The 288,358-nt window shown below is 44.3% G+C and overlaps 2 protein-coding genes and 3 non-coding genes across 8 annotated transcripts in view; 1 reads left to right on the forward strand and 4 right to left on the reverse strand.

Annotated features, from left to right (window-relative positions):
- The window catches only part of BBS10 (Bardet-Biedl syndrome 10), a 3,985-nt gene extending 3,844 nt beyond the window's left edge, over window positions 1–141 (reverse strand). The window contains exon 1 of the mRNA XM_038756061.1: window positions 1–141. This exon is cut by the window's left edge and continues 53 nt beyond it. Within this exon, the coding sequence (XP_038611989.1) occupies window positions 1–141 (141 nt within the window).
- An 8,136-nt stretch (window positions 142–8,277) lies between these two features.
- OSBPL8 (oxysterol binding protein like 8) lies at window positions 8,278–242,835 on the reverse strand. Of its 4 annotated transcripts, none has more exons than XM_038756014.1 (26): window positions 242,755–242,835; window positions 223,312–223,360; window positions 154,578–154,686; window positions 116,316–116,352; window positions 111,085–111,222; window positions 109,722–109,739; window positions 77,002–77,072; window positions 74,733–74,810; window positions 72,086–72,187; window positions 70,899–71,102; window positions 67,408–67,492; window positions 64,111–64,282; window positions 50,215–50,452; window positions 47,906–48,090; window positions 41,486–41,567; window positions 40,145–40,243; window positions 36,654–36,750; window positions 34,619–34,717; window positions 26,489–26,586; window positions 25,033–25,122; window positions 20,674–20,810; window positions 17,997–18,182; window positions 15,540–15,627; window positions 14,861–14,966; window positions 13,449–13,554; window positions 8,278–9,878 (listed from the first exon to the last, which is right to left on the reverse strand). In XM_038756014.1, the coding sequence occupies exons 3-26, from the start codon at window positions 154,617–154,619 to the stop codon at window positions 9,743–9,745; spliced, it is 2,694 nt and encodes an 897-aa protein (XP_038611942.1). In that variant the 5' UTR covers window positions 154,620–154,686; window positions 223,312–223,360; window positions 242,755–242,835; the 3' UTR covers window positions 8,278–9,742. The 4 variants fall into 4 exon arrangements, with proteins under 4 accessions (XP_038611942.1, XP_038611943.1, XP_038611944.1 ...); XM_038756015.1 differs by having other exon boundaries at window positions 223,308–223,360; XM_038756016.1 differs by lacking the exon at window positions 109,722–109,739.
- On the forward strand, window positions 22,729–22,868 carry LOC119937388. The gene has a single exon (XR_005454061.1). It is a non-coding gene; the product is annotated as a small nucleolar RNA SNORA7 (small nucleolar RNA).
- LOC119937423 lies at window positions 47,381–47,518 on the reverse strand. Its single transcript, XR_005454093.1, has one exon. It is a non-coding gene; the product is annotated as a small nucleolar RNA SNORA7 (small nucleolar RNA).
- Window positions 242,836–272,920: 30,085 nt separating the features above from the next.
- On the reverse strand, window positions 272,921–273,059 carry LOC119937337. Its single transcript, XR_005454012.1, has one exon. It is a non-coding gene; the product is annotated as a small nucleolar RNA SNORA7 (small nucleolar RNA).
- Window positions 273,060–288,358: the final 15,299 nt, after the last annotated feature.

Here is a 288,358-nt window from a genome sequence, read left to right on the forward strand (position 1 = left end):
ACTGCCAAGCGCCTGTCCGGCGGGCTGCACACACAGCACCTGGCGGCCCGGGGGCCCCAAGCAGCGGCTCACGATGCTCTCCAGGGCCTCGGACACCTGCAGGGACGCCTCCAGCACCGACGCAGACGCCGACGCCTCCATGGCTCGGCTCGGCTCGGCCCGCCTTGGGTCCCGCCCCGCCCCCGGCCGCCCGGACCCCAGGCCGGGACGCTCCGGGCCCGGACAGACAAGGGGCCTCCCTCCCCTCCCCCTCCCCCTCCCCTCCCCTCCCCTCCCCCGCGGTCCACTTCGCAGGCCGGGCCGGAAGAGGGCGACAAAGAGCAGCGGCCTTTTCTCTCGGGCTCCGCCCCGGGATTTTCGCTTCTGCAGCCGTCGGCTCTTGGCTCGGTGCAAAGAGCCCGGGCTTTGGAATCAGAGGTCACGGGTTCGAGTCCTGCCTCTGCCACACGTCCGCTGTGTGACCTTGGACGAGTCACTTCTCGGAGCCTCAGTTACCTCATCTGTATAATGGGGATGATGACCGGGAGCCCCACGCGGGACAACCCGATCATCTTGTATCCCCTCCAGCGCTTACAACAGTGCTTTGCACACAGTAAGCGCTTAACAAATGCCCTCATCGTTCTCTGTCTCCCCCTTTTAGACTGTGAGCCCACTGTTGGGTAGGGACCGTCTCTATATGTTGCCAATTTGTACTTCCCAAGCGCTTAGTACAGTGCTCTGCATATAGTAAGCGCTCAGTAAATACGATTGATGATGATGATCATCATCAGCAGCTCAGAAACCCTTTTCTTTTTTTAAGGCAAATCCACGAACCCTTTTTTTTGGGGGGTGGAGGGGAGGGAGAGGGGCTTTTTCTGCAATGGCGACTCGGGCTGCCAGAGTGAGCCCGAGTCAATCAATCAATCGTATTTATTGAGCGCTTACTGTGTGCAGAGCACTGGACTAAGCGCTTGGGAAGTACAAGTTGGCAACATATAGAGACGGTCCCTACCCAACAGTGAGCTCACAGTCTAAAAGGGGGAGACAGAGAACAAAACCAAACATTCCCCCGAGCCTGGAATGGCCTCCCTCTGCCCATCCGCCAAGCTAGCTCTCTTCCTCCCTTCAAGGCCCTGCTGAGAGCTCACCTCCTCCAGGAGGCCTTCCCACACTGAGCCCCTTCCTTCCTCTCCCCCTCGTCCCCCTCTCCATCCCCCCCATCTTACCTCCTTCCCTTCCCCACAGCACCTGTATATATGTATATGTTTGTACATATTTATTACTCTATTTATCTTACTTGTACATATCTATTCTATTTTATTTTGTTAGTATGTTTGGTTTTGTTCTCTGTCTCCCCCTTTTAGACTGTGAGCCCACTGTTGCATAGGGACTGTCTCTATATGTTGCCAACTTGTACTTCCCGAGCGCTTAGTGCAGTGCTCTGCACACAGTAAGTGCTCAATAAATACGATTGATTGATACTAACAAAATAAAATAAATAGAATAGATATGTACAAGTAAAATAGAGTAATAAATATGAACAAACATATATACAGGTAATGTGGGGAAGGGAAGGAGGTAAGACGGGGGGTGGATGGAGAGTTGGTTTCACTCTTGAAACCAACCCTTCCTCTGAAAGTGTGGTAACAGTGAGGTAAGGGCTGTCTGGGGAGTCCGGTAGAGTGAGCGGCCCTAGTTAAAACCCATTTTTACAATCTTTTCGATTATACTTTCTAATTTTTTCTCTCTCTGGCATTCTGCCCCCCTCCCCCGCCCAGGGCACTGCACGTTAAAATACAAATCATTACAGGGCTGTTAGTAAAGCACTGCTGGCTTTCTCAAGTAGGAGTTACATGAAGTATTTGAAAAGGGAAATAAAAAAGTTGGAGGAAATCTAGAGGTCATTTTGAGGATGTGACAAATAAGAGGACATCATATTCACTTGGACAAATGCATTCCCTAACTCTTGACTTCAGTAACTATAAAATTATATTGCAACAAACTGAAATAAGGGCTTCTATTTGACACCCTATTAAGTGACCATTGATCACTCCGCCATCACACCGCGTGGCCCCTGCTGCTCCCAGAAGGCTCCTCTCCTCAGAGCGCGCCGCCATAGACGCCCGGGTCTCCGTTCCCGAGAGGCCTGCCCGCCATCACAGCGCGTGGCCTTGCTGCTCCTGGAAGGATCGTCTCCTCAGAGCGCGCCGCCATAGACGCCCAGGACTCACTCCCCTCCTCAAAAGCACTCCCCTCCTCAAAAATCTCCAGTGGCTACCAATCAATCTGCGCATCAGGCAGAAACTCCTCACCCTGGGCTTCAAGGCTGTCCATCACCTCGCCCCCTCCTACCTCACCTCCCTTCTCTCCTTCTACAGCCCAGCCCGCACCCTCCGCTCCTCCACCGCTGATCTCCTCACCATACCTCGCTCTCGCCTGTCCCGCCATCGACCCCTGGCCCACGTCATCCCCCGGGCCTGGAATGCCCTCCCTCTACCCATCTGCCAAGCTAGCTCTCTTCCTCCCTTCAAGGCCCTGCTGAGAGCTCACCTCCTCCGGGAGGCCTTCCCAGACTGAGCCCCTTCCTTCCTCTCCCCCTCGTCCCCCTCTCCATCCCCCCCCATCTTACCTCCTTCCCTTCCCCACAGCACCTGTATATATGTATATATGTTTGCACATATTTTTTACTCTATTTTATTTGTACATATCTATTCTATTTATTTTATTTTGTTAGTATGTTTGGTTTTGTTCTCTGTCTCCCCCTTTTAGACTGTGAGCCCACTGTTGGGTAGGGACTGTCTCTATATGTTGCCAATTTGTACTTCCCAAGCGCTTAGTACAGTGCTCTGCACACAGTAAGCGCTCAATAAATACGATTGATGATGATGATGATGACGCCGTTCCCGAGAGGCCCGCCCGCCCGCCTGCCATCACACCGCGTGGCCCCCGCTGCTCCCGGAAGGCTCCTCTCCTCCGAGCGCTGCCATAGACGCCCCCTGCTTCCACCCCCACCCACTTAAGCGACCTTCCTTCTAGTGCCCCCAACTCCCCTTCGCGGTCCTGTCCTGACTGACTCTCCCCCCCCGACCCAGCCCGGGAAAAAGGCCCTTGTTATCACCAAGTTACATTAACGACAACCTCATTCACACCTACTCAGCCTTCCTGTTCTGCCATCGACCCCGGCCCACGTCCTCCCCCGGGCCTGGAATGGCCTCCCTCTGCCCATCTGCCAAACTAGCTCTCTTCCTCCCTTCAAGGCCCTACTGAGAGCTCACCTCCTCCAGGAGGCCTTCACAGACTGAGCCCCTTCCTTCCTCTCCCCCTCCTCCCGTCTTACCTCCTTCCCTTCCCCACAGCACCTGTATATGTTTGTACATATTTATTACTCTGTTTATCTTACTTGTACATATCTATTCTATTTATTTTATTTTGTTAGTATGTTTGGTTTTGTTCTGTCTCCCTCTTCTAGACTGAGAGCCCACTGCTGGGTAGGGACTGTCTCTATATGCTGCCAACTTGTACTTCCCAAGCGCTTAGTACAGTGCTCTGCACACAGGAAGCGCTCAATAAATACGATTGATTGATTGACGAGGGGGAGAGGAAAGAAGGAGCTCAGTCTGGGAAGGCCTCCTGGAGGAGCGTTTCCTCTGTCCTACAAAAAGCCTCCCTTGACCCACGGCTGCCTGCAAGTGACCGCCCCCCATCTCCCTCCTGCCAGTCCTCTCCAAAACCCTTTGAGCGAGTCGTCTACACCCCTGCTGCTCCAGTCCCTCTCCGATTCTCTCCCGGACCCCCTCCAATCCGGCTTCCGTCCCCTTCACTCCATAGAAACCGCCCTCTCAAAGATCACCAGTGCTCTCTCTCCTTCCTGCCAAATCCCACGGCCTCCGCCCCATCCTCATCAGCCGCCTTTTGACACCGTGGACCACCCCTTTCTCCTGGAAACGTCACCCAACCTCAGCTTCCCCGACTCCATCCTCTCCTGGTTCCCCTCCTCTCTCAGGCCACTCATTCTCCATCTCCTTCGGGGGTTCCTTCCTCCTCTGTCTCCCGCTCCCTCACTGTGGGGGTCCCTCAAGGTGCAGTTCTGGGCCCCCTTCTATTCTCCACGTACATCCGTCCACTCCCTCGGGAGAACTCGGTCGCTCCCACAGCTTCGACTCCCATCTCTATGCCAACGATTCCCAAATCTCCACGTCCAGCCCTGGTCTCTCTCCCTCTCTGCAGTCTCCTATCTCCTCCTGCCTTCAGGACATCTCCCAACTACTTCAATGTCCTCCCGCCACCTCCAACTTAACTTGTCCAAAACAGAACTCCTGATCTTCCTACCCAACTACTTCAATGTCCTCCCGCCACCTCCAACTTAATTTGTCCAAAACAGAACTCCTGATCTTCCTACCCAAACTCTGTCCACCCCTTGATTTTTCCATCGCCTTGGACAGCGGCATCATCCTGTCTCACAAGCCCGTAACTCTCACGAGCCCGTAATCTTGGAGTCATCCTTGACTACTCTCTTACTCGATCCACATATTCAACCTATCACTGAATCCTGCCAGTTCAACCTTCACATTGCTAAAACTTGCCCTCTCCTCTCCATCCAAACTACCACATTAATCCAAGCACTTATCTTATCCTGCCTTGATTAGTGTGTCAGTCTCCTCGTCTCCTGTCTCTCCTCACTCCAGTCCATCCTTCACTCTGCTGCCTGGGTCATTTTTCTACAAAAACGTGCAGTCCATGTTTTTCCACTTCGAGAACCTCCAGTAGTTACCCATCCACCTTAGCATCGCACAGAACATCGGCTTTAAAGCGTTCAATAGTCTTGCCCTCTCCTACCTCATCTTGTTGCTCTCCCCCCTACAAGCCTGCACCCTTCGCTACTCTAATGCCAACCTACTGTCACCTCCATCTCATCTGTAGTAGAGCTGACCTCTGACCTCTTGCCAACATCCAGCCTCTGGCCCCCTTTACACTGTTCCTCTTCTTATCTGGCAGGCAATTACTCTCCCACCATCAAAGGCTTAATGAAGGCCCATCTCCAAGAGGCCTTCCCTGACTAAACCCTCATTTCCTCTTCTCTCACTCCCTACCACATCACCCTGATTTCCTTTTTTTCCACTCAGCCCCACAGTGCTATGTACATATCTGTAATTTATTCATTCATATTAATGCCCGTCTCACCTTCTAGCAAGTTCACTGTGGGCAAGGAATGTATCTACCAACTGTTATATTGTTATATTGTACTCTCCCCAGAGTTTTAGTACAGTGCTCTGCACACAGTAAGCGCTCAATAAATATGATTGATTGATTGATTGACTGGTACCCCCATGGTCGGAGTGATTTCAATGCATGCACAACTTAACTAGATTACACCTAAATGCTGATAACATCTCTTTATTCTATTAATCTTACAAAACTATCGACCAGTGGGTAGTGCTTGAATTTACAAGAGGTCATTTACAAGATGTTTCACATTCAGCATGCGATACAACTTCAACTTCTGGGGTCTTCCAACAGGATTTCGAGTGCCTTGTCTCAAAAGGTACAGGGCGGTTTTCTTCAAATAAATTGCTCAATGTATTAAAACCACTTTATTTGATAGATGCAGGAACAAGGAACAATTCTTCCCTAAATACATGTTTTAGGCAGGGCATCGGTATTCAATTTATCATGGATTCTGGGGTTTAAGTTTCGCAAATAAGATTTAATGCGACACTGGCCCTACACAGCTTTTAACAGTCCATTTTCCGTTTTAAAATGGAACAGTGCAAAAACAAGCAAAATGTTTAAGTGACAAAAACTAAATACGCTTATCTTAAGCTTTGTAGATAGTGCATAATTAAGTAGAATTAGATATCGGCGGCATTTTTTTTTGTAAAAGGTGTTTTCCCATTTAGTGAAACCAGATGGACTGTAAACTCATGAGAATCTGGGACCTTAAAATGTTTTTTAAAATTTACCTGAAAATAAAGAACAGGGTTCAGTCAAAAATCAATACAATCGGTCCCTATTAAAGTTATATTATGGCTTCAATACCATCACAAATTATAACAACTCTGTATGGATACAAAACAGGGTAGATGGACACTTAAAATGCTAAAATCTGGGAAAATTGAACTTAGTCTACATTTGTTTATTTTCTTAAATATTTACGTGTGAAAGATAGTCGAAAAAGTTAAGAGAAACAGCCCCCTTCTCTCCCTTGCACAAAATGCTCTGCATGTATATATGGCACAAATGAACAACTTTTTTATACAACTCAAAACTGTGGAGTCCATCAAAAAGGCACTGTTTACAATACTCAAATATCTGACGAGTCTATCTGGATGATGTCTGAAGAGTGGACTATATACTTGAAATACAATTAGACAAATTCTTATAAAAGTACTGTCTTCTCGTTTAAATATTCTATATCTAAAAAAGGAAATAAAGTGACAGAGCAATGAATGACCTTATACAAACAAAAGGGATTCTGAGATGTTAGCCCAATTTTGCACAGGGATTCTGTCCCAGTAACAAAAAATAGCAACAAAGAGTCTCCCAAAGGCACAAAAGCATGAAGAGTAAATAAATGCTATATTTTGCAGTGCAGCTTTAAAGAAAATGCAAGCTGCCTGTTAACAATTAATCTGTAAATGAACATACTGTACCTTTATATGTGATGCAGAAATATTTTAAATGTACTTGGCGTGTGAAATACAAGGAACACTAAATCATCTATTGCTGTAACTATATGCAATATTTCACATGACTTATTTACCTAATTTTGATAGGTCGATACCATCCAACTAAAAACTGGAAAATTAGAGACATTGTGCATTTTGAAACTAATCATCAAGGAAAGTCACATGGCAACAATGACATTACTTCTATACAAGAAAAATGAAGACATTTTAAATTAAATGATGTTGAAACATCATGGGGTTCACAAGTCTAAAAATCAGTAGGAGACTACTGCCCTCAAACTACAAGTTGTACAATCAGTATTTATGAATGCATGTGGCCAATAATGATTACTGTGAGAATAGTGATCTATTTTATATTATGCTGATACATAAAATAAATTGTGTATCTTAAAAGATTCACATGCAAAGCCTCTAAGCAGAATAGTCTAAAACGAAGCCTTTCAATCCCTGAATACGGTGTTCGGTTCACAGAAAGGAACATCGAGTAACTGGAAACAAAACAGGAATTATCAGGCTTAAAATAAATATGAGAATCATGTGTTATTCAATTAAAAAAAAACACACCAAAACCCACATTAAGAGAGACAAAAGACACTTTTCCAGCAAGTAAGTCTCTCGGAATATTAACTTTTTAAAAAAAATCAGAAATAAGAACGCAAAGTTAGTCATTGACAAAATCCCTTAACTCATACTTATTTTAAAAATAGGATTGGAGGGAAGATTCTTGTGATCACACAATTTAGGATTTTCTGTAAGTTAATACTAGCTAAAAATAATGAACAAAATCCAGAGTGTTATCAGTATTTGTTAAGAAATAGCATTGTTTATACCAGCAGGTGAGTGGGCCGTGGGACAAAGCTGAATTTAAGCAAAATAGAAATATAAAAACACAAATTACAGATGAAGGTCTCAGCATGGGAATTCTTTCTACAGACACCTGACCCTTAATTTACACAGACTCCATCACATTTATTTTGCCTTCTCTCTATTAGAGATGAAATTGACCTTTATATAAACGTTGTGAGATCACACCCAACCACCTAGATGGAAAGACAAAAAAGGAAATTTACATCTATCAAGAAAAAAATCCAAGTTCTCACTCAGAATTACTTTGCACAATTCTTCCAACACCACCTGATTTTACTTTCATTCACATGGATAATGAATGTAATAATGCCTTACCAGCCCATCTGTGGGAAGGTTAAACCCAGTTGGAGAAATGAGACCCACTAGCTGCCCTTCCTCTGAGACCGTTTTTTTTTTTACTATTCTAAAATACATGATGTTTAATATACCTACACTTTTACAAAAGTGTTTTATGACTACAAAAGCAAATATGAAAAAAATGAGTAACAAAAAACAAAATCGACATGTCAAAATAAAATTGATAGAAGAAACAATTCTTATTTTGCCCCACTGAACTGTAAACAAACGGGGATCACACACCACTGCGATGTTCTGGCCCATGCGTGCCGTTACGAGGAAGTGGGGGAAATAAGCGATTGAATTTCAGGACCTGGTGGTTGTCTCCAAAGTTCACAGACTTGTACGTCTGAATCTATTGCAATGTTGCACATTTATGGAAGAGCAGGGCAAGGTCACCTCATTTTTCTTTCCCTTTTTGGCATTTAAAATCAAACCTTTAACATTACTATCATTTTGCATTTTACCTTACTACAAAACAATTTAAGATCGAAACGAAAAGTGCAAGAGATTCCTAAAGCATGCTGATTGCTGATTGATGAAACAAACCTGAGCTGTCTCAGCTTTTTATATGGTGTATAAACCACTCAAAGAAACTAGTCTACATTATGCTAGCTGCCAAGGAGTGGTCATTTCTGCATTCTAGGGAATCTTTGAAAAAGCCTCAGAGAGCAAAGGCAATTTTTTACTGTGGTCAATTCCTTAGTAATGTGGTGTTTTCGGGAGACATTTGGGGTAGAACACCATTATGGAATTAGGGGATGTTCCCCGCAACCTGTACCTCTCTGAATATAATGCTGGAAAAGCCTAGTTTGTGCAGATGTGTGGACCTGGTCAAGACATGAGTTCTCTAGTATGAGTTTTCCTGAATGCTTCAGGGAACTGCTTCAGGAATATTCCCTGCTTCCCCGTCCACGAACACTACGGAAGAATTGTCGGTATTTGAACCTTAACAGCCAAAGCATTTTTTTCATCCATTTCTGATCAAACTGAAAAGCCACGTTAATCTTCCCTGAAATTCGGGTTCATAATGGAAGAACTGATAGGCCAACAGCAGAAAGGTTCTTGTGGGCCTAATATGAGGAACTATTTTTAGCAAGGGATCAAGGAGGCATCATAAAGCATGATAGCAAGGATTGCAGAACTCAGAGATTTTTATGTTGATACATATATTGGTACATACCTATACCCACATGTATAAAAGTTATTAAATGTCAAGGGGAACAAGCAAATTAGCAGAGATCTAATGTAAACTTATTGTATCCAACAAATGTCACCTGTCTTTCCCAGTGCATCTATCAAATTTCACCATTCATTGGTTTTACCCCATCGCTTCTGAAGAGCATCCAAGCTGGGTGCTTTGAAAGATTTTTATAGCAGTGCCTTAATTAACTATAACAGGTCTATTTTCCATTTTTTTCCACATTAATAAAAATCCGTCTGTTTTATGAGATGACTGGGCAGAATATCTTCGGTAATAATGTATCACTAACTTTTGACAACATACACTACACTATTGTCAGTTAAGAATGTACGTGTGTGCATATAAGGCATGTGATATGTGGGTATATATGCAGATATACCTATATGTCCATATATGTATATCCACAAACACACACACACACAAACACATACTCCTACAAAGGTAAGAGTTTACTGGCACTTATACATTCCCCAATTAAACAGCAGGTTTTGCAGGAATAGTAGAGTTCTGAATCCAGCTAAGCATGAAGATATTTGAGGCATAGCCTCTCGATGTATCTCTAAGGTTCTTTTGGAAATATTGCATTCTTAAGAAGTCCAAACCAACTTGAAAAATGGTCCCAGTATAAATCTGATCATTCCAGTCTGTGGCTGCAATCTGACAAGGCCGTCTACTTAAACAAGAAGTTTATGAGGATCTGTAGCAGAATCAAGAGGAAAATGATGAAATAGTCCCTCTGCTGCAGGAAACTGTTGTCCAGGGCTGATGGATTGGAAGCCACACGATTTCGTAGAGCCACGATATTTCTACAAAATACACAAAACGTGTATATTTACACTGATTGAACGACTTTACAAAAATATTCTCAGATGATTGCATCATTCACATTTTGGCACCGTTCTGCCTCTCCATCAATGATAATTCCTAGATTCAGCTCTCATAATAGACGTTCTGCTTCGTATTTGATCACTCTGTGTTTTCAAAGCCTTAAACCCAATAGAAGACCCAACCTGTCCCCATTTCATGGAAAAACAAAAAAATTACAACCCTGGTTTTGTGACATTCCATGTCACAAAAAGCACAAACGTCGAACTCCGTCTTTCCCTCCCGCTCTCTGTGTTCTAGTAGAGAGATAGTATCAGAGAGTTCCAACTTCTCAGAATCAGATGGAGTTCCAACTTTCAGTGATTAAGGAAATGGGGTCTTCACTCCACAAGAGTATTTATCAAGTACTTAAAATTGCCATGGGAGGTATTTAGGTGAGACACTGTGAAGAAATAAACGCTGGATCATTCGTGAACAACCTAGCTGACTCACTATACAGGTTCCTTCTCCTTCCCGCTGCCTACTATCCTCTCGCTTTTCAGCAGGGGCAGGATTACTGCTCGTCCCATCAGCCGTGTCGAGGGCGTCCCTCGGCCCCAGGGATCCCGTGGCTGAGCAAACGTCCCAGATCTCTTTGCACTTTTTCGGTTGATTTTTTCTTTTTTTAAATCTGCTACTGCCTACCAAAGCTGCAAACTAAAAGGACTAATGAATCAGTCAATCAACGGGGTTTACTGAGTGCTTACTGTGTGCAGCGCACTGTACTAAGCACTTGGAAGAGTACAATACAACAGAGTAGGTCGCCCACAAGGTGCATTGAGGGCACGTGCAATGCTGCTTTCATCTGAGTCCCGTCTCCCACTCTCTCCAACCTCCCACTGAAGACCCGATGCTCTGCTCCATTCAGGATTCCAGGGCCTGGAACAGAGGCCCACAACCCAAATATTCTGCTCTTAAAATTGAGTTCTCCCTTCAAGGGTGGACAGGGGTGGTGGAGGGGGAAAAAGCCAAGCAATCCATTTTTCTACTTTGTAGCAGCTGTCCTGAAGGCCAGAGATCAACCAAAAGAGGTTGGTAGTCCAGTTAAAGGTCAAAATGAGGATTTGGGATTCTTCTTGGGTTTCAACACATCGTTGATTGTTATTCCTCTTTCTCTCATAAGCAAATGTAATTTTATAAAATAATATTTGTGTTGCTACAGAAGGTGCTGCTATTAACCATTTACTAAAAAACACCGACAAACTATTCCATGGGAACTCTATTTTCTTTAATCAGTCAATTAACAGTAATTAGAATTAACTCTTACTTCTCTGCAAATGATTTTCCATCTCTCCTTCTCCTCTCATCTGACCTACAATCCTGCAATCTCCTCTTACTTTCAGGGTATCTCCACTTGGATATCCTACGGGATGCTCTAACTCAACAACAGAGCCCCTCATCCCTCCCCATAAACCCACCCCTCCCCTGAACTTTCTCACCTCAGTCACTAATGCCAACATCCTCCCAGTTTCTGAAGCCCACATCCTGGGTTTCACCCTAGTTTCACTGCTATCCTTCAACACTCACGTTCAATCACAAATCACACTTCCCCACTTTCAAAGCCCTACTGAAAGCTTATCTCCTTGAGGAGGCCTTCCTAGACTAAGCTCCCTTTTTCCTGGGCTCCCCCTCCCCTCCCCATCGCCCTGACTCGCTCCCTTCGCTCTACCTTGCCTCCCCGCCCACAGCACTTGTGTATACATGTACATATCTATAATTCTATTTATTTATACTAATGCCTGTTTACTTGTTTTGATGTGTGTGTATATCTATAATTCAATTTAGTTATATTGCTGCTACTGATGCCTGTTTGCTTGTTTTGATGTCTATCTCCCCGCTCCTAGACTGTGAGCCCATTGTGGGCAGAGACTGTCTCTCTCTGTCGCTGAATTGTACTTTCCAAGCTCTTAGTACAGTGCTCTGCATGCAGTAAGCACTCAATAAATACGACTGAATGAAGAATGAATCAAGCAAGCAGGAAAAGCTAAACAACATTTCCCAGATCTGCCCTTCCTCTCCACCCAAGCATCTACCACACCGGCTTTTCCCTAACTGGCATTAGTCTCCTCACCGGTCTCCCTGGCTCCAGGCTCCTTCTCCTCCCACTATACGAGACACTGCTACCTAGATTGCCTTCCTTAAACATCGCTCGGCCCGTATCTCTCTTCCCCTCAAACACCTCCACTGGTTCCCTCTGTCTCTGCATTCAAACAGAAACTCCTCACGCTCAGCTTCTAGGTTCTCCAGCAAGTGGCCCCTGCGCTACCCATCTGCTCTCCTCATCCATCAGTCTCCAACCCGCTGTTTTTTTACTCCTCCCAAGCCAACCTTCTAGCTGTACTTGGCTCCTGTCTCTCCTGCCTCCATCCCACCGCTCACACTTCTCCCCAAGCTTGGAACGCTCTCCCTCCTCAAACCCGAGAGACCACAGATCTCTCCACACTCAAAACCCTCCTAAAATCCCACCTCCTCCAATAGGCTTTCCCAGATTCATTTCCCAACATCCTGAGCTGCCATCATCCCTTCAGCCAACTCTAATGCTAATGAAAATATTTACGCTAACGCACCCTGGTATACACATGTGTACTTAGAAAAGCAGCTTGTGGCCTAGTGGAAAGAGCACAGCCCTGGAAGTCAGAGGATGTGGGTTCTAATCCCTGCTCTACCACGTGTCTGCTGTGTGACCTTGGGCAAGTCACTTAACTTCTCTGTGCCTCATTTACCTCATCTGTACAATGGGGATTAAGGCTGGGAGCTCCATGTGGTACAGCGATTGTATCCAACCTGATTATCTTGTATTTACTCCAGCGCCTAGAACAGTAAGCGCTTTACATTCATTCATTCAATCGTATTTATTGAGCGCTTACTGCGTGTAAAGCACTGTACTAAGCGCTTGGGAAGTACAAGTTGGCAACATCCACAACTACTATTATCATTATTACTTAGGTATACTTACTTTGAATTGTCTAGCTAGCATTTCTATGTTTGACTCCCCAGCTGGTGTGTCAGTTCCTTGGAGACGGGGTATACATCAGTTCTTCATTTTGTACTTCCCAAGCACTCAATAAATTCTAGCAGCGCTACTTCCATTTTTTTGTGTGCAGAGCACTGTACTAAGCTCATAGAGGAGTACAACAGAGTTAGGAGATGCAATCCCTGCTCACAGGTCTCTACCATCTAGTGGATTATTGCATATTTACCTTGGGTCATAAAGCAGATACAGTACAAAGTCTAAGTATACAAAATAAAGTAATAAAACATTCAATATCACTTTTCTGAGTTAGCAATTAAGAGGTCATAGAAATAGAGAAGGGAGGATGGTAAAGGGTAAAATGGTATAATGATAGACAACAGTGTTTGGCACTTAGTGAGGGCTTAACAAATACGATCGTTATTATACAGGGTCCGATAAATGCTTGATAACTCACCACAATATGGAATAGTTCAAATGAGCATAGGCACCAACACTAGCTACTATGCTTTTCCAGTGTTATGAGTTTATTAGTATTTACCTTTTAATTTCTTCTTGTGTTTGTTTTATAGACTCAATGGCACTTTGTAGTTCTGCAAGATCTATCCCCTTCTTTCTTGTTCTTGATGTTGGTTTTAGTAATTGAGCTAGGAAGACATGTAGGGTGGAGTTGATTAAAACAATTAGAAATTCTCACACTCACAGGCAGGTTATTGCTAATTGGGAATTCCAGTGCCCTGAAATTCCTTGGACTTTGACCACTGGGGCCTCACATCAGGCCCCAATGATATCATTGTAAATACAGCACTGCATATATATTAACAGACCCAATTTCTGCTTAAAGTTTTTGCACACATCAATTTTGTTTCTCCACCAGTCCTGGCAAATAGCGGTATGCATTTCAAATGGAATTTTTTTCACAGGGCAATCCTGCACATCACCAGAGCAAATACAGTAACACCAAAACTGTCATCATTACAATCGACAGCATCTGCCTTTGAGCAGAGAGCACCATCCTAGCCACTCTGGAAAATGCCACGGAAGAAAAAGGCCTACACTCCACCCCAGGACTTTGCGGTCTAATGTTACCACTATGTAGTAAACATGGGTGAGTTTATTTAACATGGATAATCTTCAATAGTAAACAACATAAGCAGTGTGGCCTAATGGAAAAAGCATGAGCCTGGAAGCCAGAGCTAATCCCAGCTCTGCCAAATGCCTGCTGTGTGATCTAGGACACATCACTTAACTTCCCTCTGCCTCAGTTTCCTTATCTTTAAAAATGAGGAAAAAATTCCTGTTCTCTCTCTCCCTTAGATTGTGAGCCCTTGCAGCTAACCCAGTGCTCGGCACATAGTAGGGGCTTAACAAATACTATACTTCACTATTACAGTGTGTTTCTTTAGAGGAAGAGAAAGCCAGAGACTGGATCCACTGACCAGGACTCACGTAAGTACTTGTCTCCTCTGACTTCTTCCCACAGTCACATAAACATTGGGGAGGACATGCAGTGATACCCAGAGGTGGACTTGACCTTTCATTTCCACGCTAGGTTGAATTGTTGCTCTTTTCTCCACTTTCTCCACTCCCAATCCCTGGATTACCATCCACCAAGGCAGAAGTAGGGTGGGGACCCCTGCCTTCCTCAAGTTTACATGGATCAGGGAGGGCGAGGGGGTGGATATCTTTGGACACACTGCCACCCCCTTGACCATTCCTCTTCCCTTCCTCCTCCCCAATCCCCAGGTGGTGCAACTTTTGCTCTCCCACCATTTCTCAGGCTAGCAACTACCGGTCTCAACCTTTTACCTTCAGCAACCTCGGCCAGCCGAGCTGCAAGGTTGCTCCAGTTAATGCAGAAAAGACACACGTCGGGACTACATTTTCCTTTTTCAGTTTTTTTCTCCTTGCCGCAATGCACACTCGATTTAGAACGGCTTTGTCCAGGCTCACCTTCACTTCCAGAGGAGTCTTGATTATCGAGATCTGGGGAGGAACACCCACTCTGCCCTTTCTTCTGTTGACTACTGGGTTTACGCTTCATTTTAGGAACACTCACCTGAAATGAACAGATTTAGGAAAATAGATTGGAGGGATATTCTTCCTCTTCTTAGACTTTAAGTGACAAAACAGAATGCGGTGCTTGGACAGGGTGATAGGCACCATATTCAAAACCGGACCCTACACAGGGGAGGTTTCAGTTAGGTGTCGTAAGAGACTTTGTAAAACATCTTCCAGATAATAAGACAATGATCTGCAGACATGGTTGAAGAATGATGGTTGTAAAAATGCATCAGATGTTATATGTTTGTTTCACTTCCCTACAATATGGACATTTACTACCAAACCCCTATGAGAACTAAGAAATACCTTAATTTACAAATCAGATACTCAACGGAAAACTGAGGCAGAGGAGAAAGACGCTCCCCAAGTGTTAGGCAAATGAGGGAAAGGTAGCTTTCTGAAACTATGACATTTTCTACTACAACCAAATTTTCGGGTTTGTTTCTGGAGGACAAAGACTAAGACACGTATGAAGCTTCCCACAATGGTGGCGTTGCTTGGGAAAGACAACCTTTAGGTCGCAAACACCCTGTGAGATCTACCGGCTTAGTAATGCAGTTCAAAATACCATTGGAGTCCGATGTCTGACTTTTGTCTGGATGGCGCCATCCTTTTCAAATTGTATCATATCATTCAGTGGATCCCATGGTCTCGTACTACATAAAATGAAGACAAAAGGAGTTACTGACATTTATTATCGAAAAGCACAGTGTGCTCTACATCATAAACATTAGCCCAGGACCCTGCTATCTGAGATTTACAATTTTACTCTGTGGCCAAAATGTTCATTTTTTGAAGTGACCAATAAGCTTTTTTTTCCCCCTCTTTCAAACCAAACAAGTTTTCTGAAACAGCTTGCCCCTCTGGGATTTGTGCAAGTTGATTCTCTAAAAAACAAGCAATAAATATTGTTTATCTGTGGGAGTCGAGGTCAGGAACCGTGTGCTTCAGCCTCTGTGTGGGATTTCTCGAGCCCTGAATAGCTTCCTTTTGCCTGTCTCCAATGCAGACGGGAGACAGAAGTCAGGGAATGGGACGGGGCGGGGGAGATGAGGCAGGGGAAAGGACGGGATGACCTGTGAACTCGTGCTTTTGAAAACGCTCGAGAGCTGGGGAAGCTGTGGCCATGTGAAAACAGAGATTGTATCTGGAATGGGGAAGATCATCGGCGCTGCCCCTTCCAAGAACTGTTCATTTATTCATAGACCTTTCTATTCCCCTTGCTCTTGCTCCTTGTTTTCTAAGTGCATCTATTATCTCTGCCCTATCTATAATTTATCCCTGCTTTTTAAGTGTATGTGTTCTTCCATCAAGGTCCTGAGCCCCTGGTGGACAGGGACATGTCTGAAATCACTGACTCTGTATTCACCCTAGAGCCTGGAAAAATGCCACAATGCCAGCACTCCATAAATACCATTTCCACTACTTTTTATAAGGTGGAGATTTGCCTGCATACAAAGAGTTGATTTCAAATCACCTAGAAGTGGATGACAATGGATTGTGATGCTTCGTTTTTGTAATAAACAGAACCAGCATTTTAAGTTTACACATGATAATTTTAAGCTGATTTTTATATATGGCTTCATATTTTTTTACTGTTCACTGGTAGAAATGCCCTGGATTCATCTAGGTTATGTACTCATTCTTTTCGTATTTCCCTTCAAAAAAATAAAGTTCTCTCTTTTCCTCCAGATTTTCCCCTCCCATGCACACACGTTCAATTAATCAATCGATGGCATTCACTGAGTGCTTACTGTGGGCAGAACACAGTACTGAGCACTTCACAAACAGATACTAATCTGCATGATCACAAGCACCCTCATACACTCAGGTTCGCCTACTCACCCAAATCTGCATAATAATAATAATCGTTGTGGAATTTAAGCGCTTTCTATGTGCCAGCCAGGGCCTCTGCCATGAAAGCTGTAGCCAGTTCCAACTGCCTGGCTGGACAGGAAACACCATGTCTCTGCCACTGTTACAAGCAGCAGTTAGAAGAGCTGCAACTGGGAAGCAGCATGGCCTAGTGGATACAGCACAAGCCTGGGAGTCAGAAGGACCTGAGTTCTTATCCAGGCTCTGCCACTTGTCTGCTGTGTGACCTTGGGCAAACCACTTCACTTCTCTGTGCCTCAGTTACCTCATCTGTAAAGTCAGGATTAAGAATGTGAGGCCCATGAGAGGGACTCTGTCCAACCTAATTCACTTGTATCTACCACAGTGTTTAGAACAGCGCTTGGCACATTGTAAGAGCTTAGCAATTACCCTCACCATCAACAAACACCATAAAAAAAAAACTGGGGGTGCTCAGCCCAGGGAAGTGGTGGATGGGCCCAGGAGTTGACAGTCAAAACCCTATATGTGCCCAGAAACTCGCCAGGGATATGGCAAGTTGGGAGAGGTGGAGGCTGAATCCCGAGATGGCCAAATCTATACCCTAGAGATGATACAGAGGGAAAAGGGGGTTCATTAATGGGCATTTGGCCCACTACTTCTAAGCCTTTACAATTTTGTGGGGACAAAAATAGACCGCAGGCTCCCTCTGCTTCTCCCTCTGGGGCTCCCCAGGGACCCTCTTGCCTTGCCAATGTTATCCTCCCTTTCTCTCTCCTACCAGCAACAAGAAGGTAGTGTTATCTTCTCCCTGAGTTGTAGGGACCAAGTTTTCAGCTTCCCATTTCAGCCCTGGTGCCTTGCTGCCGCTATCATCGCTGCGTCCACTAGAAATGGTGGGGGATCAAAACTTCCTGCGTCGCCTGTGGGCTGGCGGCCCACGGTGGTGTGGGGTGTGTGTGTTTGTGTTTGTCAGGGGGTGGGAGGAAGAGTAGGGGTGGTCTGGCAGAGGATTAGGTGCCCTGTCAGTGCCATCCAACCAATCCCCAGCCAAACCAGTTGCGGGGTGGGGTCAGTGACCCTGATAGTACAGCTGAACATTTTGTATTAACGGACAAGAGAACAACAACAGTACTTTTCAAGCACCACTTTTGCCGTTTGGGATCTAGATGAAATGTGTTTCTCTACTTACTCAGCATATTTATATTGCCATTCTCCGCTGATTGAATCTTGTTCAAACAACCTGCAAGTCCATTCTTCACCCTTTGCTTTCCTTTCTTTGGTAGCTTTTCTTTGAGCTTCCTCCAGAATGTACTTCTCTTGAGTAGCTTCTGTCTGATCTTTGGCATTTATAGCTCGAGTAACCTGTTGCCACAGCCTGGCAAATTAACAGAAGATGACAATTTTACGCAGATGATTTCAACAGCCTCCACCCCCACCCCTCACTCTACAAATCCACGTTATGGCAAAAGTGATGCTAACAACTTACAATTAGTCCCAGACCATGTTAATGAACTGATACAGTGATCTCCATACGACCACATGAAGTCACTGTCAGGCTAAAGCACCATCTTTCCCTATTCTCTTGTGCTCTATCCAAATCTTGGAATGAAAACTACATTAGTAATAATAATAATCATAATAATAATTATGATGGCAGGACCAGCTGGAGTCTTTCCTCTATCCCTCCCCAGTGCCTGGGCAATCAACAGGGACACTGAGGCCAGCTGGTATTTATTGAGCACTTACTATGTGCAGAGTACTGTATTAAGCACTTGGAAGAATACAACAGAAGTAATAATAATAATAATAATGATAGCATTTATTAAGCACTTACTATGTGCAAAGCACTGTTCTAAGCGCTGCGGAGGTTACAAGGTGATCAGGTTGTCCCACGGGGGGGGGGGCTCACAGTCTTAATCCCCATTTTACAGATGAGGTAACTGAGGCACAGAGAAGTTAAATGCCTTGCCCAAAGTCACACAACTGACAATTGGCGGAGCCGGGATTTGAACCCCTGACCTCTGACTCCAAAGCCCATGCTTTTTCCACTGAGCCATGCTGCTTCCCCAGTCATAGCAGTCATATTCCCTGCCTATAATGAGCTTATAGTCTAGAGGGGGAGACATATTAATAAGACTAAGTAATAATTTATTCATGACTGGCAGGAGGAGACTTCCTCCTCAGAGAGGCATCCTCAAGACAAGAGGGCAATGTGACTTCCCCTAACGGTGGAGAGTCCACCTAAGGGTTTGTTTCTCCACTATGGCTGGGTACAAGGTCCACTTTGGGGTTTCTTTGTTTTTTTTAATGGTACTTGTTAAACACTTACTATGTGCCAGGCACTACTGTAAATTATTGTAAGTTACAAGTTAATCAGGTGGACACAGTCCATGTCCCACATGAGGCTCACAGTCTTAACTCCCATTTTACGGACGAGGGAGCTGAGACACAGAGAAGTGAAGTGACTGCTCGAAGTCACAGAGCAGACAAGTGGCAGAGCTGGGATCAGAACCGAGGCCCTTCTGACTCCTAAGCCTAGGCTCTATCCACTAGGTCATGCTGGGTTTTCTTACTCCTCAACAGCCTGATGGTTGCTGAGGGGGAGAGTGAGGAGGTCTCTGCTCAACAATAGCCCTGAAAACTTCATCAGGAATCTGCTTTCTCAGGTCCTCCAGTTTGCCTCCCTTGCCAGCACAGGTTATGCCTCTCTGAGGGCCAGGAGCTCCTTGCCCTGGGCACACAGAGACAGCTATTCACTCTAATAATAATAATAATGATAATAACAACAACAATAATAATTATGGTATTTATTAAGCACTTACTATGTGCCAGGCACTGTACTAAGCACTGGGGTGGATACAAGCAAATTGAATTCAACACAGACCCTGTTCCACTTGGGGCTCACAGTCTCAATCCCCATTTTACAGATGAGGTGACTGAGGCACAGAGAAGTAAAGTGACAGGCCCAAATTCACACCACAGACAAGTGGCAGAGCCGGGATTAGAACCCATGACCTTCTGACTCACAAGCCTGTGTTCTATCCACTCTGCCATGCTGCTTCCCCCCCAGTTCAATACCCCATAGAAACCCTGACTCTGCTTTTAGTGAACTCTCTATTCTCACACCCTCTAGGATGGAGAGTTTAGGTACTGACAACAAATCTGGTTAAAAGTGTAAGTTTTCTTTACTATGAAACACAGCTTGGTTTACTACACCTCCCCAAACTATCTTTTATGGACAGGGCTCAGTTCCCAATCACAGATTTGATGCTTCTGCTCTAAGGCTGGAGACAGCTTCTCTTAAACAACAGCTCAAGTCCCAACTTCCCTGGATTCACAGCTCTGAGAGGCTACTAGGTGATGAGGCTGCCTTTAGGGAGGAGAAAAATATGCCCAAGTCTTGTTCTTGAGAGGCCTAGTTTAGAGTAGTCAGGGGTCCTGCCTGTTTCTCCCTTCTTTCTCTTGCCATCTTCCTTTTCTTTTGCTCTCCTCCTTTTCTCTTTCCAAAAAAACCAGCTATGGTCACAATCCCTAAGGTTAATCTGCCTTGGGTGTTTCTGTTCTACAGGTGTTTCGCTCCTGCTTGGCTATGTAAGTAACTGCCCCGGTGAATAACTGACACCATTAGAGAGAAGCCTGATCTTTAAAACTACCTTAACAGAAATTCCTTCACTTATTGGGGATATGACAGGAAGAAAAGAATAGAAAGGAAAAGATATTAAAGTCTCACACAAAGGAATTCTGCCACACGCCATATGTTAAAATGTGACCCTCAAAATAAAATAAAACCAAACCCCATAAATACCCACAGAAAACAGTACCCTCAGGAGCAGTTAAAATCAACAAAAATGACTAAATATATTTACTTCTCTGACTCAAAGTCTCCCTGTTCTTCAAACTTGACAGTGTATCTTGTTAATCTCCGCTGCTTAATGTCACAAGTTGGATTCCAGAAGGTCTCTGAAACATCAGTCTTTTTGTCACTAATAACAACTTCACTATCCTGCAATTAAAAAAAAATTCAAAGTTCAAAATGACGATTAAAATCTCAATTTCGGAAAGACATTTCATTCACTGTGATTGCCAACTTAAGTTAAACGTTTATTCGTGGGTTTTCAATCTTTCATCAAATTTCTAGCTTTCTCTTATCCAGGTCCTTGGATGTTTTTTCCCCCCCATTCTCTTCCTATTAGTAACCACACGGAAGCATTACTATAAAAACGTATCTTCTGCATCTCCAACACATTTCTACGACACCTCAAGAGTAAATTCTTATTTATGAGAAGTCCAGGCAGGTCTGGACATATGAGAAGTCGAAAGGTTTCTGAACTCAGTTTTCAAATCCATTTTTTAAATAGAATCAAATTAATTTCAGGTACCCTAAAAGACTCAAGAACTGGCTCATGACCTACAACAGCAGAAGGAAAACAGATGAACTCAGATCTCCATTCCCAGCACGAGAAATAATTCAGTCCCATTCAATGATCAATCAACCAGTGAAACTGATTGAGCACTTACTGTGTGCACAGCATTGTACTAAGCACTTGTGAGAGTACACTATAACCGAGTTGGTAGACATGTTTCCTGCTGTGGGTTTATTTCTGCGGGGCTGGGAGAATTGTCTTCCCCACTTAACATGGAAGCATAGGGCTAGTCAAATCATGTTCTAACTCGAGTTTCAGCCAGTTTTAGTTTTGGAGGATGGTGGTGCCAGGCCCTCCTGATAATTTTGCTTAAATCGGAGTATTATGGTCCTTGCCCTCTCTGGGAGGGATGGAGGGAGAGAGGGAGGGGAAAAGAGAAGGGGAAAGAAAGAGAGACAGGGAGAGACAGAGAGAGATAAAGAGAGAGTGCACGCACTAGCTGTGCTTTGAGGGGTGGCAGAGGTCACTGATGACTGGAGAGTGACTCTCCATTCCCACCAGGTATAAAAGCATAAAGCAAAAGAGAGCTTTGACCGGGATGGAGGGATGAGGCAGTTTCCTGCTTAGCGCTCCCAAATGACCTCTATATCAGTGGCATTAGGATAGGGTGGACCGGACATTTGCTCTGAACTATCCCGAAGGTGCGTAATGCAACTCCTGGAACAGAAACTAATGAACTATTTGTGCGTCCCAGGCACTTCACAGCCCAGGAATGGAGGCCAAGGCTTACTAGAACATAAGCTCATTGTGGGCAGAAAAATGTGTCTGTTTGTTGTAATACTGTATTCTCCCAAGGGCTTAATACAGTACTCTGCACACGATAAGTGCTCAATAAATACAACTGAATGACTGAATGGTTTCCTTCCCCCTGCTACTCCCTATTCATAACTTTGGCAGCAAAGGTATACTCACTCAATCGTATTTATTGGGTGCTTACTGTGTGCAGAGCACTGTACTAAGCGCTTGAGAGAGTACAGTACAACAATAAACAGGCACAGTCCCTGCTCACAACGAGCTTACAGTCTATAGGGATTAGGTGAAACAATCATTGTTCTTTCTGCTACAACTACAAGCAGCAAATAGCCTTGAAGCCTGATTTTAAAATTTCGCTTCAGGCACAAGGTCACTCTCAGCCACCAGCACAACCACCCCAGTCGGACTGCAAGGGTACGATGTCCAGAAGGACACCCACTGACACTCCAGAGCAGGAGAGCACCTAATGAGGGATATGCCAACATCTTACAAATCAGAGTTGCATGAAGACATGTGCATAAAAACTAAAGCAGAATTCTTTCTGCTATAGTGTTTGCCCGAGGAAATTTCTGTGCTGCCATTTTTCCCCAAACTCTTCCTCTTCAAGCTAAATTAAGGGAAAGATCTTGTTCAGAATTCCCATCAAGCCCCTGATATTGATCCCTGGCATCTCTTTTATGTGTTGACCCATGCCTCTTTCTTATGATCATGTTATTGTTATTTAAGTTGAGTATCATACAGGGGCCCCTCTCAGGGTCACACACCTGGAGAATTGACAGAACTCTACCAGTCTCAATCACAAGAGGGAGAGTCAGGCAGGGGCATATCCATTCTATTCCTAGCTTGGGCAGTGGCTAGCGAATGGAAGGCAACCTGCTACAAGTCAAAACTCACCTGTGCTGGGCAGCAGCGGCATGGGAGAGAATCAAGGGTGAAGACTCAATTTTACTGCGTGGAAGGAAGCAATGGTAAAGCACTTCTGGATTTTTACCAAGAAAACTCTATGGGTTACACTACCAGAACAAATGCAGATGGAAGTGGGGAGTTCTCGGAGGGATGTTTCCATGGTGTCACTATGAGTCGAAGACGACTCGACAGTATAAGACAAGACAAAAATAGTACAGGGGGAGGGGAGCAGGAGATCTAGCTTAGCCACATCCCTGATCTAACATCCATTTCTCCTCACATCGGCTTATTTACAATCTCTGGACAGTGCAGTCCCTGTTTTGTGGTCCAGTTCTAAATCATCATGCCTGGTGGTAAAGGAAAAGAATCATGGCATTGGCTTTCCAGTGACAAAGAAAGGATTCACAACCTGAGTTGCATCATGACCACAGAAATTCCTATAGGCTCTCTAAGGTAAAAAGGCATAAACCTGCCAGAATCCCTCTGCAGGCTTCCCTTGAGAAAATGGTGAGACAGAAATATCAGGAATGTACCTGAATATTCCCATTCTCAAAGGGATGGCTGTTAGACACAGTGCTTGGAGACTGCCTAGCCCTGACTATTCTCTAGTCAAGAAAACTCCCTAGACCCCTTTTCTGGTTGTTCTTCACTGCATCAATTCTCCTTCCTTTTCAAAGCCTTTACTTGTCCACTTCTCTGATCCCAACCCTCACCACCCATTTATTATTTACTTTCCATGTTATGTATTGCTACCTGCAACTGCACAGCTTTTCTGGATAACTATATATATATATATATATATTGTGTGTGTGTGTGTGTGTGTGTGTGTGTGTGTAAAAAGGAGCTAGAAAATGAAGTTGTGTATTGTATTTTACAATTGCACATCTTCGTTTTAAAATTATTTAAAGTTTTGATATGTCATTCTACTTGGAATGATTAAAATGATGCATGCAGTGCAGCAGCAGCATGAGTGGCGAATTAATTAGAGTTGGTTTCAGGTCACCTAGAGGCATTTATCTTTTATTTCTGGTGCCTGCACTGAGCCTGGGGGTGAGGGGAGGAAGGAGGGAGAAGGGAGGAGGAGAAAGAGAGAGAGAGAATATAAAGCTTCATTTTCTTTTTGTTTGAGCTGGGAACCTTGAAGTGAATGAGGAATGGATTGCAGCTGCCATTGCATGAAAGATGCTTTACTGGAGGAAACAGGCACAAAGATATCATGCTGCCGAATAAACAGGATCTTTTCTCTCCTGTTCTCATGCAGCATAAGGTAACATCTACCTCTGGCTTAACATGGTATCCTGTACCTGCTTTGATTTATTCCCCCTTTTCCAAATCGCTGTGGTACACTACCAAAGAATGAACATGGCCTAGTGGAAAGAGCACGGATCCATGTATCAGAAGAGTCGGGTTCTAAACTGGCTCTGCCCAACTGCTTGCTGTGTGACCTTGGGCAAATCACTTCACTTCTCCATGCCTCAGTTTCCTTAACCGTGAAATGGGGATTCAATATCCATTTAGTACCTGTTACCCCCTCCTACTTGGACTGTGCTTGTTGTCTGTCTCCCCCTTCTAGACTGTGAGCCCATTGTTGGGTAGGGACCGTCTCTATATTTTGCCGACTTGTACTTCCCAAGAGCTTAGTACAGTGCTCTGAACACAGTGAGCCCTCAATAAATATGATTGAATTAATGAATGAAAGTGGGGCAAGGACTGTGTCCGACCTGATTAACTTGTGCCTATCCCCACACTTGGAAAAGTGCCTCGCATACAGTAAGTCCTTAATGAACACCATAAAAAAAGACATTTTGTAAATCAAGAAGTTACTGAGGCAATGATCTCATATGCTACCTCTTCTTTTTTACTTTATTTTCCTACAGAACGTTCAGGTCAGCCAAAAATAATTCTCCTCTAAAACTACAGCTACAAAAAAGAGAAATGATTAATTATACACAAGCATTGTTTTGCTAAAAATACACTCTCTAGTCCAGAGATAGAACTAATGACGAATACCAATGACACTAAAGGTCAGAAAGGAATGGATGATATAAGCTAGATGGGAAACCTTTTCCAAGGAAAGGTTGTTCATTGTTCCACTGGGCTACTGGAATCTAAAAAGCTATTTTTAGTCACAAGCATACTTACCCAGTGGCCCTCCAAAGTAGCCAGAACTTCTTTTCCCAATTTAATTTTCCCTGATATTTGATTAACACTGTCATTGCTGCCTAAAAATGGCTACAAAAAGAAAACAAAGAAATTTGCTTTAATTTTGTCTTATGTAAGCATTCAAAAAGCTATAAAAACGACATTTTCTCATTCTCAAAGAACATTCCTGTATATTTTCATTGAAATACCAGCCCACCCAAGAGAAAGAATCACTAATGACAGAAATTAGGCTTGTTTTTAAGATGATGTGGCAACCACAGGTAAGCAACAAAAATAATTTCACAATCTGCTTGAAGGGTCTCAATTTATGCTACAGTATACCCTAAGCAAATATTTTCTAGTAGCGAGTATCAAACCCATTGCACAAAAGCTACACTAAAAAAGGGAAAATGATTTGTGAAATTGAATGGAAAAAGTCCTATTGGGCTAAGAACATAGTCCTCAAGTTGGCCTATGTGCAGAACTATGCTTCAGCTGAGGACATTAGAACTGACTTATGTGAAGGACTCGATGAGAGATGCTGGGATTTGCTTCACTTTCTTTCCAGCAACTGGAATGATAATAATCTCTTTCAAAGATACTCAGCTATTAGACACTCTTAACTGTCACAAAGCCAGGGGACCTGGATACTAGCTTCGGCTTTGTGACCTTGGGAAAGTAACTTAACTTCTCTGTTCCCCCCTCAATAAAATGGGGATTCGGTATCTGTTCTCCTTCCCCAGTCACAGCTAAAGCTCATGTGGAATCTGATTATCTTGTATCTACCCCAGAGCTTAGTACAGTGTTTGGCACAGAGTAAAGCACTTAACAAATACCACAATTATTATCATTATTATTGTTACTCCTTGTCTGGGGTTAAAAAATAATCCCACCCACCACCAATGTCTACAGCTATTGCCTGGAGAAGTGGGAATAGTTAGGGTGTAGAGTTTATCTTTCCTGAGGATTGAAAGAGACAGAGAAAGTAGAGCAGTAGAGCTGTTTCCAATCCAACTGCGTGCCCAACTCCAGACCCTTTCTTGACATACAAATCTCAGGATACCGGAGTCTCAGTTCCAACCTCTGCCGACAATATTCAGTGGACTTCCTAAGGAGGCTAGAAAGGCTAATGTTTATCAGGGAACAAAATCCTAACACTGAGTTTGAAGTCAAGACCTCATACTTAAAACTTCCAGAGCAAGGAGGGTCCCAAAGTGGGTTAATGCTTTCTTTGTTTCTTTTATCACAAACATTAAATTGCATTTCCACATTTGAAAGCACTATAAAAGCAAATCTGAACTTCCTGACCCATACAAGCGACTCACACATGAACTGTAAAAAGCTCATCAATGCTGGTCTCTATTTTCAGTTTCTTCTTCTTAGTTTTGGGACTTAGCTGTCAACATGGAATTATTTTAAATTCCTTCTTACGTAACTAACAATGGGGTACACAAACCTTTAATTTAAATTCAAGAACTGCACTGTATCCAGTTTTTTCACATGTAATGCTGACGGTTCCCCCAAGCTCCAAAGTCATCGTGCCGTAGAGAATGCCTACGGGGGAAAAAAAAAGCCCAGCAATGTAAGCACCTTGGATTGAACCTGCTTGATTCTGGGAAATACCAACACTCTCAGATTAAATTCTTTTTAAAAAAGACATACATTTAGCTAATGGAGGGGGCTTGATCAACTAAGTGATCGAGGTTCTATAAGTTGGCTTGAACAAGGCGTCTTTTCTGTTTCACCTGACATATGAGTGAATACACTGGGAAAGTACCGTCTAGACCATAAAGCCACTGTGCAGGTACCAGTGGGGCTGCAAGGATGTGTCCAGATGATACTCTCTTCTTGGATGATTGTTGGTTGCCCCTCTCTAAAGGAGGCTTGAATGACCACTAAGGGTCCCTTCTAGTTTGCTTAACGAAACATAAAATCCAATGATCGTTTATTGTCATCTGACCAAAGGGCACAGTATCATAAGATCTGAAAATGAATGCTTCTCTGGATGTCAGGTGGACAAGAGTGAGCAACAAAGTCTTGGCCTCTCTTCCATACATCCTCTGAGGGCTAACAGTACGTGGCCCTGGGATCCTTGTGTAATGAAGAGAAGTAGCGTGGCTTAGTGGAAAGAGCACGGGCTTGTGAGTCAGAGGTTGTGAGTTCTAATCCTGGCTCTGCCACTTAGCTGTGGACCTTGGACAAGTCACTAACTTCTCGATGCCTCAGTCACCTCATCTGTAAAATGGGGATTAGGACTGTGAGCCCCACATAGGACAACCTGATTACCTTATATCTACCCCAGCGCTTAGAATAATAATAATGGTGGTATTTGTCAAGCGCTATGTGCCTAACACTGTTCTAAGCGCTGGGGTAAATACAGGGTAATCAGGTTGTCCCACACAGGGCTCACAGTCTTATCCCCATTTTTACAGATGGGGTAACAGACACCGAGAAGTTAAGTGACTTGTCCAAAGTCACATGGCTGATAAGTGGTGGAGCCGGGATTAGAACCCATGACCTCTGACTCCCAAGCCCGTGCTCTTGCCACTGAGCCACGCTGCTTCACTGTTCTTAGAACAGTGCTTGACACATAATAAGCGCTTAACAAATACCATTATTATTATTATTATTAATGAAGAGCCAAAGCACCCGCAACCACCATAACCACCCGTTTACTCCTAAACATTATCCTCTGCGCTATCAAGGAAACACATTCAGTTTACCAATTAATCAATGGAACCACTGGATTAAGCAGTTAAACTGGAATCACCTATAACCCTTAAACTTCTCCAGCCCCACCGTATCCCCGCAATCCCCTCCCTCTTATCATCCCATCCCTGTTCTCCCTTCCCAACACCTCCCCGCAATCCCCTCCCTCTTATTATCCCATCCCTGTTCTCCCTTCCCAACACCTCCCCTCACTCTCCTCCATCCATCCCCTCCCCACTCCTGGTGGCATCCCTCCCCCGCTACCCAAACCCACTCCTATCCTTCTTTCTCAGCTCAGCATCCCCCTCCCTCCACATAGCCACCTGTCAGCTCACTCCCATCCAACACTTGGCCGCCACCCACCATAGCACCCCTTGTCCCTCACCCCCCGACAGCCTCAGCCAAGTGCAGCCTGTGGAACCCCTGCTCCATCATGGGAAAGTTTCCCTTCATCCTTGACCTGTTCCTGACCCAATCACTGCTCCTCCTCGCCATCACTGAAACCTGGCTCTCCCTAGACAACACTGTCTCCTCTGCCACTCTCGCTACAGGGGGTCTCATCTTCTCCCACTTCTCACGGCTCCCTGGGAAACGGGGAGGAATCGGCTTCCTTCTCATTCCCTAATGCCACTTTCAAACCATCCCACCTCCTCCATCCCTCTCTCCCTTCCTGTGAAGCCCATCTGCCTCCATTGCCCATTCCAGTTACTAGTCAGGGTCATCTACCACTCTGTCCTCTCCCCACCAAGTCTCTCTTCCAATTTTCTGAACCATTTTGATCTCTCTCACATTCCTTCTCTCTTCCTCCATCCCTACATTGATCCTTGGGGGATTCAATATCTAAACGGTTGTTCCAAATGACCCTTCTTCTTCCTGCTTTCTATCACTCCTCAACTCCACTGACCTCCTGCCCCATTCGACACCACCCATTAACCAACTTGGACACACAATCTCACCATCTCTACACACTGTACAATCTCTACACTCATCTCCTCCAGCTACCTTTTCTCCTGTTCCCCCACAGAGACTTCTGATCTTTTGACCCACATCAGTTTTCTCAAATCATCTTGCCCCATTTAGTTGCCATACCCAACACCACCTTTTCTAATGAACAACTCAGTTGCACCCCAGACCCTTCACTAATCTTGTACTACCAACCCACATCCCTGGATCCCCTCCCACAGTCCGTTTCTTTTTCCACTTCTGTGCAAGGGCTGCAGAGCAAGGGCTGGATTGCAGTAATCCAGAGATCTGGCTGACCTTGTCATTTTACATTCATTCTTGCCTGCATTAACTTAACTCCTCTGCCCTGCAACATTATTTTTCCATCTTTATAGACTTCCATTTCCACTGCTCTCACCAGCTGTTTCAGACATTTAAATCCCTCCTCAAACCCCCTGTCCCTCTGCCCCCTCCACATCTTGCTCCTAATGACCTGGCCACATACTTTACTGACAAAAATGAAACCATCAGGCATGAACTCCCTAAAATCTCCCCTGCTTCTCTCCAGGCCCTCCCTCCTCCTGTCCCTCCTTCAATTCTTCCATCCTTCCCGGCAGTATCTCAAGAAGAGATCTCCTGCCATTCTCAGAATCCAGCCCTTCCACTTTCACCTCCGACCCCATCCCTTTGCACCTTATCAAAGCACTTGTCCCCTCCCTTTTTCCCTCCCTGACCCCCATCTTCAACTGTTCACTGTCCAATGGCTTTCCCCCAATTGCTTCCAAACATGCTCATGTCTGTCCATCCTAAGAAAACTCTCCCTTGACCCCACGGCTCCCTCCAGTTACTGCCCCATCTCCTTCATACCACTCCTTTCCAAACTCCTTTATGAGAGTTATTTACACTCACTGTTTCCAGTTCCTCTCCTCCAATTCTCTCCTTGACCCCCTCAATCTGACATCTACCTGCTTCTCCCCACAGAAACTCCCCTCTCAAATGCCACAAATGATCTCCTTCTTGCCAAATCCAACGGCCTCTACTCCATCCTAGTCCTCCTTGACCTCTCAGCTGCCTTTGACACTGTTGACCACCCCCTTCTCTTGGAAACATTTTCCAACATTGGCTTCACTGGCACTGTCCTCTCCTGGTTCTCCTCCTATCTCTCTGGCAACTTATTTTCAGTCTCTTTCATGGGGTCCTCCTCTGTCTCCCACCTCCTAATTGTGGAAGTCTCTCAAGGTTCTGTTCTGGCCAACCCCTCGCTCATGTCCTGCCTCTGGCCTGGAACTCTGTCTTCCTTCCTTCATTCGTTCATTCAATCGTATTTATTGAGCGCTTACTGTGTGCAGAGCACTGTACTAAGCTCTTCATATCCGACGATCGCTCTCCCATCTTCAAAACCTTATTAAAATTACATCTCCTCCAAGAGGTCTTCCTCAAAGTCATTTCCCAACTCCCTCTTCTGCATCACCCTAGCCCTTGGATTTATACCCTTTATTTGTTCCACCCTCAGCTTCAAGTTATTTATGTACCTATCCAGAGTTCACTGTAAATTCTGTCTTCCCCACTGGACAGTAAACCCCTCGAGGTCAGGGAAAGTGCTACTAATGCTGTTGTATTGTACTCTCCCAATCACCTGGTACAGTGCCCTCCACACAACAAACACTTAGCAAGTACAATGGATTAATTACTGACTAAACTGTGAAATTCAACCTGGAATTCTCAAACGAGATCCAGTTGGAAATAGTAGCTAATTTTAGGTAGGCTATCAACTGATCTTATAAGGGATAGGGTTTTCCATGAGGCAGGTTGACTAACGTAAAACAGGGGGAAAAAAAGGTCTGGATAGAGATAAGTAACTAAGTTGGAGAGACCAAAATTAAACATCAAGAAAGCTTATTGGAAATAGCATGGGCTTGGGAGTCAGACATGGGTTCTAATCCCAGCTCTGCCACTTGTCTGCTGTGTGACCTTGGGCATGTCACTTTACTTCTCTGTGCCTCAGTTACCTCATCTGTAAAAACGGGGATTAAGACTGTGAGCCCCACATGGGACTACCTGATTACCTTGTATCTACCCCAGCACTTAGAACAATCCTTGGCACATAGTAAGTGCTTACTACTATTATTATTATTATTGTATTTTCATCACTAGGTTTAAATATAATACATTTTTGTAATGTGGAAGGACCATTAAGGATGGCAAATGATAAGCTAAGAAAGAAAGCGAAAACTTCTTCTACAGGAGAAACCACCTTCTTGATATACTCATGCATTAATATTTCAAGTTGATTCAATGGTTCTGAAATGCACCCACAAACTTTCAGCCTGTTCTTGTAATCACAAATTCAGTTTAAAAAAATAATCTTTTTCGCAACTTGGTACCCTAAGTCATGTTTGTGAGTGGGCGAGGCAGTGCAGATAAAGGATTTCCATGTCCCTCACTAATGAGCACATGCTAACTCTTGAAAGAGACAAAAAAGGTGGGGGGGGGGGCGGTGAGGCGGGTGTCAGACATTTCAGTCAACTCTATATTACGTTTGCTTAGCAAAGTCCTAAATCACAGTGGCATAAATTGTTTCTGTAGGAGTGTGCATAAATGGAGAATGGAACCAGGAGGACAATCAGATGAAGAATTAAATACATATTATCTAACCTTGATTAGGTATGCTGCTTGCAGCAAAATGAGAAGTACATCAATAATCCCTTGCAGCTCTTCCTAATTATAGCAAAATGAAAGTCCACATATATCTGAGAAGGGCTATGGACTTAATTAGAAGAAACATACCCAGTGGGGTGTTTTGATGGAAGGCCAAGGTGGACAAGCCAAAGAAGTTACATGACCCCATCCACCTTAACTGCCCTGTTGCAGGATGCAGATGAAATAACTTCATCCCAGACAAAGGGCGGAATCATGATCCATATGGTAAGAACATGACACTGGAACGCCTACTATTGTGGAGGAGGCCCTTAGAAACACAGAAAACTGGGTAAAATAAGAAATCGTGACCATGACTCTGATTTTCAAGGAAGTGACTTTCACTGTCAAGGCCGTGAAAACTGAAAAAGCACCTGGACCTGATGGCATTCCTGCAGAACGCCACAAGCAAGGAGGGTATCTAATTTACTACTTGCACGAGTTCTTTCTTTACATTTGGAGCACTGTGGAAATGCCCCAATATTTCAAAGAGGCCACTAAAATTACTACCTTTAAGAAGAAAGGGAAAAGAGCTGACTATAGATCAATAAATTAATCAACAGTATTTGGGGACCTACTGTGTGCAAAGCACTGGACTTTTGGGAGAGTACAACAGCAGAGTCCTTCCCCTCCCAGGGAAGAGGCTCTAGTTCAAAGCATGGGAAGACCCGGCTTCCTTTCTGGAATGAACTCAGGTGACAATGAAGCCAGAGATTTGGTTTAGCAGGTAAGCCTAGCCCACCCTGACTGTGCAGGAAAGCTAGCACTAAATATAAACTAGGGTAAATAGACTTCTTGGGGTTGCCATGAAAAAAAATCCATTTTCCAAAGGGTTGATAAGGGGCATACTTGCATGAGCATGTTGGGTATTGTGGTATTTGTTAAGCGCTTACTATGTGCCAGGCACTGTACTAAGTGCTGGAGTACATACAAGGTAATTGGATTGGACACAGTCCCAAATAGGACTCACAGTCTTCATCCCCATTTTACAGATGATGGAACGGAGGCACAGAGAAGCACCCAAAGCCACACAGCAAACAAATGGCAGAGCCGGGATTAGAACCCAGGTTGTCCTGACTCCCGGGCCCGTGCTTCTTAGGGAAAATAATAATAATAATAATAATGATGGCATTTATTAAGCACTTACTATGTGCAAAGCACTGTTCTAAGCGCTGGGGGCTTACAAGGTGATCAGGTTGCCCCCCCGCAGGGCTCACAGTCTTCATCCCCATTTTACAGATGGAACTGAGGCCCAGAGAAGCAAAGTGACTTGCCCAAGACCACACAGCTGACAAGCGGTGGAGTCGGGATTTGAACCCCTGACGTCTGACTCGAAAGCCCGGGCTCTTGCCACTGAACCACACTGCTTCTCTATACTGTACTGTACTATACTGTAATATACTATATACTATCCTATTCCCAAGTGCTTAGTACAGTGCTCTACATCATCATCATCATCATCAATCATATTTATTGAGCGCTTACTGTGTGCAGAGCACTGTACTAAGCGCTTGGGAAGTACAATTTGGCAACATATAGAGACAGTCCCTACCCAATAGTGAGCTCACAGTCTAAAAGAGTGGGCTCACAGTCTAAAAGACTCTACACACAGTAAGCGCTCAATAAATACGATTGAGTGAATGAATGAATGCCCTGCTACTGCACAGTCAGTTTCAGATCCATCAGTGGTATTGATTGAGGCCATCCTGTGGGCAGAGCACTGGACTGTTTGTGAGTTTCTGACCATCTAGAATGAACAGGCTGGTCCGAATCAAAGGAAAGTACTGTGGTTCCCTCAGGGAGACAAAAACAAAGGCAAAGAACTGAGGGATGGGGAGAAGGAGGGGAAAATTTCCCTGCATTCTGTCCCACATGGCACACAGACGGCAGGAGGGGACTCCTGGGCATTACTGGGGAGACAGAGGGAGAAGCTGTAGCTGCTTTCGTCTGTTAAACTCTCATTTAGCCTCAACCTAGTGAATGCAGGATCTGAGTACGGCAGTCCAAAGGCTGTCTTTGAGTTTGGCAGGCAGAGGAGGGAACTTTCTGCACTACTGAGAAGCAGTGGAAAGAGCATGGACCTGGGATTCAGGGGGCCTGGGTTCTAGTGCCATCTCCACCTTTGGTCTGCTGTGTGACCTTGGACAAGTCACTTCACTACTCTATGCTTTAATTCCCTCATCTTCCAAATTGGGGTTAAGACTGTGAGCCCTATGTGGGACAAGGACTGTGTCCAACCCGAGTCCACCGCTTGTCTGCTGTGTGACCTTGGGCAAGTCACCTAACTTCACTGGGCCTCGGTTACCTCACCTGTAAAATGGGGATTGAGACTGTGAGCCCCCACATGGGACAGGGTCTGTGCCCAACCCGACCTGCTAGTATCCACTCCAGTGCTTAGTACAGCGCCTTGCACATAGTAAGCACTTAACGAATACCACAGTCATTATTATTGTTATTATTATCTTTTATCTACCCCAGCACTTAGCAGAGTGCCTGGCACATGGAAAGCGCTTAAAAACTACCACAATTATTATTATTTTTCCTTTGTTTACTTCTTCAGAGAATCCACAGCATGCCTAAAACCCAGAGGTGCTCTGAGCCATTCTGAGATAGAGGGGTGGGGGGTTGGCCACCCCAGAAGAGAGCAATTAGGAAATTACTCCAGGCCAGTGGGCCATGGGGTGAGAACTTCCCCTTCCCCCCCATCATAGTGGGTGGGAATAACTGGAATGCTGGAGCTCACGAGCCTCTTGGGGAAAGGCAACCTTATCGGCCAAGCCCGTGGTGGATAAGGGCGAGTGTTCAACAGTCACCAACAGTGTAGGCCATTAGCTTACCTGAGGTGAGTCTCTGGGGCCTTCTCAGCAGAGTGCCAGGAGGGAAACTGGAGGAGAGAAGGGCCCTGCCTCTTTTGACTCATGGAGGGAACTAGGAAGGCAAGACTCCCAAGCTCTATGAGGCCCAGTCCACAGGTATCCAGCAGCAACTACCACAGTGATCATCTGAAGGGCCCCTTCCCTACCTCTGGAAAAGCAATCATAGCCCCTTGTGCTGATACACGTAGCGGAGGGGTAACTAGATCCCAAGTGACTGAAAACCACGTGACACAGCTGGAGACCATCTGGAGCCTACGAGCTGTCAGACAGAGATCCATTACCAATTCCAAAAATTCAATGCGTAGTAAAAAAGCCCAATTAAAACAGGTCGCGAATAGGGAATTGCTATTTGGATTACTTACCTTTACAGTGAGCATATGGCATTGTCATTACATAATCTTCACCTCTATTTAAGAAAGTTAATCGTCCTTCTCCATCCAATATGGCAGATAGGGAATTACCTGAAAGACATTTTCTTTATTATTACCCTCCCCGAAACTAATTATCAAACAATAATTACAGTATTCCTAGATGATTAATTACCAAGGATTAATTTGTTTAGATTAAATGGAACTTCCTGGAATCACAAATCAGAAACCTTACTTCTGAGCTCGTCCCATATCAGCATATCTGTCTACTGGAAGGCTGCGTTTCCGGTAAACACTTGATAAACATTATTGATCGACTGATTGGTTTCTCCGTGCCTATTTGTTCTTCCGCCCCATTATTGCCGACAGACGAAACAGAAACAGGACAGTTGGATGGAATAGTGAAAGTGACAGCCGAGAACCAACAGTCCTCTTCGGCAAGCTGAAGTCAGACATCAAGTGGACAGTGGCAAGAATGAAAAGGTTCTCATGAAAAAATTACTATCCCAACATGTGCCAGAAGCCAATGAGTACCAGTCTGTTACCAACCCTTAAGATGAATGACAAGGGGAAATAAAATGGGGGATGAAAGTGCCCCATTTTGTTACCAGGGTGAAAATTTCTTTAATGCCAACCACAGCTACGAGCAAAGGAAACCATCCCACTCTTTGCCAGAAGTCACATTCAGGAAAAACCCCACAACTTTCTAGGGTTTTGGGGTATTTAGAAAGGAGAGAGTCTTGTCACTGGTGCTATTTGGAAGAAAAGACTCAGGGTTCAAGGAGAATTTTCCTTGCGCTTACTCTCCCAAGGCAGATTTATTCCTCTTTGCTTTCACTCTCACACCTAATAATGATTATTATTATTATGGTACTTGTTAAGCACTTACTCTGTGCCAAGCACTGTTCTAAACACCAGGGGAGATACAAGTTAATCAGGTAGGACACAATCCCTGTCCCGCCTGGGGTTCAAAGGGGTTCTCCATTCTCCAGATAGGTAACTGAGACCCAGAGAAGTTAAGTGACTTGCCCAGGGACACACAGCAGGCGTATGGCAGAGCTGGGAATAGAACCCAGGCCCTTCTGACTCCCAGGCTTGTGCTCTATCCACTAACCCATGCTGCTTTTCTACCAAGCCACGCTGCTTTTCTGGAATATCTTCCCCTTTTATCTTCCCAAACTGCCTCTTTCCTACATTTTTGAAGAACCCTTACCCTATTAACTGAAATGTGGGATGATTTACAATCACTTATTCAATCAATCAATAGTCCTTACTGGGCACTTACTATGTGCTGGGCCCTGTACTAAGCTCTTGAAACAATACAACAACAATGACTTAATAATAATAATAATAATGATGGCATTTGTTAAGCACTTACTACATGCAAAGCCCTGTTCAAAAGTGCCGGGGGGGATACAAGGTGATGAGGTTGTCCCATGTAGGGCTCACAGTCTTAATCCCCATTTTCCAGATGAGGTAACTGAGGCACAGAGAAGTTAAGTGACTTGCCCAAGGTCACACAGCAGACATGTGGCGGAGACAGGATTCGAACACATGATATCTGACTCCAAAGCCCGGGCTCTTTCCACTGAGCCACGCTGCTTCACTGACTTGATCGTTTCATTTCTCAGCGCCCTGCACCACCTACCTTCTGTGGAAGTTCTATCCTTTAACTGTTAAATAATTATACATTATTTCTGTTTGATGCCCTTTACTATGTCAGGCCAGAGTAACTACGGTTGTTGCTTAGCAAGTGTCTCTGGAATAGGGCCCCAGTCTGCATAAAATGCTTTAGATGGACATGTTTTCAATTATTCATTAATTCAACTGCATTTACTGAGTGCTTACTGTATGCACAGCACTGTACTAGCGCTTCAAATGAACTGCCCCACCTTGATCTGACTAAAGATTGAGCATATTTCTTCTCACTAGGTAACTTTATTTGGTAGGGAGTAAAAGACTAACTTGTTAATAGAAAAAATGCTATTAAATGTGACCTTTTATTATCTGCACTTGATTGAAAACTCACCATAAAACTTGGACTTGGCCAGGATACTTCCACTAAGACAAAATCCATCTTTTCGGTTGCTGACATAGAAAGCAGATACTGGTGGGTGATGGGACACCTATGAAGTACAGATTGAAATATCAGTAGGTGTTTTATGACATGAGCCACTTTGGCTCATTAGGAAACTATAGATCACATACCCAAAAAAGGAAAAACATAACAGCCTATAATGGGTGGGTAATTTGGGGGGCTGCAAACCGTGCTCCACATCATTTTCACACAAATTTTCAGCAATTCTTAACATCCTAATCAGTAAGAGACGGGTATTTCCATTTGGAAGCAAGATATCACAGATGCTTGTGCATTTGCCAAACATATGGTTGGGCTGGATAAGGGTTTGGATACGTCTCATTCTGCTCACGATCTATATATCAGAACGGTCCAAAAAGCTAATGGAAACTTTATTTAAGGTGAGATACTAATGAATACGGAAGAAGGCAATGGTAAACCACTTCTGTATTTTTACCAAGAGAACTCCATGAATTCATTCATTCATTCAATCGTATTTATTGAGCGCTTACTGTGCGTAGAGCACTGTAATAATAATAACGATGGCATTTGTTAAGCACTTACTATGTGCAAAGCGTTGTTCTACTAAGCACTTGGGATGGATCCACTACCAGAATGATTGCAGATGGAAGTGGGGCGTTCTGGGAGAGATCATCAATTGTATTTATTGAGCGCTTACTGTGTGCAGAGCACTGTGCTAAGCGCTTGGGAAGGACAAGTTGGTAACATATAGAGACAGTCCCTACCCAGCAGTGGGCTCACAGTCTAAAAGAAAGTGGTCCGTTCCTAGTGATACGTTCATGGCATCGCTATGGGTTGGACACGACTCCACGGCGTAAAACAAGACCATTGAATGAGGATCGCAAATCCTCCAAAGTCAACTTAATATGTATCTTTTATGGTATTTGTTCAGTGCTTACTATGTGCCATGGAAATGTACTAAGCACTGGGGTGGTTACAAGCAAATTGGGTTGGACACAGTCCCTGTCCCACATGGGGCTCACCGTCTTAATCCCCTTTTACAGATTAGGTAACTGAAGCACAGAGAAGTTAACTGATTTACCCGAGGTCATACAGCACACAAGTGGCAGCAGGATTACAACCCAGGTCCTTCTCATTCCCGGGTCCTGTGTTCTACCCACTAGGCCACGACACAGATAAATGGGCATATACATGTGTGTGTGTCATACACACATATACTTTACATACGCATATATATGTGTGTATATATATATATGTATACACATACATGTATTTTATATATAATAATTATATATATAATTATAAATTTTTTTATATTTTATATAAAATAATTTATTTATATATATAATTATAAATTTTTTTATATTTTATATAAAATAATTTATTTATTTACTTAGTTTCTCAGCTTTCTAAAATCTACGATCACCATTCCTTTCAGCAAACTGCCCACCACGGATAATCAGCGATGTGGCAGATACTGCCTGCCTGGAGTATTACCAGCCGCAACACCCCCATGGAAAGGGGGATGGGTCAGGATGGGGACCCCAAATGTTGCTGCAGGGCTGGGCGCTGCAGCCTCGCTCCTCCCTTTTCCGGCCTGTTATCCACAGCTGGAGCTGGAGAAGACTCAAGGCGCCAGAAGCCAGGATGGGGAGAGGTGGGCGGAGAAGATGAGATGAGAAGTAGTGTGATGAGAAGCAGCTTGGCTCAGTGGAAAGAGCAAGGGCACGGCAGTCAGAGGATGTGGGTTCTAATCCCGGCTCTGCCAACTGTCTGCTGTGTGACCTTGGGCAAGCCACTTAACTTCTCTGTGCCTCAGTTACCTCATATGTAAAACGGGGATTAAGACTGTGAGATCCAAGTGGGACAACCTTGTATCCACCCCAGCGCTTAGAACACTTAACAAATATTATTATTATTACTATTATTATCATGAGAAGGTGTGGGAAGACAAGCCTGCAGCAACAGGCGCTTGGTGCAGTGCTCTGCACACACTAAGCGCTCAATAAATACAACTGATTGATTTATTACTCTATTTTATTTGTACATGTTTATTCTATTGATTTTATTTTGTTAATATGCTTTGTTTTGTTCTCTGTCTCCCCTTTCTAGACTGTGAGCCCACTGTTGGGTAGGGACCGTCTCTAGATGTTGCCAGCCTGGACTTCCCAAGTGCTTGGTTCAGTGCTCTGCACACAGTAAGCGCTCAATAAATACGACTGCTTGATTTATTACTCTTATTTGTACATGCTTATTCTATTGATTTTATTTTGTTAATATGCTTTGTTTTGTTCTCTGTCTCCCCCTTCTAGACTGTGAGCCCACTGTTGGGTAGGGACCGTCTCTAGATGTTGCCAACTTGTACTTCCCAAGCGCTTAGTACAGTGCTCTGCACACAGTAAGCGCTCAACAAATACAACTGATTGATTGAAGTCCAAACAAAACAAAGACATACTGGAGCCAGGGATGGGGGCTAAGGACACCAAGGAGGAGGAGAAGGAGGAGGGCCACAAGGCCCGTACAGCAGAACCTAACCAATCGCACATACGTCTGAGAACACATACCTTGTGATACAGCCACCTTTTCAAGGACGCCGGCCTGACTGTATGGTGGGGTATACCTGTGTTGCAGTTTCTTAAGCCAACATTACAGAAATAGTTTTGAATTAAGGAGTGATTGGTAGTAATGAGTGTTTGGTAATATGATGACCTAACGAACGATGAACCAAAATTACTAGTTTAGGAAAGCCAAAGGTGGCAGTCTTGAAAAATGTTACAAGAGGAATGGCAACTCATCATCTGGGAGTACCCAGAAGAGTGTGAGATTTTGGGTCTGGGTTTGTGTGTTTTTCTGCCAACCTACAAAGCTCAAAATCTGGTTCTCTGCTTACTGCATGCTACTGACCTAGGTTCTTTCCCACTTGCTCACCCAGACTGCCCCCAAATCCCTCCACTGGATGACTGGATCAATCCCCCAACTTCTGGGCATATCCTGCCTTGGGTCTTCATTTTTTTTCCCGTGCCTCTGGGACTTTCCCTCTCTGAGATAATTGAGAGAGGTTGCCTGAAGTACCAGGATCAGGCCAAATTGGAAGTGGCAGGGTAGCTTTGTGTTTAGCAGTCTGGGTTAGGAAGTGGGTAGGAGTAGTTTTTAGTTTTATGTATTTCAGGAATACCCAGGCTCCTTCCCTTTGGCTTTGATGGTAGCTGAAGGTCAGGACTTTCTGGGCTCCTGGCTCTCCCATGACCTCTGCAGCAGTGGGGAGCGGGGAGGAAACAAGATGAGGGGAATGGGGGAGAGGAGGGGTGAGAGCAGGATCTGGAGGGTGGGAGGAGTATGCACAGTCGTTCTCAACATTTACAGATGCAGGGATAAAGAATTCTTGAAACCATGCTTGCAGTCCTATTTTATACTGTTAACTGCATGTTCAAAGATAGCTCCATAAAACAAGTTGTTAGTACCTGCTCGGCAATATAGTACGTTTTGCTGTTCGTCCTTGGATGAATCCATAAACAGCGAAATGTCTCACCAAGAATAGGATTGTATGGCTTCTTCAGGCCCTATTTCAGATAAGAAAAACATTAGAAAAATGTAGGATTTCAACTACGTCACGAGATGAAGAAAGGAATTTTCATGAGGAAGTCATCATCAAAGAGAATGCAAACTCAAAATTTGAGGAAACATTATTGGGCCTATTAACACTATTCCTTTCCATATTAATTAGATTATTATTAATATCCCCATCTATACCCCCCCTGCCCAGTAGCTCTTCAACACTTCCCTGTCACCTAAGTGCTTGGGTATTCACACACCCCATAACTTATATATATATATTTTTTATACTACACTGTAAGCTCCTTGGGGGAAGGAAGTGTACAAGTTATTTTGCTATATTGTACTCCTCCAAGCACTTAGTACAGTGCTCTGACAGATACAACAGATACAACTGACTGACATATCTTTATATAATAATAATAATGATGTCATTTGTTAAGTGCTTACTATGTGCCAAGCACTGTTCTAAGCGCTGGGGGAGATACAAGATAATCAAGTTGTCCCACATGGGGCTCACAGTCTTAATCATCAATCGTATTTATTGAGCGCTATGTGCAGAGCACTGTACTAAGTGCTTGGGAAGTACAAATTGGCAACATATAGAGACAGTCCCTACCCAACAGTGGGCTCACAGTCTAAAAATCCCCATTAATCCCCATTTTACAGACGAGGTGACTGAGAGAAGTTGTGACTTGCCCAAAGTCACAAGGCTGACAAGTGGCGGAGCTGGGATTAGAACCCATGACCTCTGACTCCCAAGCCCGTGCTCTTTCCACTGAGACATGCTGCTTCTCACATTCTATTACTTCCTCCTACCCATAGTTTATTTTAGAGACTGTCTCACTTGCAAGGTTGCAAGCTCTTTGAGGACAGGGAACATGTCTATTAATTGTATTGTACTCTCCCAAGCACTTTGAACAGTGCTCTTCCCACAACAGGCGCTCAATCAATACTTTTAATCAATCAATCAATTATTTTTTGGGGGGCACTTACTGTGTGAAAAGTACTGCACTCACTGCTTGGTAGAGTACAATACAAAGTTAGTAGACGTGTTCCCTGCCCACAAGGATGTTTAATTGGTTGATTATTAATTAATCAAAATATAATTCAGTCAATGCACCACACACATAGGTATAGGAAGAAGCCTGAAATTAAGGTAAATTATTATAATAAATATTAACAAAAGATATCTCAAAATTATTTTTAAAGGAAAGTAATTTCTTGGAGGTGAAAGTTGGAAACATTACCTTTGGCTTTTTATAGAATCCTGATAAATACCATTTCACTACTTTTTTCAAGCGGTTATATGCATTTTCTTCAAGGGCAGCTCTAAGAAACAGAACAAAGCAACATTACATGATCACATTCAAACTTCATTTCAATTATTCACTTCTATTAAATGGCCAAAAGGTATACAGCAGGATGGAAGTGATCTGTGCAATACCTAAAGCATGAAAGTGGTAAATTAGAGTCAAGATAATTACAGTGATTAATTAGCCCTTAAAAAATGTCATTTAATCAATTTGAGAGCCAACTAATTGGAAGGAAGACAGTAAAGAAACATGTATAAGAGTAAAATAAAATGAGAAACAGGTCACTTTTAGTTAGTTGGACAACGGCCATATTGTCTTTATATTTTATTTGGATCTATTCTACACTGGTCAGGCACTAGAGTATCACACCAATGGAGTTGGAGAGCAAATATAATAATAATAATAATAATAATAATAATAATAATAATAATAATATTTAAGTGCTTACTATATGCCAAGAACTGTTCTAAGCACTGGGGTAGATACAAGGTAATCAGGTTGTCCCACGTGGGGCTCACAGTCTTAATCCTCATTTTACAGATGAGGTAACTGAGGCACAGAGAAGTTAAGTGGCTTGCCCAAGGTCACAGAGCAGACAAGCAGCAGAGCCAGGATTAGTACCACATCCTCTGACTCCCAAGCCCAGGCTCTTCCCACTACGCCACGCTGCTTGAACTTCAATAGAAAACAGAATGCACAATGGATATGATCTATAAATGGACAGTTGCACATTCTAGATTTGCAGTTGAAAAAAATACCCCAAAACCTCAGTTCTCCTATATGCAGAGGTAACGTTCATGCTGAACCTTGGGTTGAAAAAAACCTTGCTTTTATGGTATGTGTGTTTTGACCAATGCTGGGTGTATTGGCACCTTCATTACATTATTATTATTCCCACATGGCATCATCATATTCTACGTGAATATATGTGGGTTGTTGGGAGAATGTTTCCTTAATTCCCAACAGTGTTCTAGCCCAAAGGCACAGTGAAAACACATGTGATAGAACAACACTTGGTTAACAGGACAACTGATAATCCCATGAATATTCAACAGGTTTCCCCACAGCATCCCACACTTTTCACTAGATCTTTGTGCTTACTTAACAGACATGAAAAAAGATGGAAGTTACTCAGAATGGTGGCCATGAGTTTAGAAAAAGAATACTCAGCAGTATGCTTCCTCTTTGCACTATAGCTGAGTGGGTCCAGGCATCTTTCTGGAATCTTCTACCTGATTTCAGTGCCCATCCTCTCAAAAAATATTCAGTTTCAGAACAACTAATTCAATATCAGAATCAAAAAATGTGATGTCATTATGTTGTAATGAGAAGCAGTGTGGTCCAGTGGATACAGCACGGGCTTGGGAGTCAGAAGGACCTGGGTTACAATCCCAGCTCTGCCATTTGTGTGCTGTGTGTCCTTGGACAAATCACCTAACTTCACTGTGCCTCTGTTCCCTCATCTGTAAAATGGGTATTAAGACTGTGAGCCCCACGTGGGACATTCATTCATTCAATCAATCGTATTTATTGAGCGCTTACTGTGTGCACAGCACTGTACTAACCGCTTGGGAAGTACATACAGAGACGGTCCCTACCCAACAGTGGGCTCACAGTCTAGAAGGGGGAGACAAAGAACAAAACGAATTAACAAAGTAAAATAAGTAGAATAAAAATGTTCAAGTAAAATAAATAGAATAATATATATGTACATACATATATACATATATACAGGTGCTGTGGGGAAGGGAAGGAGGTAAGACGGGGGAGATGGAGAGGGAGAAGAGGGGGAGAGGAAGGAGGGGGCTCAGTCTGGGAAGGCCTCCTGGAGGAGGTGAGCTCTCAGTAGGGCCTCGAAGGGAGGAAGAGAGCTAGCTTGGCAGATGGGAGGGAGGTCATTCCAGGCCAGAGGGATGACGTGGGCCGGGGGTCGACGGCAGGACAGGCGAGAACGAGGCACGGTGAGGAGATTAGCGGCAGAGGAGCGGAGGGTGCGGACTGGGCTGGAGAAGGAGAGAAGGGAGGTGAGGTAGGAGGGGGTGAGGTGATGGACAGCCTTGAAGCCCAGGGTGAGGAGTTTCTGCCTGATGCATAGGTTGATTGGTAGCCACTGGAGATTTTTGAGGAGGGGAATAACATGCTCCGAGCGTTTCTGGACAAAGACAATCCGGGTAGCGGCGTGAAGTATGGATTGGAGTGGGGAGAGACAGGAGGATGGGAGATCGGAGAGGAGGCTGATACAGTAATCCAGATGGGATAGGATGAGAGCTAGAACAAGCAGAGTAGCGGTTTGGTTGGAGAGGAAAGGGCAGATCTTGGCAATGTTGCGGAGGTGAGACCAGCAGGTTTTGGTGACGGCTTGGATGTGAGGGGTGAACTAGAGAGCGGAGTTGAGGATGACAACAAGGTTGCAGGCTTGTGAGACGGGAAGGATGGTAGTGCCGTCAACAGTGATGGGAAAGTCAGGACAGGGACTGTGTCCAACCTGGTTATCTTGTGTCTACCCCGGCGCTTAGTGCCTGGCACATAGTAAGTGCTTAAATACCACAATTATTATTGTTATTATTATATCTAGTAGCACTTAGTACAGTGCTTGACATAGTATAAGCTCTTAAACACATACTACAATTGCTATTATTCTTATTACGAAGGCCTAAAGGAGGATGATAAAAGGAAGTATTCTAATTATCCTCAAAAATTACTCTCAGATAGCTTGTGTAAACGTTATATTAGCAATATCTGCTTGAGTGTCTGCACCTGATAAAATTTTAAGGCAAATAAACCTTTAACGTTACCTGAGGTTTGGCAAGCTACTTAAAATCAGAACTCTGGTGCTGCTCTCACAGTAAGCGATTAATACATACTATTGATTGATTGACTGTGACACACCACCACTCTCCCTATCTTCCAAGTTCTAAAACAACATCTCTTCCTGACTTGCCTGACTAATCTCTCATCTACCCCGCTACCCAGATTTAAGTATTCATCCCACCCACAAAACATATATGTAGTATTCGTATTTTCAGGTGTTCCTCTCTACCTGTAAGGTCTGTCCTTGCCCCACCTCCTGCTGTCCGGATAGACTGTAATATCTTCAAGGTCCAAGGATTGTGTCTACTTTATTGTACTCTCCCAAGCATTTAGTATGGTGCCCTCTGCACACCACAAGTGTAAATAAGTGCTCAATAAGTGCCACTGATGCATCAACTTTAATAAAATTTATTTAAGGAATTGAAGCAATTGCTAAATTCTGGGCAAAGCTTACTTTGAGAAATAGCAAGCATGGCAACTTTGTATGAATGACTTAAGCACTTCCTGTATTCATTTTCCCACCTTCAAGAACTTAGAAGGCAGGAAAATGGGTTTGTGGAAAAGGAACACCCATTTCTCCAGCACTACACATTTCAATTTCACGACTACTTTGCAACTAGTCATGGGATGTTTTAGAATCCCCCATTCCTGATTCAGAAATACCAAAGAGGTGGGTGCAGTTGAATTCTGAATGTGAATATAGAAGGAAAGTGAATTGGCCCCAAGTAGCAGTTTTCACCATGGACATGCCCTTTGACCTTGGGCAGTGACCTTGGGCAGTCTGTTTGTTTGGCACTTCTCCAACAGCAATCACGGAACCCTCAAGAATGTGGGTCTACCAAAGAATTCTGATAAAAACGAACAAAAAACCTCCTACTTGCAGCAAAATATCCAGCATCTTGCAGCGCTTCATAATTATAGCCAAGGAAGCAAGGCAACAACAACAAAAAATTTGTGGTGGGACATGCAGATGAAGTTAAGAAATAGGTACAGTTAGGGGAAATGCTGACTGCCACGGAGATAAAGATTTTTACCCATCACTAAAGAAGCAAAATGGCTCTGTCTCACTATCACAACATTGCGGAAGACTAGAGATAGGACTACTTCGCTGAAGTCAAAAAAGAATCTTGGGCAAACGGTAAAAGGTCTCAATTACAGCACGGGCCTGGTAGTCCGAGGGTCTGGGTTCTAATCCTGCTTCGCTATTTGTCTGATTGACCTTGGGCCTCAGTTTCCTCATCTGCAAAATGGAGATTAAGACTGTGAGCCCCATGTGGGACAAGGACTGCGTCCAACCCGATTATCTTGTATCTACTCCTGCACTTAGCAGAATGCCCGGCAAATAATAAGTGCTTAAGAAATACCACTGCTATTGTTAGTTGGTATTATTATTATTACACGCCTTTTAACCTGGAGGTATACTTTGAAGAGTAGAAAATAGCCAAAAATGAAACGGTATGGTCATAGCTTCAGCTTTTGAGGAAGTAAGAGAAAGTGCCTTATCCCACAAAACTGAATGACAATGGGCATTGGCCTAATATTTTTAAGTTGGCCGGGTTCCTGGAGATACTGCCTAGGTAGAGGAATTCTGTGACAGCATAAAGTTCTGTGCTGCAGATGAAAATCTTCAGTTGTGTGCCCAGAAATAATGGAATATGTATACAATGACTTTTTCTTCTAATTTATTGCTAATACATATTGCTCTGCTGAATCTGTGAAGTGATTCATCAACATCTGTAGGTCTTCTAGTGTGTGTGAGATTCAAGAGCACAGTCACCAACTCATAGCAATTCCTGAATGATTCCTGGGGAAGCTCACGACCTGTTGAATGGAAAGATCCCAAGTTCTTTCTTCAGACTCACTAGTTAGTAGTGCCCAGCTGATTTTGCAAATTCTCCCATTACCACCTCAGCACTCAGACTTACATAATCTCATAGCAGTTTCATACAAATTCATTTACATGAATTTAAGCAGGCTTGTTTTTCTATATCATCCTTCCAGTTTCATCTTCCTCTTTTCTTCGTGTCTATCTCCACCACTAGACTGTATACTCGTTCTGGGCAGGGAACATGCCTGCTAATTCTGTTGTACTGTATTCCCCCTAATGCTTAAGTACAGTGCTCTGCACATTGTAAGTGCTCAATAAATTCCACTGATCGATTGGTTCATGTTAGCCATAATTATAAAACCTTTTTACGGAGAAGGTATGTGGAAATAATTTTAACTAAGGAGCCTCACATCACGTCCTTAAACATAAACACCCACTTTTTTGTAGAAATGGGTCCAGATAAGTACATGCACCTTTCTTGTGAAATATATTTCATCTTACTGACCCAAATCAGACTTGGAAAAACATACATGTGTGTTTTTATTACTTATTTTGGCTAGAACGCTGTTAGGGAATTGGGGAATGTTTGTCAGTAACATGAGCCTATTTGGATAGTGTGCTGCAGTGTTGAAAGAATTGGTCTCTATGTATATAACCTGTGTTGAAACAGAACACTCTAGCTTGGATTCTTCTTAATAAGGAGTTTTCCAAGTATGCTATGTTCGCAACTGGGTAGAAGATTATTTTAAAGGAATCAAGAAGGTATCTAGAGTCTTTGCCTCCACAGTTATTTAGTGTCGCATTACATTCTTTGCCTTATGTGAAGGTTTTAATCTTCCCCATAACTTGGAACATCAACTGAACTTAGAATTTTATAGGGAATCTGGATGCCCTGACACTGTTTTACTTAGAACATAATTTTTCAGATTTTAACAGCCTTATTGATATCCCTAAGAAATCAATCTTCGAAGGCCGTTGTTGCCTTATGCTGTGGATTCATATCTGACCCATAGCGATTCCATGGACATATCTCTCCTAGAATGCCCCACCTCCATCTGCAATCGTTCTAGTTAGTGTATCCATAGAATTTTCTTGGTAAAAATATGGAAGCGGTATTTCCGCGTAGTAAACCCAAGTCTCTGCCCTCAACTCTCTCCCATTCCGCTGTTGCCCGGCACAGGTGAGTTTTGACTTTTAGCAGATTGCCTTCCACTTACTAGCCATTGCCCAAGCTAGGAATGGAATGGATATGCCTCTGCTTGACTCTCCCTCCCATAGTCGAGACTGGTAGAGTACTGGAAACTCTCCAGGTACAACTCTGAGAGGTATCTCTGAAGGTAGCTAATGGCTATTTTTACCACCGACCCCCATCTCCCTCTCTCTTTCTCCATATATATAATAATTAACATAATTAACAACCAACTCAAATTTTACTCGGGAATTTTTCATATGTAGACATATATTCATATTTATATTTGTTTTCACACGCACATATCTATACATAATTACCAACCAACTCAAATCTTACTCAGGTATTTTTCATTTCTTAGCAAAAGAACTCAATGACTACTTGCTTTTCATTGATTTCACTGCATGTCCCTTGAAACGTTTCCACTAAACTCCAACAGAGACGAGGGAGAGGAGTGATAATGTTCTTCTTACAAGATGACTGACTTTTCAGGGTAGACTCCACAAAAAAATAAGAATTCACTTACTCAGAGAGGAAGTCGGCATGATAATAGTAATCAGAAAGCTTGTCCAAAAAGGAACGCGGTTCCAAGATAAATGTAGGTAGAACAACTTTAGATAGATCCATGCCTGGGCGAACTTGCTTCAGTAATGTCCAAATCAGACTTTTGTGCTCTTCGGACACGGTTTCTGTTTGAGAAGCCTCACCAGCCTTCAACAAACAAATATATTGAAATATTTTAACTCAAGACGCCCAATATTTAGACAAAGACTATTAATGTGAAATATTTTTCTGATTTCACTGTAACCGTCAGCAGGCAGTGTGAGGTAGCTGACTTGGAGCAAAGGGGGCGATTTGTGGCTGTGGGACTCAATATCTCCAGGAGATCTTTACATCCACTCTTTACACACCGCTTGGGTATTTTAAGTGAATTCCACATACTAGGGATTCACAGCAGACAATTAGGAAAGCCTGCAAATTCATAGGCAATATTCTACAGAATCTTTCAGGGCATGTCACCCCACCTCCTCAAAAATCTCCAGTGGTTGCCTATTCACTTCCGAATCACACAAAAACTCCTCACCATTGGCTTTAAAGCTCTCCATCACCTTGCCCCCTCCTACCTCACTTTCCTTCTCTCCTTAAACAACCCATTTAGCATTAAATCTCTCCTCTGGTGCTAAACTTCTCACTGTGCTTTGATCTCACCTGTCTTGCCTCTGACCCCTGGTCCACATCCTATCTCTGGCCTGGAATGCCTTTCCTGCCTGGAATGCCTTTCCTTCTTAAATCCACGGACAATTACCCTAACCCCCCTTCAAAGCCTTATTTGAAGGCACATCTCCTGCAAGAGGCCTTCCCAGACTAAGCCCCACTTTTCCTCATCTCCCACTCCATTCTGCGTCACCCTGACTCACTCCCTTTGCTCTTCCCCCCTCCCTGCCCCGCAGCACTTAGGTGTATATATATCTGTAATTTTATTCACTTATATTGATGATAATAATAATAGTATTAAGCACTTATTAAGTGCCAAGCACTAAGTGCTGGGGTAGATAGAAGGTAATCAGGTTGTTCCATGTGCGGCTCACAATCTTAATCCCGACTTTACAGATGAGGTAACTGAGGCACAGAGAAGTTAAGTAGCTCGCCCAAGGTCACACAGCAGACAAGTGGCAGAGCTGGAATTAGAACCCACATCCTAACTCCCAAGCCCGAGCTCTTTCCACTACACCACGCTTTGATGTCTGTTTACTTGTACTGATGTCTGTCTCCCCGACTCTAGACTATTAGCTCACTGTGGGCACAGACTGTCTCTATTGCTGCATTGTACTTCCCCAAGCATTTAGTAGAGTGCTCTGCACACAGTAAACATTCAATAAATACAATGGAATGAATGAATGATCTGATACATGGATCATATAATTAAAAAATGCATGATACATGAAAGTTACTTCAATTCCAGAGACAAAAGTAACAGCTCCAAGAAAGCAGAATTCACACTGGTTTATAGCTTATTTGTCTTACTTGACTTATAATGTTATGGAGGCTATAAAGTAATAAAGGTTTTGTGAGCCTTTGGTCTTTACCACCATCCCTGCAAAGGTGGATAGGGTCTTACTATCCTTAATAGCTTCATCTTTAATGCCTAATACCTTCCCTGTAAATAAATTAGGCCCTTGAGAAGGTGCATTAACTTCAAGAGAAGCACTCTGCCTAATGGATAGTGCATGAGCCTGGGAATCAGAAGGACCTGGGTTCAAATCTCTGCTCTGCCACTTGTCTGCTGTGTGATCTTGGGCAAGTCACTTCACTTCTTCGGGCCTTGGCTACCTCCTCTGTAAAATGGGGATTAAGACGGTGAGCCCCATGTGGGACAGGGGCTGCGTTCATCCTGATAAGCTTGTTTCTACCTGGCACATACAAAGCACTTAGCAATACCATGAAAAAAATCCCAAATACTCCTTAAGACTTAGGAACTTAGGTGCATGGGAAGCAGGGTGGTCTAGTGGAAAGAGAGGAGTCAGCTGTGGGAATCAGGTTTCTAGCCCCAGCTTTGTACAGGCCAGCTGGGGCAGTTCAAACAACCAAGTATCCTCTCCAAGGCTCAATTTCCTCACGGGTGAGTAATTTCTGAAGATACTTGCTAATTGGGAGAGAAATACTCCTTAAATTATTTGTTCTTAGCCAATTACATGTGTAGATGAAGCTTTCAGATTAAAATAAAAATCTACTGAATTCTTGCTGTAAATAAAACCAATGAGATAAGGATTTTGCACAGATAGATTCATAGTCTGACTGGATTTAACACCAAAGGTTATCAAGGAATATTTGTACCTCTCCAAGTTCTTCATGAATCTGTTCCAAATACGCAGTCTCCTTTAAAAGCTCGATCGGATCAGGGTCAATGTAAGAGTCGTCTTGCCTCTCCGATGTATCCGAGTCACTTTCTTCACTTTTCCCCAGTCCATCATTGTCAGATTCATCATGATCATGATCATTTTCTTTATCAGATTTATCAGAGTACATATCTTGGTCCTTAAAATGTTGTCTTTCCATTTCACTATCATTTAACCTAGACAGAGAAGTGAAATAAGGGAAGGAAAATTGTTACAGCTCATCTATTTCAATCCCATTTAGCCGAGGCATAACTTATTCTGAATAAATTTATGCCACAACAGGTGCAGGGTCTTGCATGTCTTTGTAAACTCAGTTTAATTCAGTAAAATCTTGAATTTAGAGCCAGCAACTTCCCAAATGGTTTGAAAGTTCCCTGAAGGCACCCATCACACTTAGAACCATGCTTTGAACACTGCCCTACTTTTAGACAACTGAAGTGAAAAGGAGGGATCACTTAATGGATACCTCCAGGGCATTTTCTTTCCAGTGTTGCAAACTGAATTGGGAGTTGCTGGAATCTAACAGATACCCTCAATGAGGTTGCAGGGACGTTTTAGGATACCTGGGCTTGAATACAATGCAAGGGCTGGAATCCAAAAGTGCTGTTTACCAAGTTCTGGTTTTTTTTATATATAGCATTTATTAAATGCTTACTATGTGCAAAGCACTGTTCTAAGCGCTGGGGAGGTTATAAAGGTGATGAGGTTGTCCCATGGGGCGGGGGCACACAGTCTTAACCCCCATTTTACAGATGAGGGAACTCAGGCGCTGAGAAGTTAAGTGACTTGCCCAAAGTCCCACAGGTGACAAGTGGGGGAGCCGGGATTTGAACCCATGACCTCTGACTCCAAAGCCTGGGCTCTTTCCACTGAGCCACGCTGCTTCTCCACTGACCACTGGTTGTGGTCAGTCTTTGATGCAAGCTGTTCAAAACATCCAAGTGGCCCTATTGAAGTTGTTGGAAAGGGAATGGGATGAAAAGGAAGGGAAAACTCCATTTCCCAGGAAGACAAAGGGCTGACTCAGGAAGGAGAAGCGGCATGGCCCAGTGGACAGGCTTGCGAGTCAGAAGGACATGGGTTCTAATCCCTTTTAGACTGTGAGCCCACTGTTGGGTAGGGACTGTCTCTATATGTTGCTAATTTGTACTTCCCAAGCGCTTAGTACAGTGCTCTGCACATAGTAAGCGCTCAACAAATACGATTGATGATGATGATCCCGGCTCTACTACTTGTCTGCTGTGTGGTCTTGGGCAAGTCACTTCACTTCCCTGTGCCTCATCTGTACAATGGGGACTAGGACTGTGAGCCCCATGTGGGACATGGGCTGTATCCAACCTGATCACCTTGTAACTACCCCAGTGCTTAGAACATACTGCTTGCCAGCAATTACACATAATCAGAGTTTCATAGTTCTTTAGTTCTTCAAAATGCTCAGGCAGAGTTACTGCCTAATTTCTGGACAGATTCCATGCCTCTTTTATTCCACTTGAATTTCTTGTCTGGAAAAGGGCAAATAAAACTTCCCATTCTAGGTATTTTACATAGTGCCTCTTAATAACACTAACCACCCTCCTTTATCCCTGCTGCTGCAAATCGTGAGGTAATTGGAAAAATGAAAATCACAGAGAATGCTAGGACCCCAGACTATTGAAACCTTTGTGTTTTACTAGTAAAATGAGGACATGGAGCCCTTTGATGTGGACCTAGGCAATGCCATCAAGGCAGTTCTGTGGAAGGGTCAGCACACGATACTAAGCAATATTAATGCCAGAATTGGTTGTTATGCTGAGGTGGGTATCCCAAAGGTAAAGAAACCCAAATAGCATTCCTTTCACGTGTGGAAGGTTACGCGACCCCCCGAGCGGCCTGGAATGCCCTCCCTCTGCCCCTCCGCCAAGCTAGCTCTCTTCCTCCCTTCAAGGCCCTGCTGAGAGCTCACCTCCTCCAGGAGACCTTCCCAGACTGAGCCCCTTCCTTCCTCTCCCCCACATCCCCCTCTCCATCCCCCCATCTTACCTCCTTCCCTTCCCCACAGCACCTGTATATATGTATATATGGTTGTACATATTTATTACTCTATTTATTTATTTATTTATTTTACTTGTACATTTCCATCCTATTTATTTTATTTTGTTGGTATGTTTGGTCCTGTTCTCTGTCTCCCCCTTTTAGACTGTGAGCCCACTGTTGGGTAGGGACTGTCTCTATGTGTTGCCAATTTGTACTTCCCAAGCGCTTAGTACAGTGCTCTGCACATAGTAAGCGCTCAATAAATACGATTGATTGATTGATTGATTGATTGGAAGGAACAAGCTGGATACTTCAAACACTGTTTCACCTGGCAACAAAACTCAAAGCCACCTGGGTGGTCCTGCTACCATCTCTGGTAGCAGCTAATAGGTTAAGTTACTGAAAGCAGCGGGATAGACAGGATGGCATGGTCACATGTTCTATGAAAGAAGCAGCCACTCTGCTTGGTGACCAGCTTAATAATGATGATGGTATCTGTTAAGCGTTTACCATGTGCCAGGCACCGTACGAATCGCTGGGGTGGATACAAGGTAATCGAGGTGGATACAGTCATGTAGGCCATCATGCCACCACCACTATAAGCCACCTCTGAAAAAAAGCTCAACATGTGAGCTACGATTCTGGCTACACTGCAACCCAGCCAGCAAAACAGATCAGTTCTCGACTCATTACACCTGCACAGATTGCGAGACTGTGAAGTCAATATTCAAGGAGGCCACATACAACACAGCGGCGGAGGTTCTTGGCTTTTCCAAAAGACCAAGACTAGTTCAACGACAGTGATGCCAAGACCAAGTGTGCTCAGCATTGAGTTTGGAGAGACGACAGGAACTCAGTACAGAAAAAAGAGTGGCGACTAGTTTGCCAAGTAGCTGACAGAAGACCAATTTCATCGGGCAAAGAAGATGGCAGAGCTGAAGAGATGCAGCCAGCGACTGAACAAAAGGATAGCAAGAGTACCTTTGAAGAAATTCCAGCAGCTTTTGGACAGAAGTTCAGTGATGTTAATCCAAACCTAAAGGCTGACAAATCCGAACTGTAGGATGATCAAGTTGCAGTCCTGGACAAGTGGGCTGAACACTTGGGCAGTGGTATTTGTCAAGTGCTTACTCACTACAAGGCCAGGCACTGTACTAAGCGCTGGGGTAGATACAAAATAATCAGGCTAGAGATTCCCTGGCCCACGTGGGGCTCACAGTCTTACTAGGGAGTGAGTAGGAGTTAATCCTTATTTTACAGATGAAGAAACTGAGGAATAAACTTGCCCAAGGCAACACAGAGGACAAGTGATGGAGCTAGGATTAGATCCCAGGTTTGGGCTCTTTCCACTAGGCCACACTGCTTCCCAATTAACAGTGTTCTTAATTGCTCATCGAGGATCTGGGATTCCGCTGCATGGAACCTTGGGCAGGTTCCAACCATTAGCCACCTTGCACTCCCACCAACCTCCAGATGGAAAGGCCGTGAGTCCAGACGGCACTCTTGAGGAGGCTTACAAGTATCAAGTGCACGAGCCTGCCAACAAGCTGACCGACTTGTTGTGCATAATCTGGGAGTGGAGAGGCTGTCCATCTGTATAACAGACGGGGCAATTATGCCTCCTGCTAGAACAATCCTGGGGTTTGTCACCTGGGCATTGCTGAAACTATTCTAGCTAGGGTAACGATGAAACAACTATCTGTCGAGCTGATGGAAAAAAAAACAAAACACTTTCCAAAAGCCAATGTGGCTTTCAATCTACTACTGGTACTACTGGCATGATGTTTGCCTCTAGACAGCTGCAGGACAATTTCAGAGAGCAGAACCGGGTTGTGGACCTGATTTTCACTGACTTCACAAAGATTTCTGACTCGGTAAATCGAGGGGCTCTTCTCAGGGCCGCACCTGGAGAGTTTCCAGTCCTCTACAAGTCTCGACTATGGGAGGGAGAGTCAAGCGGAGGCATATCCATGGCATTCCGAGCTTGGGCAGTGGCTAGCAAGTGGAAGGCAATCTGCTACAAGTCAAAACTCACCTTTGCTGGGCAGCAGAGGCACTGGAGAGAGTCAACAGTAGAGACTCAAATTTACCGCTCGGAAGGAGGCACGGTAAACTGCTTCTGTATTTTTACCAAGAAAACTCTACGGATACACTACCGGAATGATTGCAGATGGAAAGTAGGGTGTTCTGGGAGAGATGTGTCCATAGCGTCGCTATGGGTCGGAGACGACTTGACGGCAGAAGACAAGACAAATCGAAGTAGCCTATGGACCATTCTTTGCCCATTTAGCTGCTAGAAAAACTGGTTCCCATCACGAGGTTCCTCCATATTTAAATGACAGTGTGCTAGATGGTGGCTGCCTTCTGTTCCACATCGACTCAGGCAAGGCTCCGTTCCTGCACTGAACCCTTCTGAACACTATGTTTGCAGCCTTGCTGCCTGAGGCAAAGGAATGGAATATGGGGTCTACATGCAGAAACTGATGTAATTTCTTGAACACTTGGCTTTGCAGAGCACTGTAGTAAGTGCTTGAGAGAGCACAAGGGTTTGCAGGGGTGATCTCTTCCCAGTAAGAGCATTCAGTATAGTGTTGGAGACAGATGCCCAAAATAATTACAAATAGGGAGGTGAAAGGGTGTTAAAGTATGTATATGAGTACAATAGAGGAGTGTGAGTATTCAAATCCCAGTGAGGGAGGAGAGATGAGAATGCTCAGGAAGACCTGAAGGAGATGGGATTTCAGGAAGGCCTTTGGAGAAAGGGAGAGTGGTCGTCTGCCAGATATGAAAGGAAAAAGAGTTTCCAAAGTCAATGGTCCAGAGTTTCTGCTTGATGCACAGAGGGATGGGCAATCGATGGAGCTTTGAGGAGTGGGGAGTTATGTGCAGAATGGTGTTCTATCATCAATCTTATTTATTCAGTGCTTACTATGTGCAGAGCACTGTACTAAGTGCTTGTTCTAGGAGAATGATCAGAGCAGCAGAATGAACTGAGGACTGTAGACGGGAGAAACTGGAGGCAGAGCAATCTGCAATGAGGCTGTTACACCAGGCAGGAGGCTGATGCAGTACTAATGAGGATCATGGTATTTGTTAAGCACTTACTATGTGTCAAGCAGCGTTTTAAGTGCTGGGATAGATCCAAGTTAATCAGGTTGGGCTCCTTCCCTGTCCTACTTGGGGCTCACAGTCTTAATCCCCATTTTACAGATGAGGTAAAAGAGAAATTAAGTGACTTGCCCAAGGTCACATGGCAGACATGTGGCGGAGCAAGAATTAGAACCCAGGTCTTTCTGACTCCTGGGCCCATGCTCTACCTATTAGGCAGTGTCCAGATGCTGAAATCTTGAACTTGCAGTGACTTTGTACAAAGATAAAGTTGGCAAAAACTCTCATCTGTGAGGTACTATTTGCAAATGATTATGAGATACTGGACAACGGTCCTGAAGAGGTGCAATTGCTTCGGGAATTCATTCATTCATTCAATCGTATTTATTAAGCGCTTACTGTGTGCAGAGCACTTTACTAAGCGCTTGGGAAGTACAAGTCGGCAACATATAGAAACGGTCCCTACCCAACGACGGGCTCACTGTCTAGAAGGGGGAGACAGACAACAAAACAAAACATGTAGACAGGTGTCAAAATCGTCAGAACAAATAAAATTATAGCTATATGCACATCATTAACAAAATAAATAGAATAGTAAATATGTACAAGTAAAACAGAGTAATAAACCTGTACAAATATATACAAGTACTGTGGGGAGAGGAGGGAGGCGGAGAGAAGAAGGAGGTAGGGCAGGGGGGATGGGGAGGAGGAGAGGAAAAGGGGGGCTCAGTCTGGAAAGGCCTCTTGGAGGAGGTGAGCTCTCAGTAGGGCTTTGAAGGGAGGAAGAGAGCTAGCTTGGCGGATGTGTGGAGGGAGGGCATTCCTCAGAAATCTCCAGTGGCTACCAATCAACCTACGCATCAGGCAAAAACTCCTCACCCTCGGCTTCAAGGTTCTCCACCACCTCACCCCCTCCTACCTCACCTCCCTTCTTCCCTTCTACTGCCCTGCCCACACCCTCCGCTCCTCCGCCGCTAATCTCCTCACTGTGCCTCGTTCTCACCTGTCCCGCCGCCAACCCCCGGCCCACGTCATCCCCCTGGCCTGGAATGCCCTCCCTCCGCACATCCACCAAGCTAGCTCTCTTCCTCCCTTCAAAGCCCTACTGAGAGCTCACCGCCTCCAAGAGGCCTTCCCAGACTGAGCCGCCTCCTTCCTCTCCCCCCCAGCACCCCCCGCCTTACCTCCCTCCCCTCCCCACAGCACCTGTATATATGTATATATGTTTGTACATATTTATTACTCTATTTATTTTATTTGTACATATTTATTCTATTTATTTTATTTTGTTAATATGTTTTTTTTTTTGTCTGTCTCCCCCTTCTAGACTGTAAGCCCACTGCTGGGTAGGGACCGTCTCTATGTGTTGCCATGCTTGTACTTCCCAAGTGCTTAGTACAGTGCTCTGCACATAGTAAGCGCTCAATAAATACGACTGAATGAATTCCACGCCAGGGGAAGGACGTGGGCCGAGGGTCGATGGCGGCACAGGTGAGAATGAGTCACAGTGAGGACGTTAGTGGCAGAGGAGCAGAGGGTGCGGGCCGGGCTGTAGAAGGAGAGAAGGGAGGTGAGGTAGGAGGGGGTGAGGTGATGGACAGCCTTGAAGCCGAGAGTGAGGAGTTTTTGCTTGATTCATAGGTTGACAGGCAGCCACTGGAGATTTTTGAGGAGGGAAATAACATGCTCAGGGCGTTTCTGTACAAAGATAATCCGGGCAGCAGACTGAAGTATAGACTGAAGTGGGGAATGATTCACACAAGCTGCCAAATGCTTTGGGCTGAAAACAAGTGTGAAAAGGACAGAAGCCAGGCTCCAGCTGAAGCCCAACACGCTAACCCCAGCTCCAGTGGAGTCTGTCGAAGGTGTGTGGCTTAAAGCTATCAAAAAATCTGTGACTTGGGTGGCATGCGCTAACAAAAAGTCCTCATATAGAGCAGATGCTCCAACAGGCTGTGTCAACCCGGCAGCCAGCACAGACTTTGGAAAGCTGTACCACTGGCTCTGGAAGGAAAAAGGAGTCAGCCTGGAGAGAGAGAGATCGACGTTAACAGTACAGCTGGCATCACTTTACTGCTACTCAGCTGGGAGGCCTGGGCACCGTAACACACTAAACAACTCGACCAGTTCCACATACCCTGGTAAAGGTGGGTTGCCACCAATTAAATGACCAGAGCTTATCGCCAACACTGGGGTCCTGCCATGCTAACAATCAGAGCTCAGCTTGTGAGGATGAGGCCACCTAACATGGTTGAAGGATAAGTGGACACCCAAAACAATTTCTGATGGAGAGCTTAATCCTGCAGTACGCTCCAGCCCTGGCCAGACTCAAAGACAGAAGGCCAACCTTAGGATGGCCAGCCTCAAGATGTTTCCAATGACACTAGTGCTTGGGAAAGGGTGGCACAAGCGACGTAGAGCATCACAGTGCCAGGAAAGCCTAACTTGGGATTTCAGGAAAGAAAAACATATGGGTCAAAGGAAGCTTTAAGCAACGAACAGTGACAAGAGCTAACCTTAATGGTCATCCAGGGGCCTTTTGTCTTGACCTCTACGTGCCCCTCAAGACCCCGGAAATAATGGGTAAGAGGCTCATTCATTTTCGATGGGAGATTGCATCATCGTCACAATCAATCAATCGACACTAACGGAATACATCCATCAACTGGATTAATTGAGCACGTACTCTGTGCCCAGCACTCTAATAAGCCCTTGGGAACATACAATAGAGGAGACAAGATCCTTGGTCTCGAGGAGTTTACATTCTAGTGGGGGAGACAGATTTCCAGATCTGGTCAGTTGATTTTCAACAGCTCCCGGCAGCCTCCAATGTTAGAACTAACTTCTTGAAGTCCAATATCCTGTCCTCTTAGAACCTCAGGTCCACACAGGTCTAGACGGTAAGCTCCTGGTGGGCAGTGAACATATTCACCAACTGTTATACTATAACCATATCAATCACTCACTCAATCATATTTATTGAGTGCTTACTGTGTGCAGAGCACTGTACTAAGTGCTTCGTAGAGTACAATATAACAGAGTTGGTAGACATGTTCCCTGCCCACAGTGAGCTTACAGTCTGGGGGGGGGCGGGGGGAGACAGACATTAATATATATAAATGACTTATGTACATAAGTAGTGTGGGGATGAAGGAGGGGTGAATAAAAGGTGCAAATACAAGGGAAAGGGTGGAGTGGAAGGGAAAGGGAGAAGAAGAAATGAGGGATTAGTCAGGGAAGGCCTTTAGAAGTAGATATGCCTTCAGTAATGCTTTGAAGATGGGGAGAGTGATCACTGGTTGGATAAGAAGAGGGAGAGGGTTCCAAGACAGAGGCAGGATACGAGTGGGAGGTTGACAGCAATAGACAAGATGGAGGTACAGTGAGTAGGTTGGCATTAGAGGAACAGAGTGTGGTCTGGGTTGTTAGGACAGCAATAAAATGAGGCAGGAGGGGCAATGATTGAGTGCTTTAACGCCAAAGTGCTTTAAAATCTTGTTTGATGCGGCGGTGGATGGGCAACCATTGGAGGCTCCTGATGAGTGAGGAAACACAGACTGAACATTTTTATAGACAAAAAATAATCTAGGCAGCAGAGTGAAGTATGGACTGGAGTAGGGAGAGACAGGAAGCAGGGAGGTCGGCAAGAAGACTGAAATGGTAATCGAGGTGGGAGAGGATTAAAGTGGTAGCAGTTTGGATGGAGAGGAAAGGGTTGATTTTAGCAATGTTGTGAAGGTTGAACTGACAGGATTTAGTAACATATTGAATACATAAATTGAATGAGAGGGAAGAGTCAAGGATAATGCCAAGGTTACAGGCTTGTGAGACATGAAGAACTGTGGTTCTTGTCTCCATTTGTAGGAAAGTCACCAGGTGGGAAGATCAGGAGTTCTGTTCTGGGCATGGTAAGTTTGAGCTGTCGGCAGGGCATCCAGGTATAGATGTCCTGAAGACAGGAGGAAATGTGAGACAGCCGAGAAGGAGAGAGATCAGGGATGGAGATGTACATTTGGGAATCATCCGCAGAGAGAGAGAGATGGTAGCTGAATGGAGAATAAAAGGGGACCCAGAGCTGAACCTTGAAGGACCCCTTCAGACAGTGGGTGGGAAACAGAGGAGGAGCCTGAGAAAGAGATTGAGTATAAGCAGCCAGATATTTAGGCAGAGAACCAGGCGAGAACAGTGTCAGTGAAGCCGAGGTAAGATAAGGTTTCCAGAAGGAGATGGTCAACATGGTCGAAGGCAGCTGAGAAACTGAGGATTAAGATGGAGGAAAGGCTGTTGGATTTGGCAAGAAGGAGACTATTTGTGAGTTTTTTGAAAGGTGATTTCTGCGGAGGGAAGGGGGTGTTAGCCAGACTGGAGGGGGTCAAGGTGAGAACTGGAGACAGCAAGTGTAGATAAATCGCTCAAGGAATTTGGAGAGGAATGGTAGGAGGGAGATGGGGCAATAACTGGAGGGCATGTTGGGTCAAGGGAGGGGTTTTTTTGGATAGAGGAAACATGAGCACGTTTGAAAGCACGAAGAAAGCCCTTTAGACTGTAAGCTTGCTGTGGGCAGGGAACGTGCCTTAACAACTCTGCTACTCTCCTAAGTGTTTAGTACAGTGCTCTGTACAGAGTAAGCACTCAGATATGATTGATTGACTGAAGAAGCCATTGGAAAGTAAACAGTTGAAGATGGCCATCAGGGATGTGGGAAGGGATGGGGCAAGTGCTTTAATAAGGTGTGAGGGGATGGGGTTGGTGAAGGAGAAGGGGGTGGATTTTGAGAGAAGGCAGGAGATCTCCTCTTGAGACACTGCTGGGCAAGATGGGAGAGCTGAAGAAGAAGCAGGAGAGGCAAGGGACCGGAGAGGAAAAGGGGAGATTTTAAGGAGATCAGTATAAATGCAATATCAGTACAGTGGTCTGCACAGAGCAAGCACTTAAATACCATCGATTCACTGATTTCCCATTGTTGAACTGCAGAGAGCTAGGGCAGGAATACAGTCAGTGGAACTGAAATGGCAAACTAAGACGACCAGAGAGTCTTATACGGGTTGAACCTGGCCTGCGCCATCAGAGCTGCAAAGGTCTGAGGGGACTGTCATCAACCCACCCACAGCCAGTTCCAGGATTGTTTGGCAATCCATTAAACCACTCCAAATCTTGCGGGTTACAGGCTCGAGGGCCACCGGCCTGCATTTAGTGCACTACAGCTCAGGAGTGGAAATTCTGCATAGATGCGGCTGCTGGGCTGACAATTCTCACCAGTCCCCAGGGCAAATCCGAGTATTTATATTATTAATTTATTTATATTAACATCTGTCTCTAGATTGTAAACTCATTGTCAGCAGGGATTATGTTTACCAACTCTGTTATATTGTACTCTCCCAAGCTCTTACTACAGTGCTCTGCACATGGAAAACACTCAGTAAGTACCACTGATTGATTTCTCCTGCCTGGAAATCTCTGCCCCTTCTAATTGACAACACAGGCTTCCCGATCTCCAGAGCCATCTGGAAATTTTATATTCTCCAGAAAGCTTTCCCTGATTCATTTTTCTCCATCACAGATCATACCACTGCCTCAGCACTTATTCACCTGTTAAGTTATATACTCTACTATATAAGTATGTACTTGACAGAACGCTTACTGCTTGCTAAATCTATCAATACCATTAAGTGCTTACCGCACACAGAGTACAAAGAGTGGGAGATAGACATTAAAATAAATTGCAGATATGTACATAAGTGTTGTGGAGCTGACGATGGGGTGAATAAATGCTTTCAAGTGCATAAGCGACACAAAAGGGAAAGGGAATAGGGGAAATAAGGGCTTGGTCAGGGAATGCCACTCAATTCACTCATTTAATCGTATTTATTGAGCGCTTACTGTGTGCAGAGCACTGTACTAAGCACTTGGGAAGTCCAAGTTGGCAACATATAGAGACGGTCCCTACCCAACAGCGGGCTCACAGTCTAGAAGGGGGAGACAGACAACAAAACAAAACATATTAACAAAATAAAATAAATAGAATAAATATGTACAAGTGAAATAAACCGAGTAATAAATATGCACAAACATATATATATATATATGTATATATATATATATATATATATATATATATATATATATATATATATATACACACAGGTGCTGTGGGGAACAAAGGAGGTGATAGCCCACTTCCGCGCTGCGCAGATGCGCTTCGCCTTTGCCCCCTCCCAAACATGGCGGTGGGGAGGTGGGGTGGAGGGCTTAACTTGAGTAGGGCTTTGAGTTCGGAGATCGATGGTCTGTCGTTTAGGGAGGGGGAGGGAGTTCCAGGTCAGGGGGGGATGTGGGCAAGGGGCTGGTGGTGAGATAGACGAGATCACGGTAAAGCAAGTACGTTGGCGTTAAGGGAGCAAAGTGTGTGGGCTGGGTTATATTAGGAAAACAGTGAGGTACGGTAGGTGGGGGAGAGCTTTAAAGCTGGTGGTAAGGAGTTTGATGCAGAGGTGGATGGGTAACCATTAAAGATTTTTGAGGAGTAGGGAGATGTGGACAGTGTTTTTTCAGGAAAATGATCCAGGGAGCGGAGTGAAGTTTGGACTGGATATGGACTGGACAGAAGAGAAATAGGATGCAGAGAAGGCTGCTGCAATAGTCAAGGTGGGAAATGATGAGAGCTTAGATGAACACTGTAGCAGTTTGGATGGAGAGGAAAGGGTATATATTAGCAATGTTGTTCACATTGAACCGACAGGATTTTGTGACAGATTGAGTATGTGGGTTGAATGAGTCAAGGATAAAGCAATGTGTGGGTTGAATGAGAGAGATGAGTTGAGGATAATGCCAGGGTTATGGTCTTGTGAGACAGGGAGGATGGTGGTACTATGTACAGTGATAGGAAAGTCAGGGGGAACCCTAGTTTGGGCTAGAAAGAGGAAGCGTTTTGATTTGGCCTTGTTAAATTTGATGTGTTGGTGAGGCAGCCAAGTAGAGATGTCCTGAAGCAGGAGGACCTCTGAGATTGCAGAGAGGGAAAGACATCAGGGCTGGAGAGGTAGATTCGGTAGTTAAACTCATGGGAGTGAATGAGCTCTCCAAGGGGGTGAGGGTAGCTGGAGAACAGAAGGGGACCTAGAACTGAGCTTTAAGGAACTCCTACAGTTATGGGGTGAAAGGCACCAGAGCAGCCCACAAAAGAGACAGAGAAGGGACAGGAGGAGAACCAAGGTTAGGTAATGTTTGCAGGAGAAGGAGGTAGTCCACAGTGTCAAAGGCAGCTGAAAGGACTAGAAAGACTTAAATGAAGTAGAGGTGGTTAGACTTGGCAAGAAGGAGGACAATGGTGATTTTAGAGAGGGTAGTTTCCATGAAGTGATGTTAGCTCAACTGACTGTGGAATGTGTAGCTTTCTCCAAAATCCATATATCCATTTTTCCATTCTCTTCTTCCTCCTGTTTGTATGCTGACTGTTTCGCTCCGCTAGACTGTAAGCTCCTTGAGGTCTGGGAATTTATCTTCCAACTATGAAGGGGTCAAGGAGAGAACTGGATGGGGGGAAGTGGAGACAGTGGGTGTAGAAAACTTGCGTAAGGAGTTTGGAGAGACTGGTAGGAGGAGGATGGGGCAATAACTGCGGGGTGCTTACTAGAGTAGGAAATGCTTGGAGCATCTGAATGACAGTCGGCTTTCTGGATCAAAGCTACTTCTAGATATGTGGGAGAAAGAGCATGGTCTTTTGGAGAAGAGCACAGGCCTGGTAATCAGAAAACCTGGGTTCAAATCCTGACTCCATCACTTGCCTGATGTGTGACTCTGGGCAAGACACTGAACTTCTCTCTACCTCAGTTTCCTCATCTCTATAACGGAGATTAATGCTGGTTCCCGCTCCTACTTGGATGATGAGCCCCATTTAGGGAAGGAAATGTGTCTGATCTGAACTTGTATGTACCCCAATGCTTAGTACAGAGATTGGCACATGGTAAGAACTTCGCAAATACATTATTATCATTATTATTACTACCTTTGTTGTCAAAAATACTGTCAGGCAAGACTGCATTCTTGCCCCAGCTCTTTTCATCATAATGCTTTTAGCCTAACTGACTTATGTGGAATGTGGGGCTTTCTCTAATGTCTCTATATCCAGTTTTCCATTCTCTTCTTCCTCCTGTTTGTCTGCTGACTGTTTTCCTCACTAGACTGTAAGCTCCTTGAGTTATCTTACAACTCTGTTGTATTTTCCCCAGTGCTTACTTCAGTGTCATGCACAAAGCAAGCATTTAGTAAATGGTATTGTGTGTTATCGGTTGGAGATGGGTCGGGAATGGAGTAGAACAGAGCCAGTAACAGTAAGGCCTCTGATTTCCAGCCAGTACACGTACCTATAGAAAGAGGAATGCTTTCAGCCCAGCAAGGAGAGGGATCCTATTCAAGAAAAATCATCCTTGTTAGGAGATGGATGAATGGATGTCCAGCAGACAATGGTGACCCGAAAGCCTCAATCTAGCATTCTCCCCATAGCCAAAACAGAGACTAGGTCAAAATGAAAACCTCACCAAAGTCTCAGCTCTAAAGAAGAACAAGAAAAAAAAAGAGATACAGGAATCCAGAGCAAGGGCATGCAAGTCCTAGTCAGCAACTGTTCCTGAACTCTAGTTGGGCCCCTTTCCACGAGGAATGATCAATCCATCAATCATGCTCATGTTACACTTTAGTGGTGGTAGCTACTTACTGGAAATTTTCAGCACTATGGAGATTGTTGGCACGCAGTAAACCGTAGAAAGTCACATGAGAGCTGTCTGATGAAGAATTCAGGTCGTGCTCTTTCCCTTCCCTGATCATTGTCCGTTTGAGAAGACTCGAACATTTCAAAGCCAGCTCCAGTGCATCCATCCAGCATCTGCCTAGAAGGCAAAGATAAAAGGTCTACGTAAGACCTAAACTCCAACAAGTTCAAAGACTTAAATCCTTATTATTTCGACAGTTTTAGCCTTAACAACAGAATATGCAGTCTACTGTTCTGGGAAATTCACATTTTTATCTTTGAAACTTTCCGTGTAATTCTACATTGGGTTTAAGTGAAAGATTTGTCACCCCTCCCGTGCCTGAACTATGCAGTCTAAAGGAAGGTGTGGCCAGGCTCTATAGAAATTCTCCAAGACATTTTTCCCTGGATTTTTTGGGGGTTTCTTGAACCTCTGTCTTGACCTATGACTTTACCCAAAGCCACTGAGAAGCAGTAGTAGGGGTTGGAAGTGCTTTCGTTCAGTTGCATTCCACATGCACAATGAGAAGCAGCATGGCCTACTGAAAAGAGCAAAAGCTTGGGAGTTCTGGGTTCTAATCCCAGCTCCACCTCTTGCCTGCTGTGAGGCTGGGGAAAGTCCCCTAACTTCTCTGTGCCTCGGTTTCCTCATCTGTAAACGAGCAGTAAGATACCCATTCTCCCTGAAAGCCCCTGTGGACAGAGACTACGTCTTATGTGCATATACTATATCAACCCCAGCACTTAGCAAAATGCTGGGCAGAGAGTAAAATCTAAATGATTATATCCATCATTACAATTACTACTACTGCATTGGATAATCTGAGAGACGGCCTTAAGAACTTGCTAACATAGGGATAGCTCAAAATCAGAGGAAAGAACTGAGCTTAATTTGTTCTCGCAATGATTTACTTATTCTACCTAAATTTAGGGGCCACTTATTTTAAGCACAAATGCATGAAACCATACGGCAGCACCTAATGCTCTCAGTACTTGGGACCAACCATTTGTCCATTTTTATATAGAAAGTCACATAGAGGAATAAAAGGGCTAGTTCCCTGCTACAGACAAAATGCTAGATGCTATTGATGTTTTGAGATAACTCTACCCAAGCCATGTCCCGCTCATTTCTGGATCAAAAATAATTAAAAAAAAAGAGATAGCAAAGAACACCTTTAAAAAAACCTGCTCGAAACTGCAGAAAGAGGGCTATTTATCTTTAACAACTTCACCCTGCTAAATAGCAACAGTATCATATGTCTTAAATATCATACTTAGTCTTCAAGAGCAACGGGAAATTCTAGCTGCCAGAAGTCACACAAATATCAGAAATATGTTTAATATGCAGAAAATTGTATAAAATGTGGAAAAGGAAACTTGTTCTGGAAACTCTGGTACTGTGACAATGTTACTGACTAGTGCCATTTTGCTTAGTGGAGATACAAAGCTTTAGGTATATATTTACAAAGTAAAAATATAAACTGCTTTAGAAAGGAGCTTCTGACTGCATTTTATTCACAATCAGAAAAAAAACTAAAAATGGAGAAATGCATTCTTTACCAAAACTGCTTATCAGCAATGTTTGTATTTTAAATGTCATAACTCGGGCAAAATATCATATTCTAAATGTTTTAAAAACCATGAGTATTGGGGGGAAAACCCCATATTCAAATACAGAAGAAAGCTGATTAGCCAAATGTATTATGCCAACTGTCCCAAACTGATTTTGCAACTGAGGCATGTCAAAAAATTGTAGTTTGAAAAATCAAAGAAAATTGAGATTTTTCTTTTTTTTAAACTAGCCTCAGTTTAAATAAAGGTTCCTAAATTAAGACAACTCATTATACAAGATTTTAAGTTCAGGGGTAAAGGCAAGGGAATTTCTTGACAATTTTTACATTGTAAGCACAATTCTGTATGCATTTATCAAGGTTCAACTACAGCATGGGACTGCGTTAAGGAAAACCTGTATTAAAGCATTTATCCCCTGCCCAAGGTCATGTGAACAAGCATAGATGCTTCTTCTGGAACCAGGTCACAGTGTATCTGGACACGTATTGTTGGAAGAAGGTTCCCCAATTCCCTGATAAAGGCAAAACTGAGGGTATATATTTTTTAATTGAGCTACTAAGCCTAAATATGTTATGTGTAGAGAACACAATAATTTAGTTTGCATTTCACCTTACATGTAAACAGAAAAGTCTTCTTAAATTGTGAACTTCATGAATATGAATATTTGATAAAATGTAAATTATGGTAAAAATTACTTTGAATTAAAAGTCTCAATTCAGTAAGACCTTAACAAAACAGTCTAATAGGGAAGGCAGAGTGACCCCCTTTTAGACTGTGAGCCCACTGTTGGGTAGGGACTGTCTCTATATGTTGCCAACTTGTACTTCCCAAGCGCTTAGTACAGTGCTCTGCACACAGTAAGCGCTCAATAAATACAATTGATTGATTGATTGATTGAACATAGGCCTTGTAGTCACAGGACCTGGGTTCTAATTCCACCTGTGCCACTTGGCTGCTGTGTGACCCTGGGCAAGTCACTTGGCTTCTCTGTGCCTCAGTTACCTCATCTGTAAAAAGGGGATTAAGACTGGAGTCCACATGGGACATGAATGGTGCCCAACCTAATTATCTTGTACATGCCTCAGCGCCTGGCACATAGTAAGCACTAAATAAACAAGATTTTTTTAAAAACTTGCTTTAAAAGTCGAAGAGCAAGAAACAGAAGTCAAAACTCCTAGTTCACTGCCCTTTGTGACCTAACTTTTTTTTAAACAGTATTTGTTAAGTGCTTACTATGTGTCAAACACTGGTCTAAGCACTGGGGTAGGTGCAAGTTAATTAGGTCAGACACAGTCCCTGTCCTGCATGGGGCTCACAGTCTAAGTAGGAGGGAAAACAGGTAGTGAATCCACATTTTACAGTTGAGGAAATGGAAATACAGAGAAGTTAAGTGCCTTTCCCAGGTCACAAAGCAAGCAATTGGCAGAGCGGCATTAGAACCCAGCTCCCAGGCCCATGCTGTTTCCACTAGGCTATGACACTTCTTACCTTTTAGGCACTGACTTGCTAAAAAAGAAAGATCAAATAATTTTTTTTTTTAGTTTATCTACAAAGCTAGTGATGCCCTTGTTCTAATGGATTTTTTTTAACAGCAGCATCTAACCAAATCTGGGTGCTAAAAGTTAAAATTTCCTGAAGGAGAAAAGAAACTCCTACAAACCTGAAGGTGAACCAAACAAAAAGCTTATTTACCATCTGACTCGGAAGCAGCTCGGATGATCAAATAACTGCTGGGTAAGGGCTGAGTGATGGAACCAACTGCTTCACCTTTAGGACCCTTGAAGGTAACAAAACACATATGAATTTGAAGTTCTCATGATTTAATCAAGCTCTAGAACATAGGGATATTTAATAACACACAGAAAGAATAAAGCTTTCACAAGAGCTCTACCCTTCTCTGTCAGCAATGTTTGGGTGAATGTGGTGATAATGAGATATTTTGCAATAAAAAGATGATTCAGTCATTCGTGTTTGGTGTTTCAGATGACCTGCTGATGGCAAAGTTTTATCCTGTAAAGGCTGTGGCTGAGAGAAGTCTTCTAGTCTATAGTGTACATTATAATGTAAAGAGAAGATGGGACATCTTCTAGTCCCTCGCCCAAACGGAGAAAACTGTGTTGTTCACAAACAAGTTACTCAGCATCATAAGCTCAGTGGTACCCACCGACCTGCTGTCAACTGGCACATCGTCACGTAGATGAACACCACTCATTTCGGTTTACCCTGTCTGGGTTTTAGACATTTAGCACGGCACAGTATGATTCTTATTTCCAACTTGGATGCTGTTTTGGTATTTAAAAACATCTCTTCCTTCTATGTTGTTACACTTGCACTGGATTTGTACCCTTCATTCACCCTACTCTCAGCATTTACGTACTTAGCCGCAATTTAGTTTAATGTCTGTCTCCCCCTCTAGACTGTAAACTCCCTGTGGGTAGGGAACATGTCTCCCAACTCTATAATACTGTACTCTCCCAAGGGCTTATTACAGTGCTCTGCACACTGTAAGTGCTCACTAAAGATGACTGATTGATTGAATGAGAACACTAGAATGTACAGGAATCATGTCTATCAATTCTTGTATTGTACTCTCCCATGTGCTTAAGACAGTGTTCTGCCTACAGTAAGCTCTCAAAAATACCATTAAGATATTTTTTCTTAAATCAAAAACACCCTACATCTAAAATATCAATAGATCAAACTCCTCAAGAACCTCCATCACTGCATCAGATAGAAACTCCTTACCACTGGCTTTAAAGCTGCCAACTGGCTCGATCTCTCCTACCTTATCCCCGCTCGCTAATCTCCTACTACAGCCCAGCCCAAACAAACACTTTGGTCTTCAATTTCCAGTTTGCTTACTGTGCCCCAATTTCATCTATCTTGCTGCTGACCCCTTTCCCACGTCATCCCTCTGGCCTGGAAATCCCTTCCCCTCCCTATAAGCAAGACCATTATTCCTCCCACCCCAACCTCCGCCCCAGTAAAATCACATCTCCTCTAAGAGGGAAGAAACCCTCTTTTCCCTGACTCCCTCTGTCTTCTGCATCTACACATTTGGAAATGTACCCTATAAGCACTTGATATTCACCCCACCCTCATCCCCACAGCACTTATGTATATATCTGTAAATTCCTTATGTAACTGATGTTTCCTCCTCTACACAAAGTTCACTGTGGGCAGGGAAAGTTTCTACCAATGCTATGTTGTACTGGACTCCCCCAAGCATAGTAAGTGTTCAATAATTACCACTGATTGATTCACTGATGGGCTTGTATTCTTTCCCCTTTTGAAAAGACAATACATTTTTGTACAGAACCCCTTTCCTGAGGACCTTAAAGTCTTCAAGAACTTTAAAGAAAAGTAAAACAACTGTTCCCTTTGTTTGGGGGCCCCAAAGTGTATAAAGTTAAAATCATAGATTGATAGGCACGTTGTTCTTAGCCAACAGTGACTCTCATGCAGATATTAATAAAAAAGGAGGGCTCCTAACTGCAACTTTCTTTCCTGGGTAAAGGGTGCTGGTGGGTAAAACGGAAGGTGGACGAGAGTGGTAGATTGCTTCAAGAGAATGAAAGGGTGGATCAGCGAGAGTAAGTGTCTATATGAGAAGAAGGATGGGCAACAAAGTGAATAGAGAACACTGGCACCTGATATTCCCTTATTCTTGAATCTGCTCCCCTTATATGTTTTCCCCAGCTGTCTCCCCCAACAGGTCGTCAGTTCCTTGATGTGGGTCTTGCTGTTGCATCCACCCAAATGCTTTGCACTCGGTGCTCAATAAATACGACTGGCTGATCGACAAAAAGGTTGGAATATAACTCTAGGGCTACCACTTAAATTATTTTGTATCTAAAAAGTATTAGATGATCTGGTTAATGTATGCGTATCCTCAGTTACCAACAACAATAACATGTAAAATTTAGATACGTCACACACTATAACTGCGGAGTCAGTTCAGGCCCTGCCCACCATTACTGCTGAGACTCCCCTCCCCAAACACTAACTTAAAGCCTGGTTTCTCCACTTTGGCTCTTCTGCTTCAATTCTGGGCTGCTTTTGGAGAAACCCTCATTCAGTTGCTACCACTCCCCACCTTCCCTTCCCCACCCACAAATGCAACCTAGAAGTCGGCTTCTTTCCTTCACGTGAAGGCGATTGAGAATTGTGGAGACATAGAGGAGGCTGACTCAATTTATCTAAAATCTCTGCCCCTTCTACCTCACTTTGTTTCTGTGCCACTTTCAGGTGAAATGGAGAAATCCATGCTCCAGCAGCAGCAGCAGCAGAAGAGATGTCATGGCTGTCACTAAAACTAGGAATTTAGATCCACCTCCAGCTAAGACTTTTGGATTAATAAACCTTGCGACAATTTTCAAGAAAACAGAAAAACTGTTAAAAATGACTGAAGAATATCCAATTACGAGAAATGTTCCAGTATAAGCAAAGCCCTTCTGGACCTAGCTTGCTCAAAGATGCTATATGATGTAGAGTACTGCTGTTCAACTTATATTGGGCTAATTTCTCAATGAATTTTTTTTAAAGCTTTTAAGTGCCAGTCAGCTACTTCTGCAGCTTCCTGCAATGACTAATAACATCACAACTCCTTATTTAATGGTGTGATGATATGCTTTGAATTACTTCGATTGTAAAATATAGTTGAGTGATATACAGAATATTACATGGATAGGAATTTCATATTAATTTTCCAGGGTTCTGAAATAGATCCCAATTTATAACATTTCCGCCTATGGGAAGGCATACCCCACAATACAGTCACTTTACAGTCAACAATTTCAAGGAACACGTTTCAGATGCATTATGGATTACGCGTGTATACTTGTATACTCTTTAGCAGTGCTCTGCATGCAGTAAGCACTTCCTGAATACTATTACTACAAGTGAAGACTCAATATGGAAAGTTTACACATTACAAAATATTACTTGGTGCTTGCAGCAGCTAAATTTAATCCCATTTCTTTTGGCCATTAGAATGCTCACAGGCAGATACATTCTACACAGTAATACAGTCTTTAAGCAACTTGAGGGCAGGGCCCATGTACCCCACTCTATTGTTCTCTCCCAAGAGCTTAATGCAGTGCTCTGCACAAAGTATGCACTCAGTAAAGACTACTGACTGGTTGAAAGTCTACTAAAATAGAAGAGAATATCTACTTATTTACCTTAACTGCCCAAATCGACTGCTCCAAAGGGTGGAAAAGCTTGAAACAAAAGCCATCCTTCTTAGATGGTCGTTCAATGAGTTCACAGGCATTCAGAAGCACGGTCCCCACCCACTGACCATTTTTGGGGGTTTTGTAAATCAGCAGCACTCCAGGTTTCAACACGCACCATAGCTTGGTCCAGCTCTTTAGAGTTCCACGAATCTGGAGAAAGGGAAATGAGCTGTAAGGAATGTGGACATTTTTCAGTATTTACATGAGAAATACTAGGAAAAAACAAATTGATGATGAAATCAGATATTAAAATTCAAGATTTTCTAGAACAGGAAAAGGCACAATAGTACTCTGTGACTCTGGTAAAACTCTTAACTAAGGCAGCTGTGGTTTACTGTCCCTCAAGTGCTACGCCTAAGTAGAGTTTGATAAGTTCAAATTATACCAGAAATGAGAAAAAGTGCCTCAGTGGTTTTACAGTGCCTGGCAAGTGCTTAACAAGTACCATTAAAGAAAAACAAAACAAAAAATTATTCTTCTCATTAGCACTGTAAGGAACAGTCTCTAAACTCAGGCATATCATTTAATTACACACAGGATTCTTATCCTCCATTCAGATTCTTTTTAAATTGCTCTGATACTAAAATGAGGATGAATGAATGCATTTCTTATACACAATACATGGTTTAAGGTATGAAAACCTGAGTAACAGGAAGAAGACACTTTATCACAAAAAGGTGCGTTAAAGAAAATATTCATCATATGATGATGTCCTGGTCTATTTACTTTTTACTAAATTTTTATTTTACATTTTATTATAAACAGAATACACAAATGTGTTTTTATACATCAATATATTAAAACTTATTTGTGTGTTCTCTTTGGGATTTCTGAATCATTTGATAAGTGAAAAATAAAATTCACTACAAACAACATATAAATCTGCAGCCACTTCAGTTGATTGGTGTTTTCATTCTCCAGTGACACTCAAAGGAATCGTAATGGCTAGCAGTACTGAGAACACCCTCTGGCCCACTGAGAGCGAAACACTAAGGCCTCTGGGATACAATTAATAGCCTCTCGTCCATTGGAAAAAATAACCATCCTCTACGACTTTTAGCTTAACTATTCTGGTAGGTAAACAGCAAGCAGCTGCTATAGCTCCATATCTAGTGTCATGCACAAATTCTGACCTTCAACCAATCAGCCATAACAATCACGGCAGGGTCTGTGATTGTACTGAGTAATTCTTTTGTGGCTCTCTTCTTTTCTTCTCTATAATTTTTCTTCTGCACCTGTTTCCCAAAAAGAACATGGAAAGGACATTGGAACAAATAAAGCCTTCAAAATTGGTAGGAAAAGATCATAATAGCCACAAAAAAAACACAGGAAAACATGAAGCATAATGTTCTCAACTTCTTAGATTTAAAATGGGGATGCCAAGGAAATACACAGAATTTGAATGAATATCAGAATATATATATAGAATATATTCATAGAATATAGAATATATATCAGAATCATATATCATATAGAATATATATCAGAATATATTCATTCTGATAGAGTCAAGATTTTACTTTGTCACTTCTGAGGTGAGCAAATAAACGAAAATTAGGGTCAATCCATTCATTCAGGTCAAGACTTTCTTGTGATCCTTCAGCTTTGGAAATGTTTACCACTATAGTTTTTATCATTCTTAGATCTATTCTTATTCTTGTTCCTATTTAATGCTTATAATTCATGTCTGCTTGTCACATCCACTTGACTGGAAGCTCCTATTCTCCCAAGTGCCTAATACAGTGCTGAATAAATACTAATCATGGTGATGAAGTTTTGGTATCCCATTATCTGATTTATTCATTTTTTTGTATAATATACATGTATAATTATGCATTTAACATAATTTGCATGTGTTTTACTGTAAAACGGTGATTAAATTTCTGTTCTCCCTTCCTCTTGGACTGTGAGCCCCATGTGAGATAGGGATTATGTCCCACCTGATTAACTTGTATCTACCTCATTGCTTACTTCAGTACTTGGCACAGAGCAAACACTTAACAAGCATCATAATTACTACTGTTATTTTAATTTGTACATGAGTAAACAGATTCATATTCCTCAGAGATCAGGTTTAACAAAAGTGGCACCTGAACGCACTATTTGGCTTGTGTTTTCTGCCCTTCCAAATAAAATTGAAATTGAAGCTTATCACACTTTGGGTTTTATGGTTAACGTACCTCAGAGTAAGGTAATTCACTCTGAGAAATGTCCAAAAAATAATAAAATGCTACAGTTAATGGTGCTAATACTATCTCATTCCTAATCCACTGTGTTAGGTGTTCAAAAAGTGCTACCATATTTTTTCACTACCCTAAAAAAACAGACAGTACCCAAAGAAATAACATCGAAACCCCAATTCTCTTAGAGGACAAATGTGTTTGCTCCCTGATACTCTGACATGGCTTTCCTGGAGCAACAGTAGTAGTAAACATTTGTCTCTTCACTCTCAATGACCCAAGGGCCTGCATTTAATTTAACAATTAGTAAATGGAACCACTGAGAAGCAGCATGGCCTAGTGGAAAGAGCATGGGACTGGGAGTTAGAGGACCTGGATTCTAATCCTGACTGCCAACTGCTTGGTATAAGACCTTTGGCAAGTCATTTAACTTCTCCATACCTCAGTTTCCACAATGGTAAAATGGGGATTAAATCCTACCTTATACTGGGAGCCTCATGTGGGACAGGGACTGTAGCCAACCTGATTAACTTAAATCTACCTCAGCACTTAAAATAATGCTTCACATATAGTAAGTGTTTATTATTATTATTAATAATAATAATAGGTTCATCATCTTTCCTTTGAGCAAAGTTTTTCATTTTAGATTGTTAGCTCCTCCTTTAGACTGTAAACTCCTTGAAGGCAGCGATCATGCCTACGTATTCTATTGCATTGTACTCTCTCAAATGCTTAGTACAGTGCTCTGCACACAGTGAACACCGAATGAAGACCACTGATTGATTCTATGAATAAGACTAGCCATTGCCTCGAACCATGGTCTGATTTCCTAATCACTAAAACTTTTAGACTTCTACAAGATAGAATTGGGAATCTGGGAAAGATATTTAAATCTAATGGGAAAGGCAATGGGCTGGGAATGGGGAAATACAATTTCCAGTACCAGCTCTCCAACTCAGTCAATGTATTATTATGAGCAAGTGACTAACTTCTCTATGCTTCAGTATCCCCATAAGATCTTATCTTACCCTATTTCCCCATCATGTGGAATAATGGAATATGGTAAGGTACTAGATGAACGGGCAAAATGTACAAAATAACTCCAAGATATTGCTCTTATTAATGAGAGTACCGAAGTAACAAAAATATTTGCTAATCTGTTACCAGCACTCCTTTTCTTCTGAAGTAATCTTCTCACTAGTCCTTCACATCAAAAACCTGGAATTATGAAGATGACCCACTAACACAATGCTACACAAGCCTTTACCACAAGAGAAAAAATGCCTTCCATGCCATTGGAAATCAGGGATGGGAAGAAGCAGCAAAATAGTAAAGCTTAGGTTTAGGTCCTCTTTACTTCAACTTCCAGTAATTCATTCCTTCTGAAGGTTTAACATCAATTTTCACCTTTTAATGGAACAAGGTTACACCCAGCTATCTTCTCACACAATCAACTTCTTGCTCTTAAAGGGATTCAAAGGTTGTGCTACTTACTCGACATATACATAAGGCTATCTTTAGACAGTCAGGTAATATCAATTTGTGGCTTTGATTTGGGGGAAAGAACTTACTTTCCATGATTATTTTAGAACTGACTCACCTTAAGAGATTCCTTTTTTGTAAGCTTGCTTGAAGATGAAATGTCCTTCTCTGAGCCATTGTAGAGCTTGGATTCAGACTGTAATTATATTAAGATGTTCAGAAAACTAATGGTGCTTAAAATACCAAGACACAAGGAGGCTTTATGTTATTTGATGAGATTATCAACTATTGAAGCTACACTGTATAATGCTGACACCTTCTAAAATTACATTTGACTTTAAAAACTGGGTAAATGGTCTGATAATTAGGCTTTTCTGTTTAGTGTTCACAGTCAGAGATGGAGGGATATTTCTTTGGAAGTACAATGAGGAAGGGCTCTATATATTTTAGTTAGTTTACTGATACAGGAAACTATTAGGAAAACATTTAATAGTGTGGCCTAGTGGATAGAGCATAGATTTGAGAGTCAGAAGGACCTGGGTTCTAATCGGAGAAGCAGCGTGACTTAGTGGAAAGAGCATAGGCTTGGGCGTCAGAGGTCGTGGGTTCTAATCTGGCCTCCGCCACTTATCTGCTGTGTGACTTTGGGAAAGTTACTTAACTTCTCTGTGCCTCAATTACCTCATCTGTAAAATGGGGATTAAGACTGTGAGCCCCACATGGGACAACCTGATTACCTTGTATCTATCCCAGTGCTTAGAACAGTGCTTGGCACATAGTATGTGCCACACAGTATTATTATCCCGGCTCCGCCACTTGCCTGCTGAGTGACCTTGGGAAAGGCATCCAGACTGTGAGCCCCACGAGGGACGGGGACTGTGTCCAATCCTATTTACTTGTATCCACCCCAGTGCTTAGCAAAGTGCCTGGCACTTAGTAAGCGCTTAATACCATGATTATTATTATTACTAAATCAAAATACACACTGTTGCCTCAGTAGCTAGTTTAGGCATTCATTTGTTCATTACACATGATAGGTCTTTTCTTGATGCCTCCTGACAGCTCATAAACATGGATTCCATCAAAACAAGAGGGGAAAAAGTTATTCACTCATTCAATTGTACTTATTGAGTGCTGTGTGCAGAGCACTGTATTAAGAGCTTGGGAAGCACCACACAACAATAAACAGTGGCATTCCCTGCCCACAATGAGCTTACAGTCTAGAAGGGGGGAGACAGACATCAATACAGATAAAATTAGATGTATACATAAGCACCGTGGGCTAGGGAGGGTTGGTCATTTTCCTGGGGGAAGGAGGCACTTTGGAGCCCCAGCTGTGGCAGCCACAACTGATGTACAGCCAGAGCTGGGAGGACCCATGAGCGTCAGGGCCACGAAGAGGAGTGAGTGTGCTACCCCCATTCCCGTGAGAAAGCCCACCTAGAGCCCGGCTCACTAGTGCTACCCGGAAACCATTCCCGGGGCCTGGGATTGATACGATTGATGACGGGAGACTCCGAGGTCAGTCACCAACAGAGCTGCTCTGCCTCGGGCCTCCTAAAGCTGCCGAGTCATCCACCCACCGTGAACCACGAACCACCTGGCCCTACCCAACAAAGCCTGGCCTCAGGGGTCCCGCACCATGGGATGATGATGGTGGTGGTCTTTGGTAAGCCCTTACTATGTGCCAAGCACTGTTCTGTAATCAGGTTGTCTCACATGGGGCTCACAGTCTTAATCCCTGCTTTACAGATGAGGGAACTGAGGCACAGAGAAGTTAAGTGACTTGCCCCAAGTCGCAGAGCTGACAAGTAGCGGAGCCGGAATTAGAACCCAAGACCTCTGACTCCCAAGCCCGTGCTCTTACCGGTTCTGCTACCTGAAGCCCTGGGGAGCCCGCCTATCCTTCTGGCCCATTGCTATGCCACCATTCTCCTTGTCCTGGCCCTCTCCCCATCACCCCCTCCAGATCTAGGAGATCGTAAACCCAAATACCACCACCTCTGTTACTTGGAAGGACAGAAACTCCACAGCGCTGGCGTACTATCTTCCTGTTCTCGGAGCACTGTAGTTTAGGGTAGCCAAGAAGCCACCTCCTCCCCACCACCCATCATCTCTATGCCTCATCACTGTCAGGATGCCTTGAGGAAGGTCACTGACTTTCCCCTCAGCAGCAGACACTCTGTTCTACTACCTCCTCTCCTGATCACTGGACCAATTCTGGTCCTACCACCTACAGACTAACTACAAGAATTCCCCACTTAAAGCTTCGTGGCAGAGAAATACTGTTCTGTGCATTTCCATTCTGTGGTACCACCAAACTGCAGGAAGGGCCCTTTTGGTAGCTCTGGATATACAACATTAATTAGGAACAATGGTGTACTGACCTTGCTTTTTGAGATAGTATGCGATGAATCTTCCTTATTCTGCAGGGCATCATCCTTCCCTCGGTCAAAACCTTCAAAAGAAGTTGAGAGTAACTGCAAGTTACTACTCTGAATTCTGTTCTCGATGAGGGGTTGTGTGACCGGGTTATACAAGACAGGGCCAACATACACATTTTTAAACCTTGTTTTAATAAAATACTTTGTAGCATATACTTGCCATCTTACCTAAAATCCTCACTCTCATGACAAAAAATAGGATAAAGATAATATATATATATATATATATATGTTGCCAACTTGTACTTCCCAAGCACTTAGTACAGTGCTCTGCACACAGTAAGCGCTCAATAAATACGATTGATGATGATGATAAAGATACATTTTCAAAGCAACCATTTTTCAGCCTAAGGCAAGAAAAATTTCCATTTTAGTTTCAGGATTTATGTCACAGACTCCTCAATACCAGCTTGGAATAGTTGGACACTGGACACTTCAGATAATTTAACAAAACTTCAGAGTGTTTAACAAAACTGCTCAAAACAGCTTTAGATTAAGCAAAAAATATTTTAATTATTCACAAGACCAAATATTAGCTATTTAAATATTTCTAGATACCTGACTGCACATTCTATTATTTTCCCCCACTCTTTCCTGCTCACCCCACAACTTTCCTAATTCTCTGGCCAAAATTCTTCAGAGACACAGTTATGACTGAATTTACAGCCAATACAGGTGCTTTCAAAGTCCTGAGTGACTGATATTTGGCTTCAAGAGCCTGCTTCCCCTAAAGTTTGGTTTGGAAATTTTTTTTTTAATGACAGCATTTGAAATCCTGGAAGCAGCCAGGTGGTGAGCCAGGCATATTCATTTCCTTTTGGATCTCCTGGGCAAATGTACCCGAGTTTTTTGTGCCTGCAACCAGAGTTTGGGGAGTCTGGGTATCCCAAAGACCCAACTTTTTCTCATATCAGACTAGCCTCCAGCTCTCCCAACCTCTCTTCGGCCTAGAACCACTCTCCACCCCTTCCTATCTGACAGATCACCATCTTCCCACCTTCAAAAGCCTCCTAAAATCACATCTCCTCTGAGATGGCTCCCCTAAGTCCTCATATAATAATAATAATAATAATAATAATATTTATTAAGCACCTACTTTGTGCCAGGCACTGTCCTAAGCATTGGGCTGGGTAGAAGTAAATCAGGATGGACACAGTCCCTGTCCCACGTGGGGCTCACAATCTCAATCCCCATTTTAACAGATAAAGTAACAGGCCCCAGAGAAGTGAAGTGACTTGCCCAACGTTACACAGCAGGCAAGTGGCGGAGCCATTTCCCCTCCCCGTCCTCCCTTCTGTTTTAATAAAATACTTAGTAGCAAATACTTGCCATCTTACCTATAATCCTTGGTCTCAAAACAAAAAAATAGGCTAAATATACAAATATATATTATATATTATTTATGCATTTGGCTGCATACCCTGTAAGAATGTTGAGCCCCACAGCACTTAAGTAAATATCCTTATATTCTACTGTTTTCCCTATCTGTAATCTATTTATCTGTCTCCTCCTAGATACGGTAAGCTCCTTGTAGGCAGGGATTGCATCTACCAACCCAATTATATTGTCAATCAATCATGTTTAGTGAGTGGTTACTGTGGGCACAGCTTTCCCAAGTGCTTAGTCCAGAGCTCTGAGCTCAGTATCAATCAATAATATTCACTGAGCACTTACTGTGTGCAGAGCACTGTACTAAGTGCTTGGGAGAGAGTTGGCAGACAGAGTTGGCAGACCCGTTCCCTGACTGATTGACTGTGACAATCATGTGGACTCTGGAATTTCCTGGGTTGGGCTTTTTTGATGCTAAATATATCCGTTTTGAAGGTGGGGCTTTCACAATTCACTTAATAATAATAATAATAATGGCATTTGTTAAGTGCTTACTATGTGCAAAGCACTGTTCTAAGCGCTGGGGGGATACAATGTGATCAAGTTGTCCCACGTGGGGCTCACAGTCTTAATCCCCATTTTTACAGATGAGGTCACTGAGGCTCAGAGAAGTTAAGTGACTTGCCCAAGGTCACACAGCAGGCTTGTGGTGGAGCCGGGATTTGAACCCCTGACCTCTGACTCCAAAGCCCGGGCTCTTTCCACTGAGCCACGCTGCACTTAGGGGTGTTGGGGAATAAAACAGAAGCCAGAACAATCTGGGGCTGAAGAATCAATCGATCAATTAATCAATGGTATTTATTGAGTGCTTACTGGGTGCAGAGCAGAGTACTAAGCTCTTGGGAGAGTACAATATTGCAGAGTTGATAGCACATTCCCTGCCCTCAACGAGCTTACTGTCTAGAGAGGGTGACAGTCACTCTGCACCCTGTGTGTGAGGGGGTGGTGGGTCTGAAGGCCCGTGGGGAACCGTTCTCTAGCCGGGACAGATCCTGGAGTCGGCGCCACACTGGAAATTCACGCTTCACCCAGCGGACCGTCAGAGGCTGATGGAGGCTGGTGGAAGGAGATGAGGGAAAAGCCTATGGAGAAGCTTGGGGCCACAATCTGGGCAGAGAACTCTGAGCTAGCTCCGGAACCGCACTAGGTGGGAGACTATTTCTCTAATGTCAGGGGCAGCCAGGCTGTTGGTCCAAGGGCAAGAGCCAGGCCCTGGCAATCAAGAAACCTGGATTCTCGTTCACGTCTGCAAGGAGGGAAATGCTGGGGCTGTGCCAAAAGTGGTGAAGCTTTCGGGGCTAAGAACCATCCTTCGCCAGGGGACCAGGCCCAGCAGAAATCCTGAAAAAGAACAGGCTAACATGGTAAGCAAAAAAACAGGGAATACTGAGGCCGGGCTGTGGGGAAAATGTTGGGTTGAGGCTACATTGGCACTTGGTGGCCATACGTGCATCCTGCCCTTGTGGAAATTTATTATTATTATTGTTATATTTGTTATGTGCTTACTATGCATCCAGCACTGTTCTAAACATTGGAGTAGATACAAGGTAATCAAGTTGGACACAGCCTAAGCAGGAGGGAGAACAGGCACTGAATCCCCATTTTACATATGAGGAAACTGAGGCACAGAGAAGTTCAGTGACTTGCCCAAGGTCACGCACCAGGCAAATGGCAGAGCCAGGACTAAAACCCAGGTCCTCTGACTCCAGGCCCGTACTCTTTCCACTGGACTACGCTGCATTTCTCCCTACCTCCTCACTACTTGCACTAAACCACCCGGCAGAAACATGACTAATGAGACGAGAAGTGAGATGGCACTGCCCAAGCCGTGAGCAAGTTAATCTATTCCTCATTTAAGTTCTTGATCCTGCGGTTTCGGAGCTGAGGTTTGTCCGTCATTCTTAATGGGAGATTCCACTGCCTCATGGTTCCATGACCGTTCCTCTTCACTGGTTAAGGCACCAATTCACTTGGGGTGTGTCGGGAGTTGAGGAGTAGCGTGGCCTAGGGGAAAGAGCACCTTATTGGGAGTTCAAGGTCCTGCGTTCGAGGTTGGGGAAATCACAATTTCTCTGTGCCTCAGTTTCCTCATCTTCATGTGAGGCCCATGTGGGACCTGGTTGCCTTCTGTCTACCCCAGTGCTGAGTACACAGCTCGGCATATAGTAAATGCTTAACAAATGACGTTATTATTATTTTCTGTTCCCCTTTTAGACTGTGAGCCCACTGTTGGGTAGGGACTGTCTCTATGTGTTGCCAATTTGTACTTCCCAAGTGCTTAGTACAGTGCTCTGCACATAGTAAGCGCTCAATAAATACGATTGATTGATTGATTGATTGATTGTTCAGAAAGCATCCGCTTCCATGGGAAGTTCTGAGTTCTGGAAAATCACCCCCTCTTTTTCACATGCAGCTTCCAACTCCCTACTGGGGACAAACATCAGGCCCTTTTTGGCTTTTATTTCCTACCTCCCTCCTCCAAGATCAAGACTCTCTGAGTATTCCTTTTCCACACTATCTGACCTACAAATATTTCAAAAGAATACATTTAGCTTATAAACTTCTGAGTGGATACCATTGACTTAAGGTGCAAACGCTTCCTAAGAGGAGCTGGATCCCTCCAGTCCATTGATTATTGAAGCAGTTCTCCAGAGTCAGAGGCCAGGGTGTATCACTGACGACTTCATCTTCCCTCCAATCAGACCGCATTCTTGAAACACTCTGAAGTATACACTAGTTAGTATTTCTTTGGTGCCATTTCAAAATTAAGGGATAATGACTTCATCCATTGAAATGAAATTATAAAGCTCAACAGAACAGTTCAGTTTATCCAATTACAGTAAGGATAAAAGACATATTTTTGCAGCAATACGACTTTTAACCCCATTCGATGTCTACCCGATCTAACCTCATTTTTCACTTAGCTCTATCTATTGGTATCTATTGGCAAGGCAGATATTTTTATTTTATTTATTCCTTACTATGAATTAAGATCATCACTGGCTTTTCTTCCTGTTTCAAAGGTTTCTTAAGGACTCTGATTTCCTGCACTGTTTGGCTAATACACTTATACTAATTCCTAATAATATGAGCAGGCAATGTGTCACATCTCTGTTTTGTACTGCCTGAGAAGAGTTCACTGAACCTAGTGAATGCTTAATAAATACTATAAATATTACTATTACCATTCTACCAAGAATTACAATCATAGAGGAAGTAGCATGGCATAGAGCACAGGCCTGAGAGTCAGAAGACCAGGGTTCTAATTCTAACTCCACCTGCCTACTGTGTGTCCTTGAGCAAGTCACTTAACTTCTCTGTGCCACAGCTGCCTCAATTGTAAAAGGGGGATTCATTATCTTTTATTCCTCCTACTTAGACTGTGAACCCCCAACACAGGAACTGTGTTTGATTTGATGACTAATAATTATAAAAGCATTTTTTATGCGCTTAATACTGGTCTAAGCGATGGGGTAGATATAAGGTAAGCAGGTTTTCCCACACGGGGCTCACAGTCTTAATCCCCATTTTACAGATGAAGCCCAGTGAAGTGACTTGCCCAAGGTCACATAGCAGGCAAGAGGCAGAGCTGGGATTAGAACCCACATCCTCCGACTCCCAAGCCCGTGCTCTTGCCACTAGGCCATGCTGATGACTGTATGTACCCCAGAGCTTAGAACAGTGCTTGACACATACATACTTAGCAAATACCATTAAATAAACTATCATCATCATCATCATCAATTGTATGTATTGAGCGCTTACTGTGTGCAGAGCACTGTACTAAGCGCTTGGGAAGTACAAGTTGGCAACATATAGAGACAGTCCCTACCCAGCAGTGGGCTCACAGTCTAAAAGACTGTGCTCAATAACTGTTTGAACAACCAGAGGCTTTTATCAGTTCAATGTAAAGGTTTACTTATTCCCTGTTTTAGTTCACAGAAATGCAGGTTATCTTTTCCAAAGTTGTGCACTGCCATCAGACCAACCTTTTTTCACTAAAAGTCAAGGTAAATAGAAACTCAAAGCCTAGTTCAAGTCAAAGCCTAGGTCAAGTCAGTAGGTTTAAACAAAGTTCAGCAGGCCGAATGAACAGAATGTTGATCATCATCATCATCAATCGTATTTATTGAGCGCTTACTATGTGCAGAGCACTATACTAAGCGCTTGGGAAGTACAAATTGGCAACATATAGAGACAGTCCCTACCCAACAGTGGGCTCACAGTCTAAAAGGGGGAGACAGAGAACAAAACCAAACATACTAACAAAATAAAATAAATAGAATAGATATGTACAAGTAAAATAAATAAATAGAGTAATAAATATGTACAAACATATATACATATATACAGGTGCTGTGGAGAAGGGAAGGAGGTAAGATGGGGGGGATGGAGAGGGGGACGAGGGGGAGAGCAAGGAAGGGGCTCAGTCTGGGAAGGCCTCCTGGAGGAGGTGAGCTCTCAGCAGGGCCCTGAAGGGAGGAAGAGAGCTATAACAGAGGAAACCTGTGGGGAAATATTTTTACTAAAAAAAGTTCAGCTTCTCCGCTCCTCATCCACCTCCACATCAGAGAGAAACTCCTTACCTCGGGCTTTAAAACACTGAATCAGCTTGTCCCCTCCTTCCTTACTTCACTGATCTCTGACTACAGCCCAGCCCACACACTTTGCTCCTCTAGCACCGCTTACTCACTGTGCCTCTGTCTCATCCATCTCTCCGCGATCCCCTTTCCCAAATCATCCCTGTGCCTTGGAACTCCCTCCCCATCCACATACACCAGACCACTATTCTTCCCAAAAGCTCTATTTATTTAATTACTTATGCAATTTGTTAAACATTCACTATGTGTCGAGCACTTAGTGTTGGGGTAGATGCAAGTTAATCAGGTAGGACACAGTCCCTGTGTTACATGGGGCTCATAGTCTAAGTAAGAAGGAGAATAGGTTTTGAACCCCCCTTTTACAGTTGAGGCACAGAGAAGTTAAGTGACTTACCCAAGGTCACACAGCAGGCAACTGGCAGAGATTGGATTAGAACGAAGGTCTTCTACCTCCCAGGCCTGTGCTCCTTCCAGTAGGCCATGTCTCCCCTGAATAACCCCTCTTTTCCCCAACTTTCTCTCCCTTCTGCATTGCCTACGCACTTAACTCTATACCCTTTAAGCATTTAATATTCACCCCACGCTCAGCCCCACAGCACTTATATACGCTTAGAACAGTGTTTTGCACATAGTAAGCGCTTAATAAATGCCATCATTATTATTATTATTATTATCTGTAATTACTCTGGGTAGAGCATGGATCCGGGAGCCAGAAAGTCATGGGTTCTAATCCCGAATCCGTCACTTGTCTGCTGTGTGACCTTATGCAAGTCGCTTTCACTTCTCTGTGCCTCAGTTACTTCAACTGTAAAATGGGGATTAAGACTATTAGCCCCACAAAGGACAAGGACTGTGTCCAACTTGTTTGCTTGTATCCACCCCAGTGCTTAGTACAATGCCTGGCACATACTAAGTGCTTAACAGATACTATTATTATTATCATTATTATTATATTAATGTCTTCCTCTCTAGTCTGGAAACTCCTCATGGACAACTCTATTGTTTTGTACTCTCCCAAGTGCTTAATTCAGTGCTTTGCACATATTAAGCTCTCACTATATACTACTGATTGACTGAAACCAATCCGAATCAATCGATCGTATTTATTGAGCGCTTACTGTGTGCAGAGCACTGTACTAAGCGCTTGGGAAGTACAAGTTGGCAACATATAGAGACAGTCCCTACCCAACAGTGGGCTCACAGTCTAAAAGGGGGAGAAAAGCCCAGAATCACAGAAAAGCCCTACAAAAAAGCTAGTAAAATAAAAAAATAAATGATGGTATTTTTAAGCGCTATGTGACAAGCACTGTAAATAAAAATTTAAAAAGATGCCCAACTGTAGGTCTAACCATGTAGCTGACATTCCACATTTTATCATCAATGAGCCACATTGTTCTTGATCATGGATACATCACAATCAAACAATAGTATTTACTGAGTGCTTACTATGTACAGAGCACTGTAATAAGCACTTGGGAGAGTACAATACAACACAAGGAGCAGATGGGTTCCCTGTCCATAATGAGGTTACAGGGTTACTATCCTCTAAGCTTACAAGCAGTAGTAGTGGGAAGGCTCGCTCTCTCACTCACACACACACACACACACACACACACATGTGCACACAGGCACACAAGCTTGTGCACACATGCAGGGGGACGCACATGCCCTCAGCCTTCCAGCCCCATGTAGCTGAGCAACATGACCACCTGACCTCTCAGGCAGTATGCGAGGGAGACGGCGGACTCAGGACACACCTCTGGTTGAGGTGAGGTGTGTGTGGTGGGGGAGCGGGGAAGGAGAGAAAGAGAAAGAGAGAGAGAGAGAGAGAGAGAGAGAGAGAGAGAGAGAGAGAGAGAGAGAGAGAGAGAGAGAGAGAGTGTGTGTGTGTGTGTGTGTGTGTGTGTGTTGGGGGTGGGCAGAGGGCATGGCCTTGCAACTCGAGAAGGATTTTCCATTCTGACTTTAGACGTATCGTTGGAGATCGGCTAAACTGGAAGGTTACGATTGTCAGGGTAACGCATTTATCATTTGTTTTTGCTCTTATATTCAACATAGCGGGAGACTTTGGCTAAATGTTGGGTGGGACACCTTTATGTATCTGTGTGCCTGGTGTATCACACACAGCATCTTGTGTGTCAGTTGCTTGGGGTCAGGGAAGAAGGCAGCAGCACATTATTTCTCACCTCTGGATGGTTACATGTCTGAGGCCAGCCCTGCCCGCCTGGTTCCTTCAAATCCCCGGGGCCTTCTGCTAATAGGATCATATTCATTTTCCCAGAAGGAAGTAACTGCTTCCTAGCACTTGGAGTAATTCTGTGGTAAGAATTCCATGCTTAACTTTCTCTTTTTTGCCATGTGTCTTGTCACCTACCCCCCCGCGCCACCCTTGTAGGTTTGTGCATGTTTATTAGTCTGTGATTCAAGGGCAGAGATGCTACTTGGTTCTTTTTTTAAATCTCCCTAGTACCTCTATGTCAGTGTTCAGCAGGTATTGATTACCGATCATATGATGAGTCACCATGTCTCTCTCTCTATCATCTTCTGATGCAACTCCCTCCATGAACACACAGCAGTTCCGCTTGGAAGATCCATCACCACAGAATCTCGCACATTCTCTTACATCCTCCTTCGCATTCCTCATTACCTAAGGTCACCCCAACCTCTTGGCCCACAGAATGAATGATCTCATTGTTTTTGACAAAATCGTGCAGAATTTAATGGCCCACCTATGGACAGTTTACGTCTGCATGTTTAGTCAACCTTCTGGAGCAGTTCCTCCAAACTGGTAGTCCTCAAGGTATCAGCCATTGCCTCAGTGGAGCTGTTGGACCTAACATACACAGAGAATTTCAACTCTAGGAGAGATGAAGCAGCGTGGCTTGGGAGTCAGAGGTCATAGGTTCAAATCCCGGATCTGCCACTTGCCAGCTGTGTGGCTTTGGACAAGTCACTTCGCTTCTCTGTGTCTCAGTTACCTTATCTGTAAAATGGGGATTAAAACTGTTAGCCCAGGACAACCTGAATACCCTGTATCTACCCCAGTGCTTAGAACAGTGCTTGGTACATAGTAAGAGCTTAAAAAATACCATCATTCATGCATCATTCATTCATGTACTTGGGTCTCAACCCCCTAAGCATGTGATACCCCACGCTCAGCCCCAGAGCATTTATGTATATATACGTACATTTAAAACGTTGGTCTCCCCCTTTAGACTGTAAGCTCTGGATTTAATCTATGAAATCTTTTGTACTGTGTTTTGCTCAGCATTCAGTGCAGTTTTCTGCACACAGTAAGCACTCAGTATATTCCACTGACCGACAGATTGATTGACTGAGGTATGTCTTTGCACAGGGGAATGCAACTCCAAGGTCTTATTCTCCCAGGCTTCTGGGACTAGGGAGAGAGGAAAAAGGCAGGTTTCCCCATCTCATCCCCAAAGGTGAGTAAGGGCGTCAGATGGGGTAAGATCCCAGTCCACTGGTGGTCTGTCCAATGTAGTGATCATCACACTGCAAAGTCTGAAAGTAACTGATCTAAATGAATAGCAGGTGTAGCCAACTCATTTTAACAAAAACTAACAATGCCAACTTTTCATCTTAAAGTACTGCTGTAAAATATGTCTGTTTGTTTCTAACGTAAATTGAGCTAGTTTCAATACAAATGAAACACTTGGGTTTCCTGAGGTTTATTAATAGAATGATTGATGGAAGAGATGACACTGTTCTCCTACATAGTCTCTAAGTGCCTTGAATCTATACATATATACACATATATATTATTGTTGTACACTGTATAATCATTTCCCTTCAAAAACATTCACACCATGTTTCTCCACTCCTCAAGAAACTCCGGTGGTTGCCATCCACCTCCTCATCAAACAAAAGCTCCTCGCCATTGGCTTTAAAGCACTTAATCACCTTGCTCCCTCCTACCTCTCCTCCCTACTCTACTACAACTCAGCCTGCACACCTTGTTCCTCTAATGCTAACTTTCTCATTGTACCTCGATCTCATCTATCTCATCACCTATCTCTGGCCTGGAACATCCTCCCTCCTCATATCAGGCAGAAAATTGCTCTTCCCCACTTCAAAGCCTTATTGAAGGCATATCTTCTCCAAGAAGCCTTCCCTAAGCCCTCCCCTCTTCTCCTTCTCCCTTCTGCGCCACTTTAACTTGTGCTGTCATTCATTCATCCTCCCATCCCCACGGCACATATGTATATATCTGTAATTCATTTATTTATCTATTTATATTGATGTCTGCTCCCCCTCTAGGCTGTGAGCTCGTTGTGGGCAGGAATGTGCCTGGTGTTATATTGTACTCTCCCAAGCACTTAGTACAGTGCTTTGCACACAGTAAGTACTCAATAAATACAATTGAAGGAATAAATGCACACAGTAGCAACTGATAAAGACAAATTCACTATACTAAAAAGAATACGACATAAGCGCTTAACAAATACCACTTAAGAAAACATGAGTAAACCAGCCGTGACAGACTTGAAACTTGAGTGTGTATTTGATTTTGAAGAGTTTTAGCTCATTCTTGGAAAAGGTTAATAATGAAAAAATAGAGCTACTGGAAAGAGAATAACTTTAAACCTGGTTACAAAGAGAAACTATTTCATAAATTACGTTAACAAAAATGTGCTGACACTGTACTTGCAGTGTGAGAAAATGGTGACCAACTCTGAGGCTGAATGGTAAACTGCACTACCACCTTTACAATACCTTAGAGATTCAGTTATACAGCAAGCAGGCTACTTGAAGATTTTCAATTTTATTTCCTTTAATTCTCGTGTTTCTGCATAATTGTTTTCTTGCAGCATGACCAGGTGGAAAGAGCACAGGCCTGGGAGTCAGAGCACCTGAGTTTTAAATCCCGGCTCTGCTACGTGTCTGCTGTGTGACCGTGGGCAAGTCACTCAACTTCTCTGTGCCTCACCTGTTCGCCCTCCTAAGAATGGGAGCCCCGTGTGGAACAGGAACTGTGTTCAACCTAGTTAATTTGTATCTACCCCAGCATTTCAAATACGGCTTGACATATAAGTGCTTAACAAGTACATATGTATATATGTTTGTACGTATTTATTACTCTATTTATTTATTTTACTTGTGCATATCTATTCTATTTTATTTTGTTAGTATGTTTGGTTTTCTTCTCTGTCTCCCCCTTTTAGACTGTGAGCCCACTGTTGGGTAGGGACTGTCTCTATATGTTGCCAACTTGTACTTCCCAAGCGCTTAGTACAGTGCTCTGCACACAGTAAGCGCTCAATCAATACGACTGATGATGATGATGAAGTACCATAACAATGGTCATTATTACTAACATTCTTGGGGTTTTTCTCCACGTACCTCTTTCTTTCTTTGACAGGCAGTGCGGTCTAGTGGTAAGACCATGGGCCTGGGGGTCAGAGGACCTGGATTTTAATCCTGGCTCTGCCACCAGCCTGCTGGGAAGTAATATAATGAGAGTGGAATGTGTTAAGTGATTACTACGTGCCAGGCTCTGTACTGAGTGCTGCGGTAGATACAAGATAAACAGGTAGGACACCTGCAGCCAGGGGCAAGTGACAACTTCTCTGTGCCTCAGTTCCTCTTTTGTAAAATGGGAATGAATAGTTGTTCCCCCTCTCGCTCAGTCTGGGAGTCCCATGTCCAACTGCTTTATTAGACAGGGACCGTGTCTAATTTCCACCTGTGTGAAATACAGTACTCTGCACACAGTTAGTACTTAATATACAGTTACTACTATTATTACCAATTATTATCACTATTACTGAAAATGCTGTAATTTACTACTTCATTTATTCAATCGTATTTACTCATCAATCGTATTTATTGAGCGCTTACTATGTGCGCAGCACTGTACTAAGCGCTTGGGAAGTACAAATTGGCAACATATAGAGACAGTCCCTGCCCAACAGTGGGCTCACAGTCTAAAAGGGGGAGACAGAGAACAAAACCAAACATACTAACAAAATAAAATAAATAGAATAGACATGCACAAATAAAATAAATAGAGTAATAAATATGTACAAACATATATACAGGGCACTTACTGTGCTCAGTGTGTGTACAGTGTACTAAGCACTTGGGAGAGTACATTACAACCATAAACAGACACATTCCCTGCCCACAATGAGCTTACGGTCTAGAGGGGGGAGCTTACTACTGGGGAGACCTGAACACCAGCACTTAATGCAATCAGAGGGTACCTTTAGCAAAGCTGCATGGCGTGTCAGGTAATGAGGCCGCTCTGTTACAACTAAGGGGAGCCCTTAAAATTGACCCCATTTTGTTCCCAGAGAGGTCTGTTCCAGTTAAAGTCTGGTTTCCTGGTAGGCACTTCCTTGAGATGGGTACCTTAAATAATAATTAATAATAATTAGGGCATTTGTTAAGCACTTACTAAGTGCCAAACACTGTTCTAAGCACCGGGAGGGTCTCCCTCTGAGGTCAGCCTTTGCCTTGGCCAGACTACTACCCTTCCCACCAGCCAGCAACTTTAACCGGCTTAAGTGCGATCCTCTCCAAGCGGTAAGGTCAAAATTATTTTCTTCGACTGTCCACAGTTCCTTCAGCTGCCTTTCACTCACCTCCTCTGAATTTAAAGGTTAAGTCTTTCATTAATGGGTGGAATTGGTATCCAATATACACACCTCCCCAATAAGAGAAACACAGTGTAGACATACCCACATTCAAATGTCAACGTTGGCTTGATTAGAGGATTAACTGACAGAGAGACTTGAAAGAAGGATGGATCATTTGGAGCTGTTCTAGTTCCTAAGCGTTGGACTGACCAGCAGCTCCTTCGCTTCTACACCTCGCTGGCAAAACAATCGATTTAAGGAAGAGCGAAGGACTTCATGTCATGTCCTTGCAAGGTTCTTCGAAGGAACTTCCCAGTAGCTTTACTGAACTAAGACTCTCCAGCTAATGAGAAGCAACTGGACATATCTCTGGAACGCTCCCTACTAGGCAGGTGTCAAGACCGGGTACGGGAGGTTGGGGAGATGACGCTGAAACAGATGACAGCTTTTGAAAGAAATGCAACAAAGAAAGAAATGAACATCACCCAGAAGCTCCAAATGATCACTGTAAAAGGGAGGCCTATAAAACCCTGTGGTCGTTCTGCCGAATGAGCTAGGAAACACGCACATGCCCTGGAGTTGCAATGCCTGAAATTTACTACTTGACACACCTATGAGATTTTCCTCAAAAGAAGGAATGCTGAAGAATGGCCACACATTTACGATGTCAGCACGGCCTCCATCTTCAAAAGACAGCTTAAAAGAAGGGGACTGTCAACTAATGAAATGTTTCCTTAATTTCCACCACCAGCAAGATCCTAGATGATTTCTTCTCGACAGAAGAACATAGTTAATCTTGCATTTCCTGAATCACAAAGTTGCAACAGATTGTGAGCACTTTGTAGGACAGACTGAATTCCACATACTTTCACTTGTTTTGTATTGACCACACTGCTCAGTTATAAAGGCAAAAAACAAGTCCAAAATGCAACAGAGAATGCATGAGGGGCAGCATTGCTTGGTGGAGAGAGCACAGATCTGGAAGTCAGAAGGATCTGGGTTCTAATCCTGACTCTACCACTTCTCTGCTGTCTGACCTTGGGCAAGTCACTTAACTTCTTTGTATCTCAGTTACCTTATCTGTAAAAGAGTGTGAGTCCCTTGTTGGACACGGACTGTGTCCAAGCTGATTAGCTTGTATCTACACCAGTGCTTAGAACAGGGCTTGGAACATAGTAAGCACTTAACAAATGTAATAAAAAAATACAACAGGCAAGATCTTTTCAAACTGGTAGCAATAGGAAGAACGGCTTAGCTCCTTGCGGGCAGAGTGTGTGTCTACCAACTCTGTTGCATTATATTGTCTCAAGCACTTATTACAGTACTCTGGATACAGTAGGGACTCCATAAGTACCACGGATTGATTGACCCCACCCAATCCTCGGTACTGAATTTGCAAAAGCAATCTTGGATGCCCTGAAAAGTTCACCAAGACTCAAAGGTTAACACACGATGGGTTATGATCATTTGAGAGGGAGCTGAAGGCTTCCCATTCCCATCAGAGCAAAGCTGGGTTCAGGCCAAGAAGTGTATAACCCAGAAGGTGCTTGGGAGCCCTGAAAATGCGTGCCTGATAAGCGTCACCTCCCATGTGAAGCTCGTTCAACTCAATAAGCTTTGAAGACACATTTTAAAAAAGTCTTTGAGACCCTCAGAAACTCCTGAATGCTGATGACTTGCTTTTCAGGGCTGGGCAGAAGGTGTCATAGAGGAGATTGTGACTTGCACCCCCAAGTCAGAAGAGCATTACTGAAGAAAAGCCCAGAGAAAACCAAGGTCATGTATGATTTTACACCTGGGAAGCTCTTCCCAAACATGTGCATCAACAATGCGAGTCACAAGGCCGAATATGGCTGACCGGGCAGTACACTCTGTAGGAAACTGATTCAGGAGAAAACTAGCATGTATTTTGGGAAATGGGCAGAGTTTACCGACAATGAAGCATCAAATGTCATACCAAAGAGAAGGCCTAAAAACCCATAGAGGTGTTTATTATTATTATTACTAGTAATATTAATAATATTAATAGTAATAATGGTACTAGTTAAGCACCTACTGTGCCAAGCCCTTTTCTAAATGCTGGAGTACATACAAGTTAATCATGTTGGACGCAGTCCTTGTCCTGCATGGGCTCACACTCTTAATCCCCATTTTACAGATGACGTAACTGAGGCTCAGAAAAGTTACATGACTTGCCCAAGGTCATACAGCAGATACATGGAGGAGCCACGATTAGAACCTAGATCCTTCAGAATCCCAGGCCCATAATCTATCCACCCGCCTACAGGACTGTGACGGACACGTGTCTACCAGGAGGACGCTTCCAGAATGTTGAGCAATTTCACTAGCGTCCCCGACGAGCCAAGCTCGATGCCCACAGGCAGAGAGAGCTCACTGAGAGGGAGACCCTAGACAGGAGCCAGCAAACCAGCACTGAAGCCGTCCTCAGAGCGACACAGACTCCCTGGACAGAATATGTGAGAAGAAGAAGAAGCAACAGACAGACAATCAAGCCCTCCTGCCAGGTGAACTGAAGGGAGCCCCCACCAACATTTTCAAACGCAGTGGACTTTTAGGAGACAGCAACTCAGAGAGATCAGCCTCCGCAGCAGTCAAGGAAGAGGTGGCTGTCTCTGAGCAGAGGCTTTAAATGCTATTTCGAATAGATTGAGTACACCACTGTGGGCAATTTTAGGGTAAATGACCTTGGTCCGGGAACAAACCCCCATATATAGTGTTCCGGTGAGAAAACTGGTTCTGACATGTTTCAACTTGACTCGCTACTGGGGAAACAATTTTTGTGCCAATTCAACGACTCTCGCTACATAATAATTAGTACACTGCTCTGAATAGCTTTATGTAATTTCATGTTTCTGCATCACTCAAATGTATGTCTATGGAATGCTTCCATTAATCTATGGTTTGAAATACAGCTTGGCAATCCACCAGTATGAGCTTTCAATATAAACACTGGAGGCATATTCCTATTTTTTGAACCCTGGAGTAAGAACCAGAAAAATCAATCAACAGCACTCTGCACACAATCAGCACTTTAAAAATCCCATTACTATTAATATTTATTAAGTTTTTACTGCAGACTTGGAAGAGTATAATAAAAGCAGAAGACGCAATCCCTGCCTTCAAGAAGTACTCATTTTAAATGGGAAAGATAGGGGCAGAAACAAATTTAATTAGTGGGAACAAGAAAAAGTAAGCTACTACAACTGGTGTTAAAAGGAATATAACAGAACAAATAGAAAAAGTAAATGTATCTGTCGAAATAGACACAAAATGCTAAAGGATTGGTGAGCATGTTAAGGGTGGGCATTGCTTGACAACCTCGAGGGGGAAGAATAGTCAGAGAATGCTTCTTGGAGGAGGGGGTTTTTCCAAGAGGGCTCTGAGGTTGGGGAGAGGCACAGACTGGGAGATTTGAAAGGGGGATGGGAAGTTCCAGGTAGGAAGAAGTGCAAGAACAGGGGATGGGAAGTGAAGGAGTGGAAAGATTAGCTTTGCAAGAATGGGGGGGGGGGGGGGGGGAGAACGTGCAGGGGCTGGGAGAGAGGGTAAAAAAGTCACAGACTTCTTTGGGGATGAAAAATGAGGCTTCCAGAGATCCAAAGAACAGCTGGTTCCCAATTTCTGATCAGAGAGTGGATCTAGAGAAATAACAGGGTAGAGCAAAAGGTTTTCCTATGGCACTCTCAATATAGGATCCCAGTATCACCTCCAATTTTTTCCTAATACAGCAATGGAAAGCTCAAGAGTCACCCACCTGCACACATCTCCCAAAAGGCGCATTACGTGGAAAGTTGTACGTCTTTGTATTTGTCTTATAATAACATAAAATAATAATATTTGTCATTAATAACAATGGTATTTGTTAAGTGCTTACAATGTGCCAGGCACTGTATTAAGCGCTGGGGTGGATACAAACAAATCAGGTTTGACACGGTTCCTTGCCCCAGGTAGGGCTCACAGTCTCAATCCCCATTTTACAGATGAGGTAATGGGCACAGACAAGTTAAGTGTGTTGCCCAAGGTCACACAGCAGAAAAATGGAGGAACCAGGATTAGAACCCATGACCTTCTGTCTCCCAAGCCTGTGCTCTATCCACCATGCCATGCTGCCTCTCCTGTTACATTGTAAAAAAATCTGCATTGATTTTTCAACTTTTAAAAATCCCCTCAGACCCTAATACTACGCTGGGTACACAGCAGAAACTATATAAATGTTGACAGATTGGCTGATATCTATACAGTTGTCTGAAAGACTTGCTTAGTAAATATTTAATCTCAGGACCATTAGAAAGCCCAGCAGAATTCTACACGTTAAAAATACTTTGAATGTACAAGCTAAATGCGTTACCATTTGTAGCAGAACACAATGTTTTTGGCATAGGAGTACAATATGCTAACATGTCTTTTCTTTATGATGCTACAAATGACTAATAGGAACATTGCTTTTTTCAGTTAAAACAGTTTTAACCAAGATGACCTTTGCTGTATTCTAATCCAGGGCGAACCGACAGTTTAGCCATTAACTGCTGAATTACAAGGCTTTTTTATTGTTGTATTCACTCCATCCATCTGCAATGCTTGCAAAGGTACTCTATAGATACCCTTGAACAGAGATGGTTGGGTAGAAATGGATAATTCTTGCACAATTAAACACACTTTGAAAGCCTATTTTAGTTCAAATATAACATTCTGAGTCTAAAGGAACACTGACCATGGCTATATTCTTTCCATCCATCTCACAAATCTTAGAGGCATTGTATGAAGGTCAAGAAAATCCAGCTCATGCAAGAAAGCTTGCTGACAAAAGACAGAGAGTAGGTCACACAGAGCAGGAGAACAACAGGCCTCAATTTGAGCAGAAAATGAGAATTGCACTTTAAATGGCCAAGCAACAAAAATGTCCTAAAAAAACTAAGACTGGGTAAAGTTGGCTGCTATCGCTACAAGCCCAAGTGAACAAACAACTCACATTCAGCTTTGTGAGAACAAGCTTACGTGTGCTTCTGGTTGAATGCATTCTACTCTTTCCAACTGAATATAGCTTATACATTTTTTCTGCCCAAAGTTTGCATGTACATATAAATTCAGCATTGTGATTTCAGACTTCCGAAGTTACAATAAAAAGAACAACACTTCCGATACAACAATTAGGTTGGGTGAGACATTAATTAGTAAACAGGAAAAATCTATTTGGAAATACTTCCTATTTTAAGAAACTTAAGCAGATTGTTTTCTAACGAGCAGGACACAAAACAATTCTGAAAGAGCAGATATGAATATATAATCCAGGAACTACGGGACAATTAAAGCATATAAGAAATACACATTTATACTGGAAAAATTTCAAAACCTACATAATCCCAACAGGTCCCCCTAAAAATGATAAACAAAATTTTCACTTTAATCTAATTAATCAACACCATGCTGCCTTAAATGCATCATGTCCGGAAACCTGAACGACCCACTTTTCTCATTTGGAAAATACTATCAACTCAAACCCTCTGGTTCACACAGATAACTGAAGTAAAACTGAATCTCTTAGTGTCCAAGTGCACTTTTTAGTCAATCCAAACCTAAATAAAGGATAAAACAGGTATTTCCAATGATGTTTACCAAATAAATTCACTGCATAAGAGTACTAGATATTTTTTAACGCATGATGAAGGTAAATTTTTTCATATGAATAGACTTCATTGAGGACTGCTCTAAAAGTAAGTTTAATATTGGCATTCAATTGCAAAACCTTTGGTAAAATGTATTTTTGAAAGTGGAAGTTAGTCTCAAATCTAGAAAGATCTTCATTTTACAGGACAGGATATAATAAAGTTTTGCAATAAATATGAAAATGAATGCTTTTTAAAAACTCAAAAGCCTTCCTTTAATCTACAAGTTCCAGTTTTAAAATGTCCATGAACAATAATTCAGTTAAGACAAATATATACGTGTCTATGTGTGTGAGTATATACATATATATAGTAGAGCAAGAGGGTGATAATAAAGCCCATATCCATTATAATATAATGCAAGTTCTCACTAAAGCTATTTCATTACATTTTTTTTTAAAGGAAAACCACTTGAAAAGGCCAAAATGTGTCTCTCTCGAATGAAAAATTCTGCACAGTAGAAGAGCAAAAATGGTAGATGAAGCTAACCAACCTGGCAGTGCCGGAGAAAGCTCATTGTATCCTCCAAAGGAAGCATTCCGGACAAGTTTTCGGCCATCGTTTCTTGGAGGAAATACAACAGGCGAAACCACAGCACATGAAGAAAACCTACGTCGCTGTGGACTCTCTTCCTTCATGGTTTAGAAGCTCTGTTTTAGGTACATGCTCACTCAGTCGGCTTGTTAAAACAACAGCACAGCAACAACAGTCTTCTCCCTCACATTCAGTGTTGCAAACCCCACTAGCACAAACAAAGGACAGATGTACGCACAGAAAGGAGAAAGACCAGAGACTGTCAAATCAGCAACAGGGACCAAGATCGGGAAAGGGACGAACTGAAAAGGCTTCAAGTCGTGCTCCTGCGCCTGCTATTTTTTTTTTTTTAACGATAAGACAAACTGGAACAGATTTCTCCCTAAATGACTTTCCTCTCATCGAGCCAGTTCTCAGTGAATTGAGCTGTTCGCTGTAAACTATTGCTTCTAGAACGCAAGGCAACAGCCATTACTCAGGGATTTGGAATGAAGTCATTTAATTCATTCCTCTGTTCATCAAGAGCCAAAGCTTGTATAACACCCATTATTTTTCCTAATATTCCCCTCTCTGTTTTCCCTTACCCACAACCTCTACTCCCTAAATTTGCCTGTTGTGGAAATGGACATAAAAATGGAAAGGGCTTAATTTTTAGAGCTGCTGCTCCTGACTTTCAATAAAACTGCTACCTGTCTCAGCCAGAATCAGGAATTATGATGGAAAGCTCTGTCTTTCAGAATCGTGCTTTGAAGACTTCCGAGAGCTGAAAGTCAACCGGTATTTCAGTTTAATTTTTAACAGGGCATTCATGATTCACTACAACTCTAGAGTACCCTAAAATACCCAACTCTGTAGATTTATACAAACTGAGATAATGTTGCCCTGCGGAGGTTTCCTAGAAACAGATCAGACTGAATTACAGCCCCCGATTATTCACTGCATTTAAGGCTTCTTTCCTAAAAGCAATGACTAGGTTTTTCCCTTAAACATTCTCTTCCTATATACTTTAAAAAGTCCCCCCAACCTATATACTTTAAAAAGAAGAAGTCCCCCCAAACTTTTCTTCCTGAAAGGGCAAGGAAAGAAGCACGTCTTCTTACTGCAGGAAACTTTTTGAAACCAACGTACATTATCCTATAAATTATTACAAAAGCAATCTTGCTGCAGGTGGGGGGTGGGGAGAGAGGAATAGAAACCTTGCCATATTTTCCCCAAATAACTTCTAAAATCCCAAAGAGATCAAACCTAACCACCTTCCCCTCTGACGAGCTGATCTTACCTGCCGTTAGGTCGCTAAGAGAGCTCAATAGTGTTCTGCTGCTTAGATGCTCTTGGTATGACCACAAGCCCCACCCTCTCTCCTTCCTACATAATTAGCAGCTATTCGGTTGGACAGCAACTGATTCAGTTACCACTAGCGAGCTGTTTAGTTTTACATATGACCTCCCTCCGAATAAGTGTCCTTACTTGCTCAGCACAATTCTTTATCGTTGACTCTTTCTTACTCCACAGCACCTCAGGGATGGATGTAATCCTGCCTCCCTTTCCTGAGAACTCAAAAAGGGATATTTATTTGTTCTTGTCCCACGTTTTCCTCTTTGTATCGACCAAACTTAAAGTCAATTGAGTCATTTACATAAATCTGCAGTTGATACCAAATTTTCTTTAGGTCATTGTCCAAACAACGGATCCTAAAATTGTGTTCAAACACCCAAAAAATCACTTTACAAACTTACAAATATAATAAGGTAATTAACTACTCTTCTGGGTGGTGATTCTGTGCTAAGTTCTGGGGAAAAGGTATGAATGGGTAGGAAGGGACTGAGGAAGAGTGTTTTCACCTAGCTAGGTAGCTGCAGGTAGAGAAGCCAGAAATCCTGAAGTGATATGACCAAAAGATTTTGACTTTCTATTAAAAAAACCTGACGTACGCAGAGGTGATGATGTAAATACACACAACCCATCATTAGAGCATAACATGGTGGCATTCTCACAAACAAAGGTGCAAATAACTCCCAAAAAGAAATCCCGTGTAGCTGTTTTGCAGTAGCACACTAGACACAATGCCCACAAAAAGTAAAAATTCGCTGGACCTCAAAAAACACCCGCTTAGAAATTACACATGGAAACAGTCTTGCAATCGGCAGAATTGCCTTCGAACCGAAGGACGACACTACCACTCTAGCTGCATTTTCCCAATAGTTTACATTCTAGTTTAAAGATCAATCATCTCTGAAGGTTCAACTAATAATCTTTTGATAGGCAGTAATTACTCTGACCCAACCACTTAACTTTCTGCCTTTCACCATGTTACTATATTTATCAGTGCATTGTTGTAACTGGCATGTGCTTGTAGAAAGGCCAAGTAGAAAGAAATTCCCTCTACAAAAACTATCATAAAAACAAACATCATAATTTCCATATTTTTGCTCTCTTGAGATAGACTTATTTTTTGTCATTTCAATAACTGGCCAATGATATTTTAATCATCATCCTCAATGGTACATATGGAGTGCTTACTGTGTGCAAAGCAATGCACTAAATGCTTGGAAGAGAACAGTGCAACAGAGTTGGTAGACAAGTTCCTGAGGGAGAGATAGACATTAATATAAATAATTTAGAGTATATAATTTATAACATGAAGGGAAGTATAAAGGTAGTTGGATTATTTATTGAAATTTTCAATTTCCTGGTACAATCAATAAGCGACTATGGATTCTACAGTAAAATAACGTACCAAGTCAGAGGGGTCTATTTGTGCTCACAAAAGGTTTGCACCATTTGCAAATCCATAAATCAAAACAGATTCTTGCATTTTGGCTGTGTCAAACATACACTCCTGGCAAGGCTCACCCATTGCTAAGCAGATATGTGAACTCCTTTTTGGCTCAGACGATCCACTTATCTGTCTCATTTACTATTTATGCAGTTCTTCTTTTGGAAAGAAGCTTCTTCATTTCACCTCCGAATTGCTGCCCGATGTTGAAAACAGAATTTTCTGTGCCCTTGAGATAATTATGCTGGAAAGGGCCATTTTAACTTGCAAGATAATAATTGGAGAATCGACCAAGTTTCTTTTTAAATTCCGCATTATTCAGCATCAGAATTACTCAAACGCCCAGACAGCTTCAATAACACTAAAATAAAATTCAAGTGTTTCCAAGTAATAGTCACACTAGCAACTTTTACATAATTTTGTTGGAAAATCTTCTCAATAAGTCACTGTTCTGATGGTTCTCTACCATTCAAGACAGCTTACAAACATCAATCAGGTATAAATCACGGCTAGAAAATGGCTTAAGAACTTTAATACAAAAACCACATGAATCCTTACCAAAAACTAAACCTCAGCAGCAAGCGCTCTCATTTCACTGAGTATCTACAGCTCCCTGGCAGCTACAGATAATTGACATTTCCTCTCTCACAAATAGAAGCACCACGGCCTAGTCTATAGAGCATGGATCCAGGAGTCAGAAGGTCGTGGGTTCCAATTCCGCCTCTACTACTTTGCTGTGTGACCCCGGCAAGTCACTTAACTTCTCTGTGCCTCAATTACCTCATCCATAAAATGTGGAAGAAGACTGTGGGCCCATGGGGCAGATGAACTGTGTTCAGTCTGATTAGCTTATATCTACCCCAGCGCTTAGTTCAGTGCCTGGCACATAGTAAGCACTTAAATACCATAAAAAAAAAAAAAATCACCTCTCAATCTTTTGGATCCAGCCATCTAAAACGTAGTTTCAGGTTTCCAGTGGGAGCAATGGTACATTATTAGGGTGAATCTCTCTCCCCAAGATCTTTAAGGTACCTCACAAGAGTTGAAGTCATCCTGTCTGGCCCTTCCTCCTCAACAGAGTAAAGCATAGTACTAAGTGCTTGGGAGAGTATAATACAACAGAATTAGCAGACGTGTTCCCTGCGCTTAACAAGCTTACAGCCCAGAGGGGGAGAGAGACAATAATAAGTAATATATAATGCAGAATTTAAAGATGTGTGCCAACTTGTACTTCCCAAGCGCTTAGTACAGTGCTCTGCACACAGTAAGTGCTCAATGAATTGAATGAATAAATGCTGTGTAGTTGAGGGTGGAGCGAATACCAAATGCTCACAGGTCACAAATCCAAGAGTATAGACGACACAGAAGGGAGAGTGAGCCAGGGAAAAGAGGTTAATCGTGGAAGGCCTCTTGGAGGAGATGTGATCATAATAATGCTATCAAGGTAGAATTATAATGGACTCATGCCAACGTGTTTGAGGAGAAAGAGGGCTTGGAAAATGAGTTCTGTGAAGTTTGAAGTGTCGGTGGGACAACTAAGAACAGATGTCCTGAAGGCAAGAGGAAATGTTTCTAGACTGTGAGCTCATTGTTAGGTAGGGACCGTCTCTATATGCTGCCGACTTGTACTTCCCAAGCGCTTAGCACAGTGCTCTGCAAACAGTAAGCGCTCAATAAATATGACTGAATGAAAAACGTGAGACTGCACAGAATGAGAGATGTTAGGGCCGAAGAGACAAAGATTTGGGAATCAGGAGAGGTGGTAGTTAAAGCCACGGGTGCGAATGAGCTCACCAGGGGAGTGGGCGTAGGTGGAGAACAGAAGGGGAACGAAACTGAACCTTGAGCGGGAGAGGCAGAGGAGCAGCCAGAAGAAGAGACTGAAAAGGAGCAGCCAGAGAGACTGGACAGTGTCAGTGAAGCCCCAGGTTAGATAAAGTTTCAACACTCTACATTCAGATAGTTTAGCATAGCAATTAGCCACGTGCAACTTATTTTAAAAAAGAAAAACATGTTTTAAATAGTGATTTCCGATTAACTTGAATTTAAAGATAGAAACGTTAGGAAAACTATGAATTAATCTTTAACACACTGACAATTAAAAATAAAAACAGATGATGCTTCAGCCCGGGTACAGGTTACATGGAGAAGTACATTTACAATGGGATTTTATGTGATGTGCCCATTACCCTCAAGGGAGGAATGGCTTTGTTTCATGGAGCAGGATGATGCAGTGTGGCCTAGTGGACAGAGCACAGGAGTCAGAAGGACCTGGATTCTAATCCCGGGTCCATCACGTGTCTGCTGTGTGATCTTGGGCAAATCACTTAACTTCTCTGTACCTCAGTTACCTCACCTGCAAAATGGTGATTAAGACTGTGAGTTCCATGTGGGACAGGGACTCTGTCCAATCCGATTTGCTTGTACCCAGTGAAGGTCTTAGCACCGTTCCTGGCACACAGTAAACACTTAAATAACACAATTATTATTATTACTATTACTGAAAGTGTTCAGGCAATCCACCAGAGGTTTTGGAGGCAATGCACTGTGCTGTCACTCTGGGGATTATAGGGAAACGCCATCTGATCTGTTTGCTCTCTATGCCAAGGACATTATCCTGAAGAGGTCTTACTGCTATCTGGTCTATTTAATGGAGCTAGACTGTAGTCATTTTCCTCTTCCAGAGGATTCAGTGAATGGCATGGGAGAGTGTCAAAATGAAATCAGCTTCGACAGGCCCAAAGCTAGTAGATTAGCTCCAAACGGTGAGGGATCAAAGCTGAGCCACCAATAAAATTAGACCTTCTTAGAATAAATGATCATTTAAACAGAAAAGGAAAACTAATACCCCATCCCAAAATCAGAATACTTGACACCAGTTCAGTGAAAAAGAACAGATAAAAAACATTCTTGAAAAATTTACGAGTGAAAACAGTAACTCAGCACTGTGCACCATCCTTCAAGACAACATTTACTCAGTTGCCTTGCAATCTAAATAAAAGGTTGCCATATTCCAATGACTTAACTCAAGAGGCAGTGGTAATATCTGAAATATGATCAGCAGGGAATACAAGATATTTTCAAGGGACAATTTAGTCCCCAGTTAATTTATATTTCTTTTTTTAAACAAGACAACAATGTGGCTGCAATTTTGCCCTTTTCTTTATGATACAAATAAAACATTAAATGTCCCACAGTAGAGCATTTTAGTAAACACCTGAGAATCACTGCACGCAAAAATGAATAAACATTTCAGGTATTTCAACATCTACCAAATTCCCATCATCAGGTAATGCAAGACAGATTGCCTTTTTATATAAGTGTGACACATAGCCAGTAAGCGCTTAATAAATGCCATTACTATTATTATTACTAACTCAATTTACTCCTCTTTAACCTTGATCTGAAAAGTAAACTTTGAATGAGCTCAAGTCCAATTTAGAGAACTGTGGGGTGAGAAAACGGGATGAGCCTAGGGAGAGCAGCTAGTCTACCCAAAGAAATCAGAACAGGTTAGAAACTGCAAAGACAGGAGGCTGCAAACATGTAAGAATGCTTTGCCCAATACTCAGTTTGGGCACAGTTCATATTTTCAACACACTTTTGACTAGGACGTGATCAGATAATTAGGTAATGGTCTTCCAGCAGCATAAGCCGGTTTGGGCTTGTGTTCTGGCACATGTGTATGCGGCGAGAGACAGGCTGAGGATTATAGCGGGAGGTTTCCTCATATCACGGCTTTTGTAAAAACACAACCTTTGTACTCTAAGAGAAATGGGTATTTAATCAATCAATAATAAATCAATGGTATGTTTGCAACAATTACTGTGTACAGAGCACTGCAAATAAGGAGCCTTCTGGGGTCATAGTAGAACCCACTTAGGATTACAAGAGCCATGGCAACCACAGTTACATACTGCTGTCATCCAAACCCTCAAACTTCATATATACGCACACATTCTCATTCATATTCATTCTCTCTCTCTCTCTCTCTCTCTCACACACACACACACAAAAAAAAAAAAATGTCAGGGGCAGAGAAGACGGCCTGAGGGGATTGAGAGGCTCAATCTCTCATGAAGGTTAAGCCCCTGCAGTAGCGATCCAAAGAGGCAGAGCGGGATATGAACACCTTTAACTGCTGCTGACGTTCAGGTTCCAGCGGAGGAACCAGGGGTGAAGGGGATGAGGAAGGGATGAGAAAAGAGGATGGCTGCTGCCAGCGTTAGGTATGGGGGGGGGGGCAGAAACGGCGGGGAATGCGAGCAGGAACAATAGTGATGACTGTGGTATTCGTTAGGCGCTTACTATGTGCCAGGCATTGTGCTGAGCGTTGTGGTGGATACAGGAGAAGCAGATCGGACACAGTCCCTGTCCCCAAAAGGCTCTGTCTCTGACACCTTGCTGAATAAGTTTTGACGCAACGGGAGTGGGTTGAGGGTCCGGCGGAAGAGGAGGCCTTCCCTATCATCATCAATCGTATTGAGCGCTTACTATGTGCGGAGCACTGTACCAAGCGCTTGGGAAGTACAAATTGGCAACATATAGAGACAGTCCCTACCCAACAGTGGGCTCACAGTCTAAAAGGGGGAGACAGAGAACAAAACCAAACATACTAACAAAATAAAATAAATAGAATAGATATGTACAAATAAAATAAATAAATAGAGTAATAAATATGTACAAACATATATACATATATACAGGTGCTGTGGGGAAGGGAAGGAGGTAAGATGGGGGGATGGAGAGGGGTACGAGGGGGAGAGGAAGGGATGAGGGAAGGAGAGGGAAAGGAGCTACCTCTACCATGGCCTTGGGCTCCTGCTGAGACAGATTCATTCATTCATTCGAATTTATTGAGTGCTTACTGTGCGCAGACCACTGTACTAAACGATTGGAAAGCAAGGTGACAGTGGGCAGGCCGCTTGCTGGGTTCGAACTTAACCGCCAGCCCCCCGCCTCACCCCCCAAGGCTTGCTCCTAGGAGTCAGGCCTGTGGCAGGCTAGGAGCAGCTAATCAGTTACTTGGTCAGCCAGATGGCTGGTTGGCTGCCTATCCAGTCACACAACTACTAGGCTTCATGATTCAGGTCTCCAACAAATGGAAAGGAAACGTTCATGGCAGACTGCCTGCCTACCTCTAGACCACTCTGTTAAGTGGCCAAAGCTTTTACCCAAAAAGAGATTTATTTCCTAATATAAAGTTGTGTAAGAAAACTTTAAATCTTTAGTTTCTTGGAACATATTGACTGATACGAAGTTGAAGCACATTGCTAATAGGCTTATAAAAAATCCATTTAGCCTTTGGGGAGGGGAAAAAACTAGTTAAAATGCCTTCTGCTTCCAATCAATGACAAGAGATCATTATCTTCAATATATCCATATTTAAAAAGAACTATGAGGACTTTTTAACACAGCATCTGGGACATTTATAATGTAGGCCATAAGCAAACAGGATTAAGTTCCACATCAACGTTCTAACTTTCAAACCTGAAACACTAACTTTTTGTGAGATGACAATCCTTTCTACAGACACCGCAAAAGAGTTGCAAAACTGGAAACGGCTTGCACTGCATTGCCTTATGACGAGAGAAATGTCAGTGGGGTAAAAAGCCCACATTTTTCCAAGGATTAAAGGATTAGAAGAATTATGCGGTGCTTCTGAATTTTGCTCTTAGAAGTTCCTAGTATATGGCATTTGGAAATGTATTTATTTTCACAACAAATTTAAACTAGACCATTCAAGCTTCAAGAAGCTGCAAAAACGATCTCAATAAACTGCTTCATTTTCAGCTGAGAAACGCTTTTCTGGTTTCTGATGAAATTTTGCCGTCTCACTCTCACTTCAACTATTTCAGCTTTTATACAGTAAAACGTTTGCATTCTAATATTGGTTATGTCACTTGCCTGCTGTGACTTGCTTCAGTCACCTCACCTGTAAAATGGAGACAAAATACCCGTTCTTCCTCCCTCTTACACTGTGAGCTTTGTGGGGGACAAGGATTATGTCCGATTTGCTTATTTTGCAGCAAACTCAGTGCTTATTCATTCATTCATTTGCATTTACTGAGCACTTATTGGGTGCAGAGCACCGTACTAAGCACTTGGGAAGTACAAATCGGCAAGATATAGAGATGGTCCCTAACCAATAACGGGCTCACAGTCTAGAAGCGGGAGACAGATAATGAAACAAAACAAGTAGACAGGTGTCAATACCATCAGAATAAACAGAATTATAGCTATATACACATCATTAATAAAATATAGTAAATACATACAAATAAACTACATAGAGTAATAAATATGAACAAATATATACAAGTGCTGTGGGGAGGGGAAGGGGGTAGGGTAGGGGGTGATGGAGAGCGGAGGAGGAGGAGAGGGAAAAAGGGAGGGCTCAGTCTGGGAAAGCCTCCTGGAGGAGCTGAGATTCGGTCTATACAATGCACTCAGCTGCCCACATCATTTTTCCAAAATGTTTTTCAGCCGATGTGTCTTCACTCAAAAACTTTCAGTGGTTACTCATTCTTTGCATCAAACCAAAATTCCTGACCACTTGCTTCAGGGAACTCAATCAGCTTCCTCTCAATTCAATATCTGCTCTCCCTCCCATTTAGACTGAAAGCCCCATGTGGGACAGGAACTGATTATCTTGTATCTACCTCAGCCCTTAGCACATAAGTACTTAACAAATGTTATCATTATTGCTTTATTATTATTTACTATCTCAAGCTAAATTTCTTCTCATGCCTTGACAACTGAACCACCCATTTCTAAATTCAGTTGTTTCCCCACTTCAAGGATTTTTTTGGTTACTTGTTTCAGGGTCTCATCAGTGCAAAGTCCATCAGGCAGGTGTACGAACAGGTATATTCCTATGATAGCTGTGTCACGAGATGGTTCTTTAAGCTCTCCCTCTCCTACATGATCTTGCTAATCTCCTACCACAACCCAGCCCACACACTTTGCTCCTCTAACGCCATCCTGCTCACTGTAACTCCATCTCGCCTGTCTGGACATCGACCCTCTGGCTTGGAAATCCCTCCCCCTTCATATCTAACCCACTACCACTCTCCCCATCTTCAAAGCCCCACTGAAATCACAACTCCTCCAAGAGATCTTCCCTGAATGATCCCTCATTTCCCCATCCGATCTGCCCTCCCTTCCGCATCACCTACCAACTTAGATTTGAACCCCCTAGGCACTTCGATATTCACCTCATCCTCTACACCATAGCACTTATACACATCAATCAATCAATCGTATTGAGCGCTTACTGTGTGCAGAGAACTGTACTAAGCGCTTGGGAAGTACAAGCTGGCAACATATAGAGACAGTCCCTACCCAACAGTGGGCTCACAGTCTAGAAGGGGGAGACAGAGAACAAAACCAAACATATTAACAAAATAAAATAAATAGAATAGATTTGTACAAGTAAAATAAATAGAGTAATAAATATGTACAAACATATATACATATATACAGGTGCTGTGGGGAAGGGAAGGAGGTAAGACAGGGGGATGGAAAGGGGGACGAGGGGGAGAGGAAGGAGGGGGCTCAGTCTGGGAAGGCCTCCTGGAGGAGGTGAGCTCTCAGTAGGGCCTTGAAGCGAGGAAGAGAGCTAGCTAGGCGGATGTTGGGAGGGAGGGCATTCCGGGCCAGGGGGAGGATGTGGGCCGGGATTGACGGTGGGACAGGTGAGAACGAGGCATGGTAAGGAGATTAGTGGCAGAGGAGCGGAGGGTGCGGGCTGGGCTGTAGAAGGAGAGAAGGGAGGTGAGGTAGGAGGGGGCGAGGTGATGGACAGCCTTGAAGCCCAGGGTGAGGAGTTTCTGCCTGATGTGCAGATTGATTGGTAGCCACTGGAGATTTTTGAGGAGGGGAGTAACATGTTCAGAGCATTTCTGGACAAAGACAATACGAGCAGCGGCGTGAAGTATGGATTGAAGTGGGGAGAGACACGAGGATGGGAGATCGGAGAGGAGTCTGATACAGTAGTCCAGACGGGATAGGATGAGAGCTTGAACGAGCAGGGTAGCGGTTTGGATGGAGAGGAAAGGGCAGATACACATATCACACAAGCTCCCACTTCCCCTATCAGCATTTAACATGTCTCCTCCACTAGACTAGACCTCTCACCTGCCTTTGACCCTGTCGACTGCCCTCTTCACCTGAAAACATTATCCAACCTCAGCTTCACCAACTCTGTTCTCTCTTGGTTCTCTTCCACACCCTTCGCTCCTCTAATACTAACCTTCTCGCTGTTCCTCGATCTCATCTATCTCGCTGCTGACATCTTGCCCACGTCCTGCCTCTGGCCTGGAACCTTCTCCCTCCTCAAATCCGACAGACAAATAATCTCCCCTCCTTACAAAGCCACATTTCCTTCAGGAGGCCTTCACTGACCAAGCCCTCCTTTCCTCTTCTCTCACTCCCTTCTGCGTCACCCTGACTTGCTCCCTTTATTCATCTCCCCTCCCAGCCCCACAGCACTTATGTACATATCTTTAATTTATTTATATTAATGTCTGTCTCCCCCTCATTGTGGGGGAATGTGAGTGCTTATTGCTACATTGTACTCTCCCAAGTGCTTAGTACAATGCTCTGCTCAAAATGAGCACTTAGTCAATGCAACTGAATGAATGAATGAATTCTCAATCTCTTTCCTGGGCTCCTTCTCTGCCTCCCACCCTAACTGTGGGAGTCCCTCAAAGTTCAGTTCTGGGTCCCCTTCTATTCTCCATCTACACCCACTCACTTGGGAAACTCATTTGCTCCCAAGGCTTCTCAAATACCACCTCTATGTGGATGAGTCCCAAATCTACATCTCTAGCCCTCATCTCTCTCCCTCTCTGCAGTCTCACATTTCATCCTTCCTTCAAAACATCTCTAATTTCATGTCCAACCATCACCTCAAACTTAAAATGTCTAAAATAGAACTCCTTATCTTCCCACCCAAACCCTGCCCCTGTAATTTTCCCATCAATGTAGACAGCACCACCATCCTTCCTGTCTCTCAAGCCCATAACCTTGGCATTATCCTCGACTCCTCTCTCTCATTCAACCTACTTATTCAATCTATCACTAAATCCTGTTGGTTCAATCTTCACAAGATCACTAAAATCCACCCTTTCTCCTCCATCCAAACTGCCATCACCTCAGTCCAAGCCCTTGGATTAAGCAAGGAAGCATTTGCTGACCTCCCAGCCACCTGTCTCTCCCCACTACAGTCCATACTTCAACCTGCTGCCCGGATCATTTTTCTACAGAACTGTTCAGCCCATTTTTCCCCACTGCTCAAGAAGCTCCACATCAAATGGAAACTCCTCACCACTTGCTTTAAAGCACCCGACCACCTAGCCCCCTCCTACTTCACCTAACTGCTCCACTATTACAATCCCCTAGCCCACACACTTCACTCCTCTAATGCCAACCTACTCACTGTACCTCAACCTCCCCTATCTCACTGCCAAGGTCTCGCCTACAGCCTGCCTCTTGCTTGGAACGCCCTCCCTTTTCATGCCCGACAGAAAATTACTCTTCCCTCCTTCAAAGCCTATTTGAAGGCACATCTCCACCAAGAGGCCTTCCCTAAGTCCTCATTTCCTCTTCTCTCCCTTCTGCATCACCCTGATTTGCTCCCTTTTTCACCGCCAGCCATCTTCCCCACCCACGTATGTACATATCCTTTATTTATTTATATTAGTAACTATTTCCCCCTCTAGGCTATAAGCTTGTTGTATGCAGGAAATGTGTCTATCAACTCTGTTAAACCGTTACATTGTACTCTCCCAAGCTCTTAGGTTCAGTGCTCTGCACCCAGTAAGTGCTCAATAAATACGACTGAGTGATAGACTGTAAGCACTTTGAGGGCAGGGTCATGTCTCCATGTCTCCATGATGAGAAGCAGTGTGGCTCAGTGGAAAGAGCATGGGTTTTGGAGTCAGAGGTCATGGGTTCTAATATCAGCTCCGCCAGTTGTCAGCTGTGTGACTTTGGGCAAGTCACTTAACTTCTCTGTGCCTCAGTTACCTCATCTGTAAAATGGGGATTAAGACTGTGAGCCCCCCATGCGACCTGATCACCTTGTAAACTCTCCGACGTTTAGAACAGTACTTTGCACATAGTAAGCGCTTAATAAATGCCATCATTATTATTATTATGTCTCCCACACTGTGAGCCCTCTGCACACAATTAGTCCTTAACCTTAATGAACACTATTTCTACTACCAGTCTTATTAAAATGTACTCTCCAAGCACTTAGTATAGTGCTGTTACAACAGGAAGTGCTCAATAAATACCATTGATTGACTGAATGCTTGCAACCCAGGCATGCCTTAACATTAAATGGTTGTATGACTCTTACTTCAAATAGTCTACATAGGAACTTAATTTTTGAGATCACACACACACACACACACACGGGAGTCAGAGGATCTTGGTTCTAATCCTCACTCTCCCACTTGCTGGCTGTGCAACTCTGCAAATCACTTGGCTTTTCTGTGCCTCAGTTACCACATCAGCCAAATGGGGATTAAAGCCTGTTCTCCCTCCCATTTAGATTGTGAGCTTCATGTGGGCAAGGGCTGTGTCTATTCTGCTTATACTGTATCAAGCCCAGGGCTTTGTAAATTGCTTGGTACATTGTAAGCACCTATGAAATATCAGAGTTACTATGAATTTTACCTAAACAACATACTAGTTGGGGCAAGAAAAGGATCCATTACAAAAGCATCTATTATTTTATTCTAGGATGCGGAATAACTTACTGCATTAAATATATTCTGGTCGATCTTTACGATATGGGGGCGCTGCAAGTGCTCCACCATTATGAAATCTCTAGCTTTTGTTTTTTAGTAAAAACCATTCTAGTCTGAAAAGCATTTTTAGAAAAGTCTAATTTCAAGTGGTCAGACTATCTCTTGAGAAAAGGGAGAACATAGCTAAACAGGTGTGTAGAAAATCTCCATTCTCATATTAACTGACCATTTCAACATTTTCTTCCATCTAGTTTCACACCAGAACTAAAAAGGAATAAAATTAACTCTATCGCTTATTTTTACATCTACTACCCACGTACCTTTGTGATGATAATGAGCTATAAAACGGAAAGGAGAGAACAGGGCTTGATTATCTACACAATGGACAATCCATCACTATGTAATCTATAGTTGATTCAAGTACTACTGACAACTGTAATTTCAAAATATGTAACCGGTAGTTGATAATTACTTAAGGTATAAGCATGTGATGGTTAGAATTAGCAAAACCTTAAGAGGATTAAAACTCCGGGCAAATTTTGGCTCGGACCAGAAACTTCTACACACCAGCTTTACAATCCTGGCTAAACAGTTGGCAGACTTAAATTTCTGCACAAGTATGAATTCCCTGGGGTCATTATTTTTCCAGCCTTTGGAGCTGTACTCTCAGCCTCCATCATCCCCTAGGCTGTAAACTCCCCCTGTAGACTGGAGGCTCCTTGTGGGCAGCGATCACTTCTCCCAATTCCATTATTATTTCCCAAGAGCTCTGTATACAGCAAGTGCTCAACCACAGATTGACTGACATCTTTGATACCTTCCCTTTCCCCCATGCTCTTAAATCTGGTCAAAAGGTTTGCAATCTTATTTAGCCAAGTGAGGAATAATAATAATAATAATGGCATTTATTAAGCGCTTACTATGTGCAAAGCAGTGTTCTAAGCACTGGGGAGGTTACAAGGTGATCCGGTTGTCCCACAGGGGGCTCACAGTCTTAATCCCCATTTCAAAGATGAGGTAACTGAGGCACAGAGAAGTGTAGTGACTTGCCCAAAGTCACACCGCTGACAACTGGTGGAGCCACGATTTGAACCCATGACCTTTGCCTCCAAAGCGTGCTCCTTCCACTGAGCCACGCTGCATGGCCTAACGGAAGGAGTCAGAGGACCTGGGTTCTAATCCCAGCTCTATCATTACTCTGCTGTGTGACCTTTGACAAGTCACTTCACTTCTCTGTGCCTCCATTACTTCATCTGTAAAATAGGGATTAAGACTGTGAACTCCAAGTGGGACAAGGACTGTGTCCAACCTGATGAGCTTGTACCTACCCGAGCACTTAGTTCAGTGCTTTGCACATACTAAGTGCTTAATAAATGCCATCATCATTATTATTATTATAAACACAGCGAGTGTTTAACAAATACCATAAATTCACAGATTCCAACCTTCCATTTAAATGACTCTGGTTGTGCAAAATATATTACAAATAATATAATCAATCAACCATATTTATTGAGCACTTACTGTGTACAGACCACTTGGGAGAGTGAAATACCCTTTACGTTGCCAACAGTGGAATAACTGGGAAAGTGAGTGGAAGGAGAAGCAGTTATGCTACGTCAATGCCAACAGAATATATCAAAAACAAAAACATTCCAACATTTAATAACCAGAGCTTCTCACCCTGGCTGTGAAAACTTCCCGGACTGAGGGAGGGCTGAAGTGAGTCTTTGGTTGGCGTGAGATAGGCTTCTTTTGCCTGGCGCTGATTCATCTTTGCAGGCGTCAGAAGCTGAGATTCATCACTGTTTGTTACCCCAGCTTGGGAAGAAGAGGAGGAGAAGGGTTAAAACTAAATAGTCACTTAGCTATAAACAGCATTCTGATCGATACCATGAAACATGGTTACAGTTTAAACGGCCCCTGTGGCTACAGTCTTCTGCTCTTACTTCCTCAAGCGAAATGACTTGGAATAATATCTTGTCTGGTCACATTTCTTCAGGTGAACTGTTTGGCCAGTTGAGTTGAACCTGTTCAGCAACCTCAACACAGCTCACACAGTAAGTGCTCAATAAATACATGCTATATCATACAGTGATATATTTTATAATATAAATATTATGTATGATTAGATATCATTTACTGAGTGCTTACTATGGTGCAGAGCACTTTAAGTGCATGGGACAGTACTATACATCCAGGAAACATTCACATTCTGTGGCCCAACATTAAAGCACCTGTACAATCGCCCGTATGCAATTTCTACATTTGCAATTTGTCACTGAATTGTGGACACCTTGGCTATGCAGAAAAAGAGCAAGCTCCTTAACAGAAGCACCTTTTCATGGAAATAAGAATATGATGACTAATGATATTCCAATTTAATTTGATGAACAATGGAAAAAGTACTTTGGAAAAATAGTAATTTTTCCCTTGTAAACAAATGAAAATGAATTTGCATTTAATTTTTCCTAGGTTTGTAGAGGTTCACCCAAATATTCTGCTCATTTTTATTCAAATTTTATTTTTAAAGAATAATCCTTTCCTCCTGTTTTGGTCCCTTCTTTTTGATACCTCAACTACATTTTAATCACTGATTTGTTAATAGGGTGCATTTTCATTTCTGCTAATACCTCCACTTAATTTGTTCAAAATTCACTTTTAAGCGCAGTACTCCCATGCCCTCTGCTGGTTTTCATTCAAAAGTGTGAAAGGGAACAAATATTTCTTTAGTGCTTTGAATCTATGCAAAAGAATGAATGAATGGGAAGGTGGAGAATGAACAGAGTTATTCAATATTATACTGAGCCATGGAAACTATCTTCAATGTTTGTTATTATGGTCAAGTTTTTATCCTTGTGCAAAACCCTTTGAAACTCTAAAATATAGCTCTTTTAAAGTATTTAGCACACTGGCAAGTACCGTAACTGTTAAGAAGTTGAGCAGGGGAAGGCAAGAAACGTATCTTGCTGCTATTTCTCAAGCTGTAAGTTCCTTATGATGGAAATATCTCAGGTCTTTCTAAATGACCAATTATTAATATCAAATGTTGTGGAGCAGTTTCCAATTCATAGTGACTCTGTGGATATATTTCTCCAGAACATCCTATCTTCTGCCATAATCCATAACCTTGCTAACGTTTCTTCCATTATTGTTGTTATGGCTTCTATGCATCTAGCTGCTAGTCTGCCTCATCCACGTTTTCCCTGGGCTTTTCCTAGCATTAGTGTCTTTTCCAGAGAATTAATCCTCCTGAAGATGTGTCCAAACTATGCTAATCTGAGTCACTTGACCTTCCAAAGACCACACAGGCTTAATTTGAAGAAATTACCAATACTTTCCCAATATCAACTTGATTTTGTATTCCCCTTTTTTTAACAAAACCTCTTTCAACAATGTTTTCATTTTATCCTCACAGCAGCCCCATAAGGTTGAGAAAAAATGATCCTAATTTACAAATAAGTAAACAGGCACAGGATGGTTAATCGTCTTTGCCAGGGTTACATAGGAGGATAACGTCAGGCCTGGAATTAGAACCCACATGTTTTCACTCCCAGACTCATGTACTTTCTTCTGCCTCATTAATAAATAAATCTATTTTGTTAGTCAGTCAGTGAAGAAACCTTTACAACTAGCTAATGTCAAACTTCTTAACAAAGATCTCTATTGTAGGAAAATGGGAAAAGGAGAAAAAAAATCACATTCATTTAAGACAGTTACAGACTGAGACAAATAGCAAGAAAGTTATACAAAGAAGAAAAAAGGAATTTCTGTTTCCATAAACTTAAAACAAACACAGACTTTGGGGGTGGGAAATCCTGAAAAGAAATCAGCCATAAACTAAATTTTACCTAGTCATATATTCTTTATTAGCTCGAGTGTGCCTGATTGATCAAGATAAAAGCATTTATATGCTTTAAAAACAAAACCCTATTCTACAAACCACCTGCCCAGATGGAAAAATCTTTCATAATGGAAGCCCAAGGGCAATTTCAATAAACAGAGTCACTGTTTTGGAGTTTGAAAAAACAGCTTTAAAGCTAATTCACCAGCCACTCTTCCTGGCAGCCAGTTAGGGGAAATAAGCATCATGACGGGAGATGACTTGCCAGATTTCATATTCTATGTACCTTCCTTTTCTTTGTACTCTACCCCTGGAACTTTGAAGGTTTGGTGTCTGGAAGAATCTGGAAAGGAGAAGGGAAACAGCATGACAGTGGAAAAAGCACAGGTCTGGGACCCTGAAGTCCTGGCTCCACCACTTGTCTGCTGTGTGACTTTGGGTGAGTCACATGACTTCTCTGTGCCTCGGTTATCTCATCTATGAAACGGGATTAGGACTGTGAGCCCCACCTGGGACATGGCCTGTGTCCAACCTAATTAGCTTGTATCTACTCTAGCCCCTACTACAGTGCCTGACACATAATAAGCAAAACAAACACACACACATACATGTACACCCCCACCCCCCCACCCCCCCCAAAAAAGAATGGAGTGGAGAGAAGAGGCTTTGCCATGGCATAGTCCTTCACCATTTAGCACCTGAGGCAGAAGTAGAAGCAACAGGCCATATGCAACACTGGCAGGAACCAAAAAGCCATGAGAAAAATGAGATTGCCCAAGGGAACTAGAAGACCATTTTTTTCAACTCCACAGTTGCTTATTATCCTAATCCTATTGACACACCAAATGGCCTGATTAAAAATTGGCGTGAACTCACCAGACTTTGATCTCGGGAAGAGCCTGCTGCAATAACCCCCCAAATGGAAACTGCATGGCCCACATACTATGAAGATTTTGGGATCTAGCTATTTAACTTTACCTTGGATTTCATTTCTTCTCCTAATGGCTTCTTAATTTCTTTCAGTGATAATTAGGCCACATAACTCTATCACCCCCAAAACAGTTAAGGTAAACTGTACATTCCTAATCACTATAAAACTAAAGAAAGGAGATGCGTATATGTGCATGTAGATCTTGCAAGCAGCATCTTATTTATGTATATATACAAAAAACTCTAAAAAAATTCTTCAGTTATTTAAGAGGACAATGAAAATGTTACATTTCTTGAACATTAATAATAATAATAATAATGATGATATTTGTTAAGTGCTTACTATGTGCCAAGCACTGTTCTAAGTGCTAGAACAGACACAGGGTAGTCAGGTTTTCCCACGTGGGGCTCATACTTTAATCCCCATTTTATAGATGCGGTAACACGCACAGAAAATTTAAGTGACTTGCCTAAGGTCACACAGCAGACAAATGGTGGAGCAGGGATTAGAACCCATGTCCTTTGACTCCCAAGCTTTGACTCCCAAGCCACTCTTTCCACTAAGCCACGCTGCTTAAGAACAGACACTTTTCACTGGAGTCTTTACAAAAAGGACATTAACAAGTAATAATAGTAAGTGTGGTATTTGTTAAGCGCTTACTATGTGCCAAGCACTGTACTAAGCACTGGGGTGGATAAAAGCAAATCAGGTTGGACACAGTCCTTGTCCCATTTGGGGCTTACAGTCTCGAGGAGTGGATCTGTATGAACAGGAGAAGGATAAGAGCATGGATGATCACAGCTGATGTGAATCCACCCATGAAAATCGATTAAGGATGGCCATTTCCTAAGCTACTGATTTTTAAACATGTACATATGTAAGGGTTTTGTGTTTTGGGGGTCTGCCTCGTTCTTTCCAGGAAAATCAGAATCAAGCACTGATCAACACTGCTTAACAAGGGGAAAACTGTTTACAGTTCATGCTTAAAACGTAAAGCCTCCTCAGCTACCGTAAGTCAGTATAATGGACACAAATTATTCACATACCAACACATTTGCTATTCCTGCCCAACTGAATTATCTGACCTCCAACCACATGCAAAAACCCTTAGACAGGAGTCAGAACATCTGAATTCAAATCACAAATATATCTTCAGTGTTTGCTATAAGAGGGACAATTCGAGAGAGATAACACGAGAAGCAACGTAGCCTAGTAGAAGAGCACGGGCCTGGGTTCTAATCCCAGTTCTGCCATATGTCTGTTGTGTGACCCTATGTTAGTCATCCAACTTCTCTGTACCTCAATTCTCTGTCCTGTAAAAATGGGGATTAAGACTGTGAGCCCCATGTGAAACATGGACTGTGCCCAAGCTGATTAGCTTTTATCTACCCAAGCACTAAGTATAGTGCTTAGCACAAACTAACCAATTAATAAATACTATTAAAAAAAAAAAGGGCCGGAAATGCTTTGGAAGCTAGCATAAGCAGGTGAAGAACATGAATGAGGGACATTCACCTGCCCAACAGATGACTTGTTAAATAAAAATATCAATCAATCAATGGTATTTACTGAGTGCTTACTGAATGCAGAGCACTGTATTATGCACTTGGGAGAGTACAATAATAATAATAGTAATAATAATGGTATTCATTAAGCACTTACTATGTCCCAGGCACTGTACTAACCACTGGGGTGGATACAGCAAATCAGGTTGGACACAGTCCCTGTCTCACATGGGGCACACAGTCTCAATCCCCATTTTATAGATGAGGTAACTGAGGCACAGGGAGGTGAAGTGGCTTGCTCAAGTCACACAGCAGACAAGAACTGGAGCCAGGATTAGAACTCATGCCCTTCTGACACCCAGGTCTGTGCTCTATGCCATAGACGCATTCCCTGTCACTGACTGGATTCACTATAAGTGAAGACACAAGTGTGTCATGGAGAAAGTCACTTTAGTTGCCCTATGCTTCAATTCTTCAATATGTAAAACTAAAACAACTCTTTGACAAGCACAGGGATGTTGTGAGGAATAAGCACTGCATAGAATACATTATTAATATGGAGTTCTTAGATGTTCAACAGCACAACCTTGTTTTAAATCTACAACTACATGCTTTCGATTATGTAGTTACTTACTTGATGGCCCAAATGAGTCTTTGCTATCACCATGAGGCTGTTTTTGCATTGCAATTGAGCAGCAAGCAAACATAGTCCAGTTCAGGAAGAAGCAAAATGCGCCAGGAGGGAAGCAGCAGCGGAAAATAAGAGGTAGAAGGGAAAAGGTTAGTCTTTAACTAGGTTCACAGCACATGCACATTATTCCTGATAATCACACTTCATGGCCAAAACAATTATATGACCCATTTGTAAAGGTTTTTTTTTTTTTTTCTAAAGACTTGGTTTCTAAAAAGCCACAATAGCTTGGGAAGTACATCAGAAGCACTTTCCATTTTTCAGAGGTGCTAACCTCCAGCAAAATTGCTGAAAAGTTCAAAGAAGTTAGGGGTTGAAAAACCAATAACAAACTTTTTACAAAGATGTTTTTCAGCAAGCCATAATTGCCTTTTAACAAAAAGCAGACTTCAGTGGCTAGGAGGGAATGTTTTGCCAACAGTTGTTAATGCAAACTTCAACACTAAAAAAAAAAAAAAATGCAGTTAGCAAAAACTGTGATAAACAGCAAACAAGCACTACAAGCACAATTCTTCTTGCAAGTTAACACTTTGCTAAAGGGTTTTGTAAAGCTCTTATTATATTCAGTCTCAAGGCAATTCTCACTAACTTTTATACTGCTTTTGCAAATTTCCTGTCAGGAACAGCCTCAAAACACAGCATCTGGTTTCCGGTGTGAAAATGGAACTTTGTTTTTAACAATACAGTACAATACGGAATGATTCCTAAAAGAAATATGTAACAAAGATGATTTCTCCGTTTAATTCTGCATAACCCAAATTATCCACATTTTTCCCAGTGGGAAAATCTCTCTCTCTCACTGTCTTTGGGTTCCTCAGCCCCTCTTCTCCTTTCTGCCTTTGTTTCAGTCTCCCCTTCTCACACACTGGGGTAAGTACACAGATCCTGCGACCCTGATCCCATAGGACCAAGTGACGCTGGCAAAATCTGAATCCAACGAGACTTGACTGCTGCTAAGGCCCTCTGTTCACATGCCAGCAGGAAGGGGGTGAAACCAGGAAAATGAAAGGGGACAGGGGATATGCATGAGGTTATCTGGAAGGACTTTGCTGGCTGGGAAAAGGGGTAATAAAATAACAAGTTGAAAAAAAAGGAAAAAGAAAGAAATGACAGGAAGGAAGGAATGAAGAAAAAAATGTTGGAAACAGAAAGAAACAGAAAAGGGCTACTCATCTCTCACATTTCCTTTTACCTTCAGGGATGTCCCATCAGTACATTAAGATCAGTAAATTTAAAACAGAACTCTTGACCTTCCCTCCCAAACCACCACTCAATCGAGTTTTCCCTTCACAGCTGACAACACCCCCATTTTCTCCCCGTCTGTGAGGCCCACCCACCACCTTGTACTAAACCTGACTGCTTGCTTTTTCAACTCACACATTCAATCTTTTGCAAAATCCTGTTGGCTTTTCCTGGACAACATTTCCTAGATCCTTTCCAACTGAATGACCACAACCTTGGACCAGATGTTCATCGAACAGACTACACCTCACTGCTCTCCCTGCCTCCAGCCTCTCCCCTCTACAAACAACATTTCACTCTGCTGCCCAGATTACTCTTCTAAAATGTTATTCTGCACACATCTTTCCACTCCTCAAGCACTCCAATGGTTTCCCATTTCCATACACACCAGGCAGAAATTCCTTACAGTCAGACCTAAGGCATTCCAACAGTCTCGCTCTCTCTCCCAGTGTCTAAGTTCACACTTTTCATTTCTCCCAAACTCCCCTCCCCTCACTATGCTTAGCTCTTGACTCTCCTGCATCCAACCCCTTGCTGGCATCCTTTCACCTTTCTGGATCTTCCTTCCCCTTCAAACCCACCAGGCCACAGCTCTCCCCATCATCAAAGCAGTTTTGAAATCCTACCTCTTCCAGGAAGCCTTCCTCAATTTTGGTACTGCCAGGTCCGATCCTCCCAACTATCACCTTAGCAATACTTTTGTGTCACACATGCATATTTATGGATTCACGACCACTTGGGACAGCCCTCCAGAAAGAGCTGACTCGGGGGCAGGGAACGTGTCTACCAACTCTGTTACGTTGCTACACTGCATTCTTCCAAGCGCTTAGTACAGTGCACAGCACATGGTAAGCACTACATAAATATGACAGAGAAGCAGCATGGCACAGTGGATAGAGCATGGGCTTGGAAGTCGGACAGACGTGATCTAATCCTAGCTCCACCACTTGTCTGCTATGTAGCCTTGAGCAAGTCACTTCATTTCTCTGGGCCTCAGTTCCCTCATCTGTAAAATGGGGATTGAGACTGTGGGTCCCATGTGGAACAGGGACTCTGCCCAACCCAATTCGCTTGTATCCACCCCAGCACTTAGTACAATGCCTAGCATATAGTAAGCGCTTAACAAATGCCACAATTACTATTACTACTATGGCACTATATATGGCTGAACTTCATATTCAAAGATGACACCACTGATAAAGAAATTCACCTGAGACACCCAAGGTCCTAGCCCCACTGTCGTGTTTAATGCCTGCAGTACCTGGCACTACTTTCTCATTCAGCCCCTTGTCCCTCAAAGAACGCCAGTTACATACATTTACTGAGAGATTGCTCTCATCTTCAAAGCCCTTCTGAAATCCCACCTCCTTCAGGAGGCTCTGATTCTTTTTCTCCTCCCAATGACCACTTGAGCACCTATACACTCAAGCGCTTAGTACAGTGCTCTGCACACAGTAAGCACTCAATAAATATGACTGAATGAATACACTCCCATATGGATTTACATTTAAGCCCTTGCTGTACCACAAATCCAAGCTTTTTGCTCTGCTCTGCAAAAGTCTGACTCCCACCTTTCTGAAGTGGTGGGGATGTTGGGGGTGGGGGGGAGACAGTGTGAGCCTAGGTCACTTAACCCCAATGCTCAGAACAGCGCTTGGCACACAGTAAGTCCTTAAATACCATTAATTTTAAAAACATGGAAAACGATGGCCATCTCCTGAGACATTCAAGATGGTATCTGCGCTACACCCTTCATCGAATGGCCACCACACACGCACAGAATCCCCACTGCCCTCTCTTTGCTGAGGCACATGTATGGCAACCATCTTTGTTTCATTTTCTCAGTGATCCTTCCTCCCACTGTCCCTAAAATAAAAACCTCTGCCAGAGAGTCTGTTTTACAATTTTCTCATTTAGGAGCCTGAAATCCAGGGCAGGGTGTTAGGGGAAGGGATGGGAGATTAAATGGGGGTGACAGTAGCAGCGGGTGGCAAAGGGAAGGTGTGCTGTGGAGGGGGCTGAAGGTGAGCGCTGAACAACAGCAAAGAGTTCAGGATGCACTATGGTTGTGGGTTTCTGGGTCAGGGAGGGCAAAGATGAGAAGCTCTGTTTTAGAAAAACTGAGCATTTTTGTTACGGCCTTTGTTAAGTGCTTACTATGTGCCAAGTACTGTACTAAGCACTGAGGTAGATACAAGTTAATCAGGTTGGACAAAGTCCCTGTCCCACATGGGGCTCACAGTATTAATCCCAATTTTACAGATGAGGAAACTGAGGCACTGAGACGTTCAGTGACTCGCCCAAGGACACACCGTAGACAAGCTGCAGGGCCAGGATTAGAACCCAGGGCCTTCTGACTCCTGGGCCCATGCTCTTTCCACTAGGCCATGCTGCTCAAAATCACCCTTCCGAATCACGTAACAGCTCAGTTATTTGACCTGTTTACAATGAAAATCTATTCTAACCGTATATTTTGGAATCAATGAATAGTAAGGGAATGTGTTTTTTAATTCTGCTGTATTGTACTCTGCCAACTGTCTAGTACAGTACCCTGCACGTAGTAAGCACTCAATAAATACCATTGATTGATTGATTAATAAGATAAAGCGTTTTAAGCTTAGGGCGATGTTAACTTTCTGGAACCTCTGCAAGGCCTAAATACTTAAAAAGGAGCAAACTTTTGTACAATACATACTTGAAACATTTCATTGCAAAAGATTCCAGACAGATCAGTCTGTGGCACTGATCACTCAGCAGCTCGCCCAGTCAAACTGTCATGCCAATCATAAATGGCTGTTTCTCTTTTAAAGCAAACGTAACCATTCACAGAGTCAAAACCCTCCAGACTGACATTTGTGGAGAGCCCAGAACTCTATCTACCTATTAACTACTCTATTTATTTATTTATTTTACTTGTACATATCTATCCTATTTATTTTATTTTGTTAGTATGTTTGGTTTTGTTCTCTGTCTCCCCCTTTTAGACTGTGAACCCACTGTTGGGTAGGGACTGTCTCTATATGTTGCCAATTTGTACTTCCCAAGCGCTTAGTACAGTGCTCTGCACATAGTAAGCGCTCAATAAATACGATTGATGATGATGTGAGTCAGCCTCCACTGGGCACATCAATGCGCTCTCGACCTAGCGTAGGCAAAAGCCGCTAGCTCCCATGGCTGGCTCCTAAATGGCATCCTGGGGCACCGGGGGATGTCCTGGGCAGGGATCCCAGAAAGGAAAAGGAGGGGATGGATCGAAGGAAGCAGATTCCCCTCTCCTCCCTCCCCCTACCCTATGAGTATGTCCCCAAAGGATAGCTTCTATAGCTCTATTCTCCAGAGGGAGAGGAAAGATCACAACTCTTTATCAGTCCTTTATTACCCACAAACACACCGGTAAGAAATGCGGTACATTACCGTTGGGAAGAACACAAAAAATAAAAAGAAAAGAATGTTTAGTCAATAGGGATGTCTATTTCCCCATTTATTAAATCCTCTATTTCAAGCTTCATCTTCATGTAATGTCATTAAAATTCCAACATTCAATCCATCAACAGTATTTATTGAACAATATTTATTATTTATTCTCCCCCTTCTAGACTATGAGCCCGTTGTTGGGTAGGGATCGTCTCTATATGTTGCCAACTTGTACTTCCCAAGCGCTTAGTACAGTGCTCTGCACACAGTAAGCGCTCAATAAATACGATTGAATGAATGAATGAATGCTTACTGTGTGGGACAGTACAATACAGCACAACAGAGTTGGTAGACATGATCCTTCCCCTCAAAGGGGTCTCATCATCATCATCATCAATCGTATTTATTGATCGCTTACTGTGTGCAGAGCACTGTACTAAGCGCTTGGGAAGTACAAGTTGGCAACATATAAAGACAGTCCCTACCCAACAGTGGGCTCACACTCTAAAAGAGTGGGCTCACAGTCTGCAGTCTAGTGGGGTAGATAGATGTTAAATTATAGAAAGGGAAAACGGCACCGTTAGGTAACTTTTTGACTGTTCTCTCTAGACTGTAAGCTTATTGTGGACAGGGAATGTGTCTGTTTATTGCTATTTCATACTTTCCAAGGCGCTTAGTACAGCGCTCTGCACACAGTAAGTGCTCAATAAACACTATCGAAAGAATGACTGAATGAATGATACTGCTCTATTACAGCTCCAAAAACAGAGGGTGACATTCTTGAAGAACCCCATGACAAGGAAAACTCACAAGGAAACATGCCATTTCTTTGGACATTTTTGTCATACGTTACATTACATAAAAAAAAATTCTCATTCCCCCAGCCACGCTCTATCCAAAACGGAGAGTGAAAACACAAGTTATGGGAAAACTGACCGTGTTCACCTACATATGGGGATTGGAACCAAGGGAAAAACCCAGCCCAACTGGCAGAAAACCTTAAGATGGAATCTCAGTCACTCTGGTGGGTCAGAATTGAGAACAGGTTACACAAGATGGCTAAAATCCCACACAACTAAATATTTTAGTGGCAGGTTGCATAATCTCAGGCACTACCATCAATAATGCCTACCACTTGACCTGAAATAAGAACTTATCTTCAGCAAGGCCATCTGACCACATGGAGTTATATATATATATATATATATGAGACTGTCTCCAAGGCCTCCACTAGAACAATCAGATAAGAAGATGATCCCACAGACCTTCCACGGTGATCTCGCATTACTCCCCTATCGCATACGGTTCTTACTCCCTTTCAGACTAAACTCCCACCGAAAAGCTGCCAAAAATTCTATCACCATAGTTTGATCCTTTATCACTCAAAACTGCTGCAGTCAATCAGTAGTATTTGTTGAGTATTTACTGTGTGCAGAGTACTGTACTACGAACTTGGAAGAGGATGATAGAACACAGTTGGAAGACACAATCCAACATGAATTCATGTTGTGTTGATCATAGTTAAGCTCTGAATCTTCTTGGTTACAGTGGAAATCTAAAATTGTGATGTATTTTTTTTAATAGAATAAAATGTCCCAACTATAAACTCTACTCTGGTCTCCTCTCTTTCTCTACTCCTTTGCGAGACCCGGTTTTCCTCAGTGGACAAGAAAAGCAGAGCAGAATACAAAGCACGAATTGTGGAACTCCATAACAATATGAGAAAAAAGGCCCATTGCAGGATGGCCTAGCCACAGCCTTAGACAGGTAACAGTGGACCCCAGAGCAGGGGAGAGGGAACTTCCTCACGACTATTGCAAGCCACCCTCCCCTTCAACAATAAACATGCCTTTGAACCCCTTAGTAGTAATCGTGGTATTTGCTGAGCGCTTACTATGTGTGAGGCACTTTTCTAAGCACTGGGGTAGATAAAAGATAATCGGGTTGGACACAGTCCCTGTTCCACATAGGACTCAAAGTTTTAGCCCCCATTTTTCAGATAAGGGAACTGAGGCACAGAGGAGCTAAGTGATTTACCCAAGATCACATAGCAGGCAAGTGTCAGAGCTGGGACTAGAACCCAGGCCCTTCAGACTATGCTCTATCCACTACGTCACACTGCTTCTTAAGCACTTGGCTCCTCTTCCCAGTCCCAAAGCACTTACGGACATATCCTCATATTCTATTCCTTCCCCAATCCGTTACTTATTTTAATGTCCACCTTCCCCAGTAGACTGTAAGTCCCTTGTGGGCAGGGTTCATGTCTAGCAACTCTATTGTCCTTTTCCAAGTGCTTAGTACAGTGCTCTGCACATAGTCAGCCCTCAATAAATGCTACTGATCATCTGACTGATCAAATCACCTGGAGTAAACAATCATTTTGGTTAAGGCCACTGCTACGGGGCTAGGCTGCCTATTCCACTCACACTGGCCCTTTCACTCAAAACAGCACTAATCAATTGCATTTATTGAGCGCTTACTGTGTGCAGAGCACTGTACTAAGCGCTTGGGAAGCACAAGTTGGCAACACATAGAGACGGTCCCTACCCAACAGTGGGCTCACAGTCTAGAAGGCGGAGACAGAGAACAAAACAAAACATATTAACAAAATAAATAGAATAGATATGTACAAGTAAAATAGAGTAATAAATATGTACAAACATATATACATATATACAGGTGCTGTGGGGAAGGAGGTAAGGTGGGGGGGTGGAGAGGGGGACGAGGGGGAGAGGAAGGAAGGAAGGATAGACACTCCTCTCAATTTCAGGCCCAACTATTCCCCTTCCCAGGAGCAACTTTTTGGAACCCTCTGAAGAGAGAGGCCTACTTTTTGACACACAGATTACAATGGGCAGGCTTCGATTGCCCTCAGGTCCTCAAGAAATAATTCTCAACAGTAATTCCTTGTAAGATGGTTAGGCAGCAAGGTCAGAGAGCTGGAAGAAGGTCAACATCACCCACCAGAATGGTCTGGGAGATTCTGGGAGGAGGTTGGCCAGAGTGGAAAAGCTTTGCCCTCCTTGGGAGAGGCAGGGGAGCAGAGCAAAGGGAAGTTGGGCACTTCCTGTTGGCTGAGGGGGATTGTCTACCTGTGAGACACAGACAAAAGAATTCTTCATGCAGTAAATCTCTCTCTCTCCCTATCTTTCATATCTCGGGGGTGAGGGGGGGACGGAAGAGGGAGAAAGGTCATTATCATTGTAGCCCACATTATTTGTGGGCTATTTTAAACTAAACTCATCCAATTTCTCAGACTTTTCCCCAAACAAAACTTCCAGACTGGCGGTATGGCCTAAAACCACACGATTCTGTTAATCAAATTCTCAGCTGGGCCTGCCAATCTTTGATCTCCTTGCCTGAAAATACTACGTTGCGAACCTTGTCTTTATCCTGGTGTGATCTTTTCCCATTTATATTACTAGTTAAGTCCTGACTTTGCTCTTATCTGATTTGGGGATCTGGTTCAGCCATGGTGTCAGGGGCCTCCACAAATCTAGTAACTGGATCCTGGATCGAGTTACTGATTCCGTATCTTCCTTCAGTTATCCTAGATACAGGATGGCTGATTTCGATCCTCATTTACGGTTATACAGCTATATGGTCTCAATTTCTCTCTGTTCCACGTTGGGCTTGCACTCTACGGGCCAGGCAGAACAGGTACTGAGTCCCCACTTTACAGTTGAGGACACAGAGGCAGAGAAGTTAGGTAACTTGTCCAAGGGCACACAGCAGACAAGTGGTGGAGCAGGAATTAGAACCCGGTTCCTTTGACTCCCAGGCCACCACTCTTTCCACTAGGCCACACTGCTTCCCAGGACACTGCCTAGAAACTAGTGGGCGACTTGATTCATGGTCTGTCAGGATGAATTTGACTTACTTGTCCCCCTTGTGATGAGCTCAATCATTCATAATGACTCCAACCTCTAGTGTGTGTCCATCATGCTGCTCTACCTTAAGCCCGTGGCGTCCAATAGGTGGATCACACGATGGAGTAAATTAGCCCCAGCCAAAGGCAGCTGATGGATGTCTTCATCAGCTCTACTTTTCTTCTAATTTTGAAACAGCAGGCAACTCAATTAGACATCTTGAATGAAGGATGTCAGACTGAAATGGGGTTTAACTGCACTCACCAGAAAACCCAGGAAGTAGGAGAAAAGGGTAGCCACAAGAAGAAGAGAAGTGAAAACTAAGGTGGTGACCAGGAAAGGGTGGAGAAGTTAGGTGGAGAAATGGATTAAAAAAGAGAAGGTTATTTGTTACTGTTGGCCCAGGAAGCCTCTGGGTACCTGGCCTGCGACAGCTGCAGAATAATAGTGGCAAGATGCCCGCACTGAACCCATATCAATCCAGGGAGGACAATCTGGTCACCTCTAGAATCAATCAATCAATCAATCAATCGTATTTATTGAGCGTTTACTATGTGCAGAGCACTGTACTAAGCGCTTGGGAAGTACAAATTGGCAACACATAGAGACAGTCCCTACCCAACAGTGGGCTCACAGTCTAAAAGGGGGAGACAGAGAGCAAAACCAAGCATACTAACAAAATAAAATAAATAGGATAGAAATGTACAAGTAAAATAAATAAATAAATAAATAAATAAATAGAGTAATAAATATGTGCAACCATATATACATATATACAGGTGCTGTGGGGAAGGGAAGGAGGTAAGATGGGGGGATGGAGAGGGGGACGAGGGGGAGAGGAAGGAAGGGGCTCCGTCTGGGAAGGCCTCCTGGAGGAGGTGAGCTCTCAGCAGGGCCTTGAAGGGAGGAAGAGAGCGAGCTTGGCGGAGGGGCAGAGGGAGCAGGGCATTCCAGGCCCGGGGGAGGACGTCGGGCCGGGGGTTGATGGCGGGACAGTCGAGAGCGAGGTACAGTGAGGACATCAGCGGCGGAGGAGCGGAGGGTGCGGGCTGGGCTGGAGAAGGAGAGAAGGGAGGTGAGGTAGGAGGGGGCGAGGGGATGGACAGCCTTGAAGCCCAAGGTGAGGAGTTTCTGCCTGATGCGCAGATTGATTGGTAGCCATTGGAGGTTTTTGAGGAAGGGAGTAATATGCCCAGAGCGTTTCTGGACAAAGATAATCCGGGCAGCAGCATGAAGTATGGATTGAAGTGGAGAGAGACACGAGGATGGGAGATCAGAGAGAAGGCTGGTGCAGTAGTCCAGACGGGATAGGATGAGAGCTTGAATGAGCAGGGTAGCGGTTTGGATGGAGAGGAAAGGGCGGATCTTGGCAATGTTGCGGAGCTGAGACCGGCAGGTTTTGGTGACGGCTTGGATGTGAGGGGTGAATGAGAGAGCGGAGTCGAGGATGACACCAAGGTTGCGGGCTTGTGAGACGGGAAGGATGGTAGTGCCGTCAACAGAGATGGGAAAGTCAGGGAGAGGACAAGGTTTGGGAGGGAAGACAAGGAGCTCAGTCTTCGACATGTTGAGCTTTAGGTGGCGGGCAGACATCCAGATGGAGATGTCCTGAAGGCAGGAGGAAATGCGAGCCTGGAGGGAGGGGGAGAGAGCAGGGGCAGAGATGTAGATCTGGGTGTCATCAGCGTAGAGATGATAGTTGAAGCCGTGGGAGCGAATGAGGTCACCAAGGGAGTGAGTGTAGATTGAACTCTAGAACTGCTCAAGGGGAAGGTTCACACATACTAAAATCAGCGTGGCCTAGTGGAAAAAACATGGGCCTGAGAGTCAGAGGACCAGGGTTCTAATCCCACCTAAACCATTTTCCGCTGTGTGACCTTGGGCAAGTCACTTCACCTCTGTGCCTCAGTTCCCTCATCTGCAAAATGAGGATTCAAAGCCTGTCCTCCCTCCTACTTAGACTTCGAAGCCCATGTGGAACCTGATGATCTATCTAGCCCAGGGCTTAATGCAGTGCTTGGCACTTAGTGTGTGCTTAACCAATACAAGTATTATTACTATTGTTATTAGCATGAAAACAAAGATTACACAAGGAAAGGGTTCCTGCATGCAAGGAATCAAGGGGGAGAAATCAGTACGGTTTATAAGGAGAAGCAGTGTGGCCTAATGAAAAGAGCACTGGGCTGGGAATCAAAGGACCTGGATTCTAATCCCGGCTCTGGCACCTGTCTATGTGATCTTGGGCAAATCACTTAACTTCTCTGGGCCTTAGTTACCTTATCTATAAAACAGGGATTATGTCTATGAGCCCCAGGTGGGACAGGGACTGTGTCCAACCCGGTTAGTTTGGATCTACCCCCAGAGCCTAATACAGTGCCTGGTGCACAGAAAGTGCTTAACAAATACTACTAAACAAAAAAAAAGGGGAGAGGAATTTCCTTTGAGAAGAGATTACTGAACATTTCCACCTATAATCTGCAAAAGGAACTTACTCAACATACTGGACTCTTTGATGGGCTCTGAATGAAGGGAAGGAGCCTGGGAATTATCCGGGAGTTTGGATTTCTTCGGCTAAAAAAGGCATAAGCCTTTGTCTACCAGATGATGCTGGGATGGTACCCCACCCCCTACTGCCAAATGAACCAGTGGCATGGGACCAGTGGGTCACTTTTATAATAACAATAATAATGGCACTTAAGTGCTTACTATATGCCAGGCACTATACCAAGCACTGGGGTGGATACAAGCAAATTGGGTTTTGTTGTCTGTCTCCCCCTTCTAGACTACGAGCCCGTTGTTGGGTAGGGACCGTCTCTATATGTTACCGACTTGTACTTCCCAAGCACTTAGTACAGTGCTCTGCACACAGTAAGTGCTCAATAAATACGATTGAATGAATGAGGTTGGACACAGTCCCTGTCCCGCATGGGGCTCATAGTCTTCATCCCCACTTTACAACTGAGGCACAGAGAAGTAAAGTGACTTGCCCAAGGCACCCAGCAGATAAGAGGGGGAGCCGGGATTAGAAACCGTGACCTTTGGACTCCTAGGCCCACGCTCTATCCACTACACCACGCTGCTTCTAATATAGGAGGGGATCTGATGTAGGCCATGACGCCAGCGGTGAGGTCCCTTTGGAAATGGTTCCCAAGCGGGATGGTGCTGGTATCCGAGCAGGTTGACGGGAACAGAGTGGGCAGGTAGAAGAGGGTGGTAAGAAGCGGCAGTTCTGTTTTGGCAACCCTCAGGAATGTGCCCATAAAGGTCAGGGGTGCAAGGAGGCTGCTTCCCCAGGACCGGCTAAACGGGTAGAACCACACGGGGTTTCAATTCCACTTGGACAGGTTCAGCAGCAGTTCGGGGGGTCGAAGGCGAAGGAAGTGGTGGTCTGAACACCGGTGTCAAGATGGGGTTAGGTCTGCTAAAGATAAGATGCCGCGAGCCGAGCAAGCCACTACGAGGAAGGAGCCGGGAGACAGGTTAGACTGAAGCCAAGAGCCCGCTGACTTTATCAAGCAGGTCTGCAGCGCCCCCGCCACCCACCCCGGCTTTTGCCAGCTCAGGCCTGCAGTGACCTCAGCATTTTTTCTGGTATTTATTAACCGCCTACCATATGCTAGGCACAGTATTAAGAAGCAGCGTGGCTCAGTGGAAAGAGCCCGGGCTTTGGAGTCAGCGGTCATGGGTTCGAATTCCGGCTCTGCCACATGTCTGCTGTGTGACCTTGGGTAAGTCACTTAACTTCTCTGAGCCTCAGTTACCTCATCTGGAAAATGGGGATTAAGACTGTGAGCCCCATGTGGGACAACCTGATCACTTTGTACCCTCCCAGTGCTTAGAACAGTGCTTTGCACATAGTAAGCGCTTAACAAATGCCAAGATTATAATTATTATTATTTGGAGTCCGCGGTAATGGGTTCGAATTCCGGGTCTGCCACTTGTCAGCTGTGTGACTTTGGGCAAGTCACTTAATTTCTCTGTGCCTCAATGAATCAATCGCATTTATTGAGCACTTACTGTATGCAGACCATTGTACTAAGTGCTTGGGAAGTACAAGTTGGCAACTTACCTCCCCCATCTTACCTTCTTCCCTTCCCCACAGCACCTGTATATATGTATATATACTTGTATGTATTTATTACTCTATTTATTTTACTTGTACATATCTATTCTATTTATTTTATTTTGTTAGTATGTTTGGTTTTGTTCTCTGTCTCCCCCTTTTAGACTGTGAGCCCACTTTTGGGTAGGGACTGTCTCTATACGTTGCCAACATGTACTTCCCAAGCGCTTGGTACAGTGCTCTGCACACAGTAAGCGCTCAATAAATACGATTGATGATGATGATGATGAACATATAGAGACAGTCCCTACCCAACAGTGGGCTCAGTTACCTCATCTGTAAAATGGGGATTAAGACTGTGAGCCCCACGTGGGACAACCTGATCACCATGTAAGCTCCCCAGTGCTTAGAACAGTGCTTTGCACATAGTAAGCACTTAATAAATGCTATTATTATTATTATTATTATTATTACTGGGGTAGATACAAGCTAGTCTCAGGTTGGACACAGTAGTCCATGTCTCACACGGGGCTCACAGTCTTTATCCCCATTTTATCCCTAGTTCTCTGAAGCACAGAGAAGTGAATAATAATAATAATGGTATTTCTTAAGCACTTTCTATGTGCCAATCACTGTACTAAGCACTGGGATGGGTACAAGCAAATGGGGCTGGACACAGTCCCTATAATAATAATAATGATAGCATCTGTTAAGCGCTTACTATGTGCCAAGCACAGTTCTAAGCATTGGGGGGGATACAAATTAGTCAGGTTGTCCCACATGGGGCTCACAGTCTTAATCCCCATTTTCCAGATGAGATAACTGAGGCCCAGAGAAGTGAAGTGACTTGCCCAAAGTCACACAGCTGAGAAGTGGCGGAGCCGGGGTAAGCCCACGACCTTCTAACTCCCAGGCCCGTGCTCTACCCTGACTTGCCCCAAGTCACACAGCAGACAAATGGCAGAGCCAGGATTAGAACCCAGGTCCTCTGACTCTTTCCAGGCCAGTTTTCTTTCCACTAGACATCCGCAGCTTGACTTTTTTTAATCCCATTGTTACCTGCTCATAGGTTACATTTTAAACAGGAAAGCCAAATTCAGTGTAACCACCTGTAGCACTAATATGCTATGGCTACCACAACCACTGTAACAGTAGACTGGAAGCTCCTTGTGGGCAGGGATTGCGTTTACCAACTCTGTTATAATGTACTTTCCTAAGCATTTAGTTAAGTGTTCTGCACACAATAAGCGCTCAAGAAATACCATTGATTGATGGTAGTAATAAAGGCTTACTGTGCGGAAAGAAAGCACTGTCCTATGTTCTGGGAAATAACTAGTCCTCTACGTGGTAAGCTTGTTGTGGGCAGGAAATGTGTCTGTTATATTACACTCCCCCAAACACTCAGTACAATGCTCTGCACACAGTAAGCGCTCAATAAATAGTATTGACTGTCTGACCGCCAACAACCTGGATGGGCTATAGATCCGATCCTTGGCTCCTAAGGGACTCGCAATCCAAGAATAGAAAGGAGAGGGTATTGGCAACAGACATGAAAGGGAAGGTGAAGTAAAACACCAAATTCACAGATGAAGAAAGAAAGGAGCGGCAGGATTTCAGACTCCTCAGAGCTCAGATCAAGAGTCGCTGAAGTCGCAGCTGCAGTCGGCCCACGGTTACTCCCAGAACCGAGGCATGGGGAAGGAAACTGGGTGTACTCACGGCTGCCACGGAGCCAAGGCAGAAGTAGCTGCACTATCTCCCTTTCATCGCTGGCCGCATAAGGAGCCCACAGGCAAAAAATAATTGCCCACCTCGGATTTTAAGACATCAATAGCCCCGGGCTCTGGTGGCTACTAAAAATTTCTTGGTGATCCTGAGGAGTTTTATCAAGATCCTAATGTTATTCCATAACGAAACTGGCTGGTCATGTGGAACTGGGAATGCAGTGTCTAATCCTTTCTACATCAACAAATCACTACAGTCTGACAATGCACGTCTGCACCCAGCAAATACTAATAATCCCAGTCGAGGCCCTCCATCGCCAGCCAGCACAGAACTGAAAGCTTAGCAATGAATTCTGCTCCCTCCACACAAGACTCTACATCGAGGCATGTCCAAGCTCAACATGTCCAAGACTGAACTCCTTGTATTCCCTCCCAAACCCTGCCCTCTCCCTGACTTTCCCATCACTGTTGACGGCACTACCATCCTTCCCGTCTCACAAGCCCGCAACCTTGGTGTCATCCTCGACTCTGCTTCGACTCTGCTCTCTCGTTCACCCCTCACATCCAAGCCGTCACCAAAACCTGCCGGTTTCACCTCCGCAACATTGCCAAGATCCGCCCTTTCCTCTCCATCCAAACCGCTACCCTGCTCATTCAAGCTCTCATCCTATCCCGTCTGGATTACTGTATCAGCCTCCTCTCTGATCTCCCATCCTCCTGTCTCTCCCCACTTCAATCCATAATTCACGCTGCTGCCCGGATGGTCTTTGTCCAGAAACACTCTGGGCATGTTACTCCCCTCCTCAAAAATTTCCAGTGGCTACCAATGAACCTACACATCAGGCAGAAACTCCTCAACCTCAGCTTCAAGGCTGTCCATCCCCTCGCCCCCTCCTACCTCACCTCCCTTCTCTCCTTCTACAGCCCAGCCCGCACCCTCTGCTCCTCTGCCGCTAATCTCCTCACCGTGCCTCGTTCTCGCCTGTCCCGCCATCGACCCCCGGCCCACGTCATCCCCCCGGGGCCTGGAATGCCCTCCCTCTGCCCATCCGCCAAGCTAGCTCTCTTCCTCCCTTCAAGGCCCTACTGAGAGCTCACCTCCTCCAGGAGGCCTTCCCAGACTGAGCCCCCTCGTTCCTCTCCCCCCCCCCATCCCCCCCACCTTACCTCCTTCCCCTCCCCACAGAACCTGTATATATGTATATATGTTTGTACGTATTTATTACTCTATTTTATTTGTACATATTTATTCTATTTATTTTATTAATATGTTTTGTTTTGTTCTCTGTCTCCCCCTTCTAGACTGTGAGCCCACTGCTGGGTAGGGACCGTCTCTATATGTTGCCAACTTGTACTTTCCAAGCGCTTAGTACAGTGCTCTGCACACAGTAAGTGCTCAATATATACGATTGAATGGAATGAATGGAAAGAGGTAGAAAACCATCTCCAGAAGGTTAGTGCTCCAAATCCCACAGGTGTCTCCCATGATACAGCTTAAGTTCCTGGAAAACTTGGATGTGACGTGACTACATGGGGGATGTTTGCCCACACGCTTACCTACAATTTATCAGGTTGCATTCCCCAACAAGGGAAGAAAAAAAAAAGTACCCTAAATCTCTCCCTGCTGTCCCACTTTCCTTGTTTATCCCCCTCTCCTGTTTCACCCTGCACCCAAACTCAGTGCCCCTTCTCTTCTGTCTCCTCAACCTCATGTTCCAGTCAACTGACCCCGTCCCAGTCAAGAAGGGGGAAGGGAAAGGGGAGGGATGGGAAAGGGGGAGGAAAGGGCTGAGCCTCCGGTAACAGTTCTTGCACCCTACCCTGCCCTTGGTGGTCTATGTCTCCATTTCCAGGGCTAGGGTTGAGGCTAAAAACTGGGACTAGGAGAGGGAACCAAGGGCCAATGCCGTACACCACACGTGAGTGTGATGAAAAGGCCCAGGTGCTACCCCTCGTACAGACCCGAGGGAGGTGGGTTTGATCCGATTGTGCTATTGCGTGGTTTTGGTTGGGGGCAGCGGCAGTGGCTTGAGTAGCTGGGAGCTGTGGCAGCTAGATTAGAAGGAGGGGGGAGAGGGATTGAGGGATGAGAGGGGCTAAGTGGAGAGGGGCTCCTCCCCTCCCTGCACGAAGAACCAAAGCCCACCATCTCCTCTTTGGCAGAGAGTTCGGAAAGGAGGCAGCACAGATGGGATGGTTGGCAGGGGCAGGCCAAATCTGGGCTACCTCCCAGCCGAGAGATGGGATAACGTGGAGGAGGCCAGCCTTTTTTTTTAATCTGTTGAGCAAGGGAAGCCAAGAAGAATCAGGGCCATTTAGAGGAGGCTGGTGGGACGTCGACTCCTTTTGCCCGACTCCCTCTGAGCGGACCCCCTCCCAAGACCTCAGCCAAAGCAGAAGAGCTGGACTTCAGGCCGGTTTGGGGAGACACGAAACCACTGCTAAGATCCTCCCTATTGTCCCTCATCCCCTGCCTCTCCCCAACAGGGTGGAGAGACGGAAGCGGCTCAGAATCGGGGCCATTTAGACACGGCTGCCTGGAGAAACTGTGTGGCCTGGTGGATAGAACACAGGCCTGGGAGTTAGAAGGACCTGGGTTCTAATCCCCTTCTGACACTTGTCTGCTGTGACCTTGGGCAAATCATTTTGCTTCTCTGTGCCCTCAGTTCCCTCATCTGTAAAATGGGGATTAAGACTGTGAGCCCTATGTGGGACAGGGACTGTGTCCAACCCAACTTCCTTGTATCCATCCCAGCGCTTAGTACAGTGCCTGGCACATAGTAAGCAGTTAACTAATACCACAATTATTGTTATTACAGGATCCTCCTCCATTTGGTTGTGTTGTTTGGGGAATGGAGAAGGGGGAGACAACTGACATCTCTGCAGTGACTGCATGTGAAGACTGGGCCCCTTCAGCAATCAGTGAGTGGCGTACCTCCATATTTTATGGCATGTGGTCCTTAACAGTAGGAATGACCTGTCTTTGATTTTCAAAGTTACTCAGCAGAAAAGCACTTTGTGCTAACCTGCTAGAGAAGTGTCACTATCAAATGCTAACTTGAATGGGCTTTAATCATTCTGCTCAGAGTAGCCAAAATTCTACAAGACAGGAAAGGGAGGTGCATAAAGTGAGCTACTGAGTGCATTAACGTTCAATATCACTATTAGGAAGGAATGTGAAAGACCAAAAAAAAAACCACTGCATCAGGGTAGTAGCCATATCGACATACGCAAGTGTTCAAGGTGAGTGTGAAATACAAGCATTAAGGCTCAGGCTGTTGGGTCGATGCGAATTGCGACGGCGGGCTTCCCGGGTGAGGTTTTTCAGGAGGGCTTTGAAGATGGGGAGAACTGTAGAAAGATGGACTTCAATGGAGAGGGAATTTGGGAAATGGGGTGAGCAAGGGGCCAGATGAAGGTGAGTCGAGAGTGAGAAATAGTTAAGAGTGAGCTTGGAAGGAGTAAAGAATGCAAACTGCGGAGTAACAGATGACAAGAGTTGGTATGTAAGATAAAGAAAGCTACTGCAGGGTGTTGAAACCAACAGTAAAAATTCTCAACTTGACACGGAGGGAAAGAAATAGCCACGCTGGAGGTTTCGGGGTGGAAAGGCATGTGCCAAATGATGTTTTAGGAAAAAGCTCCAGGCGGCAACACGGAGTAATAGAATGAAGGGGGGAAAAACGCTGAAAGCTGGGAGATCAGTGAAGAGGAGGCTGATATATCATAGTAGTTCATCACAAAAGGACGAAACCGTGAACCTGGGGTTTGGCCATTTTGGCAGATCCGGGAAATGCTGTGGAAGAAAAACCGTTTGCAAAGCACTGTTCAATTAGTTCTGCCATAGTGCATGTTTTCACTAAATATTTTGGCTAGAACACTGGCAGAGAACCAAGTATTCATTTTTTTTGTAAGTGTTTACTATTGTGCTGTCCTAAGCACTGAAGTAGAAACAAGCCAATCAGGTTGGACACAGTTCATGTCCCACAAGGGGCGTGACTTAGTAGAATGAGCACAGGCTTGGGAGTCAGAGGTTGTGGGTTCTAATCCCGACTCTGCCACTTGTCAGCTACATGACTTTGGGTAAGTCACAACTTCTCGGTGACTCAGTTATCTCATCTGTAAAATGGGGATTAAGACCGTGAGCCCCACATGGGCCAACCTGATAACCTCGTATCTACCCCGGCGCTTAGAACAGTGCTTGGCACATAGTAAGCGCTTAACAAATACCATTATTATTATTATTTTACAGATGAGGTGACTCCGCCACTTGTCAGCTGTGTGACTTTGGGCAAGTCACTTAACTTCTCTGGGCCTCAGTTACCTCATCTGTAAAAGGGGGATTAAGACTGTGAGCCCCCTGAGGGACAACCTGATCACCTTGTAACCTCCCCAGCACTTAGAACAGTGCTTTGCACATAGTAAGCGCTTAATAAATGCCATCATTATTATTATTATTATTAAAGCACAGAATATTGAAGGGTCACACAGCAGACGAGTGGTGGAGGTGGGATTAGAACCCAGGTCTTTGTAACTCCCAGGCCTATGCTCCATCCACTGGGCCATGCTGCCTCTCATCATTCATTCATTCATTCAATCGCATTTATTGCACACTTACTGTGTGCGGAGCACTGTGCTAAGCGCTTGGAAAGTAGAGACAATCCCTGCCCACAATGGGCTCACAGTCTAGAACGGGGGAGACAGACATCAAAACAAGTAAACAGGCATTAGTAGCATCATTATAAACAGAATTATAAATTCTATTATAAATCGAATTATATATACACATCATGAATAAAAAATAAATAGAATTGTAAACATAATGCATATATACACAAGTGCTCTCTTCACCTAACAACACAATCCCATTTGGTTACAGTGTGCACTGGAGTTGGAGAGGTTGGTTTATGTATGAGTGCACACATGGCCTTGGAACAGCTCGGGCTTTCCTAAATGCCGGGTTTATGGGATAATGATAAGGGCAATGGGTATGCTAAGAGTTTGGGAGAGAACACAATCGCTGCCCTCAAGTAATCAATCAATCAATCAATCAATCGTATTTATTGAGCGCTTACTATGTGCAGAGCACTGTACTAAGCGCTTGGGAAGTACAAATTGGCAACACATAGAGACAGTCCCTACCCAACAGTGGGCTCACAGTCTAAAAGGGGGAGACAGAGAACAGAACCAAACATACCAACAAAATAAAATAAATAGGATAGAAATGTACAAGTAAAATAAATAAATAAATAGAGTAATAAATATGTACAACCATATATACATATATACAGGTGCTGTGGGGAAGGGAAGGAGGTAAGATGGGGGGATGGAGAGGGGGATGAGGGGGAGAGGAAGGAAGGGGCTCAGTCTGGGAAGGCCTCCTGGAGGAGGTGAGCTCTCAGCAGGGCCTTGATGGGAGGAAGAGAGCTAGCTTGGCGGCAGGGCAGAGGGAGGGCATTCCAGGCCCGGAAGTATCTTCCGGTCCTTGGTGATGAGCTGCCGCACCCTTCCTCTCGCCGTCATAGTTCTGGGCCGCATTCTGCTCCTGAAGGTCTACTACTGACGGTGCTCTGGGAGTCTCCTGGGGAACAGGGACCGAGTCTAACAACTCCCTGGGAATTCTCTCCTGGTGCTTAGAACTGTACTCTGCACAAAGTTAGTGCACAACAAATGCTACTACTGTTACTACTACTACTACTACCTACCATCAAGACTCAATGTCCAGGACAGCTTCCACCCTCTCATTCAAATAGTAGTACTATTACTCACAGTGAAGCAGCAAAGTGTAGTGGCTGGAACACAAGCCTGGGAGTCGGAGGGTCATGGGTTCTAATCCCTGCTCCCCACTTGTCTGCTGTGTGACCTCGGGCAAGTCACTTCACGTCTCTCAACCTCAGTTACCTCATCTGTAAAATGGGGGTTGAGCCTGTGAGCCCCATGTGGGACAAGGACTGTGTCCAACCCAACTGGACTGTATTCACCCCAGCGCTTAGAACAGTACCGGGCACAAAGGTAGCGCTTAACAAATACTTTTAGAGAAGCAGCATGGCTTAGTGAATAGAGACGGTCTGGGAGTCCGAAGGTCATGGGTTCTAATCCTGCCTCCACCACTTGTCTGCTGTGGGAACTTGGGCAAGTCACTTCACTTCTCTGAGCCTCAGTGCCCTCATCTGTAAAATGGGGATTGAGACTGTGAGCCCCACAAGGAACAGGGACTGTGTCCAACCCAATCATCAATCGTATTTATTGAGTGCTTACTATGTGCAGAGCACTGTACTAAGCGCTTGGGAAGTACAAATTGGCAACCCAATATGTCTGTACCCACCCCAGCGCTTAGTACAGTGCCTGGCACATAGTAAGCGCTTAACTAATCCCATCATTGTTAATAGCAGTAGTACTACTACTACTTGAATATGAGGGAGGAAGCTGTCCTGGACATTGAGTCTTGATGGTAGGCAGGCTTCAGGTCTCTTGATTTCACCGTCTCCCTCTTTCTCTCCTTCCTGCATGGGATAAGGTTTGCCTCCTGCGATGTTATAGATGGATGTTTGGGGGGTCTCGGGGGGAATGTCAGCGCCGTGAACAAGCAGATGAGGTAACTGAGGCCCAGAGAAGTGAAGTGACTTGCCCAAAGTCACACAGCTGACAAGAGGCGGAGCTGGGGTTTGAACCCCTGACCACTGACTCCAAAGCCCGGGCTCTTTCCTGTATATATGTACATATATATATGTACATATATATGTGTATATATGTATACATATATGTATATATGTTTGTACATATTTATTACTCTATTTACTTATTTATTTATTTTACTGGTACATATCTATTCTGTTTATTTTATTTGGTTAATATGTTTGGTTTTGTTCTCTGTCTCCCCCTTCTAGACTGTGAGCCCACTGTTGGGTAGGGACTGTCTCTATATGTTGCCAACTTGTAACTCCCAAGCGCTTAGTACAGTGCTCTGCACACAGTAAGCGCTCAATAAATACGATCGATTGATTGATTGATTCAGGGCTGTAGTTCTTATAGCCTCCCACTTCTGCTCTTCCTCTTCTCTGGGGATGAGGCTTAGCTCTCATGGTACAGATCACTGCCTTCATCAGCGGGTGTTCCCTGGCAGCCACGGTCAACTGACATTCAAAAACGTGGTTTAGCTTGTACAGGTCCAAGCTAGGAGCAGTGGCAGCTGGTGGAAAGATCCAGAGCCCAGGAATCAGAGGACCTCGGTTCTAATCCCAGCTCCACCTGCTGTGTGACTCTGGGCAAGTCCACTTCCCTGTACCTCAGTTTCCTCAACTGTAAAATGGGGATTCAATGCTTGTTCTCTTTCCTACTTGGACTGTGAGACCCATGTGGGACAAAGACTGTGTCCGACCTGATTAATTTGTATTTACCCTAATGCTCAGACCAGTGTTTAACACATAGTATGCATTTAAACACAATGATGATGACTATAAGAATAATAAAGATACTCATTCAAGCACTCTGTCTCAAAATGGAGACCAACGTCAAACAGTGACTTTAGTGTCCCACCTCTAAATGCTTGAGTGCTGCTCAGATCATCTTACTAAAATGTCGTGTGGCACAAGATTTTCCACTTCTCCACTTCCACCCATTTCCCTCTGCTTTGAGCAGAAAAACCCTAGACCACTGACTTCAGAGCTCTTTCCCTGTTCTCTCCTTGCACAGATGGTCTTTTTACCCACTGTTGCCCAGTTCTGGCTGTTCTAACCTTCTTACTGCTCCTCGTTCTCAACCCTCCTGCATCCAACTCCCAGCTCACACCTTCCTCCTGCCTGGAAATCCCTTCCCCTTCAAATCTGCCAGACCCCAGGTCTCTCCAACTCCTAAGCCCTCCTGAAATCCCACCTTATTTTTAATGGTATTTCTTAAGCACGTACTATGTGCCAGGCACTGGGGTTAGTTACAAGCTAAGCAGGTTGGACACAGTCCGTGTCCTACGTGGGGCTTAGTCCCAATCCCCATTTTACAGATGAGGAAACTGTGCCATAGAGAAGTGACTTGCCCAAGGTCACAGAGCAAACAAGTGGCAGTGCTGGGATTAGAACTCAGGCCCACGCTCTATCCACTAAGCCACACTGCTTCTCACCTTTTGAAGGGAGCTTTCCCTAATTCATTTCCACCTCTTAGGTGACAGCAAACCATGTCACTGTATTTATTGAGCACTTACTATGTGCAGAGCACTGTACTAAGCGCATGGGAGAGTACAATTGGGTTGGTAGACCCATTCCTTGACCACAACAAGCTCACTGTCTAGAGGGGGGGGGCATCTATTTCTCTTTCCATATTCTTTCTTCCTCCTCCATCTCCTCTTTCTGTCATAAACTGCATGTGCTTGTCGCCCCCATTGAGGACAGGGATCATGTCTACTAATTCTTAGTACTGTGCTCCACGCTCCTTAGTTGCTCAATAAATACTACCAATTAACTGGTTACCATATTTCAACTCCCCATACAGAAGCTGTTTGGGTTTCGCACTCAATGTTCTGCTAAGTGACTAGCTCGAGGTCACAAAGCAGACAAGTGGAGGTGGCCAGATTAGAACCCAGGTCCATGCTCTTTTCACTAGGTCCTGCTGCTTCATTAGAAACGTTTCATGGATCCAGCCCTTCCTCTACACCCAAACAACCACTCCACTGGTTCAGCCCTTCCCGTATTGCTTCTAGACTAGTATCTCGGCCGCCTTCCTAGTCTCCCTTGCTTCCAGCCCCTCTATCTCTCTATCTGTAAACTCCTTGTGGGCAGGGACTGTGTCTAACAACTCTATTCTACTGTACTCTCCTAATCACTTAGTTCAGTGCTCTGCACATAGTACATAGTAGTCTTCCCTCACGAGGCCAGCTGTAAGCGAGGCAAACAGCCATCTCAAAGCAGCACGTGGCCAAAGCCGCCATGTGCCTCCCGACCCTACCAAGATGGCCAATGCTCATGTATAGATTCCACCCCGCGTGGCATGCCTGGTAGCCATCTGTAGATTTTGACACAGAACTCCCTTACCATGGGCTTCAAGGCCCTCAGTCAGCTCACCGTCTCCTACCTTACCTTGATGATCTCCTACTAGAAGCCAAGCCGCACACTCTGCTTCTCTATCGCCACACCATCTCCTCCTCATCTGTTTTGTGCCAACACCTTGCCCATATCCTCCCTCTGGCAGGAAATCCCCTCCTCATTCATATCCAAATAGATGACTACTACTATTACTACTACTACTAATAATAATGGCATTTATTAAGCACTTACTATGTGCAAAGCACTGTTCTAAACGCTGGGGAGGTAACAAGGTGATCAGGTTGTCCCACAGGGGGCTCAAAGTCTTAATCCCCATTTTACAGATAGGTAACTGAGGCACAGAGAAGTTAAGTGACTTGCCCAAAGTCACACAGCTGACCATTGGCGGAGCCCGGATTTGAACCCATGACCTCTGACTCCAAAGCCCAGGCTCTTTCCACTGAGCCAAGCTGCTTCCCGATCTTTCTTTCATCTGCTCTCCCCACCTCCTACTCAGACCCAATCCACACACTTCACTCCTCTAATGCCAACCTATTCTCTCTACCTTGGTCTCGTCTTGCCAACCCCTTGCCCACCAGCCTGGAATTTCCTCCCCTTCATATCTGACAGTTCACTTCACATCTCCCCCAAGAAACTGTCCCCAAGTCCTTATTTCTTCTATACACCATCTCCTCTGCATCAACTATATTCTTAACTGTGTACCCCCATGCACTTCGATACTCCTCCCCATCCCCCCGTCCTACCTCCTTCCCCTCCCCACAGCACCTGTATATACGTTTGTACAGATTTACTGCTATTTTACTTGTACATATTTACTATTCCATTTATTTTATTAATTATGTGTATATAGCTATAATTACATTTATTCTGATAGTACTGACACCTGTCTACTTGTTTTGTTGTTTGTTTCCCCCTTCTAGGCTGTGAGCCCATTGTTGGGTAGGGACCGTCTCTATATGTTGCCAACTTGTACTTCCCAAGCAATTAGTACAGTGCTCTGCACACAGTAAGCGCTCAATACAACTGAATGAATGAATGAATGAATACTCACCCTAGCCCCTCAGCACTTTATGAAAATACCCTTATATCTTTTTAAAAAACAGCATTTGTTAAGCGCTTACTTTGTGCCAGGCGTCAATAAATACAACTGAATGAATGGAAGCACAGAGACCTGGATCTCAGGGGCCAAAACACCCAGTCCCACCGACACCAACTCTTTGCCTGAGTTTCTCCACTTGACAGGGAAAGGAGGGGGAAAACGAGAACCTTCAGCCTCGGCCCACAAAGTCCGAACTCGGCCTTTGGGTTCCAGCAAGGAGATGTGGGCACAGAGAGCCGTGAAGGGGCCAGTGTGAAATGGGGAGTACAGGGGAGAAGCCGAGAGCAGCCGATCGCAGAGGGGAGAGTGACGAGGGGCAGGGGAGACCGGAGGGGGACGGAGCCAGAGGGCGGGAGCCAGCTCCCTCCGCCACAAGTGCTAATCATTCTCCAAGCCAGTCGCGGGAAGCTCTTGTTTGGGAGGGCTTTTGCCAATGGTCCAGGACAACTGGGGGTGCAGTCGGGGGGTGCTGACTCCATCTGCAAACCCCTGTTTCGTTCTGCTCTGAGAGTACAGCGGTGTGTTACGTCACACTTTGTATGAGAGGCAGCACACCGTGTTCTTACTTCGGGGTATTCCACCAGCTGCAGGCAGCCCCTGCACCTGCTTCCCTTCCTCAAACCCTCAAATTCGCTAGAATTCACCTCTTACAAAGAAAAGTTGGGTGGACTTGGAAATTACCCATAGACAACAGGAATCATGAGACAGTAGAGTAGGTGAGGGGTCAGGGCTGGAGAACGGGGACTCTTCTGGACAGGAGCCCACTGTTGGGTAGGGACTGTCTTAATATGTTGCCGAACTGTACTTTCCAAGTGCTCTGCACACAGTAAGCTCTCAATAAATACAACCGAATGAATGAAAGAATGACAAGATCACGGGAGATGTTTTTGTCGTCTGTTTTTTCCGCGAATGGCAGTTCAGCTCTAAGTGATGAATCACGACACAGACTAGCTCGATATTAACATGTGGGGGCTAAGCCAGTGTTGGGGCCCACAGAAATCTACAAATCAGAATTTAAATTCAGAATGCCATCAAGGCCCCCCGAGAGGCTAGGGTGAAGGTGAAGATTTGTCTCATGTTTCCTCTTATCCGTGGGGATTTTCCAAGTCCACCGGGGGTGCCGACTTTTCTTTGAAAGGGGTGAGGTCTAATGAACTGGAGTGTATGAGGAAGGGGAACAGGTGACGTGGAGCAGGGGCTGCCTGCAGCTGGTGGAACACCCCGGGGTAAGAACGCAGTGTGCTGCCCCCCTTTAGACAACACACCACGATCCAAGAGGCCATCAAGGCCCCCGAGATTCTAGGGTGAAGGTGAAGATGAAGGTTTGAGAAAAGGCACCATTGGTTTTTTACGTTCAAGGGATCGCTACAATATCATGAGCAGCTGCATATTGGGCAGCTGAATCTACAATCCGATTTTTGGTTATGCCATCAAACCACCAAATCAGCCTCATCTTGAAGAATGAAGAGGGTCAGCACCCATAACCCCTGCCAACCTCTCACTTAGCTAAATACCATGTCTTCAGCCTACCTAGTTAACAACATGGGTGGGCTTGCTCCCTCCATCTGTTTTAGGGGGAAGACACTACCCTCCTACTATGACAATTACTATTTCCCACTACAACCCATCCCTCACACTGTGCTCCTCTAATGGAAACCCGCTCACTATACCTCGATCTCGTCTATCTCGCCACTGACCTCTCACCCACGTTCTGGTCTGGAACGCCCTCCCTCTTCATATCTGACAGGTGGCCACTCACCTTCAGAGCCTAATTAACAGCACATCTTCTCCAAGAGTCCTTCCATGACTAAGCACTCATGTCCTCTTCTCTGACTCCCTTATACACTTGGATTTTCACCCTTTATTCACCACCCCCAATCCCATGGCTCTTCTGTAAATACCTGTGATTGATTTATTTATATTATTGTCTATCTCCCCCTTTTAGACTGTAAGGTCATTGTGGGTAGGGGACACATCTATCAATTCTGTTATACTGTATTCTCCCAGGCGCTCTGCACACATTAAGCGCTCAATGAATACCATTGATTGATTGACTTGATTGCTCCTTTGGGCAGATTCTAGAGCCAGAGACACTAGCACAGCCCTCCCACTGTAGTTAAGCAACAGCAGAACTCCTGCCATTTTGGCGTTGGTTGGTTCAAAAAGAGATAGGGGTATGAAGAAAGAAGAGAGGATGGATTTGATTAGACTTATATAATTCTCTTGGTGCTGTCAAAACTTCTTGAAAATATGTGGCATTTTCTAGGCTATTACTTAAGACTAAAAAAGAAAACTGAACTATACAATCTCAATGATTTTAAGTCGCTGTTAGCCTGCACAAAGGGTTTACTAGTGACTTAATAATCATGTGGATCATGTGGTTTGTAGCACTTTGCTAATTCCCCAAGTTGTGAAAGAGCTCTAAAAGATTTTCCCCTCCAAGCCTTCTCTAATGAGATTAACGGTCATATACTTATGTTCACCAACTACAAAGTACTCTTCTAGAGAAGAGGACAAATGTATATCTCCATAACGATAAAAAAGTGAAAGACGACAATTGAGCGCTGAGAAAACAATGAAAGATCAAGGACAGGGAAAGGAAACCATTCATTTATAGACATAAAATCTGTTAATTACCTATTCAATGTTTATTCTTCAATTTTTCTTCCTCCTGATGCAGTTTACAGCCAATGAATGACTTTCATTTAAACTTTACATGAACAGGTGAAAAGTGTAACAGCAAGCTGTTACCAAATTTGGTAGTGTCATATGAGGTGAATAAAAGCAATTCTCAATGACAACTCATACTGGAGGCATGAAGCATGTGGATCAACAATCACCATACTTAAACCACAGGCATCTTATTTCTTAATACTTTCAATATTTTTTTCAGCCACATTTTTCATTAGTGATATTTTGAGTTAAAAATAATTTACTTCCCTCCCTTCTGGGAAATGTGCAAACGAGCAGCAATTTGCTGAAAATAATGTTACAGAGGTAGGGAAAGAAGCGAATCACGAAAGCTAAATCAGCCATGCAAGGAAAAACAAAACCTAACCAAATAATCCCTTCCACATGCTGGTAAAGGCTGTTAAGACAGCAATCTCTGAAAGTAAGCTGGCCTGTATAACTCATCAACTGGAAAATCAGCCCTTGAATAATTAAGAAGGGACCAGAACAACATTTATTCTGAACTAACTGGGGCTGAGACTAGTTCAAAAATAAGGTCTGACAACCAAATAAAATGGGTTTGGCTAAATCAGACACTCCCAATCTGTGTGGCTATTCCAAGATTTTCTCAAATGACCCTAATTCATGACATGATTCCAAAAAAATGTCCAAAGAGAATTGTTTCTTAGTTTGTATGAATTTCAAATTCTGAGTCTGATTTTCCATTTTCATTCTGCTGCCAAATGAAATGGGTCATCAGAGAACTGTGCTGCCAGTTCTCTCAACATCTTCATGTTGTTTATGCTTCTTACCCAGGGAGAAAGCGATAAAAGCAATTCTATTCACTAGATTTAGCTCAAAGTAATTTATAACCACCTCTGTGTACTTTCCTAGTGCTTAGTACAGTGCTCTGCGCCCAGTATGCACTTAATAATTATTACTGCTGCTACTACCAGAATATCCTAAAGGTGTAAAAACGAACCAAAATTCCACAACAAAAATTGTCTCAAGTTCATCCACGTAATTTATTGAAAAAGTAGTGGAGGGGTAAACAGGAAGTGGAGAGACCTGTGAAAAGTGTGACTCTATCCCTTTTGGTCCACTCGATAATACAGTCTGATTCCATTTTAAGCGCTTAGTACAGCGCTCTGCACATAGTAAGCGCTCAATAAATACGATTGATGATTTCTCCAGTCAAAATAACTGACAAAACTACAAGACAGCAGAGCATGACTGAATAATCCTCCTTATGAAAAGTCCTCTCACACTTCACTTCCAGAATGGATGACTGTAAAGTAGACTAAAAGTACCTCTCTAGACTGAAAGTTCGTTGTGGGCAGGAAATATTTCTACCAACTCTGTTGTACTGTACTCCCCTAAGTGCATAGTACAGTGCTCTGCACACAGTAAGTGCTCAATAAATACCACTGATTGGATGATCAATGATGGATTTAAGATGGGAAGCAGCATAGCCTAATGGAAAGAGCAAAGGCCTAGATGTCAAAGGACCTGAGTCCTAATCCTGATTCTGGCACCTGCCTCCGTGGGGGGGGGGGGGGGGGGGGGGTGTCACAATTTCCTGTGACCCAATTTCCTCTCCTGTTAAATGGGGGTTCAATACTGTAAAAATGGGGGTTCAATACTTTGTCTCCCTCTACAGAGACCGTGAGCCCCATGTGGGACAGGGCCTGCGTATGACCTGGTTAGTCTTTATCTATCCCAATGCTTAGTACAGTGCTTGGCATACAGTAAACACAACAAATATTACAATTATAATTACCATTATATTACTGCTGATCTGTTTAAGAACCTAGCATTTTTTAAACTGGTGTAAAGGTTTTGTTTTGAAGATAAATAGGCAAAACTCACCTTCGAAGATGACCACACACAAAACTCAGTCAGGATGCTCATGATATCTTTTTCTAGCCTAAACTTCCCCAAATATGTGTATGAAGAGAAACCACCTAGACAAGTTATGGCACAAAACAAATTGCTCTCGGACAGTGGATTTTAATCACTGTATGTCACATTAACAGGAACAAAACGCTGGGCAGATGGGTGGCTGCTGTGGCAGTTGCTGTGACTACGGATGTGCATTGGATTCTGAGCCACAAAGAATCTGAAATTCTGCTCCTCTAGACAAAGCGCTCTGCTGCTTTTGTTTTCATTCTGTGTATTTGTCTGTGTTGTGTTTAATTGTTTCATCATTTCTGATGTAACTGTCTCCAGTCCCTTCTCCCCACTTATACTTTCAGAATGGAAACCCCAGGAGAGAGAGGGACCATGTATTAGCTCCCAAGGTTTAGTCCAGTGCTCTGCACTGAGTGAGCACTTAATTCTATTACCACAACTATTCTGTTCTGTGTTACAAAGAGAATCCATTTAATATGAACTGCCTTTCACAACCGCCTTAGTTCCAAGAGATGACAGAGTGACCTATTGGATAGAGCATGGGCTTGAGAGTTGCAAGAACCTGGGTTCTAATTCCAGCTTCGCCACTCATCTGCCGTGTGACCTCGGGCAAATCACTTAACTTCTCTGGGCCTTCGTAACTTCATCTATAAAATGGAGGTTAAGATTGTGAGCCCCATGTGGGACAGCAACTGTGTCCAACCTGATTAGCTTCTATCTACCCCGGCACTTAGTACAGTGCCTGACACATAGTAAGTACTTAATAAATATCTTTTCAATAAAAAAATTGACATCTTTTCATAACAAAAATATCTGAAGTGGCATATATGACATCCAAGGAGGCCCTGCGGTTCACAGGCCCGAGGAACAGGGGAAGTCAACTCCCTCCCCTCGACAACACTCAACACTCCTAGTTCCACCCACTGAATTTCGAAGGGATATGGGCCGTTTCTATCAATTAATCGATGGCATTTTTTGAGGGCTTACAGTGTACGGAAAACTGAACCGAGCACTCAGGACGGTACAATATAATGGAGTTGGTAGACATGTTCCCTACCTCATGTGTCACTTCCCAGTGCTTAGTACAATGCTATGTGCTTAACACATACTATGACTACTTACAGGGTTTAGCCTCCACCCGCTCCCCCCAAAAGCTGGGCTGCTGACACAATTCCTGTCACTCCCTTCCCCACATCCCCTGCTCCTGGAGTCCTCCTCCTGTAAAAAGTCAGAGCCCCTGAGCAAATCAATTCAGAGCCCTGCATTCGTATCATAACATCTGGAAATTAATTTTTCTTCACCAATAAAAGTTCAAAGAATTATCTGAATAGTTGTTTCCAAACTCACAACGTGATGCAGGCAGTGTCTCATCACCTAGCTGCCAAGACTGAATATCAACTGTTAATTTTTTAAATATTTTCCTCAGAGACTTGAAGATTTTCACACATATAGTATTTCTCTCCACCACACAACCTCCATTTAACACACATCCTTGCCAGCAGGCTAAGCAGAACAAGGCTGATTCCATGCCACAAGCAGAGGACTTAAAAATTGGGGCTCCAGTGGACTATGGAAAAAGTTATCCAGAGACTAGAGCCCTGTTCCAGTCCCTCAAATTTTAAGCACTTTATTATTAGTAAGAGCAACACCATAGCGAATTAATAGCAGATTAAGAGCAAATTAAAAGTCCGCAGATAATCATTTATACCTTAAAGGAAAACCCAACCCTTCCCGTATTCAAAAGAAACTTAAAAAGGAAAGCAGTCCAGATCAGGTGTCACGATATCAAACTCACTACCAGTTACACACATCTATACTTCTGGGGTGTCTTTACAGACAGTTCCATGTAGAGCGAGCAAATCATTACGATTTAGATGTCAATTCCTTTTAAAGTGCTTCGGAAGGCCTAAAGAAAATTAGGAGAAAACTATCATTGCCCTTTTCTCTCAACCTCCTAATCATTAAACAAGGCAAGATTTATTTTATCAGTGGCACACAAATAAACACAGCATAGGTTACAACAAAATCAAGTTAAATATATTTTTAAAAGGTATGTACAAAATAAAACCTAATGCATACAAGTTCCTATTAAGACTCATGTCATTTAACTCAAGATTGAAAACTACTCCAGTTTCAAAAAAGGAAATCTTCAGACAACCTAAGAATATGATGCAAATAGGTTTTCATTCAGAGAAAGAATATGAATAAGCCACCAAACCTTAACCAAGCAAGCAATCCCAGCAAGTTCCCTATCAGAAACCTACCGGCCAAATAACTTGACAGAGTCCTTCTGAAGGCAACAGATACCGCCGATGCCCAGTCTTCTCCAGTGAAATTCTTAAACTTTAACTTTAATAACCATTTTTTTTAATCTGAAATGAACGTTAATGATCTAGAGGGACAGAATGGTTGTGGGTGTCAGCAGATTTATATCACACAGTAAATCATTAGAGTGTATCCACCGCTCAAGTCAGTGCCAGGGGTCTGCCCTTGGTTGAACTGCAAGTTTTCAAAACTGCATCGGAGTCAAGGGACAGTCAACAGCGCTCAGACTCGCCCACTTTACTGACGCTACAGAAATACAAGAAACAAAACTATGAGAGTTTTAAGTGGGGGCTTCTCAAGTAAGCGTCTGGCTGCTGTAACATATCAGGTGCAGGCTCCTGGTTTTCTAATCTTCCGAAGGACGGGGGTGGTCTTGAATAGGACCATATTCTTTCTTTGAGGTGGACTGAACTGTTTTTAATCCTGCATTCTGACCAACTCATATGAAACAAAGTGTCCAGAGAGAGGACGCTCAGATCCCATTCTTTGGCCCTGGGGAAGGGCCAAAGTGAAAAAAAAACGCAACAAATTGAGAGTCCCCGAGCTAAGCTGTAACAAAGGACAAGGTCTTGTTCCCCCAAACACATATTGTAATCAGCTACATGAATTTTTGAACTGCATGGTAACAGGTACTACACTATAATAATAATAATAATAATGGCATTTATTAAGTGCTTACTGTGTGCAAAGCACTGTTCTAAGCGCCGCACTTTTCTTTGGCGAGGATAGAGTTTGTTAAATGTGCAGGAGATCCCAGATTTAGAAAACAGGGACATGCTCAAACCATCCTTTTATCAAGGGCAGCATACTATGCTTTGGTGTACAGTCCTCTAGACTATAAGCTCCTTCAGGGCAAGGAACGTGTCACCCGACCCAGTTGTATTGTACTCTCCCAAGCGCTTAGTACAGTGCATATTCAATAAATATTATTGCTCAATTGCATGTACTGAACTTGCAAAATAAAAATCAAACTGCTCTCCCCATTAACAAATCTTCAGCAGATACCTCCAGGTGAGCAGCGCGTGGCCTAGTGGAAAGGGCACGGCCTGGGAGCCGGAGGACCTGGATTCTAATTCCGGCTCCATCGCCGGCCTGCTATGTCGCCTTGGACTGGTCATTTAACTTCTCTGGGCCTCAGTTACCTCATCTGTAAAATGGGGATTTAAGACTGTGGGACAGGGACTATCTCCAACCCAATGCCTAGTGAAGTGCCTGACACAAAGTAAGTGCTTAACAAATAAAACACCACGGACACTTGTGTTTTAGTATTGCTACTCAATTTGAAGTACTGCGTTACTCCAGAGGACAGTGAAACTGTATTCCCACGTAGTCTGCATTTCTCCCAGAAGACAAAGAAAGGCAAAGCTCCATCTTTTTTCTCTTGATTCTCCAAGGACAATATGCAGTTTACCCCAATCTCTCTCTCTTTCTTAGACTGAGAGCCCCATGTGGGACGTGGACTTTGTCCGCCCTGGTTACTCTGTACCTACACCAGCTCTAAGTACAAATCCTTGGCCATAGTAAGTTCGTACCAGATACCGTAAATCCTATCAGAACCCTTGTTCCTTCCCAAGACACGACGGGCATTTCAGACCAAAGTGAGTGCAGAAATTTGCCCAGTAACACCATCACCAACAAAAAAAAGAATTTACCACACTCCCATATCTTCAGCCCTCCTCCCACAGCCAAATCCCTCCCCTAGCCAGTCAACCCAGAGCCAAGTGGGAGAATGGGATATGAAAGATAGCACAGTTGTGCCAGAAGGGTTTCAAATCGTCTTTTCTTGAGCTACGCTAAGCTTGAAACAGGCTTCTCCATTTCTTCCTACAGTTACGGCCCACCTTCTGCGGGATCCCTATAAAAAAATAACAGTTGAGGTATTTGAGAAGCAGCGTGGCTCAGTGGAAAGAGCACAGGCTTTGGAGTCAGAGGTTATGGGTTCAGATTCCGGCTCTGCCAATTGTCAGCTGTGTGACTTTGGGCAAGTCACTTCACTTCTCCGTGCCTCATCTGTAAAATGAGGATTAAGACTGTGAGCCCCCCAGGGGACGACCTGATCACCTTGTAACCTCCCCAGCACTTAGAACAGTGCTTTGCACATAGTAAGCGCTTAATAAATGCCATCATTATTATTATTTGGTGCTTATGTTATCAAACACCATACTAAGTGTTGGAGTAGTTACTACACAATAAGACTGGACCCAATCCCTACCTCACATGAGGCTCACAGGTTATAGTTTAGCGGCTGCATTTTTACTAGTCTGCAAAATTTTAACTGACTCCTTCTACAATCGCCAAAAGTTGACGCGATAATACGAATGACTTGAAGCATGGACCTGAAAAATTTCAGTGAGTGCACTCAATTTTGGCCTAATGGGCGTTTTCCCTAGGCATTCTGATTCGAACACTCTTAGGGAGGTAGGGAACATTCTTCCAATAACGTGAGGCTGTTTGGATACAGTCAAGCACAGGGAGAAATTAAATAATAATAATAATGTTGGCACTTGTTAAGCGGTTACTATGTGCAAAGCACTGTTCTAAGCACTGGGGAGGATGCAAAGTGATCAGGTGGTCCCATGTGGGGCTCACAGTCTTAATCCCCATTTTACAGATGAGGTAAGTGAGGCTCAGAGAAGTGAAGTGACTTGCCCAAGGTCACACAGCAGATACGTGGCAGAGCCGGGATTCGAACCCATGACCTCTGACTCCAAAGCCCGTGCTCTTTCCACTGAGCCACGCAGCTTCTCTAAACTGCTGTAGGCAGGCATCCTGACACTGGCATGGTTTAATACTACAGTCTGTGCCTTCCTTAATCTTGGGCCTTGAAAGAACACGGTCTCGCCGTTTTAGGAGCGCTATAGGTACTGAAGCTGTCTTTTTCATTTGGATTTTCATTTCCTGGGTTTGCTAGGTCCCCATTCCACAGGTCTCTTCCAATTGGCACGGCTATTCTAATTGCGCTTTCTTTTCCTGAGCCGTCCAATAGTTGGCTACTTACTAGAATTACACTTCCCTCTAGACTGTAAGCTCGCTGTGGGCAGGAAATGTGTCTGTTTACTCTCAAGTGTTCTGCACGCACTAAGCTCCCCATAAGGACAACTGAATGCAACTAGAGGACAAGGATGCTATCCCACTCGTCCCCCACTCCATCCCCCCATCTTACCTCCTTCCCTTCCCCACAGCACCTGCATATATGTATATATGTTTGTACATATTTATTACTCTATTTACTTATTTATTTATTTAGTTTACTTGTACATATCTATTCTATTTATTTTATTTTGTTAGTATGTCTGGTTTTGTTCTCTGTCTCCCCCTTTTAGACTGTGAGCCCACTGTTGGGTAGGGACTGTCTCTATATGTTGCCAATTTGTACTTCCCAAGCGCTTAGTACAGTGCTCTGCACATAGTAAGCGCTCAATAAATACGATTGATGATGATTGATGATCCCACTTACAATTTGGCTCTAATGAACTGAAGCCTGGGGTACATCACTCAGCACTTCCCTAGTGAAAAGCAGAGTAGCCTGGTGGGAAAAGCATGGTCCCTGGGTACCAATGCTGGCTCTTTCACTTGTACGCTGTGGGACTCTGGCCAAGTAACTTCTCTATCAATCTATCAGTAAATTCTGTGGATTCTCTGCTACTTGTCTACTGTGTGGCCTTGGGCAACCCACTACACTTCTCTGGGCCTCAGTTACTTCACTCATTCATTCAATCGTATTTATTGAGCACTTACTGTGTGCAGGGCACTGCACTTAGCGCTTGGGAAGTACAAGTTGGCAACATATAGAGATGGTCCCTAATAATAATAATGATGGCATTTATTAGGCGCTTACTATGTGCAAAGCACTGCTCTAAGTGCTGGGGAGGTTACAAAGTGATCAGGTTGTCCCACGGGGGGCTCACAGTTTTCACCCCCATTTTACAAATGAGGTAACTGAGGCACAGAGAAGTTAAGTGACTTGCCCAAAGTCACACAGCTGACAATTCGCAGAGCCGGGATTTGAACCCATCAATCAATCAATCGTATTTATTGAGCGCTTACTGTGTGCAGAGCACTGCACTAAGCACTTGGGAAGTACAAGTTGGCAACATATAGAGATGGTCCCTAATAATATTAATAATGATGGCATTTATTAGGCGCTTACTATGTGCAAAGCACTGTTCTAAATGCTGGGGAGGTTACAAAGTGATCAGGTTGTCCCACAGGGGGCTCACAGTCTTCACCCCCATTTTACAAATGAGGTAACTGAGGCACAGAGAAGTTAAGTGACTTGCCCAAAGTCACACAGCTGACAATTCACAGAGCCGGGATTTGAACCCATCAATCAATCAATCATATTTATTGAGCGCTTACTGTGTGCAGAGCACTGCACTAAGCGCTTGGGAAGTACAAGCTGGCAACATATAGAGACGGTCCCTAATAATAATAATAATAATGATGGCATTTATTAGGCGCTTACTATGTGCAAAGCACTGTTCTAAGCACTGGGGAGGTTACAAAGTGATCAGGTTGTCCCACAGGGGGCTCACAGTCTTCACCTCCATTTTACAAATGAGGTAACTGAGGCACAGAGAAGTTAAGTGATTTTCCCAAAGTCACAAAGCTGACAACTCGTAGAGCCAGGATTTGAACCCATCATCATCATCAATCGTATTTATTGAGTGCTTACTATGTGCAGAGCACTGTACTAAGCGCTTGGGAAGTACAAATTGGCAACATATAGAGATAGTCCCTACCCAACAGTGGGCTCACAGTCTAAAAGGGGGAGACAGAGAACAAAACCAAACACACTAACAAAATAAAATAAATAGAATAGATATGTACAAATAAAATAAATAAATAAATAGAGTAAAAAAATATGTACGAACATATATACATATATACAGGTGCTGTTGGGACCTCTGACTCCAAAGCCCGTGCTCTTTCCACTGAGTCACACTGTCCCTACCCAACAATGGGCTCACAGACTAGAAGGGGAAGACAGACAACAAAACAAAACATGTGGACAGGTGTCAAGTCATTAAAATAAATAGAATAGTAAATATATACAAGTAAAATAGAGTAATAAATCTGTACAAACAAACTGTACAAACTTCATTCATAAATGGACTGTGAGCCCTGTGTGGGAACAGGGACTGTGCCCAACCCAATTTGCTTGTATCCACCCCAGAGCTTAGTACGGTGCTTGGCACAAAGTGCTAGGCACAAAGTGCTAATACAAATCCCATTGTATATATGTATATATGTTTGTACATATTTATTTCTCTATTTATTTATTTATTTTACTTGTACATATCTATTCTATTTATTTTATTTTCTTGGTAAGTTTGGTTTTGCTCTCTGTCTCCCCCTTTTAGACTGTGAGCCCACCATTGGGTAGGGACTGTCTCTATATGTTGCCAACTTGTACTTCCCAAGCGCTTAGCACAGTGCTCTGCACACAGTAAGCACTCAATAAATATGACTGATGATAATAATTATTATTCATATTAATACTGGTCTCCCCCTTTAGACTGTTTGCTTGCTATGGGTAGGGAATGTGTCTACCAACTGTTATACTGTACTCTCCCAAACTCTTGGTATAGTGTTCTGCACACACATTAATCTCAATTAATGATTGAGTCTCTGTGCCTCAGTTTCCCATCTGTAAAATGGGGATTAAGACAGAGCCACACGTGGGACAAGGACTGTGTCCAACCTGATTACCCTGTATCTACCCCAGTACTTAGTATAGTGTCTGGTACATAGTAAGTACTTAAAAAACCATTTTTTTTTTAAGTGAAAATTTTTCCTCTTTTTATTTTAATCACTATAAAGGAAGCCATTGCTCTTGCCCACTTTAAAAATACAAATAGTGGGTTAGATTTCAACATAGATGTTCCACAATCAGCACTTATATTAGCAATGTTTTCATAATTAAGTTGAAGGAAAATATTTACAGCCAGGACATTCAGATTTTTTCCTGGCCACACTCCATTCTATTTATCATGTCCAAAACAGAACTATTCTTCCTACCCAAGCCCTGTCCTCCCCATGATTTTCCCATCATTGCTGACAACACCATCACCCTCCCTGTCCAACCCGATCTGGTTGTGTCCATCCCAGTACTTAATACAGTGCCTGGCACATAGTAAGCACCTAACAAATGCCATAATTATTATTAATTATTAAAGGCAGCAACAGGGAAGGGAATGCTCCTACTTTTGAACCTTTTGTTCTCTCTCCTTTCCTCTTCCTCTACTCCCTCCCTCTGCCTTCCTCTTTCTCCCCTGTCTCCACAAAGCTCCATCACCTCAAAACTGTATCCCAATTGAGAAGCTGGCCCCCACTGCATGAACTAATGCCTGATTTTGTACCAGGCTCTAGGTATTGTACATTCTTGTCCAACCAAGTCCTAACCTAAAAAACTACTGGAAACTCAGGGAATGGCAAGATCTATGTATACTACATCTTGGCAAATGTGCAGCTTTTGAGGATGTCCGTGAGAATTTACTGTCCTCTGATGAGACTCACAGAACATTCAATCCTTTGGGAGGAAACAGTTTCTCATCCTGTCTTTAACCTTAATCCAAGATAATCCCTTTGTATTAAAATGATCTTTCTGAGGTCAGAGACTGTGTCTATTGAGCATGAACACTTAATTCCCACCACAACACTACACACCTTGTGGAGGTTCACTCGATATTGTTAATGACAATAATTATATTAAATGGTAGCCCAAAGGGCGATGAGCTTCTAATTTTAGATAATCCTTTGATTGCTGTAAAAACCAAACATTTCACCAACGAATTTTAATATGAAAGTTAAAAACAATAATGCATGATCTGAGTTATATTGGTAAATGGCTTACCCAAGCTCGTTCAGCCTCTGCTTCTCCCAAAATGATCTCCATCGTGGAAGAGGATCTGCTTACACCACTTGTTTAATTAATGGATGGCCATTCTGAAAACTGGCAAGACCTAAAAGAGGAGAAAAATCATTCAGTAATAGTCACAGAAAATGGAATCCTCTACTCAATTACGATTGAATGAATGAATGAATGAAAAGCTAGCCCTCACTCTAGATAAAAAACGGTGTGTTCTTTGGATTGAAAATAATTGGGAAAAGGACATTTTTGAAGCAAGATATTGGCTGGTGCTGAATTCAATGACCCATTAATGAAATGGAAACATTGACAATAATGTCCCTGGAAAAAAATCACCCTATGTAAGGAAGCATTAGACTTCTTATATAGAACGAGACACCTACTTCTTCCTGTACCAGATATATTTGTACATATTTATTACTCTATTTGTATGTATTTACTATATTTATTTTATTAATGATGTGCATATAGCAATAATTCTATTTATTCTGATGGTATTGACACCTTTCGACTTGTTTTGTTTTTTTGTCCGTCTCCCCCCTTCTAGACTGAGCCTGATGTCGGGTAGGGACCGTCTCTATATGTTGCCGATTTGTACTTACCAAGCGCTTAGTACAGTGCTCTGTACACAGTAAGCACTCCATAAATACAACTGAATGAATGGTTTGGATTTCACTTCCAAAAATATTCATTTACAGCAGATCCTAATGTCCCACAGGCTCCAAGAGTTTTGCCCAAGGGCTGGGGAAGGGAGTGGGAGGAAATCCACAATCAGCACTTATATTAGCAATGTTTTCATAATTAAGTTGAAGGAAAATATTTATAGCCAAGACATTCAGATTTTTTCCTGGCCACACTCAATTCTATTTATCATGTCCAAAACAAAACTATTCTTCCCACCCAAGCCCTCTCCTCCCTATGATTTTCCCATCATCGTTGACAGCATCATCACCCAACCTGTAAAGCACTTAATACAGTGCTCTGCACACAGTAAGTGCTCAATAAATACAATTGAATGAACAAGCCCGTAATCTTGGCATTAGCCAATTCATCTCTTTCATTCAACCCACGGTCAACCTGCCACCAAATCCTGTCGATTCTACCTTCACATCACTATACTCTGCCCTTTCCTCTCCACCCAAAAGGGCCTCAGTTACCTCATCTGTAAAATGGGGGTTAAGACTGTGAGCCCCCCGTGGGACAACCTGATCACCTTGCGACCTCCCCAGCGCTTAGAACAGTGCTTTGCACATAGTAAGCACTTAATAAACGCCATCATTATTATTATTATTATTCACCCCACACTACCAAGGACTGATCCTATCCAACCCTGACTACAACATGTGCCTCCTCGCTGACGTCTCCGCCTCTTGTCTCTCCCCACTCCAGTCCATACTTCACTTATTACCTGGATCAAAAAGCACTCAATCACCTTGCCCCCTCCTACAACCCAGCCCATGTTCACTTCACTCATCCAATGCCAACCCACTCACTGTACCTTGATCTCGTCTACCTCACCACCGATCCCTCACCCATGTCCTGCCTCTGACCCGTTACTCCCTCCCCGCTTCGTATCCAAAAGACCATCATTCTCCCCACTTTGAAGTCTTATTTAAAAAAATCACATTGCCTCAAAGAGGCCTTCCCCAACTAATTTCCCCAATTCATCTTTGTACTTGGATTTGTACCCTTTAGTCACCCTATCCTCAGTCCTACAGCACTCATGGATGTAGCAGTAATTTAGTTTAAATTCTGTCTCTCTAGAGCCCCTCAGGGGCAGGGAACATGTCTACTAACTCTGTTATACTGTACTCTCCCAAGCGCTTAGTTCAGTGCTCTGCACACAGTAAGCACTCAATCAATATGACTTTGATTGACTGTTCTTCCATCTTTCCCAATGGGAGACTCCATAGCCGTTTGTCATCACCTAATTTGAGGGGAAGTTATGAGAGGGATCAAGCAGCAATGTGGGTTTTAATCCCAGCTCTGCCAGTTGTCTGTTGTGCGACCTTGCGCAAGTCACTTAACTTCTCTGTGCCTCAGTTACCTCATCTGTCAAACGGGGATTAAGACTGTGAGTCCTATGCCGGGACATGGACTGTGTCCAATCTGATTACCTTGTATCTAGCCCAGCACTTAGAACAGTGCCTGGCACATTGTACGCGCTTAACAAATACCTTAAAAAAAAAAAAAGGCACGCACATATATGCGGAAGTCAGATTCTCCAATCCCGTCACAACCTTCAATCTTGCCTTTAGCCTCACGGGAGGCTCATGAATCCAGTCTGAATTCATTCCTGGAACCAGTACTCGACACTGGCTCTCCTGGAACCGGTCACAGGGCAAAACTTCAGACGACTGGTGTCCCAGCCTGAATCTGTATTTCTGGGGACCAGGCAGACCCCAGCCCATTAACTGGAAGCCACATAAAGACAGAGCTTGAGCCATGTTCTGGGGCTAGTTTTTGGAGCTCAAATTAGCCACATGCTAAGGCTTACGGGCCTGGGTCTAAGGCTCTGATCACCTGGAATGTTTTAGATCTTTACACGGTATTTGTTAAGGGCTTACTTTGTGTCGAATGCTGTTCTAAGTTCTGGGGTGGATATAAGTAAAACAGGTTGGAAAGTGCCTGTCCTGCACGGGGCTCACAGTCCCCTCACAGTTTTGGGAGCTCAAATTGGCCACATGCTAAGGCTTACGGGCCTGGGTCTAAGGCTCTGATCACCTGGAATGTTTTAGATCTTTACACGGTATTTGTTAAGGGCTTACTTTGTGTCGAATGCTGTTCTAAGTTCTGGGGTGGATATGAGTAAAACAGGTTGGACAGTGCCTGTCCTGCATGGGGCTCACAGTCTAAGGAGAAGGGAGAACCTGGAGAAGTTTAGGGTCTTGCTCGAGGTCCCACAGCAAGCATCCGGCAGGACCGAGATTAGGACTCTGGTCCTCTGCCCCCTGGCCCGTGCTCTTTCCACACTAGGCCATGCAGATTCTCCAAATCGAGCCCAAGCGGAAGTTCTTCATAATTTTTCACAAGACCAGCAGAGGCTGCTACGCACCAGGGCCTTTTTCTCTTCTTTTTACCATTCCCCTATAATACAAAACGCTTCACCTCTGATAACTCACTAGCATACCCCATGCTTAATGTTTCTCGCAGTTATTCCTCAGCTACTGAATCTTTAAAAGAAGGTAATCCTTTGTGAAACTGACAACGTGTCTCAAAGAGCCTGCGAGTGGAGAAATCATGGGGGCTAGAAAGGTTTCATTTGAATATATAAATCAGATTTAGGCAATAGGAATGCCACTTGTTTGCGGAATGGAATCTATAGTTCATTCATTCAATCGTATTTATTGAGCGCTTACTGTGTGCAGAGCACCGTACTAAGCGCTTGGGAAGTACATGAATTTGAAACTGTAGTATGTATTGACCCAGATACACACACACACACTCTCTCTCATACATGCACATGTGAAATATACCTAGGCTGGGACAAACTGAAGCCCAGCAGACAGCTGTTTTATTCAATCCATGTGTGGTTATTTCCTTATTAAACAACTGCTAATCTGGGGAAGATACTCTTTAAACCCCTTATAATAATACTCATGAAACAGAGTTCATGGTATCGGGGCCATTGTTAATGGCTTGGTACCGTCAACCTGGAAATCTAATTACCCTCAATCCTTCACAAATTCACAAAGTGTTCACCCAAATCAGCATTTGGAAGGCAACTAATTGTCATTTTTTCATCAAAACTTTTCAAAAAGAGAAAGCTTTCTGGATGACAAATGATTTTACGTCGTTTAAATATCCTAATTCTTAAGACTAAATTATATTTCTAAGTACAATGTAATGCCACCCTACCCACAAATCCTGTCTTATGCTGTCGAGTCGTCTCCGACCCGTAGCAATGCCATGGACACACACAAATCTAGCTGATAGTTATTTTTTAACTCGGCTAGGTGTATTAAAATACTTCAAACAATAGTTTCAATCTCTTTTTCTTTCAGACAACTGGGGGGAAAACAGAAGTGCTTTTCTTTAACTTTGCCCCTCATGTCTCCAGAGAGGTGTAAAGGGACACACTGGGTGATGGATTGATTGCTCATTAAGTCTCACAGAGGAGGGAGTGCAGCTATTGAAAAAGACGCTGTTGGCTAGAACTATTAAAGCATGTCTCCTTAATGGGTGCCCTAAACAGGTAGATCATCATCAATCATCATCAATCGTATTTATTGAGCGCTTACTATGTGCAGAGCACTGTACTAAGCGCTTGGGAAGTACCTGATGAAATGTGCCCACAGCCAGTTTCAGGAATATAACCCTGCCTCTTTGGAGCAAATGGGAATGCATTTGGCCGGACCACTGTAAGTTCATTATAGGTATGGAACATGTCCGCTAATTCTGTTGCACTCTCCCAGGCGTTTAGTACAGTGCTCTGAACAAAGCAGGTGCTCAATAAAAACCATCAACTAACTAACCACTGGACCTGCACTGGCAGTTTCATCCCCATTTTCCAGATGGGGTAGCTGAGGCCCAGAGAAGTGAAGTGACTTGCCCACAGTCACACAGTGGACAGTTGGCAGAGCCGGGATTTTGAACCCCGACCTCTGACTCCAAAGCCCGGGCTCTTTCCATCTGAGCCACACTGCTTCTCAGCTATATGTCAAATCTATATGTTTCCAACTTGTACTTCCCAAGCGCTTAGTACAGTGCTCTGCACACAGTAAGCGCTCAATAAATACGATTGAATGAATGAATGAATATGGATTGACCTCTATTTATCAGAAAAACAATCTGGGCAGCAGAAGGGATAGACAGGATGGAGGGAGCTCAGTGAGGAGACTATTGCAGTAGTCAAGGCAGGAACTGCTCAGTGCTTAGATCAGCACTAGATCCCCCTATACTGTAAGCTCACCGCGGGCAGGGAATGTGTCTGTTTATTGTTGTACTGTACTCTCCCAAGTGCTTAGTACAGTGCTCTGCACACAGCGCTCAATAAATACAACTGAATGAATGAACAAATCCGCGTGGCTGTGGTTTGGCTGAAAAGGAAAGAGAGAGTAAATGCTCCTGATTTTTCGATCAGGTCTACAATGACAATTCCTGCAAGATTTCTTGGGAGTAATAAAATGCACTCAGGTTGCTTGTTTTTAGAAAAGGGACAATTCTCTTGAGTAAGCACACCTCCAGGGTCTGGAGGTCTCCCAAGGAAATTTTCCTCCCTCCCCAACCAGGATCCATCCCTAGGACCACCGGATGAGACTTACTCCGGATCCCAGTACCCTTGTGAAACTGACCACAAATGGCCCCTAGTGAAGGGGTCTGTGTATTTCTGAACCCCATTCCTTAATGGGATCAATCAATCAATCGTATTTATTGAGCGCTTACTGTGTGCAGAGCACTGTACTAAGCGCTTGGGAAGTACAAGTTGGCAACATATAGAGACAGTCCCTACCCAACAGTGGGCTCATCTAAAAGGGGGAGACAGAGAACAAAACCAGACATACTAACAAAATAAAATAGAATAGATATGTACAAGTAAAATAAATAAATGGAGCAATAAATATGTACAGACATATATACATATATACAGGTGCCGTGGGGAAGGGAAGGAGGTAAGATGGGGGGTGGAGAGGGGGACGAGGGGGAGAGGAAGGAAGGGGCTCAGTTTGGGAAGGCCTCCTGGAGGAGGTGAGCTCTCAGTAGGGCCTTGAAGGGAGGAAGAGAGCTAGCTTGGCGGATGGGCAGAGGGAGGGCATTCCAGGCCCGGGGGATGACGTGGGCCGGGGGTCGATGGCGGGACAGGTGAGAACGAGGTACGGTGAGGAGATTAGCAGCAGAGGAACGGAGGGTGCGAGCTGGGCTGGAGAAGGAGAGAAGGGAGGTGAGGTAGGAGGGGGCGAGGTGATGGACAGCCTTGAAGCCCAGGGTGAGGAGTTTCTGCCTGATGCGCAGATTGAATGGTAGCCACTGGAGATTTTTGAGGAGGGGAGTAACATGCCCAGAGCGTTTCTGGACAAAGACAATCCGGGCAGCGGCATGAAGTATGGATTGAAGTGGGGAGAGACATGAGGATGGGAGATCAGAGAGAAGGCTGAGATGCACTGCTCCCTAGGCCTAGCTGGGGAGAGCTCATCAGCAAGGAGCGTTGATCGTGACCGTGATTTGGCCAAAAGTAAAGGAAGCCCCCGGCAGGCACCAATGCCCCATTCACTGGTTTGGTAGAAGTTCAAGATGCCCTGAATCCCCCTGCTGAGTTGGTGCTCTTTCACCACACTAACGTCTAATAATAATAATAATAATGATGGCATTTGTTAAGCGCTTACTATGTGCAAAGTACCGTTCTAAGCGCTAGAATGTCTAGAACGTCTTCCCCAAAGATAGGTCTGGAGAAGCAGTGTGGCTCAGTGGAAAAAGAGCACAGGTTTGGGAGTCAGAGGACATGCGTTCTAATCCCGGCTCTGCCACTTGCCTACTGTATGACCTTGGGCAAGCTGCTTAACTTCTCTGTGCCTCAGTTACCTCATCTGTAAAATGGGGATTAAGACTGTGAGCTCCACATGGGACAATCTGATTACCATGTATCTACCCCAGCGCTTGGCACATAGCAAGTGCTTAATACCACAATGATTATTATTATTTGAAAGCATTTGATTTCAGCAAGTGCAGCCCAAATTTTAGATCCCTGAACCTCTCCACTCTGTGCTCCACATACCCTCACTTGGCTGACTGACCACAAGCTCCGTCGCCAACATCATCACTGGTGTTTACTGAGCACTATGGTACGGAGGGAGCAGCTGGGCCGAGTTGGAAAGGGTAATAATAATAATAATCATAATAATAATAATAATGTTGGTATTTGTTAAGCGCTTACTATGTGCAAAGCACTGCTCTAAGCGCTGGGGTAGGTACAAGGTAATCAGGTTGCCCCACAAGGGGCTCACAGTCTTCATCCCCATTTTACAGATGAGGGAACTGAGGCCCAGGGAAGTGAAGTGACTTTCCCAATGTCACACAGCTGACAAGTGGCGGAGCCGGGATTTGAACCCACGACCTCTGGCTCCAAAGCCCGTGCTCCTTCCACTGAGCCACGGGCCTGGCAGGTAGAGGACCTGGGTTCTATTCCCGACTGCACCACTTGCCTGCTGTGGGACCACGGGAAAGTCTTTTCACTTCTCTGTGTCTCAGTTTCCTCATCTGCAAAATGGGGGTTCAATACTTGCTCTCCCTCCTCTTTAAACTGTGAGCCCCATGTGGGACCAGGACTTTGTCTAACCTGGTTATTGTGTATCTATCCCAGCACTTGGCACTTAGTAAGGACTTAAATACCACAGTTATTACTTGAGAACATATGGTAAAATCAGAAAACACTATCCCAGCTCTCAAGGGACTATCAGCATCCTGACTAGTGGCCTCCTGAAGCCAGCCTCTCCCTGCTTTCATCGAGACAAAAACCTTCAGCATGGATGATGATCTTGAAAGATCACTCGTCTCACATCTCTCCATTCTTCCAAAATCCCTCTGCATCACACAAAAACTCACAAGTAATAATAATAATAATAATAATTATGGCATTTATTAAGCGCTTACTATGTGCAAAGCACTGTTCTAAGCGCTGGGGAGGTTACAAGGTGATCACGGAGGGTTCACAATTTTAATCCCCATTTTACAGATGAGGTAACTGAGGCCCAGAGAAGTGAAGTGACTTGCCCACAGTCACACAGCTGACAGTTCAAGGCCTCACAGTGTGGCTCAGTGGAAAGAGCACGGGCTTTGGAGTCAGAGGTCATGGGTTCAAATTCCGCCTCTGCCACTTGTCAGCTATGTGACTTTGGGCAAGCCACTTAACTTCTCTGTGCCTCAGTTACCTCACCTTTTAAAATGAGAATTAAGACTGTGAGCCCCCCCGCGGGACAACCTGATCACCTAGTAACATCCCCAGTGCTTAGAACAGTGCTTTGCACATAGTAAGCGCTTAATAAATGCTATCATTATTATTATTATTATTATTCACTCCACCTTCACCTGTCTGCTCTCTTCACCCATTCCCCCCCAGCTCACACTCCCTATTCCTCCCAAGCCAACCTGTTGGCCGTATCTCACTCGCAACTCTCCTGCCTCTGTCCCCTCAATCAACTAATGCTATTTACAGAGTGCTTACTGTGTGCGGAGCACTGGACTCCTCCCTGCCATCCGCCGGCTTGAAATAAATCTGACAGACTACCTCTTTCCCCACATTCAAACACTTCTAACCTTTAATCAAGCTACGGAAAACTTAGGCCAATTCCATCATTTGGTGTCAGCTAAGTGTTTTATTACACAGTTTAGGCATAAGGAAGCTGCCATCTTCAGGGCTGCAGCCTCTGCCAGATGTCTCTGATGAGCACTTACTGTGCACAAAGCACTGTATTAAGTGCTTGGGAGAGTTGGTAAGCACATTCCCTGCCTACAAGGAGCTCACAGTCTATGGGGGAGAGAAACATTAAAATAAATAAATTACAGATAGCTACATAAGTACTTTGGGGCTGAAGATCGGGTGACTATTATGTGCTTAAAGTCTCTAGACGGTAAACTTATCTCTAGACTAAGTTCATTATGGGCAGGGAGTGTATTTACTACCAATTCTGTTGTACTGTACTCCCCCAAGTGCTTAGCACAGTGCTCTGCATATAATAAGTGCTCAAATACCACTGATTGACTGATTTCAGGGTACAGATCCAAATGCATACATGAAACAGGGGAGAGGGAGTAGGGGAAGAGATGGCTTAATTGGAGAAGGCTGCTTGGAAATGTGATTTTCATAATGCTTTGAAGGTGGGGAGAAGAGTGGTCTGTCATTTATAACAACAAATAATAATGATGGCATTTATTAAGCGCTTACTATGTGCAAAGCACTGTTCTAAGTGCTGGGGAGGTTACAAGGTGATCAAGTTGTCCCAGTCTTAATCCCCATTTTACAGATGAGGGAACTGAGGCACAGAGAAGTTAAAGGTCCTTGCCCGAAGCTACGCAGCTGACAAGTGGCGGAGCTGGGACTTGAACCCATGACCTCTGACTCCAAAGCCCGTGTTCTTTCCACTGAGCCACGCTGCTTCCCTATGAAGGGGGAGGGAGTCACAGGCCAGAGGAAGGACATGGGAAAATGGTCAGGGATGAAATTAACATGATCAAGATACAGCAGCTAAGTTAACATTGGAGGAATGAAGTGAAGTGAGGAATGGAGAGCTGGTTGAGTACTTTAAAGCCGGTGGTTAGGAGTTTCCGTTTTGATCTGGAGGACAACCACTTGGAGGTTTTTGAGGAATAGAAAAATGTGAACTGAGCTTTTCTTTAGGAAAATGATCTGGGCAGCAGAGCAAAGGATGGACTGGAGTGGAGAGAGACAGAAGACCAGCAGGTCAGTGAAGAGGCACATATAACAGGCAAGGTGGGAAATAATAAGTGCTTATGGAGTATGGCAGCAGTTTGGATGGAGAGAAAGGAGCAGATTCTAAAGATGTGGCGATAACACTGCCAGGATTTGGTGACAAATGAATGTGTGGGTTAAAGAGACAGATGAGTTGAGGATAATGCCACGGTTATGGGCTTGTGAGATAAGGAGGATGGTGGGGTTGTGTACAGTGACAGGAAAGACTTGTACTTCCCAAGTGCTTAGTACAGTGCTCTGCACACAGTAAGCACTCAATAAATATGATTGATTGATGGGGGAGGACAGGGCATGGGTGAGAAGATGAAGTGTTCTGTTTTGGACCTGTAAGGTTTGAAGAGGTAAAGGAGGATCGGGATGGAGTATATGTTGCCAACTTGTACTTCCCAAGCGCTTAGTACAGTGCTCTGCACAGAGTAAGCGCTCAGTAAATACGATTGAATGAATGAGTAGTTGCCACTGGATGTGGCTACTGACCATTCCTGGAAGTCTATGTCTGATTTGATTATCTGTAATCTACTTCTGATTTATCAGAGTGCTTAGCACATGATAGGAGTTTAATAAATATTAACAGTACCCTCTAGCTTACAAATTGGTCATGGGCAGGGAACATGTATATCAACTCTGTTGTAGTGTACTCTCCCAAGCACTTAGCACAGTGCTCTGAACACAGTAAGCACTAAATACCATCGATCAATATTACTAGACAAAAGGAACCAGAACAAGCGTGCTATGGAATTTGTGCAGAATAGAACGAGGAAACAGGAAATTTAAGGAGTTGGAGTATTTGCAAGACTCTCCCTACTGGAGGAAGACACGGAATTATAACATCTGGATGAACCTCGATAGTGCCAGTGCACATGTATTTAACATTTATGTTGCATGTGAGGATGCACATCTGGTACACAGCCATGGGTGTGTCCACGCATGAGCACTAGAGGAAACTACTTATACTGTCAAGAGAGACATTTTAATGCCTGTCGATTTTCATTTCTATCAATTGTCATATCTACGTATTTTAACGTTTGACTTTCTTTTAACGTCCGGCTCCCCCTGAAGACCAGACACGCTTTGTGGTCCGGGATTACGCCTACCAACTCGGCTGCTTTGTACTTTCCCAACTATTCAGTACAGTGCTCTGCCCACTGTATGCACTCAATAAAGTAACAGCCTGGCCTTGAGGGAACAGTACAGGTCTGGAAGATAGAAGACCTGGATTTTAATCCTGGCCCTGCTGCTTGTCAGCTGTGTGACCATGGGAAAGTCACTTAATTTCTCTATGCCTCAGCTGCTTCATCTGTAAAATGGGGAGTATTCCCTCTCCCTCCGGCTTGGACTAAGTACCATGTGTGACAGAGACTGTGTCAATCCTGATTACTTAACACCTATCCGAGCGCTTAGAACAGTGCTTAACAACATAGTGGTTAACACCACATATATATCATATACAACGAGTGACTGAGCAGGAAGCCCCCATGATGGAGCTACTTGAGGCCTAGGTCCCCTGGGAAGGGGAAACAAAGAGCAAGTAGACTTCTAAAGGATAAAAAATGGTAGGATTCGTACAAACTTTTAACACAGGGTTGCCAGAATGCAGGGTTGTGAAAACTTTGTAGCACAGGGTTGCCCGAATGCAGGACTGTGAATTCCAGAGCCTGGTGCAATCTGACTATCCTCTCTTAGTAGGAGTGAAAAGTAAGGGGCCTTTTGTCACATAAAATTGCATCCCATCCTAACGCGCTTTTCTGGGAAAATGGGTCATGGCCATGAAATGAGATAATTACATAGGGCATCTGGTATCCTAAGGCTAGGAACATCCACTTTTTTTATCTATGCCCAGAAGTAGCATCAAAAAAAGAGAAAATGCTAATTTTCAAACAATTTCTTACTGTTTTTGGATATTTCTGGGAAACGATCACCCGCCCCCGAATCCCGTGGCACTTACATACATATCCTATCACTCTCCCATGTCTTTTACTGTCTGTCTCCCTACACTGGACCATGAGCTCCTGGTGGGCAGCGAAGGCATTCATTCATTCATTCAATTGTATTTATTGAGTGCTTACTGTGTACAGAGCACTGTACTACGCACTTGGGAAGTACAAGCTGGCAACATATAGAGACAGTCCCTTCCCAACAGTGGGCTCACAGTCTAGAAGGGGGAGACAGAGAACAAAACCAAACATATTAACAAAATAAAATAAATAGAATCAATATGTACAAATAAAATAGAGTAATAAATATGTAAAAACATATACACATATATACAGGTGCTGTGGGGAGGGGAAGGAGGTAAGGTGGAGGAGGTGGGGAGGGGGAGGAGGGGGAGAGGGGGCTCAATCTGGGAAGGCCTCCTGGAGGAGGTGAGCTCTCAGTAAGGCCTTGAAGGGAGGAAGAGAGCTAGCTTGGTGGATGTGCAGAGGGAGGGCATTCCAGGCCAGAGGGATGACGTGGGCCGGGGGTCGACGGCGAGACAGGTGAGAATGAGGCACGGTGAGGAGATCAGCGGCAGAGGAGCGGAGGGGTGCAGGCTGGGCTGTAGAAGGAGAGAAGGGAGGTGAGATAGGAGGGGGTGAGGTGATGGACAGCCTTGAAGCCAAGGGTGAGGAGTTTTTGCCTGATGCGTAGGTTGATTGGTAGCCACTGGAGATTTTTGAGGAGGGGAGTAACATGCCCAGAGTGTTTCTGGACAAGGACAATCCGGGCAGCGGCGTGAAGTATGGATTGAAGTGGGGAGAGACACGAGGATGGGAGGTCGGACAGGAGGCTGATACAGTAGTCCAGACGGGATAGGATGAGAGCATGAACGAGAGGGTAGCGGTTTGGATGGAGAGGAAAGGGCGGATCTTGGCAATGTTGTGGAGCTGAGACTGGCAGGTTTTGGTGACGGGTTGGATGTGAGGGGTGAACGAGAGAGCGGAGTCGAGGATGACACCAAGGTTGCGGGCTTGTGAGACGGGAAGGATGGTAGTGCCGTTAACAGTGATGGGAAAGTCAGGTAGAGAGCAGGGTTTGGGAGGGAAGACAAGGAGTTCAGTCTTGGACATGTTGAGTTTTAGGTGGCGGGCAGACATCCAGATGGAGATGTCCTGAAGGCAGGAGGAGATGCGAGCCTGGAGGAAGGGAGAGAGAGCAGGGGCAGAGATGTAGATTTGGGTGTCATCAGCGTAGAGATGATAGTTGAAGCTGCGGGAGCGAATGAGGTCACCAAGGGAGTGAGTGTAGATCGAGAACAGAAGGGGACCAAGAACTGAACCTTGAGGAACCCCTACAGTAAGGGGGTGGGCGGGGGAGGAGGAGCCCGAAAAAGAGACTGAGAATGAACGACCGGAGAGATAAGAGGAGAAGCAGGAGAGGACGGAGTCTGTGAAGCCAAGGTTGGATAGTGTGTTGAGGAGAAGGGGGTGGCCCACAGTGTCGAAGGTAGCTGAGAGGTCGAGGAGGATTAGGATAGAGTAGGAGCCGTTGGATTTGGCAAGCAGGAGGTCATTGGTGACCTTTGAGAGGGCACTTTCCGTGGAATGTAGGGGACGGAAGCCAGACTGGAGGGGATCGAGGAGAGAGTTGGCGCTGAGGAATTTGAGGCAGCGCGTGTAGATGACTCGTTCAATGAGTTTGGAAAGGAATGGTAGGAGGGAGATAGGGCAATAACTAGAAGGTGAGGTGGGGTCAAGAGAGGGATTTTTAGGATGGGAGAGACGTGGGCATGTTTGAAGGCAGAGGGGAAGGAACCAGTGGAGAGTGAGCAGTTGAAGATGGAAGCTAAGGAGGAGAGAAGGGATGGAGCGAGAGATTTCATAAGATGAGAGGGAATGGGGTCAGGAGCATAGGTGGCCGGAGTAGCACTTGAAAGGAGGGAGGAGAGCTCCTCTGAGGATACTGCTGGGAAGGATGGGAGAGTAGCAGAGAGCATTGAGAGCCGGGGGGTTGGAGAAGGGTGGGGAGTGACTTTGGGGAGGTCAGACCTGATGGATTTAATTTTATTAATGAAGTAGGAGGCCAGATCGTTGGGGGTGAGGGAAGGAGGAGGGGGAGGAACCGGGGGCCTGAGAAGGGAGTTGAATGTACAGAAGAGCTGACGGGGATGATGGGTATGGGTGTCAATAAGGGAGGAGAAATAGTTTTGCCTGGCAGAGGAGAGGGCTGAGTTAAGGCAGGAACGGATAAACTTAAAGTGAACGAGGTTGGCATGGTGTTTAGACTTTCGCCAGCAGCGTTCAGCAGCTCGAGCATAAAAGCGAAGGAGGCGGACAGTGGCAGTGATCCAGGGCTGTGGGTTAGTGGTACGAGAGCGGCGAAGGGAATGGGGAGCGAGCGAGTCTAGCTGAGTAGAAAGGGTAGAGTTGAGAGCAATAATCTGATCATCAAGATTGGGTAGAGAGGAAAGGTGGGCGAGGTGGCGTGTGAGGCGCTCAGAAAGATGGATGGGGTCAAGAGAGTGGAGATCTCTGTGAGGGAGTAATCTGGATTTACAGGGGAAAGGCATGGAACATGTCTACCAACTCTACTATATTGTTCTCTCCCAAATGCTGAGTAAAGTGCTCGGCACACAGTACGCGCTCAAATAAATGCCATCGATTGATCGGTTGATCCAGGATTCCATTCCAGATGATACAACAGGACCTAACAATATAAGGCAAGGGTGATTTCTTTGAATCCAGCTACAAGCAATGATGAATCAGTGACTCACTGATTCACCTGTATCCACTCCAGCGCTTAGGACAGTGCCTGGCACATAGTAAGTGCTTAACAAATATCACAGTTATTATTATTACTGTTAAAGGTGTCTGTGACATAACATGACTGCAGACCGTAGCTCATTTATGGGCAGCGAACATGTCTACTAATTCTGTGATAGTGTAGTCTTCCAAGCACTTAGTACAGTGTTCCGCACCTAGTGAGCACTCAAATACTATTGACTGATCAATAACAAGATGTAGGGCACAAAGTAAGCACTTGATAAATATGACTGAATGAATGAATGAATGCAGGGGTGGGGGGCCTGGGCCAGAATTACACCAGTAACCTAAGCTTCAAACCCGGTCTAGAGGGGTGACTAAACTACACCATAAGCAGCAAAAACCTCACTAATAATCAATCCCATTCACACTTGGTTGTCCCCTGGGTCACTGAGGCTACAACTCAGAAGTGAACCTGTGTAGCAGTGAATTTCAGAAGTGATCCAGTTTAGCTCAAATTTGCTTCTGGTCCACGTTAGCGGTCTGACGTCAAGGAGGCAGCATGTCCAATGGAAATAACACCGGCTTGAGAGTAAGAGAACCTGAGTTCTAATCCCAGTGCTGCCTCTTGCCTGCCGCTGTTCGATCTTGAACAAGTCGCTTCTCTTCTCCAGACCTGAGTTTTCTCTTCTGTAAAACCCATAAAATTAAATATTCATTCTCCCTCTCTTTTAGACTGTGAGTCCCATGTGGGACAGGAACTAAGTGGAATCTTATTAAAAAAAATTTTTTTTAATGGTATTGGTTAAGAGCTACGTACCAAGATCCATATTAAGCACTGGGGTAGATACAAGACTGGTTAGAGTCTATGTCCCACATGGGGCTCACAGTCTTAATCCCCATTTTACAGATGAGATAACTGAGGCACAGAGAAGTTAAGTGGCTTTCCCAAGGTCACACAGCAGGATGAGGAGCCAGGATTAGAACCAGGTCTTCTGACTCCCAAGCCCATGTTCTTTACACTAGGCCACCCTACTCACTGCACTGAATCTCCCTCAGAGCTTAGTACATATAGCAAGTGCTTAACACATATCACCATCATTATTATTAGTAGTAGTAATAATAATAATAATGGTATCTGTTAAGATGCAAGATAATCAAGTTGTCCCACATAGGGCTCACAGTCTTGATCCCCATTTGACAGAGGAGGTAACAGGCACAGAGAAGTTAAGTGGCTTGCCCAAGGTCACAGAGCAGACAAGTTGGCGGAAGCGGAATTAGAACCCACATCCTCTAACTCCCAACATGCTCCTTCCACTAAGCCATGCTGCTTCTCTATTATTGCGGAAAGAGGCTGAGGGTTGGGAGTCAGGAATACTGACCTCTACCTTCCACCTTCACCAATACTCTGCTTAGACACTTTGTGCAAGATTTCTAACTTCTCTGTGCTTCAGTTTCCTACCTTTCCCTACCTCACAGGGAAAAAATGAGTAAAATGAGACAACTCATGGGAAAGAAGGAAAAATAAAAGTACTGTATAAGCACCAACTTTTATTAATACTATAAGGCACTGGTACTAGCTTGGCTCTGGATTTCTGGCCCCTGCCCATTTCCAGACAACTGATGTGTCACCGATTGCTTCAGCATGTATGTGTGCAATTGCATCGGTGTCTGCCTGGGTTGGTTGCAGCAGTGTCAGAGAAAATCTATCAATCATGAACACGGAAGTTTTTTGGCCTTCATCGCTCTCTAATTTGCATATCTCACAGTGAATATGGCTTTGAGCTGACCTCAGAGTTTCCACCCATTATTATCTCCTCACCCCAATCGCTTGCTTGTTTGGTATGTTAGCTGCGGCACTACATTTTCTAGACTGTGAGCCCATTGTTGGGTAGGGACTGTCTCCATATGTTGCCAACTTGTACTTCCCAAGCGCTCAGTACAGTGCTCTGCGCACAGTAAGCGCTCAATAAATACGATTGAATGAATGAATGAATTCCTGGCTCTATCTGCTGCATGAAAAAAGAGAGAGAATACCAAACATTTGAGTAATGGCAAACAAAACTAGTTTCCTGAATTTGTACCTACTTACTGAACTACAAGTGGAACTTCACCAAACTGCTGAGGACTCTCAGAATGTAATCTAGTTCTCCGCTGTACAGCCACAGCAGGGTAGGCCAAACAGTAATTTTAATGTGTTTGTTTTCCAGCAATGCTCAGAGAAACGGTCAGCGATCGAGTAGGGTAGCCTGGTGGATAGAGCACGGGCCTGGACCTGAGTTCTAATCCCAGCACCACCACCTGTCTGCTGTGTGATTTTTAGGCAAGTCACGTAAATTATCTGGCCCTCTCCATTTTAAATGGAGATTAAGGCTGTGAGCCCCATGTGGGGCATGGACTACATCCAACCTGACTAGCTTGTATCTACTCCAGCACTTAGTACAGTCCCAGACACATACAAAGCACTTAACAAATATCAGAATTTTTTTTAAAGTTGTTATTCATACTCAAAGATGTCACACACTGAAATTCAACTAAGGCTATATTTGTGGCTATAGACCACTGCAGAATCCACAGTCCTGACCACACTCTAAACACCTTAGGACAAACGCTTAGTACAGTGCTTTGCACACAGTAAGCACTCAAATACAACTGAACTGAACACCCAAATATTTTTTTTTTTAAAGTCTACTTGATAAGTGCCTACTACGTGCCAGGCACTGTATTAGGTGCTGAGGTAAGTGCTTATTCTGTGCCGGGCATTGTACTAAATGCCGGGGTACACACAAACTAAACAGGGTGGTTACAGTCCATATCCCACCTGGGGATCACAGTCTTTAATGCCCATTTTACAGTTGATGAGACTGAGGCCCAGGTAAGTGAAGTGACTTGTCCAAAGTCACCCAACAGACCAGTGGCTGAGCCGGGATTGGAACCCTAGACTCCTAGGCCCTTCCTCCAAGATGTGATTTTAGGAGGGTTTTGAAGGTAGGGAAGAATAGTGGACTACCGGCTCTGAAGGAGCAGGGAGTTCCCGGCCTGAAGGAAAACATGGGCAAGAGGCTGGTGACGGGGTGGACAAGATTGAGGTACAGAGAGCAGGCTGGTGTCAGAGGAGCAAAGCATGTGGATTGGGTGGTAGGAGATCACCGAGGTGAGGTAGGAGGGAGAGAGCTGATTGAGTGCCTTAAAGCCAACTGAAGGAGTGTCTGTTAACTCATGATATTGATCACCAGCCACCCCGTAGCCCTCTTGGTTGATATGGAACTGATTTCTTACTACAGCCCAAACCACACACTTTGTTCGTCTAACACCTACTTACTCACTTTTCTTTGATCTCATCACTCTTGCTGTCAAGTCCTTGCCCCCGTTTTCCTTCTGGCTTGGAATTTCTCACCTCTTCATATACAAAAGATCACCACTCTCTCCACCTTCCAAGCCTCATTAAAATCATATGACCTCCGAGAGGCTTTCCGGAAGTGCTCATTTCCCCTACTCCCACTCCCTTCTGCATCACTCACGTGTTTGGCTCCGCTCCCTTCAAGCACTTGATACTCACTCCACCCTCAGCCCCACAGCACATTAGATATCCACAATTTATTTTTATGTTCCTCTCATCATCATTAATCGTATTTATTGAGCACTTACTGTGTGCAGAGCACTGTATTAAGCGCTCTCCCCTCAAGGATCCTGGCAGGCAGGGAAGATGCCTACTAACTCTTGCATTGGACTCTCCCAAGCACTTAGTACAGTGCTCTGCACACACTAAGTGCTCAACAAATTTCATTGATTGACTGATTTACGGAACCTAATACTAATGCTTCTACACTCTGTTCAGCGGTTGCCCGAAGGATATTCTGACTTCCTTAATTCAACCTCCTATATCCTTGCCTACTACTGCAGAGTTGAACCGCTGAGGTATCAGAATGCTGTGACAGCATTTAGCGCAATAATAATAATAATAATGATAGCATTTATTAAGCACTTACTATGTGCAAAGCACTGTTCTAAGTGCTGGGGAGGTTAACAAGGTGATCAGGTTGTCCCACAGGGGACTCACAGTCTTCATCCCCATTTTACAGATGAAGACTTTACAGGCTCTGCAGATTTTAAAGGCTCTACACTGCCAATGTCGATTTTGGTTGGTGTGTACAGTTTTCCCTGTGTAAACTGTCATAGACTTTCTTCCCCCTTGTCTTCAGGCCCAGCTGGTGTGGTGACAGAGTTTCCGACTCCTTGCATGCCGTCTGGGTCTGTGCCTCTACAAGGCAGCCTTCTGAACGATTATCTCTGGGACTCGGGAGGATGTTTGTGCTCTGCTAAATGGGAAGTTTCCCAAAGGAAGGGAAACATCATCTAACTGCTGCCGTCAACCAGATGCCTTGTTGCACCCTCCACCCTATGAAGGTGCACATATCCAACGGGGCGAGCCAGAACTACCATCCTCCTCCCTGTATAACCCACTGGTGGTGGGGAATGGGTCAGACAAGCCTCTCGCAGCTCTGACTCAACCATCCGTGTTGCCATGAAAGAAAAACAGGCAAGAACGTGGAGAAACGCGGCCTGGCTAGTCAGGCTGCAGCAACACTCGCCCTCGGCCTCCCAGCCCACCTGGCCACCAGACAACATCCCCGGTGACCGTTGCCACTTCGGGCACCATGCCTTCCCCTGGCCAAGCAACACTGGGAGGGGCCCAAGCTGGGAAGCAGTGTGGCCTAGCGGAAAGAGCACGTGCCTAGGAGTCGGAGGACCTGGGCTCTAAACCCAGCTCCATCACATGCCTGCTGGGTGACCTTGGGCAAGTCACTTCACTTCTCAGTTCCTTAATTCCCTCACTGGTATCATCCGGGGAATTTTTCTTTTCCTAGCACTTAGCACAGTGCCTCACACACAATGGACATGTAATAAATATTATTACTATTTAGAAGACTTTGGTTAGGATTTCTTGTTCCTGTAATAATTTTACTACAGAACTCCTCATGAATGCCATCATTCTCCACAGAGCAAACATTGAGCTGGCTTACTGGCTTGGAACCTAGTTTTTGATGCAATGGCCGCAGAGTCAGGGTGAGCTGGGAACACACTGAGAAGCAACTGAGAACTGAGAGCACTGAACACGCTGAGAAGCAGCGTGGCTCAGTGGAAAGAGTACGGGCTTTTGAGTCAGAGGTCATGGGTTCGAATCCCGGCTCCGCCACACGCCTGCTGTGTGATCTTGGGCAAGTCACTTCACTTCTCTGAGCCTCAGTTACCTCATCTGTAAAATGGGGATTACGACTGTGAGCCCTGCGTGGGGCAACCTGATCACCTTTGTATCCCCCCAGCGCTTAAAACAGTGCTTTGCACATAGTAAGCGCTTAACAAATGCCATCATCATCATCAACACACAACAGAACGCTGTGCCCAAACACTATGTTTCCCACACATGGCTGCCGGGACTCATATTCATCTTTACCATCCCTATTCTACCCAGTGATCTAGTCAATGTGATATCATCATTTAGGTCATGGGTCCTTTTGCTTGGCAGGTGACGGATGATTTAGGGGGTCAGCAAAAGTGATCACTGCAATTCAGATCCCAAATCACATGGCCTGATGATTTATTTCCATGTTTGGCCATCATTACTAACTAAAGAAACCTGTATCTACCCCAGCGCTTAAAGAAGCAGCGGTGGCTCAAGGCCCTGGGTTCTAATCCCAGCTCCGCCACGTCTGCTGGGTGACCTTGGGCAACCCCTGGGCCTCAGTTATCTCATCTGTAAAATGGGGATTAGGAGTGTCAGCCCAATGTGGGACAGGGACTGTGTCCAACCTGACTGACTTGTATCTACCCCAGAGCTTAGAACAGTGCTTGGTGCATAGTAAGCGTTTAACTAGTACCATAAAAAAATTACCATAATTAGAGTACTAAAACCACCCATTATAATTGATCTATCAGATATCCGTGCTTCTTTGATGAGCCTATATTTTTGTCAAATCCTGGCAGGTGGATGGGAAAGCACTTTGTATCAAGGATAAGAGTGGTATCATGAGGGCTACCTGGGAAATCTGGGAAGATTTAGGAAACCCAATCCTAATCCTGAGCGCAAAACCAAACCTGAAAGCACCTTCTGAAAGAGGGAAGACCTTTCCAAAAGAAGATTTAACTAAGATTTAAGATTTAAGCTAGCTCTCTTCCTCCCTTCAAGGCCCTACTGAGAGCTCACCTCCTCCAGGAGGCCTTCCCAGACTGAGCCCCTTCCTTCCTCTCCCCCTCGCCCCCCTCCATCCCCCCATCTTACCTCCTTCCCTTCCCCACAGCACCTGTATATATGTATGTTTGTACATATTTATTACTCTATTTATTTATTTATTTTACTTGTACAGATCTATTCTATTTATTTTATTAGTATGTTTGGTTTTGTTCTCTGTCTCCCCCTTTTAGACTGTGAGCCCACTGTTGGGTAGGGACTGTCTCTATATGTTGCCAATTTGTACTTCCCAAGTGCTTAGTACAGTGCTCTGCACACAGTAAGCGCTCAATAAATACGATTGATGATGATGATGATTTAACGAGTACCTATTTCTGTGTGCTATCTTACACATCTGGCTGCCTAAGTGAACTTAGCACTGTAATATCACTATCTGACCAGTTTGAACACCATTATTCTTACAAGGCGACGCCAGATTTCATTACCGCCTAATGCTCGACAACATGATGTTCTTAATATCAATCTTGTTTCTGTTATAAAACAACAGTTGGGCTCGGCTACTGTATTGCTCACTAGAAGCTGATTACTGGTGAGTCGAAACTGGACAGGCCTTTTTGAGGGCATCTTTTAATTATTTTCTCAGGCCAGACAAGTAGTATACTACAAAATAGTGCTGCTGTGGTAATTGTAACATTTATAAAGACCTTACTATGTACCACGCACTCTGAGTGCCAGAGTACAAACAAGGTAATCAGATCAGATGTGCTCCGTCCCACAGAGGGCTCACAGTGGAAGGCGGAGGGAGAACAGGAATTTCATTCCCATTTTACAGAAGAGGAAACTGAGGCCCAGAGAGGTTAAGTGACCTGCCCAAGGTCACACAGCAGGAAAGTGGCAGCACTGGGCTTAGAACCTGGATTCCTTGACTCACAGAACCATGCTGTTCTCACCAGGCCACACTGCTACTGTATCAGCCTCCTCTCCAATCTCCCATCCTCCTGTCTATCCCCACTTGAATCCATGCTTCACGCTGCTGCCCGGATTGCCTTTGTCCAGAAATGCTCTGGACATGTTACTCCCCTCCTCAAAAATCTCCAGTGGCTACCAATCAATCTGCGCATCAGGCAGAAACTCCGCACCCTCGGCTTCAAGGCTCCCCATCACCTCGCCCCCTCCTACCTCACCTCCCTTCTCTCCTTCTACAGCCCAGCCCACACCCTCCGCTCCTCTGCCGCTAATCACCTCACCGTGCCTCGTTCTCGCCTGTCCCGTGGTCGACCCCCGGCCCACCTCATCCCCCTGGCCTGGAATGCCCTCCCTCCCCACATCCGCCAAGGTAGCTCTCTTCCTCCCTTCAAGGCCCTACTGAGAGATCACCTCCTCCAGGAGGCCTTCCCAGACTGAGCCCCCTCCTTCCTCTCCCTCATCCCCCTCTCCATCCCCCCGTTTTACCTCCTTCCCTTCCCCACAGCACCTGTATATATGTTTGTATGTATTTATTACTCTATTTAATTTACTTGTACATATCTATTCTATTTATTTTATTTTGTTAGTATGTTTGGTTTTGTTCTCTGTCTCCCCCTTCTAGACTGTGAGCCCACTGTTGGGTAGGGACCGTCTCTATATGTTGCCAACTTGTACTTCCCAAGCGCTTAGTACAGTGCTCTGCACACAGTAAGCGCTCAATAAATACGATTGATTGATTGCTACTCTGGATGCTGGGACATCAGGCGGGCTACTGCCAGCCAGCATGGGTACCTCCTCTTTGGCAACCAATACTCTACATCATTTGTTTTGGTAGGACTGTTTTTTAAGGTAAGTTCGGTGGTGTTACACCTTCAGCAGGACCACGATCTCATCTATCCCACCATCGACCTCTCGCCCACATCCTGCCTCTAACTTGGAACACCCTCTCTCTTCATATCCGACTGATGATCACTCTCCCTACCTTCAAAGCCTTACTCAAAGCATTTTTCCAAGAGGTCTTCCCTGACTAAGCCCTCAATTCCTCTTTTCCCATTTCCTTCTGCTTCACCCTTGCACTTGGATTTGCTCCCTTTATTCACTCCTCCCTCTGCCCCAAAGCACTTATGTATATATCCATAATTTACTTATTTATATTAATGTCTGTCTCCACCTCCAGACTGTAAGCTCGTTGTGGGCAGGGAATGTATCGGACAGCTCTGTTTTATTCTACTCTCCCAAGAAATTAGTACAGTGTTCTGAACACAATAATCGCTCATTAGATATGACTGATTGACTGACATCCGCTTGCTCTCCAGGTATGGTGATGGGCTGCAATGAGCCATCCGCACACTCTTGCCCAGTCAAGTGGCATGGGCACATAATGAGAGGCTGGTAGCTCAAGTCCGGGCACCACCTGGGGTCCGAGATCGGCATACTGTACTTTCCCAAGTGCTTTGCACAGTGTTCTGCACAGAGTACGCGCTTAATACGACTGAATGAATGAACATCTCTGAGAAGCTCGCAGCCACAGACCCTCAGTTCACTCATCTGGTTTATTCACTGTTAAATAAAGAGCTGATTTCCATCTCAGAAAATACTGGAGAGCACAAGGATTTGGACATGAAGTGCTAGCTGTAAAGCAGTGGGGGGAAGTTAAAAAAAAAAAGGAGTAACACACACAGGATGCAAACATGCTAAAGCATACTCTACTCCTCATTAGGCAGGAGTCTTAGGAAAAGGGATCATATTTCCCCTGAAACTGACTCATTCATTCAATTGTATTTACAGAGTGCCTACTGTGAGAGCAGAGCACTGTACTAAGTGCTTGGAAAGTACAATGGTCATGGGTTCAAATCCCGGCTCCGCTACTTGTCAGCTGTGTGACTTTGGGCAAGTCACTCAACTTCTCTGTGCCTCCGTTACCTCATCGTAAAATGGGGATTAAGACTGTGAGCCCCACTTGGGACAACCTGATCACCTGTATCCTCCCAAGTGCTTAGAACAGTGCTCTGCACATAGTAAGCACTTAAATGCCATCATTATTTTTAGAGAAGCAGCATGGTTCAGTGGAAAGAGCACGGGCTTGGGAGTCATGGGTTCGAATCCCAGCTCTTCCACTTGTCAGCTGTGTGACTTTGGGCAAGTTACTTCACTTCTCTATGCCTCAGTTCCCTCACCTGTCAAATGGAGACTAAGACTGTGAGCCCCATGTGGGACAACCTGGTAACCTTGTATCTATCCCAGAGCTTAGAACAGTGCTTTGCACATAGTAAGCGCTTAACAAATACCATCATCATTATTATTATTATTATTATTACAATTCATCACCAGAGACAATCCCTACACACAATGGGCTCACAGTCTAGAAATAATGGTGTTTGTTAAGCACTTGGTATGTGGCAAGCACTGATCAGTTGTCTTCCTTGCTACCTGGATCTGGAACATTACCTATGTGTTTATGTATGGACAGGGAGCGAGGGGAAGAGAGAGTGAGAGACAAACACACAATATGTATATGCACACATATACATCTCCTTGACTGCTGTAGTTTACCTCTCTTCTGCTTTGTGACTTTTCCGGAGGCTTGGGCCCTAAAACGGTCACCCTTCTCTGCTGCCGGCCCAGGGATTACGGGAAAGAGAAGGGGGATAGAAAAAAGGGGAGAAAGTGGGGAAGATCAACTGTACAAGGCAGAAGCAAGGCATGTCCTTCACTCACTTCAAATGTTTGAGGCAGAATTTGCCAGTGAATGATCATGGCATCATTCCATAGACAGGTAAAATGATTTAGCTATGACAAAAAAAATTTTTGAAATCATTTCATTATGCAATTCCTAGCCTTAAGTTCAACAACAACATGGAGATGTGTATCTTCTATTTATTTTTTAAACAGATGAGGAAACAAGTTATTCAGGGAAGTGATATGTGTAAAGATAGAAGCTGAGCTGAACAGTGAGCTGCCTCTGAAAACTGTTGGCTACTCTCTGAGATACAAAATACATAAAACACAGCATCGATCCTAGATGACAGTGAAGGTATTTTATCACCTAACTTGAATTCAAGGTATTCATCTAACAGAGCTACAAAAATGTGACGCTCGCTTTCCATTGCCCCATTATTTTCCACGCCATCATCCTCTCCGCTTGGGAGTCACAAAGTCGCCTGCCTAGTTTACACCCCATTTAAAGTTTTGCAACGCACCAGTGAGAAAGCAGCAAGTACACCCACTCTCCCTCTGCCCACACGTGTTTCACAACTCGTGGCACTCATATGTAAGTCTCTGAATAAGGCAGAAGGCAATTCGTTTGGTAACTTTAGGGAACTTTAGAGATGTCGTGTGGTCTAGTGGAAAAAATCCAGCCTCCGAGTCGGAGGACCCGAGTCTTGATCCCAGATCTGCCACTTGCCTGCTGTGTGACTCTAGACTGTAAGGTTATTATGGGCAGCAAATCAATCATCAATCAATTGTATTTACTGAGCGCTTACTGTATGCAGAGCACTGTACTAAGTGCTTGGGAAGTACAAGTTGGCAACATATAGAGACAGTCCCTACCCAACAGTGGGCTCACAGTCTAAAAGCAAATGTATCTGTTAATTCTCTTGCATTACACTCTCTCAAGTGCTTAGAACTGTGCTCTGCACAAAGTACAGTGCTGGGCACAAAGTGCTCAATAAATACCACTGACCGATTAATTGACTGACCTTGGGCAAATCACTTCTCTGTGTCTCAGTTTCCTCAACTGTAAAATGGGGATTCAATACCTGTTCTTCCTCCTCAGACTGTGAGCCCCCTTTTGGGACAGGGGCTAGGTCTAACCTAAATAACTTGTACCTACCCCAGCAATTAGTATCGTGCTTGACACTTAGTAAGCTCTTAATAAATACCATTAGAAAAGCACCTAACTAATGGGGCTCATATTTTATCCTGGTACTTTTTATATTCCAACAAACACTTGCATTTTTGGTGGGGGAGGCAGAGGAAGGGTGCTCAGGACCAGAGCTCCCAATTCAGGATCAGTCAATTTGTGAAACTGTACTAACCACTTGGGAGAGAACAAAAGAGGTAAAAGACATTGACTGGGCCCTTGAAATTTGACAAAGAAAAAATTAACGAACAAATCCCAATGAGGATGCCTGGTTGTTATTTTTTCTCCCCCCCCCCCCCCCCGCCCCCCCCCAACCATGCTCTACAAGCACTGACTTCATAAAATTTCCTGAAAATGGAAGTGAGAGGATTTAGGGGGCCTGAGACCATTCTTTGCTCCTGATCTTATCAATCAATCAATCGTATTTACTGAGTGCTTACTGTGTGCAGAGCACTGTACTAAACACTTGGGAAGTACAAGTTGGCAACATACAGAGACAGTCCCTACCCAACAGTGGGCTCACAGTCTAGAAGGGGGAGACAGAGAACAAAACCAAACATATTAACGAAATAAAATAAATAGGATAGATATGTACAAGTAAAATAGAGTAATAACTACGTACAAACATATATCTTATACCGAGATCGGCTTACCAACTCCATTACTAACTGCACTATGAATAAAAGTTTTCACTAATAATAGTAGAGGAAACTTTGGAGGTAGAGAGTACAATGACAGGTAGACAGATGTTGTCCCATCTGTTAGATTTTGGAAATAATATTTCAATCAATCAGTGACACTTATTGGGCAGCGTGGCTCAGTGGAAAGAGCACGGGCTTTGGAGTCAGAGGTCATGGGTTCAAATCCCGGCTCTGCCACTTGTCAGCTGTGTGACTTTGGGCACGTCACTTAACTTCTTTGTGCCTCAGTTACCTCATCTATAAAATGGGGATTAAGACTGTGAGCCCCACGAGGGACAACCTGATCACCTTGTAACCTCCCCAGAGCTTAGAAAAGTGCTTTGCATGTAGTAAGCACATAATAAATGCCATTGGGCACCTACTGCATGCAGAGCACTGTACTAAGCATTTGGGAAAGTACAACAGAGTTGGTAGACACGTTCCCTGCACCCGGGTCTAGAGGAGGCCTTAGCAATCCATGGTACTATATTGGTTATGGAAGTGAGGGGGACGTGGATGGGAAATAGGAGAGACTGTAACGGGGTGAATACTTCAGGTGAAATACTGAAACTGTAGGGGGGCAAACTTGCAAAGAAGTTCAAAACTCCTAGCTAGTCATTACAAATCCTCAAGGAAGCAGTATGGCCTAACTAAAGGAGCACAGGTTTGGGAGTCAGAGGACCTGGGTTCTAACCCAAATCTATATCTCCTCCCCTGTTGTATCTAAGATCCAAGCCACAGAGTCTCTATGTGAGCACTACAGCTTAGGATTACCCATTTTCTCCCGCTGTCTCCTAATTGTCCTCTGCTGCTCTGCCACATCATCTGAGGTTTTGATTTTTTTTTTTAAAGCTTCCATGCACCGTGTTTTAACTCATCCCATTTCAGTGCACGTAGCTGTCAGGCTATGCCACTGTCATCCACTCTTCTCACAAATAACACCTGCTCTACCCCACAAGTGAAGGTGCGACATAAAGAATGTTCTCTCATGCTGGTGGCCTGATTGATCACAATATCACTACTATGGTCTCGTCACGTATTTTCATTTAAGCGGCCAATAAAGGTAGAACTGACGGAACTGCTCCAGCAGTTGGACACTCTGCTTGTCTATCCGAGAACAGGGACTGTTACAATCGCTCAGAGGACTTTCAGTTCCCCAAGAATCGTGATGCTACGTTGGCCCCACGTGATCAGCAGGAGATACTTGCCTTCCCGACTTACTTTTCTAGTCTTTGTACATCCTTGCATTTCAGACAAGGGGCTGTTTACGTAGTCAAATTCAGAGGTAGCCTTAAACTATGGATAAACATCAATGGAGATCCTTAGTTGTGTTATGAGGTTTGACAGTATAGGTTAGCACTGCTGTCTGTCGACAATACTTCTGCTAATTCTAAGAAACAGTTTGTAATAATTGCATATTTCTCGGGTGTTTGCTTCCACGGCACAGTGATCTGTGTACAATGTGACACAAAGAATTTTAAGTGATGCTTGAAGTCTGGAGTGAAAGGGCTTTCCAGAAGACTAAAAATGAGATCAACTAAGTCCTCACCCCTAGCCTAGATCTTTATAGAATCTTCCTCCTCAATGGTGTCATGCATCGTGGGAGCATATAGCCAACCAGCATGGCCTAATAGGAAGAACACAGGCCAGAGAGTCAGAAGAACTGGGTTCTAATCCCAGCTCTACCACGTCCTTGCTGTATGACCTTGGGCAAGTCACTTCTTTTCTCTCTGCCTCATTCCCTCATCTGCAAACTGGGGGTTCAACACCTCGTTCGCCCTCCTTACACTAATGAGTCCCAGGCGGTGGCCTAATTATCTTGTAACTACCCCATCACTTGGTACAACGTTTGGCACGTAGTAAGTGTTTAAATGCTATTATCATTATTGTTATTTTGGCCTAGTAGAAAGAGCACCAGCCTGGGTGTCAGAGAACCCAAGTTCTAATCCCAGCTCCGCCACTTACCTGCTGCATAAATTTAGGAAACTCACTTAACTGCTCTGTGCCCCAATTTCCTCAACTGTAAAATGATGGCTAAATACCTATTTTCCTCTAATAATAATAATGGCATTTGTTATGCGCTATGTGTCTGGCACGGTACTAAGCAAATCAAGCTGCACATATTCTCCGTTCTATGTGGGGCTCACAGTCTCAATCCCCATTTTACAGATGAGGTAACTGAAGCCCAGAGAAGTCAAGTGACTTGCCCAAGGTCACACAGGAGACAAGTGCCAGAACCGGAATTAGAACCCATGACTTATGACTCCCAAGGCCCATGGTCTATCCACTCCGCCCTGCTGCTGCTCTAGACTGTGATCTCCATTTGCGGCAGGGATTGTGTCTGACCTAATTAGATTTTATCTAGCCTAGGGCTTAGTACAGAGTTTGGCACACAGTAAGCGCTTAAATAGCCCAATTATTATATGCATTGATCTAATAATGAGACCTTGATTTTTGAGGCAGGCGTCAGGTCACTGGGTGCTCACTCATTCATTCAATCGTATTTACTGAGTGCTTCCTGTGTGCAAAGCACTGTACTAAGTGCTTGGAAAGTACAAATTGGCAACATATAGAGATGGTCCTTACCCAACAATGGGCTCACAGTCTAGAAGGGGGAGACAGGCAACAAAACAAAAACAAAACTTGTGCCTCTGGGCCTATTTGGAAGGCCCAGTGTGAAACCTAAGCCTATTCCTTTAATACTTCATTTTTCCTGAACAACGAAGCATCCTTCATCATCAAGAAGCCTTGCTTCGCTCATAGCAACACTAGCCGGCTAGCAACAAATGCTATCTCCTTCGATAGATGACTGTATTTTCCTAGTCCTGCAATTCCATGACAATTATGATTTTTCTTGGCAGTTTGGTCAATTTCTGTTTCTGCACCACCAGAAAAAGCTTCACTAATCACGGTCCTCTGATGATTCGACATTGGCTGAGACGGGCACGATTTAGGAATGCCTTTTCCCGCCCTTCTTGGCCATTCGGAAGGCTGCCAAACCGGAATGCGGCCTTTCCGGGAACCGAGGGTCCAACGCCCTGGGCTGCCTACAGGCCTAGGCTTAGTGGGACATGGGCTCAAGTTGAGTTTTCTGCACTGGGAAGACAGCATAGGCTGGTGGAAGAGTGTAGGAATGAGCAGCTGTGCTCTGCACACAGTAAGCGCTCAATAAATACGATTGATTGATTGATTGATTGCTACTGGTCATGTGAGAGACCTTGGGCAAGAGGAGCTGTGTGGCCTAATGGATAGCGCACGGGCCTGGGAATCAGAAGGACCTGGGTTCTAGTCCCAGCTCTACATCTTGTCTGCTGTGTGACCTTGGGCAAATCATTTCACTTCTCTGCGCTTCAGTTACCTTATCTATAAAATGGGGATTACGACTGTGAGCCCCATGTGGGACATGGACTGTGTCCAACCTGATTACCTTGTATCTACCACAGTGCTGGCACAGAGTAAGGACTTAACAAATACCATACAAGGCATTTAACAGTTCTGTGCCTCAGTTTCCTGATCTGTAAAACACAGATAAAATGTTTGCTCTCTCTACCGCTTACATTATAAGCCCTGGGTAGGACATGGCCCTTACAGGATCTGATCATTTTGTACCTACCTCAGTGCTTAGCACAGTTTGGAACATAGAAAGGCCCGGTCCCATCGCTTCCTGTGTGCTTTGAGGTTCAAGTACAGTAATAATAATAAATATAAATTATTTATATAATAAAATTTATGGTAATTATGAATATTATAATTAAAATATAATGATTGATAATAATGATGTTGTTGTTATTATTATTGTATTTGTTATGTACTTACTATGTGCCAGGCACTCTATTAAGCCCTGGGATGGATACAGGCCAATCAGGTTGGACACCGTCCCTGTCCCACATGGGGCTCACAGTCTTAATCCCCACTTCACAGATGAGACAACGGAGGCACAGAGAAGTGAAGTGACTTGCCCAAGGTCACACAGCAGACAAGTGGCGGAGGCTGGATTAGATCCCATGACCTTCTGGCTCCCAAGCCCGTGTTCTATCCACTATGCTACGCTGCTTCCCGAGGTGTAAACCAAGGTGTGCGGTGCATGGATGATTGGAAACTGATTCGGCATATAGCAAGCACTTGACAAACAACATCATTTCTATGAAGAGCAGTTTAGCTAGGCACCAGTAGCCAAGGACATCGTTGGAAGGTGAATTCCCTCGGGAATATTTTCTGGCATCATAGTGGCAGGGACGCTTCCTCTGACAACAGGTCCTTCTCCCAATTCAGACCCCAGCACCAGGGGCCCATGTTTCCCAGCTCCACCTAGCCTGAAACACGCTTTCAGCCTGCCACATCTTCTAACATTTCTGTTACACTAAATGCCTCATCACTCAGTACACAGGAAACGCTTACTAAGTACCGATGGTATTATTGAGTCGATATGAGGTATGCTGTTAGGGTTCCATCTTGCTGAAGAGAAACAGTATGGCCTAGTGAAAAGAGCACAGGCCTGGGAGTAAGAGGTAACCCCAGCTCTGCCGCTTGTCTTCTATGGGACTTTGGGCAAGCCAAAACTTCTCAGTGCCTCAGTTTCCTCATCTGTAAAAGGGGGATTCAATACCTGTTCTCCTTCCTACTTAAACTATTAGCCCCATGTAGGACCCGTCTGACCTGATTACCTTGCATCTACTCCCACACTTAGCACAAGGTTTGGCATCTAGTAAGAGTTTAACAAATATTATTATTATTACTAACTTGGGGATCAATGAAGGATGGCAATGATCACACCATTCCAACAAACCTCCTCTTTGAGGGAAACCACTGGGCTGGATAGAATAGTATGACTAGTACACCCAGTTCCACCACAATGCATGTTTTACACTACACATTTTTGGATTGAGTTGTTCTAGAATCAGAGACCATTCAACTGACTACACAACCCTGTTGGAGGTCAGACAAAAAGGGTTTATGCACACGGATGTGGCGTCCATCACACTAAGTACTACTACTACACCACAAGTCTTCCTTTGTGCAGTGTTCTGAAAGAATTTAACAGTGGCATTAAGGACCTGGATGGATCTGCATTCTTTTTTTTATGCAATACATTTGATAGGGGACTCAAAAACCTCCCTCCCTCTTTCCTCGGGATTCAGAAAGCATCAATGAATGGTAGGTATCTGAGTCAAAGATCCCACATGGGCCAGTAGGAGATGGAGAGCAATCTAACCCTAGTATTTGTTAAGCGCTTACTACATCTGTACTAAGCACTGGGGTGAATATGCCAAACAGACTGGATACCATCCCTGTCCCACATGAAACTCACAATCTTCATCCCCATTTAACAGCTCAAGTAACTGAGGCCCAGAGGCATTAAGTGATTTTCCCAAGGTCACACAGCAGGAAAGTGATGGAGCCAGGATTAGAACCCAGGGCTCTATGACTCCAGGCCCATGCTCTATCTGCTAGGCCATGCTGCTTCTCTAAACTGCTCTGCAGCCCTCTTCCCACCCCTTATTACAGCAGCCAGAGCGCCTCGGAAGGCAATGCAACCCAGTTTAATAACATAGGCCCTGCCAAAATTGAGGCCAAGGAGCTAGAATTAAGGCTCCCGGCTGCCTCCCACTTAACACCACGGGGCCAAAATTCGCCCTGGAGGAGCCTAAGGGCCGCATCTCTCAGGAATCAAGAATCTTTCTGGTGAGCCGTGCTGCGGCAAATATGCCTCGTTTCAACAGGCATAGTTTGCGGCTCACCTATGTAACATGGTGCTGCTATCTGGAAGAAAAATGGGTGCTAGAAGAAATCTGGCCAGAAATGCCAATGGAATCTAAAGGGGCACCGGTACCACGCTGGATCCCAGCAGCCCCGGACAAGGGCACACCGACCCTGCGGGGGGTGGGGGGCAAATGACCCCTGGAAGGATAAGGTGTTACTAGGTTAAAGTTTTGCCTCCTGACCCTCAGGGGCAGAGAGATGGGAGACTGTCTCTGGGGCAGGGGAGGCAGCAGCCAGACACATCCCCCTCTCTGCCCATCACCAACTTACTTCTTGCTCCCACGTAAACCCCCTCTTTCCGTCCCTCTCTCCCATCCCCCCCCCGCCTCGGAGCACCTGAGAGGGGCAGAATGTCCAGAGTCACCTGGATGTAGTTCCCCAAAGGGGCCCCCGTGACCATAGAGGGTCCGGGAAGAGGCAACCTCATGGACTTGCGTCGGGCACATTCTGCCTCTTTCTGGCGGATGGGGGCTCGCTGTTCTGGACGCTGCAATCCTCGCAGGGAGCGGCTACCAACTGCAGGCCCCGGGCTGGGCATTCCACCTGTGCAAGGCCCGGGGGGAGCCTTCCTGCATTCCTGTGCCAACCCCGGGGCTGGGGCCGGAGCTGGAGTGGCTGCCAGGGGCGGAGTCCAGCTGGGATTCAAGCCAATGTGGGAACAAATTTTCCTTTGGACAGGGAGTCACAAACAGGAGCCAAAGGAAGACAGGGCTCAACATAAAACAACTAGCTGAAAGGCAGAGAACAAGAAACCCCCAAGGGACAGGCAGGATGAGGGAGCAGGGATAAACAGAAACTCAGAGGAACTAAGAAAGCCTTTGGCCCCATAACTCAGGAATACTTAGAAAGCCTTTGTTTGGCCCTATACACTGAGCAAGTGAGGGTGAGGGGGAAGAAATCAGTATATAACCCTGCTTTAGAACTCATGGCCTCTTCTGTTTCATCCTGAACCAGCCTGGTGGCCACCAAAAGCCACCGGTGATAATGAAAATAAGAGGTGGCTCCATTTTAAAGTGTATAAATGATCAACAACAAGGTACTGAGAGAAAAAAAAGTGTAGAAGCGAAGCAGCAAGGCTTACTGGATAGAGCACAGGCTGGGGAGACAGAGGAACTGCGTTCTAATCCCAGCTCCTCCACTTATCTTCTGCGTGACCTTGGGCAAGGCATTTTACTTGTCTGAGCCTCTGCACAAAGAACATGCTCACTAAATACCACTGATGGATGGAGCTCGAAGTTTAAAACACACTATATGAGTCATACTTCAGTTCAACAGCAGTTAAGACTAGTCTGCTACTCAGTCTGTCACATGGCTGGGGGAGAATCGCCACAATGGGGGCTCCTCCCTGAAAACAGGTCTGGGCTCAACCCGTCAGTGGCATTTACTGAACGAGCAGAGCACTGTCCTAAGCGCCTGGGAGAGTACAATACAAGAGAAATGACAGATACATTCCCTACCCTCACTGAGCTTGCAGTCTACAAGGCTTCATGGGCCTCACCGTGGCTATACCGGGAGGGAATCCGGGGACAGGCCAGCTGAAGCTGGACTCATCCGGACTTAATCGCCAGCACTTCCTCCCCCTCTCATCTCTAACCTGAACCACTCCTGCCAATCCTCCGAAGGCCGGCGGGTCAGATGTTGTTGGATCAGAAACTCCTGATGCGTGCGTGAAAGTGTCTGAAAATCAACATCCTTTGCGGTATTAATAGAAAACTGAGAAACACTGGATCAGCAAGTTCCTTTTTTGTAGGCTTCACTTAAAACGTTATTTACTGCTATTAAAAAAAAAAAGTCAATGCGGAAATTCTAAGGTCCTGGAAGCAAGAACGGATTTTGACGTGCAGTCATTTTTAGAACCTGCTACCCAAAAGTTCTATTCTAACACTCAACAGAATATATTTCCTTCGCTGCAAGTTACAGAAGTTAATTAAACTGTATCGGATGAAAGATAACGCCCGTTTTAAACCTTACCCGTGGAGATCTGTTGTCACTTGACAGCTGGGTACAAAAGAAAAAATGTTGTTTAAAACCTAGCTGGTAAGTAATCCACTCCATTTAATCATCATACCGATCCCCTGAATAGGCTGTCTAATTTTAGACAATCATCTTAGACAACATAACAGGGCCTCAATGAATCAACGCTCATCACCTACACCTGCAATTTATGAAATACTGGGAATTTCTGCAGGGGGTGAGCAAAGATCAAACCACTGCAAACTCCATTTTGTTGAACAGTCTGCACATTACAGAAAGGCTGCACAAGAAGCAGCGTGGCTGAGAAGCAGCATGGCTCAGTGGAAAGGGCACGGGCTTTGGAGTCAGAGGTCATGGGTTCAAATCCTGGCTCTGCCAGCTGTCAGCTGTGTGATTTTGGGCAAGTCACTTAACTTCTCTGTACCTCAGTTACCTCATCTGTAAAATGGGGATTAAGACTGTGAGCCCCCCATGGGACAACCTGATCGATCATCTTGTAACCTCCCCAGCGATTAGAACAGTGCTTTGCACACAGTAAGCACTTAATAAATGCTGCTATTATTATTATTATTGTTATTACATGACTAGCTGGTCTCCAGCTCAATCGAGAAAGGAGCAAGAGAAACCGGATCACTGTGTTTCTGCAATTCCAGGGAGTCAGGTAAGATTCGAGGGAGTGAAATGCCCCTTTCTACACTGCTTTTGATAAGGCTTTTTTCCCCAAATCCATCAATCAATGGTATTTATTGAGCCCTTACTACATGCAGAACACTATAGTAAGGATTTGAGTGAATACAAAATATTTTTTATGGTATTTATTAAGCCTCTGTCCCTGGACACTGTAGTGAGCGCTGGGGTAGACACAAGCTAATCACACTGGATACAGTCCATGTCCCACATGGGGCTCACAGGCTCACATCTCCTCCTGCCTTCAGGACATCTCCATCTGGATGTCTGCCTGCCACCTAAAACTCAACATGTCCAAGACTGAACTCCTTGTCTTCCCTCCCAAACCCTGCCCTCTCCCTGACTTTCCCATCTCTGTTGACGGCAATACCATCCTTCCCGTCTCACAAGCTCGCAACCTTGGTGTCATCCTCGACTCCGCTCTCTCGTTCACCCCTCACATCCAAGGCGTCACCAAAACCTGCCGGTCTCAGCTCCGCAACACTGCCAAGATCCGCCCTTTCCTCTCCATCCAAACCGCTACCCTGCTCATTCAAGCTCTCATCCTATCCCATCTGGACTACTGTATCAGCCTCCTCTCCGATCTCCCATCCTCTTGTCTCTCCCCACTTCAGTTCATACTTCATGCTGCTGCCCGGACTGTCTTTGTCCAGAAACGCTCTGGGCATGTTACTCCCCTCCTCAAAAACCTCCAGTCAATCAATCAAAAACCTCCAATCAATCTGTGCATCACGCAGAAACTCCTCACCCTGGGCTTCAAGGCTGTCCATCACCTCGCCCCCTCCTACCTCACCTCCCTTCTCTCCTTCTCCAGCCCAGCCCGCACCCTCCGCTCCTCTGCCGCTAATCTCCTCACCGTGCCTCGTTCTCGCCTGTCTCGCCGTCAACCCCCGGCCCATGTCATCCCCCGGGCCTGGAATGCCCTCCGTCTGCACATCCGCCAAGCTAGCTCTCTTCCTCCCTTCAAGGCCCTACTGAGAGTTCACCTCCTCCAGGAGGCCTTCCCAGACTGAGCCCCTTCCTTCCTCTCCCCCTTCTCCCCCTTCTCCCCCTCTCCGTCCCCCCCGCCTTACCTCCTTCCCTTCCCCACAGCACCTGTATATATGTATATATGTTTGTACGTATTTATTACTCTATTTACTCATTTTACTTGTACATATATATTCTATTTATTTTATTTTGTTAATATGTTTTGTTTCCTTCTAGACTGTGAGCCCACTGTTGGGTAGGAACCGTCTCTATGTGTTGCCAACTTGTACTTCCCAAGTGCTTAGTACAGTGCTCTGCACACAGTAAGCACTCAATAAATACGATTGATTGATTAATCCCCATTTTGCAGGTGAGGGAACTGAGGCCGAGGGAAGAGAAGTGACTCGCCTGTAGTCACACAGAGACAGGTGGGGGAGCTAGGATTAGAACCCAGGTCCTTCTGAATCCCAGCCCATGCTCAGGCCATGCTGCTTCACATTCCCAACAGTCTAGAGGGAATTACCACTGTTAGGGGATTACAGAACTTTCTTCCAGTTATGTGCAGCTATCAGATAGATTTCAGTGTAAGTGGGAAGAATCGATTTTGCGCAGTCACATGTTTTAATGCAAAGATGGCTGAGCGTGGCACTGATCTTGTAATAGGAGAACCGAGTGGCACAGTTGATTAGTGAAACATTTTGCTGCATAGCAGTGATGCAGACAGCAAATAAACACAATTTGATGCATTATACATTTATAACGAAATGGAAATTTGGGAGAAAATATAAAACATTTACCATTTGTATTCATTTTAGTTCCCTAATAGTATGACAGTGCATTTGTTCTCTGAGATCTGCTACTGGTTTCATTATCTTGCTCTCTGATGATTGAAAAATAAACTGTTCACACTATTTGTTCTGTCTAGTTAATAAAGAGGACTAAATGGCAACTGAGTGACAGTAAGGTAAACATTCTTAATGCGTATGTCCACAAGAAGGTGACCACAAAAAGACACTGCAGATAAGAGCGTTATAATAATCCAAATTTTGACAAGGTCAAAGTCTGAAAAGAAAGTCAACTTCAGACTAACCCCTCTTCAGAAAAATGTCTGCATATATAATTTCAAATAAAAAACATAAAAGAAAGCACCCATCCCAACTGTCATGAGTGTCCCCATGGAAATGGGCAAGAAAGAAGAATAAAAGCAAGTAGGACAACCGTCCCAATAATCAGATCTGCCACTGTGGCCTGCTTGTCTTCCAGGCTTGCCTTACACAGCAAATTATATATTCCAATCTCTCAAGTAATATGGTATAGCCCTTGCCTTTGTTAACAAGCAAACTGGATTTTTCTATGCTCTCACTTCTTCTGATTTACATTACTGCCTATGAAAATGGGGAGGACGGATAACCTGGATAATCTAAAACGTTAACTTTGGCCAAATAGTTTAATCTTGTCCTTCACCTAACTTTGAGAGGAATCATCAGGAAATAAAATTGACACGTTCTGAATTTTTCTCTTCAGCCTCCGCCTCTGCACAGAGTGAAGTGCTCAAAAAGTATGATCGACTGATTTCAGAATCACAATGTGGCTATCACACATGATCCAGTACAAAAGACATGGCTTAAATTAAATATCAGAAATCAATTCAGCAAGGAGCAACTTCGAGAGCACAACATTAAGCAAGCCCTGTTAATTTTACTCAACATCACAAAAGAGTTTGGAAACCTGGGTTCTGCCAGCCCCTATGCAAGTTTGGCTCCACTGAGAAAGTAATCAAGATCCATTGCCTTGTCTGACTTATTTCCCGGCTTCAACAGTGTAAATCAGGGTTAAGCAAGACAGTCAGTTTCCTTTAACAACTTTCAAGAAGTCTGTCTTATGGCTACACTGGTCCTCTATAATATTAATCCAAATCTCTGGGTTATGACAACAGTTATAATTGCGGTGTGTGCAAAGCAGGCACTGTGCTGCTGTGAGCTCATCCTCTAGACCATGAGCTCACTGTGAGCAGGGACTGGCTCTCTCTTTCTTGCTGTATTGTATTTTCCCAAGGGCTCAGTACAGTGCTCTGCACACAGTACAGTGCTCTGCTCATTAAATACAATTGAATGAATTGAATAAATACAATAGAAGCATATTGGACAAAGTCCCAGCCCCACAGAGAGCTCACAGACCAAGATGGAAGGAGAACTGGTATTGTTTCCCCATTCTAACAGAAGAGGTGATTGAGGCACAGAGAAGTTGACTAGCCAAAGGATGCACGGCAGGATTAGAACCCAGGTCCCCGCCTTCCTTCCCTGCCTGTGTTCTTTCCACTGGCCACGCTGCTTCCCCACACCATCACGAAAAGGTAGTGCGTCAGGGAGGCAGTGTGGTCTAATGGAAAGGGCAAGGAGCCGGGAATTACCTTTAGTCCTACTCTCTTGCTTCTGCATTGCCTCCACACCCTTTAAGCACTTGATATTCACCCCATCCTCTGCCCCAAAGAACTTATGTATATACCCATCTATAATTTCTTTTAATGCCGGTCTCCCCATCTAGCCTGTAAGCTCCTGGTGGGCAAGGGATGTGTTTACCAACTCTGTTGTATTGTACTCTCCCAAGAGCTTAGTGCAGTGCTCTGCAACCGGTAAGCGTTCAATAAATACCATTGATTGATTAGTCTTTTCATTCATTCTGGCCCCAAGAGGAGGAGGGCTGGTTCACGGGAACATCAGTGATAAAATAGTAAGCCTTGGAGTCTTATATCCGATGTGTAAGCTGCTTAATGGCTCTGGGAGAGTCGAATCCACTGGACTCTGGTCAGGTGGAAACTGAAAAGAAAACATCTGGCCTATAGATGTTCTCTTGAGGTCAGTCAGTACACCGGGACCCACGGCGTTAAGGGAAGGGGGTCATGTGCTGGGATGCCACCAACTCCAGCATGGCCCAGAGAGGCAGGGACAGTGAGGCACAGGACTGACTGACTTTCTGGGTGGGTGGATGGTGGGGAGGCGGCCGAGGGACTGAGCCAAGCAGACCAGGCAGACCCAGAAGCCACCCGCTTCCGGAGCCTTGTCACGAATGATCTCCCTCTCACCAAATCCGATGGCCCCTGCTTCATCCGGATCCTCCTCAACCTCCCAGTTGCATGCGACACTGTGGACCACCGCCTTCTCCTGGTAACATTATCCAACCTTGGCTTCGCCAACACTGTCCTCTCCTAATTCTCCTCATCTCTCTGGCTGTTCACTCTCAGTCTCCTTCATGGGCTCCTCCTCTGCCTCCCACTCCCTAACTGTAGGGGTCCCTCAAGGTTCAGCTCCGGGTCCCCTTCTATTCTCCATCTAGACCCACTCCCTTGGAAAACTCATTTGCTCTGATGGCTTCAACTACCACCTCTACGCAGATGATACCCACATCTACAACTCCAGCCCTGATCTCTCTCTCTCCCTCCCTCCCTCCATCTCTCTCTCTCATCTTGAATTTCCTCCTGGCCTTCAAGACATCTCTACTTTGATGTCCTCCCATCACCTCAAATTTACCAGGTCTAAAACAGAACTCCTTATCTTCCCACCCAAACGTTGTCCTCCCCCTGACTTTCCCATCACTTCCCCACTATCCTTCCAGGCTCACAAGAGCGTAAACTTAGCGCTATCCTCGACTCCTCTCTCTCAATCAACCCACATATTCAATCCATCACTAAATCTTGTCAGTTCAACCTTCACGACATCGCTAAAATCTGCCCTTTCCTCCCCAACCAGCTACCATGTTAATCCAATAATTTATCCTATCCCACCGTGATTACTGTTTTCAGCCTCCTTGCTAACCTCCCTGCCTCCTGTCTCTCCCCACTCCAGTCCACACTTCAATCTGCTGCCCGCATCATTCATCATTTTTCTACATAAATGTTCAAGGCGTGTTTCCCCAATGCTCAAGAACCTCCGGTAATTGCCCATCCAACTCTGCATTAGACGGATACTGCTCATCATTGGCTTTAAAGCACTCAATCACCTTGCCCCCTGCCACCTCACCTTGTTGCGCTCCTACTATTCATTCAATCGTATTTATTGAGCACTGTGTGCAGAGCACTGTACTAAACGCTTGGAAAGTACAATTTGGCAACATATAGAGACAGTCCCTATCCAACAACGGGCTCACAGTCTCGCTCCTCTAATGCTAAGCTTCTCCTTATACATTGATCTTATCTCACTGTCCGACCTCTCGCCCACATCCTGCCCCTGGCCTGGAATGCCCTCCTGCCTCATATCTCACAATTACTCTTGCCCCACTTCAAAGCCTTATTGAAAGCACATCTCCTCCAAGGGGGCTTCCCTGACTAAGTCCTCTTTTCCTTTTCAACTCCCTCTGCATCGCCATAACTTGCTCCTTTATTTATCCCCCCTCCCTGCCCCATAGCAATTATGAGAACAGTGCTTTGCACACAGTAAGCGATTAACGAATACCATCATTAAGCTCACTGTGGGCATGGAATGTGTCCGTTATATTGTACTCTCCCAAGCACTTAGTACAGTGCTCTGAGCACAGTAAGCACTTGATAAATATGACCGACTTGTCAGTAGCGAGCACTGCTGGGGAGCTAGGCTGCAGGTAATTCTATCAGAATTGCAGGGTTATGATAGCAATCCTTCGGCCAGCGCTATTTATTGAGCACTTACTTTGGGCAGGACACTGTACAAAGAACTTGGGAGAGTACAAAAGAGTTGGAAGCCATGATTCCTGCCCAACAAGGGGCTTATGGTATACAAATAAATCACTGTCTTAGTGGAAAGAGCATGGGCTTGGGAGTCAGAGGTCGTGGGTTCTAATCCTGGCTCCGCCACTTGTCAGCTTTTTAACTTGGGTAAGTCACAACTTCTCTGTGCCTCAGTTACCTCATCTGGAAAATGGGGATTAAGACTGTGAGCCCCAAGTGGGACAACCTGATTACCTTATAACTACCCCAGTGCTTAGAACAATGTTTGGCACAAAGTAAGCACTTAAATACCATCATTACTATTATGATTATTAGACAGGGGAAGCAGCAGCAAATAAGGATCTGCACATAAGTGTTGTGGAGTTATAGACTGTAAGCTCCTTTTTTTCTTGTAATGGTATTTGTTCAACAATTACTGTGTGCTAGGCATTGTATTAAGCACTGGGGTAGAAACAAGCTAATCAGGTTGGACACAGTCCATGCCCCACATGGGGCTCACAGTCTTTTACTCCCCATTTTACCAAAGAGGTAACTGAGGAACACAGCAAAATGAAGTGATTTGCCCAAGGTCACACAGCAGACAAGTGGCAAAGCGGGGACTAGAAGCTGATCCTCTGAGTACCAGGCCCGTGCTCTATTGCCAAGGCCACTCTGCTTCTCCTTGTGGGCAAGGAACACGCCTGTCAACTTTGTTATATTGTACTCTCCCAAGTGCTGAGTACAGTGATAATAATGATGGCATTTATTAAGCGCTTACTATGTGTAAGGCACTGTTCTAAGCACTGGGGAGTTTACAAAGTGATCAGGTTGTCCTACGTGGAGCTCACAGTCTTAATCCCCATTTTAGGGATGAGGTAACAGGCACAGAGAAGTTAAGTGACTTGCCCAAAGTCACACAGCTGACAAGCTGCGGAGCCGGAATTTGAACCAATAACCTCTGACTCCAAAGCCCGGGCTCTTTCCACTGAGCCACGCTGCTTCCCCAGTACTCTCCACACAGTGAGCGCTCAATGAATAGGATTGGCAGATTGGGGCTGGAGTGAGTATCAAAGTGCTTAAAGGATACACAAATACAGACTCAGTTCATAGCCAAATGCTGATGAAGAGGGGAAGGTGGGGAGGAGAAAGAAAAAGCCAGGGGAAGGATGTGGTCAAGAGGTTGGCAGAGGGACAGATGAGATCGAGGTACAGTGAGCAGACTGGCATTAGAGGAGTTTAATGTGCAGTCAGGGTTGTAAGAGGAAATCAGTGAGGTAAGGTAGGAGGGGACAAGCTGACTGAGTGGTTTAAATGTTGATTTAAAGATTAAATTTAAAGATTTAAATTTAAATTTAAAAAATTTAAAAAATTTAAAGATTAAATTAACATTTAAACTTACCAAAAAGCAAAACTCAAGACTGCTTGAAAGAGTGAATGTACTAACATTTTAAATATATTCAAAATTATATTCTCCAGTAGGGTGATGACATTTATCACATAACATGCACAGATGTGGCCACATCTATTCATCAGTATAGGTACCAAAATTCAGAATCAGAAACCATGCAACTTTTAAAAATGAGAACTCTGCTCTTCAGTGTTCCTTGCAGCCACTTCAGGAAACGTTAAAAAAAACCAAAACTGCAGGACACAGAACTTATTTATCCTAGAGTGAGAAACAGTGAGTGCCCAATGCTCACATTGATCTTTTCCTGCCATAATACAGTGCTCTGCACACAGTTAAGTGCTCAATAAATACCACTGACTGATAGATATTAAAGGTGAAAAAAGCAGTTTGAAGTCAGGGACATTTTTAAATGGGCTTAAACTACTGTCCATCTAGAAAACCTTTAAATAGTAAACAAAAAAACCCACCCAAATGCAATTTTGTTTTGAGATTTCTAGAAAAATTAATGTTTTTGTGATTTTCTTCTGTTCACTTCTGCTCTGGAAATTAAAAAATCAACAGAATAAAAGAGCAATAAGAGCAGCTGGCAGAACACAAATACTGCAATTTGATCCAGTAAATCATTTACTCAGACTACTGCCTGTTCAACATAAAGAATCAGATGGCATGAATTCTTAGATATAAAACATGTTCCACTAATCTTACTTAGTCTTCTACATAAATATACATGTGAAAGGAGGGTGTCTTCAACCCTCAAAGCAGGTTTCAATTAGGAAGATGCACCAATACATGACCGACCAAGATACTTCTTTTCAAAACTCCTAGAGAGCTAATATCAAATATTTTGTCTTCGTTCCCTTGAAAATCCCAAATATAAAGGAAAAAAGTGATCCTTTTGCCCTAAGAGATTTCCCACCTCCTCTTAAAATCTACCTGTTCAGTACTCCACCTCGGACTCCTTCCCTTTGCACCTAGTTAAAATACTTGCCCCATTCCTCCTTCCCTTCCTGACTGCCATCTTCAACCGCTCACTTTCCAGTGACTCCTTCACCACTGCTTTCAAACATGCCCCATATATCCCTCAGCTTGAAAAAAAAAACCCCTCCCTTGACATTCCCTCCAGGTATTGCCCCATCTCCCTCCTGCCATTCCTCTCCAACTCCTTGAGTGAGTTGTCTACACCCACTGTCTCAAATTCCTCTCCTCCGATTCCCTCCTTGACCCCCACCAATCTGGTTTCCGTCCCCTTCACTCCATAGGAACTGCCCTCTCAGAGGTCACCAATGATCTCCTTCTTGCCAAATCCAACAGCCTCTACTCCATCCTCCTTGACCTCTCAATCGTCTTTGACACTATGGACTTCCCTTCTCTTGGAAACTTTAATCTTGGCTTCACTGGTTCAATGTCTTCTCCTGGTTCTCCTATCACTCTGGCTGCTTATTCTCAGTCTCTTTCACAGGCACCTCCTCTGCCTCCCACCCCATAACTGTGGGAGTCCCTCTAGGCTCAATTCTAGTTCCTCTTCTGGTCTTCATCTACACCCACTCCCTTGGAGAACTCATTTGCTCCCACAGCTTCAGCTACCATCTCTGCAGATGATTCCCAAATCTACATCTCCAGATCTGACCTCTCTTCTTCCCTAGAGTCTCACATTTCCTCCTGCATTCAGGGCATCTCTACTTGGACACCTCAAACTTAAGATGCCCAAAACAGACCTCCACATCTTCCCACCCAAACCCTGTCCACCCCCTGACTTTCCTATCACTGAAGACAGCATCACCATGCTCCCTGTTTAGCAAGCCCCTAACCTTAGCATTATCCCCAACTCATCATTCTCATCCAAGCAGCATATGCAGTCTGCCACCAAATGCTGCCACTTCTACCGTTCACAACAGCTCTAGCACCTGCCTCTTCCTCTCCACTCTGACACCACGATGACCCAAGCACATATCATCTCCTACCTATCGCATCAGTCTCTTTGCTGAGCTGCCTGCCTCCTGTCTCTCCCCTCTCCAGGTTCTATGTCACTCTGATGCATGGATCATTTTTCTAAAATAACGTCCACTCCTCAAAAACTTCCAATGGTTGCCCATCCATCTCCCCACCAAATGGAAATTCCTTACTATCGGTTTTCAAGCACTCCATCAACCCTCCCCCTCCTACAACCCAACCAGCACACTTCACTCCTCTAACACTAGCCTACTCACTGTATCCCGCCTACCTCACTGCCAACCCCTGCCCACATCCTCCCTCAGGGCAGAAACTCCCTCCCCCTTCATCTCTTCACAATCCACCTCTCTCCCCACCTTCAAAGCCATCATAAAAATCACATCTCCTCCAAGAGTTCTTCTCTGATTTACCCCTCATTTCCCCTACTCACATTTCCTACACAGTCGGGTTTATACCCCTAGTCTTATCTTGTCTTATGCTGTTGAGCTGTCTCTGACCCAAACCGACACCATGAACACATCTCTCCTAGAATGCCCCACCACCATCTGCAATTATTCTGGCAGTGTATCCACAGAGTTTCTTGGTCAAAATCCAGAAGTGGTTTACCATTTCCTCCTTCCACACAGTAAACTTAGGTCTCGGCCCTTGACTCTCTCCCAAGCCGCTGCTACCTGGAACAGTGGAGTCTTGACATGTAGCAGATTGCCTTCCACTCGCTAGCCACTGGCCAAGCTAGGAATGGAATGGGTATGTCTCTGCTTGACTTTCCCTACCGTAGTCGAGACTGGTAGAGTACTGGAAACTCTATAAAGAGGGTCTACACCCCTTAAGCACTTGATATTCACCCCAATCCTACGGCACTTACGTTCACAGACTTATACTCTCCCATTTCCCCTATCTATAATTTATTTGAATGTCTGCTTCCCCTGTAGATTATAAATTCCTGATGGGCAGGGATCACATGTACCAACCCCGCCATATTATAATCTCCCAAGCACTTAGTACAATGCTCTGCACACAGTAAGCACTTGGGGACAGGGACCATGTCCAACCTGATTAACTTGCATCTACTTCAGCACTTAGAATCAGTCCACCATATTTGAGTGCTTACTGTGTGCAGAGCACTGTACAAAGCATTTGGGATGATATGATACAGAGTTGGCAGATGCCCCTCAAGGAGCTTAAAGAACAGCGTTTGACACATAGAAAGCACTTAAGTACCACTGGGGAGATCTATCACACCTGCATTCTCTATCACCCACACCACTTGTGTAAATATCAACATACATATCTACTACATAACTAAATACTATTGAACCACTTAACATGAGAAGCAGCATGGCTTAGTGGAAAGAGCACGGGCTTGGGAGACAGAGGTTGTCAGAGGTTCTAATCCTGGCTCTGCCACTTATTAGCTGTGTGATTGTGGACAAGTCACTTTACTCTATGCCTCAGTTACCTCATCTGTAAAATGGAGATTAAGACAGTGAGCCCCATGTGGGACAACCCGATTACCTTGTATCTACCCCAGCACGTAGAACAGTGCTTGGCACATAGTAAGTGCTTAACAAATACCATCATTATTATCATTATTATCCATATACCCATCTTTCTATTCTATTTTTTTCTTATTAGTATCATCATTAGTCTTACAATTTCTACTGGGAATTTATTTTGATTCTTTCTCCTGACTAGACTACTAGGGCAGGGATGGGCTCTTCTAACTCCGCTGACTCTCCCAAGCCCTTTGTACAATGCTCCGGTTGCCATCTCTTCCCTAGTAACTTCCCTAATCTGCCATTCACAGAAGATGCTTCCCACGTGGCTGTCAGAGTCGTCAGCTGACCCCCTCCCTGGGACACCAGTTGCTGACCCTTGTACCCTGTTCTACTGAAGCACCGACATGGAGAAGCCAGATGAGAACCAGAATGGGGCAACGTAACCGTGCCTCGCCCTTCTCATGTCATCCTGTGGATTGTACTACACACATCAGCCACATTAGCCATGATCGTGACAGGCCACCAGTCAGTATTTCCTACAGGATGATGCTGAACTAATAATAATGATAATTGGGGTATTGGGGTAGGTGCAAGATAATCAGTTCCCACATGGGGCTTGCAGTCTAAACAAGAGGGAGAATGGGGACTGAATCCCCATTATGCAGACAAGGGAACTGAGGGAAGTGAAGTGACTTGCCCAAGGTCACACAGCAGATAAGTGGTGGAGCCAGCATTAGAACCCAGGGCTTCCCAGGCCCGTGCTCCTTCCACTATGCCACGCTGCTTTCTCTAAAACTAAACCAAGGTACTCTTCTGCTAAAAGAAAGGATGCTAAAAGAGAGGATTTAAGCAGAACAAACCCCATATCAGGTCTATGACACTGGCTCCAATTATCACACCAGACTCATAACATAACATGGTAATAAGTAGCAGTAACAATAATAAAGATGCATTTGTTAGTCACTTACTATGTGACAAGAACTGTATTAAGCACTGGCATAGATCCAAGAGAATCAGATTGGCTCCAGTCCCTAACAAGCGAAGGAGGAGGGAGGACGGGTGTTAAATCCCCATTTTTCAGATGAGAAAAACAGAAGCAAAAATAATCCTGCCCAGTCTGGACTTTTGGCTTTCCGGTCTCGCCACCATCTTCCCTCTGCTCTAGCTGCTGCTTCCACCGGGCCCCTGAGGAGCCCGAAATTGGAAGGCCAGACCGGGGTGGTATAGGGTAGGTGGCGAGTGGTGGTTGGAAGCAGCAGCTGCTGCAGGAATTAGGCAGCAGTATTTACTGAGCACTTACTGTGTGCAGAGCACTGTACTAAGTGCTTGGGAGAGAACAATACAACAATAAACAGAAACATCCCCTGCCCACAACAAGCTTAGGGGCGAGAAGGGGAGACAGACATTAATATAAAGAAATAAATCACGGACATGTACGTAAGTGCTGAGGGGCTTGGCGGTGGTGGGGGTGGGAAATGAATAAGGGGAGCAGGTCAGGGAGATGCAGAAGGGAGAGGGAGAAGAGGAAAGCAGGGCCAAGTCAGGGAAGGCCTCTTGGAGGAGATGTGCCTTCAATGAGACATGCAATCCCCTCTTCCTCCACTGCTGCCAACCCCCACCAAAACCTTGACTGTAAGCTCACTGTGGGCAGGAAATGTGTCTGTTTATTGTTATACTGTATTCTCCCAAGCGCCTAGTACAATGCTTTGTAATAATAATAATGATGGCATTTGTTAAGTGCTTTCTACGGGCAAAGCATTGTTCTAAGCACTGGGGAGGATACAAGGTGATCAGATTGTCCCACGTGGGGCTCACAGTCTTCATCCCCATTTTACAGATGAGGCAACTGAGGCACGGAGAAGTGAAGTGACTTGCCCAAAGTCACACAGCTGACAATTGGCGGAGCCGGGATTTGAATCCATGACCTCTGACTCCCAAGCCCACGCTCTTTCCATTTAGCCATGCTGCTTCTCTGTACACAGTAAGTGCTCAATCAATAGGATTGAATGAACCTCCTTTAGTCCTAGTCCTAGAAGATGGGGACCGTGAGTTACAGAGGGAGCCAGCTGCAGTCCCAGACCACCCAGAGAGTCTCTCTCCTTTGGGGAGGAGACGTTCAATCCAAGCAGCAGTCTTCTCGTCCTCTCAAGGTCTTTCATTTCCCCACCAGCTACAAACCAGAGCACAATTTCTTTGAATGAACGATCTACACATTCTGCCCCTCCTTCACTGAGCCCCTCCCGGAAAACCCACCCACCCCACCCCTGTCCTTCCACACTCTCGGCTTTGAGGGAGACTCTGCTCTCACCACCCTGTCCCCCTCTAGCTGAACTCCAGGCCAACACAGAATAACAAAGCCCTTCCATTCATCTAATCTGTGGCAGTGGCACCTTTAAAGGAGTCTGTGTTTAAAGTATAAATGGGTACTCTGTAAGTGTGACCAATAGAACTAGAATGATTGAATCAATTGGTTCCCAGAACTCTTTCCCTTCCTAAATACAAACATGACCAGGGATAATGTTCATTCTTCATCTCTCTAAGAGACAGACAGCGAGAGAGAGCGAGAGACAGAGAGCGAGAGAGAGAGAGAGAAAGAGCGAGAGAGAGAGCGAGAGAGAAGAAACAGTGAATGGGTGATCAGAACACACAATCTCTTCTCCCCTGGCCCCCTCCCTCCCCGGCTGTTGGCACTGACAGGTTTTGTGGGCTTTTTTTTCTTCTCTCTGGCATTTCTGCTTCCTCATCCCTCCCCTGGGCTCTAGTGCGCTCACCTAAAAATCAGCTGGGCACTGGGCTCTTGGACAAGTGGCAACCCTGTAGGAGTCTGTGAAAGGCAACAGCATTCGCGACAAGGGCCAGCCACTCTGTCGCTCTGTCACCCAGGCCAGGGGCACCTCTGCAGTCATGGAACCCTGCCAGGTGTACACCAGCCCTTTCTGTCACTGTGACTGCTATTTATTCATTCAATTGTATTTATTGAGTGCTTACTGTGTGCAGAGCACTGTACTAAGCACTTGGGAAGTATTTACTCTATGCAACACATTTGGGGAGCTGTAGCACTCAGCTAAAATGGGCTGCGTGAGCATCTCTGAATCATCTTGGTAAAAATGAGGTATTTGACCCTGGTTCAGGAACCAATACCCTATTCCTATGGGAAAATCGGTTCCAACTTACATTTCAGCTTAAGACCATGTTTTCAGAAAATAATTCTGTCATTAGACTTGTTAAGCACTTACTATGTGCGATGCTCTTAATGCAGGGTTGAGACCAGATAATTAAGCTGGACACAGTCCATGTTCCACATGGGGCTCACAAGTCTCATCCCTATTATACAGATGAGAGAGGCACAGAGAAGTTAAGTGACTTGCCCAAAGTCACCCATTTCCTGATGTGGGTTGACAATGGGCAGTTCTTTCCAAGTGAGCCAACTATTCCTTAGGTTTATAGCAGATTCTCTCAGGGTGAATTACTTCCTTATGCCAGGGGAATCATTTGGTAATTTAGCAAATTCATTCAATCGTATTTATTGAGCGCTTACTGTGTGCAGAGCACTGTACTAAGTGCTTGGGAAGTACAAGTGGGCAACATAAACGGCACTCATAGGAAAGAAGACTACCATGGCTTGGTCTGTCCAACATTCTGGTCGGATATTACTCTATTAATGGTACTAGTAACTCCTCCCTCCAATTCTTACTACCCATTGCGGCATACATCATCTTCTTGAAGCATCTCTCATCGCACACCTCTTCTCTCCTCAAAGCCTCCCAATGGCTTCTCAATTCCCTCCACCGCCCCATGATTGAGTAGAGAGCCTTGAAGTACTCTTCCCACTTTACAAATCAGCTCTCTTAATGGTATACATTATATACTTACATGTGCTAAGCACTGGAGTAGTTACAAAGTTCCTCTCCCACATGGATGGGGGGGACTGTCACAATCCATTTTTTCCCCATTTTGCAAATGAGGAAACTGAGGTCCAGCATAACCCTACTGTGAGGCCTGAGGCTGTTCAACAGGATGTTAGCAGAACTGGGATTGGAAGGAAGCTGGATCTCTTGGTTTCCAGAGACGTCCTTTTCCTACATTGTCCAGTGGAACTGGTTAGTGGTTTTTCTCGCCTCTTCCCACGTAGCGCTCTTCGTTCCTCTCAAGCTAAGCTCAACTACCCTCTGCTTTAGATTTTCATTCACGCTCTCACCCCAGCCTGGAAATCCCTCCTGCTCCTTGTCAGACAGGCCGCAGTTTTCTCCACACTTCAAGCTGTCTTCGAGACCCATCTCCTCCAGCAAGCCTTCGTGAATTAACACCCAACACTCCAAGTGACATCCACCCACTAGCCACCTCAAACACTTGTGAATATTTACTCCCTCCCTCTCTCCCTCAGCACTAGTAACGGGCCTAGGAGTCAGATGGACCTAGGTTCTAATCCCAGCTCTGCCACCTGTCTGCTGTGTGACCTTGGGCAAGTTGCTTAACTTCTCTGGGCCTCAGATACCTCATCTATTAAAGGGGATTAAGACTGTGAGCCCCATGTGAGACAGTACAGTGCTCTGCACACAGTAAGTGCTCAATAAATACGACTGAATGAATGAATGACACACAGGAACTGTGTCCAACCCAATTTGCTTGTATCCCCCTCAATACTTAATACAGTGCATGGAACAGGGTAAGCACTTGAATGCCACAATTATTATTATTCTACAGGCATAATCAAGTGCACAATTGGTAAATATTTATGTCTGTCTCCCCACATTAGAAGGAAAGTGCCTTATAGGCAAAGAATGTGTCTTATGCTTCTGTTCTGATGAAGTTTCCCAAGTACACTGCACTCAATGGGCGCTCAATAAATACGATTACCACTACTAGTAGCAGGTAAGGATGATTTTGTATTCATTCATTCAATCGTATTTATTGAATGCTTACTATGTGCAAAGCACTGTACTAAGCACTGTATTCCAATATGATTGTCTCCGAGGCCTGCTCCAAATAGCACACCTTCCCTTACCCTTGACCAGAAGTTTCCTAAGGAAAATGAACATTGAATGTAATGCAGAGCCCCCAGACAAAGATCAAAGAAACCCAATAGCTACTATGCCCGTCTTGGAGAAGCTATCTGATGTTCCTCTCACCGATGAAATGAAGGCCTGACCCGTTCAAGTTACCACTATTTATTCATTTTCCTCCAACCATGTGATGAACTGAATCAGAAAGTATGGGGACCAGAGGGATGTGGCCCTTTTTATAGATGTCAAAATTGCAATAGTCTAAACATGCCAGAGAAGTGAAAAATAGCTAACCATCTTCAAAACAAAAAACAAACAGTTTTTCTGCCTTTGAAAGGTGAGAAAGGGAAAAGGTTTTCTATGTATTCTGAAAAGCTGGTGCTAAATACAATGAGCTGTCATCATGATAATGGCAGCAATTTTTTTATCAGTTAATCAATGGTATTTGAGAGTGGCAATTTTTTTAAATCAATCATTCGATGTTATTTGAATGCTTACTGGGTGCAGAGTGCTATACTAAGCACTTGGGAAAGCATAATACAGTGGAACAAACCTTGCCCCATATGGAGCTTACAGTCCACGGGGGAGAAAGAAATTCAAATAAATTACAGGTAGGGAATTTATTACTTCTAGAAATACTGAAGAAGGAGAGAAAATGGTAACTATCACTTTGCTACGCAAATAATAATAATGATATTTCAGCACCTACTACATACCAAGCACAGTACTTAGCACTGAAGTAGAATTAAAATAATCAGGTTAGAAACAATGTCTGCCCAATATAAGGCTCACAGTCAAAGAAGGAGGGAGATAAGACGCTGAACCTCATTTTGCAGATAATGAAACAGAAGTACAGAGAAGTTAATCCTCACTCTCTCCACTAACCCACACTGCTTCACACTGTTTCCAGACATTTCCCATTAGTGGAAGGATGCTAACAGACATGGAGCTGATGATAGCAAGTCAAACAGCGGTTTGAGTCTCTCTATTCCCCTATTTCATAATCTTTGCCCTGGCTAGAAACCTGGGACCCCCAACCTTTGCACTGCCAGCTGAGCCCAGGCTACACTATGGCAGGTAGGGCATCCCTCCCCCTGGAGTAGCCAAAACTCCCTTTGGATAGGCACTATGCCTCCACCCTCTTGACTGTAAACTCAGTGTAGGCAGGGAATGTATCTGTTATATTGTTTTACTGTACTCTCCCAAGCACTCCACACAGTGCTCTGCACACAGTAGGCGCTCAATAAATATGACTGACTCTAAGCCCTATTTCTTCCGTACTTTTCTCTCGTATTTTTTATTTCAAGCTGCCACTAAATGGATCACTCTGACCAGGGGAAGAAAGATTACTTAGTGGAGGCATTAGGAAGGTTTTTCTTTTAATTTCTATTCATTAAAAATAAGAAATTAGAAAGAGTCTTAATATGCCTTTCCAACTTCCTGGTTCTAAAATGACCCCTTTCCCAAAAGAAATAGGTCTGACTGATTACAGGTTTCTCTAAGTAATCTGCCTTGGTGGCACACAACCTAATTGATACCTGATATGGTGTCTGTGATCTCTTAAAAAAGTGAATTTAAATCCAGATATGGAGCCCTATTAGCGCTTAGTAGAGTGCTCTGCACACAGGAAGTGTTCAATAAATAAATACCACTGACTGATTCTTCAAGTTCCCATTATAAACTTCCAAACATAAGAATGGCTGTTTTCCTGAGAGAGAAGCAAAGGACCAGACCACTAAAAAAGGGTGTTAAACGAGACGCAGGAGATTAGCACTAATTTATTCATTCATTCAACTGTATTTATTGAGCATTTACTGGGTGCAAAGCACTGTCCTAAGTGCTTGGGAGAGTACAATATAACAATAAGCAGACACACTCCCCGCCCACAGTAAGCTTACAGTCTAGAGAGGGGGACAGACATTAATATGAATGGATAAATTACACTCTATACTAGATAACCAATTAGACCCTTTTCTTTCCCCAGAGAACTGCTGACCATTTCATCTCAACAGGGAAGTGGTGAATTATTTCTCTAAAAGATGGAGCAAGAAAAGTGGGTGGCATTTTACTAGTGGTTAGTACTACCATTTAGAAAGATCCTAATTGACTTAATGGCTTAACAAACCATCTCATCTGATAACGAAAATTCTGAAAAAGAAAATTCTGAAAACAGAAGCCAGAAAATGTACTTTTGATTGCCTTTTTCCCCACTTAACACTTGACTGCTTCCCACTTGCTATTATTCATGAGCTGAAAAATGGCAGCAACACCATCCATCCATCCAACATACTGCAACAGAAGACATGGATGGTTGTTCTTTCCCGTTTGTTTCCAGGAAGTGCTTCAAAAAGGTCAAAAGAAAAAAGGCAACCAAAAAACTCAGGCATTGAAGCAAGGTTTAATAAATAATTTTTCCTCCCTGTGTTTAAAAACATTTTAAGCTCTCACAGCTGAAGATCTCACAAAAGATCCCAATACAGCCAGTGAAATTTGTGGAAGTACTTATTTTTACACACTCATTTTCACAACAAAACTTCCCAAATTTGAGGTTATAGAATACACTGTAAGTCTCAAGTAGCTAGTATCAACTGGGGCAATCTTAATTTAGAAAAAAAACGAATCATTTAATTCACCATTAAAACTGGAGAAGTGCTTGGGACACAGTAAGCTTTTAACAAATCTTATCTTATCCTCTTATCTCTATGGCCTTTCATTTTCAGTCTCCTTCCCGGGCTCTTCCTCCTATCCCCTAACTGTAGAGGTTCCTCAAGGGTCAGTTCTCAGTCCCCTTCTGTTCTCCATCTATACTCACTCCCTTGGTGAACTCATTCGCTCCCATGGCTTCAACTATCACCTCTATGCAGATGACACACAAATCTACATCTCCTCCCCTGCTCTCTCTCCCTCCCTCCAGGCTCATATCTCCCCTGCCTTCAGGACATCTCCACCTAGATGTCTGCCCACAACCTAAAACTCAACATGTCCAAGACTGAGCTCCTTATCTTCCCTCCCAAACCCTGTGCTCTCCCTGACTTTCCCATCACTGTGGACGGCACTAGCATCCTTCCCAACTCACAAGCACCCAACCTTAGTGTCATCCTTGACTCCGCTCTCTCATTCACCCCACACATCCAATCCATCACCAAAACCTGCCAGTCTCACCTCCACAACATCGCCAACATCCGCCCTTTCCTCTCCATCCAAACCGCTATGTTGCTGGTACAATCTCTCATCCTATCCCTACTGGATTACTGCATCAGCCTCATTTCTGATCTCCCATCCTCCTGTCTCTCTCCTCGCTTCAGTCTATACTTAATAATAATAATGATGGCATTTATTAAGTGCTTACTATGTGCAAAGCACTGTTCTAAGAGCTGGGGAGGTTACAAGGTGATCAGGTTGTCCCGGGGGGGCTCACAGTCTTAATCCCCATTTTACAGATGAGGTAACTGAGGCACAGAGAAGTTAAGTGACTTGCCCAAAGTCACACAGCTGACAATCGGCGGAGTCAGGATTTGAATCTATGACCTCTGACTCCAAAGCCCGTGGTCTTTCCACTGAGCCACGCTGCTTCTCTACTTCACTCTGCTGCCTGGATTATCTTTCTACAGAAATGCTCAATGGAAAGAGAACACCCTTAGGAGTCAGAGGTCATGGGTTCGAATCCCGGCTCTGCCAATTGTCAGCTGTGTGACTTTGGGCAAGTCACTTCATTACTCTGGGCCTCAGTTCCCTCATCTGTAAAATGAGGATTAAGACTGTGAGCCCCCTGTGGGACAACCTGATCACCTTGTAACCTCCCCAGTGCTTAGAACAGTGCTTTGCACACAGGAAGCACTTAATAAATGCCATTATTATTATTACCCCCTTCCCCTCCCCACAGCACTTGTGCATATTTGTACATATTTATTACTCTATCTTATTAATGATGTGAATATATATATAATTCTATTTATCCATATTGATGGTATTGATGCCTGTCTACTTGTTTTGTTTTGTTGTCTGTCTCCCCCTTCTACACTATAAGCCCATTGTTGGGTAGGGATTGTCTCTATCTGTTGCGAACTGTACTTTCCAAGCACTTAGTACAGTGCTCTGTACACAGTAAGCACTCAATAAATATGACTGAATAAACAGAATACCATTATTATTATTAAAAAATTGATAGTTCATTAAAGTAAGACAAAAAGATGCAGAATGACCCACCCAGAAAAAATGCAAGATGTCAATGACCAAAGAAGACCCAAAAAGCACACCCCAAGGAGGATGGAGGCAGTAAGTGATCTATCTACATCCTAAGCACAGATGCCTACGCAGGATGAAATCTCTGATTCTCTCAGTCTGTAGGAAAAAAAAACGGAAGGAATGGATTGGCTCAAATGCACAGGAACTATGGAGGGGAGTGAGAAAAACAAGAAAACTCTCTGGAAATCAATGACGTGAGCCAATCTAGAGGTTTTCAAAATCCCCCAGTGGTGATAGAGCCATTTCTACGAGGAATTTAGGAAGCAATTCCCTGCCACCTTTGGAGAATGCGTGAAAGATTGAAAAGCCACACACTAGGCAAGGAATAGATCACAATCTGCCGGGGCAGGAAGAAAGATGATAACCACGGGGACCAGTCCATCATTTGAGGGGGCTAGGACAAGGGGAGGAAGAGAAGGTATGAAAAGGAGGTAGACTGAGCGACAAGGGAAGGATGAGGCAAAGAAGCCAGAAGGGCAGGCAGGGTGAGAAGCAGTTGCAAGTCAAGCCGTTCCACCTTTTTCTCCATGCCACTTGAGGGTCACAGACACCTGTACACACTGGTTTTCTCCACCTCCTACTTTATCCACTTGGCCCGGGGGTGGCTCTTCCAAGTTATTCTTTCAGACAACTAATTAGGGAGCCCAAACCGTCAGACACCACACAAATTGCCCGTTCCGGGGGTTGGTAGATCTAAGCCTCGTTCAGTCCCGAAAAGGGAGGAAAAGGGAAAAAGTCAGAGGAAAGATCTAGGCTGCCTAGGTACTGCCTTTCCAGGCCCGGCCTTCCTCTGCATAAGCCACTTGATTGAAAGGCCACTGCAACACACAACGGCAATCTCCCTCGTCCCCTTTGGCCACATTATTAACACACGACTATCCGTGGGGAGAAAAAAGTACTAAAACAAATCATTTATAAATGGGTTTAGAATGCCATTAAGAGAACTAATTCCACCCACAGGCATTCACATCATCAGAAGGAACAGCATTAGTGAGTAACCATCTAGCTCTCCCAACCTAAACCACGAGATGCGGTTTGACTTAGTTGGATGAAAGCTAATTACAAAATAGCTTAATCTGATTCTGCTCAGAACCGCGAAATGCCAGTTGCGATCAGCCAGAAATTTGAGTTCCTCCATCGATCAGTCTGGGTCTTTCTTCCAGGGGAGGCACGCAACCATTTGAAGGCTTACCTTTGGCTTCTCCTCATATGTTCCCACCAAGTATCAAATAAAAAGAGTTAAGGTCATGACATCAGTGGCATTGGGAGGTGAGAGAAGAAAGCTAAAAATATCCATCTGGGCAGTTGATATTTCTATTCCTCACAGTAATCATACAAACTGCTGCGGCCCATTAAGTTTTAGTTTCAAACTAAAGCGCAAGAAGAATGTTACAAAAAAGAGAATCAGGATGAAATAAAACCAAAGTCACCACCCTCTCTTAAGGGAAACACTGTGGTGGTGGCAACTGTAATTAACAATACTTTCTGCCCCACAGTAACCTACAAATGCTTTTTTTTGGCATTTATTAAGCACTTACTATGTGCAAAGCACTGTTCTAAGCTCTGGGGAGGTTACAAGGTGATCAGGTTGTCCCACGGGGGGCTCACAGTCTTCATCCCCATTTTACAGATGAGGGAACTGAGGCCCAGAGAAGTTAAGTGACTTGCCCAAAGTCACCCAGCTGACAATTGGCGGAGCCGGGATTTGAACCCATGACCTCTGACTCCAAAGCCCGGGCTCTTTTCCACTGAGCCACGCTGCTTCTCGTGTTGCTTTTTCCTCCCCTTCCCGCTACTATGCGCAAAAACTTGCCTAATACCTACTCCAATTTACCCTAAGATATGACACTCTTAGAACATTTCAAATGAGAAGCATCTTTATGGATGCCAAATTCTGAATTCTCATCTGCACTATTTTAATTCCCCAACACAGTTAGTTAAAATACTTAAACATAAGGCTCCCTATCTTTTTTTAGTGTGCAATTTTACAGGAAAAAATGATCATTTTGAGTTGATCTAGACTAAGATTTACTTTCAATTTATAATTGTATGGAATTTTGATTACATTTAAGTTGAAAGATTAAGGTCTAAAGGAGACTCACTTTCTTGAAGCAATTTTTTCCTTCAGAGCAGAACCCTGGGATTCAGGGTTCTAATGCCAGCTCCACTCCTTGCCTGCTGTGTGACCTTGGTCGGGTCACAACCTCTCTGTGTTTCAGCTGTATTGTATCTACCCCAGCGCTTAGATCAGCGCTTGGCACACTTAACAAATATCATTATTGTTATTATTCAGTTGCCTCATCTGTAAAATGGGATAAAATGCCTATTTTCCCTCCTTCATATACTGTGATCCTCACGTGGGGCAAGGATTACGTCTGATCTTCTTATATTGTATTCATTCATTCAACTGTATTTATTGAGTGCTTACTGTGTGCAGAGCACTGCACTAAGCACTTGGGAAGTACAAGTCGGCAACATATAGAGACGGTCCCTACCCAGCAATGGGCTCACAGTCTTGAAGGGGAGACAGACAACAAAACAAAACAAGTGCTTAATTATACCCTAATTATTTCATTCATTATTTCATTCATTTATGCCAGTGCACAGACATGCACATCCAATCACGTTCACACACATATATAAATACAACCTAATGACTCCACAACCTGATTAGTCAATCGTTGGTATTTATTAAGCACTTACTTTGCGCAGAGAACTACACTAAACACTTGGGAGTCTACAATACACAGAGTTGGAAGACACACTCCCTGCCCACAACAAGCTTACAATCTAGATCTTATTAGGGCTGAGATCCACTCAACTAGTACACCTTCCTTCTCCCCAGCAACTATTCCCAGCTCCCTCTCCCTTCTTTCCCTTCCACCACCTACCTTAAGCCCTTCTCACCTGAAGTAGAAAGGATGGTCCCTCGGGACCCTTGCCGTAGTCGGGGGAGTAAGATGTCAGAGAGAGAAGCTAGAAGCCTCCTTCACTACTGCTTTCACATATTCATTCATTCATTCGTCTTTACTGAGCGCTGTGTGCAGAGCACTGTACTAAGCACTTGGAAAGTACAATTCATCAATAGAGACAACCCGTGCCCACAATGGGTTTACAGTCTAGAGCGGGGGAGACAGACTTCAAAATGGCGAGGGCATAAAGCCGAGCCAAACAGCTTCACTGGCAAAGGGAAAAGCAGGATCAAAAAGAAGGGGTGGGGGGTGTTCGTGGCAAGCTGGTCTCGCAGGGATCTCAATCATTCGGTCAATAATATTTATTGAGCGCTTACTGTGTGCACAGCACTGTACTAAGTGCTTGGGAGAGTAGAATATAACAATAAACATACACATTCTCCGCCCACAAGGTGGATCTGTGGAGAAAAGGAGGGAGAAGCAAGGAAAGAACTGGGGTGGTGGAAGAAAAGGGTCTGAGAGCATCTACACAGTTGAGGAACAGAAAAAGAGTGGCAGGGCACCCCCAGGGAGACAACCTGGCTCGGAGGCAGGAAAAGAGGCAGAGCGGAAGGCTGGAGCGGCCCAGGGCAGAAAGAGAATTAATAACAATAATTACGGTATTTGTTAAACACTTCATTCATTCAATCGTATTTATTGAGTGCTTACTGTGTGCACAGCACTGTACTAAGCGCTTGGGAAGTACAAGTAGGCAACATATAGAGACAGTTCCTACCCAGCAACGGGCTCATAGTCTAGAAGGGCGGGCGGGGACGCAGTGGGAGGAACTGAGCGGGCTGTACGAGGAGCAGAACACCGTGCGGACGTACGAGGTGTGCGACGTGCAGAGGCCGGCGGGTCGTCCCCACTGGCTCCGTACGGGCTGGGTGCCCCGGCGGGGGGCATCCACCGTCTATGCCACCCTGCGCTTCACCATGCTCGAGTGCCTGTCCCTGGCCCGCGCCGGCCGGGCCTGCAAGGAGACCTTCACCGTCTTCTATTATGAGAGCGACGCCGACACCGCCACTGCCCTCAGTCCCTCCTGGATGGAGAACCCCTATGTCAAGGTGTCTGGGCCCCGGGGGGCAGCCCGAGGGAGGGACGGGGGGCACTGGGCACCTGGGTGGAGGGAACAGGTTGCCTGGGTCCTGGGGGGACAAGATCTCTGGGTGGAGGCGGCTGGGTCAGAGGGGATAGAATTCCTGGCTCAGGGGAGACAGAATTCCTGGCTCAGGGGAGACAGAATTCCTGGGTTGAATATATGTATATATGTTTGTACATATTTATTACTCTACTTATTTATTTTACTTGTACATAGCTATTCTATTTATTTTATTTTGTTAGTACGTTCGGTTTTGTTCTCTGTCTCCCCCTTTTAGACTGTGAGCCCACTGTTGGGTAGGGACTGTCTCTAGATGTTGCCAATTTGTACTTCCCAAGCGCTTAGTACAGTGCTCTGCACATAGTAAGTGCTCAATAAATACGATTGATGATGATGATGTTGATCCCCCTTTCTTACCTCCTTCCCTTCCCCACAGCACCTGTATATATGTATATATGTTTGTACATATGTATTACTCTATTTATTTTACTTGTACATAGCTATTCTATTTATTTGATTTTGTTAGTATGTTTGGTTTTGTTCTCTGTCTCCCCCTTTTAGACTGTGAGCCCACTGCTGGGTAGGGACTGTCTCTAGATGTTGCCAATTTGTACTTCCCAAGCGCTTAGTACAGTGCTCTGCACATAGTAAGCGCTCAATAAATACGATTGATGATGATGATAGAAGGGGCAGACAGACAACAAAACAAAGCGTGTGGTCAGGTGTCAAGTCATCAGAATAAATAGAAGTAAAGCTAGATGCACATCACTGACAAAATAAATAGAATAGTAAATATGAACAAGTAGAATAAATAGAGTAAAAACTCTGTGCAAACATATATACAGGTGCTGTGGTGAGGGGAAGGAGGTAGGGTGGGGGGATGGGAAGGGGGAGAGGAAAAAGGGGGCTCAGTCTGGGAAGGCCTCCTGGAGGAAGGGAGGAAGAGAGCTACTTCCTATGTGCCAGACACTGTTCTGAGCACTGGGGAAGATATAAGATAATTGGGTTGGACACAGTCCCTGTCCCACAGGGGCTCACAGATTTAATCCCCATTTTACAGATGAGGCAAGTGAGGCACAGAGAACTGAAGTGACTTGCCCAAGGTCACAGAGCAGACAAGTGAAGGAGCCAAGATTAGAACCCATGACCTTCTGAGTCCCAGGCCCATGCTCTATCCACTAGGCCATGCTGCTTCTCAATAATAATCGTATCTGTTAAGCTCTTACTAGGTGCCAAGCACCGGGGGTGAGATAAGGTAATCAAGTTGGACACAGTACCTGTCCCACAAGGGGCTCACAGTCTTCATCCCCATTTTACAGATGCGGTAACTAAGGCCCAGAGAAGTGAAGTGATTTACCCAAGGTCACCCAGCAGGCAAGTGGCAGAGCTGGGATTAAAATCCAGGTCCTTCTGACTCCCAGGAGTGTGCTCTCTCCACTATGTGTACTGACCATGGCAAGAGGAGGAGTATTAGTGGGAGCAACCAGTGAGCATAAGGAAGAAGGGAGACTGAGAAAGCCTAGTCCAATTCCCTCCTGCGGGTGATGAAAACTCAGTGGTTTCCTATCTGCCCTGCCAACAGGGCTGCACTGACACAGGGGCTTTAGGAGCTTCAGCTCCAGGCCCAGATAAAAAAATCAATCATTCAATGGTATCTACTGAACTCTCATTACGTGCCGAGCACTGGATTAAGCGCTTGGGAGAGGAGGAGAGGGGAGCCCCAGCCATCCTTCTAAGATGCATGATTTTGAGCCACTGCTGTTTTGTAGGTTCGATCTTGTGACCCCTCGCAAATTTTCGGCAATCATCACAGCCCATTCGGTCTCCAGATCCAACCTATCTTCCTTTGAAAGGCCCTCAACTCCACCGTCTCAACTGCTTCATCAGATCACACACCCCCTGACCCCACAGGCATGGCCACCCTTGGGGCATTATGAAGGCGATGCGAAAAAATCGACCTTCCCAAGATGACCCCTGCACCAAGCAGCCAAGCTGCAGGATCCGCAGCACCACTCCGCTCCCTGCACCTGTGTGGGTGGCAAGCCATTTGAACTGTTTCTGTTCTGAAGGGAAGCTGCTGGAGAAACTTTCATTCAATCGTATTTATTGAGTGCTTACTGTGTGCAAAACACTGTACTAGATGGCGAGGGGGCCTCGGGCTTGGAGCTCAGCTGCGGCTCGCAAGCGCTTCCCTGGCAAGGCCTCGGCTCTGCCGCCAAACCCCAACGTCCTCCAACTCGAAAAAAGCCTGAGGGATGAGGCAACCCAAGCTTGCCTAATCTCTGTCCCTTTAGTGATTAAGCCCCAACTCGGGGCAGAGAAGAGACGGGAGGCCCAAGAGAGGAGCTTGCACGCCTGGGAGTCAGAAGATGAGATGTGGCTGTAGGATCCTCTCTGCTTCCCCTTCCCACCCAAAGTCCTGGTAAAAATCTATCGGTGGGGAGGTGGAAGATATCCTGGAGGAACACAAGCGGGCATGGTGGACTTGGCCTTTACCAGCAGGGATCATTGCCAGGTCTCTCTCTTGCTCCTCTCCCATCTCCACGGCCAGGGTTGGAAGAGGGTTTCTGCTATAGCATGCACACATGACAGTTTGAGCTGTCTGAAAAAAACTGCTCATATGCTCAATCTTTTGACTCCCTCAAATTTTCTAAAGTCATCATGACCCACTTGAACATTTTCAGACCATGTTTTTCCCCCACTCTTAAAGAACCTCGAGGTAGGGTTTCAGGAGGACTTTGAATGAGGAGAGCAAGAGATTGATCAACCTCCTCCTCATTGATATTTTGCCACATGTCTGTTCTTGTGGAGGTAAATCTATCTCGGCAGTTCTGTGATGGCAGCAGGTGGGAGGGGAGGGAGGGTGAGGGGAGTTATTATTATTATTGTTATTATTATTATGGTATTTGTTAAGCACTTAAGTGCCAGGCACTGAACTAAGTGCTAGGGTAGATACAAGCAGATTGGGTTAGACGCAGACCCTGTCCCACATGGGGCTCACAGTCTCAATCCTCATTTTACAGATGAGGTAACTGAAGCCCAGAGAAGTGAAGTGACTTGCCCAAGGTCACACAGCAGACAAGTGGTGGTACAGGGATTAGAACCCATGACCTTCTGATTCCCAGACCCATGCTCTATCTACTACACCATGCTGCTTCTCTGTTGAGGTGTTCTATATTAGGGGCTTGGGAAGCATAGCTTTCTTGAAGGTATTGGCAAGGTTGTTTGAGAGTTTGAAACGTAGTTTAGGGCAATCAGAATCCAGAAAACATGTTAGTAGCTGCAGACCCAACCTTCGATTTCAGTGATGTGGCTCATTTTTCCCTTTCAGAGCAGTTAAAATAGCAGCCAAAGGCTTTGCAGGCAGAGGCAGAAACAGGTACTTAGAGTTAGTTGAGCTTCATTGAGTGCCAATTGTCAGCAGAACAATAGAGTAGATACTTAATGAACATAAAGAAAGAAAAGATGGGATATGTACTCTTGAGGAACTTACAATTTCATGGAAAGGGTAACCAGAAATAAATTGATGAATTTACCAAACTAAAGCATGTGAGAGAGAACGCCTTAGATTGTTGGCCATGTGCTGTTCAGAAACCATAGCCTACCTCTTCCCCAACATTTACCAAGTGCTTAATAAATGTCATAATCATAAATGAATATTCCTGTATATGCAATAGTGCATGGGGGTGTCGGAGGCCCTACTGGAATCAGCCCCTTGTGATTGTCAATCAACATGTATGAAGTACCACGTTGGAGCTGACCCTCTTTAGATTTAGAGCCAGCAATCTAGATAGCCAACTCAAACCCACCAGGTATTTTTACACACACACACACACACACACACACACTCTCTCTCTCTCTCTCTCTCTCTCTCTCATTGAGGAAAGTGAAAGAGCTCTTTTATCAATTCCAGTTTTTTAGAGCTTAATAATAATAATGATGATATTTGTTAAGCACTTACAATGTGCCAAGCACTAAGTGCTGGAGTAGATACAGGGTAATCAGGTTGTCCCACGCAGGGCTCACGGTCTTAATCCCCATTTTACAGATGGCGTAACAGACACAGAGAAGTTAAGTGACTTGTGCAAAGTCACACAGCTGATAAGTGGTGGAGTGAGATTCGAACCCACTACCTCTGAGCCCATGCTCTTTCCACTGAGTCATGCTGCTTCTTGCCTTTAGTATTAAACTTCAGAACTAGCAAAGAAACAGAAGGACTTGCCATACAAGCATAACTCACCTATTGAGTTTCAGAAGGCCGTTTCCATTTGCCAATAGAATTATCAGATAAAGCGGTTAGTGCTTTGGAAAGATACAGAAGCTCTATCTGGAGAAAACTGCCATATTTGACAAACACATGAGTATACTCTAAAACAAAGCTGATTACTTAAAACGTAAATGACCTTGACACGTAATTATTTAACAGGGCTTATTAACTTGCTTGACAAAAATAAAAAGACAAAGTTAATAACATCAATGACACTAAAGATGAAAAAGCCTTCACTATTTGTAAATGAGTTTAAAACTGTGATAATTTATTATGTCTAGACAATCTTTTCAGTTCATTGGAACAAATTCATTTAGTGCCAAGAAAGATAGGCGTGCAGTGCACACAATTTTTAAAAGGTTAACTGTACTGCCCTTTAAACTACATTAAGTAATAGCAGAAAGGTTGTCTTAAAGAGTGTGGAGTTTTGAGATCAAATGAATCACTAGAGAAGTATTCAATGTGCTTGGTACCAAGCCAGCAAAATGACAACTCTCTTTAATAATGTTAATAGTCTTATTTACTCCTATTCAATGCTGGAACTAATTCTAAGCAAATGAAAAGTTCTAGTACCCACCATCCACTGGAATATCTGCCATTACTGAAAAGTTAGAGCACTCAAAAAAAGAGATTCCTCTCCCATTGACTGGGCAGCAAAACAATTCCCCTTGCCTAGCCCCCACCTCCTATCACTGCCAAGCTCTGTTCTGTTACAAAGTTTCAGTATCCAGGAACATTGGGAATATTTCACCAGGGACCTTCTCAGTCCATCACACAATGAAATGCTTTTACTACAGCTCTAGCAGAATTACCGGGAGAGATGTCTGCTGTTATTCTCCCCCCCGCCCCAATCACCTTTGCTTCTCCTCTTTAAAGAAAAAAAAAATGGAACATGTCCTAAGCTTACTATGTGTCGAGCACCGGGGCAGATACAGATTAATCAAGCCGGATACTGACCATGTCCCACATGGGGCTCAGAGTCTAATTAGGAGGGAGAACATATCCCTCGCCTCACATCTCCTTTTCTGTTGCCCCTTATTTCTTCTTCTCACGAACTATCTGGGCTATTGTCTTTCTCTGCCTTGCTTCCCTACTCTCTGTCCTTCTTGGCTCCTCTCCTGATCTGATTTTCATTTGCTACTTGATATTCCGTTTTCCTTCTTGCTATAATTCCCGTTCTTTTGTAATCCTTTTTGCCCTTTGTTCATTAATCCAAGCCCTTATCCTATCCTGCCCTGATTACTGTATCAGCCTCCTTGCTGACTTCCTTGCCTCCTCTATCTCCCCACTCCAATCCATACTTCACTCTACTGCCTGGATCATTTTTCTACAAAAATGTTTAGACCATGTTTCCCCATCCCTCAAGAACCTTTAGTGGTTGCCCATCCACCTCTGCATCAAACAAAAACTCCTCACCATTGGCATTAAAGCACTCAATTACCTTGCCTCCCCACCTCACTTCACTCTTCTACTACAACACAGCCCACACACTTCATTCCTCTAACGCTAACCTCACTGTACCTCAATCTCATCTACCTCACTGCCAACCCCTCGCCCACATCCTGCCTCTGGCCTAGAACACCCTCCCTCCTTATATCCAACAGACAATTACCCTCCCCTCCTTCAAAACCTTTTATTGAAGGCACATCTCCAAGAGGCCTTCCCTGACTAAGCCCTCCTTTCCTCCCACTTCCTTCTCCCACTCCCTTCTGCGTCACCCTGACTTGCTCCCTTTATTCATCCCCCCTCCCAACCCCAGAGCACTTATGTACATAGCTGTAATTTATTGATTTATATTAATGTCTGTCTCCCCCTCTAGACTGCAAGCTCATTGTGGGTAAGGAAAGTGTCTGTTACCATTATATTGCACTCTCCTAAAAGCTTAGTACAGTATTTTGCACAAAGTGCTCAATAAACATGAATGAATGAATGAAGTTCAACTGTTTCTCACCTTTTCTCTCTCTTCCTATCATTCTCCCACTCTGCCTGCTGATTTATCCATTCCTCTTCACCCTACTTGATTTGCTCTTCTCTTTTTCCCTCCTCCTCTCACTCACGCTCTTATCTTCATCCCGTGGTGCTCTTCAGGCCACTCTTCTTCCTGGAGCCCCCTCTGACTCTGGTGCTTACGCTGGCACTTCTTTCTCCTGCCAGCAATAGCTAAGACTATTAAATTGAAATTCCTGAATATTTAGTATGTCTAATATATCAGCTTCAGAGCAGCTCCTTCTGTAGGCCACTGCTCTCTAAGACCATCAGGCATTCCTGTTCAGTACAGGTAGCAAGTGCATGTGTGTGTTGGGGAGTAGGGGAGAGGTGAATCAAAGGAAAATAAATGATAACTATTTTCTTATCACCAGTTTTTTCCCCTTCTGCAAAAAATCATTACAAGATATGTCACTTTCTGCATAAAAATATTTGTCATTTGGAAACAGTATACTACAAATCTTTTGTAGTTGATAGGATAAATTAAAGAGTTAATCGACAATTGAAAAGTGGACACACCTCCCACCCAAAAACCATTTTCTAGGGGTATCAAATAATGATACTTTATTTAAGTGCCGAGATAGGTACGGAATTATCAGAATAGTTGTTGTCCCCATCCCACCCAGGGCTCAATCTATTTTATCTCCATTTTGCAAATGAAGAAATTGAAGTTCAGAGCGGATAAATGACTTGCCCAGGGTCTCACCAGGCCAGTGGCAGAGCTGGGACCTGAATCCAGGCTTCCTCTAGACTGCAAGCTCATTGTGGGAGGAGAACCTGACTACCGACTCTATTATATTGCACTTTCCCAAGCGCCTAGTACAGTGCTCTGCACACATGCTCCTTCCATCAGGCTGTGCTGTCACCCCTCAGTTTGATTTCATACTGACATCTTGAAATTCTCAAAGAGCTGAAATAAGCATTACAAATGTTCTAATTTGTTACTTTCTTTCCCCCTCGGCCACGCTGTGTCCCAGATGACCACCTTCATCAGCGGCACCAGTTTTATCTACCGTGAGCAGAAACTGTACCAGGCCCCTGGAAAAAGTGCAACAGACATAAGGGGAACCCGTTTCTCAAGGATTTCACAGCATACTGGAGGAAGACAAGCAGACAAAGTGACAAATTATTCATCCTTCAGCACTCAGCAAATGTACCTTTATTTTTTTTGGCAGACATTAAAATTAGTTTAACTCCTATCACACAGATGGAAGCCTGTTTTAAAAGAATGTATACATGTTCTGAGACGGTTCTCAAGATCATACCTCAGTGAGTGAATGTTACATTAGTGGCCTTTTGCAGTTTACAAAAAATATTAAAGGAGACAAGGGGGAAATCAAATAATCTGCTCCTGGGCCACAAAATTAGTATCTTATGTAATAATTTGAGTAAACTAAGGGTAAATATGGGCACATGTTCATAAAGGCCACCTTCTTGTGGTAGCAGCATTCACTGACTTCCCACTGAGTGCAAAGGATTGAACTAAGCACACGTAAAATACGAAGCAAGAATCAATCAGTAATGGCATTTACTGAGTGTTTACTGTGTGCAACGGACTTGGTCGAGGTGACCCCCCACCCAACATAAACTTACAGTCTACAGGGGAAGACATTAAAATACATTACGGATACAGGAAATACAGGAGTATAAAGATATCTATTTAAGTACTCTAGGATAGGGCTAAGTATCAGAGTGCTTAAGGGTTTATACAGCAGAGTGCATAGGTGATGCAGAGAGAAGGGCGGAGAGGGAAAAATACAGACAGTCTGGGAAGGCCTCTTGGAGGAGATGTGGTTTTAGGAGGGTTTTGAAGGTGGGGAGAGTCAGCAATGAAGGGGGAGAGAGTTCCAGACCCAAGAGAGGACATGGGCAAGGGGTTGGCGTTGGGACTGATAAGATCAAGTACAGAGAGTAGGCTGGTGAGAGAGGAGGGGAAGCATGTGAGTTGAGTTGTAGGATGAGATCAGCAAGGTAAGGTATGAGGAGACAGCTGAATGAGTGCCTTAAAGCTGATGGAAAAGGCGATGCTGTTTGAGGTAGAGTTGGATGGGCAACCTTTGGAGATTTTTGAAGAGTGGGGAGTTATGGACTGAACAGTTTTTGAAAAATATGATCCAGGCAGCAGAGTAAAGTACGGACTGGAGAGGGGAGAGACGGAAGGCAGGTTGGTCAGTAAGGTGGTTGATACAGTAGTCGAGGTGGGACAAGGTAAGTGCTTGGATCAGCACGGGAGCAGTTTGGATAGAGAGCAAAGGGAAGATGCTAGAGAAGATGTGATGGTAGAACTCACTGGATTTTGTGGCAGATTGGGCATGTGGGTTGAATGTTATATGCTTGTACATATTTATTACTCTATCTTACTTGTACATATTTATTCTATTTTGTTAATATGTTTTGTTTTGTTGTCTGTCTCCCCCTTATAGACTGTGAGCCCACTGTTGGGTAGGGACCGTCTCTATATGTTGCCAACTTATACTTCCCAAGCGCTCAGTACAGTGCTCTGCACATAGTAAGCACTCAATAAATACGATTGAATGAATGAATGAATGAGAGAGATGAGCTGAGGATAATAACAAGGTTGTGGGCTTGTGAGACAGGGAGGATGGTGTTGCAGTCTACAGTGATGAGGAAAGTCAGGGGAGGACAGAGTTTAGGTGCGAAGATAAGGAGCTCTGTTTTGGACATGTTATGCTTGAAGTGTAGGCAGAACAACCAAGTAGCGATATCCAAGTAGCGATAGTAGGAGGAAATGTGAGAGTGTAGAGAATGAGAGGGATCAGTACTGGAGAGGTAGATTTGGGAATCACTTGTACAGAGATGGTAATTGAAGCCATGGTAATGAATAAGTTCTCCAAGGGACTGGAGAGGCACACAAGGGTGTAGGAGGAGACTAGAAGGTGACCTAGAACTGCATCTTGAGGCTCCCCGCACAGTTAGAGGGTGGAAGGCAAGGGAGGAGCCAGAGAAAGAGGCTGAGGAGCGGGCAGGGAGAGTGAGGACAGTGTTGGTAAAGCCAAGGTTAGATAACATTTCCAGGAAACGGGGGTGGCCCAAGGTGTTGATGGCAGCAGAAAGGATAAAGAGGATTTGGCAAGTAGGAGATCATTGGTGACCTTAGAAAGAACATTTTCTGTGGAGTAAAGGGGGGTGGAAGCCAAACTGCAGGCAGCTGAGAAAGGGCTGGAGGAGAGAAAGTTGAAGCGGTGAGAACAGACAACTTGCTCAAGGAGTTAGAAGAGGAATGATAAGGGGGAGACTGGGCAATAACTGGAGGGCAAAGGGAGGGTTTTTCTTTTTTAGTATGGGGATACATGGGCATGCTTGAAAGTAATGGGAAGGAGCTACTGGAAAGTGAGCGGTTGAAGATGGCGTTGAGGGAGGGACGGAAGGAGGGGGCAACTGCTTTGCTAAGATGAGAAGGGATGGGGTCAGAAGCATAGGTAGAGGGAGAAGAATTTGAGATACTGTTGGCAAGGATGGGCAAATAGAAGAGGGAGATGGAGGAGGAAGGGACTGTAGAGGAGCAAGGGAGATTTTGGAAGGCCACACCTGGTGATGAAGTACCCAGCTAGGTCATTAGGAGCAAGGGATGGGAGGAATGGAGGGGGCAGGAGGTATGAGGAGAAAGTTAAAAGTCTAAAACAGCTGTCCTGGGCAATGAACACACGAGTCAGTAGGGAGGGAGAAGTACTGTTGCAGGGCAAATGAGATGGCAGAATTACGGCAGGCGAGGACGAATTTGAGATGGACGAGGTTGGCCTGGGGTCTAGATTTCCACAGAAAATATTTCACACAAAATCTTCCTTGTTTTCATCAGAAGACTGGAGTCTAGTGGGTAACATACTGGATGAGGAACTAGCAAACTGGATTAAGAGTACAGGGTCAAATAGCCCTTCAAGTTTCTAAGGTAACTTTACATTTTTAAATACACGGTCTTGAAATTTCAGCAAAATCACTTTTAGAAAACTTCAGCTCAATTTCTTGACAGGCTTCAGTTGATTCACTGAAAACAAAATGATCTGCTATTTCCTTAGCAAGAGCTGAGGCCTGAAATTCAATGGCCTTAAATATTAAAAGTCAGGTTTTTAAGAGTGGTAACTAAGTAAGGTAGGGTTCAAGATTAAATATATTCAGCGCCAAACAATACATACAGACATCTAACATTTTTTCAATATCTTGATGGCTTGGAAGGTGGGAGCTTAATGAGGATCCAGTCTTCAGAAATATTTTTCATATTTCTGTTTTCCTTATGCTCTTCATAACAGTTTGGTAATATGTCCTGAACAGTTGCTGTCTGCCCAGCACTTACTCTCAAGCTTTGGAGTTTTTAGGTCTGTGGGGTTCTGGGATCATTTTAACATCTTAAATTTGTATTAATAAAAAATATTGTGCTTATTCCCATTTCATAACATCACTTTTTTAATATACTTACATACCACTGACACTGGGCAATTCACTTTATCTCCCAATCAACAATCTGCCAACCTGTTAAAAAAAAATGTGAGATTAGCAAACACTTGCAATCTAATGAGGCTATAATGACACTCTCTTTATACTAATGATTGTACCTAAAAAACACTTCACATTAATATTTCTTAAAAACAACACTTTTGCGGAAGATAGCAAAGCAAATAACGTGCATATCTTACTTTTTTTTTATAAAACTCAGTTACTGCTTCAATTTAGCTTTCCTATAGCACAAGAGTCACCCAAATTCATGACAATTATTTTTGTCGACAATTCGCTCTGCTTGTTTTTGTCTCAAGACAGATTAACTACTGATGATTTTGCTAATTATCAAGAAACAGAGAAAGGGAATTCAACCGGATTAGACTAGTTGAGAAATTTACTCTATGTATTCCTCCAGCAATAAACATCTTTTAGAGCTTTTGCAGTAGTCCTTAAGTTTTAATAAATGTTTAAAGTACTCTCTTAGAGATAATGATAAAGTTTATTCATAAGCCATTTCCATTCATTCAATCATATTTATTAAGTGCTTACTGTGTGCAGACCCTTCCTTTAATCATTTTGACAAAATTGATTAGAATTATGGGAGGTCATTCAATTTGGCAGAGAATAGGGCAGCTCTGAAGCCTGTTAGCAAATGGTGTCTTTTCGCTGAACAGAATGTGAAAGATAATATACTTCAATACTGATGAGCATTTACATTACTGAATATAATGTAACTATATTCTTATCACTACTTTTAGTATAGTTACATTATTTTGTTTACATTTGCCCATCCTGGGAGTGTACTTCATATTATCTCTTTAATTTTCCATTCCATTTTCAAAGAACTAAGTAAGGGCACTACCAAGGTATCCAATAAATCAATCCTTCAATGGTGTTTACTGAGCATTTACGTTACTTCTTCAATTTAGCTGTCCTATAAGCACAAAAGCCAACCAAATTCAGAACTTGGAAATACAATAGTTAGTAGGCTGATCTGGGAGAGGCAGTCATTAGAAGAGATTACAGAGGGGTAATGGCAGCTCATTAAGATATGTACAAAAGTGCTGAGGGGGAGGGTGAATATCAAATGGCTAAGGGGTACAAGAGCCAAGAGCGACAGAAGGGAAGGTGAATAATCAATACGGGACGGGAGGGCTTAATCAGGGAAGACCTTCGAGGAGATGTGATTTCAGTAGAGTTCTGTCGTATCTAAAGGGGGAGGGAATTCCATTCATAATAATAATGGTATTTGTTAAGCACTTACTACGTGCCAAGCACTAAGTGCTGGGGAAGATACAGGGTAATCAGGTTGTCCCACATGGGGCTCACACTCAGCCAGCCAGGTGATGGTAGTGGCAGCAGCAGCAGCAGCAGCTGCAGCTCTCGGCACCCTCCCAGGAGAACCCCAGCTGCGGTGGCCCAGACTGGGAACCCACCTTCCTCTCTCGTGTGGACTCAGCCCTGGGTTCACCCACAGATGCTTTAGTTTCGGAGGAAAGCACTCACTCGAGTCCCCATTTAGGTCCCTGAGTGTCAGTTCCTTCCTCCTATGGAGCCCCACGAAAAGCCCTGTTCCCTCTTCCCCGGCACCGACCGCTGCTCGGAAGGTTGGGCGACCTCATAATTCAATCAGTACCAATTAAAAACAGCCTGTTTGTCATACCATACTGAATGATTTTGCCTGAACGACGTTTCATAGAGCAAAATGTGCCAACCCACCGCGGAACCGCTCACTGCAGGGAACTCTATTTCCCACCTCCACCCTCCCAGCCATTCCTGATCACAAAACTGAAAGCCACATTCTCCGTGCTACATGAGAGGAGCAGAGAATCCCAGAGCAGGAGGAGAGAATTGCCCTGCTCTGTATCATTTCCCACCCCCACACACACCTACCTTCTCTCCCTCCCTCCTCTAACACAAACTGGGAGCCAGTTTCTCTGCTTTTACCCAAAAGTAGAGAATCCTGGCATGCTACAGCTGCCTAAAATCTCTTTCCTTCTACCTCAGCCCAATTCTGCGCTGCTTTTAGATGAAGTAGAGAAACCCCCACTTCCCAGTGGCAGAGGAGGTGGTTATGGTGGCTGCTGCTAAACCTAGAATATCAGCTCCCCCACTAGTTCAAATTTCTGGGTTAAATAGTCTTATGTCAATTTTCCAGAAAGCAGATGAACTTTTAAATAGAACCGAGGACCCTGATGGAGGAGCTCAAATATATACAGAGGACTTTGGAAAGACTTGGTCTACTAGGAGATGCTTTATAAAAGACGGTGACTGTCGTTCACGATAAATAGGGCACATTTTTCACTAAAATGTCGGCTCAGCAAGCTTCTATTTCCGTGGCTTCCTGCAAATACTAATAACCCTATTTAGAATGCCTAGAATTACAATTACAGACTAAATAATTATTTCGAATGCCTAGAATTACAGTAACAGACTAAATAATTACTTAGGGGTCTAAATGTACTGCATGGAAAGGAATTTTATATTTTTCCAGAGGTTCCGGAATGGCTTGCACTTTCTGACATAAAAGTCGATTAGAAGACGCACCCCACAATATAGCCAATCATCATATCGCCTCATTTTTGAGGAATAAATTATGGTTATATCATTGTGTATGCCCATACTTCATATGCTCTGTGGTCATGAAGACTAATGATTTATTGAGGAAGGTGGAGTTGTTTTATACTATCAAGCTAATTCCCAGCAATATCACAATTGTAAAATATAACCGGCAGGTAACACAAAAGCACTGCAGCTCAATGTGCAAAAAGGAGTCATCTCCACATGGTACACACTCTCCAAGGATCAGCTGTAAAATAAAAACTGAAAATACACTAAAATGAAGGTCTTGAAAAGAGAAAGTCAGAGAATGGAATGGAATGGGAAGGCTTGAGTAGGACGAAGAATAAAACCTTAACTAAATGACTAAAAAAACCCCTTTACTTTCCTTTAAAGAAAGACTCTGAACAGTAGAGATGCAAGTCTGAATTTGGGGGAGGGTGAAATTTAATGTAAAATGTAAATTTCACATTTTATACTGCTGTGAAAGAACAACAAGTCATCTGAATTTAGGATCCAGAAGACTGAAAGCTAAATACTAAATGTTCTTTTATCTCTTTGGGAAATTCACTTTTGCGCCTTTATTTTGAAGTCAAGGTCAGAAATTAAGGACAAAAGAAAACCTTAATTTTTGAAAAGCTGCTTGTCCTTCTTGCTCAAAGGAGGTATCACATACAGTAAAATTTAGCTATGGGAACACGGGTACCTGAAAATTCCAATGCAGGACTCAGGATATCAAACCACATCAACACACAGAGACCTTCTGTCTTTTGTTGTCTGTAGCTTCTGGGCATTGTTTCCCTTTTGTCTCCTTTCTCATAATCCATGCAAAGCTTCTGCTCAAAGGTGTTTCTCCTTTCTCAACCTCGGTATACTGCATTGTCTATTGGCAGCAATTCAGTCCCAGTTTTTGAGCTTCGGCTCAAAAGTGTTTCTCCTTTCTCAACCTCAGTATACGGCACTGTCTCCTGGCAGCAAGTAACTCCCAGTTTTACATGAAATGCAGTATTCCCCAAGGCTGTATTTTACTGTATCCTTAGCTCATTTCCTCTGTCCTCTTTGTTTTCAGTCTCCCATTTTCAGCTTGCTGGGTATTCTCCTCCAATGTCCCACTCAGAGCAATTGGACTGTGGTGAGCACAGCTTCAATCCTCCTTGGACCCTATCTTCATTCTAGGACGACAATGGTTGTGACCCCATCTTGCCATCTGACGTTGAGTACGGCCAGTAAAGCGATGCGGATGGATACGTCTGAAGAGTCGGATGTGGTGCCCATTAAAAAGGTTGGACAGCACTGAAGTTTTTTCAACTTTCAGTTGGGTATGGATCCTAATACAAGAGGGCAGTTTGACATTCTCCTAAAAGTTGTGCTAGCCTTTGAATTCAATTTTCTACTTCCTTGCCTTTCCTCAAAATCCAGAGTTGGAAACTTCCCAAAGAAACTAAAGCTTTCAGGTCTCTTACTGCAACTTCCAGCTTGGTTGCATAAGATAAATGCAGGACTGGGCCAATATGCATTCCTGTTTCATATCACCGACGTTGCAGAGTGAATCAATCAGGACACCCTCGCCCTGCCATTGTGAAGCAATGGCAAAACCTTAACGGACTTTGAAGAGCAGATAAATTTGCTAAGCAATTTCCAAATCAATCATTGGTACTTAGTGATTGCTAACTGCGTGCGAGGTACTAAGCTCTTGAAAGAGTATAATATAAGGTAGGTGCAATCATCAGCAGATCCTATCTTGGAAAGGTGTCCAATATACTGATGAGGTACAGTAAACCACGCTTATGTCTTGGCACTACTCTGCACTTCCTTTGATTCTGACGTGCTGCAAAGATCGGATCTGCTGGGATCTGAAGGTGAACTGTAATTCTGGGACATTCATTCAACCAACATCCTCAGCAACCAAGCCAGGAATTCTCTGGCTTGAGTCTTGCCAGAAAATGGGAGAATAACAGGATGCTGTGGCCAAATCAATCAATGGTATTTACTGTGTGCTTACAGCATTCATTCATTCAATCGTATTTATTGAGCACTTTACTAAGTGTTTGGGAGAGTACAATACAACAATAAACAGACATTCCCAGCGAAACGAGCTCACGGTCTAGAGGAGGAGACAGACAATAATATCGGTTGCCAAATTGTACTTTCCAAGTGCTTAGTACACTGCTCTGCACACAGAAAGCACTCAATAAATACGATTGAATGAATGAGTGAATGAGTAGGTACTCAATAAAAACCCCTTACTGACTGATGCTTGCAGAGCACAGTGAGTCCAGACAACTCACAGTGGGACGAGTTGCCAGGCCTTCACATGTTGGAAGGTTTTCTACCTTGAGGGCCTCATCTTCCATAATTGAGTGGGCTTAAGGATATATTGAAATTTTATTATTATTATTAATATGGTACTTAAGAGCTTATTACGTTATGGAGCACTGTTCTAACCACTGGGGTAGATACAAGTTAATAGATCGGACACATAGTCACTGTCCCATATAAAGGCCACAGTCTAAATGGGGGGAGATTAGGTGCTGAATCCCCATTTTACAGATGAGGCAACTGACGTACAGAGAAGTGAAGTGACTTGCCCGGTCACACAGCAAGGCAAGAGGCAGAGCTGGAATTAGAACTCAGCTCCTCTGACTCCCAGGCTTGTGCTCTCTCCACTAGGTCAGGCTGCTCCTCGATGCTGTTGCCTTCTGACCAGGATTCCCACAGAATCCAGAATGCAGGCTGGAGTCATCTCACTCACTCTCCGGAGTTTCTGTACACGGCCAGAAACGATGTGGAAAAGTTCTTGGTTTGGTGGAGGTCTACAGAGCCTTGGCTTTCATTCATGTTTACATATTTATGCATTATAAATTTATTTAACATCTGTCTCACCCACTAAGCTGTAAGCTCATTGTGGGCAGGGAACATGTCTACCAACTTTATTGTGTTGTACTCCCAAGCACTTAGTACAGTGCTCTGTGCAGCATAGTAAATACCACTGAAGATGATTTTCATAGTCTACCACCTGGGGTGTAAATTAAGTTGATTTGCAGGTTGGGACACTGGCCTCTGTTAAATTCCACTTGTACCCGAGTCACCAAATAGTGCTGTAAAGGCAGTAACTGTTTTACGGCAAGTTTACTTTTAATCTGAGTCAACTATACTGAGTTTATCTTGGTGCCTTCTCCCCGCTGCGCCCAATATCTTGGTGGCTACCAGAAGGACAAGGCTCAGGAGGATGGTCATCGCACTTCCTAACTTCTGCTCCATATTCCACAAAAGCAAGCGCAGCACATTCCTGGTCAGTCACTGCAAAGAATGAGCTCAAATGCCCTTGCTTAAGAACAAGCAAAGTCAAACTTGAAATCATCTTACTATCGGAAGTTCTTTTCAAATGGCTGAGCTGAAGACTTAAACATCACCGGAAAAATGATACCCTCTGGAAAATAGAACTTACTTTGTAGACAAGGCAAGTTGCAGTAAACACAAGGGACTAAAATAACAGGTGATTAGAAGGCTCCTGCATTATCATCATTAACTAACTTTTACGGATAGCCCATAGTTTGCCTGGCACTGTACTTTTAATTCCCTGAGGCTCTAACCAAGCAAAATGTTGCACAACAATCCACTTGTTTTTACAAAAAAAAAAGGGGGGGGGGAGGGGCTTAATATATTTTACCTTGAAAACACTCCCAAATACTAAAAAAATATCTAAAGAAGTTGCTTCTACTTACTAGAGAAAAAAAAAACCTTCAATAAGCTGGACACACAAGTAGGACTATAAGATCGAAAATTCAGCTTTTAATTGCCCAGTGAGGCCATGAAAACAACGTGAATAATAACTACAGATTTTTCACCCTTTTATAAAAGATTGAAAACGGAGGATTATATTCCCTCAACCATCAGTGAACGAATGACTTAAAATGCCATCTGTTCCATACAATACTATTTTTGGAAAAATCCAGGGCAGGAAGGGACACTGAAAGATCACAATCTAAATCTGGGTCTTCAATCAATCTTATTCACTGAGCACTCACTGGGAGCAGAACACTGTACCAAGCACATGGGCGAATACAATATAACAGAGTTAGAGGACACACTCCCTACCCACACCGAGTTCTGTCTACAGTCAACGGTCTTCGGGCAGAACTAGAGCTAAACCATCCTACATAAATGACTGGGCCCATCCAGGTCTTCCATAATGTGTTTCAGACATTTCCTGTGTCTGAAACAGGATGCTGCTGGGAAGTCAGGGAACGTTCTTCTGATCAGGTGCGTCCATATGGAAAGGCCTCCAGGGGAGTGAAGGAAGAAACATGTGTAAATGAAGGAGGCACTGGTCAAAGCACATGTACTACAACATCTTTACCTTGAAGCCGAGTTCGACGAGCGTGTTGCAGAAGAACTGGGCACACCTATAATAATTATGGCATTTATTAAGCGCTTACTATGTGCAAAGCACAGTTAGTTCAAAACGCTGGGGAGGTTACAAGGTGATCAGGTTGTCCCACGGGGGGCTCACAGTCTTAATCCCCATTTTACAGATGAGGTAACTGAGGCACAGAGAAGTTAAGTGACTTGCCCAAAGTCACACAGTTGACAACAGGAGGAGCCAGGAGAAGAAGAAGAAGAAAGAAGAAAGAAGAAAGAAGAAAGAAGAAAGAAGAAAGAAGAAGAAGAAGAAGAAGAAGAAGAATGTCATTTATTAAGCGCTTACTATGTGCAAAGCACTGTTCTAAGAGCTGGGGAGGTTACAAGGTGATCAGGCTGTCCCACAGGGGGCTCACAGTCTTAATCCCCATTTTACAGATGAGGTAACTGAGGCACAGAGAGGCTAAGTGACTTGCCCAAAGTCACACAGCTGACAGTTGGAGGAGCCGGGATTTGAATAATAATAATAATAATGATAATAATTATAACATTTATTAAGTGCTTACTATGTGCCAAGCACTGTTCTAAGTGCTGGGGAGATTACAAGGTGATCAGGTTGTCCCACGGGGGGGAGCTCACAGTCTTCATCCCCATTTTACAGATGAGGTAACCGAGGCCCAGAGAAGTTAAGTGACTTGCCCAAAGTCACACAGCTGACAACTGGTGGAGCCAGAATTTGAACCCATGACCTCCGACTCCAAAGCCCGTGCTCCTTCCACTGAGACATGCTGCTTCTCTGGTTGTGCCAGAGAAGATGGCACCTTCCTTCAGCAACATCTACCTACTCCAGGGAACTCTCCCATTTTAACAAGCTAAGATCATCAATGAATCAATCGCACACTAAAGCTACCGAGGCCTGGGCTCAAAGACCACGCACACAAGGCAACATACAAGGGATTAAGAACGGCTGTTCAGAGTCAACACTGGGCTATGACATTTAGCCTAAAGTCTAAGGCTGTGTGCTCTAATCAACAGCCTGTCCTCCTCAACCTCTCAGTTGCCTACAACACTGTCGACCACCCTTCCTCCTGGAAACATTATCCAATTTTGGCTTCACTGACACTGTCCCCTTCTCCTCTTATATCGCTGGAGGCACTCCTTGTCAGTTTTTCACAGGATCCTCCTCTGCCTCCCACCCCCTAACCGTGGCAGTCCCTCAAGGCTCAGCTTTGGGTTCCCTTCTATCCTCCATCTACGCCCGTTCCCTTGGAGAACTCATTTGCTCTGATGGCTTCCACTACCATCTCTGTGATTCCCAAATGTACATCTCCAGCCCTGATCTCTTTCCTCTTCTGCAGTCTCGTATTTCCTCCTACCTTCAGGACATCTCTGCTTGGATTCCCCTCCGACACCTCGGATTTAACAAGTCCAAAACAGGACTCCTCTTCTTCCTACCCAAACCCTGTCCTACCCATCACTTTCCTGTCCTCGCAGACAGCACCGCCTTCCTCCCTGTCTCACCAGCTCGTAACCTTGGCGGCATCCTCGACTCATCTCTCTCATTCAATCCGTCACCAAATCCTGCCGGTTCAACCTTCACAACATTGCCAAAATCCACCCTTTCCTCTCCATCCAAACTCCAACCACCTCGATTTACTGTTCCAGACTCCTCACTGACCTCCCTGCCTCATGTCTCTCCCCACTCCAGTCCGCACTTCATTCTGCTGCCCGGATCACTTTACTACAAAAACATTAAATCCAAGCTTCCCCACTCAAGAACTTCCAGTAGTTACCCATCAACCTCCTATCCAACAGAAACTCCTTATCAGCTTTAAAGCACTCAATCACCTTTCCCCCCCACCTACCTTACCTCCTGATTTCCTACTCCAACGCAGCCCGCATACTTCACACCTCTAATGCCAACTTACTCACTGTATCTTGATCTCATGCATCTCACCACCAGCCTTTCACCCATGTCCTGCTTCCGGCCTGGAACACTGTCCCTCTTCATATCTGACAATCACTCTGCATAACTTGAAAGCCTTAAACCCACAACAGTTATGTTATATTGATTTATATTAATATCTGTCTCCCCCACTAGACCGTAAACTATTGTGGGCAGGGAATATGACTACTCACTCTTATTTTAGAGAAGCAGCATGGCATAGTGAATAGAGCACAGGCCTTGGAGTCAGAAGGTCATGGGCTCTAATCCCAGCTCCACTACTTGTCTGCTGTGTGACCTTGGGCAAGTCACTTCACTTCTCTGGACCTCAGTTACCTCATCCGTAAAACGGGGATTGAGACTTTGAGCCCTACGTGGGACAGGAACTGTGTCCAACCCCATTTGCTTGTATCCAACCCAGCGCTTAGTGCATTGCCTAGCACATAGTTAGCGCTTAATGAATACCATAATTATTATTATGTATTTATTATTATCAAGTGCTTAGTACAGGGCTCTGAACACAGTAAGCCCTCAACAAATACGATTGATTGACGAGCCTTTACCCACACTATAGACATGAAAGCTTTGTCATTCAATTCTGGTTCCTAGGCAGCTCTTTGTCCAATGACAGAGAAATAATAGACAACAAAATCAAGAAAGCCAGCATGTTTTCCGGAAGTGTGACCGAGTGCGGTCCCCTTGGGAAGTCAAGCATGAGAGGAAACTGAAGGACTACAGAACAACTGTAGGAAACAACCTTCTGTAGAGTGGTGAGGCTCAGACTAGCCACAGATGCCACATCCCACTTCTTCAGCGCGTCCTAAGTAGCATCTATGTGCAATGCTTTACATCAAATGATAGGCTGGAATTCCAAACAATGAACTCCTAGAACGGTCATTTCATCAGCATCAAAGCGACAGCCCTATTATGGCAGCTATTTAAGGAGAATGAATGACCACAAGGTACCCATCCACTGTAGCGTGGTGAGTATACATTGGGGAACAGTGAATAAAATCGCAAAAGAAAAATTGGAAAAGCATTATAAACCGAAGCCTCAAAAGTAGGATACGGAGCTGAGACACCCCAGGAGTGCAGAGACCTGCTTGTGGCTCCGATTTGGAATGGTTGATAATCTTAACAGAGAAGCTTCAAGAATATTATGATGCCTATAAATTGATGGCAACAGGTACTGCAGGTAAGAAGTACAAGAGAGTAAGGAAGAATCTTTAAATCCATATCAGGTAGCTCTCTGAATCCAGGGCCTGTCCACTGTAAGAACAGCACATTTCATACTCTATCCTGTTTTTTTATCGTATTTGGTAAGGACTTACTATGTTCTGAGCACTGTGCTAAGTGATGAGGCTGGTACAAGATGATCATACTGGGCACAGTCCATGGCCCGCGTGGGGCTCACAATCTCAATCCCCATTTTACAGATAAGGTTAGTGAGGCCCAGAAAAGTGAAGTGACTTGCCCAAGGTCACAGAGAAGACAAGCAGCAGAGCCAGGATTGTAACTCGGGTCCTTCTCCCTCCCAGGCCCATGCTCTATCCACTTAGTCATGCTGCTTCCTGTCGAGTCGGTCAGCTCGTCATCTCATACCTTGTCACTTTTTGCGTGGTTGAAGATTTACGGAGTCTTCCTTTCTCTAGGCTTAGCATTCATTTAACCTTCCTTCATTTCCAATGGATTACTTACTTTCCCCATTACCAATTCTCCCCATATCACCTTCAAACCTTACGTGGCCTCAAATTTTGGACCCTATGACTGAACACAATACTTTACGGATTTGATCTGCCAAATGATGGAAGCACATCACTATCCTTCTCTAAACCAAAAAAAAAAAAAAAAAAAAAAACCCACCAAAGGCTCCCCATTGCTTCTCAGATTAAATGAAAACTTGTGACCATCAGTTTCAAGGCTCCCCTGTCAGCTGGCTCCCTCTCACCTTTCACCACCTGCTACTCCACAACTTATTCTTTTAGCACCCCAAAGCAAAGCTCCAACTCTCCCCTGATCTAAACTCTCCTTTCCACCTCACGAAACCCTCTTCCTTCCAGCCTTTCAACTAACCACAAACCTAGCCTCCCTCCAGGCCCTTCTAAAAGAAAGACCTCATTCAGGGGGCATTCAACCATTAACCTTCCCTTCCTGTCCCTCAAAATTTACAGGTTATCACTCCGTATGCCTTTATTATATCTACTCTCAATCAATGGTATTTACTGAGTGCTTACTATGTGCAGAGCATTGTACTAAGCGCTTGGGAGAGAAGACAACAGAATTAGAAGACATGTTCCCTGCCAATAACAAGCTTACAGTCTAGAGGGACTGTAACTATTCTTTTAACTATTGTATTCTCATCTATTTAAGTCTGCTTTTCTTCTCCACTAGATGTGAGTTCCTCAAGAGAAGATGTGACCTAGTGGACAGAGCAAACACCCAGGAGTCAGAAGGACCTGGGTTCTAATCCCGGCTGCACCACTTGTCTGCTGTGTGACCTTGGGATGTCATTTAACTTCTCTCTGCTTCAGTTCCCTCGCCTGTAAAATGGGAATTTAGTCAGTAAGCCTCATGAGGAACTTGGGCTGCATAAAACCTGATTAGCTTGTAGCTACCCCAGCGCTTAGTACAGTGCCTGGCACACAGTAAACACTTAAATACCATTTTAAAAAAGGACTGAATCACTTATTACTTCTGGTCACCCAACACCTAATACAGTGCTCTGTACACATAGGTGCTCAATCAATACTGATGTTGAGGAGGAGGATGACAATTTGGAGTTTTTATACACTAGATTTTTTATTTTTACCAAGAGAATTGACATTTCATTTTACTTCAGATGAAGTGATCATCAACTGGCCTACTGCAGAACCTCCTGAACTAAATACAAATAATGCAGCCACATTACCATTAATAATATATATTATTATTATTATTAATGGCATTTGTTATGTGCTTACTGTGTGCCCAGTACTATACTACGCCCTGGGGTGGATACAAGATAACCTATATTTGATTGAGTGCACAATTCTGGGTGATTTAATAAAAACAGGGTATCAATCTTATTCCAAGAGCCTACCCCTCATTTACAACATTATTCCTCAGACAAAAATCGATCCCAGCGTACAAGATTCTGACTCAAAACAGCACACAGGAATCAATTATGTTGCAAGTTTGAGGACTAGAATAAACAGGAGGGGAAGGATTGTTCCCTATTGTGCCAGTGTGACCAGAAAAATAAGACAGATGATCTAAGGATTGTCTCTGTTGCCGAATTGTACTTTTCAAGCGCTTAGTACAGTACTCTGCACACAGTAAGCACTCAATAAATCTGATTGAATGAACTGAATGAATGAATGAACATTACATTATCACAGCAAAGACACTGAGTGGTTATAAGAAATTCCCTCGTACAGGTTTGCAGGGGTCTGATCAGTCTATCTCCATCTTGCCACTCCCCGCTCAAGGCATGGCATTAGGACAAGGAAATGGGTGCGCCTTGGGAGACCTATGAATTCTCCAGGACTGCTTTTTGACATTGCTGACACAGATTTCAATTATGGTTCAACTGAACTCCCAAACACTTTTCTGCCATATTCATTCAAATCCAATCCTTCTTTGTTTTGTGGGTGAGGATTCTTGGGGTTTTTACCTGGGAACTGCTCTACTACTCTTCATTTCAAGCTATAGCACATCTTTGCCACCCCAGGGAGACTTTGCTCACCACCCCCCTTTCCCCCCATCCACCTGGCAAGTCCCAGGTGAATTTAATTAGGTCCCACCCATTAACAGAGGAGGGGGAGAACAGTAGGAGTCACCCAGAGAGAGTCAGCCCCAAAGAGTTTGGGAAGAAAAGCAAATGGGCAGGCTCCTCCACTGACAAGCTGGGGGAAAAGGCAAAAGCTTCCGCATCTAGCTAAATCCCTCTCCAAGTTCCCAGCACTCTTCCCCACAGTTTCCCTCCTCACAGCTCAATTCCTCTGCCCTTCGGTCGCACCTTGGGGGAAGTGACAGGTTCGAGGTTGAGGGGATGAAACTTCTGACAAAGTGCAGAAGATGCTTACGACCAGCCAACAACCCTGCTGTGGATCGTTTGTCTTACCTTTCTGGTTCCTAACGCTCACTGAGCAGGGCACTGACTTGCTCCTATCTCCTCCTGTACACTCCAGGGCGGGGCACTCTCAAATGCAACCAATTTGTGATATTCATTCATTCATTCAATCAATCGTATTTATTGAGCACTTACTGTGCGCAGATCACTGTACGAAGCACTTGGGAAGTACAAGTCGGCAACATATAGAGACAGTCCCTACCTAACAACGGGCTCACAGTCTATTGGGAGCTTACGGTGAGCAGAGCACTGAACTAAGCACTTCAGAGAATACGATACAACAGAATTAGATCGAGAAAATGTCCCCGCCATGGCTCTGGGGAGGATTTTTTTATGCCTCTTCAAAGTTGACAAAACAAGGACTGCCCTGACAGCCGCTCGAGTGGTGACAGACTGGCACTGAAGCACAGCCACCCCCGAAACACGCCACCCAGTCTACTTCAGTACTGTGAGGTCGCTGCTGAGCGATTATATTGTGGTAGCAGGAAAAGAGGAAAGGAAAATGATTGAAGACGCCGTCAATCCAGATGCGGTGGGGGCCGGCCGAACTAGCCCAGCCACCTTCTTGAAGCCGGAAAGGAACCTGGGCAGAACTTGGGTGCTTCTCCGAGCACAGTGACTCTGACTCTGGACCTCACGGGGCTCCGGGGCTGGGTCAGAGGATCAAATCCTAATCTTCCTTGACCTCTCAGCTGCCTCTGACACTATGGACCATCCCCTTCTCCTCAACACGTTATCCAACCTTGGCTTCCCGGACTCCATCCTCTTCTGGTTCGCCTCATCTCTCTGGCCATACATTCTTAGTCTCCTTCACGGGCTTCTCCTCCCCTTCTCATCCCCTAACTGTAGGGGTTCCTCAAGGGTCAGTTCTTGGTCCCCTTCCATTCTCCATCTATACTCACTCCCTTGGTGAACTGATTCGCTCCCACGGCTTCAACTATCATCTCTACTCAGACGACACCCAAATCTACATCTCCTCCCCTGTCCTCTCTCCCTCCAGGTTCGTATCTCTTCCTGCCTTCAGGACATCTCCACCTGGATGTCCGCCCACCACCTAAAACTCAACATGTCCAAGACTGAGCTCCTTATCTTCCCTCCCAAACTCTGACCTTTCCCTGACTTTCCCGTCACTGTGGACGGCACTACCATTCTTCCCATCTCACAAGCCCGCAACCTTAGTGTCATCCTTGACTCCGCTCTCATTCACCCCATACATCCAATCCGCCACCAAAACCTGCAGGTCCCACCTCCACAACATCACCAACATCCACCCTTTCCTCTCCAACCAAACAGCCACCTTGTTGGTACAATCTCTCATCCTATCCTGACTGGATTACTGCATCGGCCTCTTTTTTGATCTCCCATCCTCCTGTCTCTCCCCGCTTCAGTCTATACTTCACTCTGCTGCCCGAATTATTTCTGTGGAGAAATGCTCCGGGCATGTCACTCTCCTCCTCAAAAATCTCCAGTGGTTGTCTGTTAACCTACGAATCAAGCAAAAACTCCTCACTCTCGGCTTCAGGGCTCTCCATCACCTCACCCCTTCCTACCTCACCTCCCTTCTCTCCTTCTACAGCCCAGCCCGCACCCTCCGCTCCTCTGCCGCTAACCTCCTCACTGTGCCTCGTCCTCGCCTGTCCCATCGTCGACCCCGGGTCCATGTCCTACCTCTGGCCTGGAATGCCCTCCCTCTACATATGCGCCAAACTAGCTCTCTTCCTCCCTTCAAAGCCCTGCTGTGGGCTCACCTCCTCCAGGAGGCCTTCCCAGACTGAGCCTCCCTTTTCCACAGCTCCCCCCGATCGTCCCCACTTCCTCCCTCTGCCCGACCCCCTTCCCCTCCCAACAGCACTTGTGTATATTTGTACATATTTATTACTCTATTTTATTAATGATGTGTCTATATATCTATAATTCTATTTATCTATTTTGATGGTATTGACACCTGTCTACTTGTTTTGTTTCGTCGTCTGTCTCCCCCTTCTAGACTGTGAGCCCGCTGTTGGGTAGGGATTGTCTCTATCTGTTGCCGAATTGTACTTTCCAAGCACTTAGTACAGTGCTCTGCACACAGTAAGTGCTCAGTAAATACGATTGAATGAAATGAATGAATGAAGTTTCGTAAAGACAAGTCATCTTATGGGAGCAGCCGGGGGATCCGCTTTCTGTCCACCGGGGTGGAGGCTCCAGAGCCGCCAGCCCTTGTCTCAGCCCAGGAAGCCTAAGAAAAGTTTCCAAGGTCACACCAGAAGACAGCCTATTCCAAGAAGAGACAAGGCCAGCTGGTCCAATTTATACATATTCTGAGGTTCAGCTTCATTCAATGTTGGCAATTTCAGCTGCCCCTCAGAGCAAGGCACAGGCAATAACTGAAAAGTTATTACATTCCAAAATTTTAAAAATGTTTTTAAAACCTTTCTAAATCCTCATAAACTAAGAGATTTATTTTAAAGGCTAGATCTTAGTCTCCATCAAGGACATCAACCTATTCATTTACTCTAGGAACAGACAGGGAAAAGAGAGATGAAAAGTTCACTAGGAAGGCAAAATCAAAGACACCCAATCTCAAAGTCAAGAGGGCAATACAAAACTAAATAATGGCAAGAGTGCTCAGGTAAATAATTCCATTTCTTATGAAAACCTAATACTTTTGGGGGGTGTCCATTACAGAGTCCAGAAAAATCTGTCCTCGTTCCAATATGCCAAATCTGAAAATAAGAATTGTGTTAAGTAAAAGGTTTATGTCACTAATGGCTTACAGGCAGTCCTCGTGGCTCGTGATACGGCTAGTTCCTGAAAACTGTCAGAATACAAAACATCGACCAGTTTACTCTTAGGAAAAATATTACAAGCTGAGGATTGGCTCCTGAACCAAGGTCAGATACCCTGTTTTTCCAGTTACCCAGAATTTACTACAACTACATGAAGGTTTTTCTATTGGGTTAGAAAGGTTCTACAATCCAGTTGCTGACTTTTCATCAGAAATAAAATTCAAGGGTCAACACTTCTTGATCACTCCACCTGGCCGTCAGGTGATTGATTCCCTCCCCACCCAGCCACAGCCTCTCCCATTCCATCCTCCTCATCGTGACCTTTTTTAAAAAGCTGCTTCCCCATTTTTCTGAAAAAAGCTGCATCTGGAGTGAAATGATTTATATGACATGGGGAGGGGTGTTATTTTATCAATGGAATTCACTGAGCCCTGACTGTGTGCGGAGCACTGTACCAAGGGTTTAGAAGAGTGCAATAAAACAGAATCGGTGGACACATCCCTGCCCACAATGACCTCTAACAGTCTCCGGGGGGAGAATTTCAATTTCTCTATTCCCCACTCTGAATTTTAATTCCATCAGGGCGTTCCGATCTAGTTTAATGCCGATTGCGACCCTTTTTTCCTCAACTGCTCTACGGGGATCATGGTGACGGAGGAGGGCCGGCTCCCCAAAAGCCTTAGGAGACCGTCTGAAGTTTCGGCAGGGAATGCATCAGATGAAATAACGTCCTCTGCCAAGCGCTTCGTGCAGTGCTTGGCACCTGGTATGTGCTCAGAAGATACCAATAATCTCCCCCTCCCCATCCCCCCAGCCCTACCTCCTTTCCCTCCCCACAGCACCTGTATATATGTTTGTACAGATTTACTACTATATTTTACTTGCACATATTTACTGTTCTATTTATTTTGTTAATATATTTTGTTTTGTTGCCTGTCTCCCCCTTCTAGACTGTGAGCCCGCTGTTGGGTAGGGACCGTCTCTATATGTTGCCAACCTGTACTTCCCAAGCGCTTAGTACAGTCCTCTGCACACAGTAAGTGCTCAATAAATACGATTGACTATGTCCGGCGTGCCTCTTGGGGGTGGGGTGCCTGTAAAAGCAGTGTGACTTGGTGGCAAGAGCCAGGGCTTGGGAGTCGGAGGTGGTGGTTCTCTGTCTCCCCCTTCTAGACTGTGAGCCCGCTGTTGGGTAGGGACCATCTCTATGTGTTGCCGACTTGTACTTCCCAAGCGCTCAGTACAGTGCTCTGCACACAGTAAGCGCTCAATAAATACGATTGATTGATTGACTGGTGGGTTCCAATCCCGGCTCCGCCACTTGTCAGCTGCATGCCCTCGGGCAAGTCAATCAATCACATTTATTGAGCACTTACTGTGTGCAGAGCACTGTACTAAGCGCTTGGGAAGTACAAGTTGGCAACATATACAGACAGTCCCTACCCAACAGTGGGCTCACAGTCTAGAAAGTCACTTCACTTCGCCTCAGCTCCCTCATCTGTCAAACGGGGACTAAGACCATGAGTCCCCCGCGGGGCAACCTCATCACCTTGCACCCGCCCCAGCGCTTAGAACAGTGCTGGGCACATAGTAAGCGCTTAACAAACACCAACGTTATTATTATTACAGAGAAGCAGCGTGGCTCAATGGAAAGAGCACAGGCTTGGGAGTCAGAGGCCATCCCGGCTCCACCAATTGTCAGCTGTGTGACTTTGGGCAAGTCACTTCATCATCATCAACCATATTTATCGAGCGCTTACTATGTGCAGAGCACTGTACTAAGAGCTTGGGAAGTACAAATTGGCAACATATAGAGACAGTCCCTACCCAACAGTGGGCTCACAGTCTAAAAGTCTACTTCACTTCTCTGTGCCTCAGTTCCCTCATCTGTAAAATGGGGATTAAGACTGTGAGCCCCCCGTGGGACAACTTGATCACCTTGTGACCTCCCCAGTGCTTAGAACAGTGCCTTGCACATAGTAAGCGCTTAATAAATGCCATCATTATTACTAGACTGTCAGCCCGCTGTTGGGTAGGGACCGTCTCTACGTGTTGCCGACTTGTACTTCCCAAGCGCTTAGAACAGTGCCTTGCACATAGTAAGCGCTCAATAAATACGATTGATTGATTAATTATAAAGCGTCCCTGGGAAAGACGGTGGTGGGGGGCGCGGCTGGCCGGGGTGGGATAGTGGGCCGCAGATGCGGGCGGCGGCCGGGGCAGCTTGGGGACCCCGCCTCAATCAATCAATCGTATTTATTGAGCGCTTCCTGTGTGCAGAGCACTGTACAAGTTGGCAACGTATAGAGACGGTCCCTACCCAACAGTGGGCTCACAATCCCCGGCCCCCGGCGACGCTCTGGGCATGTTACTCCCCTCCTCAAAAATCTCCAGTGGCTACCAATCAATCTGCGCATCAGGCAGAGACTCCTCACCCTGGGCTTCAAGGCTGTCCATCCCCTCGCCCCCTCCTACCTCCCCTCCCTTCTCTCCTTCTTCTGCCCAGCCCGCACCCTCCGCTCCTCCGCCGCTAATCTCCTCACCGTACCTCGTTCTCGCCTGTCATCATCAATCGTATTTATAGAGCGCTTACTATGTGCAGAGCACTGTACTAAGCGCTTGGGAAGTACAAGTTGGCAACATATAGAGACGGTCCCTACCCAACAGCGGGCTCACAGTCTAGAAGGGGGAGACAGAGAACAAAACCAAACATACTAACAAAATAAAATAAATAGGATAGATATGTACAAGTGAAATAAATAAATAAATAGGGCAATAAACATGTACACACATATATACAGGTGCTGTGGGGAAGGGAAGGAGGTAAGATGGGGGGGGGGGATGGAGAGGGGGACGAGGGGGAGAGGAAGGAAGGGGCTCAGTCTGGGTCCCGCCGTCGACCCCCGGCCCACGTCATCCCCCGGGCCTGGAATGCCCTCCCTCTGCCCATCATCATCATCATCATCAATCGTATTTATTGAGCGCTTACTATGTGCAGAGCACTGTACTAAGCGCTTGGGAAGTACAAATTGGCAACATATAGAGACAGTCCCTACCCAACAGTGGGCTCACAGTCTAAAAGACTTTTAGTCTAAAGACTAAAAGACCACCCGCCAAGCTCGCTCTCTTCCTCCCTTCAAGGCCCTGCTGAGAGCTCACCTCCTCCAGGAGGCCTTCCCAGACTGAGCCCCCTCCTTCCTCTCCCCCTCCCCACCCTACCTTCTTCCCCTCCCCACAGCACCTGTATATATGTCTGTACGTATTTATTACTCTATTTATTTTACTTGTACATATCTATTCGATTTATTTTATTTTGTTAGTATGTTTGGTAGCTGTATATATGTACCTATGTTTGTACATATTTATTACTCTATTTATTTTACTTGTACATATCTATTCTATTTATTTTTTGTTAGTATGTTTGGTACCTATATATATGTACATATGTTCGTACATATTTATTACTCTATTTATTTATTTTACTTGCACATATCTATTCTATTTTGTTAGTATGTTGGGTTTTGTCTCCCCCTTCTAGACTGTGAGCCCACAGTTGGGTAGGGACTGTCTCTATATGTTGCCAACTTGGGACTTCCCAAGCGCTTAGCACAGTGCTCTGCACACAGAAAGCGCTCAATAAATACGATTGATGATGATGATGACGACCCGCAGCACTCACCGAGGCGTGAGGCGTCCGGGCAACCGTCCGATCGTGCCACAAACGGCTGCTGCCGAGGTCGTCGTCGTCGCCGCGGCTCCCGCTCCCTCCTCCTCCTCCTCCTCCTCCTCCTTCTCCTCAGCCGCCGCCGGCCGAGCAGGGCGGCGTCGCGGGCCGATGACGTCATCGCCCGCGTCACCGCCCCCGCGCTCCGATTGGCCGCCCCCTCCCCGCGCGCGCGCGCCGGCCACGCCCCCCGGCCACGCCCCCTCGGGTCACCTGACGGCGCGGGCGCGCGCGGGGGCGGAGCGCGTGATGGAGGCCTCGAGGCCTGAGGCGGGGGACCCCCACGCGAGCCCAATAGATAATGATACCATTTATTAAAAGCTTACTATCAATCAATCAATCGTATTTATTGAGCGCTTACTGTGCGCAGAGCACTGGACTAAGCGCTCGGGAAGGACAAGTTGGCAACATATAGAGACGGTCCCTACCCAACAGTGGGCTCACAGTCTAAGAGAATCAATCGTATTTATTGAGCGCTGACAATAGATAATGATAGCATTTATTAAGCGCTGACTATCAATCAATCAATCAATCGTATTTATTGATAGCTTACTGTGTGCAGAGCACTGTACTAAGCGCTCAGGAAGGACAAGTTGGCAACGTATAGAGATGGTCCCTACCCAACACTGGGCTCACAGTCTAAAAGAATCAATCGTATTAATTGAGCGCTTACAATAGATAATGATAGCAGTTATTAAGCGCTGACTATCAATCAATCGTATTTATTGAGCGCTTACTGTGTGCAGAGCACTGGGCTAATTGCTTGGAAAGTACAAGTTGGCAACATATAGAGACGGTCCCTACCCAACAGTGGGCTCACAGTCTAAAAGAATCAATCGTATTTATTGAGCGCTTACAATAGATAATGATAGCATTTATTAAGCGCTTACTGTCACTCAATCATCAATCGTATTTATTGAGCGCTTACTGTGCGCAGAGCACTGTACTAAGCGCTCGAGAAGGACAAGTTGGCAACATACAGAGACAGTCCCTACCCAACAGTGGGCTCACAGTCTAAAAGAATCAATCGTATTTATTGAGCGCTGACAATAGATAATGATAGCATTTATTAAGCGCTTACTGTCAATCAGTCATCAATCGTATTTATTGAGCGCTTACTGTGCGCAGAGCACTGTACTAAGCGCTCGGGAAGGACAAGTTGGCAACATAGACGGTCCCTACCCAACAGTGGGCTCACAGTCTAAAAGAATCGTATTGAGTGCTTACATAGGTAATGATAGCATTTATTAAGCGCTTCCTATCAATCAATCAATCGTATTTATTGAGCGCTTACTGTGTGCAGAGCACTGGGCTAATCGCTAGGGAAGTACAAGTTGGCAACATATAGAGACGGTCCCTACCCAACAGTGGGCTCACAGTCTAAGAGAATCAATCGTATTTATTGAGCACTTACGATAGATAATGGTAGCATTTATTAAGCGCTTACTGTCAATCAATCAATCAATCGTATTTATTGACCGCTTACTGTGCGCAGAGCTCTGTACTAAGCGCTCAGGAAGGACAAGTTGGCAACATATAGAGACGGTCCCTACCCAACAGTGGGCTCACAGTCTAAAAGAATCAATCGTATTTATTGAGTGCTTACTGTGTGCAGAGCACTGGACTAAGCGCTCGGGAAGGACAAGTTGGCAACATAGAGAGACGGTCCCTACCCAACAGTGGGCTCACAGTCTAAAAGGGGGAGATGGAGAACAAAACCAAACATACTAACAAAATAAAATAAATAGAATAGATATGTACAAGTAAAATAAATAGAGTAATAAATATGTACAAGCATATATACATATATACAGGTGCTGTGGGGAAGGGAAGGAGGTAAGATGGGGGGGATGGAGAGGGGGATGAGGGGGAGAGGAAGGAAGGGGCTCAGTCTGGGAAGGCCTCCTGGAGGAGGTGAGCTCTCAGTAGGGCCTGGAAGGGAGGAAGAGAGCTAGCTTGGCGGATGGGCAGAGGGAGGGCATTCCAGGCTTTGCACATAGTGAGTGCTTGACAAATACCACCAAAATCATTATTATTATTGAGCGCTTACTGTGGGCAGAGCACTGTACTAAGACACTACAGCGGGTCAACACGATCCCTCACCTCAAGGAGCTTCTAATCTGCAGGGGATGAGAGGGAGGTGGTGGCATAGTGGAAAGAGCCAGGGCTTGGCAGTCAGAGGATGTGGGTTCTAATCCCCCCTCTGCCACACGTCTGCTGTGTGACCTTGGACAAGCCACTTCACTTCTCTGTGCCTCAGTGACCTCAATGGGGATTAAAACTGTGAGCCCCACGTGGGGCAACCTGATTACCTTGGACCTACCCCAGTGCTTAGAACGGTGCTTGGCACATAGTAAGTGCTTAAATACCATAATTATTATTATTATATCTATAATTCTGCTTATTAATATTAATGCCTGTTTTACTTATTCTGTTGTGTATATAGATCTAATTCTATTTCTACTGACGCTCTTGATGCCTGTTTACTTGATTTGATGTCCGCCTCCCCCCTTCTAGACTGTGAGCCTGCTGTACGCAGGAGTTGTTTCTCTTTATTGCTGAATTGTACTTTCCAAGCGCTTAGTACGGTGCTCTGCACACAGGAAGCACTCAATAAATACGATTGAGTGAATGGGTGGATGAAGATTGCTACCCCTCACCCAGGGTTCACCCCCGTTTGAAAACTCTTAGTTCTTGCAGCCTGGAAATTCCCACGTCCTGTCAGAAAGTGGAAGCGAACGAGGCCGGGAGTGGAAGTTCGAAGTTACAGAGGCAAGAAGAAGAGCTTCTTCCAGCTGGGAATCACGAGATACCGTGGAAACCACAAAAACTCAGTCCATGGCATCTGTGGCCTTGTGTCACAGGCTACTGCTTTTCCTGCCCACTTTAGCCATTTTGCAGGCCTTGTGCTGGAAAGTTGGTTAAAGGTTAATTTAAATTAAATTAAAATTGGTTGACGGTTGCAATCTAGAAACAAATCACTATTCCATACCTTCTGTGAAGCTGACCCATGAAAGACAACCAACTGAAACATTGGCATGTAGGTTTATAAAGCATACAGTTCTCCTGACAAGCTTCTTCAATGCTGGTAACATGCATGTGGGATTTTGGCATTAAGGGCATAGCTGTGCCCAAATGATCTGAACAGAAGTCCTCCCTACATTTAAGGAATAGCTGAAAAAATTGGCTGGGGGAACTTGGGTGGGAGGAGCTTTCACAGTTTATGTTTCTTTGTGTCCTAAGTTAAGGATATTTTGCCTAAGATTTGGGATGCTGCAGTCACACGTCTATTGGTATTTATTTGGGGGGGTCTCTCATGAGCTGAGGAATGCTGCGGGTGGAAATCCAAACATAAGACTGTAAGCTCATGGTGGGCAGGGAATTTGTCTACCACTCTTGTACTGCACTCTCCCAGATGATTATTACAGTGCTTGATTAGTAAAGTGCTTTACACACAGTAAGCATTCAATAAATACCATGGATTGATCAGGCCAAACTTGTCCATCTTAATTTCAATCAGCGTGGTGTAATGGATAGAGCACGGGCCTTGGAGTCGGAAGGCCTTGAAGTCATTCATTCATTCATTCATTCATTCATTCATTTAATCGAATTTATTGAGCACTCACTGTGTGCAGAGCACTGTACTAAGCGCTTGGGAGGTACAGTTCAGCAACAGAGACAATCCCTGCCCAGAAAGGGCTCTAACTCTGCCCTCTCCTAATCCCATGCCCTTTGTCCACTCCATCTGTTTCAGACATTTAACTCGCTCCTCTAACCCCTTGTCTCCTCACCCCCTCCCCAGTCTCTTGCCCCTAATGATCTGTCCACATACTTAATTGGTAAAATTGAAACTACCAGATAATAATAATAACGATGGCATTTATTAAACACTTACCATGTGCAGAGCACTGTTCTAAGCACTGGGGAAGTTACAAGGTGATCAGGTTGTCCCACGGGTGGGCTCACAGTCTTAATCCCCATTTTTCACAGATGAGGTAACTGAGGCCCAGAGAAGTTAAGTGACTTGCCCAGAGTCACACAGCTGATGAGTGGTGGAGCGGGGATTTGAACCCACAACCTCTGACTCCAAAGCCCGGGCTCTTTCCACTGAGCCACGCTGCTTCCCTTATCAGCAGATAATCAGCAGATGTGCTCTCCCTAAAATTTCTCCTGCTTCTCTGTAGTCCCTCCCCACTCCTGCCCCTTCTATGGTTCTCCCACACTTCCCAGAAGTATCTCAAGAGATCTCCCACCTTCTGTCAAAATTACGCCCTCCACCTGCATCTCTATCCCCATCTCTTCGTATCTTATTAAAAACACTTGCCTCCTCTCTTCTTCCCTCCCTTACCTCTTTCTTCAACCATTCACTATTCAATGGCCTCTCACAGACTTCAAACATGCCCACATATCTCAAATCCTAAAAAACTCTGCCTAGAACACCCCACAGAACCCTCCCGTGACTGCCCTAGCTCCTTCCTACCGGACTCCTCCAAACTCCTCAAGTGACTTCCAATTCTCTCCTTGACCTCTTGACATCTAGGTCATGGAAACTACCCTCTCCGAGATGACGAATGACATCTTCCTGCCCAATCCAATGGACCGTACTCCATCCTAATCTTCCTTGATCACTCAGCTGCCAACAACACTGTGGACCACCCCCTTCTCCTAGAAATGTTATCTACCTTTGGTTTCATCGACGTCCTCCTCTCCTTTTTCCCCTTCTGGGTCACCCTTGCACTTGGATCTGTAACTTTTAAGCACTTCATCATCATCATCAATCATATTTATTGAGCGCTTACTGTGTGCAGAGCACTGTACTAAGTGCTTGGGAAGTACAAGTTGGCAACATATAGAGACAGTCCCTACCCAACAGTGGACTCACAGTCTAAAAGCACTTGAAGTTCACTTCCCCCTCAGCCTCACAGTACTTATGAACGGATCCATAATTTATTTTAATGTCTGTCTTCCCCTCTGGACTGTAAGCTCTTTGTAGTCAGGGAACAATTCTACCAACTCTGTCATAACATACCCTCCAAACTCTTAATACACTGCTCTATGCATAGAAAATGCTCAATAAATATCGTGCATTCACTGACTGACTATGTGATACCTGAAAAAGTCGATGGGAAAAAAACATGTTTTCACCAACTCCCCTTTGTAGGCAGACTATGTGTAGATGGGTTGGCTAAAGAACTCCTAGGGTTATTGTGTGGCCACATTTGTCAGGGGAAAAAAAAAGAGGTTAACTCATTTGGAAAAACAAAATGGCTGAATAATATCTGTTATAGATTTAATTTCCTCTCTTTTTGCTTTATTTAGGCAGGACCAAGATTGTTCTGTTCTAGTATTCTATTGGCACACTCTTAATATTGTTTGAGTTAATTACATTCCAAGAGCTTTTCCAAATTTGTGCCCTATTTTAGTGAGACCATACTGAAGATTTATTAATAATCAAGCTATGTTCGTCACAGGCATCTGAGAAAAAAAAATCATGACTTAAAGTTACCAAAAAGGAAATTACAAGCACAAGATTAGGAGGCAGCAGTTATTTCTCCCATCCATGTCTGAAAATGTGAATTCTCAACACACATTCCCAGGTTAAAGATAATTGAGTCTCATTGTAGAGCACAGCCCACTGCCTCCCGCCTACTTTGCCTCCTCCAAATTAGGTTTTTATCTTATTTTTGAATGCTATTTTTTGTAGCACTCATTGGAGATTCAGTATCAGGTATGAGCCTTAATTACTCATTTCAATTCAGCTCAGGTCACAACCCGAATTCAAACATAGTTCCATCCGAAGATTCGCTATATACAATGTGAATCGATTTGGCCATTCCAGTTTCTGAAGGAAGGCTATCTGTAAATCAAGTTCATCAAAACCAAAAGTCTTGTTGACTGAGAGAAGCAGAAATGAAATCGTGGAGATCATAATCATTTCTTGTCTCACAAGGAATGATTTAGAGAAAGTACAGGAATAATTTAGAGAAAGTGCATTTATTCCTCATCACAGGTCATTGTCCGTAACTGTAAAATGCCTTGCCTTTAAATGAGACAATCAAAAACATATCAATCAATCAGTGGTATTTATCGAAAGCTTACTCTGTGCAGCGTATATATATCTAATATGTTCTTGTCAATCTCTCCATTCTTTCAGAACTGAAATCGAAATCCACCCCTTCAAGGAAGCCATTACAACTTCTAAGGAACTTTTTGTGGCAGGCCGAACTGTGAAAAATGGTGAAGCACCTAGACTTAATGGCATCCCTGCTGAAATCTACAGGTATGGAAAGACAACCTGTTTAATATGTTGAATAAGTTCTTCACCACATATTGAGCACAATCTGGCTTCAGATCACAGCAGACCTCATGTTTGCAGCATGTCAGATATGGGAAAAGTGCAGAGAACAACACCCGGACTCAATAATAATAATAATAATAATAATAATTTTAGTATTTGTTAAACACTTACTATGTGCCAGGCATTGTACTAAGTGCTAGGATGGCTACAAGCAAATCGGGGTGGACATAGTCCCTGCCCCACATGAGGTTCACAGCCTCAATCTCCATTATACAGATGAGGTCACTGAGGCACAGAAAAATGAAGTGACTTGCCCAAGGTCACACAACAGACAAGTGACGGAGGCAGGATTAGAATCCATGACCTTCTGACTTGCAGGCCCATGCTCTACCCACTATGCACACTTCTAAACAGATTTCATAGATCAAATGAAAATACTCTCCTAAGGCTTAATGCTTTGAATAAAGCATTTAATAAAAACTATAACTACTAATACTGCTGCTATTTGACACTATCAGAGATCTGCACTCTGGAAATTGTTTGGTAAACATCTGCATTGGAAAGTTCATTAAGATTCTGGGACTATCAATCAATCAATCAGTGATATTTATTATTATTACTTCTACTAATTATACTATTATAATTATACCATTAAATGATTAATTAATAATAATAATAGTGGCATTTGTTAGGTGCTTGCTGTGTGCCAGGCAACGTACTAAGCACTGGGGTGGATACAAGCAAATCAGGCTGGACACAGTCACTGTCCCACATGGGGCTCATGGTCTCAATCCCCATTTTACAGGTGAGGTAACTGAGGCATCATCATAATCAATCGTATTTATTGAGCGCTTACTATGTGCAGAGCACTGTACTAAGCGCTTGGGAAGTACAAATTGGCAACATATAGAGACAGTCCCTACCCAACAGTGGGCTCACAGTCTAAAAGTGAAGTGACTTGCCTAAGGTCACACGGCAGAAAAGTGGCAAAGCCAGGATTAGAACCATTCTGACTCTGTGCTCCATCCACTACGCCATGCTTCTTCTCTATTGAGAGCTCACTATGTGCAAAACACTGTACTGAGCAATAGGGAAAGTACAGCAGAATAGAATTGGTAGACATGATCCCTGCCCACAAGGAGTTTACAGTCTATTGGGGGGGGGGGGGTGGCGGATGGCGGGGGAGGAGACATGAAAATAAGTTACAATTAGGGGAAATAGTAGAGTAGACGGATATATACATAAGCGCCATGGGACTGGGCTGAGAATCAAAGTGCTTAAAGTGTACATAGCCAAGGGCATAAAGAGGGGACATTCACAGGAGGGTGGATGGGGGAAAGAGGGCTGAGGGGAAGCCTATTGGAAGAGATGAGATTTTAGAAAGTTTTGAGGGTGGGGGTGAGAGGAGGGCTGTCAGATATTGAGGGGGCGGAAGGGGGGGAAATGTGGTCCCGGGGTCGGCAGCGGGATAGACAAGGTGAAGGTACAAAGAGTAGGTAGGTATTAGAGGAGTGGAATGTGTGCGTTGGGTTATAGTGAGGCAAGGTAGGAGGGGGTAAGTTGACTAAGTGCCTTAGAATCTAGAGTAAGGACTTTCTTTTAGATGCAGAGGTAGATGGGTGACCATTGGAGGGTTTTCGAGGAATGGGGCTATATATGGAATAAATTTTTTTTTTCCCAAAAAGTGATCCAGACGTCAGAGCAAAGTAAAGCCTGGAGTGGGGAGAACCAGGAGGAGGCTGATAAAGTAGTCAAAGCGGGAAATACAGTAATCAAGGGGGGATATGATAAGTGCTTGGATCCACGTGGTAGCAGTTTGGATGGAGAAGTAAGGGTGGATTCTAAAAATGTTGTAAAGGCAACCATGACTGCATGGTTGGCTGTGCGAGAGCTAAGGCTGTCCAGCCCGATCCATTCTTCATCTCCAGCAGGATAAAGCAGGGATGCTTATTCATTCATTCAATCAATCGTATTTATGGAATGGTTACTGTGTGCAGGGAACTGTACTAAGCGCTTGGGAGAGTACAATTTGACACCCAAATCTACATCAACACTCCTCATCTTTCTCCCTTTCCATGGTCTCGCATTCCCTCTTGATTTCAAGACATCAATACTTGGATGTCCTCCCGTCACCTCAAATTTAATACGGCTAAAACTGAACTTCATATCTTCCCACCCAAACCCTGTCCTCCTGGTCACTTTCCCATCACTGTTGAAAGCACCACCATCCTTCCTGTCTCACAAGCCCGTAACCTTGGCATTATCCTTGACTCCCCTCTCTCATTCAACCCACATATTCAGTCCAGCAGTAAATCCTGTCAATTCTGCCTTCACAAAATGGCTCAAATCCACTCCTTCCTCTCCATCCAAACTGCAACCACATTAATGCAAGCACTTCTCCTATCCCCCCTTGATTATTGTATTAGCCCCCTTGCTGACCCCCTGCCTCCTGTGTCTTCCCACTCCAGTCCATACTTCACTCTGCTTCCCGAATCAGTTTTCTTCAAAAACGTTCAGACCATGTTTCCCCCTCCTCAAGAAATGCCAGTGGTTGCCCATTCACCTCCACATCAAACAAAAACTCTTTACCAATGGCTTCAAAACTCTCCATCACCTTGCCCCTTCTTACCCCACCTCCACTTCTCTCCTTCTACATCCCAGCCCGCACACTCTGCTCCTCTGGTGCTAACCTTCTCACAGTGCCTCGTTCTCACCTGTCCCACCGCTGAACCCTGCCCCAAGTTCCACCTCTGGCCTGGAACTCCCTCCACTTCAAATCCGCCAAACAATCACTCTTCCCCCTTCAAAGCCCTACTGAAGGCTCACTTCCTCCAAGAGGCCTTCCTAGACTAAGCCCCCTTTTTCTCAGCTCCCCCTCCCCTCCACATCACCCCGACTGGCTCCCTTTGCTTTACCCCCCCACCCCATAACACTTGTGTATATATGTACATAACTATAATTCTATTTATTTATATTGATTCCTGATTACTTGTTTTGATGTGTATATGTCTATAATCCTATTTATTTATAGTGATGCCTGTTTACTTGTTTTGATGTCTGTCTCCCCCTTCTAGACTAGAAGCCCGGTGTGGGCAGGGATTGTCTCTCTTTATTGCTGAATTGTACTTTCCAAGCGCCTAGTACAGTGCTCTTTGCACAATAAGTACTTAATGAATGCGATTGAATGAATGAATGAATGAATAAATGAATGAATAGCCTCACTGTATCTTGATCTCCTCTATCTTGCCACTGACCACTCGCCCACATCCCGCCTCTGGCCTGGAATGCCCTTCCTCATATCAGACAGATAACTTCTCTCCCTGACTTCAAAGCTTTATTGAAGGCATATTTCCTCCAAGAAGCCTTCCCTGACTAAGCCTCCTCTCCTCTTCTCCCCCTCCTTTCTACATCACCCTGACTTGCTCTCTTCATTCATCCTCCCTCCCATCCCCACAGCACATATGTATAGATCTGTAATTTATCTATTTATTTATTTATTATTTATTTATATCAATGTCTGTCTTCCCCTCTAAACTGAGAGCTCATTGTCGACAGGGAATGTGTCCGTTTGTTGTCGTATTGTACTCTCCCCAGCACTTAGTACAGTGCTTTGCACACAGTAAGTGCTCAGTAAATATGAATGAATGAATTAATGAATGAATGAATACACTATAACAATAGACAGGCACATTCACTGCCCACGATGAGCTTACAACCTGGAGGGAGAGACAGAACTCCAATGAATCAGTCAGTGGCAGTTATGCCTAGTGGACCTGGTTCTGCTAATCTGATTCTGTCAAGCCACAGAAGAGGATGCAAGCAGAGACCTGGATGCAAGTCTTAAAATACTTTTTGCACCCCTGGGAAGCTCTTTTAACCTGAAGTCAATCAGTCAATCAATCAATTGTATTTATTGTGCATTAATGTGTACAGAGTACTATACTAAATGCTGGGGAGAGTAGAGTGTAACCGAGTTGGCAGATATGTTCCCTCAGCACAAGGAGATTGCAGTTTAGATGGGGAGAGAGTAAAATCATTTGTAGATATGTTCAGAAGTGCTGTGGGGCTGAGGGTGGGATGCCTATGAAGTACTTCAAGGGTACGAATCCAATTTCGAGGGTAATGCTGGAGGGAGAGAGAAATGAGGGCTTAGTTGAGGAAGCTCCTTGGAGAAGATGTGCTTTTAATAAGGCTTAGAAGGTGGGGAGAGTGGTGGTCTGTCATATATTAAGGGCGTGGTACTTCCAGGCCAGAGGCAGTGTGTGGGTCAGGGGTGAGTGGCGAGATGAACATGACTGTAAAACAGTAGTAGATTGGTGTTAGAGGAGCAGAGTGAGTGTACTGAGTTATAATAGGAAATAAGGGAGGTAAAATAGGAGGGGCAAGCTGTTAGAGGGATTTAAAGCCAATGGTAAGGAGTTTCTGTTTGTTGCAGAGACGGATGGGCAATCACTGAAGGTTCCTGAGGAGTGGGGAAATATTGACTGATTTTTTTTTTCAGAAAAGTGATCTGGGCAGCAGAGTGAAGTTTAAACTGGAGTGGGAAGAGACAGAAGGTAGAGAGTCAGCAAGGATCCTTATGCAGTAGTCAAGGCAGGATAGGATATATGTGTGGATCACTGTGGTCACAATTTGGATGAAATGGAAAGGGTGAATTTTAGCGATGTTGTGAAGGTAGATCTGACCGGACTTGATGATAAATTGAGTCTGTGGGTTGAATGAGAAAGAGGAGTGGAGAATAATTGCCAACATTCTGGACTTGTGAGACAAGGAGGATGGTGATGCTGTGTATAGTGATGGGAAGGTCATGGGAAGGACAGGATTTGGGTGGGAAGATGAGGAGTACTGTTTTGGACGTGTTAAGTTTGAGTCGTTGGAAGGACATCCAAGTAGAGATGACCTGAAGGCCAGAGGAAATACGAGACTGCAGAGAAGGAGATAAGGGCTGGAGATGTAGATGTGGGACTCATCTAATAATAATAATAATAGTAATTATGGTATTGGTTAAGTGCTTACTATGTGCCAGTCACTGTACTAAGCACGGGAATAGATACAAGATAATCGGATTGGACATAATCCCTGTCCACATGGGGCTCACCATCTCAATCCCCATTTTACAGATGAGGTGACTGAGGCACAGAGAAGTGAAGTGACTTGCCCAAGGTCACCCAGCTGACAAGTGGCGGAGCTGGGATCAGAACCCATGACCTCCTGACTCCCAAGCCCTGCCCTATCCACTACGCCATGCTACTTCCATGGAGTTGGTTGTTGAAGCCATGACAGTGAATGATTTCTCCAAGGGAGTGGGAGTAAATGGAGAGTAGAAGGAAAACCAGCACCGAGCTTTGAGGGACTCACTCAATTAGTTGAGAAGCAGCCTGTTAGAGAAACTTGGATGGAATAGCCAAAGAGACAGGAAGAAAACCAGGAGATTGCAGTGTCAATGGAACCAAGATTAGGTAGTGCTTCCAGGTGAAGAGGGTGGTTCACAATGTGGAAGGCAGCTGAGAAGGAAACTCAAAACACATCAAGCTGAGCTCTGGTAGGGAATGAGGGAAGAAGATTCCCTCTCTAGATGGAAGCTCGTTATGTGCAGGGAATGTGATTGCTAATTCTGCTGTACTCTCCCAAGTGCTTAGTACAGTGCTCTGCGCTTAGTAAGTGTTTAATAAATTCCATTGATTGATTGCTGAGTGACCTTGGGCAAGTTACTTCCCTTCTCTGTGCCTCAGTTACCCATCTATAAAATGGATTTTAAGAATTTGAGCCACTAGTGATACCCATATTGTGTCCAACCTGATTAGCTTATATCTATCCCAGACCTTGGTGCAGTGCTTGGCACATAGTAAGCGCTTAAAAAAATTCCATTAAAGATAAAGGGAGAAGGGATTGGAGATGGACACATCAGGCGTGATGACACACTAAAACACAACCCAAACAAGTAGAAAGAAGAGGCTCAAATTCTCGGCGGTAATGGATAAGCCCAAGAGGGTGAGGAAGCAAGTCAGAATCAGGTACCCTCAGGGTTGGGAGGGAAGGCAGTGGTTACCACGGTGCTTTTCTTGGTGGCAACAGAAAAGTCCAAGAGCACATGGGAGCCATTTTAACTCCTGGCATGGCACATATCAATCTTTCCAAACTACATCTGGGATAAACAGGAAGGTCAGTATGCAGGTTATCTTAATTGTAAGTGTCAGGTGGACAATTTCAGCCTAAACTCAGGTTTCCAAAGATCTCTCAAGCAGTTAGGCCTGGTCAGCTTGTGGCCTGCTGGGACTGATTTCTGGGAGGATGGTCTGTTAATCAGTCCTAAAAGCCTTCAGGAGCTGGAGATAATTACCTCGTGAATACTCCCTCAATATATTGTTTTTCTTTATGTCCCAAATTAAATCAGTGAATCACTGGTGTTTATTGGGCACTTGCTGTGTGCAGAGCACTATACTAAGAGCTTCAGAAAGTACAAGAGAATTGATAGACATGTTCCCTGCCCACAAAGAACTTACAGTCTAGAATGGGAGACAAACATTGAAATGGTCTTCAGGGTGCTGCTATTTCGAGTCTGTCCGGTTGCTGCCCCTGTCTCTGAGAATAGTTTCTTCTGCCTGTTTGTGGGTACAGATTGGCCAGGACTACCGGAGCATCTGTAGCATTATTATTGGAATATTGGGTAATTTCTAGGCCTATACCTTCTATTGATCCTCCTCAATTCAGGATGACTGGGCTCGGACTTGGTTTCGGCAGATAGGGACTCAGACCTGAATTCAATCCAGGTAGAAAATGATTTCTCCTTCGGATCCTAACAACCCAGAAACGTACACGCAGGAAGGCATGAAAATGGTTGCAAATTGCTTCAGCGAATCAGCGAGGCAATACAGACTGACGTTAAGTCCAAAGATAACCAAGGTAAGTATAAACCTTGCATTAGGGAAGTTGTACTTCAGGCTGAACTGTCTTTCGAACAGTTGCCGAGCTTCTTGCTGAAAGAGGGAATTAATGGCAAAGGAGTTGGATGACACTTCACATGAAGCAGTGAGGCTGTTTCTTGCACCTAGCTGGGAAGCAAATAGGAAAGACTCCCAGAATGCCTTAAAAAACTTCTGCTTGGAACTCATCCATTCCCTTATCAATCAATCAATCAGTGACATATTTGAGAGCTTACTGTGTTTAAGTCCTTTATAGTATTTGTTAAGCAGTTACTAGGTGCCAGGCACTGTGCTAAGCCCTGGGGTGGATACAAAGTAATCAGGTTGGACACAGTCCCTGTCCCACATGGGGCTCACAGCCTTAAATCCCCATTTAAGGTTAACCGATAAGGTAACTGAGGCACAGAGATGTCAAGTGACTTGCCCAAGGTCACACAACAGAAAGGTGGCGGAGCTGGGATTGGAATCCGGGTATTTCTGATTCACAGGCCCACGTTGTATCCACTGGGCCTTGCTGCCGATTGTACTGTTGTACTTGGGAGAGTACAATATGACAGTGTTGATGGACATGTTCCATTACCACTAAGAGCTTACTGTCTAGATGGTCTTCATGCTGCTGATATTTTGACTCTATCCAGTTGCTGTCCTTGACTCTGAAAAGAAGCCTTCATAGGTGCGTCTCCATGGTACATTTGCCTTCAATCACCTTTCGATGTTCTGTGGTAAAATTTAGGCCGAAGAAAATAAGAGCTTGGACTGCTTGTGAATTTCCCCATTTTATCTATGAATTTCAATCTCCCTCTGATTAAATTTTTGCTTGTAAACATTGTGAATTCATTCATTCATAATAATAATATTAATAATGATGATGGTATTTGTTAAGCGCTTACTATGTGCAAAGCACTGTTCTAAGCACTGGGGAGGCTACAAGGTGATCAGGTTGTCCCATGGGGGGGGGCTCACAGTTTCAATCCCCATTTTACAGATGAGGGAACTGAGGCACAGAGAAGTTAAGTGACTTGCTGGAAGAAAGGGGGCGAGTCAGGGCGACATAGGAGGGAGTGGGAGAAGAGGACCTCCTTCCCCTCCCCACAGCACCTGTATATACGTATATATGTTTGTACGTATTTATTACTCTATTTATTTATTTATTTTATTTGTACATATTTATTCTATTTATTTTATTTTGTTAATGTGTTTTGTTTTGTCGTCTATCTCCCCCTTCCAGACTGTGAGCCCGCTGTTGGGTAGGGACCGTCTCTATATGTTGCCAACTTGGACTTCCCAAGCGCCTAGTACAGTGCTCTGAACACAGTAAGCGCTCAATAAATACGATTGAATGAATGGATGAATGAATGAATGAAAGGAGGGCACAGTCAGGGAAGGCCTCTGGGAGGAGGTGGGCTTTTTAGTAAGGCTTTGAAGTGGGGGAGAGGGATTGTCTGGGGGATTTGAGGAGGGAGGGCGTTCTGGGCCAGAGGCGGGATGTGGGCCAGGGGTCGGCGGTGAGATAGAGGAGACGGAGGGGCAGGGAGGAGGTTGGCATGAGAGGAGCGGAGCGTGCGGGCCGGGCCGGAGGAGGAGAGCAGCCAGGGGAGGGAGGACGGGGCGACTTCATGGATGCCTTGAAAACCCACGGTTCTCTCCCTCCCCAATCAAGACCATTTGACTCCAGACTCCCTTGTCAATCTTTCCTCCTGAAAGAGAGGACCAGGCTCACCCCAATGCCCGTCAATCATTCCTCCCCTGGCTCCTGAGTTGCCCAGGCTCGCCTCCAAGCCTGTCAATCCTTCCTCCCCTGGCTCCTGAGATGCCCAGGCTCACCCTGATGTCCGTCAATCATTCCTCCCCTGGCTCCTGAGATGACCAGGCTCTCCCCGATGCCTGTCAATCACTCCTCCCCTGGCCCGAGATGCCCAGGCTCACCCCGATGCCAATCAATCACTCCTCTCCTGGCTCCTGAGATGCCCAGGCTCACCCCGATGCCTGTCAATCAATCCTCCCCTGGCTCCTGAGATGCCCAGGCTAACCCCCAGGCCCATCAATCATTCCTCCCCTTGCTCCTGAGATCCCTAGGCTCACCCTGATGCCCATCAATCACTCTGCCCCCCAGCTCCTGAGATGCCCAGGCTCACCCCCATGCCCATCAATCACTCCTCCCCTCGCTCCTGAGATTCCCAGGCTCACCCCCAAGCCCGTCAATCACTCCTCCCCCGGCTCCTGAGATGCCCAGCTTCACCCCCAAGCCCGTCAATCATTCCTCTCCTGGCCCGAGATGCCCAGGCTCTCCCCAGTGCCTGTCAATCACTCCTCCCCTGGTCCAAGATGCCCAGGCTTGCCCCGATGCCTGTCAATCACTGGTCCCCTGGCGCCTGAGATGCCCAGGCTCGCCCTGATGTCCGTCAATCACTCCTCCCCTGGCTCCTGAGATGCCCACATTCGCTTACTGTGTGCAGAGCAATGTACTAAGTGCTTAGGAAGTACAAGTTAGCAACATATATAGACGGTCCCTACCCAATAACGGGCTCACTGTCTAGAAGGGGGAGACAGACAACAAAACAGAACATGTGGACAGGTGTCAAGTCATTAGAATACATAGAAGTAAAGCTAGATGCACATCATTAACAAAACAGAATAGTAAATATGTACAAGTAAAATAAATAGAGTAATAAATCTGTACAAACATATATACAGGTGCTGTGGGGTAGGGAAGGAGGTAGGGTGGGGGGGTTGGGGAGGAGGAGAGAAAAAAGGGGGCTCAGTCTGGGAAGGCCTCCTGGAGGAGGTGAGCTTTCAGTAGGGCTTTGAAAGGAGGAAGGGAGCTAGCTTGGTGGATGTGGGGAGGGAGGGCATTCAAGGCCAAGGGGAGGACGTGGGCCGGGGGTCGATGGTGGGACAGGTGAGAACGAGGTACAGTGAGGAGGTTAGTGGCAGAGGATCGGAGGGTGTGGGCTGGGCTGTAGAAGGAGAGAAGCGAGGTGAGGTAGAAGGGGGCGAGGTGATGGACAGCCTTGAAGCCAAGAGTGAGGAGTTTTTGCTTGATGTGTAGGTTGACTGGTAGCCACTGGAGATTTTTGAGGAGGGGAGTAACATGCCCAGAGCGTTTCTGGACAAAGATGATCCAGGCAGTAGTATGAAGTACAGACTGAAGTGGGGAAAGACAGGAGGATGGGAGATCAGAGAGGAGGCTGATGCAGTAATCCAGTTGGGATAGGATGAGAGATTACAGTGAATGTAGATATCCTCTCTCCTGGCTGCTCCTTAATCATTCACAGAACCCATTTCCAGAGCCTTTGAAAGATTTATTAACACATCCGTTCTTTTAGATATGTCTCAGAGTGGGGATTTGATACTTTAACCAAGACCTTTTAAAAAGATTTAATAAACCAAGACAAGATGGAGTCTAACACCAAATACACTGCCAAGAATGTATATCACAGAACTAAATGCCTGAACTCTGCAGGCGCTATATCTCATTGAGCAGTTTCATTAGAAGCATTTTCTGGTTCTATTTTAATGTCAAATGGCAGGATGGGGTCAAAAACAATGAAGTCATGGAACAAAGTCAATCTCCAAGCATGGAAGCTAAGCTCACTTCAACACAGTTGTGTTGGATGGGTTTTGTCAGAAAGGATGACAGTAGAATGCACAAGCAGCTGTTGGATATTAGGTGGAAAGTGTGAAACCGAAAGCAAGGAGTTTGGAAGAGGCATACAGAAAAATTAAGTTTCAGGCAGTGCTGCCCCTCAGCAGCAAGCTCAGAGGCAATTGCTACACATAGATACATTGCTCCACACACTACAATCAAGACAAAGTCTAGCCTTTTTTTTCCAAGGAGTGATCATGAGACAAGGGAGGCCACAAAGAAGAAACATGGCAACTGAACAAAGGAAAATCTTTGTACGTGAACAGTGTATATGGGAATATGGGGCTTTCATCGGCTTTTTCAGGCACACATACACCCATAAATAATTTTCACTATCAGCGGTATCTACTTTGAGCTTTATCCTAGTTGACACTCTTAATGAAAATAGTGTTAAGTAAAAGAACACTAAATGAATGAATGGATGAATTAGGTTTTTTAGTGCGCCCTTACTGTGAGCAGGGCATTGTACTGAGAGCTTGGGAGGGTACACACAAGTAGAATTTTCTCTAGGAGGCAGTGAAAAGTACATTAATGCACTCTCAAGATCCACAAAGCTGACAAAAATATAAATATATTGAAAAACACTGATAAAAACAATAAGTAGAGCTATAAGAGCAAATAAACGGTAAATATGTGCTAGTAATAAGAGATTTTAAATGACACTTTGAGAACCGATGCAATTACAGAACTTAATTTTCAAAGAATTATCTTTCGCATCCCATTTAGCTAAAAGGCTCCTTGTGCTAACACATTAGATATATCATTATATATGCTAAATAAATCTGCCATTTTCTATCTAAATTGAAATGAACTATAATCACTTTTAAAGAAGCTAAAAACAGAATGATGTTATCAGGGGATTGGTGTGTGTGTGTGTATATATATATCTATATATATCTATAGATGTTTATTGGCTCTACTTATTCTACTTATTTGCTGTGCCTGATTCTTAGTTTGTTATCTTTCTCTCCATCAGAAGGTTAGCACTTTGAATGTGAGGGCCATACTTAATGGAACACTGGAGCAGCTATTACAAAGGGCATGCAATGTCAACGTTCTCAATAAATGTCAATGTAAAAAAAATATCAAACCATCCTAGCCAAACTTTGAGAACGAATTCAACTGCTTACTTTTTAAAGATGCATTTATTCTTTCAGGTCACTGGATTCATCTAGGTGCCTCCCCCAAAGCACTAAGCCATACCTAAAAGCAGTTATCACCTTCCAAAGTAAATTACATTCAGGAAGTCCTACATAATTTTCCCCTGAATGCTGTGTCTTAAGTCCAAATCTACTGCTTTATAAGAACAATGTAATAAAAGAAGGATTGGTTCTTGAACCAAAGAGGTAAGATACTCAGTTCTTACCAAACCCATCCAGAACTGCATACTCCATTACTGTAGATGAGTATAGTTACATTCATTTATTTATAGAGCAGCAGAGAGGGCCCGTTGACTTCAGCTTCATCAGAGCTGTGTGGCTTAGTGGAAAGAGCATGGGCTTGATAGTCAGGGGTCATGGGTTCTAATCCCGGCTCTGCCACTTAACAGCTGTGTGACTTGGGGCAAGTCACTTAACTTCTCTGTGCCTCAGTTCCCCCATCTGTAAAAGGAGGATTAAGACTGTGAGCCCCATGTGGGATAGCCTGATTTCCTTGTATCTACCCCAGTGCTTAGAATAGTGCTTGGCCCATAGTAAGCGCTTAACAGATACCATTATTATTATTATTAAAGCAGATGTTAATCTTCCTGTGATTCCACATGATGAGCAGGTGACCCCTTCCCCCAGGCTGTTGAACTCCCCCCCCCCCACCATTTTGACTTTCTCTTCCATTTTTCTCCAATTGCACCTTTGCAAATTGTTTCCCCATTTTCCTCCAGCCCCTGTGTAGGCCTTTCCAGCCTGCTACCTGCTCCCTCAAAGCCAATGCCACAAAGAGGACTAATATTGTAAAGTTTTTTAGCCTGTAAGCTCCTTGTGGGCAGGGATCACGTCTATCAACTCTGTGGCATTGTACTTTTCCAGGTGCTTAGTGCAGTGCACAGCACACAGTAAGTTCTCAGTGAATGCCATCGATCAGACGAGTATTAAAAAATTGAAACCGATGTTTTATGCGGGCCAGAAAAGGTGTCAATTTAGAACCATTCTCAGTGCCGTTCATTTTAACTCAAAACATCTTTCATTGAGAACAGCCAGTACCTCGTTCTCAGAATTATGCGGCAGGAAAGTTCCACTAATATGACCTTTTAGCCCTTAATAATTGCAAGACTTCATGGTCTATTCTTGATCGCCTACAATATTCCCCTTAGCCAACATTGAGGACTAAATAAATGGTAACCTTCTAAAAATAAACCCAATCAAGCATTTATTGACTCAAATTACCATAAAGCACTTTGCAAATATACAGAACTGGAATGCTAAACCAGCAGATGCCCAGTTAACATTCGTATGACTCAGCTGCAGAGAGACGTTTGTCGAATTTCGAATGTACAACCATCAGACTGTAGAAAATCTCCAAGTGAAGGTTTGAGCTTTTAAAATTCTAAAATTAGAGGGGAGAGAAAAATATGAGAACATAGGAATATAAGAAATGTCAGGAACTTGTCTGCCAACTCTGTTGTACTGTATTTTCCCAAGTGCTTAGTACAGTGCTCTGCGCATAGTAAGGGCTCAATAAATACCTCTGATGATGATTGAATCATGCCAATGATCCATCCATCCATCCATCCATCCAGGAGAAGCAGCGTGGCTCAGTGGAAAGAGCACGGGCTTTGGAGTCAGAGGTCATGGGTTCGAATCCCGGATCCGCCACATGTCTGCTGTGTGACCTTGGGCAAGTCACTTAACTTCTCTGAGCCTCAGTTACCTCATCTGTAAAATGGGGATTAAGACTGTGAGCCCCACGTGGGACAACCTGATCACTTTGCATCCCCCCAAGTGCTTAGAACAGTGCTTTGCACATAGTAAGCGCTTAACAAATGCCAACATTATTATTATTATTATTATTATTATCCATCTATTCTTTCTCCAATAGTAGCAACTGGGTCCCTAGACCCAGTCCCTAGACCCAGCAACTGGGTCCCTAGACCTAGATCAATTACCGTCCTCTTTGACAGTCATCTTAGTAGCTAGGGATAACTCCTTGACCTTCTTTTCTACATCCTTCATTTTCCTCTTAGGGATCCATTAAAGACCTCTAATCCATTAACTTAATCAATCAGTGGTATTTACAAAGTACTTACAATGTGGCAATTGGGGCATTTAATAGGGATTCAATACCTGCTCCTTCCCACTGAAGCTGTAAACTGCAGGTGGGACCTGATTATCTTGCATCATTTGGGCTTTGCGAATTTACGCACTTCAGGAGTAAAATTACCGGGGAATTCAAAGACCTGGGAGTTACATCAATAAATCAATCAGTGGTTTTTGTTAAATAATCAACTAATTACTTCTCCTGTCCCCCTCCTGCACATCTAACCTGCCCTAACCTCTCCCTACCTCCCCTCTACGTTCTAGTTTTTTTAAAAATGATTATTAAACAAAGCCCAGGGACTTCAGGAGCTGCTATCTGCTATGTAGAATACTTGCTATCTGTAATTCATTGATTCTGTTATTTATGTATGTATATTAATGTCTGCCTTAAGGCTGTCTTTAGCCGGTGAGCTCACTGTGGGCAGGGAAATGTGTCTGTTTGTTGTTATATTTTACTCTCCCAAGGGCTTAGTACAGTGCTTTGCACACAGTAAGTGCTCAATAAATATGATTGAATGAATGAACGCTGCTGCAATTCCAAGACAGCTCTGCCTTCCACGCCGCCACCCTGTAGCCCCCCCACCCAACCCCCTATTCCAATCCCAGTCCTGGGGGGCTGTGAGGTGGTTGTTTTGGACCCTGTGGGCTGTAGCAGCAGGAAGGACTACAATCCCAGGAAGGGATGTGAATAATCACCATCATAATAATAACAATGAGAAGGAGGATAATAATAATCATTGATAATAATAATAATCATTATGTACTATGTGCCAAGGATTGTACCATGCTGGGATATTATGATTGTGAATATGGTATTTGTGACTGTGTATGGTATTTGTGAATATGGGATGGGATTTCACCTGAGCAGTGTGGCCTAGTGGAAAGAGCACAGATGTGGGATTCAGAGGACCTGGGTTCTAATCCTGGCTCTGCCAGTTGCTTGCTGTGTGACCTTGAGCAAGTCACTTAACTTCTCTGTGCCTCAGTTTTCTCAACTGTAAAATGGGGATTAAATCCTACTCCCTCCCACTTAGACTGGACGGTGTCCAACCTGATTGAGTGGTGTCTATCCCAGCACTTAGAACAGTGTTTAACGCATATAAGGTGCTTAACAAATACCATAAAAAAATTTGTCAAGCAGTTACTGTGTGCCAAGCATTGTACTAAGTATTGGGTTAAATACAAGATAAATCAGATTAGAGACAGTCCCTGTATCCCATGGAGCTCACCGTCTAAGTAAAGGGAGTAGGATTTAATTCCCATTTTGCATATGAGGAAACTAATGCACAGAATAGTTAAGTGACTTGCTCAAGGTCACACAAGGTCTCAAGGTCAAACAAGTGGTGGGGCTGGAATTAGAACCCAGGTCCTCTGACTCCCAAGTCTGTGCTCTTTCCACTAGGCCAAGCGGCTTCCCGGGAACATACTGTAGGAACTCAATAGCTATTGAAATAATGAATGAACAGTTTAATGAGAAGCAGCGTGGCTCAGTGGAAAGAGCCTGGGCTTTGGAGTCAGAGGTCATGGGTTCAAATCCCGGCTCCACCAACTGTCAGCTGTGTGACTTTGGGCAAGTCACTTTACTTCTCTGGGCCTCAGTTCCCTGGAAAATGGGGATGAAGACTGTGAGCCCCCGTGGGACAACCTGATCACCTTGTAACCTCCTCAGCGCTTAGAACGGTGCTTTGCACATAGTAAGTGCTTAACAGATAGCATCATCATCATCATCATTAATGGATGAATGAATGGCCAAACTGTAGAGAGCTCCAGGTATATCAAGCAGCCGACAAGTGAGAACAACTGCTGACTTGCTATGTGAATTGGTTTATGCCTACCTGTTAGTCCTATACTGGCCTTTTCAGCCTCATTCACACCTTTAACGAAATGCATTTTCAAAGTACGGCTACAACTTCAACTGCTTCTTTTTTTTGGATTGAAAGCCAGTTTGTTTCCATTTGCACTGTGGGTTTTGGGTATTTTTTCATAAGCAAGGTTTTACCATAGACCATCCCAATGTCACGCGAGAGGCAAATCTAACCTCTATGCCTCAGAAAAACTTCTACAACCTCAGTTAGGCCTCCAGGATGCATTGTATAATGCCTTCTCAGAGGAAGAAGCAGCATGGCTCAGTGGAAAGAGTCCGGGCTTTGGAGTCAGAGGTCACGGGTTCGAATCCCGGCTCCGCCACCTGTCTGCTGTGTGACCTTGGGCAAGTCACTTAACTTCTCTGAGCCTTAGTTACCTCATCTGTAAAATGGGGATTGACTGTGAGCCCCACGGGGGACAACCTGATCACGTTATATCCCCCCCGTGCTTAGAACAGTGCTCTGCACATAGTAAGCGCTTAACAAATGCCATTATTATTCTATTTATTTTATTTTGTTAGTATGTTTGGTTTTGTTCTCTGTCTTCCCCTTTTAGACTGTGAGCCCACTGTTGGGTAGGGACTGTCTCTATATGTTGCCAATTTGTATTTTCCAAGCGCTTAGTACAGTGCTCTGCACATAGTAAGCGCTCAATAAATACGATTGATGATGATGATGATGATGATGATGATGCAGTTCCAAGCGCTTAGTACAGTGCTCTGCACAGAGTAAGTGCTCAATAAATACGATTGAATGAATGAATTATCTTAACAAAGGGGATATTGTGAGAGGGTGTAGCTATGGGTTCTTTTTGTTACAGTATTTGTTAAGTGCTTACTATGAGTCAAACACCGTTCTAAGCACTGGGGCAGATACAAGTCAATCACGTGGGACACAGTCCATGTCCCACGTGTGGCTCACATCCCAATTAGGAGGGAGAACAGGTATTGAATCCCCATTTTATAGTTGAGGCAACTGAGGCACTGAGAAGATAAGTGACCAGCCCAAGGTCACACGGCTGTCACCTGTATATATGTATATATGTTTGTACATATTTATTACTCTATTTATTTATTTTTTTTTTACTTGTACATATCTATTCTATTTATTTTATTTTGTTAGTATGTTTGGTTTTGTCTCCCCCTTTTAGACTGTGAGCCCACTGTTGGGTAGGGACTGTCTCTAGATGTTGCCAATTTGTACTTCCCAAGCGCTTACTACAGTGCTCTGCACACAGTAAGCGCTCAATAAATACGATTGATGATAATGATGATGATAGTCGGCAAGAGCAGGGATTAGGCCCAGTTCCTCTGACTCCCAGTCCCGTGCTCTTTCCACTAGGCCACACTGCTTCTAGTGTTAATTACTAAGTGTTCATTACTATTCAGATTAGAATTCTGATCTCCTGTGGGATGGGAAAAGGTACAAAGCAAGATGCAGTTGTACCAGTTTCTCTTTTCGAGAAGGGTGTTTGGGAGATGTTCAGATGCCCCCTGCTGGTCACATTGTTGCATTAAACGACCGACTGTAGCATCACGGAAATGTATTGGTCTTTTATTTTGCCACTGCAATTTTACCCCAGGCATCTGAAAAATTGTACTCAACTCTCCCATCAAAATTCCTTTTCCAACAGGTCTGAGGCTACACTAAAAGTTGTGGGTTAATTTAAGTGCTTTTGAATTAAGACACTGGTCCCCCCCTTCTTCCTTCTGTGACTGAAATCTTCAACTGTTCTCTCTCTAATGGCTCCTTCCCCGCTATTTTCAAATTTGGCCATTACATCCCCAGGCTTCAGAAAAACCCTCCGTTGATCCCACTGCGCCCTCCAGTTATCACCCCATCTCCCTCCTACCTTCCTTTCCAAACTCCCAGACTGAGCCCCCTTTTTCCTCTCCTCCTCCCCACCCCCCCACCCTACCTCCTTCCCCTCCCCACAGCACCCGTATATACGTTGTACAGATTTATTACTCTATTTATTTTACTTGTACATATTTACTATTCTATTTATTTTGTTAATGATCTGCATCTAGCTTTATTTCTATTTATTCTGGTGACTTGACACCTGTCCACACGTTTTGTTTTGTTGTCTGTCTCCCCCTTCTAACCTGTGAGCCCGTTGTTGGGTAGGAACCGTTTCTATATGTTGCCAACTTGTACTTCCCAAGCGCTTAGTACAGTGCTCTGCACACAGTAAGCACTCAATAAATACGATTGAATGAATGAATGAAAATCCACCGCCTCCATTTTCTCTCTTCCATTTCTATTCTTGATCCCCTCCATTCTGGCTTCCGTGCCTTCCACTCTATTGAAAGTGACCTCGCTAAGGTCACCAATGACCTCCTTCTTGCCAAATGGACTCGACTCCATCCTACTCCTCCTGGACCTCTCAGCTGCCTCTGACACCCCCTTCTCCTGGAACCACTATCTGACCTTAGTTTCACTGACACTATCTTCTCCTGGTTTCTTTCACAGGCTCCTCCTCTGCCTCCCATGGCTTAACTGTGGGAATCTCTTAAGGTTTAGTGCTAGGTCCCCTTCTATTCTCTATTTACTCCCACTCGCTTGGAGAACTCGTTCGATCCCCAAGCTTCAACTACCCTCTTTACATAGCTGCTTTCCAAATCTTCCTCTCCATCTCTGACCTCTCTTTCTCTGCACCCAAATCCTGTCCTCACTCTGACTTTTCCATTGGTGTAGACAACACCAACATCCTGTCTCGCCAGCCTGGAACCTTGGAATTGTCCTGGACTCATGTCTCTCGTTCGACCCGCATATTCAGCCTGTCACCAAATAGGTTTGGTTCTACCTTCACAACATCTCTAGGATCTGCCCCTCCCTCTCCATCAAAACTGCTACAATGCTGATCCAAGCACTCATCATTTACAATCTTGAGTACTGCATCAGCCTCCTTGCTGACTTCCCTGCTTCCTCTCTGTCCCCTTTCCAGTCCTTATATCATTCTGATGTCAGGATCATTTTTCTGAAAAACGCTCAGTCCAGAACCTCCAGTGATCGCCCATCCATCACCACATCAAACAGAAACTCCCTACCATCGACTTTAAAGCACTGTCCCCCTGGAAGTAAGGTAGGAGGGCCTACCTTACTTCCTTGATTTCCAACTACAACCCAGCCCACACCCTTTGATCCTCTAATACCAACCTAATCACTGTGCCTTGGTCTTATCTATCCCACCCTCAATTCCTTTCCCCCATCCTCCCCCTGGTCTGAAACTCCCTCCCCTTTCATGTCAGGTAGACCCCCGCCCCCCACTCTCCCCATTTTCTAAACACTATTCAAATCATAAAGAACATGAGCTTGGGACTCAGAAGAACCTGAGTTCTAATCCCAGATCCACCACTTGTCTGCTGCGTGACCTTGGGCAAATCACTCCTCTGTGTCTCAGTTTCCTCATCTGTACAATGGGGGTTGATTTTCTGTTCTCCCTCCTACTTAGACTGTAAGCCCCATGAGGGACAGTAAATGTATTCAACCTGATTATCTTGTATTCACCCCAGCATTTAGAACAGTGCTCAACACATGGTAATCGTGTAACAAATACCACAATTACCATCATTATATCTCCTCCAAGAGGCCTTCCCTAGCTAACCCCTAATTTCCCCAACCTATTTATTTATTTTTCCCTCTGCATCACCTACTCACTTGGGCCTGAGCCCCTTAAGACACTTTTAAGTCACTCCAGGCCCAGCAGCGCTTACTTCCCTATCCTTATACCCTGCTGCTTCTTTATCTGTAATTGATTTTAACGTCAGCTTCCTCCACTAGATTGTAAGCTCCTTGAGAGCAGGGATCATGTCTATGACCCTACTGTATTGTATTCTCCCAAATGCTTAGTACTGTGCTCTGTGATTAATCATATTCATTTATTTATTGAGCACTGTTTGCAGAGCACTGTACTAAGTGCCTGGGAGAGTACAATAAAACAGAATTGGTAGACAGGTTTCCTGTCCTAAGTGCTCAGTAAATACCATGGATTGATTCATTTTGGATACAGGACTATGTTTTTGTTCTCTAATTCTAACGTTCTGTGGGCAGAGAATGGGTCTACCAACTCTGTTATTTTGTACTCTTCCAAGTGCTTAGTGCACTGCTCTGCAATGCTGTAAGTGCTCGATAAATATGATTGATCAATATGGGTGCCAATAAGGAAATATGTTGATGGCTAGGAGTTGAGAGGGGAGAGAAAGAATAGGGGAATTGGATGTGACATTGGTAGGTGTGGGTCTAGTGAATTAAAGTGTTAGTTCAATCAATCAATCAATCAATCAGTGTTATCGATTGAACACTTTTTCTGTGGAGAGTGCTGAGCTCTCAGAATAAGTAGACATAATTCCTTCTAGAATTTACAGTCTAGCTCGGGGGAGACATACTTTAAGGTGTGACTTGTGTTAGTGGTAAACCTGGCTGTGTGGATGACATAGCTCATGAGAATTGCCCAAGTCAGTTTCCCTGATAATAGCAGTATTGCTTTGAAATACGATAGGTTATTACAATTGATATTAAAAATTTTATATTAAGAATTAAATCCTGTTTAGGACAGCCTTACAGTAGCTTGTGAAAGCATCTGGTTGTTTTTTTTTTCACTTTACAGGGATGAGGTCCCATTTAAACCTCCCCATATATCCCAGGCACTCTTCCCATAATTGTGAGAAAAACAGTGTGGTCTAGTGGAAAAGAGCACAGACCTGGGAATCAGAGGACCTGGGTTCTCAGCTATTTGCCTGTTGTGTGACCTTGGGCAAGGCACTTAACTTCTCTGGGTCTCAGTTTTCTGATCTGTAAAATGGGGATTAAAAACCTGTTATCCTTCCCTCTTAAGTTTCTAGCCCCATGTGGTACAGGGACTGTGTCCAACCTGATTATCTTAGGACAGTGCTTGGCACATAGTAAGCACTTAACAAATCCCACGATCATTACTAGAAAATACATCCATTATTGTAACAGAGATAAAGTGCAAATATGGAAATAATCTGTTTCACAGGATATTTTCTCCAGAAGAGGAAACACACACACAGAGGGAGAATTGCATAAAATGCATATCAGCTTTTATTATGCAAGGCTAATTTTTCTGAAACTACCCGATTGTATTATTCAAACTAAACACATGATAGTCACCTGGCAGGCAAATTATACATAAGTCCTCTACCAAGTGTTAAAGTTGTTACATCAGAAAAAAAAATCCTTAAACTACCTCATTAATTTTCTCTAACAAACCATATTAGGTAAAGAGAAGATAAAAATACATTCCACAGTGAATATTCTTCACTACTGTGTCATTTAAAAGACTTAACTAGATTGAGTCACTAATGAGGCCCACATCCTATTTCGAAAACACTACCACAGAAGGAAGTTAAGGTATTAACCAGGAAAAGAACGGCAGTATTGAGACAAAAATTAGTATTCTTCTGCATTATAATTCAGAAATGAACTTTATGTGTAATTCTTTCCACCCTACTGACAAAATTCTAAATGCCATTGTTAGATTGAGTGATGGTAAACCAAGATTTCTGGCAATCTTCACTTCCCTATCACGTAGACAGCACTACCACTCTCCCTGACTCACAAGCCTATGTAACCTTGGTATTATCTTCTGCTCATCTCTCTCATTCAAATCACATATTCAATCTGTCACCAAATTCGATTTGTTCAAAGTTCACATGATCGCTGAGATCTTACCTGAATCTCCAGTCCAAACTGGTAGCACACTGAGGCTCCTTGTTAGGGATTACCCTTCAGAAACATACTATGGGAAGAAAAATGATTTCCCTCCTTCTTCAGTGAATCTACAAGTAAACACATATTCCTTCAAAGGATTTTACCTCTGAGACTTAGGGTTTTATCCCTTGTGCATCTTCTATCTGTAAAATCTTCATCATCAAAGAACACCTCTTTTGTTTGATTCCTTACTCTCTTTCAGCTCATATTCAGCCTGCCCCTAAATGCCGTCTCTGTCTTTTCTCCACAATTTCCCAATCCTTCCCTTCCTTACCATCCAAGGGGCCGCTTTCCCGGAATATATGTCAGTCTCCTCCCTTGTCTTCCTAGATCCCTTCTCCCCTCTCCATCCCTACTTCACTTTGCTGCCAGATAATTTTTCTAAAATATCTTTCTGTGCATGTTTTCGTACCCCTCAGCACCTCCATTGGCTACCCATTCCTCTCTGTGCTAAGCAGGAACTTCTTGACCACTGACTTTAAAGAACTCAACTTTCTTCTTTTCAATGGTATTCATTAAGCACTTATTATATGTCAGGCGCTGGGATAGATAGGAGGTAACGAGGTTGGACACAATCCTTGTCCCACATAGGGCTCACAGTCTTAACCCCCATTTTAGAAATGAAGTAACTGAGGCTCAGAGAAGTTAAGTGACTTGCCTAAGGTCACACAGCAGACTAATGGCAGAGCTGGAATTAGAACCCAGGTCCTTCTGACTCCCAGGCTTGTGCTCTACCCACTAAGTCCTACAGTGTTTTCATTCATTCATTCATTCATTCATTCAATTAAAATTTATTGAGTACTGACTCTGGGCAAAGCACTGTACTAAGTGCTTGGGAGCGTGTAATATAAAAACAAACAGACACATCCCTGCCCACAATGAGCTTACAGTCTAGAGGGCTTTCTTAATTTTTTATTCTTAATTTTTAAATCTTAATCTTTCTCTCAATTTCTCTCAATTGTTTTCTGTCTTAATTATGTACTCTGTTCTCACCCTTCAAAGATTGTGAACCCTTAAAGGGGCAGGGTCTGTTTCTAATTTGCACCCGTGTATTCTTTCCTCTCCCTCCCTCCCTCCAGTTATCACCTCATCTCCCTCCTACCATTCCTCTCCCAACTCCCTGAGTGAGTTGTCTATCCCTGCTACCTCCTCTTCATCTCCTCCAACTCTCTCCTTGACCCCCTCCAATCTGGCTTCTACCCACTTCACTCTCTTAAAGGTCACCTTCTCCTTCCAATCCGATGACCTCTACTCCATCCTAATCCTCCTTGATCTCTCAGAGACCCTCGACCCTGTTGACTACCCCTTTCTCCTGGAAGCATTATCTAACCTTGGCTTCACTGACACTGTCCTCTCCTGGTTCTCCTCCTACCTCTCCGGCCACTCATTCTCCATCTCATCTGTGTACTCTTCCTCTGCCTCCCATCCCCTAACTGTAGGAGTCCTTCAAGGCTCAGTTTAGTTGTCCCCTTCTACTCTCCATCTACACCCACTCCCTTGGGGAAGTCATGGCTTCAACCTCCAGCTCTATGTGGATGATTCCCAAATCTACCATTTCAGCAGCGATCTCTCTCCTTCTCTGCAGTTTGGTATTTCCTCCTGCCTTCAGAACATCTCTACTTGGGTGTCCCGCCGACACCTCAAACTTAACCTGTCCAAAACAGAACTCCTCATAGAGCCCCGCAAAACCCTGTTCTCCCCTGGACTTCTCTATCACTGTAGACAGCACTATCACCCTCCCTGACTCACAAGCCTATATAACCTTGGTATTATCCTCTACTCATCGCTTTCATTCAAATCACATATTCAATCTGTCACCAAATCCTGTTGGTTCAAAATTCACATCACTGCTAAAATCTGCCCTGAATCTCAAATCCAAGCTGCCACCACATTAATCCAAACACTTAGCCAATCCTGCCTTCTTGCTGACCTCCCTGCCTTCTGTCTCTCCCTTCACTTTGCTGCCCAGATCATTTTTCAACAAAAATGTTCAGTCCATGTTTCTACTCCTCAAAAACTTCCAGTAGTTGCCTATCTACCTCCACATGAAACAAGAACTCCTTACCATCAGTTTTGAAGTATGCAGTCAGTTTTTCTCCTACCTTACCTCTCTGATTTCTTACTATAACCCAGCCCACACCCTTTACTCCTCTAATGCCAACCTACTCACTGTACTTGTAGTAGTCTTAGGCCATTGAATCGTTTCCGACCTATAGTGACACCACGGACACATCTCTCCCACAGAGCCCCTCTCTTCATCTTCAATCATTCTGGTAGTGTATCCATAGAGTTTTCTTGGTAAAAGTATGGAAGTGGTTTACCATTGCCGCCTTCCGCTCAGTAAACTCGAGTCTCCGCCCTCGGCTCTCTCCTATGCCTCTGCCGCCCAGCACAGGGGAGTTTTAACTTGTAGTAGATTGCATTCCACTCACTAGCCACTGCCCAAACTAGGAATGGAATGAGTAGGCCTCTGCTTGACTCTCCCTCCCATAGCCAAGACTGGTAGAGTACCAGAAACTCTCCAGGTAACGGCCCTGAGAGGGAGGAGGAGTAGTAGTAGTAGTAGTAGTAGTAGTAGTAGTAGTAGTAGTAATAGTAGCAGCAGCAGCATTTGTTGAGTGGCCCCTTGATGAGGTTATTATTATTATTATTATTAGGGTATCTATTAAGCACTTACAGTGTGCCAGATACTGCTCCAAGAGCTGGGGTGGATACAAGCAGATCAGGTTGGATGTAGTCCCTGACCCACGTGGGGCTCACAGTCTCAATCCCCATTTAACAGATGAGGTAACCGAGGCCCAGAGAAGTGAAGTGACTTTTAGACTGTGAGCCCCTTTTAGACTGTGAGCCCACTGTTGGGTAGGGACTGTCTCTATGTGATGCCAATTTGTACTTCCCAAGCGCTTAGTACAGTGCTCTGCACATAGTAAGCGCTCAATAAATACGATTGATTGATTGATTGATTAGTGAACATAAAGGAGAAGTAAAGAAGGAAAAGCTGGGATGCGTACTCTTGAGGAGCTTGCAATTTCATGGAGAGGATAACAAGAAATAAACTGATGAATTTACCAAACTAAAGCGTGTGACAGAGCCTTAGATTGTTAGCCACATGCTGTTCAGAAACCGTATCCTGTCTCTTCCCCAACATTGAGTGCTTAATAAATGCCATAATCATAAATAGATATGCATTACAAAAATACCAGAGAACACTAAACGAATAATAAACATATTCAATCTATTACCAAATCCTAGCCATTCAACCTCCGCAACATTGCTAAAATCCATCCTTTGTTCTCCATCCAAACTGCTTCCATATTAATTCAAGCACTTATCCTATCCCACCTTGATTACTGTATCAGCCAGTTGCTGACCTCCCAGCCTCCTATCTCTTCCCACTGCAGTCCATACTTCACTCTGCTGCCTGGATCATTTTCCTATAAACATGTTAAGTCCAAGTTTCCCCACTCCTCAAGAACCTCCAGTGGTTGCCCATCCCTCTCAGCATCAAGCAGAAACTCCTTACCATTGGCTTTAAAGCTCTCCTACGACAACCCGGCCCGCATACTTGGCTCCTTTAATGCTAACCTTCTCATTGTACCTCGATCTCATCGATCTCATCGATCTCACCACCGACTTCTCACCCATGTCCTACCTCTGGCCAGGAACACCCTTCCTCTTCATATCCGACAGACAACTACTCTTTCCACCTTTGAAGCTTTACGGAAGGTCACTGTGTAACCTCCCCAGCGCTTAGAATAGTGCTTTTCACATAGTATGCGCTTAATAAATGCCATGATGATAATGATGATGATGATCTCCTCCAAGAGGCCTTCCCTGACTAAGCCCTCCTTTCCTCTTCTCCCACTCCATTCTGGATAGCCTTGACTTGCTCCCTTTATTCATCCCCGCTCCCAGCCCCACAGCATTTATGTATATATCTCTCATTTTATTTATTTATTTATATTAATATCTGTCTCCCCTTCTAGGCATTAAGCTCACTGTGGGCAGGGAATGTGTCTGTTATATTGTTATAATGTAATCCCCCAAGTACTTAGTACAGTGCTCTGCACACAGTAAGTGCTCAATAAATATAGCTGATTGATTGATAAATGACCAGAAAATACAGAGAGATTGAGCTGGCCATGCCAGAAGGGGGAATTACATGATTGATCCATCGGTGATACTTGCTGAGCTCTTACTGTGTGCAGAGCACTGAACCAAGTGCTTGGGAGAGTACAACAGAGAAGTAGACATGGTTCCTGACCTCAAGAGGGATTAATCAGGGAGTGCATCCTAGAGGAGGTGACATTTTAGAAAAACTCTAAAAGAGGAGAAAGGCATGGTTGGTTGGGGCAGAGTCAATTGAAAATGAGTAAGTTGAAAAGCAATCTATCTATAATGGAGCTGAAGCTGACTGATAAGGGCCAGTCAACTGATTAATCAGTCAATCGATAATAATAATAATAATAATAATAGTGACGGCATTTATTAAGTGCTTACTATGTGCAAAGCACTGTTCTAAGAACTGGGGAGGTTACAAGGCACGTGGGGCTCGCAGTCATAATCCCCATTTTCCAGATGAGGGAACTGAGGCACAGAGAAGTTCAGTGACTTGCCCAAAGTCACACAGCTGACAAGTGGCGGAGCCAGGATTTGAACTCATGACCTCCGACTCCAAAGACTGTGCTCCTTCCACTGAGCCACGCTACTTCGACCAGTGGTATTTATTGAGGACTTACTGTGGACTCAGTGTACAACTCCAGGTGAGAAAGGAATGAAGAACAACCAGTTTCAATAACTTATCTTGGGTCTAATTGAGAGCTAGGTGCTGACCCCTCTCGTGCGTGACTGATTAAAGATACTAGAGGTGTTGAGTTCAAGGATTCAGATAATTTTAAGGATCTGTGAGATGCCTGCAGTAATACTGGTAAGGGAGGCCCTTATGTAACCACAGAAGATGGAGAAAAATAAAGTCATTTTTGATTCCCTGTGCACACCTGAGCACTTGTTAACTCACAAGTTTCCAGAGCATCTGCATACATATATTCCATCACCTATCACTTAAGCACCAACTCAGGCATGTAACCTCTTTTTCTCTTTCCTCCTAATCTGTAAATCATTTACGTATCAGTCTCCCCCTCTAGATGTAAACTTCTTGAGGATGAGAACATGACCATTAACTCTATTGTACTCTTCTAAGAGTTCATCAAACAGTTGCTGCTCAATAAGTACTAACGATTGATTTTTTTTTCCTACGTGGATTGAGCCTCTGTTTATACGGTAATAAGGAAAAATTTGCTTCATGCACGCTATTATTTGAGGTGAGTTCAGCAATGCTTTCTGATTTACTTCTCACGAATTGCAGCTCCCTTCTGTCCCCTTTGACCGAGATCAGGAATCCTACTCTGGAAAAGCTTCTTGCTTCCAGAAAACAGGGAGGCAAGCCTGACTTTACCCATGCAAGGCCGAGGCAAATGAAACCACTCAGAAGATGGCTGATTGATATATGCGATTATTGCAGCCCTTATTCATTCATTCATTTGATTGTACTTATTGAGTGCTTACTGTGTGCAGAGCACTGTACTAAGGGCTTGGAAAGCACAGTTCAGCAACAGAGACAATCCCTACCCAACAATGGGCTCACAGTCTAGAAGTGGGGAGACCCACAACAAAACAGAACAGGTAGACAGGCATCAATAACATCAGAATAAATAAATATAATTATAGCTATATGCACATCATTAACAAAATTAATAGAATAATAAATATGTATATATATATATATATACACACACACACTTCTCATTCTCAGCTTCAAGGCTGTCCATCACCTCGCCCCCTCCTACCTCACCTCCCTTTTCTACTTCTACAGCCCAGCCCGCACCCTCTGCTCCTCTGCCGCTAACCGTCTCACTGTGCCTCGTTCTTGTCCGTCCCGCCGTCAACCCCCAGCCCATGTCCTTCCCCTGGCCTGGAATGCCCTCCCTCCACACATCCACCAAACTAGCTCTCTTCCTCCCTTCAAAGCCTTACTGAGAGTTCACCTCCTCCAGGAGGCCTTCCCAGATTGAGCCCCCTTTTTTCTCTCCTCCTCCCCATCCCCCTCTTCCCTATATCCTTCCCCACCCAACAGCACTTGTATATATTTGTACAGATTTATTAGTCTATTTATTTTACTTGTACATATTTACTATTCTATTTATTTTGTTAATGCTGTGCATATAGCTTTAATTCTATTTGTTCTGACAATTTTGACACCTGTCTACATGTTTTGTTTTGTTGTATGTCTCCCCCTTCTAGACTGTGAGCCCACTGTTGGGTAGGGACCATCTCTATATGTTACCGACTTGTACTTCCCAAGCACTTAGTACAGTGCTCGGCACACAGTAAGCACTCAATAAATACGATTAAATGAAAGTGCTGTGGACCTTGAAGGGGGGGAAGTGAGCTAGTTTGGTGGATGTGATTTAAGAGCTTCTGTTTAAAGCGGTTACACTTCTGGACTGAGCCGTTACATCCCCTATATAGCCCCTTCCCACACTACCAACCCTTGCCTACATTCTCCCTCAAGCCTGGAATAGTAATAATAATGATGGTACTTGTTAAGTGCTTTCTAAGTGCCAAGCACTGTTCTAAGCACTGAGGTAGACACAAGGTAATCAGGTTGTCCGATATGGGGCTCACAGTCCTAATCCCCATTTTACTAATGACATAACTGAGGCACAGAGAAGTGAAGTGACTTGCCCAAAGTCACACAGCTGACAAGTGGCGGAGTCGGGATTAGAACCCATGACCTCTGACTCCCAAACCCGGGCTCTCTCCACTAAGCCCTGCTGAAAGAGCCTCCTCCTTCATATCTGCCTGTCCGTCACCCTCCCCACCTTCAAAACCCTCCTAAAATCACATCTCCTGCAAGGTGCCATTCCCTGACTTAGCCCTTCATTTCTCCTCCCTATCTTCCACTCTGTGTCAATTATGTACTTGGCCGTATATCCCTAGGCACTTTGATACTCCCTCCAGCTTCACAATACTTATGTAAATATTCTTATACTCTACTATTTCCCCTATCCATCTCTATTTCTTTGCACGCAGTAAGCTCTCAATAAATACGATTGAATAATCGTATCCATCTAACCCTATAACCTGTAAACTCCTTGTGGAAAGGGATTGTACTCTCCCAGGTGCTTCACACAGAAAGCACTGAATGAATACCACTGATTGATTGATTGGTTACTTGCAGCCTCTGAAGGGGACGGAAAGCTGTGCTTAAAGTCTGAAGCTGTGCAGTGGATCACTACAACCTGAAACAATATACTGAATGAGATCAAGTGCTTAATACAGTGCTCTGCACACAGTAAGAGCACAATAACTATGATTAATGAATCTAGTCTAAGGAGCTGTGCTCCTCTCTCTTGGCCTTTCTGGTTCTTTCAGGGCCACAGGCCAGTTATCTCACTGAAAATAGTGTCCTGGCTAATTTAAATAGAAGCAAATTGGCTTTGGGTTTGATGTATTTAGTTCTGTTCTTGGCTGCCTCCTAACTGTAGGCTATCCAGGACTTGTTATCTGAGGTGACCTTTCAGAACTAGTTCTTAAACCACTAATTAGGACAGATGGAAAACAGGGAATTTGAGATTAGTCGAGATTAGAACCCATGACCTTCTAATAAATACAATCAATCAATATGCTCAATTAATACAATCGAATGAATGAATGTATGAATAAGGGCTGCAATAATCACATGACCTTCTTACTCCCAGGCACATGTTCAGTCCACTACGGCATGCTGCTTCCCATTCTGTAGCTCCCAAGCACTTACTACAGTTCCCCCCACATAATAAGTGCTCAAGAAATACAATTTGACTGATTGTCAAACTTTAGCTCTCAAGTTCCATTATAAATTAAATGTTGCTGAGGCGAGCCCAAGACCGGAAAGGCAACGTGATTGCCCAGTTCCTCAGTTAGGGGAAATCTCCGCCACCAGTCACGTAGACATCTAGCTAAGCAGCAATTCTTCCTCTTCCCCAAAATGCGAGTCCTTGGCACAGAGGAAGCCTCAGATCAGATCCATCCATCAGACAATGGTTTGTATTCATGCATTCATTCATTCAATCGTATTTATTAAGCACTTATTGTGTGCAGAGCACTGTACTAAGCGCCTGGGAAGTACGAGTTGGCAACATATAGAGACGGTCCCTACCGAACAGTGGGCTCACAGTCTAGAAGGGGGAGACAGAGAACAAAATAAAACATATTAACAAAATAAAATAAATAGAATAAGTATGTACAAATAAAATAAATGAATAAATAGAGTAATAAATGCAAACAGACATATATACATATTTACAGGGCTGTGGGGAGGGGAAGGAGGTAAGGCAAGGGGGATGGAGTGGGGGGGAGCGGAAGGAGGGGGCTCAGTCTGGGAAGGCCTCCTGGAGGAGGTGAGCTCTCAGTAGGGCCTTGAAGGGAGGAAGAGAGCTAGCTTGGCGGATGTGCGGAGGGAGGGCATTCCAGGCCAGGGGGATGATGTGGGCCGGGGGTCGATGGCGGGACAGGCGAGAACGAGGCACAGTGAGGAGATTAGCGGCAGAGGAGCGGAGGGTGCGGGCTGGGCTGGAGAAGGAGAGAAGGGAGGTGAGGTAGGAGGGGGCGAGGTGATGGACAGCCTTGAAGCCAAGGGTGAGGAGTTTCTGCCTGATGCGTAGGTTGATTGGTAGCCACTGGAGATTTTTGAGGAGGGGAGTAACATGCCCAGAGCGTTTCTGGACAAAGACAATCCGGGCAGCAGCGTGAAGTATGGATTGAAGTGGGGAGAGACAGGAGGATGGGAGATCGGAGAGGAGGCTGATACAATAATCCAGACGGGATAGGATGAGAGCTTGAACGAGCAGGGTAGCGGTTTGGATGGGGAGGAAAGGGCAGATCTTGGCAATGTTGTGGAGGTGAGACCGGCAGGTTTTGGTGATGGATTGGATGTGAGGGGTGAACAAGAGAGCGGAGTCAAGGATGACACCAAGGTTGCGGGCTTGTGAGACGGGAAGGATGGTAGTGCCGTCAACAGTGATGGGAAAGTCAGGGAGAGGGTAGGGTTTGGGAGAGAAGACAAGGAGTTCAGTCTTGGACATGTTGAGTTTTAGGTGGCGGGCAGACATCCAGATGGAGATGTCCTGAAGGCAGGAGGAGATGTGAGCCTGGAGGGAGGGAGAGAGAGCAGGGGCAGAGATGTAGATTTGGGTGTCATCAGCGTAGAGATGATAGTTGAAGCCGTGGGAGCAAATGAGGTCACCAAGGGAGTGAGTGTAGATCGAGAACAGAAGGGGACCAAGAACTGAACCTTGCAGAACACCTACAGTAAGAGGATGGGAGGGGAAGGAGGAGCCTGCAAAAGAGACTGAGAATGAATGGCTGGAGAGATAAGAGGAGAACCAGGAGAGGACGGAGTCTGTGAAGCCAAGGTTGGATAGCATGTTGAGGAGAACATGCTATCCCCCTCCTCCCCCTCTCCATCCCCCCCGCCTTACCTCCTTCCCCTCCCCACAGCACCTGTATATATGTATATATGTTTGTATGTATTTATTACTCTATTTATTTTATTTGTACATATTTATTCTTTTTATTTTCTATTTTGTTAATATGTTTTGTTTTGTTCTCTGTCTCCCCCTTCTAGACTGTGAGCCCACTGCTGGGTAGGAACTGTCTCTATATGTTGCCAACTTGTACTTCCCAAGCGCTTAGTACAGTGCTCTGCATACAGTAAGCGCTCAATAAATACGATTGAATGAATGAATGAATGAATGAATGAGAAGTGGGTGGTCCACAGTGTCGAAGGCAGCTGAGAGGTCGAGGAGAATTAGGATGGAGTATGAGCCATTGGATTTGGCAAGCAGGAGGTCATTGGTGACCTTTGAGAGGGCAGTTTCCGTGTAGAGTACTGTACCAACCCCCTTGGGAGAGTATGGTACAATAGAGTTGGTAGACATGAACCCTGCCCTTGAGGAGTTTATAGTCTAATGGAAAAATCATAGGAGTGGTTAGTGAACCCATCTTCTAGACTGTGAGCCCGTTGTTGGGTAGGGATCATCTCTATCTGTTGCTGAATTGTACTTTCCAAGCGCTTTGTACAGTGCTCTGCGCACAGTAAGCGCTCAATAAATATGATTGAATTGAATGTTATAGTGTTCTCTCCTAGAGCTTAGTACAGACCTCTGCACAGTCAGTACTCAATTAGGGGAAGCAGTGTGGCTCAGTGGAAAGAGCACGGGCTTTAGAGTCAGGGGTCATGGGTTCAAATTCCGGCTCTGCCACTAGTCAGCTGTGTGACTTTGGACAGGTCACTTAACTTCTCTATGCCTCAGTTGCCTCATCTGTAAAATGGATATTGAGACTGTGAGCCCCATGTGGGACAACCTGATCACCTTGTAACCTCCCAAGCACTTATAACTGCTTGGCAAATAGTAACTGCTTAATATATGCCATTCTTATTCTTTTTATTATAAATACCATTGATTGATTTTGGGCAACTACTGCTCTGAAAAAAGGAAAGTCCCCATGCTTAGATACCTAGCATTTGCATATCCAGAAAACTGCGTTACCAAATTTTTGGTTGTGATAAACATTTAGAGGGGTGTGCTATTTATATTCAAGTCACTATGTATATATGTTTGTACATATTTATTACTATATTTATTTTACTTGTACATATTTATTCTATTTTTTTTTTTGTTAATATGTTTTGGTTTTTTGTCTGTCTCCCCCTTCTAGACTGTGAGCCCACTGTTGGCTAGGGACTGTCTCTATATGTTGCCAACTTGTACTTCCCAAGCACTTAGTACAGTGCTCTGCACAAGTAAGCACTCAATAAATACGATTGAATGAATGAATGGATGAATGAATAGTCCTACCTCTATCACAGGTGTGCCAGGTGGCTTTATCATCCCCTTGTGCCTCCATTTCACTTTCTGTAAAATGGGATGATATCCGCCACTTCCCACCTCGCAGGATGCTGTGAGGATAAAGAGACTTGATGTGTTAGCATTTTGAAATAAAAGTGCTGCACCAATATAAAAAATATCATCTGAATTGTGGCCCACCGAGAAGGCCATCAACCAATTGTATTTACTGAGCGCTTACTGTGTGGGGTTTGGTAGCCATGCTCCCTGGCCACAAGGAACTTACAGTCCAGTGGTTATTGTGCAAAAGCTGGTTTTTAATTTTGTCAGGCCAACTCTACCCCAGGTGGTAATGGAGCGGTGGCCCTGTGGCTTACTTCTCCAGGCCTCCTACAGGTAGTGCTGGCATGCAGGCCCAACAGTGCTAAGCGCTTAGTACAGTAATGACAATAAATACAATTAAATGAACTAACCTCCTTTCCCTGGCAGGGCCTGGGGCCTCTTTGGCCCTACCTCTTCAGGGGCCAAAAATTTTAGTCCCTCATTCAGCTTCCACCCCGAAGTTATGTGGGTGGTCACATCGCTTTTGGACCCCAGGCTGAGTCCTTTGGTTCCATCCTGCTCTTCTAGACCAAGGCAGTTCTCTGGCTGGGGTGAGACTATGACTCTCAGCCCCTCCACCCCAACCTGGAAGACCATCCACCTCTTCCAGGGCTCAAGGGAGACCCTTCTGGGCTCACTTTTAGACTGTGAGCCCACTGTTGGGTAGGGACTGTCTCTATGTGATGCCAATTTGTACTTCCCAAGCGCTTAGTACAGTGCTCTGCACATAGTAAGCGCTCAATAAATACGATTGATTGATTGATTGATTGATTGAGGCAGCCAGCTCAGCTCCCCGCTTAGTGGGAAGATTCAGGGGAACAGAATTCTGGGCCCCTTAGTTAGGATCTGTGCAGAGCTCAGAAAACTGGGACCAGCAATGGGAAGGAAAAGGAGGAAAGGAGGAGGGCAGAGAAGTAGGGAAGGAGAAGAATGAATAGAGGGAAGCAAGAGAAGGAAGGGAGAAAAGGAAGGACATAAGAGGGAAGGGGAAGTGGGACGTGAGAGTAAGGAGACAGAGGAAAAGAAGAATGAAAGAGAGAGAGAGGGAGAGACAGAGAGAGACAGAGAGAGAGAGACACAGAGAGAGAACATATGGAAAGAAAGGAAGAAAAGGGCACGGATCCAGGTCAGTCCCCCCTTCTCCCTCCTCCTCATCTTTCCCCTCCCTAATCCAGGCCTCCTCCACTACTGCTGGAGCTAAAGAGTCACTTACATTCACTGGCTCCAAGCAGGACCTTCATAGGTCATGTCTTAGGCAGGTCTGAATAACAATAGCCTTTATTTTGTCCTTACTATCAGCCAAGCACATGGGCGGATGCGAGATACTCAGATCAGACACAGTCCTTACCCCACATGGAGCTCACAGCATAAGAGAGAGGAAGAACAGGTATTTTGGTCTCATTTTACAGATGAGGAGACTGAGATACAAAACAGAAACGCTCAATATGTCACACCTGGGGCTCACAGATTTAATCCTCATTTTAAAGATGAGGTAACTAAGGCACAGGGAGGGTAGGCGACTTGCCCAAGGTCATACAGTAGACAAGCTGCAGAACCAGAATTCAAACCCAGGTTTTTCTGATTCCCAGGCCCGTGCTGTATCCATTAGGATACGATGCTTCTCATAATGGTTGGAATGATGTGGAAGCGGCATTGGGGAGCCAGAAGGAAGCTGACTCCTCCCCCTTTGGTAGAAACATTTCTGCCACAAGGACCTTGCAGTCTAGAGGGGGATGCAGACATTAATGTATATATCAATAAATTATGGATATGTACAGGGTATGTATGTATATATGTATGTATATATGTACATATACATACAGGATATGTATTAGGGTTGAGGGACAGGTGAATAAAGGGTGCAAATACAAGTGCAAGGGTGTTGCAAAAAGGAGTGGGAGAAGAGGAAATGAGAGCTTAGTTGAGGAAGTCCCCTTGGGGGAGATGTGCTTTTAATAAAGCTTTGATAGTGGGGAGAGAGATCGTCTGTCGGATTGTCAGAAGGGAGGGAATTCCAGGCCAGAGACAAGACTTGGGCAAGAGGTCATCAGCTGCCCAAAGGTCACTCTATCAGAGAATGGTCCCTATTTATGGACTGATGATGATAATGATGATGTTGATGTAACATGTTTCCTCTTAAGAGTTAATTATCCTTTAGTGCGATCTTCTCAAAGTTCTTCCCTGGAATAGGAGCAGCCCTGGTTCATGGGAGCAACCAACGAACATCAAGTACTGGGACTCAGGGTGAGGATCCCCAGACTTCATTATTTTTTAACTGGATTTGTTAAGCATTTACAATGTACCAGGCACTGTACTAAGCCCTGGGTAGCTACAAGCTAATCAGGTTGGACACAATCCATGTCCCACATGAGGCTCACAGTCTTGATCCTCATTTTACAGATGAGGTAACTAAGGCACAGAAAAGTTAAGTGACTCACCCAAGGTCACACAGCAGACAAGTGGCGGAGCGGGAATTTGGTGTAATGGATAGAGCATGGGCTGGGAGTCAGAAGGTCATGGGTTCTGATCCCCGCTCTGCCATTTGTCTGCTGTGTGACCTTGGGCAAGTCACTTCACTTCTCTGGGCCTCAGTTCCCTCATCTGTGAAATGGGGATTGAGAGTGTGAACCCCACATGGTACAGGACTGTGTCCAACCCGATTTGCTTGCATCCACCCCAGGGCTTAGTACAGTGCCTGGCACATAGTAAGCGCTTAACAAATACTGTTAATATTATTATTATTGTTATCATTAGAACCCGGGTCCTTCTGATTCCCAGGCATTTTGTTGCTGGCCTGATCCAGAGATGCAGAATAAAAATCACACCATTCCTCTCTACCAGAGATTTTCCTGGATTTTTATTCTGCACCTCTGTAGGAAAGCCCATCCTAGGTTGATGCTGTTTTCCTGATAGCGCACAGCTTCCTAAGAGTGCCTGGCACGTACCAGACTTCCGTAGCTTCCCTGAGGTCAATGTCGTACCTGGTTCCCCTGGGCCTCAACACAATTGCTGTGCTTCTGCTAAATCTTGCACAAGAGGTTTCTACAACTGGCAAATCTTGTTTGGTGGAGCATAGTAACTTGCCCTTCTGACAGTGTATATATGCTTATCTGCTGTTCCAATCTTGGTCCCCTGTATCATGGCAAGATTGTCCTTGAAGAAGCCTCCCCCATCACAGATAATTCCAATAACAACCTTAGAACCAGGGTTAGGACAGAATTTTCTAGGATAAGGCTGAAACTGCATCAGCTACTTGTGGGGGTTTAGACAACAGTTTCTCTCTTCTTCCTTTCTCCTTCCACCCATCTTTCTGGGTTCAAATCCCGGCTCTGCCAATTGTCAGCTGTGTAACTTTGGGCAGGTCACTTCACTTCTCTGTGCCTCAGTTACCTCATCTGTAAAATGGGGATTAAGACTGTGAGCCCCACGTGGGACAACCTGATCACCTTGTATCCCCCCAGCGCTTAGAACAGTGCTTTGCACATAGTAAGCGCTTAACAAGTACCATCATCATCACCATCTCTCTCTCATAGCCTAAAGAACACTTTGAATTTTAAGAACTAGGCATATTTTTCTACATACACATACCAAAAAAGACTCAAATTGAGGTATTGTCCAAGAAAAAAAAGTTTACACTCAATCATATCCCCCCAAAAGTAATAATAATAATAATAATGGTATTTATTAAGCACTTACTATATACCAAGTACTGCTGTAAGCACTGGGGTAGATACAAGGTAATGAGGTTGTCCCATGGGGGGCTCACAGTCTTAATCCCCATTTTACAGATGAGGTAACTGAGGCCCAGAGAAGTTAAGTGACTTACCCAAGGTCACATAGAAGACAAGTGGCGGAGCCAGGATTGAGGCTGAGTATCTGTATTTGAGGGTGAGCGTCCATGTTTGAGGCTGAATGCCTATGTTTGAGGCTAAGAGTCCTTATTTGTGGCTGAGAGTCCATGTTTAAGGCTGAATGTCCATGTTTGAGCCTCTTTCTCTGACTCCCATGACCTCCGCATCCCAAGCCTGTGCTCTTTCTACTAAGCCACACTGCTTCTCAAATAATTATGGTATTTGTTAAGCGCTTACTATGTGCCAGGCACTGTTCTAAGTGCTGTGGTGGATACAAGATAATCGGTAGTCACGTGAAGAATACCTAACAATCAATCAGTAGTATTTATTGAGATCTTATTGTGCTTATTGTGTGCAGGGCACTGATCTAAGTAATAATAATAATAATGATGGTATTTGTTAAGCGCTATCTATGTGTCAAGCACTGTTCTAAGCACTGGGGTAGAGACAAGGTAATCAGGTTGTCCCACGTGAGGCTCACCATCTTAATCCCCATTTTACAGATGAGGTAACTGAGACATGGAGAAGTTAAGTGACTTCACGAATTGACTTCACGAAGTCACTCACGTCACGAAGCTGATAAGTGGCAGAGTGGGATTAGAACCCACAACCTCTGTCTCCCAAGCCTGTGCGCTTTCCACTAAGCCATGCTGCTTCTCAAATAATTATGGTATTTGTTAAGCACTTACTATGTGCCAGGCACTGTTCTAAGCTCTAGGGTGGGTACAAGACAATCGATAATCACCTGAAGAATACCTATCAATTAATCAATAGTATTTATTGAAAGCTTATTGTGTTTACTGTGTGTAAAGCACTGTTCTAAGTGCTTAGAAGGTCTCTGCCCTCATGAAATGTACTATCTAGCAAGGGAAAGAGACACCAAAATAAATTCCAAGTAGGGGGACGCAACAGAGATTAATGATGAGCACTATACTTCTGTACATTATTGTTGTTAGGGGGTGAGTACCCAAATGATTATGTGAAGTGGAAGTCCTGGGGTGGTGGTTGAGGGTGAAATAGTGTGAGAAGAAGAGAGTAATCAGGGAAGGCCTCTTGGAGAAGATATGATTACTCATTATCAGCAAGGAAAAGACAGGACTTTCTCTTTTCCAAACTCTACCTTTGGGAGCATCCCCTGTATTCCGAACAAAGGGGATTGCATTTGAACTTTATTTAAGATTGGGTAAACAAACATCAGTTCTTCTAAAGAGAAGGGTTACACTCATTCCGATATAGTTGCTCAACATCAAACATGGGCCCTCAGTCTCCAACATGGGAACTCAGCCTAAAACCTGGGTGATCAGCCTCAAACACGGGCACTCAGCCTCAAAAATGAACGTTCAGCCTCAAACATGGACATTCAGCCTAAAACATGGAGCTCAGTCTCAAACATGGACGCTCACCCTCAAACATCGACACAGCCTCAGATACGGATATTCAGCCTCCGACACGGGTGCTCGGCCTCAAACATGGACGATCAGCCTCCAACATGCATGCGCAGCCTCAAACATGGATGCTCAGCCTCCAAAATGGATGCTTAGCTTCAAACACGGCCCTTCAGCCTCAAACATGGACGCTCTGCTCCAAACACCGTCACTCAGGCTCAAACATGAACACTCAGCCTCCAACCTGGATTCTCAGCCTCAAACACGGACACTCAGCCTCAAACATGGGTGCTCAGCTTCAATCATGGGTGATCAGCCTTTAACATGGACTCAGCCTCAAATGTGGGCTGTCAGCTTCAACCATGGACACAGCCTCAAACATGTCTGCGCCCGATCCTGAAGCTGATCTCAATTCAAACTCCCACTGACATGGTTGAATTGTGGCATCAGGGAGCATAATTAATAACTGCCTCCTTGTCTGAGGATGTTTTTTGTCTGGAAGACCTTTTATCGGGATTGCAAACATGGTTTCAGCTTCCCTCAAGGCAATGAAATGACAAGAGAAAACACCTACCCTGCATAACGATATTTCAAATGTGGAAATGGTTTTGAAAGGAAAAGTTAAAGGAAATTTCTGCCAGAGTTATTGAGTGAAATAGGGACTGTGTCCAACCCGATTACCTTGTATCTACTCTGGCGTTCGGTGCGGGGCCTGGGATGTGGTGGGTGTTTGACAAGTACCACAATTATTACTATTATTATTATTATCACTATTATTTGGAGTATAGATATTTCTTTGTCAGCAGGAATGTCTCTATGAGGGGTCTCAGAGCAATTTGCTTGAGGAGAGGCTGTTGGTTTTGGCTTATTGGGGAAGAGTTCAGTTTAAATAGTGGAACTGCACTACAGCAAGTGAACTGCTTCTACTCTGTAAACTGCTTTCATTCATTCATTCATTCAATTGTATTTATTGAGCACTTACTGTGTGCAGAGCACTGTACTAAGTGCTTGGAAACTACAATTCAGCAATTAAGAGAAGCAATCCCTGCCTACACAGGGCTTACAGTCTAGAAGGGGGAAGACAGACATAAAGCAAGTAAACAGGCATCAATATAAATAAATAAAATTATAGATACATACACATCAAAACAAGTATACAGGCATCAATATAAATAAATAGAATTATACATATATACAGAAATCATAAGTGCTGTGCGATAGGGAGGGGGGGAAGAGCAAAGGGAATGAGTTGAGGTGATGCGGATGGGACGGGGAGCTGAGGAAAAGGGGGGCTTAGTCTGGGAAGGCCTCTTGGAGGAGGTGAACCTTCAGTAGGGCTTTGAAGGGGGGAAGAGGCCTCTTCTCTTGCCACCTGAGACCCTGAAGCCGCTGGATTGGGATCGATTCAGTCTTTCAGGGAGAAGGTTTTCCAAACCTCAAGAGGGCACGGGTCTATGAGTAGATGGACCCAGAGAAATTGTGAAAATTCACTAGACCCTGGGGGAGGCCCGGGTCTGCCTGAGCTAGTGCCGAGATTAATTCATTCAATCGTATTTATTGAGCGCTTACTGTGTGCAGAGCACTGTACTAAACACTTGGAAAGTACAATTCAATAA

This window comes from Tachyglossus aculeatus, chromosome 14 (genome assembly GCF_015852505.1).
Source record: "Tachyglossus aculeatus isolate mTacAcu1 chromosome 14, mTacAcu1.pri, whole genome shotgun sequence".
Lineage (NCBI taxonomy): Eukaryota > Metazoa > Chordata > Mammalia > Monotremata > Tachyglossidae > Tachyglossus > Tachyglossus aculeatus.

Excerpts from the sequence above, each read along its gene's own strand:
- OSBPL8 (XM_038756014.1), bottom strand. The coding sequence starts at position 154,619 with ATGGAGATCATTTTGGGAGAAGCAGAGGCTGAACGAGCTTGG. Across the intron at positions 20,811-25,032 it reads CTACTTTGGAGGGCCACTGG|GATAGTGAAGTTGTTATTAG; the intron begins GTAAGTATGCTT and ends TTTTAATTGCAG. Across the intron at positions 15,628-17,996 it reads TGGCAATATAAATATGCTGA|TACGAGACCATGGGATCCAC; the intron begins GTAAGTAGAGAA and ends CATTTTATGTAG.